At 41.1% G+C, this 285,413-nt stretch overlaps 16 protein-coding genes across 26 annotated transcripts; 7 read left to right on the top strand and 9 right to left on the bottom strand.

The window, feature by feature from the left end:
• The first annotated feature begins 21,653 nt into the window (after positions 1-21,653).
• Positions 21,654-44,546, top strand: efemp1 (EGF-like fibulin extracellular matrix protein 1). Its single transcript, XM_033612410.2, has 11 exons — positions 21,654-21,927; positions 22,535-22,638; positions 22,804-22,849; positions 23,026-23,304; positions 37,246-37,368; positions 37,519-37,638; positions 38,974-39,093; positions 40,024-40,143; positions 41,017-41,143; positions 41,232-41,424; positions 42,573-44,546. The coding sequence occupies exons 2-11, from the start codon at positions 22,558-22,560 to the stop codon at positions 42,732-42,734; spliced, it is 1,371 nt and encodes a 456-aa protein (XP_033468301.1). The 5' UTR covers positions 21,654-21,927; positions 22,535-22,557; the 3' UTR covers positions 42,735-44,546.
• An 11,181-nt stretch (positions 44,547-55,727) lies between these two features.
• Positions 55,728-97,484, top strand: LOC117248036 (serine/threonine-protein kinase MARK1-like). Of its 2 annotated transcripts, none has more exons than XM_033612755.2 (18): positions 55,728-56,140; positions 58,760-58,960; positions 65,845-65,898; positions 81,158-81,206; positions 82,510-82,575; positions 82,883-82,953; positions 85,367-85,423; positions 85,569-85,805; positions 88,360-88,479; positions 89,155-89,254; positions 89,582-89,694; positions 90,837-90,990; positions 91,780-91,961; positions 92,139-92,230; positions 92,356-92,496; positions 92,698-92,949; positions 95,625-95,669; positions 95,781-97,484. In XM_033612755.2, the coding sequence occupies exons 1-18, from the start codon at positions 56,090-56,092 to the stop codon at positions 96,124-96,126; spliced, it is 2,331 nt and encodes a 776-aa protein (XP_033468646.1). In that variant the 5' UTR covers positions 55,728-56,089; the 3' UTR covers positions 96,127-97,484. The 2 variants fall into 2 exon arrangements, with proteins under 2 accessions (XP_033468646.1, XP_033468645.1); XM_033612754.2 differs by having other exon boundaries at positions 55,958-56,140; positions 90,837-91,038.
• On the bottom strand, positions 97,470-105,214 carry LOC117248037 (leucine-rich glioma-inactivated protein 1-like). Its single transcript, XM_033612756.2, has 8 exons — positions 104,457-105,214; positions 104,189-104,260; positions 103,588-103,659; positions 103,435-103,506; positions 101,718-101,789; positions 101,125-101,294; positions 100,850-101,014; positions 97,470-99,420 (listed from the first exon to the last, which is right to left on the bottom strand). Exons 1-8 carry the CDS (start codon positions 104,651-104,653, stop codon positions 98,603-98,605), a joined length of 1,638 nt encoding a protein of 545 aa, XP_033468647.1. The 5' UTR covers positions 104,654-105,214; the 3' UTR covers positions 97,470-98,602.
• Positions 105,215-108,000: 2,786 nt separating this feature from the next.
• Positions 108,001-116,132, bottom strand: LOC117247813 (cone cGMP-specific 3',5'-cyclic phosphodiesterase subunit alpha'-like). The gene is made up of 22 exons (XM_033612376.2): positions 115,456-116,132; positions 114,782-114,934; positions 114,261-114,350; positions 113,928-114,068; positions 113,595-113,669; positions 113,441-113,505; positions 113,255-113,321; positions 113,101-113,148; positions 112,860-113,009; positions 112,524-112,667; positions 112,370-112,435; positions 112,129-112,275; positions 111,138-111,245; positions 110,934-111,043; positions 110,740-110,827; positions 110,527-110,627; positions 109,964-110,071; positions 109,798-109,861; positions 109,643-109,717; positions 109,461-109,544; positions 109,212-109,362; positions 108,001-109,106 (listed from the first exon to the last, which is right to left on the bottom strand). The coding sequence occupies exons 1-22, from the start codon at positions 115,921-115,923 to the stop codon at positions 109,072-109,074; spliced, it is 2,538 nt and encodes an 845-aa protein (XP_033468267.2). The 5' UTR covers positions 115,924-116,132; the 3' UTR covers positions 108,001-109,071.
• Positions 116,133-117,511: 1,379 nt separating this feature from the next.
• On the bottom strand, positions 117,512-120,481 carry LOC117248643 (free fatty acid receptor 4-like). The gene is made up of 3 exons (XM_033613849.2): positions 119,915-120,481; positions 119,713-119,844; positions 117,512-118,084 (listed from the first exon to the last, which is right to left on the bottom strand). The coding sequence occupies exons 1-3, from the start codon at positions 120,479-120,481 to the stop codon at positions 117,698-117,700; spliced, it is 1,086 nt and encodes a 361-aa protein (XP_033469740.2). The 3' UTR covers positions 117,512-117,697.
• Positions 120,482-121,583: 1,102 nt separating this feature from the next.
• LOC117247814 (centrosomal protein of 55 kDa-like) lies at positions 121,584-125,416 on the bottom strand. Its single transcript, XM_033612377.2, has 7 exons — positions 125,175-125,416; positions 124,762-124,912; positions 124,365-124,491; positions 124,085-124,274; positions 123,895-123,969; positions 123,460-123,579; positions 121,584-123,091 (listed from the first exon to the last, which is right to left on the bottom strand). The coding sequence occupies exons 2-7, from the start codon at positions 124,835-124,837 to the stop codon at positions 122,900-122,902; spliced, it is 780 nt and encodes a 259-aa protein (XP_033468268.2). The 5' UTR covers positions 124,838-124,912; positions 125,175-125,416; the 3' UTR covers positions 121,584-122,899.
• A 3,843-nt stretch (positions 125,417-129,259) lies between these two features.
• Positions 129,260-152,098, top strand: myofl (myoferlin like). 2 transcript variants are annotated; one of them, XM_078176270.1, is made up of 54 exons: positions 129,260-129,480; positions 129,982-130,037; positions 130,187-130,278; positions 132,445-132,553; positions 132,764-132,860; positions 134,184-134,362; positions 134,963-135,091; positions 135,501-135,563; positions 135,653-135,703; positions 135,883-135,913; positions 136,008-136,123; positions 136,244-136,370; positions 136,464-136,567; positions 136,662-136,730; positions 136,821-136,864; positions 136,952-137,034; positions 137,137-137,169; positions 137,329-137,453; positions 137,569-137,682; positions 138,048-138,225; positions 139,014-139,138; positions 139,237-139,346; positions 139,938-140,130; positions 140,226-140,381; positions 140,466-140,597; positions 140,689-140,852; positions 141,293-141,407; positions 142,240-142,342; positions 142,451-142,590; positions 143,130-143,294; positions 143,547-143,634; positions 143,841-143,918; positions 144,840-145,021; positions 145,158-145,316; positions 145,400-145,501; positions 145,697-145,858; positions 145,967-146,132; positions 146,224-146,294; positions 146,391-146,405; positions 146,494-146,589; positions 147,015-147,143; positions 148,306-148,461; positions 148,588-148,679; positions 148,803-148,973; positions 149,105-149,253; positions 149,680-149,819; positions 149,973-150,061; positions 150,138-150,233; positions 150,531-150,672; positions 150,796-150,895; positions 151,024-151,217; positions 151,300-151,409; positions 151,521-151,668; positions 151,783-152,098. In XM_078176270.1, the coding sequence occupies exons 1-54, from the start codon at positions 129,393-129,395 to the stop codon at positions 151,819-151,821; spliced, it is 6,165 nt and encodes a 2,054-aa protein (XP_078032396.1). In that variant the 5' UTR covers positions 129,260-129,392; the 3' UTR covers positions 151,822-152,098. The 2 variants fall into 2 exon arrangements, with proteins under 2 accessions (XP_078032396.1, XP_033469329.2); XM_033613438.2 differs by having other exon boundaries at positions 129,261-129,480; positions 146,491-146,589.
• Positions 152,099-152,798: 700 nt separating this feature from the next.
• Positions 152,799-185,210, top strand: parga (poly (ADP-ribose) glycohydrolase a). Of its 6 annotated transcripts, none has more exons than XM_033613500.2 (18): positions 152,799-152,890; positions 153,673-153,735; positions 153,915-154,556; positions 155,298-155,400; positions 156,032-156,154; positions 156,248-156,328; positions 157,192-157,266; positions 161,409-161,501; positions 163,293-163,447; positions 167,735-167,814; positions 167,916-167,976; positions 169,653-169,728; positions 171,944-172,091; positions 179,763-179,841; positions 179,960-180,068; positions 181,768-181,873; positions 183,138-183,266; positions 183,963-185,210. In XM_033613500.2, the coding sequence occupies exons 2-18, from the start codon at positions 153,707-153,709 to the stop codon at positions 184,142-184,144; spliced, it is 2,271 nt and encodes a 756-aa protein (XP_033469391.1). In that variant the 5' UTR covers positions 152,799-152,890; positions 153,673-153,706; the 3' UTR covers positions 184,145-185,210. The 6 variants fall into 6 exon arrangements, with proteins under 6 accessions (XP_033469391.1, XP_033469388.1, XP_033469394.1 ...); XM_033613497.2 differs by having other exon boundaries at positions 152,810-152,958; XM_033613503.2 differs by having other exon boundaries at positions 152,810-152,958; positions 153,670-153,735.
• Positions 185,211-187,077: 1,867 nt separating this feature from the next.
• On the top strand, positions 187,078-208,062 carry ogdhl (oxoglutarate dehydrogenase L). 2 transcript variants are annotated; one of them, XM_078161011.1, is made up of 23 exons: positions 187,078-187,250; positions 187,989-188,212; positions 188,919-189,089; positions 189,884-189,986; positions 193,645-193,760; positions 193,847-194,001; positions 194,391-194,537; positions 194,641-194,731; positions 194,835-195,014; positions 195,099-195,227; positions 196,727-196,906; positions 196,986-197,138; positions 197,800-197,902; positions 198,011-198,139; positions 198,561-198,711; positions 202,841-202,968; positions 203,343-203,521; positions 203,657-203,728; positions 204,317-204,442; positions 205,264-205,336; positions 205,425-205,588; positions 205,683-205,837; positions 206,459-208,062. In XM_078161011.1, the coding sequence occupies exons 2-23, from the start codon at positions 187,991-187,993 to the stop codon at positions 206,580-206,582; spliced, it is 3,051 nt and encodes a 1,016-aa protein (XP_078017137.1). In that variant the 5' UTR covers positions 187,078-187,250; positions 187,989-187,990; the 3' UTR covers positions 206,583-208,062. The 2 variants fall into 2 exon arrangements, with proteins under 2 accessions (XP_078017137.1, XP_033469714.1); XM_033613823.2 differs by having other exon boundaries at positions 187,078-187,487.
• Positions 208,063-209,733: 1,671 nt separating this feature from the next.
• Positions 209,734-210,355, bottom strand: c17h10orf53 (chromosome 17 C10orf53 homolog). The gene is made up of 3 exons (XM_033613988.1): positions 210,215-210,355; positions 210,010-210,129; positions 209,734-209,904 (listed from the first exon to the last, which is right to left on the bottom strand). The coding sequence occupies exons 1-3, from the start codon at positions 210,306-210,308 to the stop codon at positions 209,840-209,842; spliced, it is 279 nt and encodes a 92-aa protein (XP_033469879.1). The 5' UTR covers positions 210,309-210,355; the 3' UTR covers positions 209,734-209,839.
• Positions 210,356-210,870: 515 nt separating this feature from the next.
• Positions 210,871-221,599, bottom strand: chata (choline O-acetyltransferase a). Its single transcript, XM_033614050.2, has 15 exons — positions 221,279-221,599; positions 219,473-219,558; positions 218,872-219,063; positions 218,442-218,560; positions 217,858-217,911; positions 217,585-217,765; positions 216,108-216,285; positions 215,850-216,019; positions 215,178-215,278; positions 214,940-215,068; positions 214,714-214,836; positions 214,476-214,617; positions 214,336-214,398; positions 214,099-214,236; positions 210,871-212,590 (listed from the first exon to the last, which is right to left on the bottom strand). The coding sequence occupies exons 2-15, from the start codon at positions 219,518-219,520 to the stop codon at positions 212,165-212,167; spliced, it is 2,064 nt and encodes a 687-aa protein (XP_033469941.1). The 5' UTR covers positions 219,521-219,558; positions 221,279-221,599; the 3' UTR covers positions 210,871-212,164.
• A 516-nt stretch (positions 221,600-222,115) lies between these two features.
• slc18a3a (solute carrier family 18 member 3a) lies at positions 222,116-224,817 on the bottom strand. The gene has a single exon (XM_033612612.2). The coding sequence runs from the start codon at positions 224,268-224,270 to the stop codon at positions 222,711-222,713; it is 1,560 nt and encodes a 519-aa protein (XP_033468503.1). The 5' UTR covers positions 224,271-224,817; the 3' UTR covers positions 222,116-222,710.
• A 14,713-nt stretch (positions 224,818-239,530) lies between these two features.
• Positions 239,531-245,492, bottom strand: rgra (retinal G protein coupled receptor a). The gene is made up of 7 exons (XM_033613795.2): positions 245,232-245,492; positions 244,764-244,920; positions 244,176-244,297; positions 243,421-243,574; positions 243,180-243,297; positions 241,021-241,134; positions 239,531-239,699 (listed from the first exon to the last, which is right to left on the bottom strand). The coding sequence occupies exons 1-7, from the start codon at positions 245,308-245,310 to the stop codon at positions 239,556-239,558; spliced, it is 888 nt and encodes a 295-aa protein (XP_033469686.1). The 5' UTR covers positions 245,311-245,492; the 3' UTR covers positions 239,531-239,555.
• A 2,743-nt stretch (positions 245,493-248,235) lies between these two features.
• lrit1a (leucine-rich repeat, immunoglobulin-like and transmembrane domains 1a) lies at positions 248,236-253,415 on the top strand. Its single transcript, XM_033612692.2, has 4 exons — positions 248,236-249,067; positions 249,527-249,987; positions 250,702-251,007; positions 251,299-253,415. Exons 1-4 carry the CDS (start codon positions 248,946-248,948, stop codon positions 252,363-252,365), a joined length of 1,956 nt encoding a protein of 651 aa, XP_033468583.1. The 5' UTR covers positions 248,236-248,945; the 3' UTR covers positions 252,366-253,415.
• Positions 253,416-254,559: 1,144 nt separating this feature from the next.
• On the top strand, positions 254,560-261,694 carry lrit2 (leucine-rich repeat, immunoglobulin-like and transmembrane domains 2). Of its 2 annotated transcripts, XM_033613897.2 has the most exons (4): positions 254,560-254,717; positions 254,952-255,742; positions 258,567-259,312; positions 259,575-261,694. In XM_033613897.2, the coding sequence occupies exons 1-4, from the start codon at positions 254,608-254,610 to the stop codon at positions 259,599-259,601; spliced, it is 1,674 nt and encodes a 557-aa protein (XP_033469788.2). In that variant the 5' UTR covers positions 254,560-254,607; the 3' UTR covers positions 259,602-261,694. The 2 variants fall into 2 exon arrangements, with proteins under 2 accessions (XP_033469788.2, XP_033469787.2); XM_033613896.2 differs by having other exon boundaries at positions 258,567-261,694.
• Positions 261,695-265,024: 3,330 nt separating this feature from the next.
• On the bottom strand, positions 265,025-282,936 carry cdhr1a (cadherin-related family member 1a). 2 transcript variants are annotated; one of them, XM_033612490.2, is made up of 17 exons: positions 282,648-282,934; positions 281,621-281,716; positions 281,002-281,147; positions 280,825-280,875; positions 280,641-280,730; positions 280,426-280,512; positions 279,623-279,739; positions 278,259-278,402; positions 277,395-277,473; positions 277,204-277,304; positions 276,889-277,092; positions 274,567-274,719; positions 274,290-274,454; positions 273,236-273,303; positions 269,105-269,333; positions 268,760-269,017; positions 265,025-266,587 (listed from the first exon to the last, which is right to left on the bottom strand). In XM_033612490.2, exons 1-17 carry the CDS (start codon positions 282,724-282,726, stop codon positions 266,024-266,026), a joined length of 2,631 nt encoding a protein of 876 aa, XP_033468381.1. In that variant the 5' UTR covers positions 282,727-282,934; the 3' UTR covers positions 265,025-266,023. The 2 variants fall into 2 exon arrangements, with proteins under 2 accessions (XP_033468381.1, XP_033468382.1); XM_033612491.2 differs by having other exon boundaries at positions 266,451-267,383; positions 282,648-282,936.
• Between the last annotated feature and the right edge of the window lie 2,477 nt (positions 282,937-285,413).

Below are 285,413 nucleotides of genomic sequence, written 5' to 3'. Positions count from 1 at the left end.
AGACTCCGGGTCGCTAGGGGGCGATGAAGCGCCATTTGCTATTTGCCAACTACCGTAAAGCTGCGCAGTGAAGAAGCCCGCTGTGTGATGACGGCAGTGTAATGTTTACACCGGTGGTATGATATGTCTTTTCTTACTACAAAATATACTGAGAATAAATAAATAAATGCATATAAGTTAAATATTCATGGCCAACAGGCTGTCGTTTGTGTCTCTAAGTGTTTAACATCGTACAGACAGCATCATACAAGTTTAACGGTCGGTAAAGAAACACCGGTAACGTTAACGTTAGCTGTAGCAGTGCAGCAGCCGTTGGCTCCACAGCCGAGTCAGCACATACAGAGACGACTACTTTGTAATCCATTACAATAAATTACTACTGTAGTCCAGGTACAAGGTACTATTTTTGAGTATCACAAGTTTATGTGTCTGTATACTTCTACTCCGCTAACATTACATGTCAGAGATAAGTTTAATATTGAAAGTTAGCGTTACTTTTGGGCCACTAACGTTACATTTCACTGCTATATTTACTAGTTAATTACTTCACAGCTGAGGAAAATTTTGCATGCAATATCACTATGTTAAATATAATATATTGTCATAAATTAAACTACCTACAAGTACATAAAGTAGCTATAATTAGCTCCACCTCCAGCAGCTACTACATTAAAAAACTGCACACAAATTGCATTAATATTGATCCAATAATATAACACTGACAGGGAAGGAGTGCTTTCACCTCTGATACCTGAAATACATTTTGTTGATAGTACTTTTGTGTTTTTGAATGCAAGTTTTATACCTGTGTCTGTGGTATTGCTGGTAATACTTATGCAATTAATTTTCCACCATTGCTCTTATGCAATAATCTGTCATTGCGCTTTAGTGTTAACAATTCTGACAATCTCCTTATGTAGTTGGCTTCAAAGTTATTTTTAAACATTTGTCCACAAACATTACATGCAGTATGGTCTGTATCCACTTGTTCCTGCAATTAATTGAAGCTAAAATGTGGTTTGAGATTGTTAACATGATATAGAGTGTATCAATATGTTTGCCTGTAACTCAGATGGACATTTATCTCTAAAAACTATACTTTCTACAAGCTTAAACAAAGCTCAGCCACATAACATGATTGTAATGGTAGGTTCTGCAGTGTTCAAGAGGTTTAAGAGAGGATAAGATTAGATATTTCAAGTCTAACTTAATGGAAAATGTATATGCACCTATGCACATTGAAAGAGTTATTAGCTGCTGTAATTGAGAGCTGAGATGATCCTTAATTGGTTAGTCGTTTGACAAAAAATGATTCTGCAACCCTTTTGATAACGAATTAATCTTATAAGCCATTTATCAAGCAAAAACGCCAAATATCATCTGGTTTCAGCTTTTCAGTTGTGATGATTTGCTGCTTTTCTTTGTCATTCATGACAGCAAGCTCAACATCTTTAAGATTTGGACTGTTCGCTTAACAAAACAAGAAACTCTAAGATGTCACCTTGGGGAATCTTTAATTATTCTAACTACTTTTTTGGAGACTTAAATGATTAATTGTGAAAATAATCGCTGGATGAATCAATAACAAAAATAATCATTAGTTTCAGACATACTGTGATTATTCCTCCTGTCCATACTGGCATAAAGGGATACTTTCCGAGCGCACAAAACAAACAGAACCCTGCACCCACCTTCAGTATGCTGTCTCCCACCCACGCTACACAATGTCTCAGGATTCTGGATAACAAATGCTTTCAAGTACAACAAAGCAATCTTTTATTTATTTTTACTTTGAAAACAGATCCAAAGAACATACTCTGTAATTTCTTCCTCTCCAGTAATCCCTGTTTACCCCCATGTCTTGTAGAGCCCATTGCCCATCCAGCAGCACCATCCTGCTTTGCCATCACTGCTGCCTGGCTGCAAGTCGTCTCATCAGCGTGACTCTGCAAACTTGAGCTCAAGACATTTCCTCAACATTTCACTGCAACAAACACACAACCCACAGCATATTACATGATGAAATTTACAAAGACACAATATCTGCAATTTAAAACTCTACAAAGAGTGGATGATAACAGATCCCTTTTTCTTGATCATACGATTATTAAGTATTCATAATCCCAAAAAATCCTGCAGAAACTTACTAAACCTGCTGTCACTCTTAAATTTTAATTTAAAATTAATTTTAAATTAATTAAATTTAAATTTAATTTAGTGACTAACACTAGAAAAGAAGTGGAACTTAGTTAATATTTTCTGACACTTCTCTGGAATAAATTGACAATTTTAATTGAGTGGTATTAAATCTTATACATTTATTGTTAACCTCTTTACAGAGGGATTTGTGCTACTGGAGAAAAACAAAATTCTGCATTTAAAAAATAAAACTATAAATTAAAAAAAGAAAATCACTCCCTAAAAATGTATTTGCCATCCTTGGATTTTGGCACATTTGTTTTCAGCAACATTAAATCAGTGGAAATAATGTTTTCAAGCTCAAGAAGAAAGTCCTTATATCAGTAAATAGTTAAAAACAAATAAACAAAATAACTGACTGCGTAATTGACTCTCCTCAGTTTAATGTTATAGCTCCCTTTAGCAGGAGTTGCCAAACTGCTCAGCTCTGTCAAGTTACATCGGGGAGTGAATAGACTTTTTAAGTCCTGACACAAATTTTTAAACAGATTGTGTCCTGGGCTCTCATTTTTCTTGTTAGAAAATTACAGACTGAAGCAGGTCTCGGATCTGCATTTTGCTGCATTTCTGTGACCTTCTATACCTTCCCAAGTCCTGAGAGCCTGCTGCAGAGAAGCATCCTCATAGCATGGTGCTGCTGCTGCCACCAGGCACTTCATGTCATGGTGGGGCTGGTGTGCTTCTGTTAATGTGCAGAGTTTACCTCACAACAAATATTGCATTCAGTATGATGAGCTTGAAGCCTCTTTAAAGTTGCAGTGGGCAGTGCCGTTGCTGCAGAGACTCAAAATGTCTTGCTCAAGGCAGATTTACAGCAGAGGTATTTGATGTCCCTATTTCTTTTCATCAGCAAATGCACAGGAAAAAAACAGCAAAAAAAAGAAGAACATTTACAGTAACACAAAACATGAATACATCACACATAAGTTGTCGCATAAGTTACGGAGTATTAACATATGACAGTCTGTTAGATCATTAGCTCATATCCCCATTTTATAGGATATTTAAGGCCTGGGGAATTTTGTTTTATCATTGCCCTGACTTAAACTTTTCAGCAGCCTTGTTATGTAATGGTTTCAAATATTCCTTGGACTTTGTAATGTAGTTTTTTTGCAAGGAAATGTACTAACCAGTTGTTGGACTTTAAGTAAAATCACTTAATTACACAAAGGTGACCTCTATTTAACTTAATTATGTGGCCTCTTAAAACATTTGGCTACACTGTTAGGGTATGTGAATTTTTTTTGTATTTTATTTTTTATATTAAAGTATTTCTTTGTGTTGATCAGTGTGGAATAAATATATTTTTTCACATAATTTTAAATGTGTGTTTTAGTGTCATACAACAATAAATGACAATATTACTGCACATGTTGTATTTTATTTTCTTTGCCTCTTAAATACAAGCAGAATTTTATTGCCATGAATTTTAGGCATGTGTTGGACTGACAAAAATCATAGAGGACAGGTTGAATGTGCCAATCATGCTTTCTTAATGATCAAATTAGGTCACACCTGCGCTTGGTGATGTTTATCATGTATGATTATTCTCTGTGTTGCCTGGAATAGTTAACTATAAACTGAAACGTTGCTGCAGTTCTCTTAATAAATAAACAATGGTTACTCTAATGCTTTTATTTCGTATATTTTATTTCTTAAATTCCATTAACATACACTAGTCTGTTTTCCACCAGCAGCTCCAGCTTCACGGCAGCTTAGCAACGCGGTTGCCGCGCAACACGGAAGTTTCTGGTCGTAGTGATTTTCAGTTCGGACATTCATATTTTAATCAACACATTGGGAACAGGTGTGCGTTTCTAGCTTGTATGGTTTATCCCGGTTTTAAAAGCGAGCTCCGCCACACAGAGGCGATAACCTGGACTATTATTAGCTGCTAAAAAACAACTTGTTGGTTTCAGGATGTTCGTCTGGGTTTGTATTTATGTTTTTGCGTCGGCCGGTCGGTGTGTAACCGGCGGACATGTGATGACCGGTCAGCCATATGAAGTCCCGGTAAACAGCAGCCAGGTTTTAACTGCAGCACGGTTTGCTGTGGGTGAATTCAACAGAGCCAACGCTGAGGACCACTTTGCTTACAAAATTGTGAATATAACCTCGGCCAAAATTCAGGTAAAACTCAATTCTGGAGTCAGTGTAAATTTAATACCGCAATGACTGTAATGAGTGCTGCTGTTTCCTGTACAGATGGTGGCTGGAATAAACTACATCCTGGAAATGCAGCTGGGACGTACAATGTGTAACAGAAGTGACACAGTTGACAGTGAACCATGTGTTTTCAACTCTGAACCCAAGGCAAGTTTAATATTTTAGGTGTTGTACAACCCTCTCAGAAAAACTGTGCTTCTACATTTTCTTCCCCAGTGTGTAAATTGATTAAAGTGTGCTTTAATTTGCTATTTATTTCAGGAACTTCTGTGCCACTTCATTGTTACAGAAATCCCTTGGAGAGATTTACGCACACTTACCCAAAAGAAGTGTTACCCACCTAAAAATTGACTGATATTCTTATTTGCTGCTGCCAAGTAAACAGTAAATTCTTATCACCAAACAGTGTTGTGTGTTTCAGAAATGGGGCTTATTAATATACTGTCCACACCCTGTATTTATGTTCATAACCCAATGGTTTCATTGGCTCCCAGATAATGCCACTTGTTCCAACACTGAGTTGAATAAGTTCAGTGACCTGCACTCACTCTGCATTGTATAGGGCGAAAAATGGCATAATTATTCCAGTGAGTGACCGGGGCAGCTTTACTGTGCCTCATCTCTCAGTGTGTGTCCTGGCAGCTGTAAGGCTCTGGTTGCGTGTCAAGCTTGGTCAGACACATGGCTGCTAAACGGAGACGAGGCTACACCTCTCCGCGCTACAACCACGGTCTCCAGAAGGGCTCTGCATGGAGGATTACAGGCATTTTCAGATTACTGCTCAGCAAGACTGAACTGTCTGCTGCTCTGACCCCCTTTTTTTTTTTTCACAGGGTGAAATAGACCGCTCACTGATAATGTGCAGATAAACACACACGGCACAGGAGGGAAATTGTGTCAAATACTGTATGAGGATGTGTGAGAGGGTGTAGTTTTTGTTTGGGGCAGCAGTGGCGTATACAGATATTTGATCTTGTACCATTTCAGGGGGTTTCCTCTCTCAACCACATTTTTTCTGTATCATTCTTACAAAAGAAGGAAATATTAAAAACAGGATTAGTCACTGATATAATGTGCCTTAGTTGCTTAAATCGCAGACATTGCTAAGTTGTGTGGGGGCAAAAGGGGCAACGTCTGTTTGGCTTTGATTACAGTAAACAGCCGCATGGATAAGCGGTTCACTCACACACACACCCTCTCACCCAGCCCATAATGTCTCTAATCATGGATGTCTTAATCAAACTGAGCAAAACATAAAGAATTGGCTGGCACAGTGGATTAGTTAGCAGGGGTTAGGAATGTGGGGGAAGGGGGACACTCCTTAACGTAGGATGACTAACATCGGAGCTCTGGTGCCAGGAGTATGCCCTGTCCATCTGCCATTCCACTCACCCACCCACCACTGACACACTAACAGGTGCGTGCACGCAGATACACGTGTGTTTTCCGTGCACGTGCTCACATACTCCACCCTGCACTCTGGCCCTACCCCTGTCCTCACTTAGCCTGGGCAGCAGATGGTGAGGGGCAAGGCTTGTAGCCCCCCTCCCAACTCCAAGCCACTAGCCCATCACCCCCTATTTTTTTCCCCCACGAACACCACCCCACCCCTCTTTGTGTTGTTGAAGAGCCTGAGTGTTGAAAGGCGAGCCCCAGCTTGTCTCCCCCCCACAAATCCTTGGCTGGCTGCCATTGGCGGGACTCAGTCAGGTGTCCTAATGCTTCAGTTAGGGGAGGAAACGCTGGTTAATCTGCCCATCGCGTGCCACCGGCCATGGCCTGGCCTCTTTGTGTCTGGCACCCCTCTGATCAGTCCCTCCACCCCTTCATCTGTCTTTCCCCCTTCTCTTCCAACCCAGTTTCTCCACCCCAAGACAGTATCATCCTTTCTTAAAGATCATCCCCTCTTCCTCTCGGGATATGTTTTAATATGTTCTTTATTAGACGAACCCAGTAGTTTTAAGAGTTGTTTTACATCGCTGTTGATGGATCGGACTGTTTTATGATCCTTTCAGTCATTAAACTCGTCTCCATTTTGTGCCGACTCATCACAGGCACCCAGTATACCTGCAAATGCACCTGAATATTACACCATTTTTCGTTCCCTTTCCTTCTCACCTTCAGTACTTAGTCAGGCCTTTCAGTGTATAGCATGTGTTGAAGTGTGTAACTCTCATCATGATCACTCCCCGCTTTGTCAGTCCAAAGTTATAGTGCATCATCGTGAAATAATATATTTTATCAAGGTTGCTTCTCACATACTTGAAGTTAATACTAAATTGCTTCTGCTTAAATGGAGGTATTGGCACATCAATATGCCGCAAGAATGGACTGAAATCTCCAGTTTTAAATCCTTCATCTCTTGTGTAGCTTTATCACTGTTTCTTATGTCAGTGTTGTGTGTTTTGCTCTTGATCTTTCATGCATCATCACATCGACTTTCACCTATCTCATTATACAGAAGCAGCATCACCCCGTACTCCCGGAAGGTGCACGGCTCTGATTAGGATGAACGATACTTGGATGCTACTTGGAGGAGGCTGATAGGGAGGCTGCGGTTGCATAACCAGTGAGGGGTCATTACCATTTGACCCCTACTGACCTCCTTTTTGATTGACCCTGGGTTTGGTCACCGCTTCAGAGCACAGGCAGGAGTATAAGGTCAGAGTTCAAAGTATCCTCAGCTGTGCTGTCATGGAAACAGCAGTGTTTGCTCTCCTGATGGTCAGTTTTAATCTACAGACAGTGGTTCATTCAAAACCATAGTTTCATTTGCTGTTATAGTGTCTCACCTTTGACACGTTTAGTGTCCTTTAAAGCTCCGAAATTACACCTGTTTCTTTTTTTTATGTAGCTACAGTTAAACATAAGAAATTTATCTTTGTGGGCTGTTATTAGATTTGGAAACACTGAATACAGATGTGTGTAATGGTTCTTGTTGTTGTACTGATGCTTTCTTGGTTGTTGTGAGGATAACGTGGCTGCACCTTTGCCCAGTTGAGGTAGCGTTGTGAGCTGCTCGTAACATTCTACGGATTAGTTCCTTGTGCTTTACCTGCTATTTTGTATTTTACATGCTGTCTTGGTGTTTTCATCGTGTGTGCCATGTGCATCAAAGCATAGATCTTTCGTCTCCAGTGTTGTGACCAAAGCTTCGGGATCCGCCATTGTGGTCAATCGAAACACACCCGTGGTTTGTTTTTCCACTTCCTGTTTGTGACCGTTGTGAAGGGTTTCCTTGCAATCAGTGCTGCGGCAGGGGGGGAGAGAGAAAAATCAATACTTTCAATGTAACGTGTGGCCAATGGAATAAGGGAATGATTTATGTAGGGATGGCTACTCCCCGAATCAGATGGGATTTGTGTTTGGTGGCTGGATGAGTGGAGGGGAGGAGGGGTGGTGGCACAGAGCACCCAGAGCAAGAAGAACTATAAAAGGTTAAAAAAGTGTGCTTCACTGCTGTTGATCGTGGCACCACTCCTCTCCTTTTTCCCGCTGCCCCTCTCCTCTCTTTTCATCTCTCAAACACACCATGCTCTCTGACTGTCCCGCTTAATCTTAGTGCTGTAGTATTATGAGACTAAAGACCGACGGGACGCACTCACACTCACACACAGCACACATACACACACCATGAGTTTAGCAGGTTGTGGACCACCAGCCAGAAACAGCATATGCCCCTCTCCTCTCCAGATTAATGGGAGCATGTTAATATAACCGTACAGTCAGAGAGGAAGGGATAGGGGCAAGGGGTAGGGAGGGGTGGGAGATGCAAGGTAGAGGGAGAGAGTAAGAGCCTTGCAGACAGACTGAGATTCAGAGGGAAGCGCGAGGCAAGAGGAATGAGAGCAAGTCTGCAAGGAAAGGAGGTTGAGAGCAAGTCTTGGAAAGAGACAGAAAGATGGAAGTGTGGAGGCGGGAAAGAGCGAGAGAAGCGAGGACATAACAACCATAGAAAAATGTGTGTATGTGTGTGTGTGTTTGCTTTATTGCAGTGGCCCCACCTACCCCTCCATCCTGTTAAGGAGGCACAGTCCTAAGGAGGAGGGGTAGGATCCCCTCCCTCAGCCACAGACACACACACATACTCTCTCTCTGGCTCATACACACACTCTGCTCCGTGAGGGAGCAGTCGCTGAAGAGCTCTGGATAGACCATGCGAGGTTCTGCAGGTGTCCCACCCTTCTCTCATCACATGGATGCTTTAGAAGGTACTATTTCCATTTGTTTGTTTCTCGTCTCTGCCATGTATCCCAATTCCTCTTCAGTTTTCTTTGGTTTGCTGTTCCTTCTTTGCTCGAAGATTTCCTCTCTTCATTGTTCAGAGTAATGTGTGAGCCTCTGCTGCTTGTGTGTTTGTGTGAGATTGCATGTGCGTTTGTGTGAGACTGAATGGATGCGTGCATGGTTGTTTACAAGCTCTACTGTAGCCGCAGGTCTGACAACTTTAGTAGAGTGGATTCTACTAGCTACATGTGTTTCAGCTCGATCTTATTTTATTATCATGTAATGCCTCTTTTAAAACTAATTGTACGCGGGTCATGACTTCGGCTGCTTGTTGGATTATTTAATCTCTCGTTTTATTATTTTTATTGGCGCTCAACTCTTTAGGGTGGAGGGAGACAAAGCGCATTATGAATGCTCTGTGTACACCCTCTATATGCGTATTCATGATGTTTGGGTCGAGGCTTTCAGTCAAGTCAAGTCTAGTAGAAATACACGGCAGCATTTTTACAATAACAGCAAAGTATTGCAGTTTTTCGGGTGTGATAGTGACGATGGCAAGTGTGAAAGAGTTTGGAGATGAACAGAGTGAATTTTAGGAGTTTTTCTGGGCAGTTAACAGTTGTCACATTGCCCAGAATTTGATACAGTAACAGCAACACAATTAAAAAAAACTATAAGTCAGATGAGTTGAGCCCATGCTGCGTATTGTTTGTCATTTTTATCATAAAAATGTAGATTTGTGTGTCGCATAAAAACTTAAAAAGCCAAAGGCTGAACTAGATTATGTGCTTTGTTAGAGTGAAATAAGGGAGATGAACGAAAATGGCTAATAATCCTATGAGTGAGTGAGTGAGTGAGTGAGTGAGTGAGTAAGAGCACATGTCTTGCATGTAACGTGCTCTATTGGCAAACACCCAATACACCCCTCCTCTGCTCATACTGGAGATGAAGGTACAGGAGCAACACTCCTCTAATGATACAAATATTTATTGTAGACATTTTAGTTTCATATGCAACAAAATCTTAAGTTTTAAATTTGTTATAATTCTACATTTAACATCTCTTTCATTTTATGTGACATATTTACGGGGATGACTGAGCCAAGATGCTTGAATTATTGCGTGAATTATTTTAGTTTCATCCCTGTTAATATCCTAAATTAATAAGAAATTTGGCACACTTTGGTAGCTTTTGTGTTTGTTCAGGACACAGTTATGACTGTACGTTCTGTAACTGACCATATTTTTAACCGTGTTGACGTTTTCAGGGCAGCCCTGCTCTTATTGTCCGTCAGTTGTATACAAAAATTGTCCAGGTCAAATTGGTAACCATTTGTTCAAACAGGCCTGACAAATAACCTCCACATCCGTCCTGCAAATCTGTTTCTTCCCCAATATGTCCCCCTCATCCCTTTCTTCTGCTCATCCTTTTGGTTAAAGCAGTGCTCTCTCCCCCTCCTTTTTTTCTTACGTTTGTATTGACCTGTTAATAGTATTATCCACAGAGCGTGTGGCAGGGCCAGGGTCACATCCCTGTAGGGTTTGGATGGTCAGCCCTCTGGCCACAGTTTGGTCCGAGAGCGGCCAATAGGACCTAAGCTGTGGTCATCCTTCAATCTAGCTCCTTTCATAGCAGAGGTCACTCGAGTCAGAGGGTAATAGGTTTAACCCCTCGAGGGGTAAGAAGTCAGAGGTCACACACAAGGCTATAGGGAGAAGGTTTGCATCATCAATCAGTGGCACTCCTGGTTATATCTGTGCATATTGATGACACATGCTCGTTTCTGCCAATCTCATTTGCATGGCTTCCTAAACACAAAGGGCAGCCATTATGATCATATAATTGTGATCAGAAATAACACTGGTACTATGAAGAGGCTGGCCGACGTCAGTTTATACAATAATAGTTTCTTAACCTTTCTTTGTGTAATCTTAACACACTTTATTATGCAGACATTTTGATAAGATCCTGATTAATGTTTGTAAATGCCATCCAGTTTTATAAATGGTAACGCTGGTGTAAAAAAAGCAAAGCAGGAATTATGTTCCTTTTATCTTTTCAACTGCCTTAAATATTTGTTATGCTGAAATACTATGATTTGATAGATAACCTTTTTAAATATAACTAATTTGAACCACTAACGTACCAATTCATCCAGTATGAAGGCTGGATATCTGCGTTACATGTGTGCAGCTCTTGCATGCTACACCCTTAATACCATGCTGCATTGAATGTAAACAGCTGAAAACAAGGAGTTTATCAATATTTTGATCCATTTTTCCTGTAAAGGAAAAATAGTAATCATTGTGTATGATGGCTTTATGTGAATGATCACAGGTTTATTTGTAGGGGTGTGGCCTTTTTAGTGCACATAGTTGCCGTTATACATTGTCTGAGCCTCACAGGTGTCTGTTAATGCGTTTAATTATTCACCCTTTAAAGGGGGTGTTATTAAAATAATGTCCCACAATGATGGTGTGACATTTACTTAAATTCTACTGCAGATGAGCAAGTGTATCGCTCCCTGTAAATCTGAAATGGTGCTGTGCTGATGTTTCAGCATCTCCCAGAGGTCTCCTCTCCCTGGCTGATGTTAGCGATGTGTCAGCATTAAGCTAGGCCTGCCTGCTAGGCTGCTGGGGCCGTGGTGGCGACCAGCCCAGCCTGGCCAAAAGCCAGACCAGACATGTCTTGGCACCAGACAACAGAGACGTGACAGGATCAAGGATCGGGGGGAAAATATGCTCATACAGCATGCAGTATTGTTGATCTATATTTCCAGCAAAGTACAATGATACGTATATTATGCACATTCCTAAAGGATTTTAAAAATTAAAGATTTTCACCCCCCTGGTTTTTCCTTTTGATTCAACAGTGTACTGTGAAGGGAGAAAGAAACGATGGGAGGGAGCAGTGGATGAAAGAAGACATGCGACAAAGATCCCAGGTCGGACTCCAAACAAGAATATCGTACTTACATGGTACGTTCTCTCCACCAAATCAGCCACCATGGCGATCCTGATGTGTATCAGTTAAGGGAGGCTCCACGTGCACATTACGTAAATAGGTTGTGGTGCATATATGTTAGCCTGAGCACACTATAGGTTGTGTGCATGCCATTAAGTGTGTGAATAAGAGAGATGTACATGTTGCTCAGTCAGCTATTGCACAGACAGAGACCATCAATCACAAATGCATGGTGAGCCGCATTGCTCTTTTCCTGGTCCCTCAAGTCCTTTCTCTGGGCTGGAATTACACAGCACTTTACCTGCAACACTGCATTTTTCTGGACTTTGTCTCAACACTGCACTGTAACTCAAGCAACACATTTGTGCGGTGCCATGTCTTTTTAAGCTATGACGAGAGGTAAAATTTTATGGTGTAACTTGTAAATCTGCCCCATATCCTCTGTTTCTATCCACTTTTGATTCTCTAGTTGCAGTAAAATGTGCACACTGTGAAATTCTGTAATGTTCGTAGCTTCTACACTGTCTTAAAATAATGGCATGAGTGCATCGTATCTTATTGGAAGCCCTTCCCTTGCTGCAACTACTGTACGCCTTTATTAGCCTCACAGCAATGCTTCACCATGCTTGCTTGACATCTTGTTTCCCTGCATGTACCTGATGTCAATTCTTAAAGAGCCCTGCGTGTGCCTCACCCCCACATGAACTGCCCGTTTCTTTTGTCCTTATGTTTGACCAGTAAGCACATTCTTACTTCTTCTTCTATGCCTTGTATCTTCCCTTTTACAATTTAATTTATTTTATATTGTCTCTCAAACTCCCCCATTTGCTGTTTTGAATTATGTGGAGGACTTAAAATTTAACAACACATTTCATCAAACTCAGCAGGAACACCATCAAATTAACTATAGCTCTTTGCTATGGGTGGGTGCCAGGTGTATTTGATAGATGAGTGTTTAGAGACTTTAGGCTTTGGATAAGACATTAGGGGGAGTGTGCTGAGGGCTGTGTGCATTTTGCAATACTTGCAACGGTTTTTGAGAGGGCGTGTGATAATCAGCAGGTGGACTGGTTAATGTTGTGATAAGAGCAGGTGATCGATCATGTGGTCAAGGTCTTGTGTTTCAGACATAGTTTGATCAGCTGAAGGGTTCACTTCATGTTTAAAAAAACACACCCTGTACTTTAATGTAGCAAACATCCCTGCCTTTCTAAAGATATTCATATAAGGAAACAGAAACAATCTTTTATTTCTGTTTCACCACTTGAATCATATAGAGTTGTAAAAAAGAAATAGAGAAAACTTTATTAAAGGAATGAAATATGCTGTATTGTGGAGAGGGTAATATTGTCTATTACGACACCTACAGATGTTTTTTCCCCCCATATGAATATAGAAAGGAACCTGCCCTCTGATGGGGTCTCACTGAACTGATGAGGTGCCCTGGTTGTCAAGAAATGCTCTCTGTAAAGGTCACATATTACTGCTTGCTTGTTGTGATGTGGCCAATAAAACAGCCAATAACTGACCCGGTGAAACATGCACTAATTAGAGTGTTTTGTCAAGGGTTTTATCCTCACGATTGAAAACATGTCATTTAAAGCAATGCAAAACAATTCTACACATCCTCGTTCATGAAACACTGACGCTTCACATTTAAGTAACGACTTAACCAGGAACCTATAATTGAATAGTTATTAAAAAACAGACTTCGACAAGCAAACTTAAGATTAGATGTAAGTTAAATTCCTTCTGGTTATGTTGTGGTCTGCAAGTTTAAAAAGTATACATCCCCTGTAGCCCGAGGTGAGCCATGTGCTAACATCAGGCACCCATTCATAGGCACACAGTAGTTAATAGAGTAGGTTATCACACTAATAAAACTGTAGTGTTTTTCCTTCACTCTTCATTAGCATTTTTATGGTCCCTTCTTAAACATGACTCAACATTTTAAAAAGCAGCACCTTTTACGTACAATGCGATCTCCAAGTGTTTAAGTTTATTAGGAATCATAAAAACAGCCAAAATGTAATATTGCATCATCGCTTTTTTTGTTCTGTGTATTTTTAGGAGTCAAAAATAGTTATACCACGGAAACTGATAACATTTAAGTTCAGTCAGGAAACTATTTTGTAAATGTGGCGCATGATTAAGAGCATAAGGGTGGTATTCTTTTAGGGAGATGCTTTGAGTTACTGGCATTGCGTTGTTTCCTGTTAGGCTTTGTTTAAATGAGTTGGTACTTAATGTGATATTTGGTGATACTGTGTTTAGGTAAGGCGAGAAGTTGATAAGATGACGAGGCCTCATTCGGTGCGTCTGTTAAATCAAGGTGATGAACGGGGACCTTGAAATGACCAGAGGCCTATAACAGAATGTTCCCTGGGAAAAGGCCAGTCCTCCACTGGGCCTAAATCGACTCCCCACTCATTTACATGAGACATAAATTCACATTTAAATGGCAGAAAATTGCTCGGGTGGCTGATACACTGGGGCATATGAAATTATAATTGTAGTCAGCCGCGTGTATGTGTGTGTGTGGGTGGTACAAGATTGAGGAGATGTGTGGAGGAATTATGTGTCCAATAACTGAGATGGGATGTAAATATGGTCAGGACAGTCAGGAGTCTGATGTGCTATCGGCCCATTTCATCTGAGACTGCAGTGCAGGGGCTAAATGGCAGCCCGTCCCACACTGAACGGATGGCAAATCAAAACGTGTCTCCACAGGACTATAGAGAAGTGTTTCATATGAAATGAAGAGTCTAGTCGAAATAGAGTGTTTGGTTGCCAGTAGATTGTTTTTATCGGTAAGATTACTGGGTCTACAACTAGCAAGTATTTTATTATTGATAAATCTGCAAATTATTTTCTTGATTAATCATTTGGTGTGTAAAAGTTCAAATATTTCAAAAATATTGAAGAGTTTTTTAGAGTCCAAGATGATATCTTGTTTTGCCCAACCCACAGTCCAATTGTAGATTATTATGTTATTATGTATTGTAGATTAATCTGTCGGTTTTTTTCCTTGTTGTTGTTTTTTCCTAGTTGTTTGGTCTATAAAATGTCGATCGGTAAAGCCCCAACTGACTTCCTCAATTGTCATGTTTTGCCCCAAACCTAAAGATTTTTAGTTTACTGTCACAGAGGAGTAAATATCAAAAAAACAACAACAAATCGATCAAAAATCAGTTGATCGATTGTCAAATCAGTTGCCGAGTAATGTAATGGTTGAAAACTAATGGATTAATTGTTGTAGCTGAATGAATTTTCTGTCGACTAACTTATCGAACAATCGACCAGTCGTCGCAGCTCTAAAGATTACCAATCCCTGTGTACAAACGCACATTGCCACTGACAAAACCATTCAGGGAAATTTGATGCAAGACTAAATGCTGAAAGAACGATAACATGTTCACTTTAGTTTCATATAAAACACAGTTTACCTCTCAGTTTACCTATTTCACATGGCATAAATGGCTGTGCATTAGATCAAACGACCCTCAGCTCAGCTTGGACTGTTGCAGTTTGATGCCTTTAACTCTGCCAGAGACCTCGTTGTGCCCCCTCCTCATCCTACTATCCCCCTTTCCCTCCCTTTCTCAGTGCAGTTTTTTTTTCTTCTTTCACCTCTACAGTAGGGCTCCTCTAACGGAAAGGCTGGAACAAATACACATGTCACATCAGTTCAGGGAGATCCCAATTGTTTTTATCCAGTGTGCACCTCTCAGAGGTCTATGGGTTGCCTGTGCTTCTCAGCATGGCCTCGTATACACAACCACACATCATTCCACATGACTCATGCACACTATGCTGCATATGCACTCATACATTGTACACGTACATCTGCATTTCTCTGTAAGCACTCTCACACACTGTTTTCTATCTGAATCACACCACATGTCATTCAGTCCAAACTGGACTATCAACAAACAGTACAATATGGCTCACCAGGAGGCCCCTTACAGACCTGGTTCATAATTTGGGCTGCTCTGTCGATTGTATCGGCTCCCTTTGATAAATTTACCTCCAACTGATACAATGCGTCAGTCTTTTTGTTAGAGGAAGACAATTGCTTGTACAGCGAAGGTCCAGGGCCTTAATGAAGTGCTAAAGCTACTGGGCACAAAGGTCGTTTTTGCTCTTAATATTAGATGACAGCTAACGGAGCAGACAACACTGTGAAAGGACGGAGACTAAAGTTCATATGGTGATATCATTATTTTATTGTTCAGTGCTGTATGTGGAAGTCAGTAAAGCGTAAAACGAACTTGTTTAAAACTGAAGTTTGAAATAGCCATTGATGAGTCACAGTGAGAGACTAACTGAAGAAAACAATGAGTTGAATAGGTTGACAGGTCAGTACTGTGCAGCAGGATCTTGACCTTCCCAACGTAAGGCTGAAACCCTGTGCTATCTCCTTATCAAAAAAGCCATAAATGCTAATATTACATTATTTGCATATCAGTTTTTTTTCTTATTCTGGTAAGGACTTGTTCAGGGTCACCAGTATCATCTTACATCGACAATTTCGGCCTCCTCAGTCTTTTCTCATTCCCTTTTCACTGCTCTGGCTGCTCTGCTCTTTATTTTCAACACCCACAACAAGTGTAAGCAGGGCGAGAGATACACACCAGATCATGAGGGTTTTTTTAGGTCATCAAATGTACTAAATTAAAAAGTAAATTCACAACTTTTATGAAAGTCTTTAAAGAAAGCAGTTTTGCATGTTTCCTTTTGTAAACCAAATTACGTGGATTACAAGTACAGCTATTGTTTGCAAAGCATTCAACCTGGACAGCCCTAAAATGTTTGACTGAAAGGTGAGCCTCTACTGAAGGTGATATCAGATGAGTAGAATAATCTTATATTCTTCCTTAATAGCAGCGTTGCATGATTTTTATGCTAAACTGTTGGGGGACAGGTTGGGGGGGCCTCATGATGTTGGGACAGATGGCATTTAGCTCTAGCTGTGCTGAGCTCAGTGGGACCCGAAGCTTAAGAGGTTAGGCCTGTCAAAACCACTCTGTTCATTCACTGCCTAACAAAGTGTGGACTGTCAGCCTGTTCCGTTTAATAAACTTAAGATTTTTCTTTTGTCAACGCCTGAGCAACACTTTGCAACTCGATGACCTGAATATCCCAACATGCATCGAGGCTGAATGGGAAAGATAGCACCTCTGGCTAAAGGCTTTCCAAAATGTGTGGACATATGTCTGATTTGGTCGGTTAAACCGCAATAACTGATGGTGTTTTGTTAATTAAACACAAAAAGGTTGGGTCGAGGGACTTTTTCAGCTACATGTATTCATGGGGATATATTACATGTAGATGTTTTGTTAGAATCCAGCATTAAGTGACTGTCTAAAAAAAACCTCAAGGATACAAGGCCAGTTGGTATCATGTGTGTTTTATATTTCTGATACACCAGAAACAAATCTCAGCATAAATATGACCCATGATGCAATTTGCCCTTTATTAGTTTACAGTGAAGATGTACACAAGAAACACTGGATAAAAAAGGGGGATGACATGGCACAAAGGAATAACACTAGAATAAAACAAGGGTTTTTGTAGTTAAATGATACTAATTTAACCCCTAGGCCACCAAGACACCCTATATTCTGTATTTTTATGCTAAACTTTAAATAAAGTCAAAATAAAATGTGAATTTTTGAAAGCATCGTACTTCACCACAAGAGGGAGACATACTGTAACATGCAGAGTGATTCTTCATCATACTGTACATTGCTCTCACAGGACTACACTGCTAATCTGCACTCAAAATGCCTGAAGCACAACAAATACACAAGTTTGTCAGATTGTCTTTAACGGTCATGTGATCGTGCAGAATTATTAAGTTAATATGTTTAATTTCGCCATCTCGTCCTCCCCTCTCTCCCCCATCTCCCTATTTGTTTCAGTGTTTGTTGGGGTCAGTGGCTGAGGGCTGGTGAGTGGTGACCTGAGTGAGAGGCCTGGATGACATCTGACCTCTAACTGGGTGTACGGCTGACCCTGGAGGATACGGCTCAACAATGGGAGGCACGTGCCGTGGCCCTGTCGCCATGGTAACGCAAGACCTTTTGGAACCGTAAGGGGGGGTAGGGTCAAAGCTTGGTCTTTATCCATATCAGTGTTAACCGTCTGCTACCAATTTACTGTTATGGATATAACACGTAACACAGAGCAGTGTGTGTGTTTTTATGAGCGAGTGAATCTAAGGGCTGACTGGGTAATCTCTGCAGGCAACTGTGATGGTGCTTTATATTCTCACAATCACCTGGAGAGATTCTGCAGTTAGTCTAAAATGACTTATTAGAAACTCCGAAACATAAACTCTTAAACTGTGTCCTTATTTCATCTCCATGAACAACCAAAGAAAGAAAAGTATTTGCCACTGCCTGAGCAAGACACTTTATTTTTCATCTTAATGTAGGGTTAGGTGTTTTCTGCAGCTTGTTATGTGGAGACCAAATTGTTTACCAAAGGTTGGCTCAAAAACTGTCTGCCTACGTGAAACGGTGATCAAAGAGGATTTCACGCTCTAGCTTAAGGTAATGATCATTGCACAATAGCAGAGATGTTACCATGGCACTTCTGCTTAATCTTTTTATGCCTCACTATTACAAGTCAAAACAGTTAGTGGTTGTTTAAAAGAATAAAAAGAGGGAAGATTATTGAATTACAGTCCTGAATAAGGGCCAACAGGTGCAGTCCACCTGGAAGAAAACGTGTTTCACACTTTATACTTAGCCTCTTTGATGCTGTGCAAGCTGCACGCTCACCACAGATCACCACCACCACCCTGATCCTGCATTCATCCTGCCGCCCCCTTCACAACACAGCACTATACCAAAATATTAATCTTCAGATTTCATGTAGTGTAATATTTGACACATCTGCATTTTTTTTCTACATTGCTACTACCACTCGTCCTGTCCCTGGCCTGAGTCCTTTCCCCACTCATACCCCTCCTCCACCTCTGCTTTTCCTGTCTCATCCCCTTCTCCTTGTGTTCTGCTGTGTTTTGGTGAAATCTCAGCTGGCAACTGTGAGTCGTTCACTAGCTGCTCTCACAATGGCCTCTGGGATTATGCTAAACACAGCGCCTCGGCTGCTCTCCCCATCGACCGGCGTCAGCGACGCCCTTTGGAGCACACAGGAAAGAGATGGAGGGCTCTCAATGAAGATGTCACTGCAATTACACAAGCGCATTTCACAGACACCCTCTCTGTCTGCTCTTCCTCCTCTCGCATCCCCCTTCCCCACTTTTTAAAAATTTCTTTTCGACAGTCTTTTGAAGTGCAGCCTCATCTCTTGCAGCTCTTTCATAATGCATGCCCATTTTGAATTTGCATGAATTCACTTTCCAGATGCTTCTGCTGCCATCTTGACTTACACTGATGTGTACTGTACAGTATTGGCTATTGAATTATCGTAGCATGAAAAGAATAATAATGGCTTGTTTTTATGAGTTTGCGTTATTTTTGTACCACTCCTCACTATTAAAAGATATTGCAGAAGGATCAAAATGTGCTGTAAACTATTCAGCGTGTGTTGCCCCTGCAGTGATGTTGGGGTGAAGGAAGAGCTTTCTGATGTGGATGATACTGCATCAGGAACTGATTGGCTGATGCTCAATAGCCAACAGTACCTGATGCATTGCCTTCAGCATCGAAAGAAACATCACAGCGTACTGGCTCCTTTAATGCTCTGAAAAATGTACTTCAGCAGTGTATTAGCCTTTTGTATATGAGTATTTTTGCCATAAGAATTATTTAAACAGTAATAATGCTCAGATTCATAGCAATATACTGTACACAGTTGCGATGTGGTTACCCCAGAGTGCATGCGTGTGTGTGTGTATGTGTGTATGTTAGTCACCATTGTAGGCTGGGGGATTGGGTAATAATGATCACAGAGATGTTGGGAAACTTAAAGCAGTATTTATGATAAGCCGACGTCCAATCTATCACCCTTACATTTAAATGTATGTTTGTGTGAACTAGTTTATTATTTCCCATCTTGGAAAAGGACCAACTTTTCCGTATTCATACTGTTTAAATGCATTTAAATGCATTTTTGCACGTATGTTTAAATGTACTGTATCAGTTAGACAAGTGCTTCTGTAAGATAAATGTGAGAGGGATCATCTGCTTTGACTTCAGTAACATATCTGTAGAGACTTTCTCACACCTAGAGATGCACCCGGGGGGGACACACCCACCTCAGCCTTGCCTCTGTGATTTGCAAGCACGACTGTCTCATTTTGGTTCCAGTGAGGAATAGGACCAAAGGGAATGTTCTCTCTTCCTCTCTTTCATCATTCTTGGATAAAATCTTCTATTAATCTCTATAAACTGTTTCAAAACGGCTTTTGATTAATCAAGTGCTTTATCTCAATGTCTCTGCCTTTTTTGTGCATCTGTTGAATTGCTCGCCAAGTTAAATAAACATTTAGTGAAGAGTCAAGCCTTTGCAGAGTAATTTTTTTTTGTCATCCATGTTTGCACAAGTTATTTGTATATTCTGTAGTTTATGTATTTGCTGTATTCTGGTTCATGATCATGTGAGCAGACCTGAATACCCCAACAGTGCAGGACCAAACCTCTGCTCCTACATTTCCAGTTTTAATGTGCTTAACCTGGTGAAACTGTCGCTGATTATAAGTTAATTACTCACATTAAAGATTAAACACTAGATTTGTGTCTTGGAAGAGAAGAATACGATTTTTGCCAGGAAAACTTTAAGTTTGAATTTTGCATCTAAAGGGTATCGCAGCATGCAGAATCTATCTGCAACCCTCTTGTCATCCACACCCTGTGAGGAAAGGTCAGAAGGTCAGCACTGAAGGAGGTGGTGCCAAGTCCATTTCTATCCACTCATATCAGCAAGCTGTTGGCACACATACATTCGTACGCACACACAATCGCTTGCTGTCTCCTCACCCATGGGAAATCCAGGAAGCCATGCCAATTCCAGCAGATGTTCCTGAAGCGCAGGCATCTTGTAAACACCATGAAATGTATTAGAGGCTAATGTAGTGGTTGCTGACAGAGGTCTTCAACACATGATTTGATTTTAACACCTGCTGTGCACACATATTCTACATATACAGTATATATAGTATATACAGGCACTAAAGTTCACCACAGCATGACGGGGTCTGCATTTTACAACCCTGAAAGTTATGCAGGCGCATTCTTATACATAAAAGTGTAGGCCTATAAAATTAGATGGGTAATGGCTCCATATTTCCTCCTAGGAAACTTTTGAAATCATACAAAAATAAGGACAATATCAGTAGAAAATTAATATGGAGGTGTTGAAGTACAGGTGTAGATTTTGGGGGGGGACAGGGGACACATTCCCCCTAGTAGGCTAGATGCAAGACACGTTTCAGAATCGTTTCTAATGACACATTGTCAGGTCAAGTCAAGTCAGGATTTATTTCTAGAGCACGTTTAAAACGACGGCAGTCGACCAAAGTGCTGCACATTAGGGGTACAGAGTTAAAACAACATCAATAACAAAAATAAAATAGATGTAGAAAACAACGATAAAAAGACAGAGCAAACAGTGCAAACATTAAAATAGACATTAAAAAAAAACATTGCAAAAACATTGGAATGAAAAAAATTGAAATCAAAAAGAAAAGGCACCAATTTGTGCATTAAAAAATCACCAAATGCAGGAAATGAAGTGCTTGATGCTCAAAATTTTCCCTGTTTTCACATGTGTGTCCCCCCCAGTGATGAAACGCAACCCACGCCCTTGTAACGGGATACTGGTACAATAAAGACAAGCTGATTTTATCAGTGCTTAATGGAATAATCCATAATGTCTTATTGCAGCAATAAATGATAGGTTCAATGTTTATTGCATGCGAGCCAAAGCTAGCAGAGATACAGTGGTGACTACATAGGCTCTTTAGACTGATGGGAATATTGTTCTGTGCAGCAGCATAATGAGTAAGGCGTAATATTAGATTATTTCTGAGCCTAGTTTTTCATTGATAGTCGATGCTGATTAGCCTGCCCTGTTTTATGACTAGTCATCAGTCTATAGAGGGAGCCACTGTAGCCTGCTGATCGTTTACTGCTCCTCCGGTGAGAGAGAAACCCGGAGCTCAACCTGCCCGGTACACCGCCCCCAGCATGTCATACTATACGAGCCGCATGTTCATCACAAGTGCTGCTTGCACTCCGACATCCATCTAACATCTCTCCATCCACTGCACCGTTCGCTGAGTAACGTACCACCAGCCTGCTACGCGCGCACACGGATCTGCAACACAAACACATAAACCGGGGACGATTTCTACAGCACGCCAGGAGAGTTGGAGATCCGCAGGTATAATTGCAGGTACGTGTCCAAGACGCCACGGGATGACAAAGCCACTGCATGCAGTTCAGCTCTCTGATCTGATAACAAGAGCTGCTGAAGGATTGTGAATTTTATAACAAGTGAGACAAAATCTGCAGTAGCACTTGTTTCTGATGTAGCTCGCTTGTTTCAGGGAATTGTCCGGTAACAAGTGTCAGTATGCTGAAACAAGGCTGCGATGAACAAAGGCAGAATAACATTTCACCGGGCAGCTTGTTGAGTTGGACATGTTTTGTGCAAATACGGAATTTTAATCAACATGAGCTCTGCACGGCTGATTAACTCGTTCATTTTCCTGACACTGACTGACACAGGAGGGCATGTTTACGCACGATCTTTACGCGTATTACGCACTAATCCTTTTGGAGAAAAACAGCAGAAAAACACTTCACGTAGTTGAAGTCGCAGATTTTAGCTGGAGGGGTGCCAACATAAACATCACGCCAGCAGCGGGAGATGTTGGGACTCGTTAAGCAATGCCATCAATGATGTAATAACTGGTATTAAAACTTGTAGGCTTGTCAAGCGAAAAATGATCTTGCACGCTCTATCCATTTTGGTTCCTCTGCTCTGCATCTCGTTACAGTGCTGCTCCGACGTTTGGTCGACATGCTGGGGATCTGCGTGTGTCTTTGTGCGGTTTTCACACATGTCCTCTCTCAGGAGGCTGAGGAGCCCGTCCTCTACACAGTAAGTGAAAGATCTCTTGTGTTTAACACGACTTGGCATGTGAGATGTTGTGTGCTTTGATTTGCAGATGGAGAACTCAGGGTTCATGTTCTTATCATATGATGTTATATGATAGGATATTAAGATATGTATCATTTCAAGGTAATCATTATGTGTCCTTCACAGTGCACAGAAGGGTATGAGTATGACAGAGTCAGAGAGCAGTGCAGAGGTGAGAAATATCAGATTATCTTAAATGTTAAGTGGTGGTTATTACACATGTGCAGCTTTTCATCCTTAATGTTCTTTTAATTATGTATCTTTATCCATACATGTTGGTCAGTTTCCAGTACAGAAAATGTCACACTTAATGTCTTTCTTTCTGTCAAAATATTCTCCCTGTGTCAGACATCGATGAGTGTGCCTTGTTAGACGATGCCTGCAAAGGAGGGATGCAGTGTATCAACCACTTTGGTGGGTACCTCTGCCTCCCCAAGAGCGCAGTCATCTATATCAGCAAGGAGGGCGAGCAGGTGCCACTGCCGGACCCTGTCCCTGCTGTCCCTGTTGCCCCACCAAGTCAGCCTGTGGTCCCAAGGACTTCAGGCAACCAGGGGGGCACTCAGTCCGGCCGGACCATCCGCTGTACACCTGGATACACTGCAGATGAGCAGAACCTCTGCAGAGGTAAGCTCAGCTGTCCAGGCTCTCCTCCCTCCTCCCTGTTCAGCTATAAAACCATACAAAGTGCCATCAAAGTAACTTGAAAAACTAGCCTTTCATTTTTTTACGGCTTTGAACCAACACATGGCGACGGATCCTCTTATCTCAGCGAGTGGTGTTGACAAGCTCCTCAGGAGAGAAATTGGACTCTGTCAGCAGGAGAGGAGGAGGTGTAACCACAAAATATGGTCTAGAAGTGCAAAAGGGATGGCTGCCACACTCTCTCTATAAAAAGTTGGCTTTCATGAGACAGATTACACCCTAAAAATGTGGGTGCAGATTAAGATCCCACTGCACTGAATGCTTTATACTGCAGCATACCGGCAGAATACAATGTTGATAGTACAAGTGTTTTTATCTCCTGAATATCAGTAGTGTGCTTCTGTTGCACTTGGCCAGATGCACTGCTGCTTCATGGGAGAATGTGTCTCTAACTGTGCTACGTGGGTATTTGATAATTACTTGCTAACGACTTTGGAGCCTCAGTAAGCAGAGCTCCAAAGGTGAACTGTTCATCCATCTGTCTGACAGTCATCAGCAGCTAAACCATGCATATAGCTGCCAGATGTGTTGCAAGCTCCTCGGTTTTTCTCACTGTGATGTCATGTTTTCTAAACTCTTCAGTCGCTGGCAGCATGATGTTTTTGGCCCGAGTTCAACTTCTTCAAATGTAAGAAATTGTTCTTGTTTTGGGTGATGAGGTCCTCTGCTTCAGGGGTGAATCAAAGAGATTTTATAATAATGTGGCAAGCTCTGTGCTCACTCATAGCCTTTACACCTACAGTAGATATTCCCTGGGCTGTGACCAGCTTGAGATTTTGGTAGCTGTGCACGATTATGTGGGTGTGATCCTGCATTTGGGCGAGACTCTTTGATCTTAACAAATGGGGAGTGGTTTAAATATTCATTCTTTGTCTCCCTAACACACACCAGTACCCTTTGTTGCTGTGTGCCAGATGTTCACAGCTGCACCTGAGAGAAGGAATCTCTGATATCACTTACAGCCTCTTATAGCTTTGACATTTGTCCTGGTCTGTGAGAGATGAGGAGGGTGATTGTGGAGATGTAGAGTGAGTTGTATAAATGTAATGTAAGGCAAAGTGCATTACTGTAAATTACATGTGTGCAGTGGTCAGGAGTTCCTCTTGGCAATAGGCAGAGGCCTGTGGTGAGTGGCTGTGTGGTGAGGCCTGCGGCCACAGAGCTCCAGTGAAAGTAACAAATTTGATTTTACACCTGGGGCAAAGATATGTGTGAGGTGCTTTATGTGTTTCTCTGAATTGGAACCCAATTAGGTTTTATTAGAGTGTAAAACATGGCAGCATATCAGCTAAAGTAACCACATAAGCGAGCTGGCATGGGTATAATACTTATTCATTCACTGGCGTGTCGTTTCAGTGCATGGGCTAAACAAAGATAGGCTGTTACTGTCAGTGTTATTGCTTTGAAATGACTGGAGTTTTAACTGGAAGGCGTCTCGTGCCGTCTCGAGGGCGTATATTTCTGCTGGTGGAGTGATATAATCTTTGTTTACATCAGTCTCTGGTTTCTCTGTCATTACCTTTAACTCGCTACAATGAGCCAATTGTTCTTGGACACAGAATTGTCTTTTTTTTTTATTTTTTTGTTCCACAGTGGCTGTTTCGCACAGCTACGTATCTTGCTAGCGAAGGAATTCCCATTAACTTTCAATGGGGGGAAACCTCAATGTATCAAATAGCGCTTGCATCAGGCTCCTTCCCTGCTAAGTCACCACTCTGTGGAGGAAACGTAGAGTGCCGAGTCAGGTAGGGCAAAGGGGAAGATGAAAGGCTGACACTGACTAAATAACCACAGAAGTGCTGGAGCTCTGACCAAGCCAGGTTGTACCAACGTCATGGGTTGTGCTGCTGCCGCTGCTGAGTTGTTTTGGTGACTTACTGCTGAGTGTGTGGCGAATAGTAGAGAGATCAGCTAAATGCCCTGGAAAGAAAAGGAGCCAATTTTCCAAAGCACAACTTAAATTGTAAGAAAAAACAGTTCCTAAAACAAAATAGCTTTTATTCTATCACTATTCTTTATGCTGATTAAAAGCGAAACAGCCACAAATTATATAATTCACTCCATCCTGATATATTTTTCCTTTTGAATGGAGCCTTTAAGGTCCCATATTGTAAAAACTCAGATGCCCATGTATTTATTTACTATAAAGCAGGTATATGCTTTACATACACTGTGAATGTATGAAAATGCTTACTCAACAGAGAAATGCACACAGTCTGCATTCAGATATTGTACCATTGAACGAGCTGTTGTGATGTCACAATGTTTTTTTTATAATACTTTCAAGTAGAAAACCCCTGCGGTAAAACAGCTCTGAACAAATGCTGCCTCAAGTTAGTTTTTGGCAACATATAAAAAGGCCCACCTAAAAAAAATTACAATGAGTTTAAGTGTACGCCATATTTAGAATATTTTCACCGCTTTACCTTGCCGTCAGACAGCGATTTCTGACTGCCACCAGACTCCATTGACAAAAACAGCCACTTTACTAAGCAGGATAAAGGACTTGCTGGTATACCGCTGGCTAGATTAGTTTGAGGTGTAAGGTAATGCGGAGAAAATATTTTATATTAGCATACACTTCACCTGATATAGATTTTTGTAGGTGGCTAAAATATGTTTTGCTGCGTCCCCCTTCCACAGCAGTACATTACTTAGCTTTCGTGCTGGTAGACTTAGTTGATCAAAGACTCTAGCAAAGCAACACAGTTCATAAAATAAGCACAACAGCAACGTCAGATAGGTCGGATCATCATGTTTGACTATATATCTTTAAATGTTACAGACAACAGAATTAAACAAGTTTGCTAATGGTACATATTTCCAAAATTCCAATCAACTTTTAGTTCTCTGCTCAGAAGTGTTAGCGCAATGCTACGGTGATTTAGCTCATAAAGACAGAAAGTGGTGCTACAGTGCCGTTACAGTCATTTCCTTGGCTGCAATGACGTTGCAGAGATGCCAAGAGTGCAGTTGTGGAAGGCACACAAACACTGACCAATCACAACGGACTGGTGTTTTTTGGGATGGGGCCGTAAAGAGACAGGCGCTAGAACAGAGCGTTTCAGACAGAGGGTGAGTACAGGTATATTCAGGCAAACAGTATGACAAAAATCAATTGTTTTTTGACAGTTAAAGCATGTAAACATGTTCTTGTAGAAACCCAAAATACAAGTACGAACTCAAAAATGAGCACAGTATGGGACCTTTAATGTCCATTCCAATTTTTGTAAATGGGCAATAAAAGTCCTTGGCCCTGTGTGTGAACCCAAGCCTAACTGTGTGTTGTTGCAGTGACACATAGGGGAAGTTGGCGCCGTACTCCAAATCCCGGCCACACAGACACACTATGAACCTTCACTGTATGTGTGACAGCTTAATGATGCCCCACATTTCCATGACCTCCCCCCACCCTCCAAACATACACATACTTAGTGTGTTTACCGCTGGGAGATGCCTACAAGTGGCTTGTTGTAGTCTTATGTGTGCATATTAACTCTTATTTTCAGCAGAGGTGAGATCACTTCCTCCTAGAAATGAGCGTTGTCCATCAAAAGCGGTGGAATCAATCGTTAAATCTGGTGAAAAGTGGAAAGCAGCGATTTTATGATCCTCATTTACAGTTGAACATTGAGAGTACTCATACTAACTGAGCTGTACTTTCAGTGGCTTCAGGCATATGTGTTTGCCAAAGAGAATGTTATACATCGTACTTTACACTTTCTGATGTTCTCCCGAGTTTACACACTCATTTTTCATGTCTAAATTAGATACTAATGCGCTGCAGTGTGGGACATGAAAGCACATGCCACTCCTGTTTACCTGTCTGGTTTCCTGAGGTCATGCAGGCCACATTACCACCTACATGCCTGACTGATTTCAGCTACGTCTGGACGCTCTTCACCTGCAGTGGCTGGAAGTCTTTCCTAACTATGTTCTATTAAGACCGTTAATCCCTGTGTGACAGAGAATTTGTGTACTTTTCCGAACAAGGCAGAGTGCATGCAATAACATTTTTCCACACAGATGCAATGCACTTGGGAGGAATATCTCTGGAATGTCAGCGGTGGTTGTTTTTTCCGTTTGCTCCCATCTTTTGTGATGGTAGGAATTACTCACCACCTTTGACAGATAAGCATCGGATCGATCTGCGAGCAGGAATGTAGAGAACAGAACAAGCAGGGAGAGAGGGAGCGCAATATGGCGCTGCTGCACCGTTTGACCTTTACAGTTTATACTTTACAGCTCCCCTTGTTGTCGTCTCATCCTGACATTTGCGCTTGAAGAAACAAGCCCCAGTCTTTGCTCATCCACAGACAATGTGAAAAGATGTGAGGATACACAGAGAGCGATTACAGTTTTTCAGGAAATTCCTTCAGATGTTATCCTGTTAATGTTTGTTTCTCCCAGAGATAAGCAACACAGGTTTAGAAAATGTTGTCTTGAACACTGAGATGAATGTGATACAGGATATCTGGTTGTTGAATTAGAACATTCTGCTACCATTTTGCTTAGGAAGTGGGATCAAACACAAGCGGACCTACTTTGTTTAGGGTTACTCAAACAAAAAGACACCTGAGGCACACCTTTGTGCCTGTTGAACCCCCCTATTACCAGCTAAGCTCTCGTCTTCCACCTGTCCAAAGACTGATGATTTGCACTGTCCTGCATCAGGGCGTCTTCACTATGCGGTTGTCCCAGTGCCCTATGATTTTACTGTCCAACTCACTGAACCTGTGATGTTGCAGATTCAGCCCCTAACAACTGCTTGAAGATGCTTTCAACCAAATACCTGTTTATGTAAAAAAAAAAATTAGAAAAGATAACATGGGCCATAGATCAGCACCATTACCAGACGTTTAAACAAGTTATTCATGTCAGCATCTGCCCCAAACGTCCAATTATCATCATGTTTTAAAGTCAATACTAGTGAGTCAACATTGCTGAGATTTCTGGCTTTCAAAACTCACTTTCCATTTGCAAACAGTGCCAGAAAACCTTTTGATGTTGCAACTCCTCAGCTGCTGATAAAGAGGTTTCCAATTCTTTAATGCTCCTTTAATTACTGGATGTATTTTGACATCGGTGTCTCTATGGCAATAAACAGTTTTTAATCTCTTGATCTTCGAAACCAAGAAGTCAACAGCTATGATCAAAACAACATTGGTGCAGCGATATCATCCTGAAACAAAATCAGTACATTACATGGGGAATCTGTAAATAAATGTCATTGAATAACTTCTGCCCTCCTGTGTTTAAGGGAGCTGTATACAACATTTAGAACAATAATATAACAGCAAAGAACTATTAACTATAGTGGCGATATAGTGGAGTAATGGGGTCCTGAGCAGAGAATGAAGTTACACTACCTCTGTGTGCATTGTAATCCAAGCTTCTCTGTTTGTTGTTTAAGACATGTCAGCCGTGCATTCATGTTTATCAGGCTGTTCTCAAGCACTACTCGTATGTAAACCTATAAAAAGTAGGCTAATGCACCACAATTTGTATTATTATTTGTATTATTAGTCATGAGCAAGCAATTTGTGTATAACACAGGTTATTGGGAAGGCTGCAATCATGTGAAGTTGGAAGTAGTCTATTATTAAAACCAAAATCTGCATAAGGAGGTAGGTTAGGGTGGTGGATGGGTCAAACAACACAGGACTTTCGCCCAGGAGACCAGTGTTCGGGGCCATGTGAAACGACGTGACCTTTGAGATACTTTAAGGTAGGGCTGTGCGGTATACCAGTTCATACTGAAAACCGGTATTTATTTTCGTTATGATATGAATTTTTCATATACTGCAATACCGGTGAATAGCCCAAACAACGTCTGGAATGTGCGTGGTGGGAAAGTGTTTCAGCGGGGACCCATTTCACCGCTGCACACCACAGGTGTGCTAGAGCCGCCGAGAGTGAGAGCATAGAGAAAAGTTTAGAGGTGAGAATGGCTGCCGGAGAGAGTCCTGAAAGCAAAGCAACTGTCCATGATGACCCAGAAGAACTCATACCAAAAAGAGCCTGTGTTGCGTTCAGGTGTTGTCACGTAAATAACAAATTCCAGCACTTGAATAGGCCATAGCACAACACAGTAGCATGTCAAGTGGGCTGAACCCGAGCAAAATACTGTCAAATACCGTGAAACCGATATGATTTTTAAAAAAAACATGATATGAAAATTTTGTCATACCGCCCAGCCCTACTTTAAGGTACATTGTCACCTTTTCATTTCCCAAACCTAGCCTGTGTGGTCTAAACCCATCCTACATAACTTAACATTATCTACCTAACTTAACATTACATTTGTAACGTTATTTTATCATACTAACAGTAGCATGAGAAAACATCGATGTTAGCGCATGTAAGTCCCTGTGTGTGCATCCCACTGGCTAGCAAGTGCCTGCCAATCTGCACTGCTCTCATACGGCAAATACTGCTGACAACATCATCAAAGGCAATGTCGCCGAAGTGTAACACCCACCCTCCAGTTCCCCCAAACATTCACACCATTAGCTCTGTCAGCATTGTTGCCATTGTTAGCACTGTTTGCACTGTTAGTACCATTAACTACTAGCTGCTGGCGCAACCACCTCCATGTTGAGAGCCGTGCGCAGGCAGTTCTGGCTCAGACTCAGATATGCTCTAAATGTCACATACAGCTTCTTTAAAAGGTATAACATGATTACAGTATTTCATCTGCCTTATAACGCTGCCAGAAAAGACAAGCGTATCTTACAGACTGTGTATACAATCTAACCATCCTGCAGGCAGCCCCTCTGTTGGCCTGTGTGGTGTTGCTGTGCAGTGTGCTGTTATTGCTTGTGGTTTTGCTGCTGGCTCCTCTCTGCCATCACATCAACGATGGCAGAAAGGAGCAAAGGGGGGAAGCAGCTTTGCCGTGCCTCCTCGGCGTAAGTGCTTAATGTTGTTGTTATTATTCTCCCTGAGGTCGGTGCCTGTCCAAACGGCCAGCTGCTTCCTCCTCTGATGTGCTTACATGTGTTGCTCTTTCCGTTTACCTCATGATGGAAAGGGACACAGGGCTGCTATAAATCACTATTTCGCTCAGCTGGGTGACACTCACATGCGTTCGCAGGGTGCGTGTTTTTCACACTGTTTCTCTTTTGATTCGTTTTATCACACTTTTATTTTGGCCATATTTTCAGGGTCCATTCCTTCCACGTCACAGATTTGCTTTAGAGGTCTTAATGGCTACAGCATGACTACTGGCACGTCAGGTGGGCAGAGTGATTGATCTCCTTGACATTGAATAGCAGGAGAGTTGCTCAGCATTCTTTTTTTCAGGGTAACAGGAAGGATTATTATCAGACGGGAATGTAGCTGGCACACTGGACGGATTTTCAAGAATGTCAAGACTCTGCCCGACCTTTAGAAGAGTGTGGAACAAACTCACAAATCAGTTAGTAAGTGTCAGCATGACTAAAACTCCTGTTCCTCCTGAACAATGAGAGCGATGAGAGGGGGAATCTTGGGAGTGGTGCGAATAGCAAGAGCATGGAAATATTTCATGCCCTAATACGGATGGGAATACACGGAATATACGGTTAGAGTGTCTCGAATTCTTTGATTTCTTATCTGCTTTGTGTTTGGACTTGCTTTGAAAGGGAAACACCACCACTCCCATTTGTCCTGAGGTCGTGTTCAAGCCAGTGATAGCTGCATTTCACACTGCATTGCAGAGGGAATTATACACAAATGAAACAACGTGTAGTGCAGGTTGCCAGTAGGGCTGATATTAAGGTGTTTGAGGTTAAGCAAAACCAAACGCTCAGGGGCTGGTGTATGACATGCTAATAAATTTGACATTGTGAAATTTTATGGGCTATTAACATCGCACATCTTGCCCCCTGCCTTCCCAGAGATTGAATTATCCAATAATCAGAGGGAAACAGAGACACTGTCCAACAGCAGGACGGCTCCAACTGTTCTTTGGAACAGCTCCTGCTTTCCATTGCAGTGGTTCAGTGAAAACAAGACTAAATGCTCTCAAGTGATAATTACAACAAGCCCTATCATGTCAGTTTAAATCTGGAGCAAATAACACATTGTTCTGAATTCTGGCCAAACAATTTTTAGTCCCCATTTTGGACACATGCTATTTTTTTTTCTCACACATATGCATGCACCAAAACACAGGCAAACATACTAAAACTCCTCTTTCACCCCATTTTGTAAAACATTGTAAAAGGCCATTTAATGTTGGAGCACCTCAAACAGGACCTCTGATGCACACACACCCACTCGTCCATTACACACACATTCACATTCTTTGAGCTGCCGCCATCCCCGTTACTCCCCCAACTCCCACAAGGCATTTAGAATTAATCTCCCTGAAAAGCAAGGAGTTTTTTAACTCTGACATCACATATGCACACACGGCCGTAAATCTAACTTCAAATCTTAAAAAGCCCTTTTTTGTTTAAAAAAAAAAAGCCTCCACCCTTTCTCCTCATTCTTTCCTTCCACATCTTCCACTCTCCTGCTGTACAGCCTTATCTTTCCCTGTGATGTTACAGCAGGCTTGCTCTTAGAGGAAACTTGTAAGCTGTGTTGAGTAAATTCTGAAAAAAGAAAAAAAAAATCTGACCTCAGAGAACACAGTCACTTCTCCCCACACGCAACACATCATCACATTTGATGGTAAAATCTGTTTTCCTGTGTAAACTATATGGACTGTACTGCATGTGGTAAGCTGTGGAGGCTTTATTGGACCTAAGAGCCAGCCAGTGTGGGATGCCCTCCCACCCCACCTACACACACACACACACACACACACACTCCTGTACACACGTCACACAAACTTCTGTGGAACTTTGTATTGGCAGCGTCTTAAAGGTTTAGCGACAAAGTAGCAGTTACCACAAGATATTCCCGTGAATGAACCTTTGGACTGCGTTCAGCACATATGCTTTTATTTAGAGCTCCTCAAGCTTTCTTAAAGGGAATAAGGATGACTCTGACTTTTCCGTACACAGAACTTCTTAGGAAGCATTGCTGCATTGTTCACATTTAGATAATTTACAGTAAATCATGTGCAGTTTATTCAAACCAACAGTTGTTTTTTTTTACCTTATGTAAGAGGAGGAACATGATTCAGCTGCAGATATCTGCTCTGCACCAGTGACACCTCGTTTGATGATTCACGCAGTCTTTCAGGTAGCTGCACAGTGGCATAATTGTTATCGGACTCCAGATCATTCACGTCAAAATCATTCCAAGTGTGCTTGATGTAATTTTGTAGGTAGGCTAACAATGGCTCAAAACTAGAGTAAATGCTGCTATCAGCAGCTGATTCTTGAAGCCACATGTGGATCAGCTCTGGCTCTGATTTTGTTCTGAATTCATTCTGAACAAAGTCACACGTGCCAACTGCAATTGGTCAAACTCTGCTGCCTATCTGATCTGGCACTAACCTTGTCCAAGAACATAATTGCTTACACCAATAGATTGCTCACTGTAACCAGTCACAGCAGTCCGGAAATAATAACAAAGTACACATGGAACAAAGACAACTAAACCTATTACAAAACCAGAAATGTTTCAACAACTATTTAAATTCTGCATGAACTCTCTTGACCTAAAGAGGCTGAATCTTTTGAACTGTTATAACCTTGGTGAACCTCAGACTTTCTATCACCATGCAGGTCAGATTTCATCCAGTACTTTAGTTTATGATCAGTTTACCTGCAAAAAATGACATTCCCCCATTTGTGTTCAGTTTTAATTTGGTGCTAAATAATGTTAGCATAAAGCTAGTATTTACTGCTGCATTCAAGTGCTCCTCTGATGGTCCCATTTCCTGAGTTGGGATGTCGATTTTCTGACTTCGCTGTGTTCATGAGCTTTAAGTCATCGTCCTACAGAAAGCTACCTTTGTAGCTTTACGTTACAAAGTGATTTTGTCCCAGACTTGTTGCTGCACCAGTTCCTCCCCTATAACGACTGAAATATTGTTTTACCTGACTAATGCTTAAATAAAAAATAAATAAAATACTAATAATAAATAACTCTTCTACCTAATCTATGTCACTCCACATGAACAGCAACTAACTGTTACTAACTAACTTAATAACATATTCTGAGTTAGTTCTGAGCAAAATATTTACATGCAACATGGGACTTAACAAAAAGTTTATTACCATCAAATTAACAACTTTCGTCCCCCATGTTTCGGCATGTATGACATTAACTTAGCAACTTGTGTGCCAAATTTTCGCTGACTTACGGAATTGTTGTTCCGACTTGAGGCTTCGTTCATGTGAATTTTTCCGATTATCCGGAAACTACATGAATGCAAGGTGAGTACGGCCTCACAGAGCCGCCAGCGTGGCTATAGACTCTTAAATCTTGTTTATGTATCACTGCAGTGATGTCTAAAGAGCTGGCAAAGTTGCCCAATCGTGCTTTCTGTCACTAAAACATTTGCCTGGCATCACAGTTTTGTTGTCTGCTTCTTGGCACCATGACAGCATCAACACACAGGACTTTATTTTATCAGGAGTTAAGAGTCTCAGACTTGTGTTGTCTGAATCTATTGCCAGAGGGCAGGGCATTTCCAGTCTCAGTGATTCACCAAATACCTCCAGTAAGTAGGCGTGGTTGTGATTCACAGAGACTTGATCCCAGCTTTGACTATTTGTTGACATTCACTCAAATTTTTCATTGCTACTCTACAGGATTTCACTTACAGTTTTCTTTCTGGCAAGCACATCACCCTGGTGTTCTTAAAGGGTTAGCTAGTGGCTTAGCTTACTAGCTTGTGTAACTGCTTGTCTAATACAGTACCTACTGGGGCTTCTGTATTGTTTTTCTTTGCCTCTAGGTGTTGTTTTTAGAGTTGTTTCGCCTCACTGTGCAAAGAATGAAAATGTCAGTGACCTGCCAGATCATATTAACCTTAATATACCATATTATTAACTGAAGAAATGATGTTAGATTGTGTTCATATTGTCACCCAGATAGATGCAACCTGATAAACAAACTCAAATGTCTACAAATCATGCCAAAACAAACACAAATCTGTGGCTATACACACTACCTTGGGAAATCTATCATCCACATCTAGCCACGTCATGAAGCCTTTGGGCTCTTACAGCGGGGTCAGTATCCCATAGTGCGATACTGCTGGAATCCAAGCCTTCAGTTTCTCATTGACACTCGGTGCTCGTTGCAGATACACTTTCCCAGATGCCTTTCAAGCCACATCAGAGCATTGGATTTTCCAGAACAACACTGCTTTTATCTTTGTCCTTTACTAAGCGGGTCAGTGAGCAACAAGCCTTGTCTGCGCATTCCTCGCTGAATGCAGTTCGCACCTGTTGTCTCTCAGGTGCACCTTCTAGATAAGCCCCGCTTTTGTCCCTAATGTACTGAGTTCATCTTATCACTGTGCCCCCATAGAGTTGGGCACATTTTAGCCCTCTTCCCTTTCCTTCCTTTAAGGGTCGAAGACAACTTACCTACTGTCCACCTTTTTGTTTCATGGGATCTTTTGTAGCAAATGAAGCCAATTTCTCACCGGCACCAGTCCCACTGGATGGTGGTGGCTGTGGGACTGGTATGTACTGGCGGGCATTTGAGGCACTGGGGTAAGGGTGAGATCCTTTCCATTTGAAACCTCACCGCATGAAATGTGTCCAGGGGAATATCATTTTGAGATGTCTGTGCACCAGCGTGTGTCTCTTCTGCTTATTTTAATGGCTTGATTTGTCAGTTTTAGATGTTTGATCTCGTGCATTCTCCATGAAAAGGGCTCTATGAGCATGCAACTATTTGTCTCAGGTGCACCGATTGCATCTAAACCCTGCAGGATGGACAATCATGTCTGCCAAGGCAGCACAGACTTCAACTTTAGGTTTTCCAGTCGCCTTCCAGTGAGGTTCTTCTGATTATTGTTAGGCTAAGCATGTGTCGGATCATAATGCAGAAATAGTACCCCCCCTCCTTTCCTGTGTGTGTGTGTGGTATTGAGGATAACTGTCTGTCATGCTGTTAAACTGATGCCCACTGGCTGTCTGCATATGATGGGATGTGTCAGACCACCCAGGAGGACTGCTGGTGGGCCCACAGGGATGAGAGTATACAGCATGGGCGTATTTGTAATGTGTGTGTGTGTGTGTGTGTGTGGGAGAGATGGAAGATGGAAGTTCAGAAAAAAAGGGGAGAAGGGAGTAATGGAGAGAAAATCCTTTTTAAGAGGCTCTGACTCCAAACAAACCAAAATTGAGAATGTGTTTGCAGGATCAAGATAAAAGAAGAATCTTTCCACTGTAGTCTTGTGTGTTTTAGTCAAAGCTGGAAAATTCACATTTCTGGTGAAAGTCTAAACTTCCAGTGTTTAAGAATTAGGGGGATTTAGTGACATCTAGTGGTGAGGATTGCAGATTGCAACCAGCTGAAACTTTTCCTGGTTAGAATTCTGTCAGCATTCATTGTTCAGGGTTTTTTTGCCATAGGACTAATTATCCACAAAGGTCTCTTCCTCTTCAAAACAAACAAACCTAATGATTTAAAGGTTCAGTGCGGGGATTTAGAGGAATATATTTGCAGAGATGGAATAAAATATAATGGGTGTGTTTTCATTAGTGTACAATTATCTGAAAATAAGAATCGTTGTGATTTTGTTACCTTAGAATGAGCCGTTTATATCATCATAGGGAGTGGATCCTCATCCACAGAGGCTGCCATGTTTCTACAGTAGCCCAGAACAGACAAACCAAACACTGGCTCTGGAGAGATCCATTTAGTTTTTTGCATTGGCCACTGTAGTTAGAAGCCCTTTCTACAAGGTTGGCATCAGAAGACAGATTTTTTTTTTTACATGAAACTCCTTTACTCTGTGTTTTTAATGGTTTAAATGACTGAGCCTGTCTCTTTTGGAGGGGAGGACACTTCTGCAGAGAATGCAGTTCCCAGTAAAAACCTCCTGTCTGGATCTTAAGTTATCAGAGAAAAATGAGCACACATAGGAGCTGGGTGAGATGTCCATCTGCAGTGTGCCAAACAGTAAAAGAAACACTAATTTGTAATATGAAAATGCTTTATTCAGTATTTTTTTTACTGCTTTTTATCACCTGGTCCATTTGTTTTGAAGAGGAACAGACCTCTGGATAATTTCAATCCTGGTAAAAACTTCCTGAATAATGAACACTGAAGGAATATCAATCAGGAGAAATTTCAGCTGGTTGCAATCTGCAATTCTCACCACTAGATGCCACTAAATCATGTTTGTCATTAAACCAGTCAGTTGACACAGTACATACATTTTACACTAATTTGGGAAATGTGGCATCTTTCTGGCAGGATCTTTGTGTTTTTAAACTTCTTTTACTAACATCAAACTACTGCTTATTATGTTATATAACTTATTAATGATGGGACGAGGGATAGAAAGTTGATCTCTGTGCTTATGGGTTGATGGATGTCTGTTGCAAGAGGGAGGTGTTATGGTAGAAAGCACATAACTTATTAGTTGAGCTCTCTGTCTCTTTCACACACACACGCACACACACACACACCCCTCCCCCTTCAAAGAGCTGTCCTGTTAGCAGAAGATATGATCTGTGTTTTCCCCTTCACCCGGAGCTGCTGAATAAAACCCGTCTTTATTTAATCGCCTACTCTCTGTGTGAACATGTGTGTTTATGCCCGTGTGTGTGATGTGATGGTGTCAGTGATCACAGATTTTTACTGTCTGTGGCAAACAGTTCACACATCGCAGATCACAGAGTTCATATAGTCCAGACATGTTGCTTTGCTTTGTCTGCCGTGTGTTCCTGCGTACAGTAGGCATTAAGCTAGCGTAGCTTCCCCTCAGTGTCTGTGTTTGTGTGTTTATTGCAGACATAGATGAGTGTGCGACAGGTAGACACACTTGTGGCCCTGAGCAGACATGCTACAACACCAGAGGCTCCTACACCTGCCAGTGTCCTCCAGGCTACCAGAAGAACGGAGACCACTGTATAGGTGAGTTGTTCATGCAAAACACACCCTACCCTCTTTAAACCGTCAAGCTTTTGAAAAAGTTGCTTTATCATCTTTTATCAACTGATTTTGTGTTGTGCAATGTATTTCCATGACTCTACTGTGTGTTTGTGTGTTTGTGTTTCCCTGCAGACCGAGACGAGTGCGCCATGACCCACTACTGCATGCATAGATGTGTGAACACACAGGGCTCATACTACTGTGAGTGCAACGCAGGTCACAAGTTGGCCAGCAACAATCACAGCTGTGTTGGTAAGTCACTGAAAAGCCACGTGTACTCTAAAAGCTTTGTGTTAGTATGTACAACATCAAATTATAAAAGCATTTCGGAGGCAGCTCATCAGCATGGATGGATTACTGAACAGGCCTATTGGACACAGGCTCAGGGGCCCAAAGCGTCACAGGGCCCCCTGGCCTTCACTTGCAAAATCTTGAGACTTAAAATGACAAGGAGACAAAAAAACAACCACAAGGAGACACAAAATGACTACAAAGCGACACAAAATTTCGTCAAAGAGACCCAAACGACTACTAAAAGACACAAAACAAACACAAGCGGACACTAAATGACCAGAGAGGGACACAAAACTACAAAAAGAGGCATTACGACCACAAAGAGACACAAAACCACCACAGTTTGTGTGTCTTGCTCCTGTGTAGGAGAGGTGGTGAGGCCCTCTGTAAATCTGTGCCCACAGACCCATTGTCTCATAAACCACCCATGTTCTTCAGACAGTTTGTGTTGGTGTTGCCAGGCTGACTCTAAATAGATTTGGGAACCTGTTGTTACTTGTATACAAGAGTTTATTATAATAATCATAATTACTGCTTTAATGTAAATACAGGTAGAACAAAACCACACACCAGGGCAAAATCAATTTAAATGTATGATAAAAATAGTAAAGTGCAGTTAATAAAAATGCACGAATACATCTATTAAATCAAGGTATAATTAGCTAGATGTAAAGAGGTGCGGTGTAATACACAGCAGAGCATGTCAGCTCAGGTTCGGCTCACCAAAGTCTGGTGTTAATCCACTGTGTTTACTCTCATTCTTCAGTTTTCTCACGATGCAGATATTTTAAGGTCAGGAACAGTTTTAACAAAACAAATGGTGCGTGAGCTGTTTTTTTTTTTTCATGCCTGGAAGCTCAGAGCTATCATGAGACTGACCGTGCAACCTGAACCCACACAGCAAACCTCCTGCAGAAGTCAAAGGAAGTTATTGTAAATGTTGTGTTGTGATAGAGAGCTGTTTATCTCTGAAAGACATTTGGAAATCCATCAGAATCCATGACCGGCTCCCAGCTATGCTGCTTATTTGTGTCTTTAGTTACTGCTCTTTCTTTGAGCATAACTCCAGGTTTATTACAGCTTGGGTCTTACTCACATAGTGTTCCACATTATTCCTATTCATGATGATAACATCACTCACTATACTAATTGCTAAGATCTGAGCTCTCATGTGAGTACAGAGCCATTAATACCAGACTGATGGTCAAAGCTACAATAATAAGTTCCAGGCTGTAATAAAGCAGAATTATCTGCAATATTTCCATATATGTAAAACAACTGCTTTTGTTCCAGATGTGAATGAATGTGATGTAGAGAATCCCTGTCAGCATCACTGCTACAACCTGATTGGCTCCTTCCTCTGCCAGTGTGAACAAGGCTACGAGCTGGCACAAGACACAGTCTCCTGCCAAGGTGGACACACACACACACACACACACACACACACACACACACAGGAACACACACACATATACATACACAGATATACACTGATCAGCCACACTGACAGGTAGAGTGAATAACATTGATGCAACCTTGGCTCCTGGCATTCATTTGGATGCCACTTGACACAGTCCACCCAATCAAACACTATTGCAGACCAAGTATCCCCCTCTCATGGCAACAGCACTCCCCGATGGCGGTGGCCCTCCCAGCAGGACAAAGTGCAAAGCCACACCACAAAAAAAAACTGCCCAGGAATTGCCCGAAGAACATGACAAAGACCTCAAGGTTTTAATCTGTCTTCCGAATTCTCCAGATCCCAGTCTGTCGAAGTATCCATTGTACGTGCTGACACTAGAAAGCCAAGTCTGATCCATTCGGGGCTCCTTGATTCGGACTTGGCTCTTATCTGTTAAGGCATGGACACAGGACCTCTGTGTGGTTTCTGGCAACAGGGTGTTCACAGCAGATCCTTTGAGTCGTGGGGGTTACGAGGTGGGGTACCAGCACATCCCATGGATTCTCTATCAGGATCTGGGGACTTTGGAGGCCAGGTCGACGCCATGAGCTCTTCATCACGTTCCTGGGGCCATTCCTAAACAGTTTTTGTGGTGTGGTGTGGTGTGGTGTGGTGTGGCATGGCACGTTATCCTGCTGGGGAGGCCATTGCCATGACTGGCTATACTTGGTCTGCAATGGTGTTTAGTGGGTCGTGTGTGTAAAGTGGCATCCACATGAATGCCAGGAGCTAAGGTTTCCTAACAGAACATTGCACTGTAGTAAAATGATTCACTTTACCTTGTGGCTGATAATGTTCGTAAACACCCATCACATGCTCAGTTGTCAATATGCACTGCCTCATGCTCATTATCTATGTTTGTGTGCATATTTCCTGTACAGACATTGACGAATGCAGCTTCTCCAGCTACATGTGTCAGTTCCAATGTATTAACAGCCCTGGAAGTTACTCCTGCGAGTGTCCAGAGGGATATCAGCTCCAAGGAAACAGGTTGTGTCAAGGTACTGCAGTGCTCCTTTTTTACACTATGTTTTCCTTCTATCAATCTTTTTTTTTCCAATCCCTTTTTAGTTTATTTATTTATCTTATCCTCCTCTCTGTTTTCACACACAACAAATTTCCTCTTCTCTACCTCCCTTCCTCCTCTTCCCAAACACTTTGAAGATAACTCTTAAGAGGAACTTGATCATTTCTGCTATCATCCACTATTCTACCTCTCAAGCAGGAATGAAAGCCACTCTCACGCGGTACTGTCATGGAAAGAATGCAGAGGTTAGGCAACACAAACACAGCAACTTTGTGTTGCCCCGCAAAGCCACCTCTGTGAATTTATATGCATGATGTTGGTTTCTTGAAGTGGATTTATTTGAAGCTCCGGCGCTCGCTCAAAGGGTGAGCTGTTATTTTTTCCTCTCCCCCTCGGTCAGGTGCAGGCTTTATAGAGGGAGCCATGAATCCGGCTGGTTGTGTCAGAGGGACCTTACGGTGATGAATCCAGGTTGCTGTGCCAGAAATAGCCTTGTGGTTTGAGGCATGTTTGATGGGGTTATTTTCATGGTACTGCAGGGGGAAGAGTTGCAGCAAGGCCTGTGTGGGGTTGCATCTGGGGCTTCCCTCCAGTACAGATCTGCAGGCTTCCCTCTTGTGTTTCCTTTCACCTCCACAGCTGCTGGAAATGCAGCTGCAGCTCTAAAACACTGTTCCCAAATTGTACACATCCTGAACTTTGTGTTTTCACAGCTCTGTTTCATGAAGCGTGTAGAGTTTGTGTGTGTTTTGGAAGTGGGGGATACTAGCACTGTCATCCAGCTATTTTTGACTACTCAATACTTCTCTCGCTTTCTCTCTTTTCTTGTCGCTCTGCCAATCACAAGACATAAATGAGTGTGAGACAGGGACCCATAACTGCCAAGACGATGAAATGTGCTGGAACTATTACGGAGGCTTCCGCTGCTATCCCAGAAACCCCTGTGAGGCGCCTTACGCCAAAACCTCTGAGAAGTCAGTAAACATCACCCAGTTCTTTTGTGTCACTCTCACCAGTATGGCCAGTTTCTAAGAGATTGTTTTAATTGTTGTGTGTTTGCAGTCGCTGTATCTGCCGGTCTCAGGCTGAGTGCCAGGGTCTCCCGCCATCAATTGTATACAAATACATGAGCATCCAGGCGGACCGGACTGTGCCAGCAGACATCTTCCAGATTCAGGCCACCAACATGTACGCCAACACACACAACACCTTCAGGATCAAAGCTGGGAATGAGGGAGGAGAGTTTTTCCTGCGGGTAAGTAGATGGAAATTTGTTTTGTTTTTTTGTCTGTTTAAAAAGAGACTGAGATTTACCATGACTTTGTTTGGCGGCACCATTGTATATGAAGACAGACAATGTGTCTCCACTTCCCCCCACTGTACAAAAATGAAGCCAAAATATCCTGGATACAGCAGCAAGCAGTGCCACTGATCACTAGCCCTCAATTGGCACACACAGCCACCAATTATGACATCAAGTCTTCTTTTTATAGCATCGAATAACAAACTATAACCAAACTTATCAGAAAATTGAACACTTGATTATACAGCAGTGTGATAAAAACTACCTAAAATGACAAAAACGATCTTTGGGAAAAGTGTATTTGGCATGTACTTTGATCTTTTAGTTTGGCCCGTGTCCCATCTGCTAACATGGAGAGGGTGGAGATTATGACCTAAAGAGATGTTTTGGCTTCACTTTTTGGGATTTGTCCAAGCCCTCAGGCACAGAGCCGGGCCTTGAAGCCAATTTCACATAGTGGCCAAATGTGGAATTACAACGTTAGGGTCTGTTATGTGATGCCATAGGGCCAAAAAAGACTTTTCCCCTTAGACTTACATTGTGAAAGATGTCTGCAAATAGGTCCACAAACTTTTTCTAGCATCACAACTCCCATGAAATGACTCATTTCATTCAGTCTGATAACATTTCAAAAGTCCAGAAGACCCATGTGATTAAATCATTTTATCCTTATTGACGTTAGCGGAGGGCTAAACCAGAAGTTAGCTGCTCAGCCGGTGGAAGCCAAGTGTGCCTGCTCTATGGGCCCCACAATGCGAATGATTGGGGTAATTTTATACTGCAGAAGTTAAACTTTTCTGTCTTCAGGGGACAACATCCAATGCTGTATCCACCTCTCTTTATACATCCATAGAGCTGTCATGATGTTCATTTGTATTACACAGTCTATGGGCTGCCCATAGGCACTGCTTTGAGCTAAATGCTAACACTAGCATGCTAACATGCTGATGTCAGGCAGGTATAATGTTTACCATGTTTAGAGTGTTTGCATGCTAAGGTGCTAAAAAGCAGTAAACACAAAGTACAGCTGGGGGTGATGGGACATTAGTATCCTGCCAGCTGTATTCACATGCTTACACACTGATCATATTTCCCTGCAGCGTTCCAGCAACGTGAGTGCCATGCTGGTGCTAACCAAGCCTCTGTCAGGCCCCAGGGAGTACGTCGTGGACCTGGAGATGGTCACTCATCATCTGACCATGAACTACCGTTCCAGCTCACTGCTGCGGCTCACCATCATAGTCGGGCCCTATGCCTTCTGAGCACCGCAATCCCCGGCAGCCCCTCATACGTCTGGTTCAGCAAACATTAGCAGTGTAACACAGCAGATGCCTGTATCAGCATTAACATACTGTACATTTTCATGCAATACAACATATAACATAGGCTGTCCCAGACTCACTCAGCAGCACAACGGTTTCAATAGGCTTGCTCATGACAGACCAGCCCATGCTGTAATGTGACCACTGGGCATCTTTTTCTCTCGAGGTGCTGGGAAGCAGTTTGATGGTGGGTTTAAGTGTCCTTAAGGAGTCATGTACTGTGTTTCAACAACAGACTTTAACAATGTATATTTTTTATCTTTAAAGCTGAGACCTGTTTTACTTTTAGTGTCTGAGGTGGACATCAGAAAAATAACAGAGATGCTTGATGCAGCATTTCCACTTTAAATTCTTCCATACTAAAAACAATTGGAAACAGAGCAGTGGCACTCAGGAAAAGAGGCCTAGTGGACACACATCCTGTGATGAATTTTTGATGCAGCTGTACCTACATTTATCACTTTGTTTCAGACCAAACCTGCTTACACTAACCTGTGTGTGCATCAGTGTAAGAAAGAGAGAGAAATCCTGTTTTCTATATATATATATATATATAAATATTTATATATATATATATATATATATGTGTGTACATGACAAATAATCCAATATGAGCAGCTTTTGTTACAAAAATAATTGACAGACCTTGTAAATCAGAGCTTCTGTTGATAAATGCTGTAGGGGTTAGTGCTGCTGCGCCACGCTGTTCGTGCAAGTTTCTGTATAGTTTTACTCATGAGTAATAATTTCCAGAGAAGTCCAGAACAGTTCAGAAGTGTAAAGGGAGGGAATTTGCCTGTTAGTTGAGAGAGTACTAAACTCTGCATGACAACAGGCTTGATGCTCGTAGACTTTACTCCCAGGAGTTAAGTCATGTACATACCAAGGTAACAAATGTTAGTGTGTGTGGATGTTTGTGTGAGTGAGTGTGTGAGTGTGCCTGGCTTTGTTTATGCATGCAAGCAAGTGAAAGTGTGAAACACATGAGGGAGAGAAAGGGAAAGAGTGAGAAGGAGCTTGTTCTCTGCCCCCAGGTTCAGTGGATGTGGTTGAGCTGTTTATGCGTTTCTGTGATGCCATCCTCGCAGCCCTCGGTCACAGAGGCAATAACAGAGATTTTTTTTTTTTTAAACTCGAACACGCACAGGAAATGACGGCTTTCATAACACACCTCGGCCAGTCGACGGCTTGCTGGTGCCACGGCAATTCTCAGAGGGAACAGCTGGGCTTTCTAATGTCGGTCCCAGTCAAGAAGTCACACTGGCACCAGGCTGGCTTGCGTGATAAACGTAATTACAGTGCGTTGCCCTGTAGCTGGTTCATGTGTGACACAGGGGATTATTAAAGTGTTAATACAATGCCACCACACTTTTTTGGCAGAATGAGAAATCTTTCACTACCTGCTTCGCCTTTCGTGACTCCGCGTGTCTGCTCTGGCCTATTGCTGAAACACTGTACACTGTAGACACACAGCACTGAAAACCACATTGGAAATGTTGTCGCCACTCTGCAAGGGTAGAAAGTTATCCATCTTTTATGTGGTTTCAGCAGCAATCATGCCGTAGTGCCTTAGAGGTATAAACACACACAAAAATGTAACACTAATCTTATCATTCATGCTGTCAGGACTTCCTTCATTGAAATGCCTTAATGTTTTTCTCTTCTATTTAAAATATATTTTGTCATATGTATCTTATATTGATTGTACTCTGAAGAGCTATATTGTTGAATAAAATATGATGGATAAATGGGGCTAGGTTGTTCTGGTTTTTCTTTCAAACATCTTGTGTGAAAGAGGGAAAATGCGAAAAAGATGGTGCTCTGCAACGAAGTGAACAAGCTCTGACTTCATATACAGTATAATGGAAAATGCAGCGGTTGTGTGAAATGCTCCGCTGCTCTTCCAATGCTTTTGGGGAAAATGTAAGGATGATTTCATCTGAATATAACAATGATAAATGCAGTGAACATGATGCCCCAGCCATCATATCTATCTTATTTAAAGAGATCCAGAGGGGATATAGTAGTAATATAGTATGTTGAGTCAATGTGTGCTGAGGGACAAATGTGAAGCCTGCACACACATACACACAACATATTTAGATGTGAAATTGGTTGGGAGGGGTTTTATGGTAAGTTGTTACTCAATCATTCTGCTGTCTAGAGCTTTAGTCAGAGCAGCGTTGGGACATGTAAGATGATACACGATGTGTCATTGTTCCCCTAACCCCATCTTCAGCTCGACGCTCATTGGAGCTCTGTGTTTTTGCTGTCCATGCATGATTCAACCCCCGGGAGAAAACATTGCTCACCCACTTTTTCTGTGACTCAACCATGCACTGAACTCCTTAAGAGGAGCAACATTTTCAGGTTCTTGTTCTTGATTAATATTCCACTCAGAGTAGCGGTGGAGATAATTAACTTAATCTCCCTGCATATAGTTAGACATTTCATTAATCACTGTGAGATTTATTAAATAGATCAAAGCCAAAGTCACTGGATGAAGATCACAGAGAAGAAAAAAAAAGTCATGAAAGTTCAGTAAGTTGAATGTTTGTTACCCTCTGTCCTCTCTTCACTACAGTATCCCAGTGATGCAATAACTGCCCTCTGTTTCTTACTGTGTGTGTTTTTTTATTCTGAACTTGTTTGGGATCAGATCTTAGAGAACTGTTCAGCTGTTCATATTAAACAGTCATGTATTTACACAGTCAAATTTTCCAGGAAGCAAGGAATGTAGCATAACATCATCAGTGAAGATGATGAGTTGGTGGAGTTTAGCTAATTCTCAAAGTCAGTACGTCCTCAGGGCTTTAACAGGATACAATTTTTTCTCAAGTTCTTAGTTCTGGTTAAGGTGGAAATACAGTACACCTGCCTTACAACTGCATACAGTATGCAAATAGTGTATTATCAACAGGGCCAGATCAACCTATTAGAACAGGGATATGTGACCTGCAGCTCTGGACCTGCATGCATCGCTTTAGCCCCTCTCCAGTGGCTCCCTGTGACTTTGACATGAAGAAAAATCAATGAAAATGATAAAGTGATTCTTAAATTCTCCAACTGTAAAAAATGTGTAGTCTATACTCCCAATTTTGTTTTTAAAAAAGAGAGATTCATACGCCTGGCGCCTTCTGAATTTTGTGGAGCCTCAGTGGGAGCTTGTTTTGAGTCCCCCTAGCTAGGAAAGTAATTGATTCCAAATCCAAAAAGGAAAAGTCTTGGAGGAAAATAGAGAATTAAATCATGTGCAAACTAATTCACTTGCTTTCACCGCCAACACTACAAAGTTAAACTACCAAATAATCATAAATAGTCACTGCAGGGGTAGCCAACTGGTGGCAAAACATTTCAATGAATGATCAGTGCTTATTTAGACGTAATTTAGACTTAATAGGCTGTTACCTCCAACATGAGGCTCAAATATGTTTAGTGGCCCCAGACATACTTTTTTATGCCAGAAAATGGCTCTTTTGACAGTGAAGGTTGCTGACCCTGCATTAGAAGGTCCCACTGTAAAAATGAGGTGTGCCCTCCCCACCCTCCATCATACTGAGCCCTTATTTCTCAGTAATTGTTGCAGTAAATTGATTAATTAATTGATTTGTACAATAAAGGCCTCAATAATGGGTATTATACAGCTGTTACCTTAAAGAGAAACTTCAGTACTTTTCAACCTGGACGCGATTAATGGGGACAACAGTTTTTGAAACTGGCCAAGCATTGAGCATTGATTTCCAATCAGAGCATATATTGTTGATAATCTGAAATCAAACAGACTTTTTAATAATAAACTATGGATTAATATCTGGAGGATCAACTTCACTTCATCTTCTAACAGTTCTTGATAAGTGATCAGCAGCTGTGGATAGAGAACAATCGGTTGATTGCATATGGACTTTCAAAAAGCTTTTGACACAGTTCCTCAAAAAAGACTACTGTCAAAATTAAAGAAATATTGTATAGACAATAGAGTTATAGACTGGATACGGGATTTCTTATGTAAGAGGAAACAGTAGGTGGCAGTAAGTGGTGGAAGGCTGGAAAGTGGTGACCTCTGGAGGTCCACAGAGATCTGTACTGGGCCCTGTACTCTTTGTTGTCTATAGAAATGATTTACCAAGAGTGACACAATCTGACGCATATCTTTTTGTGGATGACACAAAAATATATAGAATATTTACAAAAGACACTGACACAACCCATGTTCAAGAAGATTCCTGTAGCTGAGTTACTGAAATTAAACCCAACCCTGCAACAACTCAACTCATGAGACTTCAGAACGAGACTTCTCTTCGAGCGAGACTTGGTTGGACACAATAACAAACTGGATCAAGGGAAAGGTAAAGAAAAATGGTTTAATTTTTTGTCAGACACTCATAGTAACAATCTGATCCTGTCAGTGGCAAAAGCAAAGGATGTGCTGTTGACCTGAAGATTATATTGCAGTCTATATCGCAGCTTTCAGCTTTCTCACTCAGTCCTGGAACAGTTTTAAATACTGATGTCTCCATTAGTCACTTAGACACAAAAACATGAGCAAATAGAGTTCAGGTTGAAAAATAGTGCAGTTTCCCTTTAAGGTAACCCGTCATTTCAGTTTATACTGTGATTTTGTGGTTTCTGTGGTGCATACAGTAAAAACAAACAAATTTGCAATTGATTCAGTCACCACAAAATAATTGCTGGTGAACTTGGAGTCTTCAAGGTCCCTGAGGGTACCAGAGCAGCTGGCTGCTTTGCCTTGTTGATAACTCAGCCTTGATTACACACATTTGCAGTATGCAGGAGAGAATGAAATCCCTTATGTTTTCCTGTGTCTTTTGTGATGTCCTCCCAAAAAAGTAAAAACACAAAATTATTTCAAAAAGCCACACTGGGCGGTTCAGTGGGTTCATACCAAGGCACAGTGCTGCTTTGTTAAATGCTAACATCAGAATGCTAACATGCAGTGACAAACATGTACAAATGTTTAGGATTTTTGCCATATGAAGCTCAAGCGAAAAGTTTAGTCAGGAGGACAAAACTTTACATGCTCAGGCTGTTAGTTTTCACATTTATTACTTGCATGTATGCTCACTCACTATTTTTAGGTGTCATTGTCTGTCGCTGTCAATTGAGTCATCAGCTGATTCACAATCAACCAACAGCACAGCGACACACCTTCTCTGTCAGCCTATCATCTTACTGCCCCTCATTTTAAATATGGTTCTTTCTCTGCCGTAGTTCTTTCTTGCTGCATTCGTGTGTGATCTCCTCCTCCCCATCACAACTTAGTCTTTGCAGATTCATCAGCCTCACCTGCCACAGCAGTCAGCAGCCTCAGAGTCATCAGCCACCACCACCACCACCACCACCAGTGTCTGGACTCCATGGTGGGATTTATCCTGCTGCCTCACAGATGTCCCTCTGTCACAAAGTATCTCTCTCTGGTGTACAAGCACCAAAGACTTCTGTTAAATCTTAATCAGTACAAAGCATCTGTTAATCTGTACACTCATATTTGGTATTAAATATTATCTTCATCCTTCTGTCTCTCCTGATTGAAATAAGTTTATCATGTTAGCATGCTGACAAATTGAAGACATTTCACTTAAAACTCCAAATGTTAACCTCATTGTGGTGCTAAAGGAAAGATCGGATCAACCAGTTTATTAGAATATATTGTCAGGGATCAATTAATGTTTGCTCAAAATTTAAAAGCAATCTGAAGTTGAGACATTTCTCAGGATAACCTATATTTCATTTTCAGAATAAGTGACAACATTCACCTCATGGTCACGCCACAGGAAATATCAGGGATCACCAAAGTTAGTGTGATTCACCCTCAGAGGAGTGTGATAGCTGTACAAAATGTCATCTTAATCCATGCAATATGACAGACTGACTGACATTATCATTCCTGCAGCCATGCAACTAATGTGGCAACAAACATACAGAAAAAAATGAAACAAAAACCCACACATGGGATGCTGAAACAGTCTTGAAGGTTCAGCAGAACTACATTAATTCAAACATTCACTGGCTTCAGACTTCTCGAGGTTTAACCTCAGGGCCTACATCACAAAAATGTTGCTGAAACTCAAGTGATTAATCACTTCTCACTGGGAAATCACTCACAATCACTTCATAGCGTGCCTTTGCTTTATGTTCTCCTGTCTTGAGCTCTTTCAGAGTGGGTGTCAGGGAGAGGGGTAAGAGGTGTTTTAATGGTGAGAGGGAGAGAGTGTATGAAGAGGTGAGAAATGAGTAGTTTATTGGATGGCATTTGAGATCGGAAAGACATGATGGGATGAGGTCACTTGTTAACACTGGCAAAAAGTGCCACACGAGGGTGGCATAACCACACAAGGGCATTCACAGGGAGACACACTTACACACACATGCACGCCACTCAAGAAATCACTCTCAAGGTAACAAGCATATACACACGTCCAACAAATTAGCAAAACCAGCCGTCCATGCGTGCGTGTTTGTGTATGTAAATTGTGAACTCTGCTGGTATGGTATGCTGCCCGGTGCCACTGCATGTGGCAGTTGAACACATGCCAGGTCGTAAACACTCCCCGCCTGGTGCCCAACCACAGATGTCATTTCAATCAGACTTCAGTCAGGCTGAAAAAATAAATCCTGGAGGTCCATACCTGTGTGATTACATTCTCTAATTATAGTTTGTAGCAGTAACTCTGAGATGACTAAACGAGACGGGCCCCCGGGGTGTTGTGAATGTAATTATATACTGACAATTAATAGGCCCGTTCCTCAGAGAAGAGTTTGTTACATGATGACGTACCCGACCGTTTTAAGCTCGCTGGGGAAGCCTTTGAATTATGACATAATTACAAGGGAAAACATGATATACAAGGATGATAATTATCCCCAAGTACAGTAACAGTAACAGTAAGTGCCATTGCCTTTTATGATTCAAGTTCATATAGAGGAAAAAGTTTATATTTCTCCTCTGGGGGCCCTCTGCACAGTGTAGTGTTTATCATTAGCAGCTTGGTCATAAGAGGAAGCACCCTGGGCCTGGAGTGCATCATGATAGGCTACAGCTAGTTCTGTGGAAGTGTTGCTTCATTCAGAGGAGGCTTAATTTCTGTTGCTGCACCAAATATGCGCACACCCTAGCATTGTCAAAACATAACTTTCACCTTCTGATGACAAAGTCAGCTAATATGCTATGTCACCTTAGAAACACTGATATGATATCTATGAAATGTGAAAATGAAACATATTCGTGGTTTGAAGAAATGTACAATGCGAACGTTTTCTTCTGGTGACTAAGCTGATCTATAAATCATCACAAATGATTTAGTAATCATTAATAAAACCCTTAGTTACAACCATTTGTAAGGTATGGCTACAAAGTGTTGCTGATTCTGTGGTGATGTAGGGCAAGTCTGCCAGCTAGGTGGAGTCAAGGTGTCAAGGTGAAGCAGGAGATAGTTCAAGGGAGATAATCCTAAAAGAAAGGTCACTGCCAGAGGGGGGCTTCCTCACACACATGCTACCCTCTCCTTTATACCTAGCTGCATTAAAGGATAGGTTGAGTCTGTGTTAAAGGGACATATCACCCCAGAATCAAAAATATGTATTTTTCCTCTCACCTGTGGTGCTATTTATCAGTCTAGATTGTTTTGGTGTAAGTTGCCGAGTGTTGGAAATATCAGCCATAGAGAGTCTTCCTTCTCTACAACTTAATGGAGCTAGATGACACTGAGCTTGTGGTGCTCAAATAAAAAAGTAATGTCTCTTTCCAGAAACCATGACCTGGTTACTCAAGATAATCCACAGACCTTGGTGTGAGCAGTTTCATGAACTACACCTGCCAACCATGTTTTCTTGATTGCTTCTGCGCAGTGACACGGTTGGCAGGTGTAGTTTGGTAGAAAGGAAACACTTCCTACATGAAACTGCTCACAACAAGCTCACAGCAAGTTTCTAAAGTGACACACTATACCAGCTGACTTTGTTTTCAGAAGGTGGAAGGGATGGCGGATGGCATGTCACCTAGGCATGGTGCAGTGGTTAGCATAGTTGCCTCACAGCAAGAGGGTTCAAATCCAAGGTGGGGGGAAACCCTTCTGTGCAGAGTTTGTGTGTTCTCCCCATGTCAGCGTGGGTTTTCTCTGGGTACTCCAGCTTCCTCACACAGTCCAAAGACATGCAGGTTAGGTTAACTAGTGACTTTACATTAGCCGTGGGTGGGAATGTGTCTGTCTCTATGTGTCAGCCCTGTGATAGTCTGGTGACCTGTCCAGGATGTACCCCAGCTCTTGCCTGATGTCAGCTGGGACAGGTTCCAGCCCCTGGAAACCCCCAATAAGCAATTAGGGAAAAAAATGAATGAATGAATCAGCAACTCACACCAAAATAATCTAGGCTGATAAATAGCACTACAGGTAAGAGGAAATTTGAGGTGAACTGTCCCTTTAAAACAACAGTCAGGTGCCCATATGGATACTGGGATGATTTTGCTTACTGTAATCATTCCTCTGCCATTTAAAGATCCATTCCTCATGGGCTTTCAATGTACAGATAAGTGATTTGGGACAAAATTCACAGTCTTTCGTCTGTGTAAAAATGTATTCAAAGGTTTATCTGAAGCTACTAAAATGAGGCTTCAGAATACTGAGTGGCTATATTCCAAAATTAAAGTATTTTCAGTATGAACTATCACTGCCTCTCTCCCAAACAGTGTCAGAAAATAATCCAACCAAACATGAATAAAAGACAGTTTTGCAGTTAAATCTAAAGATTCTCACTTACACTCGTTGCTCCCAGTCAACTTCCATCTCTCCCGCCCTGTCAGCTCACATCTGCCCTGGATTTTCAAGCCTTTTCATAGTTTCCACTTCCCTGCCATCCCTCCCAATACAACTTGGGAGAAATTGAGACAGTACATGATGTGTGTGTGTGTGTGTGTGTGTGTGTGTGTGCGTGCATTGTATGTAGCGTGTGTGAGCACATGCATATGTGACAGCGATGAAGACAGGCAGGTGGAGGGGAGGCCAAGGGTGGGCGCGGGCTGTTGACGTGCCAGTCAGTAATACTTTTCCTCAGGTTGAGGTGTGCTCACCGGGAGGGTGTGTTGCTGCTGGGAAGCTCTGTAATGAACAGGAGGCTGGCTCTCTGCCTGATCAAATTCCACCACAGCCTCATATCTATCTTGCCTTCCAAAAATGTTCAGCATACCAGTGGGTTTTATTGACTTGTCAGAGCAGACAGCGGAGTGCAAGCTCTGCCTTGTAAGGTGTTCAGTTGACACGTTTCTAAAGCAGGAATTTCTACTGATGACTCTTTATTTGTAATACCTTTATGTGTTTTAGCTCACACTGATGTGTGCTGATTAGAGCTACAACATGTGCTAGGACAGTAGTGATATATAGCTGTAACAGTAGTAAATCAGAACAGACTTCAGACTTCGACTGTATTTACCCAAACTGGACTTAATCATGTTGGCACATGTTCCTTTAAAATGAACTAGACCGTGAATCTAATGTGAGCTAGCCCAGTTTGTGTCTCTCATGTGTTACCAATACATTTCATTCACAGAGCAAATTTTTCAGAAAAAAGAAACACCCAGAATGGACTTTAACAACACTCAAGGCTGAGCTGAAGGTATTTCCAGAATCCTTAAAGGCTCTTCAAACCATCTGGATGAAAAATATTCTGTCTGCTGCACAATAAAAAATATTTTTAAACCTGTTTCCCAAGGTTCCCAAAATTCCTGGCCCTGTTGCACATATTTTGACATGTTGTCCATTCTAACAGTTGAGTCTAACAGTGCTAAAGAAGTGCTATGCAAAATCGACAAAGCACTAAGAAGAGAAGTGCGTAGGATTGAGGGGGGTATACTGGTAAAAATGGAATACAGTATAATAATCATGTTTTCTTTGTCTCACAGCCATGTTTCTACAGTAGCTAAGAACGGACAAACCAAACACTGGCGCTAGATAGGGCTATTCAAGTTTATGCAGTGGTCTCTGAAGTTAGCAGCAGCCCCTCCGCAACGAGCAGCATCTGGGATACAGTAATTTTCAAATGTGAAACTGCTTTATTCAGTGTTTTTACCAGTTTAAATCACTTGGTCTGTTTGTTTTGCAGAGGAAGAGACCTCTGTTGATAATTTGGCTCCTGGTAAAAACCTTTTGAACATCTGGGTCTTATGTTATTAGAGGAAGAAGGCAAGCACACATTAGTAGGTGCTGGGCTAGCGGCCAATTAGCATCGGAGAAACACTGATTTGTAATATGAAATTACTTTATTCAGTGTTTCTACAGCTTTTAATCACCTGGTCCTTTTGTTTTGGAAAGGACGAAACCTCGGCGGATTATTTGGCTCCCAGTAAAAACCTCCTGAACTATAAACCCTGAAGGAATGCCAACTGGGAGTTGATGCTTAGCACATGGAAAAAGTTTTAGCTGGTTGCGGTCTGCAGTGCTCACCACTAGATGCCACTAAATCTGACACACTGTTCCTTTAACATGAACCAAAAAACATTAAAAAAAACCCTGATTATTGGTATATTTGTCTAAATTTATGTTTTATATTTTCATACAAAATAATGCTTTACTTATGTGCACAGAAAGAGCAAGGACATTATGTAATTTCCACTACCTGGATTAGAAATACTGCAACAAACCTTTTATTTTATCCTGCAGTGGAGGAAATATTTTCATTCAGATGGTTTAAAGAATCTCTGAGGATTTTTACATTACTTTCAGAACATCAGTGAGAGTTAAACAACCTTCTCAAACATCACCAGGTAGCCGATTTACTTCTCAGACGCTTAGGTCTGTGTTTAAATGTAATGGTGAGAGGCACAAACTGTGGCTGAATGTAAGAATGCAAAACTGTACAAAACATCCTCCTTCCTGAAGAGGCTGTTCGCGGTATTTCCCACACTTCTGCAGGATGTGTGCGAACATTGTTACTGACTGGAAAGCGTGGCTTGACTTTCACTGGTGAAACTGAGTCAGGCAAAAAGAGCTGTGGTAAAGTGCCAATGCTGACAGATGCTACTCCACTATCTGTCTCATAATGAGTTTAGTTTCTCTCCCCCCTCTCTCTCCGTCTTTCTACTCTTTCCTCTCACCCCCTGTCCTGCAAATACAGTTAACTGCATGACCATCCGCGATGAATGGTGGTTAACAGCTGCCTACTTTTTTGATGGTTGCCTGTGAGAGCATGTAATTGCATTTGGCCCTGGGTGTACATGCACTCATTAAACCAGTGTCAGTGCCCATTACATTCCACAGCAGTGCAACTCAGGTACAGAATGCAAATCCCAGGCACGAACACACTGCTCTGTGAATGCTTTAAGACAGAGCGCTGAAGGCCTCTGCTTACAACACCAAAAGAAAAAAAAAAGTTGCATTTTATTTTAGGATAATTTCACCTTCCCAAGTGATAGACACAAACAAAATTTTATTTCATTTTAGTGCGTAAAAACTGAGTACATGTTATCAAATCTAAAATAGATACGAGCAAAACACAGCCAACAATCTCACTATTAGTAGTAAGAGGATGTGTCTTGCTGGAATTATTTAGCTGGTCCCAGTTGTTAGGGCTCAGAAAGGATAAGATCTGCTATGTTGGGACCTGATCCACGCAGGGATCAGATGCAGAATTCCAAAAATGCCCATCTACATGCCAAGATCCAGTGTTGGACCCCTTTTGTTTGGTTGAACCCATCTTATCTCTTTGCATATTGTTCTGGTATCTCCCCCTAAAAACATTATGAAGACAAAACATTTTTCAATGAACCTGAGCACTCCAACCTGACGTGAAGGATAATGGTGGTCCCAGTGAGCTGATGTCGTTTGTAGTCGCTGAAAAATAAACCACAGATACCTCAAAACCACAAAAACAGACCTAATGTTCTCAGTGGCTTTCAGCTCCTATATCCATCACTTATTGTGATATGTTATATCATGCTGTGTCCATTGTTATGGTTGGGGCCTCTCTGCTGCGTGAGACAAACCATCAGTCATGTAACGCCCAGGAAGGTGCAACTGTCTGCCTGAAACTCCACCATAATACCAAAGGGACAAAGAAGATGTGACATCTCATACAAGAGACTCAGTAATGGACATTAACTCCTGTTACACAGCTTGTTCCTCATCACAATATGACGTGTCAGTGCAATCATGACTTATGAGACAGAGGATAAAAGCTGAAGGTAATTCATGACAAAAAAAAGATGAGTAATGGCATTATTTGTTTGGGCCCCACATGTCAGACGCTGCAGATGTGCAACATATACTGCAGGTGCAGCCTGACACCTACTGGACAAACTGCGCATGCACACCTGCATGCATGCACACGTCATAACATCATCACCACACCCTGAAAAACCCAGGTAATGATTTCACGGATGGGAAGCAGACAAAATCTGCTTCTTAGTAGCAGACTCATGTTTTGTTCCCTGCTCACTCAGAAAAAAATCATCGATCACGACTGGGGGAACAATGAGGGGTGTAATGCTGTGACTGTCCAACAGATGGCAAAGTCTGTCCAGTTTGCAGTGTGACACAGGCCTCACCCTTGAACTAGGCCTCTCTGTGGACTGTTTACCACATTGTCATATTCAAACCACAGGAAATCTTAATCACTAAGCTGTTAAACCATATTTACACAACAAAATATCATTGATTTATATCACTCCAGCCATAATTGAGACATGCATTCAGTCACACTACAAAATCAACTTTAAGGGTATAATTACTGTGCTGCATGATGAAATATTTCTCCAGGTTTGGCAGGCTGTGGTTAATGTGGTCCAAATCTGACAGACACTGTGCCAACTGTGTGCTTTAACAGTTTTCTGGTGACTTGAATAATGAGCTATAAAGAGGAGACAAAGGGAGAGTGTGTGTAGCCTAGAGGCAGGGAGAGAAAGAGAGAGAGAGAGAGAAAGAGAGAGAGAGAGAGATCCCTCCATCCTTCCTGGTGGGAGGTTTGAGATGCGCTGCGCAGACCCGTCCGCCGCTACCGACGCATCTTCCTGGCCTGCCCCCCTCTCACTCCCTCTCCCTCTCTCTCAGTCTCTCTTTCCTGCTTTTCTGTCTGCCACTAGCCTACCTGAGGGGAAGTGCACAAAGCCAATAAGAAAATCTGGCGTGTCGGCTGGGCCCTGCGCGCGCTATGCTGCGGTAAAAAGGGCCGCCGTTTGCGGTGTTTACAGGGGATGTAGAGAGAGGGACGGAGGCACCGACGGACCGCGCCGTGTCTGCTCTGCTCTGCCCAGCCCGCTGCATCGCTGAGCGGCCTGCGAAGCACACAAGATGTCGACCAGAACGCCATTGCCCACGGTGAACGAGCGTGACACCGAGAATGTAAGTGCTTGTTATCCATGGACGCCGGTGTTACGCCGGACGTGGGAACGGCATAAAAATGACCTAGCTATGTGGCTATTTTGCGCACTGCTCGGTGCAGGTTTATGGCAGCGCTTTTTGGGGCTAGTGTTGCAGAGCGACTCGACCAATGAGCACCCCGGCTTTTTTTCTCCTCTTCCCCTCCGACGGGAATAAAAAGCCTAGAATAACCTAGAATAAAGGTGCAGTTTGGTTGTGTCTGCCCCAGTTTCTGTGCACAATACGGCTAGCCTCGACAACGCACTGCGTCAGTGTGCTGGCTTTAATGATACATGCGAAGCTTGAATGTTAATGTTGAGAATGAAACCGTTGCCTGTGTGGCCTGTGAGGAAGATGGTGTTGCTCCACTCGTGCTACTGGGGGTATTTTCTAGTCCACAACGTCAATATTTAGGGAGGGTGGGGGAGGATGTTGCCCTACTTTTCAATGGCAACGCTTGGTAGCATCGCAATGTGACATCCATCACCTATTGGGCCCTGTTGTAACTGCACGCTCAGTGGTGAAGAGGAGGAGGAGGTGGTGGAGGAGGAGGGAGCGTGTTATTATTCTCCATTATGCTGCCACGACACTGATACAGACATGTATTTATATATTTATAACGGGCTAAAGAAATGGCTGCAGATTTCTCATTCACTGTGTGGGGGAATGTTTGTGAACGACTGCTCCTGCTGCTCGCGCGCACACATACTCACGCGCCCACAAAGCACAGCATAATAATACAAATCTTTTGAGATCAGTCCAAATTAGGACTGCTGTATGTATGCCGACAGGCTCTGACATATCTAGGTTCGTCAGATTTTTTTTTTCCTGGAAACAAGACGAGGCACAGTCTCATATTATATTGTGTTACAAGCAGTGGAAACAGCTGGAAGCAGTCTTTTAAAGGTTATTCTCAGGATTAAAAGAAAGAGATTTATTTTGGCTCTCCATTTCTGGATTATTCATCTTCAAGTGATAAAATTTAAATTGGAAAATACATCTCCAAAGTTATGTAACTTAACCTGTAATGATATCAGCTCTCTGATTGTTCTCTCTGAAATGCATCAGCGCTAATGTAACTGTCTAACAGTCTAGTGCTGTTTTAGGTCTCACAGACACAAAGCACTGCCTCAGCAGCACTGGCAGTAGCCAGCCAGCCTAGCCTGCCTCTGTTCGACTCCATCATGCAGCCCCAGGGCCCACTAGCAGCTGAACTGCATTGCATAACAGCTTATTACTCAGAGAGACGAGTGGCTTTAAGTGCAGCAAAATAGAAGAAGCTCTCTCCTCGCTTTCTTATTTTTATGTGTGTGTGTGTCTGTGCAGGTGTGTGTTATTTTTTATGTCTGGCCTCCCCAAAGGACATAACGTCAGTGGCTGGGAGTTAATGGATGGGCGAGTGAGACAAACTTTGTGTATTTAATCATCTGCCTGTCCAGATGCCTCTTGGTTAATTTACAGAATTTGGAGTCAGGCCAAGTGTGTGTTTGTGTGTACGCACATGTGTGTCTGAAGGATGAACTGGATTTATGACAGGTCTGTGTTAAAGTTTATTAAAACAACTAAAGTCACCTTACTGTGGATATTTACCAGCTGTGGATATAATAGAGACAGTGCACAGATTGCTCTGTCATGGTGTAAAGAGAGTTTTGGTGCATTAAAAACAAGGATGCTGACTTTGACTGGCATCTAATCAAAGTTTCCCCTTTCCTTCCACACACAAACAAACCCATACTGTGACACTGTTTGAATCCTGCAGTGTAGCTCTCCCTCTGTCAGCCTGTGTGCTAGCTGAGGTGATGCGCACCCTGCAGGGTGTAGCGTTTCCCTGGTGAAACGGGAGCAGGGGAGCCTGGGTAACCAGACCAAGGCTTTATTCTCTGGCTGGGTGTGGTGCTCAGGAGCAGAGGATCATGGGATCTCTGACCTGGACTGACATCAGCAGCTGTCGTGGAGAAGAGGAAACAGACCATCAGAGACTGCGCGTAGCCTGTGCCAGCGCTGTACTTATAGCAAGCTGTTCCTAATTCACCTTCACATGCCATATCACAGGGACACTTGTTGTTATTGGGTTTGGCCATGGAGCCAGTAATATTGTTTCAGTTCGTGACTCTGTGCTGCACATGTTGTAGGTATTTCTCAAAGGCACAAAGTCAAAGGAGCCCACTGTCTATTGTTATTGAGTCTTGTCTCGTGGCTGATAAGGTCTTTTTGAGGTTAAGGTGTCAGAAAGAGAAAAGGGAACCCGATTCTCTCCCACACAGTTCTCCTTGGGCTTGCATGTAAATGTAGTTACAGTATATGCGCTCACTCATGCACATGTAGAACATTAGATCCCCATCTTGAATCTGGATCTAGGTTAATGGGTTCATCTCTGTTTGCACAGTGAATATCCCACCTTTGGCACACACACAAAGCTCCACTGCAGCACTCTGCTGCATTGTTTGTATGCGTGCTGCCAGTGTGGCAACAGAGAGGGTCCTTTTGGAGTTACTGAGCTTGTCAATGAGCCAGAGAGGTTCAGGGACTTGTTGTATTGGTGTCTGTATAAATTTCACTCAGGGAATGTTGCTGACCTCGACATGTGTGGCTTTCCTGCAGCACTCTTCAGTGGATGGCTTTGTTGAACCCCCAGTCCCCCCGACAAAGTCTGCCAGTCGCCACAGCTTGCCACGATGCCGCAACTCTTTCACCTCCACCGAAGAGCACCCCCATATTGGCAATTACCGCCTCCTCAAGACCATTGGGAAGGGGAATTTCGCCAAGGTGAAGCTGGCACGACATGTCCTGACTGGACGAGAGGTGAGACAATGCTTTTGTTTCATATTTAAAAAAACATTTAGGTGTTACTGTTTTGTCCATGTACAATACAATCTTCATCTCAGCCTCAGTCTTGTGTTGCTACATGTGAACAGTTAGAGCTGCAGCTTATTACTACATTCATTATAATTTGAGTTGCAGTTTTACGCATCCACCTGGGTAAGCAAAGTGTAACAGAAAGATGGTGTCATATTTATTTGCTTCATCACCTCTCTCATAAAAAGATTTTTCTTCAGTGGGTGTTTTGCATATGAGATGCTGATTCTGTTCTGACTCTGAGGAGTATGAATGATCTCCCATCATCAAAATACTGTACTTTCCCCATCAGGTCAGGCCAATCTGTCTCTTTCTGCCTTTCTCAAACACTCCCACAAACACAGTCATACACTGCTGACCTGTCAGAGTGATAGACAGCTTGCTTTGGTGTGTCAGTAATTAAAGCTCCTGTTTCCCTAAGGAGAAAACAATGACCTGCGATCTGTTCACTGTCTCTCACTCAGCAGGACTCGCAGCGCTCACTGACAGCCCTGATCCACCTCAGATATCCTCTCATCTCTGTTTCTTATCCACCTGCATCCTTAACTCCTCTAAGTTTCACATTGGTCATATCAGAGTATGGAGGGTGTCCATATTCTCTGAGGTCAAACCAGTAACAGTTTGATCCATTCTGTGTCCTTCCACGCTAATGTTAAACAGCCATATTGGATATGCTGCCCACTGTTTGCTGAGAAGGTCAGGCGCTGCTGTGTGTGCCTGAGTGCCCTTGCTGGCTCATCAGAATGCAAAGACATGGATCAGAGTGAGTAAGAGAACAGGTGGAAAGAACATAACCCACTAAAAAACTGACTCTATCTGAGCTCGAGTCCGGCAAGCTTCTTACTGACTACTAACATTTTTCTTGCACCTAAAACAAAAGAAAGTTTTACCTTTGTAGAAAAGCATCAATGGGAGCTCTGTGGAAGCAGAGCAGCAGTCACTTCTAGGTGACAGAGTGTCCTATCTGCTGAAGAGGGCGACTACACACACACACATACACACACACACGCTCAGCTGCACTGATGGAAACATTTGCCTCTACCATATGCCCTCATCTCCTGCCCACTAGGGAAGCGATGGTGCATTATCATTATCAATTTAATTTGTCAAATTTAAGTGAATTTGTATTGTAATGATATGATCTCACCACATTGTTGTTTTACTGGATTTGGTTGCTTAACTTGATTATTGCAAAAAAAGAGCTCTTGTTTAAAGAATTTATCTGATGTCATGCATATCAGTGGGACATATTCAACTGCTTTGACAATCAGTTGGATTATTTTATACTTGACTTTGCGTATCTTTTTTTATATTGTAATATAGAGCAGTATTAGAAAAAGTATTGAGTAATCTTTCGATTTATGTAAGAATAATCTTAAGATTAATCAATCTATCTGTGAGTATCCAGAAAAGCACTATATAAATCCAATGTATTATTGTTATTATTATTAATCTTAAGATATTTATGGATTTATTAAAGAACTCACTGCTGGAAAGATGGTCTTGTCCCAGAACTGGTCTGTCTGTGCCGTAGAAGATGCAAATACTTTTAAAATTGGTGCTACATGGCCAGAGAAAACAGAGGAGAAGGGCTGTAGCATTCACTTTTGCTCAATAAGTAGAAAACTTACAACCATCAGGTTGCACTGCGAAGCCCCAGACCAATAAACACTCCCACTTGTGGGTGACATGATGCAAGTTGCCTGTCCGAAAACAATATGGCTGCCAGCTGATCCAAGTTTGAGAGAGAGGGATAATCCTCTTCTGTACTCTTTGTGTCTGTGGTGGCGGCGAGCACACAAACATAAGGAAGTACAATCTGTAGTTGGAGCAGCAGCCATAGAGTCAGAGAAAATGCATCATCTGGCAGATTTTCACTGTCAAACAAGCAGGGAGGTCCGGGTGCTGGTAAGATGGAGGGAAGTTCACCGCAGTTCTTTTACATATACTGCCCACGCTGTTATGATACAAATCTGGCTGACAACTGGCAAAGTATCTCTCTAATCATTGGTCTATAAAATGTAAGAAAATAGTTAAAATGCCCATCCAAATTTACTGAAACTCAAGTCGATGTCATTGAATTGCTTGTTTTCTTTGACCAACACTCCAAAATATGAAGATTTTCAGTTTATTATCAGAAACAATGCAGAAAAACAGCAAATTCTCACAAGTGAAAAGCTATAACGGGGGAATATTTAATATTTTTTCTGACAAATTCTGATGAAGCAACTATTTTTTAACTATTTTTCTCAGTCAAGTTATTGATAAATCAACTGTTTCAGCTGGAATATTGACACATAAAGGGAGTTTGCCTCTGCTTTTCAGTAGCTCTTCATGGCCTCACACAGTGCAGAGAAAAAATGCGCTGAAAGAACCAAATATAGACATACTGTACAGCTAAAGAAAGACAACAGAGCTAAACAAAGACAAGCAAACATGAACATACAGCTGTTATGTGGCAAGTAGGTATGGAAACTGGTGGATATATCTCCTCAAGTCAGTTTTATTTTCACTGCCTCTGAAGTTGCTTTAGAGGATGCAAAAATCTGTGCGACACCCTCTATCTTTAGGCCCTCAACATGAATAAGAAAAAACTCGACTGCAAGTAGATTTTGTACATACGGAGGAGACAGAAATAGACACGTAAAGTATCAATTGTATATGCAGGTTGAGTTGTTACTGCATACTGGGCTCTGCATAAACTATATGGTAGTGTAAAGAATGCTGGAGTAAATTTTTTATGGGTTAATTATAACTTAGGCTTTATAAAGAGGCACTTTATGTGTATGACAAAAAATATGTACATTTTTGTACATGTTATTTATATCCTTACAATCTAGCAACAGTAATACTTTTCTGTGCAAGAGATATGAGATTATGCTCTGTTACAGTAGTTCCCTTTAGCGCACAGAGATCGTGACCTTGTGGTTGTGTAAAAAGAGCTCAGGGGGAAATAAAAGTGTAGAGGAACATGTGAAGCTCTCCAGCACACAAGTGATGCTGTGACTAAGTTTCCCCTCCCGTGTCCTCTAGCTGAATATTCACGTGTACGTGTTTGAAATGCGCGCGCTATCACAAGACCCGCATGCAGCGAAGAGCATATGGGCCGTGTGTTACGAACGCGCTGAATAATTAACAGTGATGCACGTTGCCCTTCTGTCACTGTGCAACTGAATTATTCACCCTCAAATCCATTAGACAGCGAACACACACACCCACGTGCACACAGACGCTGGCATATGATGTGATGCTGTCTTCATCAAATCTCTCAATCGGAGAACAAGAAGGGAAATATTGGTTCAGTGTAGAAGAAATGCAATGAATATCTCTGACTAACGCAGAGCTGGAACAATGGAGTGACACACTAGGACAGCTCCGACACCTGCAGGCATACATCGCCTCCACCTGAGTTTTGTCCATGACAGGAGGAAGCAGAAAGGAGGGAAGCGAAGTCTGTCTGTGCACCTGCCCACCTAAGACAGGCTGCAAATAGACACCACCTGCGTACTGCGTGTCTACACACTTTGCAGTCTTTCACTCCGCTCTCTCTTCTCCCTGCTAGACTCTTTTCCTCTCACAGCCACCACATTGCTGTCATTATGGAGTCTAGTTTACAAGTTTGGTTGAAATTAAATGCCACTTGTATTGTAAGTCTTAGGGAAACCCAGCTCGGGCTGAATAACCTGCATTCTCTCCACCGTGACTCAGCATTTGCTTACTGGTTCTCCCCTTAACAGGCTGCTTGGGATTACAGCCAGAGTCTGCATCCACTGAAGCATGCTTATTAAGCTCTCATAAGGCTGGAGTCACAGTAATGCTGTTATCATAAATTGTAATTAATGCTTTTATGGTATCATTGATCTCCAAAGGCAATTTCTCCCCATCCTCTCTTCCAAAGAAAGGTCAGGGTTACAGTCTCTCTGTCTGAATCTTATTGAGCAGTTGAACATACAGAAGGACAGAAGACAATATGAGTAACGTTTACTCAAGTCTGGAATGTGTTCTTGATAGTTTCACAATGCAGACGAGAGAATGAGAGAAAATGCAGCAATCTGTGGTGCAGTGGCTCCTGATTCAGCTAAAAAACAACAACTAATACATCCTTGAAAAAATAGTTCACCAGGTATTTGTCAAGTTTACAGCTTTGAATCAAGTGTTAGCCTGATTTATTTGCTGTTATTATAAAACATGCTGTCCTTTCTATACTAACAGCAAATATCTATATCAGTAGTTTCTTGTGTTGTGTGTTAGTTGCCAACATGATGATTATAATATAATATAATAATAATAATAATTACATAATTAACCATGTCAGTCATTGTATGAATGAAAAACCTTTCAATACCTTGCTCAAGTGAAAGATCACAGCCTTTTGGTGGTTAGTTAGTTGCTTAGTATTTTATATACACATTGGCGATGGAATATTTGAGCAGGTTAAAGGTACCTTGGGGAGTTTCAGCACTATGGAGCTGTTTTTCCTCTCAGTGACTCCCACAACAACACACACATATACATGACATGATACACAGCCTTCCTGATGATTTCACACTATTCCACAGGTCAAAGGGTGGCGGTAAAATGTCAAGATATGCTGCTACGCGCAAGCAAATGCAGGCAAGACGGAGACTGCTATCTCGTATCATAGATGTAAATATGCTTGATTTAAAGTGCTTTAAAAAATCAGCTATACAGTTTGTTTTATGAGGTTGGAAATTCATTAAACACATTTGTTAGAGCTTAAAGATGCAGTCGGGGATTCTAATCATATACACATTTTGTCAGATTCAGCTAATATCACCTCACAGGCCGCTAGCTGTCAGTTCTGTGTGCGCCGAAAATAAATCTGATGTTCGTACACAGCCCTGGCTCTGTAAATGGGGAACAAACAAAGCCGCTCAGGCTGAGCCACACAGCACTACACCAGCTACTCCTTCTCTTCCCGTCTGAGGTCATGAGGAGCGGAGCCACACCACGATTGTAATGAAACTTAAATTGCATCGCAGATATTACTGGAGCTTCTAAAGGAGCACTTAAGGGAGGGGTCTGTTTGTTCGGGTGTTGAGTTCATATATGAACAGTCTTTCAGAATTGCTGACTTGGCCTGTATGGACAAACACAATGAGACATGAATAACCCATCTATGATCAGGTTTATGGGCTATATGTTTGAGCATGTAAACACCATATTACGTTTATGAGAAACCTGAATATGCTAGCTGGAGTACTCTGACAGAAACTAGGGGAATATGAATAACCTGATTTCTCTTTACTCATGTAAACATCATATTCTGAATATGATCATAACTGCGATAAACCTCATGAACAGGTCATTCATGTCCATGTAACCGCACTGTGTGTTTTGATGAATAACACGTAATGTAAACATAAGGGTTTGTTTACAAGAAAACTCAACAGGCTACATTTTAAAATAAGAAATGAACATGCTATAACTCACTTGTTATGCAAATATTAAATTCTCAGCCATTCTTGTACCTGGTTAGCATCATCATCTTTTTGATTGGGAGCATGTTAGCATTCTGAGATTAGCATTTAGCTCAAAGCACTGCAGTGGTTAAGTACAGAGTGACTTGCATGGCTTAGTTGCTCATGCATTTTAGCTGTGAGTTATATCAAGGAACAACAGTGTCTCATTACATCAACACCACACTCAAAGATCAAGAACATTTAGTAACATGCTGGTGTTTTGGGGTATATATCACTTGCAATACTTAAAACATGGTGAGAATCATTATGTAAACAATTTCATTGGAGCTGTGTTACTGTAAAACAGCTTGGATTGTTTACTTCCTGTCAGCTGCTGCCATTATACCAAACATTACAACAGAGAATAAACACCCAACACATTTAAAAATGTGTAACACTGTGAAATGGTCTGTAAGGACACAGTTGAAGAGCCTAAACTCCCCTTGAGGCCCATACAGGCCTTGCAGCTCCTAAATGTTTTGAACCAACTTTGTGGGCCTTCCTCAGAGCCCGGCGCTCTCTTTAGCAGGGCTGAAAAAGTCTTGTGGTAATTGCCTTGTGGTTCGACCACAGACTGGTGACATTCATATTTATTCAGCCAATCTTAAGGCTGTGTAATAAAACTATAATTATTATGGAACTATTTTGTGCAACAACAAAAGGCCATGTGTTTTATTTCAGTGTAATTACATTATATTGTAAAACTGCTCCGTCCATCACTTATCAGCATAATGTATGGGTTTACTGGTGGTGAGTCTGCAGTGTGGCTCAGCTAGTTGCACTGTGAAAGCTGCTGAGCTCCCAGAAAGTGAGGGGAGCAGGTCTGTTTCAGTGTGCACTTTGGGGTGATTATTGAGATGGATGGTTCAGACTGCTGCCTAGCAAGATCTGCCGAGCCAACAGTAGATCACCGACCTGCAGAGTCGTATATGCCAACTCCAGCCTGGCTGCCACACAGGGACAGTTGGACAGACTGTCTGCGGATACATTTACATATACTGAAAGGCTCCTGTGTGCAGTGGGTCTTATTTTATATTCACCATCATCAACAAATGCATCTGTTTTTTTATCCCTGCCAATCCAAGCTTCATCTCTGCACAAATTACTAAACAGAAGAGCTTTAAGGTGTGTTCAGATTAAACCGATTTCAGCGGTGACATGTTTTGACAAAGCCTCCTCACAGCGGAATAGTGAAATAATGAGGATACTAGTTCACTGCAACACAAGCTTTCATTGTACAACCAAAACACAAATACAAAACTAGAATTAGTTTTGACATCTTGTTTATCTTTTATCTCTACATCCCCCCCCTTTCTTCCTCTGTCTTCCTGTCTTTTCTCTCTCTAGGTGGCGGTGAAGATTATAGACAAAACTCAGCTGAATCCCACCAGTCTACAGAAGGTGAGTGTGTGTTTTTATGGCCACATGGTAACATTAATGTCTTGGTTACAGCGCTCATGGCTTTTCCATTAGTCATTTCTGAGTTGTAACCGCTCTGCTTTTTTGCTCTTTGAACTCAGGATGTGCTGTTTTACATAATGTAATCAGATGTAGTCAGGATAGACCACAAGGCTTGTTTAATCCACCCCCCTCCCTCTTTTGACTTTCTGCTGGTATGTGGTTAGGAGCAGCTAAAAATACCCCTGCCTGCCTGTTTGTTTGTCACTTACCTCTGTCTAGCAGTCATAACCAATTACAAGGAAGGGTTTGGGACCGTTTCCTGATTACTAAGTCCAAATCCAGCTCTTTCTGCTGATTAAACACACTCTCACACACACATTCATACAACCCTCATGGTAGATTACACCCTGTGGAAGAAACACAGGCTCTGCTACAGTAAGCATCACCTACTGTGAGTCTCACAATAATGCAGGTGTCCAGGATTTCTTTTCGGTGGTCATCATGGCGTTATTGTAACAAAAGGTCATCGTGCCTTTGAGGTGGTGGACTCTTCCTATAGATACAGTTGGTGTCTAGTTATAGCAAGAGGGCATGTTGAGGGCAGAGTCAGCAAGGGGGAAACAGTCCTTTCCCCCAGACTGTAAATGTAAATGCTTACATAAGAGACACTATTACATTTACTTTAAATATGATTAATTAAACTTACCATAATATTCATATCCCACAGCCATTAACGCTATGATGTGATACTTTTAGTGAATTCCAAGCACGATTTGAGAAAGTATAGCAGCGCTAACGTAATGTGGCCTATGTTTTGACAGTGTGCAAGAGGTTTTGGAATTTTTGGAAAAGGGCCCCCTAATGGTCACCCATATTGGCAACTTATGGATACTCTCTGGATACTGTTAGTTAGGATGGTCAGCTAGCCACCTGTAACTGTCATATATATGTTAGGTGTATCTGTCAACACCATGAAATGTGTGTACCCTTCTGGTCACCAGAAACAAATAAAAAAAGAAAGAGGAGGAGGAAAAACAACATAGGGAGTGTTGGGGACTCTGATGAGCTTCTTTGGGTCTAGGATCGCCACTGACGATGTGTTGTAACATTATCACACAACCTCAAGAACTACAGGTCCTTGGAGGCTCACAACTTTTCTACCAGTGGCAAAACAATCAAACACTATTTGGATACAGCGTTAAATTCTTTTTGTTCAACCAGAAACAGCCTGGAAATGACCATCGCCAATTCCACCAGACTCCCTTTAAATAAACAGTAATTCTAGTGCGTACAGAGCCAGCATAATTTCTCATCTAACTGGGAGAATTAGGAGTTTATTTAACCAAACCAGAGTTGGGGAATGTTAAAACAGTGGAAAGTTGAACCAAGATGGTTTATGTAAGTTTTCTTTTGTTTCTCTCTACTTTGAATGGAGTGTGTTTTACGATGATAAAATTACTGTTTATTTAATGGGAGTCTGGTGGGTTTGGGAATAATGAATTTGGGGCTGTTTCTGGTTAAACAAAAATGATCTTACTCTCTAATAAAAAGGTCTATCTCTGTAGGGATCCTTTCTATAATCTTGTTAGACACTTATAATAACAATCTGAGGCTGCCAGTGGCAGAAACACACTTAGTGGATGTAAATTGGCGGTGCGAACATGCTGTAAGTGTTTGCATTGTAGCCTGGCCCTGCTGGCAGCAGCACTGTTGCTTAATACAGGACCAGTATAAAAAAAAATGTTGTTACCATTAGTAGTTAGACAAAAAACATAAGAGAGTTCAGGTTGGAAAATACCCTCTAACTATTTTACGTGCAGCAAGCCACACAGCAATTCCTCATTATGCCAGCAAAGGCTTTGTTTTCCCTCTCAGCCCTAAAATAATGTGACATTTCTGGACGTTCCCATAAAAATTAACTGTATTAATATTTTTGTATGTTTTAAAGGTCTGTTGTTACTTATCTTTTGTTTGTTATCTGCACTTTTTATGGGCTTATTTGTAACAGTTTCATTCCAGTAAAGCTATTTTTGTGACCTTGCCCTGTGAATGGTGTTGTATTAAATAAACTCTACTTACTTACTTATTTACGTACTTGTGTTTCTCACCATAGCTACTCTTTTAATTTTGGTGTTTTGCAAAGGAATGCACAAATTGCTAAGCAACCACTGCGGTGACTCATTAGACTGTAATAAAGGACCATTATAACCACCACACCTACATAAATGGCAGCTGATGCCTTGATGGACCTCTTGTGCTCTATTGCTCTGCAAGCCACTGGGGTGAGAAAATATTGCTGCAGCGAGCAGTCTTAATGACAAAATAATAACAACAATTAGCTTCCCAAAATGTCTGCCATCCCACACTGGTATGAGTGGAGTGAACTTAATGAGTGTTATTGGAGGAAATGAAGTCTGTGCTTCTCAAACAGAGTGTAATTGTGAGAAGGCTAATGTGAGACAAATGACATATTTAGTTCTTGCCTTCAATCCTACTTGTAGCTCTGTAAAACAAAACTATCGGGGCATTTCTGGCCTGATTCTGCACCCGACATTGTTTTCTACGAGCAAATCTGTAACTGTCTTGGATCTTAATGGGATCCGGCTGCAATTCTTTAGCCAATCAGTGCAAAGACGCCGAGAGAATTTCAAGCTCGGAGTTCTGTACTCATCTAATCTGACTGAGATAAATTTCATTGTGTGAGCTCTTTTGTTAAACAGCCTATTGTGTGGTTTCTAATCTGCACATGCACAGTGGAGTAATGAACATTTAGAGGCATTGTGTGTGTGTGTGTGTGTGTGTGTGTGTGTGTGTGGCATTAAGATTCTGCACATGAAATGACTTCACCGACTTGGGTCTCGTCTAGGTCATGAGTGGTTACACACAGTTGGGTCGGGTTGTCCGCTGCCTGGTGATGGGCAGGGCAGATGTATCATGTGAGATTGTAGACCAATCAAGATCTCTCTGATCAATTATTCAGTAAGCCTTTCAGATGTCAGCTGCAGTAGACCTGAGAGTGTCAATATGGAGAAGTCTTATGGCTTTTCATGGGGGATGAGCTATTATTGATGTAACAGCATGGATGCACAGTGATGTTTTTATCTGTGTGTACACATGAATTCATGTGTCAAATTCAGTGTGTGTTTGTGTGTCTGTACCTGAGTGCATACACATGTTTATGTCCATATGGTGCTTCTATGTATAGTTTAATGTCCTCGGCTCTGTGCTATATATTGCCATAGAGTAGAGTCCCATCTGCAGTGCAGAAGCTGGTCTTATAATGCAGCAGTCGTCTCCTGGATTGAATCGATTGTCTCATTGACTCAGAGCATCCTGTGCTATCCTTTTGAAAGCTCTACTATGGATGCATTAAAGGGAACATCCGCGTTAATGCAGTTTTGCTTGGTTACTTTTGTGATATTGGATTGGATGAATAATACCTGGGAAAAGTGAAGTCAGTTACTGGTTTCTCATCCCTTGCGTTTGCTGCTGGCTGGCTAGATATTTGCAGTTAATGGCAGTGAGTTTCAGATTGGAATGCTAGAATTAAAAACTAAAAAAGGAGGACAAGAATTTAAAACCACTGCCCAAATTATAGGAGCTGTATATGACATTCAGAGCAGTAATATATATCAGCAAACAACTATTTGCTATGTAAAAATATAGTGAAGTAATGACATCCTGCGCAGAGAATGAAGTCACGCTTGTGTCAAAATGTGAGCTTCTCTGTTTTTTGTTGTGGTAGACGGTCCGGCCACATACGCATGTTAGTGCATGTGAGTCCATGTGTGTATCCCACTGGCTTGCTAATCACCACAGCTCTAAACTTCTGATAACTCTGTCCCAACTTACACCATTGTTGCAGAAGTGTAACGCCCACCTGTTAGCTCTGTCGACACTGTTGATAGTGTTGCTCCCGTGTTAGCATTGTTAGCTGCTAGCCATCTCTGCCACATCCATTGTTGAGGGCCATGTGCAGCAATATATTCTCATAGAACAGTTTGAATGATATCCTACGAAAATGCAGGTACAACAGTTTGTATGATATCCTACGATTAGCGCTCCCAGGAATAGCATCCTTAAGATAGGGTGATGTAATTAATGTAAAGTTACGGAGGTTAGGTTTAGGCAATTAAAATTACTGTGGTTACTTGTAGGCAAAGAAATATGGTGAGGACGTACTTTAAGATGACTCAAGAGTCTCACAGTTACAAACACACATCGGGAAAGTCCTGAGGGAAAGTCAGAGTTTTTGTGACCCATCCACCACGCCAGCCTGCCTCTTTCTAAGGCCGCTCGGGACTCCTCCCTTGCTTACTTACTTCAGTGCATCGGCCTCATGATCACAGTCTTTCAAAATATGTGGGATATGTACAAATTTTGGTGCATTGCTTTTTGTAGGAAAATGTACAAACAGTTTATGACAACAGCCTAGTGTGCAGACAACATGAATCAGACTCTGAATGTCATATAGAGCTCCTTAACAAACGGATTTAGGAATCTACAGAAGCATTGTGGATAATTTTACCCTCCAATAAACGTCAAAACATTAAAATCGTTAAAAAAAATCTTTAAATATAATAAATATCCTCCTTTTTAATTGGAACATCCTACTTGGCACTGTTTTCAAATTTATTGTCCAGTGATGTTAACATCTCTCACTGACGTCAGAGCTTTTGCTTTGGCTTCTTGTTTTGTTCATGTTGAGAAGTCTAGACTGAATTTCACTACGTTCCCTGAGGGTGTCATGGGCTGCTCTGCTTGTTCTGTTCCCATTGTGACCTCACCCTGGGAAAGTGGTGAGAAGATTTAATAATGAACAGATGTAAAATACATCCATCACAAATTCTGTCTCAGGAGGGATATTTCCCTCTTTCACATCCATGACACAGTAGTCACAGTAGCAAAGTTATTATAGTTATTCAATTGTTTTATTTTTACTTTGTTTTTAATTTTTCTTTTCAATACAGTTTAGTTTCTAGTTTTATATATTTTATTATAATTAGTTTTGTAAGTACCTAAAATTATTTTAGTTAGTTTTTATTTTCTATTTTTTTCAGTTCACTAAAATGTTTTTTTTTTCACATCTAGTTTATAATTTTAGTTAACTATAATAACATTGCATAGTAGTTCTACAACACAGTTTCTTGGACAATAAATTGATCATACCACAGTCTTTATTTTCGTGGTTAAAACGCCATTCTGTGTAGCTGAGCAGGCTATTTCTCGAGATGGATATAAACAGCAGACGATCATAATTATTGGTTCCGTGACTCAGGCTTTTTACATGCATGAGGAGCAGAGGTTGAAGGATCCTCTGGTGCATCTGAAAACCTGGTGTCTGAGCTGACCTTGTGTCCTTCTCTTGCTCTGCATTTCATACTGAGTTTAAACCTGGGGAAGAATTGAACCATGCATACAGTTCAGTGTCAGCTACACTTCTGTTTTTTATTTGCGATCCTGTTTGTTTGTCGGTGTGGGTGAGCAAGGTTTCAGAGGTCTGATCTGGCCACATCACTCCTCCACTCACTGTTAGCGGCGACTCTTTCATGTCAGCCCGTCAAAATGCCACTGATCTCTCTCTTTTTATGGTCTCAGAGGAGCCAGGCTGTGGGCACACCATCTGGCACTGTAGGCACAGCCAGCGCTCTGGCAGATCCTATACACACAGACACAGACACACACAAGCCTGCATGACACATGCAGACATACGCAGGAGATCCTTTGGTTTATGCAGAAAGCTCGTGCTGGCGGAACCTCTGTTTTTCTGTGTTTCAGTCACATTTTGCGACATTTCAAACACATGCATGCATTCCTCCACCTGTGTGCAGCCATTAATTCACTCATACAGACATGCAAACATCCTCTAACTTATCTCAGAGTAGGATTTAGAGCTGGGTCCACCTTTCAGAGACTAAGAGATAAAGTCCTTCTTAAAATCTCTGTTTTTATTCTCTTGATCTTATCTTTGTCAGTCTGGTGTTTCTCTTCGATTATTTGGTTTGAAAAGAAGCTAACAGAGCCCAGAGTGAGTCATGAGGCCAGAATGAAGCTCTGGTTTGTTCCTTTATGGCCCAGTGGCGCTCTCTGCCTTGGTGTGACTTTGTGGTGGTTTCAGTGTAACAGGAAATGAGGTCAGATGAGCTTCCAAAGCACCTCCTTGGATCCGCCACAGGAAATGCATCACATGTCATCTGTGGCCGGGGATGTTGACGTTGTCAGGGTTTTGAGGCATTTTAGCCCTAAAATAGGCCTCACCGTTAATCCCCTCTCTTACTGAGCAAACACTGCTCTCATCCCACCATGCCATCACTCTCTGTCTCTTTCTAATCTGTAAATAAGAGTTTTCATCGCTTCAACAATGACAACATCTATGAAATATTAAAGGTTATATAATCGACCAGTCCAACATGATAGATGTGCTGTTCCAGACAAAATTAAAGCCTGTGCTGTTAAAATGCAATACACATTTGGAAAAGGTAGAGCCGTTTGGTTTGTGACGCAAAACAAGCCACAGAGAGTGAAGAGAGTAAATGAGGCAACACAAACACTGGCAGCTTCTCTGAAAATTAAAATCTCTGTTTTTCGACGTGGCTCAGAGCCACAGCGCTCACCCTCTGTCTCACTATCTCATACCTGAGTGTGACGGTGTGATGTTTTCTGGGTTTTAAGGCGGTCAGAACAACATACTCTGACTCTGTTTGTGTATTTTTTCTCTGCCAGTTGCAAAGAGCCCACTGTGGGGTCAAGCTCTCTTAATGGCTGTTGTTTATGTCTGTCTTTCGCCTGCCACTCTGCATTAGCCAATGAAATGCTGTGGAGCCCATGGGCTACAGGAGCTTTGGTCTTGTTCAGATGAGTGGAATGTGATTGGACAGACAGCACTGTTGTCCGAGGTGAATCATGACACAAATCAAATGTTGAGGCTGCTAAGATATACATAAATTTACATGTTCATTGATGTATGTTTTGTTTTCAGCGCAGTCATGGCTTTGATTGAGAGAATCAAAATGGACTTCTTGGTAAAAGTAAAGTTTTGGATAATGACAATGAGTTGGGACATCTTTGCAGGAGCAGAGGGAGATAGAGACAGCGGGGTTATTTTCAGCAGGAGTTGAGGGCAGGACAGGACAGTTTGTCCGAATGTCAGTGACACTTTTGATCCCTATGTGTGTTTGTCTATCTGTCCCTGACTGTCTCCCTTTGACAAACAGCAAGCAGTGGTTATTTACTGATACGCGGTTTCGAAGTACTGTCTGTGCATAAGAAAACATGCACGTACACACACTCATTAGAGGGATGAGGGCTTGCAGGCTTCTCGTCCTATCAATAATCTCCATGTTGAATGAGCAGCTGTGCTGCTGTGACTGAAATAGTCCAGCCAGTTCCTGTAAGTGTTCCCAGTCTGATATCTGCTGTTCTGCTCCTTCTGCATGGGGACGCTGCTGTAATTAAGGCTAGTTTGGGAGTCTGGGTGCCCCTGGGTGGCTGGAAGTAGGTCACTGGCACAGACTACTGAGATTCAGGCGCATTAGAAACGGTGTGTTTTCATGTTTGTGATACACATTTTGCTTTTGCTGCTATTCTTGTAATCATTTTCATCAATCACTGCTTCGATTCATCATCTGAATCGACCATTTTGATTCATTTTGGTTTGAAAGTAAATCATTTCGCCTAAAAGGAAGTTGGCTCAAATATTCAGTTTTCGCTCACCTTAAAGAACCACCTTAAAAATTGCTTTATGCCACACTGTGGCTCCCCTGTGTGCCTGTAGATATTATTGATATTAATACCAGGCTGGATCAAATATCCCAAACTCATTATCTTCTGTCAGCCTCCATGGTGGCTACATCCCTATTGAGCTTTTATTGACGGGGCTGTTTGTTGTTGTCGTTTTCCACCGCTCTTCTCAGATTTGTTCTAATTTTTGTTTCCAAGTGGCTGCACGCGTGCTTCCCATGTGAAGGGCTTTAGGGCAGTGACGCAAACAGGAGAGAGAGAGAGAGACAGAGAGACAGAGGGGAAGAGGCAGAGAGAGGAAGAGATGAGAGATGGAGATACAACAGTGACTCTTCAGTCCATCGCTCATTCAGAATAATAAAGAAGTCCTGTCTTGACGGATTCGTCATATGTGAAAGCACGTGAGGGTATGGATGCATATCTGAGGCTGTGACTTTTGTGTTGATTCTCGTGTACTACGGGACATTTTCTGGTTATTGTGTCACTGTGTTTCCACTCTAATTGATGTTGTTACCATGGGGGAACCTCTCAGGCCAACGTAGCAGCTGATGAATATGGAACAGGGTTTGCCACACAGGAGAAGCTCGCTATTCTGAGCCGCTCAGGAATTGAAGACTTATGTTGACAAAAACACGGTGCCATAACAGATTCTATCTATGAAATCTGCATGCAGGCACATTCCCTTGAAATGTCAAATATAAAAAACAGATTATTTTATTAATCCTAAATGGGAATTGCAGCAGACAAAGAGGGCTGTACTGAATAGTAAAAAGATTCCTTTACAATGACATTATAATTCTAGATTGACATCCAAATGCTGCAGAGCCTTTTTTTCTTCATGTTTCTACATTGCATTTAAACCTGATATCTGTACAATTGCAGATGAAGATTAAGCTATACTAATTTTATGAGTAGTAGTAGTAGTAGTAGTTTGAGGGGTGGCTGATTGTTTCCAACTTGTGATCCAAACTTTGCCAGATACTCCAGAGTATTGTAAAGTTCAAAAGTCAAAATTTATTGAAAAAAAAAACATATTATGTAATAATTTCCAAAATTCTCAACATTTTTTTTTGCTAATAAAAAATTCTCCTTCAATATATATTTGTTGCCATTTAGGCTTTGAAAAAAACATTTTCACTGCAATCGAAAGACTGTTTGCTCTCCCTCTTGCCACACACAAAGGGAGGCACGCACCTGAATTTTAATAGGGTGGTATAGAGTGCCCAAGAGTGAGTCTTAAAACCTCAAAATGAGGTTGCATTTTACCACTCACGCTTCCCTCGTCTCAGAGTCAGTGAGTTTTCTGAATGTGTTTTTAGTTAGATGTCTGAAATAAGGCCTTTGTTTAACACAAGCTTAAGAGACTTTCATGTTTTGTTCTATGGCATAAAATACATCAGTAAATGCCTTTGAACTTTGAGGCTTCTGTATGTCTTAAAAAGGTGGTTGCCAACAGGTGGCTAAATGAGACTACAGAACATCATCACACTGAGCTACGCTGAACATGACTTTATAGTCTTGTTATTGTGACATTAGGCCATGCTACAGTCTGTTTGGTAGGCTAATGTTAGCTTTTAATTTTGCCGATTGCATTTAGGCTTCAATAATCATGAAAGTAGTGTTCATTTGTAAAGATTATCTTGCTGAACAAAACATCTAAGTATCATAAACATTTGTTTACCACAGAGATTATTGTCTAGCCTGGAAATCCAGACCCAAATCTAGAAAGATTTGGGGACTGGCCGTGAGTAATGAAAATGGCCCAACTCAAGGGGCAGCACCAAGCATGCATTTGTAAATATCACTGCATGCAATTGGATAACACTATGACTAATCAGAACAATACACAGGGTGACGTATCCAGAGCTTAGCTACCAGCGGAGCTAACTGGTAGATTAGACTCTTGCTGTATCCGGTTGGCAAAACAGCAAAAACGTCCTTCTTGCAAAGGAAAGATTTGAGCGCCGTCTTCTGTTCCTCTTTTAGAGAAAAAGCCAAGTCTAGCTTGTTCATTGTAGCGGCCAAAGCCGTTTCAAACAACTGGTGTTCATCCATAGCCATCTTGCAATGTTTACTGACTGATTCCAGACTTCGTCGTTGCAGCGCTGTCGTCATCTGTTTAGCTCGCCTCTGGCCCGCTTATATCAGATAAACCGATGTGATTGGTGCAGCTCGGCTCCAACGGCATGGGTAATGAGCATCGTTATTGATTGCCAGAGTGACTCACTGAGCAAATTCAAATTGTGCTCTAGCGAGGAACTCTGGATTTCCAGGGTTATTATTGTCAGCAATAACCTAAAATCCAGTGGAAAAATCCCATGGACTTTTTGACGAGGGAACCTCTCTTTTTTAGGTTGATGATGTCATAAATATAGCGACAGACTAGGGGTGTGCGATATGGACAAAAAATAATATCTCGATATTTTGGGGGATTTTGAAGATAACGATAATTAGACGATATTCTTTTAAATATGTGTTTTTAACAGCCTGAGTTATAGCTCATTAATTGTTTCTCATGGATGATATTGATGGAAAAATGTTCTTAACATTTCTTGCTGCTTTTTTACCTGCTCTCTCTGTTTGACTCTGGTGACGGCCTTTTGTAGCGTCAATTCCGGGTCCATTTGTAACTGTTCAGATAGGCGTTTGTCCCGCAGACTCACCACAAGCCTGTCCCTCACCATCTCATCATGTAGAGCCCCGTAACCGCAGTGCACCGCCAGGCAGTGCAGCGCCGTAATCAAACTGTCGGCCGTCTCGCCTGTTTCTTGAAGCCGCTGATTAAACTTTACTCTCTCAAAGATCACATTCCTGCGATTCTCTTCTGCTTGGGTCTCCAATCCAGAAGCAGTGCAGAATCTGTCGAAGCGTTTAATCCATTTAGGCCAGTCTTCAGCCTTGAAGGTGAACTTTTCCGGTGGGGAGACTTGAAACTGTGCCATGTTGCCGCTTCGTTCAGCTAACTGTGGCTAGGCTAGGTAGCTCCGTAGACGGTCTTCCGGTACTGCGAACTTTAACCTGACAGGCTGGGACCTATCACTATAGTTGACCCATGTCTTCTGAAGCTGCTGGAGCATCCGTGAGCGGTGTTGCTATGTTGTCTCGCTAATGTTTGTTTAGCAGCAGGCTGACCTGCCGGGAAGGTGCCAGTGAGAGATCATGTGACCACCTAGGCGTACTGCGGCGTGCTGCTGCACGCAAGTTACGTAACTCTTGTTCAGTGAATGTGTGGGTTTTCAACCTTTCAACGTGTGTTTTCAGTTGTTTTTGTGAAGTCATTTGCATACTCGATAACGTAAATTTGCACATTGTTAAAACAACAATGACGATATTATCGTTAACGATATATATCGCCCACCCCTACAACAGACATTAAAAGCTTCATTTGGAAACTTCAATAGAAGCTTTAAATGTTATACATGTACATTCAGTACGGCCCTACAGACAACTCACCACACATTAGAGTCATGACACTGTCAAAGGAGTAGAAATAATTACTGTGATAGCCTACTGTACTCTCAATCTATAAATATACAATGATAGTGCCTCATAATATACTATTCATGGTTAGTGTGTGTACAGCGTATTATATATACTATTAAAATTAACCGCATGGTCTTATTGAGAGGAAGTTGTGCACAACTGACGTCTGTTTCCTCAAACTCTTACAGTATTTGGTTTGTACATAGAGGAACCTCTTCAAACATTTGGTTATATGCATTTATAATATAGTCTCATTTAAAGGATAAGGCTGGCAAATGTTTATATTTTTTACAAATCCCATGAAAAGACCCAAACTGTTGTTTAGTATTCAGGTATTTGGTTGGATGACATCAAAAAATGATAGTGAAAATCCTCTTTTGAAGAAGTTGAAATTAATGATCGGCTTGTATTTTTGAAGTTAGGCTTGTTTTAACTTGTTAGCCAGGAAAAGAAAAACAGGCTACCTATTAACTGCTTTGGACTACTGTGATGATGTGTACATGCATGCTGCCTCTTGTCCACTCCACCTTTTAGATTCTGTACACCACAAAACCTGCTCTGGTTCCCATACTCATCATCGTACACTTTATGATTGGTAGTCTGGTTGTCACTAAGTCTACGGACAAAATTTTATGTGTACTTCATGTCTCCTGATGCAGACCTCCAGCAGTCTTCAGTTTCATTACACCAGGTGGCTTTCTTACCAGGTTTCAAGGGTTTGGACTGAGCTGTGATAAAAAGCATTCTCCTACTTTGTTCCCTGGACTTTGAATAATCCGCAGAGCATACTATCTACCATCTTAATAATCTAGTCCCCTTGGAAAAAATCAAAGCCATGTTAAAAGTCCATGTAACTAAGAAATGTAGCTGCTTTATTTGAGCAGGTGTTAGACTCTTTTTGTTTATTTGATAACTGTATTTCCTGTCTATCGTGTTTCATTTCTCTTGAAACTGTAACTGCTTTGCTGTTTTGGCCGGGTCTCCCTTAGAAAAGAGATTTCCATCTCAAGAGACTCCCTGGTTTAATAAAGGTTAAAGGGACAGTTTGCCCCAAAATCAAAAGACATATTTTTCAGACAGACAGACAAACAAACAAACACAAGACTTTATAAAAACTCAACAGCAATGTCTTTCTCCAGAAATTTTGAAGCAGTTACTCAAGATAATCCACAGACTTTGTTGTAAGCAGTTTCATGTAAGAACTCATTTCTTTCTAAGGGACTACACCCGCTAGCCGTATCACCACGCAGAAGGAATCGTACATCTACTCATGGACAAGAGACCCATGCTTGTGACAGTATGAGTGCTGGGATAGCTGTAACATTAGCTAGCTCATTAGCTAGCTCAGTGTTGCTAGGTGAGCTAGCAGTAGATGCACACTTCCTTCTTTGTGGTGATGCAGTTGAGGGGTGTAGTTCAGTAGAAAGAAAATAGTTCCTACATGAAACTGCTCACAACACAGTCTGTGGATTATCTTGAGTAACCGCTTCATGAATTCTAGAAAGAGACATTGCTGTTTTTCAAATGAATGGTTTTGGCACTTTGAGAAAGCAGACATTTCTACGGCTGATATCTCCAACACTCAGCAACTTATACCAAAACACTCTAGACTGATAAATAGCACTACAGGTACAGGAGGAAGACCATGTTTTTTTTTTTATTTTGGAGTGAACTGTCCTTTGAATTAAAAAATAAATGAATAAAAACTAACAATGTGTGAATCCATCTCTCAGTAAATATTGATTGTTAGTTCTGTCAGTGGCACTTCGATTTAATGTCTCTCAGACATGTAAATCAAAATTGAAAAAGCGCCCAAACAAGCTGGGCACTGTAGATTGTAGCAAACATTGTTCAAACAAGAGTAAATAGAGCATTTGTTGTTCAGCTGCAGATTAGTACACATTTGGTGCTCTGGAGAGTGAGTACTTACAGCAGTTGGACAGTGTATGTGGGAGTCAGAAATTCAAAATAAACTACAGTGCCCATGTTCATTGTATGAAGGCAGATATCAGCCAGTGCAACAGCGTGGCTCACTGTTTCTAATTGTGTTAGGACTACAACGGAGCTCTATGGCACTGAAGAATAAGCTAAATCAGGCTTTGGCCACTCAGACAATACTTGTTAGTAGGAAAAAAAATCTTTGTTTTCGTGCTCTTGTCTTTTTCTGGGATGTTTTGACAATAAGAAAAATATAGAAGCCCTCTTTTTTAGGCCCTCTGCAGCAGCTGGCTGTACACTGTGTGTGTGTGTGTGCGGGGTCTAATGAGATGAGAGGTGTCAGAAGGAAAGAAAAAGAGAGGCAGAAGAGCAAGTAGAGACAGAGAAAAGAATTAGAGTGAGAGTGAGAGGGAGTACCTGCATGTTGTTGAACCAGACTGTAGCTGAGAGGTCCCACAGAGTCGGGCCTGCTCACACTGGTATAATGGCTGTGTTTGATGACCTAGAAACATAGACTATCCCAGCACTTATGTAAGACCTAAAAGGCCATTAGAAAAGCTGCACGCACACACAGGCATATACACATGCATACACACCACCACAGCGTCCATTCTCATTTTTTTTAATTTGACATGTTCGATAACGACATGTAAAGTCAGTGTTCTCGTTTTGACACAGGCAGGAGATCAAAGCAGCATCGCTCAGGAGCTTTTTGCTTAATAATCAAAGTGGTCAGCAAACAGCAAAATCTGTGTTGGGTCTCAGGTAGCAGTCGATGCTGAATCCCAGTCGAGCGAGTGTTGAAATTTAACACTCAGACACAGTCTCAGCATGACTGGGAATCAGCAGAATGTAAATGATTCAACAGCACCTCTAAGTGGCTGCATGAGCTCGTCTGACATAAACAGCGGCACAGAGAGTGAGGAGACACAGTTTTAAATGATTATAACTCTGAGTTGTCTCCTTTCTGACTCCGCACTCAGCTGTTATACATGCTGCTTTGAGAAAATAGAGTGGAGGATGTGATTTTCCTTTTAGGGGTTTGTCAGAAGACTGGGTAGAAACTTTTCCCATCTGCAGGACAGAGTCTTATCATAATAAATCTTGTAAGGGAGCTCAAATTCTGCTTTGTTCTCTGGAACAGCAGGACTAAAGCATCAATATGATTTTGCTGCTTTTCTGAAAAAATAATCAGATTGTGATTATTTTTACTGATATTGCAACTGCGATATGATTTACGATCTTAGCAAGAATGATAAGTCTTACATCATTATTCTCATTCCCACTGAAAAATATACTAAAATGATCATGGTGTGTCTTTTGCGGGGATCTGTATGAGGGGTAGGAATCACCAGAGGATCCATGATACGACGTTATCACAATACCATACTATTACTATTTAAAATATGTTGCAATATGCTGAGTATTGCAGTAAAATGCACTGCGATATATTGAGATGTATTATCTTTTTTCAACTGTAAATTTTGTCCCCGAAGGGAAACTTTTTTAACATCTTTTTATCTAGTAAGATAAAGTTTTCAGTCTGTTCATCTCACCTCAGCCATTTTTTTTGCCGCGGTAAAATGTATCTAGTGGACTGAAAATGCAATTGATGAAGTTTAATTTGTATTTGTAATATTAATAATTTAGATAATAAAAAAAATCCATACATGGCACTATGTGATGATATGACATTGCCACACAAAAATATCATAATACTATGCTGTGTCGACTCTGCAGTGGATGACTGTGTGTTTAGATGGCCAGCCGGCTGGACTGCAGTTTGTCAGCGTAGTTATAATTCTGGTCCTAATCTGTGTAGGGCAGGGTTTAGTGCAACGTTGTCGCTGCATCAGTCATATTGCTTCACACAGCAGAGAAGTCCCATGATCCTCAGCTCCTCTCATGTTGTCACACTTAGGTGCTTTGGAGTTTATTGTGGCTCAGTTCCCTTCACTCAGCTCCCTAAGCAGTGCTTAATAATATTCTCTAACAGTGCTTTCCCCAGCAGAGACAGAGCAAGCACTCAGGGTCACTGCATGTAATGTCAATTGATGTGTTTTTGGATGCATTAAATGTCCCTTCTGTGTCTTAACAGCTCTTCAGGGAAGTCCGAATAATGAAGATACTGAATCATCCGAATATAGGTAAGTTCAAACAGGAGCCTGCAGCAGCTTGATGACAGCTTAACGATGATATTCCCACTTAAATTGGATTAGTATTACCAATTAAACCAACACCCAGAAGCAAGCTTAACCAGTATAAGCTACATCGAAGAAATACCATTCTTTTGAAATGTATTTGTATTTCTGCTACTCCATTATTAAGTTAATTAATGTATTTATATATTTTGGAATGGGATGCTGTGATTCCCATTTGTATTTTCAAAATAAGCATTCCAAATTTTCCAATACTGTGGTACTTAAATGAGCAGTGTGTAAGAATTAGGGGGATTAAATAGCATCTAGTGGTGACGATTGCAGCTTGCAACCAGCTAAAATTCCTCATGGTTAGAATTTCTTCAGTGTTCCTTGCTCAGGACGTTTTTAGCGGGAGCCAGTTTATCCACAGAGGTCTCCACCTCTCCAACATAAACAGACTGTGTGATTAAAACAAATAAAAACACTGAATAAAGCAGTTTTACGTAAAAATAATCGGTGGTTTTCCAACATTGCTCATCACGGAGGGCCTGCTAACTATCACCGTAAAGGCCTTTGCACACCGAGTCTGTTTTTTACAGATGTATTTTTTTAATCCACTGAAAAAAAATGTTACGCACAGAAACCTTGCACGCAGATTCGGAAGCGTTTTATTGTTGAGAAAATTCGCAATACGTGACAAAATTACCTATCTGACTGTGACCACTCCCTCCCTGTCTTTCATTTGGCACCGCTGCTGCATGAAGGGGAGAAGCAATCCTCCGTCTCTGTCTTCCACATTCTGTGTGCAGTCCACATCCTCCTCCTCGTCATCATCATCCACCTGAATATTACTATCTGACCTGTTGAAAGTTGCTATCAGAGTTATGAAATGATTCTGTGCACCCCATTTCTCCGGCTTGTTGCAGCTGTGTCCCGCCGCCACATTTTCTTCACTGATTCTTGGTCAAACGTCTCAAAAGGATGTGAAAAACTGTTTCAAAAATTTTAATGGTCAACAAAAGTTTGTCTGTTCTTGGCTACTATAGGAACAGGGTGGACGAGGATAAGGACCTGCTCTATATGTATGGCTCATTCTAAGCTAAAGAAAAAATGTTTCCTATTTTCAGGTGATAATACATTTAAGAAAACATGCTTTTTATATTTCTGCCAACATATGCCCTCTAAATTCTGCACACTGAACCTTTAAAGGCTGAAGACAGACTTAACGAGACCGGTAAATTCATTTAACACCTATAACTTCCATTTGTAAGACGAGTCTTTTCTAAAAAGCTGATTTTTTTTCCTGCAGTGAAATTGTTTGAGGTGATTGAGACCGAGAAGACACTTTATTTGGTGATGGAGTACGCCAGTGGGGGTGAGTGGAGCATTAATGCACTAAACATGTGACATTTGATTTATTTTTGAGTGTATTCCTGCTTGATTTTTCCACAAATCAGTTCTACAGTAACAACAAACCATATACCATACAATATTAGTTGATAGCTGCCTCTAATGTAATATTCATTCATAAATCTGTTAACATTTCAAGTGCAAACATGCCATTTGAATGCTTTTATCTTAATTAACTCACAGCGTGAGTGACTACATGATCATGGTACTCTAGATGTGATATAAAGGTGATATAGAATGAGATTAATGTATTTTTCCTCTCTCTACTCCAGGAGAAGTATTTGACTATCTAGTGGCTCATGGCAGAATGAAGGAGAAGGAGGCCAGGGCCAAGTTCAGACAGGTGAGTCATCAGTATCGCACCTCTGTCGTCATTCCATTTACTGTTTTCAGAGGGAAGACTGCATGCACCAAGATCAAGCTTCGTCACCGACTGCAGAGAAAAGATTGAGCGCAGATAGCTTGGCCTGAGAGAGCAGAGGGGGTTGAGAACAACTTCCTTACAGATGCTGCTCTGACACCTAGTGGTGCTACAAATGCAATAAGGCATCTGTGTACCTGCTGCAGCTCATGAATTCAGCAGCCTCTGTCATGCTTACTTTCACCCTGGAAATGAGCAGAATTAGACCAGTTCTTTGACGTCCACGCTGTTCACATTTAAAATCCCTCATTGATGGTCTTAGATGACTCAGAGGAACTGTGTGTGACACAGTGTGGGCAGCTTGTTTGTCTGCGTGTGCGCCACAGTACAGAGAGATCAACATTCAGGAAGGTGCGTGTGTGTGTGGCTGAGAGCAGGCAGGTGGGCGGCAGCTGTCAAAGAACAGTGTGTTTGCTATTTGATTGATGCTATTCGGGCATATGTTGGTGAATTTCAACTGTCAACTGTCATAGCAACTGTTTACTGTGTGTCACAGGATTGCAGTGACTTTGGTATGAGACATTTGGGCCTGAAAAATGAACTTGAATGAAAAATGCATCATCATAAACCTCAGATGAAGATTACAATAATACAGTGATGCACAAATATTTTTTGTTGTGGATGCAGAAAATGTCCCGCCCCCTGTTCTCCTACAAAGCAATTACATTTTTACAATAATGAGGATGTTAGCACAGGTTAGCCAAAGTAAATTATATTTCCTTGAAAGCATGAAAGCACTCCTGTTTGTTTATTGGCCCACAGTTTGAGATAAACTATATAGGGTGAAACCTTGCACAGCACTAGAGCGCGTCAGGAATGAGCACTAAAACCTAGAAATGAGTTAGCATTTTAGCACTCCCGGTTCCTTCGTCTGAAAGCCAATGGGTTTTTGGTTAGATGCCTGAAATAAAGTCTGTGGTTCATACAAGCTTAAGAGATTTTCACGCGTTTTTGTACGACATAAACATGTCAGTAAAATCCCCACTCGTGAATTTTGAAGCTTTCGTGGGTCTTAAAAAAGCGGTTGCTAACAAGTGGCTAAATGAGACTACAGACTGTCATCATGCTGAACACAGCTTTACAGCCTTGTTGTAGTAGCAATGTTAAGTCATGTGACTGTAGTGTAGTTTGTTTATAGCCTAACATTAGCTTTTTGCATGTAGTGATTGCATTGAAGCCTCAAAAATTATAAAAGTGGTGTTTATTTGTGAAAATTAACTTGTGCAACAAAAATGTGTATGTGTCATAAATGTTTGTTTGTCACAGAGGTTATTTTCTTTCTTTTTTTTAGAGATATTTTTTGGGGCTCTTTGCCTTTATTGGATAGGACATGTGCAATGAGAGGGGGGATGACATGCAGGAAAGGGGTGCCCATAGATTGGAATCAAACCTGCGGCCGCTGCAACAAGGACGTAGACTTTTGTACATGAGGCGCCTGCTCTACCATGTGAGCTAGATGGCGCCCCAACAAAGTTTATTTTTTGCAGTAATCCAAATACCAATGGAAATATCCCATATTCTTTTTGACGAGGGTACCAGGGTAATGCTAACTTTGCATTAGCCTCCAGAAAAACCTCATCCCTGGGGCACTCTGTTTCAGTAATACTTTTATAAAAGTCAAATATTCTCTGGTTTCAGCTTCTCAAATGAGAGAGTTTGCTGCTTTAATTTGTCCTATATAACTGTGAATTGAATTTGGATTTTGGACTTTTTGTCAGACAAAACAAGTGAATTGAATCAGAATCAGAATCTGGTTTATTGCCAGGTTGGTTTTCACATACAGATAAATTGCTGGTGCATAGACGAAGACATCATGTGGACTCTAAATGGCCACTTTTCCACCGTTTTCAATAAAGAAAATAATCTCCAGATAATGAAAATAATTGTTAGTTTCAGCATTATTGTGCTCTTTGTGACAGTATTTTTGTATGTCTTTTATACATTTTTCATACATTCTTAAACCTGTCACTTTAATTATTTTATTAATTTAAATAGATACCCATTTTGTCTATTTGTTTTATGTTTTTCTTTGATATTAATTTGTTTTTGTTTTTTGTTTGTTAATGGATGGGTCATTTTATTTTGTTTGTGTTTATATATTTTATATTATTTTTTCTTTTTGGTTGTTCTTTTTGTTTTATTTTATTTATTTTTGTGTACTACTGCTTGCTTGCTTGCTTGCTAGTTTGCTTGCTGTGCTCTTCAGAACTGCTTAATGGGTTGCCTGTATAGGATATGAAGTATTTTTGTTTGTATTTGTAAATGATAATAGAAAAATCTTTCTTAATATTTGATATACATGTGGTGTCTTACGACGTGTGTGTTTGTATTTCAGATTGTGTCTGCCGTTCAGTATTGTCACCAGAGGAGGATAGTACACAGGGATCTAAAGGTGAGGATCTAAACTCTCAACCTCTCTGATATCTGATTTCTTCTGTAGTATCCATATCTGGCATGTATATCTTGGGAAAACCCTCCTTAATCCATCATGTTCTGTCAGTGCTGATGGTGATTTGCTCCATCTCTCCCCACCTCAGGCGGAGAACCTGTTGTTAGACGCAGATATGAACATCAAGATCGCTGACTTTGGCTTCAGTAACGAGTTCACTGTGGGCAGCAAGCTGGACACTTTCTGTGGCTCCCCGCCGTATGCTGCCCCTGAACTGTTCCAGGGAAAGAAGTACGACGGACCAGAGGTGGATGTCTGGAGCCTCGGGGTCATCCTCTACACACTGGTCAGCGGATCACTGCCCTTCGATGGACAGAATCTAAAGGTATGCAGTTGCTCTGGTTCTAGGACGTATCGCTGGCTATGTTTATGTGAACTGAAGAGTATACTGCTTTACAAAGGTCATACAAAGTTTTAGCTTTAATTGTTGCCATGATCAAAGCAGTTAGCACATCATTGCTTTTCACCTTTTGCGAGCACAAATCGATTAAGAGCTCACTATGCTTTAAATGAAGTGGTTGTTGAATCATCTAAAGGTGTGGTTACATTTCACCTCCGTCCTGCAAATATTCACTCCGTTTCTCATTCACTCCCATTGAGGCCAGTGTGACAGACAAATTCAAGCATGCATTTCCTGTTTTAATGTGATTTCAATCCAGGTCAGAGTTCACTGTTACAACTTTGACAATGTGGATGTGCTCGGTCTGACAATAGATGCACTGTGTTTGGAAATGGAGAGGTTATTTCTATAGGAACTTTCGGCACCATGTCACACATACTAAACTGCTACCACATTAGCACACAACAAACTGCAGCATTGGTCTTAGAGTGTATTTTTTAAACAAAAGACTTGTGTCATTGTACCATAACACTGTCTTAAACCATCCCGACAGACAACCTGACACTCACGACCACTTTACAGAGCAAGGTGTGCAAACGTGTGAAAGTAGGCTGGGTTTGAATTTCTCTTCTGAGCTCTCTTTTTTTTCATTCTTCACACAATAACTGTGTGTGTACAACAACGTGCAACACCACAAAAGGCTTTTGGGTTGTTCAGAAAGAAGATTTATGCCTAAAGACATAATCTGATAACACCTAGTACTGCTTAGCTCATGTGAAACATGTTGACACCTTAAATATGTCCTCCAAAATAAGAATATGACAGGACGCAGCTGCCTCTGTAGCAAGCGAGGAAGAATCAGAAGTCACAGTAGTAAAAGTAATGATAAATTCTCTGAGACATTTTTTATTAATCAAAATATATGAATTATTCTGTTTGAGTATTCTTCGCATAGCCACCAAAGGCCACAGTAAATATAAAGTGCAAAATGAAGTGCTACAGCCTGGTATCTTCCATCTATCTATGCCTCTCATAAGTCTATGAACGCAGATTATTCCAGCAGAGTTGGGATGTTTACTTGTGTCACCTCAAAACAGGGTTACACGAATAACCAAACTATGAGTGGAATTTCCTCAATCGTTTGGAGTAATAGGGATTCATCCACCCTGCTTTAATAATGCAGCAGTTTTGGAATATTTTTTGAAGCTGCAGCTGCAGTTAATCCAGCAGGCCGAGAAAAGAGGAAATGTTCGACACATTTTTAATGCATTTTCATGGCCGAGCTCAGTGATCTGTAACCTTTTTAAAGCTGCACTAATTAATATTTTTATATTAACAATTGATTACTGTGGTTTATGTGAAAGCGGTTGGTCGTGGTGGTGAACCCACAGAGAGCATTTTAAGTGTCTTTCAGAACATCGCTTTAGTTTTATGCCCCACAGCCTTTTGTTTTCAGCCACAGCAGGCTGCTGTTTTTATTTCTGATAAAATAAACCCACTGTACGCTGTAAGCATTAAGCGTCAGACAGAGAAGGCAGTGTCTAGCTAGTGAAGAGTGAATGTAATGAATCATTTAGCAGCTCCCTCAGGAGTTAATAGAGACAAACTCAGATAAAAACAAGAATGAGAACTGGACCTACGTTTATCAGGGGGAAAAAAACGTGTCGAAATGAATGCTAATATTGCACCATGTCTGCTAGATGAGTAAATAGGTAACTGCCAACACAACAACAGCTTTAAGGTCTGGTGTGTAAGAGCTAGGGGAATTTAGTGGCATCTAGTGGTGAGAATTGCAGGTTGCAACCAGCTGAAACTTCTCCCAGTTTGGATTCCTTCAGTTTTAATTGTTCAGGAGGTTTTTACCTGGAGCCTAATTATCCACAGAGGTCTCTTCCTCTCAAAACAGAGGGGCTTGGTTGATTTAAACTGGTAAAAACACTGTTACAAATCAGTGTTTCTCCTTCGCTGTTTGGCACACTGGAGATGAGTCAATAGCCCAGCACATGCTAATCTGTGCTCACCTTTTTTCTCTGATATCTTAAGATCCACATGTTCAGGAGGTTTTTACCAGGAGCCTAATTATCCACAGAAGTCTCTTCCTCGACTAAACAAATGGATGTGGTAATTTAAACTGTTTGAAACACAGAACAACGCAGTGATTAGTGTTTTTCTGACGCTTTCATCGCGGAGGGGCTGCTAACTACTGTGGCCGATGCAAAAACGTGAACGGCCCTATCTAGAGCCAGTGTTTGGTTTGTCCATTCTGGGCTACAGGCCATCTCTGTAGACGAGAACCTGCTTACTATGTAGATATAAATGGCTCATTCTAAGGTAATGAAAATGCTGCGAATCTTATTTTCAGCTGATTATACACTAAAGAAAAGATACTTATTATATTATATTCCATTTCTGCCAATATATCCCTATAAATCATACACACTGGACCTTTAAATCAAATAATGCTGCTTTTTATTTGCCAGTTTTTGTTGCTGATTTCTCATTTTATGTCCGTCTCTCTGTCTGTTGATTTGGAGTGTAGGAGCTGAGGGAGAGGGTCCTGCGGGGAAAGTACCGTATTCCCTTCTACATGTCCACAGACTGTGAAAACCTGCTGAAGAAACTACTCGTGCTCAACCCCGTCAAACGAGGCAGTTTGGAGGTATTAACTGCCATTTGCATTGTTGCGTCTCCACAGTTATTGGCTCTCCATTCAAAAGTGTTTTGCACAGCAGCTGAACAGACAGTCCTAATGATTTGGAGCACGATTGTTGTGCGTCATCTGAAAGCATATAATTGCTGCTGCTGTTAATTATCAAGCAACAGAACACTTCACTTTACAGACTGTCAGATGGGAATTTGGAAACATTATTCATCTGAGATCAAAGAGTGGTCTTACATAATTCTTTGATTAGAGCATTTAGAAATAATAAAGGTAAATTAAAGAGTTTGTTGAAGCACTGTAAGAAATAAAACTATATTAATTCAACAGAGTCCTTACTCGCTGTTCTTTCCCTTCGTCCATGAATCAGGGATGGTGTCGGCTTGTTTCTCCTTTGCAAATATACAGTTGTCAGTTCAACTGACCCCCAGTCTGTCCAGAGTCAATACCAGCCCTGCTCTCAGAACCAGGCAGAAGTTCAATAGTAAAGATTTCTCCACCAATAATAACAATTGATCACACTGTTGTTCAGCCCCAGCTGATTTCATAACTGCCCTCCTCCTAACTGTCATATTAAATATATAACAGATGTGAGTCACAATTAATTATCTGAAACTGCAGTTAACTAATTGTACTGAACATACATGAGCTCACATTGTCTTGTTTCTTTGTTAGCAAATCATGAAAGACCATTGGATGAATGTGGGTCACGAGGAGGAGGAGCTAAAACCTTACATCGAGCCGGAGGCAGACTTCAATGATTCATCCAGGATAGGTGTGTCTCAGTGTCTGTGTGTATGTGTGTGTGTATGGGTATGACTTAAGTTACCTTCGGGGACACATACTAGACTCAAGACCAATTCATCAGGGATGGCTTGTCCAATTGGGGACGAAGGCCGTGTCCCCATTTCTGAAAATGCTGATTTTTGGGTCAGTGGTTGGGGTTATGGTTAGGTTGAGTCTCCATGAAATGCATGTAAGTCTATATAGTTTCCCCGAGAGTGACCTCACTAAACATGTCTGAGTGTGTGTGTGTCTTGATGTCACTATTTATGTCATGTCTAGTACGCTGACTCTGTGATTCACATCTGTCCACCATCAGAGCTCATGGTGACGATGGGCTTCCCTAAAGATGAGATCACAGAGTCTCTACAGAGCCAGAAGTACGATGATGTCATGGCCACCTACCTGCTGCTGGGCAGAAAAGCTCCGGAGGTCAGTTTGTTTTTTGACATGCATCATCTTGACATCATCGCCAGTACTTAATGCATTAAATGACTACTTTGCCCTCCAAATGACCATTTGTATGTCAGTTACTCACCATGTGTTGTGTTGAATACGGGAAGAAAGCTTTGTTTTTCTTGCATGCCTTGGATGAATGAAGAAAATTTTTGGTGAAAGAAAGTAAAAGGGGTTTGTGTTTAACAAGAGCAAAATGATACAAACTCCCATGCAATTTTTGCAGCATAATCCAAGGCTCATTTATCCAGTTGTACGCTCAGTACTTCCCAAACAGACGGCCCTTTCCAACAGGGAACTGATCTTGTGAAGCATAACCATGCTCTCTTTAAAGCCAGGCTCCATTGACAGAAACCGTAATTTTACCTCACTGAACACGGGAGCTGCTGGTCTACCTCTGCCTCAATCAGTTAGTTTGTGTGTGACTTTGGTTTTGTTAAAGGGTTAGTTCAGATGTCATGGGTATGGTAAGAACCCAATAGTAGCACCACAAACACAAGGACAGTTTGTAATAGGCTCTAATGAAACCACTTGAAACACACAGAACAAACAGGCAGATGAAACTGCAAGCAAGATTAAATCCTAGGCCTGAGGCTTCCTGGACAGGAGCTCAAGCACGGAGCGGGAAAGTCTCTGATGTCCGCTGGACGCACACAAACAGCAAACAGTTCGGTAATGAGCAGCAGTACTGTGAAGAGCTGACTATAGGTGGGTCGAAACTGGCGAGGAGTCGAGGAGCCGGTGGTGATGATGAGCAGATGCTGCGGCGCATACATAAAGGCAGAATGTGCAGCCACGCGATGTGGTAATCCACAGCACAGGAAATCACAGGCAGCAGAGCAGGTAAACTCACAATGTGCCCACTGTGACATCAGATTCACCAAAGTCACACGGTAACACAAACAAACTACTGATCCAGGCAGTGGTAGACTAGCAGTGAGGTAAAATGGTTGTTTTTGATTCTTCGTTCACCCCGGACATATGTGAAAAAAACAGTTTTCTTCACAAATTCAAAGCAACACGGGTTGAGTCATTGATATACAAATGGTCATTTGAGGGGGGTGGATTATCCCTTTAAGTCATGTGACCATATCCCCTCTACTCTCTCTGTGTTCCAGTTTGAGGGGAGCGAACCTCTGACCAACAGCATCCTGGGCCAGCGACAGCGACCGACCAGTGACATCAACAATAGCTCCAGCATCTCTCCTGCCCATCCCAAGGTCACACGCAGCATCTCGGCCAATCAGAAGCAGCGCCGCTACAGTGATCATGGTGGGGATGATGATGGTGGTGGTGGTGGTGGTGTCGTAGAGAAGCCAAGTAAAGTAACCTCATCCTTCCCAGCTCTGAGAGTGCTGCTGGCTGCGTGCTGTGTAGGGGGAAGTTGCTCTTAGTCACTGAGGATTGGCCAGTGATCACATACCGGTATCCGCCCTGCTGATGTGCCTCTAAACAAGGCACTACAGCACTAAGAAACTCTACAGGTGCTTTTAAATAGCTGAATAAGGCTAATAGAGCTTTAGAAAAGCTAAGTTTTCATCTTTGGAACAATAGATAAAGAACATTTTTGTGATGTTAGAAAGAGGAACACATCAAACCTACATTAATATATATATTTGCTTAAAATTTATTTACATAATCAGTCTATTTAAATGTACAAATCAGTGACTCAACCTCAACACTGCACTCGTTGTGTAGCAGCTTCCTCCTATGTCGTGTGGGGCCATCGTGTCTGGCGCCATCTGCTGGCTGGCTGCCTTTCTGCAGCTCCCTGTGGAACAGCACCTCGAAGCATGAGGAGGGAACAGCTTTGCTTTGTACCTGCTCACCTTGGCTTCTATAAATGTATGACTTATTAAACAATGTGTTGGTGAGTGTTGTATTTGATTGGATGATGTCTAAATCTTGGCTTTGAGTGGCTTTGCTTGACGCTGTCGTAACGAAGGCCCTGTCCTTGTTTGTTCCTTGTCGTCTGATGATCCCTGATATTGGAGCTGTAGAAAAAGTGATATGTTTGGGGGAAATTTTAAAAGTATCTTCCCATGTGTGCGTCTCTTATAGTTGGTCCATCTGTGCCCCCGGCGGTGTCGTACACGAAGCGCGGCCAGGCCCTGAGTGTGGAAAGTGACCACAGGGAGGAGTGGGACGGAGCGCGCCGGCTGGAGCTCAGCACCTCGAAAGGAGATGTACCTGCTTCACCACTGGGAGTGCAGGAGAGGAAGAAAACTACAAGTGTTGTGGGGGTGAGGAAACAATTGCTCAAAAATGTCCACCATGTAAAGAAAAAAAAAGATATTTAAGGGAAAGTAAACAGTTCAAAGGTTTTTTGCCTCATTATTTTTTCACTTCTTAGGTAACCGGGTGTCACCAATACTCAGTCTTACAAGCTTTAACATGTTGTCTCTCTTTCCAACAAACAGACCAATGGATCAATGACTCGCAGGAACACGTATGTGTGTGAACGATCCTCTACTGACCGCTATTCAGCTATTCCCAATGGCAAAGACAGCAGGTAAACAAACAGACACACAGCCTTTTTTCAGTCTCGTCCAGGCCATGTTTCTGTCTAATTCTGTAACACGTGATATTGTACAAATGACCATGTTTTGGTGAAATAAATTAATTCTTGGCCCCTAGTTTAACCGAGGTGTCAGGGAGCACCCCATCGACTGCAATGAGCTCCACACGACCTCGCCACACCAAGTCCATGTCATCATCAGGGCATCCTTCAAAGAGCACACTGCCCCCCATTGACGACAACACAGAGCTGAAAGCCAGGTGAGCAGCCTGATCATCGCCTGGCCATCTATAATAACTGTGGCCATCATGACTGTGTATTTTTTCTGTGAAAGTGTATTTGTGGCAAAGATAGTGACACTGATAGTGTGAGTTAAATTGCAGCACATGTACAGCAGGCATGTTGATCCACAGAGTCTTTTGACACATGTAGTGATTTCTCCTGTCATGTTTACACTGCAGCTCCTCTCCACGGGGTCCCTCCACCTCTCCGTCTGCACACAGTATTAGCACCCCAGAGAAGAACCGTTTCCCTCGTGGTACCACCAGTCGCAGCACTTTCCATGGAGCTCAGCTCAGAGACCGACGCAGTGCCACCTACAACGGCCCCCCGGCTTCGCCCACATTGTCCCACGACACAGGGGCTCTCGCTCAGCAACGCAGGGGCACATCCACTGGGATCATCAGCAAGATCACCTCCAAGTTTGTCCGTAGGTCAGTGAAGACAAACGACTGCACAAATGAGATAAACTACCTAGTACTTAACACTTCTTGCACCTAAGGTATTCTTTGGCAGGGAACTTAACTTTCACAAAACCCTCAGGAATAAAACCCAAAGTGTGCAACTTAACACTGCCTGGGTGAATAAAACACTGTGCCTCAGTTTCAAAGGAATTGTTCTGTAATCAGACAAACTCATGGATGTCATTTTATGTATTTGCATGCTATCTGAAGGTATGACTGATCTTTGCTTAATTTCTAGTCACACAAAATGACAGTTTGCCCAATTAGCTCTGATCAAATTAGTAAAAAAAACACTTTATGCTTCTTCAAAGATGGATGACTAGTCCAACTAAACACTAAAAGGGTAATTAACATTTTTACTGTTTGTCATCTGCTTTCATTTTTACACGCACCCACATTATGAATCTTACTATGCGTAATATCTTATTCTTAATAGGGCTGCAACCAACATTTTTTTCCATTGTTTATTAGCCTGATCTGTCTATTATTTTCTGAATTAATCAAATAGTTGTTTGGACTATGAAGTGCCAGAAATGGTGTAAAATTTCGATCGGTGTTTCCAAAAGCCCAAGATGACGTTCTCAAATGTCTTGTTTTGTCCACAACCCAAAGATATTGGGTTTACTGTCATAGAGGAGTAAATAAAATAGGAAATATTCACATTTAAGAAGCTGGAATCAGATAATTTTTACTTTTTTTTCCTAAATAAAAATATGACTATGATTAATCTATTATTGAATTAGTTTGGAGTCAATAGTTGACAGTTAATCTATTAATTAATTAACTGTTGCATCTGTAATTCTGAATATCACACAGTCATGCTTCTAGCAGCTCTGTGACACTGCACTTTTTTTTATCATTTTAATAATACACAAACACAGACATAAGAAATACAGGGCAGAAAAATAAGGCAAGGAAAACAAATAGATAAGCATTAAGTAGTAGTAGTAATAATAATGAGCAATGTGATGTGTTTACACTGCAACATTTTGAGCTAAATGCTCACGTCAGTATGCTTACATGCTGATGTGTAGCAGGTAAAATAATAATACCAATGTCACTCCTGGTGTAGTTTAACATGTTAGCATTGCTGGCATTTCTTGCTAATTAGCACAAAAGACAGTGCAAGTACAAATGAGCCTAGTAGGAATAGTTTTGCAGGTATTTAATCAAGAAATGCAACGGTATGAGATTTTCATGATGTGATAACTGTCTCAAAAAATATCACAGCATCACAGTATACAGTATTCCATAGTTATTATTATTATTAGTTATAATGACTAAATGGCATGAAAACAAACATTTTTCAGCAAAAGCTTTTTTACAATTAAAACTTGAAACCATGTTTTAAATGAAAGTATGTGTAAGAGGAAAGGAGATGCACACATGATTCTCCCACCACCTGCATTTTTTTCAGTATCGTAGATAAGCAAATGTACAGGGTATGGTAACAACCAGTTTTCAAACCACTGTACACTGTAGAGCCAGTAGGCCCAGTACGGGACAAATTAAATGGCTAAAAATGACTTATGCTAAGCTATTAAGTAGTATTACATGAGTAGTATGAAATTCTCAATAGTATCGTGTGGCTGTCAGTCCCTTACATGCTCAGAGTTAAGTTAAGTGAAGATATTCTATTCACCTTCAGAGTGCATGCAGAGACATAAAAAATCATCCATGTATTTGTACGTCTCTGGTTAAGCTTAAAAAATAGTAAAATTCCCCAAAAACAAACTATTTGAAGAGATTTAAGGAGTTGTGAAAGCAAGAAAGCATCACACGCTCTCCCTGCCTCTTTAGCATAGATGCACTCTCTGATCTACTCCCAGTCCTTAGTGCTCATTATACATCCACGCTGTTACCCTTTGTTGTCAACATGACAAGCAAAGGAAAGGACCACATCATGCAGATAGCTCCTTGTGTCACCTTCACGCTGGCCCATCTGCTAGAGGCTCACAGCTTTCTCTCCTTCTCTCCCCGCATAGAGCTCTGTCTTTCAGGTCGACCCGGAGGTAGGAGAACACAACGCTCGCTGCACCTGTCCCCCCGTCCAAAAAAATAAAAGACTGTCCCCACTATGACCTTGGCCCATGTTTCCTTAACCCCTTACGTATTTGCCCACTACACTAGATCCTTGCCTACTGACACCCTTGTTATGCCGTGTACTACCTTCCCTTGTGTCCACCGCCTCGAGAACAAACCTCACGGCTCACCAGCTTTCCCTGTACTAAGCTCTGCCACGATATCTGCTTCTCAAGCCGCTGGCTTTCCTCTCCTTACTCTCCCCCCATCTTCACACTGAGCTTAAGAGAAAAGATCAGGTATAATATGGAGGCCGAATGAAAGATTTAGAGCCCCTTTTCCACTCCTTGCAGATCAGTGGGGATTAAGAAAAGGTAGCGTACAGTAGATGGGATGATGCATTTGGTTATTGTGGAGGAGCTACATTATTATGTGATTCGAGAAGTCACAGTCACCTCATTGTGTGCTGAACCCTGATACCCAGGAGTGTGGATTCTTCCCTGGCATGATGCCTGACACCCCTCTCTGTGTCCAGTGATGATGGGGCTGGTGTTTGTAACGGGTGGGGTGCTCATGTTGACATCAGCTTGTGGGAGTAACAGTGTATTCTTGGTTTATTTCAGGGTGCCTAGTGAGGGAGAGGCAAGTGCCAGGACAGAAACACCAAGGTGAGAATTTGATTGAGATGTAGATTTCATAAAAAGACTGTCACCGACCTCCTTCAACGCCTCTTTCCATCGCTCTTTCTCTCTTCTTTCTGTCTCCTGTTGTTGTTGTAGAAGTGCGTCAGGTGATGCTAAGGACGAAGGCGGTCGGGACTCCAAACCTCGCTCACTTCGCTTCACTTGGAGCATGAAGACCACCTCCTCCAAGGAACCCCCCGAGATGATGAGGGAGATCCGAAAGGTTCTTGACGCCAACAGCTGCGATTATGAGCAGCGCGAACGCTTCCTGCTTTTCTGTGTCCATGGCGACGCTCGCCAGGACAACCTGGTCCAATGGGAGATAGAAGTGTGCAAGCTGCCCCGCCTTTCACTCAACGGCGTGCGCTTCAAGAGGATATCGGGCACGTCCATCGCCTTTAAGAATATCGCCTGCAAAATTGCCAATGAGCTCAAACTGTGACGGCAGATGGAGTCCCAGTCGGTTTTTTGGTGAGCTCTGGTTATGGTCTCATCTCATCACTGGATTAGTGTTGACTTACAGGACAAAAATTCAGCACTGAAGGTCCTCACCTCGCAGAATCAGGGTGGACTCGGCTGGTAATGTGCAATACTGGCCACGAATGTACTGTACAGGGTAGTGGATCAGAGAGATACTGCAAGGTTTAACCTCTGTGACAGAGAGATAGCAAAAACAGCTAAACCCTTCACCCCTTTCTTTTTTTCCTCTTCCGTCCAGTCCTCTGTCTCTCTCATCAGCCTGCTGCTCCTTGTCATAGCACACATTCATGTAACACATGCAGTATGCAACTGAAGATGACCATCCCGCAATAATGTTTTCAATCTCTTTTTCTAAACGCCTACTACAAGATCTACTCCTCGCTGAATAACCATTAAAATTACTGAAAGCTAAAATAGCCGCTTTTCCACCTGTGTTAAGTCAGTATATAGATCAGGCTGGAGCCCATACTAAAACTATGTAAAAAGAGAATTGTACTGTATGCATAACATCTGCAGGTACTGTATTGTATATTGATTTTGCGTTCTGTACAGAATTTTATTGTCAATACTGTCTTTTTTCATGGGATTTCAGTTCTTTCCTAATATAATTGATGTCTCTTAAAGCATTATCCTTTCAGTCTGTGAGTTTTTCTTTTTTTAATTCTTTTTTTTAAGAGCCACCATATGAAAATAGTGTTTTTAATTTTATTTAAAGAGCACTAAATTATTTTGTGGAGTATTAAGGGATGTGTTCCCTTGCCTTTTATGTTATATTTTATTTGCCTATGGAAAAAAACACTAAGTTGCACCACATAGACTTGAGTAGTGACTTCAGTTAAAACTGAAAATGTGTTCACTTTATTTTCTCTCAGCAGTAGGTAGGTGATTCGGAGATCCTGCTGCAATTGCACAAGTTTTCCAGGGTGATGTGTATGAACATGGGAGTATGCACCTGTATTTCTTTCATGTTAGTTTGGTAGTCCTCAATTACAAAAAAATGCAGGGGTTAAATCGGCCTACTTTAGAAAGCGGAGGACGGGACGTCTTTATCCAAAGGACTGAAGATGCATGAAAAGTCAAACAATCACCCCAAAAGAAGCAGTTTGTCTCATGGAGCCTTTCTAAAGAGTCTGATTTAGTCCTGCCACCAGTGTGATTGTGCAGGTACTTGTGTATCTCCTTGCTTGTGTTTTTCTTTTCTTTTTTTTTTTAATTCAGCGGATTTTATTGTATTTATTCCATTACATTGTAATGTGCTGCTTTGTAGAATTGAGGCGTGCACTTTGTCGGAGAAAATAAAAAGGATTTTATTTGTTTGTATTTATTTTTTATTTTATTTCTCAGATCTGAAACCAGAGTTACACAACTAACTTCAAGATGACAGTTTCCCTCAAGCGATGAAGTAGATGTGTTAGTGCGTGTTGTCTTGCTTTTAGGACCGGGTGTCGGCGTTTCACACTGAAGCAATGTCATGCTACACAGTGCCAGCAGGGAGCTCAGATGACAGTTAATAATGTAAACCTTTATTGACTCTAAGTAGCATGGCATTAGTCAATAACTTAATCCTAATCATGACACAATCAATGTATTTTGCATACGTATTAGTCAAAGGTAAAGCATTATGAACAATATCCTCAGTTTTTTCATTTCAGTTCCTTTAAGTGTGTGAAAATAGCTCCTGTGTGTGCCCAAAATGTTTTCCATACTTCTTATGAAAAACTGTAATTTCAATACTTTAAACATTATACAAACCATTAAAGATAAAAATGTGAGTTGCGAGGATTTACAGGTAGATTCTCACACAACATTTCTGTTGATATTTTCCCAAATTATAAACATAAATCATTCTCCTTAACAAATATGTATCGAACTGGTGTGGTCCCTTCTTAAACTTACAAAAGCTTCATTTACAAATCTTTTTTAGCGTACAAGTGGAAAGACAGAAAAATGTAAACATTTCGATTTGGCAGATTTGTTCAGTTAAACATGTTAATAGGATAAAAAGTACCGTTACTTTCTGTAGATAAATATATGAGATTACAAATGTATAAACATTGCTGAGTCACATGAAAAGCTGAAAACACAAAAAAATAACCTACTGGCGAGATTTAATGGATTAATGAGCATGGATGTTGCATTCGTCAGGATGGGACGGCCTGTGTGAGGCCCTGGTCATGCATTAATGTCTTGACAACATGTTGGGTTTAATCCTAACTTAAGGTGCATGCATTGAACTCAACATGCATCTCAGTCAAATGCAATTTGGTTGAGATACATGTATTTATCATAACATGTATCATGCACTGATTTCAGTGGAAGATTTTTTAAAAAAAGAGTAATGCCTGCCTTGCTTAAGTTAGGATCACCCTACTGTTGTTGAAGTGTTGTCTCAATCTGTTGCAGACACCACTCAGAGAACCAGTCATGAAAACAATCACTCAATTGCTCAGATCGATGACCAGGTGCTCATAAATCTGAGTTTTCCCTTTGAAACTGGAGGCCAGCAGGAACTGCCGGTTGTCTATGGAGACTGGAGAGAAGGCCCTCGGCGCCTGGATGTTCACCTCCTGGAAATGGACAAACTCGCCCTTCTTTGCATCCCAGCGGTACACCTGGGTGAAAGAGTAATCGCTGCCCAGGATTGCGTACTGCCAGGTGCCCACAGAGAAGGGCTGGAACACCATGGAGCCACGGGAGGGCATGGTCTGCAGCTCTCTAAAGAGGGCCCCATCCCAGCGCATCACTTTGGAGTCGCCGATGAAGCGTGTTAGACAGATATAGAGGTCGGATTTGACCTGAAAATGCTTCACGGCGTAGACGTCCTCCATCTCTGGGATGTCGGTGCGCCTGTCAAACAGCTTGGTGCTTTTGTTCCACTGGTAGATGACCGGCCTCTGGGAGCTGCTGGACAGGATCAGGTGAGGTTTGGAGGAGATCTCCATGTACTCCACATCAGTGTCCCGGTACCACGGGTGGAGTGACTGGTGGGAGTAGAAGCCATTGCCGTTCCACTTGTAGATGGTGGTGGAGCCAGCCTTGGAGCTGTCTGCTATGACGAAGAAGGACTCTCCATCGATGCGAAACGTCTCAACATCGTTTGGTTTGCGGATTTTGAGGATGTCAATGCCTTGGAGTTTGATGAATTTGTTGGCAGAGGTGTCACGTTTATAGATGTGGGAGCCACCAAACAGCTGAGCCACAATGACAAAGAGCTGGTTGTCAATGACCAGAGGTTTGCAAATCACTGTGGAAGTGCCTGGTGAAGAGAGAGAAATGAGAAAAACAAGTTTGACTTCTTGGATACATGTCTCCATCTAGTGGCACCTCTTTCATTCTCACCCCTTAAACACATCACTCATTCACACAGCATATTTGAAATTACTTTTACCAGAGGTGGGAACAAGTCATTATTTTGCAAGTCACAAGTTAGTCTCAAGTCTTTGCACTCAAGCCCTGAGTCAAGACAGATGTCCCAAGTCCTCAACTTTGAGTTTCAAGTCCTAAACAAGTCACCAAATAATGTCATCTTAACAACATAACAATAATAGTATTATTAAATGCTTTTTAAAGTTTATATATTCATTTGCTGAAACAAGTTTGTTAAAAAGCTACTTAGCTGTGAAGCTAACATTAGCTAAGCATTAGCTCTCTATGTTAATATTAGCCTTGACTTACTGTTCTTTGTGTAACGTCAAATGTCAAACAAGTTGGAAGCTGTTGCGCCTTTGTCTGTATAATCTGACCCACACATTTTGCACACTGCAATTCTTTATTCGTTGACCACAGCTTTGGTCTATTTTTTTCCAACTCGCGCTCAGTAGTGTAACATATTGTTATTTCTTCATGGTTTTCTCCTGCAACTGGACGAGATGCTGTCAGATTGGTTCAAAGTGGATCATCTAATGTGTCGAATTATGTGTCGACTTGGTGAGAGTGAATGGATCACTAAGTGTGCCTACTGGGCACAGGCTCTGGGGCCCAAAGTGTCAGGGGGATCCTTGGCCTTCCCCTGCAAAATATCACTCAAATTAACATATACCATTTAGGTAGAATCTCAAAAAGACCACAAAGACATGCAAAGGAACTGCAAAGAAACATAAAATAACTACAAAAACTAGCAAAACAACCACACGGAGACACAAAATGACTACAAAGCCACACAAAATGACCAAAAAAGACACTCAAACTACTCCAAAAATACATAAAACAACCACAAAGATACACAACATGATGACAAATCCACACAAAACAACCAAAAACGGCCACAAAGTTTACCTTTGAGACCCAAACTACTACAAAAAGACATAAAACACCCCACAAGGAGACACAAAATGACTACAAAGAGACACAAAACAAACAAAGTCCGTGTCTTGCTCCTGTGTAGGAGAGGCGGTGGGGCCCTTTGAATATTTGTGCCCAGATGCCCACTGTCTTCTAATCCATGATTCAAGGCACATGTTTTAAATAACATACTTGTCAGTCTTGGGGTTTGGGGGTATCATGCATTTTTCAAGTCAAAAGGCGCAAGTTCAAGTGAAGTCACAAGTCACTGGTGTTAAAAGTCCAGCTCGAGTTCCAAGTCTTCCTTGATTCGTCAAGTTGAGTACAGTCATCAAATCCGCGACTCAAGTCTGACTCAATTCCAAGTCATGTGACTCGAATCATGACCTCTGACTTAAACTTACTGTCAATGTCGTCATAATTTCTGAAGACCATCTCCACGTGATCCCACTCTAGAAAGCTGCATTTCCCGATGAAGGGCTGGGCAAACACCACATACTGGTCATTCCCAAAAGAAAATGCCTCCACAGATATGGATTCAAACTTCAGGGACTGATAGGAAGCAAACTCTGTGAGAGAAACAACAAAAACATGCTTTAATAACACTGAAAAAGTCAGAAGAAGCTGTGGTGACTGTAAGAAAAGTGAAGTTAAGTTGAAAGTATCTTCTGTACTCCACCTGTGGTGATGCAGTCGAAGGATTGCGGCACCAGATCATTGATCTTCTTGTCCAGCTGTGAGGCCGGGCCTTTACAGTAAATCTGATCCACTGTAGCATTGGTGCTGTATATCCACTCCACCAACCACTTCAGCTTACAGTCACAGGTGAACTGATTCCCTCGCAAGTCTCTGCAGGGGAGAAAACCATCAATCTGACTTCAAACAGGAATGCTCTAAGCTTTTCGAATGAAGTTTTATTTTCAAGCGCTGCAGTCACCGAGTGTAACTGCTGGCTTTGCTCTCTGGCCCTCACAGCTTCACTCCCTGCTCTCATTAATATCAAGAGGGACCATAAAGGAGAACTGAACATCTTCAGCGGGTGATAGATTGCAAACTATCTCTCTTCCTCGCTGCTGCATGTAATTTTAATGGCGTCAAAAGCACCGCCCACACATTTTTCAAGCCTTGGCTGAAGCGGAAAAATGATACAGAGTTCTATATATAGAAGATCTCATTGTTCTCGATAGCATACATTATACTTGTAGTTATGTAACATTATGTAATTTATCTTTGTTTCCAGATGATGCAGGTTGAAATTCATACTGTACTCACACTTTCGTCAAGGCCTCAAGACCCTTAAACAAATCTTTGGGCAGAGTTTCCAGATTATTGTAGGCCAGACTCCTGAAAAAGAAGAAAACCGATCAGTGTTATTGTTCTTGTTTGATCGTCTATTCAATGGACCTCCTGCCATCCTTCCATCTTCATACTATAAATGCAAATTTTCTGAATCTGTATGTTCATTTGCAAGAAGAACTTTCAATAGCTTGTAAAAGAAAATTATGTGGTTATGCAGCGTTTTCTTGCAGAATGATATGAGGATATCTGTTAAAGAGCTTGGGCACATATTGCCACCCTGGAGACAGAAGGCAGGAACATTGCTTATTGTGAGTTTGAGGAAACATTAAGCTATTTTTAGAGCTGCCTCCTCAGCCATTTTATGGCTCTCTCTGCTACAAAAAAGAGGAAAAATATTACATTTCTCTGTTGAGGAAGTTATTGCACTTCCTTCTTTTTTTTCTTAAGAACTTTGTCTTAAATACTGACATCAGCTTGTGTTTGTGCTCAACAGAAATCCTGGTTGGCTAACTTAACTTTTAATGGGTAATTTTCTGTATGTTTTGCTGACGTTTAGGAACTGAAGAGATTTTACTGCCTTTACTAAATCTAAAACAAAATGTATATATAATGGGCCTCATGGGTCTAAGCTTTAGTGGATTTTTTTTTCCTTAACCTATAAAGTAAATGTTAAATGCAAAGTAATGGCTGTAGAACAATTAGTGTTTAGATTGGTTCCCTATGAGACTGGCCTTGGCAATTCTGTCTGCCACTGGGTACAATTGCCCGGGAAAATGAAGGCTCAAATTACGGCACAAACAAAGTACGTCCACCAATGCACAACCAAAACAGAAGGAGGATAGCGCTTTTGTTTTCCCCAGTTACAAAAGAGTGTCAAAGTAAGGGCCCTAAAACAACAAGTTGACAGTCGGCTGTCGGTCAATGTCGGGCTGTCGGTGAGCATCTTTCACCCTACTCTTTGTGTTGTGTCTTGCACCATTGGCCTTCATCTGTCCTTGTTGGCAGAAGGAAAATGGAAGTGAGGAAAGCAAACAAATGGCTCAAGTCTAGAGGGCATGAGATCGAAACAAATTTGATATATCGAACCACTGAACTCTTTAGCAGAGATGCTTCGTAACTGTATTATTGTTCGCTAGCGCACAGTAAATATCCTGTGTTCTTTTCACATTGAGTTGTATTGTTAAGTAGTGTCTTGAATGTGGCCATCCGACTTCCAGTTTCCAGTTTGGCCATGGCTGTATTCTTCGCGGTGTGTTCAGGTGCAACTTTTTGGAGAAGAGCAGGCAATGTGGGGCGACACAACAATTGGCCTATGTTGCAACAATAGAGGAAAAAGTTTCCAATTTTAGTTAGGCAGTGAAAGTGACAGGAATGGATTCATAATCATGTCAACACCTGCACAGCGTCACAGAAATGTGTGTGTGGCAATACATATTGCGTAATAAACGCTGTCAGCATTTCACTGGAGCAGTTCTTGCCTGCACCTGCAGGAAGATTACAACACTTTCTACTGATGCAAACAGAAACAGAAAGCTTCCTTAGATTCCCTCTTACAAAGACACCATCGGTGATATGATTATATATTCAAATCAGACAGAAATTGCATCATTATCCAACTGTATGCACCATTTTCTGAAGAAGAATAGCTCTATTTTTTGCACAGAAAGTAAGAAACACATTATATACTTACAGATGCACTAAGGTTTTCAGTCCGCGGAAAGCATGTGGTGAAATCGACTTGATCTGGTTGTTTTCGATGAACCTGCAAAAGGTGAATAAATGCATGAAAAGAGGAACAATCTTTTGGAAACAGTCTCCAGTATAAATTGTATCATCTACTCACAGATACTCCATATGAGGAAGACCAAGGAAAGCGTCTTCGTTAATAGCTTCCAGGTTGTTGGCTGTGAAGAGGCTGTGCAGAGAGATCCATAATATTTCACTATTCCTGCTCACAAATTGGATAACAACAAGCCGCAGATAGAAAACCCTATCTTCGTAACAGCAACCCAAATACATCAAAGACAAGGATCAATGCTCTATTAGGATTCCTGCAGCCTTACATGTCTATTTTGAAGGACATGGTGACTCAGTCAATACCCCACCCCATGAGACAAGAGCAGAGGGGGATTCCCTCCTTGAAAGGAGGGATTCCCCATTAATAAATCTCCTGGTTTACAATGTGCACTTACACATGTAAAGGCAGGACTTAGGATGAATGCCCTGCAAAGAGACAGTTCTACTATGATATGAAAGGGCATGTAAGGAAAATATTTTAGTTAGAAAGGTATGATGACTGTTAAGGCCCCCATTCTAATCAACATCCACTCTATTGTAATGTGTAGTGGGGAGATGTCTTCAAACATGGCGTTGGTCACCTCACTGGGGGACTGACAGCATGCAACAAAGACTGAAGAACAAAAAGCTCCAGAGAGATTTCTCACAGGAGGTGCAGGGCAGGCGTGTGGATGAAGCTCTCTTTCGGGATTTCAGTGAATTCAGACTTGACGAATGATCTGTGGAGGGGGAGAGGAGGACACACGACAGGCAGACACACTGGTTAGCTTTGAAAGCAAATACTCTTGCAATTTGCTCCTTGGATACAGTGCAGCAGCAGAAACCAGCACACAGAGACGAGTGTGTTGTGTAAATCTGTGTGACTGGAAACACTGGTTAGGAAATCTTCATGAAATAATGTTAAATAAGACTTACAGTGATATGACATCGGGGGGAAAGCTGCGAGGGATCAGTCCTGCGCTTTCGCACAACGCGTTATCTTTGGTACATGTACATGATGCTGGACAGCGAGGCTGCCTGGCTCTCTTGCTGTCCACTACAAGTAAAACAGACGCCACTACAAGTACGCAAAGCCAGCACGATCTCTTGGGCATCTTGCGTGTATTCTCCATGCTTGCGAACCTCTGCCGGCACGACCTGCGCGTCGAAGAGCCCTACACATGAACCAGGGTCTCCTCTGTGGTTGCTTTTCCACTGCTGCTGCTGCTGCTGGAGGCCAAGCGACGCGCTGTCCGCTCCTGTTTATCTCCGCCAAGTGCCGTGCGCCGCCGCCACCGCCTCTCGCTCTGGAGGTGATTAAACCGGGCGCCCCGTTCGTCCACAGCGCTGTAATTACACTACCCCCCCCCCCCGACGAATAAAAAAATCAATATCCCCTGTGACAATAACAAAATCTAATCAGATTGGAGCTGTGGTGGCTCAAGCTGAAGAAAATACCAGCTGGCGCGGTGACAAACGCGGTGTGAGGGCAGGTGGGGATCCCAGCGGGAGCAGACGGAGCATCTCCATCCAAAACCACGCCTATGATTTCAGCCAACGCCACACTCTCCGTGGCGACCTCCCGGAGGATTCCGCCCAGTACACAGCGGAATGGTGTAATTTTTCGTGAATCAGCGGGAGAAAATGAAGCCCTGACATGAGCCAGCGGATTGCTGCTTGTGGCGCAGACGCACACGGGCTGTCTATGCGGGAAGCGGGTGGGAAACCCAAAGAAAATTAATTGTCATCATGCAATATATTGTAGTGTTGGCTCAGTGTGCTCCACTTGATTGCAAACACACATAGCCTGTATTATCTTTGCTCCAAATGTCATCATTTTTGCACATTTTTAGGTTTATTTCCTGGTTTGCACGCGGTTTCCATAGCGACTAGTGGATGCAAAATGCGGCTGCCCTGTGATGGAGGGGTGTGGGGAAGCCCTCCTGTCATCCTGACATCTGCTCTGCTTCAGTCAAATGGACCCCATCCCCCTCATACCCCCTCATCCCATCTCATCCTTCTCACAGACAAAGAACAGGTTTTGCTCACATCCTGTTTGTCTGCATTAAATTATGTTTATTTCCTTACACACATGGTAAAAACCTTTTCTGTTTTATTACTATTAGACATTGCCTTCACTGTTATTACCCTGTTCTCTGATGCTGTGCCAGACGTGGAACTGGAGCCCTATAAGGTCTTCTTATTCACCATCTAATTTCACAGATCCCTCCAGAGTTGTAAGATTAATATGTTTACTTACTGTGCCTGGCAGGGCTGCATGCATCAGGCCCTTCCGGGAATGAACATGTGCAGGGAGTTTGAAAGGGTCTCTGAATAAATGCATGGTGCTCTGGACTTTATTTGATTACACCATTTGATATCCAGTGTCTGTTTAAGATGATAATACAATTTAGCAAAGGGGGGCTGGGTCGTGCTGTGGGAGCTGTTTTATGGGACGCTGCTTTCCTGTTTTAGAGGGGAGGGTGGAAGAATAAAGCTATTACCAGTGAGAAGGAGGCTGCTTACTTCTGAGAGGAGAGGGGAAATGTGTACATGGATGGAGGAGCTGAAAGAGACAGAAAGTGACAAATGTCTTTTCTCATAAGCAGCTTTTGGACTAAGGGGAGAACAGTGGATATTATTGTTGTGCTGCAAGATGATGGGTAGTGTCTTTGCTTCATAAATGCCGTCATTCATCGCCAGAATAGAACACACACTGTTCAGTAACTATTTGAGCACAGCGATGTCTGCAGCTATTGATACGCCTGTGCCTGGTGTTTCTGGCTGTTAATTGACTTTTGGGATCTATATTATTGGTTTTCTGCAACCAAAATATGACTATATGCATGTACATGACCTCAGTAATATGTCTCTACAGCTAAAAAAAAAAGAGACTATAGCATTAAAAATAAATGTCTTTCCAAAGCAAACAATCACCTTTTCCTCGTTGCAGGTGTTAAAAAAACAGGCTGACTGTTTTCCCTGATGGCCTGACCTCCCCACTAGAGGGAAATGTAGAGCCTGTCAGAGATGGATTGATTCATGAGCTCACAGCTCTTAGGTATTAGGTAGGTAACTCAAGGTATTTCTGAATAGTTTGATCCTGCATCTCCCTTCTTTCTTCTCTACTTTACTCTTTATGATTTGTAATCTTAAATGAATTAATTGATAAGGTTTTTTAAACACTGTAAATTAGAATTACTATTCTACATAACAATCATTATCTGACAATCATATTCTTATCTACAAAATAGAAGATGCCACCATCCTGTTCCAGTCTACCTCCATCAGTGAAAGTAGAACATTAATAAGTGAACATATGTCTTGCTGTTTGACCTCTGGACCCACATGCTGTCTTAAGGTGTCCTGTCAGTCCACAAAGCTGGCTTACCTGCCATGACGTGACTGACGGGCTTTTGTAACTGAGATGCCCCCTGCGTCCTGTATGAACTATGAAGTTTGCACGCCACCTGTCAGTCTCACACCGAGGGGATGATTCCCTAACATGGCAGTGACACAGGAAAACATGATTAGATAGTAATTATGTGACACAGAGTAATTTACTGTCACTGCAAAAAAATATTATTATATTATTAAAATGTTCTTTTTTCTTTGTAGCACAATAGCTGAGAGTGGGTGAAAGTGTCTCCATTTAAATCTTTAATAACTAAATAAGTGGACATTAGGTTATGGTGAGGACACTGAAAATACTCAAACTTAAAGAGTTAAAAATGATTGTAATCTTGCACTCATTTTAACATTTTGCTACTCTGAATAAATTTTTGCAGTTATCCTCAGAAGCAGCAGGGAGGCAGTGATATCCTTTCCTGTGTGGGATTTTCCAGGGATATTCTCACATGACGCACCACAACACCTGCTAGCCATCCTTACTGAGTTCAAACAATATGCCAAAAGGTCAAAGGTCAGTGTGCATGACTGTGTATGCATGCTTTAAACAACCATTAAATCATGTTCACCCTTGTAAACTGTAGCCTACAAGGGAGGATGTGATATAGCCTCATGCTCAAGTACTCTTAGCATACTGTAAACTTAGTGTATTGGCTAGTCAAAGTGCATGAATATTCCTTTTGCTCATAAGGCCGTATATTTACATTTGCTGAATGAATATCAGCAGTCTGACAACACCTCCAAATCAGTAACACGGGTCTCCTGTAAGCTTGTTAAGCAGTCGATTAAAAGGTGATGTTTGGTCAGTGCTGCTCTCCTAAACCCCTCCTTAACTGGATCTCTGTAGTGGACATAGTGTACACAGAGACGTGCTGGTCGCTCATCTAATCATTGAGGCTGTAAGTCACCATCAGGAAACTCTTTCTACTCAATAATCCACGTGCTGCAGCTGATACACACTGACATAACATCCATGATGCAGCTCAAATGATGCATAAAATGATTATTTGTCTTCTGCTAAATCTGTGTGTTGGATTGGGCTAAAATGTACTTTCAATGCGCAAGACATTCATGATTTGAAAATAAATTTTATTGAAATTTTTCTTGTCTTATACATGACGCTATTGCACATATAACTGTGTATTCAATGCTATACATTCATGATAGTCACATTTCTTTGCAGAGGCTGTATTTGCTAAGCACTTGCCTCAGAAAATACAATCTGACATCATTCTGCTATGTGCTACCCGTGTCACAAGCTCTGTTTTGAGAAATCTCAATATTTCAGCTTTAAGAAATCACAACATATCACGACTGATGTGTTGTTTCACACTCAAACAATGTCATTTCTCCTATACATGATGGGTTTCACTCGGTGTGCTGCACAGTGTTTCCACATGACACCTTCCTGTCCTGTAAATGCCACATGCAGAAGCTGACTTATGAGCACGGCGGCAGTATTTTTACTTTATGTAAGCAGGGGACTTAAAAAGGAAAGCCTCGGGGCTCGAGGTGGCTTATAACCAAATCCAATTCACTTAAATCTTCTTACATCTCTCACCCATTTGCCAGAGACATATGCTTGAAATTTTTACAAGCACTACTTGTAATTTAAAGAGGCAACTAGTTATTTTGTTTAGTAAATTATTCCTCTACAAAATAAGAGCATTTTATTGTAGTTTTATATTCCAAAAAATAACAGTTCAAACTGCGTCATATTTGCAGCCTAATATTTCTGTTCATATCATTTACAAAGCAAAAGAACGTGAGCTAAGTGTCCTTATACAGTAAATAGTTATAATGATTCAAAGTTAAATTCTTTGAGTATATACAAGAATAATGAATGTTTTCATAGTATTACATACAAACAGTATGGGCTCAAACTGGTGCCAATTACCCCTTTGAAACCTGCAGCAACATCATTTTTCTTACTGCTTTCAGACTCCTTTCACAAGTATTTAAAACAGCTCCTTGTATCAGAGGATAGAAGAACTAAACATTACACAGTATATAAAAATAATATTTCAGGGATTTTTGCACATTAAAATTCTCTCATCTGTGAACACATGCTCATGCACATACACACACTGTACAAATACACATGCAGACAAACATTCATAAATGCCCCGACAGTCTTGCAGGTCTAGCAGATCGTGCATGTCTTCGACTTCCCGGTTTCTTCAGACGTAAAAAGAACAAAAGAGACTGGCAGTTAGAGGACACTGGGCAATGAAAACACAGACTGAGCAGGAGAGATGTGGTGACAGTGGTTTCAGTGCTCACCTTGTTCGCCTCCGCCTTCCAGCTTTTTCTTCTCATCTTCGATGGCCTTCAGCTTGGCCTCACGGACGTCTGCGAGAGCTTTCCATTCACCCCTGTTGTTATTCAGTCCGTCGAACATGGGGGTGATCTCTTTGTGGAAGCGAGCGAACTCCTGCAAACACGCAGAAAAGGGGTTTGCACGAGAAAAATCATTGTAAGTAAATACAGATCATGTTAGTATTCAGAATGTTTTTATTTGTATTTGGGTACCTTGTACACAAAGGCGCAGACAAAGTCGATGAAACCACACTGCATCTTAGGCAGCTCATCTGCGTGATTTCTGTCCATCATGGGCTAAAGAAGAAGCAGGAGATGATTATTGTTAGGACTTCATTACAACATATACAGTGAAGGCAACATCCCCCCCCAAAAAAAGTGTTCAAGGCTCTTACAATAGGCTGCTGCTCGAGGACCGTCCTTTCAAGGTCTCCCTGCTCCCAAAATTCTGCTGCCACCATTAGAGCAACCTAGGACAGTAAGAACCAGTAAAATAATGAGAACAATGATGTTTTGTAATCATGTTACAAGTCTGAAGAAGGGAACACACCTTGCTCTGAACCTCCCATGGTTTTGTAATGGCCGACAGATCACAAGCTGTCATCATCATTGCCCTGCAGAACACACAAACACCATCAAAGACCATTTTAGAATGACAGCCAGAGCATCAACATGGTCACATAACAGAAGTGGACCTTTATAAACTCTATATTTACATGATAATTTCCTTCCTGGTTGGATTGTTGGAGATGTAGTCAACCCTCTCTTTCTCCTCTGGTATCCCCTCCACATGTTCAACAATTTTTTGGAACATTGTTCTCTTCCTGAAAGTCAAGAAAAGCTGTTACATCTTTTTAAAAGTCCTTGAAAATCATCAACAAGTGTAACTTTATCAGGATGTTTACAGGTATTAGACACATTTTTCTTATATAAGCATATATGGCTTTATGCAGAGGTAAATTTTATGTAGGAATATGGTTATTGGAGCGAGTTAGGTTAGTCTTCATTTCTGGTAGGTGCAAATATAAAGTAGGTAGGTTCAGATCAATGTGGACTTTCACACAGAAGAGCCTGACTTATTAAAAAAAATACATAAAAGATGGATATATGAAATGAGATAAAATGTTTGTAGCAATTAAGACCTCTCAAATCAAAATTTGAGAGTATTTACTGACTTTTACCGCCTAATATTTATTAAAATTGAATTAAATGACTTTAAGACATTTCATGGACCTGCGGTAACTCTGTTAGATGGAACAAACTTCCTGGCATTCCTTACTTGAAATAGAGGGCGAGATCAGTGGCAATGATGCAGACTTCAAACAGATGCTGCACCGTCTCAAACTGACGCTTCTGAAGGTTTTGGAAGATGTTCAGATTCTGCGAATAAGCAAAAGAAGAAGTTAAATCTAGCTGTAATGGCACAGAATGACAAACATTTGCAAACCACAACTACTGTTAAATACTTAAATGTTAACACACAAGGACCCACCTCATTCTCCATCAGCGTCTTACTGTACTCAAGATGATGCCGCTCCATAACTGAGGAGCTGTGCAGTTTAGCCAGTGGGGATAAACTCCTACAAAAGTCCACCAGAACCAGATCATGTGAGTCAAAAGTTCAGATAGCTTTATCATGTTTTCACGATCCATTTGTCACCTGAAAATGACCCGCAAAAATCTTACTTTGTCTGGTAGAGATTGTTGGTTCCTCTGTGGTCAATATCATGGCAGAATCCGGCAGCTACCATGGCAAAGGCCTCGAGATCGGAGTAATACTTCTTCAGTTTACCTGTCTGTTGAGGGGCAACAAAGACAATCCTGTGTTCTAACAAACAGCAGAGCAAGTAATAAAAAAATAAATATATTACTGAGAGAAATCACACTCACTAGCAGCAGAGTGAACATGGTTTGTCCAACGTTGAAGCCGTGCCTCCAGTTGTGGTAGGTGATGTCACGGTATCCCCTGCGAACGGTGTACATCCATCGTGTCAGGATCTGCAAAAACAAAACAGAGCTTCAGTGAATCTTTGTAATTTGCATCATCGGTTTAAATAGTAGATCCAGTTAAAGCCTTTGACTCCGATCATTAAAATGTCTGTCAAAGTTCCTTCCTAGGCATTAATTTAACCCTTAAAATTCCCATTTCCATTCATCAGGATTACATTTTTAGAACTTTTATTTCCTTAAAAAAATTTGTTCATGCCCTGAAATGGCTTAGATGTAACACTACACTTTCTATGAATATGTAAACATAACGGTTTAACAGAATAATGTCTAACATATTTAAGATATCGAAAGATACCAGACAGAGGGATCTGTTGTCTCCACTCATTTTTGTTCAATGTATTTAATCACTGGCGGATCGTATTAAGTTAGAACAGAAAATAAAGGGCATATATACAGCAGTAGAAAATCATAAATTGTCACTCTTTGCAGATGATATATTAATATATCTAAACAAAATACCAATACAAGCTATACCTGGCTTCTCCTCTGATACCCCTCATTTTGCTGTTGCGTTATGATAATGAAATGAAAGGCCCCACCCCAAAAGTTAACAGGATTGGTTCTGTAGGTTGTTATATGAAAACCTGGCCTTCTGATTGCGTGTCATTGGTACACCACATTGTGTATAAAGAACACCATAAGAACATGTTAAATAAAGGTTAAAAAATTTCACTGGAGGAGTCTTTCAGGTTATAGAGCAGCTCAAATAAGCCAAAGTCAACCTTGTGAAACATACAAACAAAAATAATGACTGCGACTAAAATGTAATCTCTCTGTAGAGTGTTCCAGAGGTAGTGTGCTGCCCTGACAGACAGGCAGGGGGGAGTATGTGGCGAATACAGGCAGGTTTCCTGACTGCTGTATACTGTACCTCGGCTGGGACTTTGAACTTCTCTACCACCCCCAACTCAAAGAAGCAACGGATGCCACACTGGATAAGTTCGAACTCTGACAAGGGGAAGTCACTGAAGCGGAACTCCAACAGCTCCACATTCTTGGCATCAGGGATGCTGGCTCTCTGCACATTGGAAACAGTGCAGTCAATATGCCATAACAAACTTTATTTTGGAATTTATGAGGAGCATTGCATACTACGTATCAGAGCTGCTTACCAACAGTTTGTACATCTCCTTCTGGTCACAGTCCTCTGGTGCAGAGCCAAACTTGTCTTGAGTTTTCTGTGGGGAAAATGTAGTTAAAAGGGAACTTGATAATCTGTTTTCAGTCTGGTTGACGTAATATCAGTCAAATGGGACTGCAGCTTACCAGAATGGTCTGCACATCACTTGGTGTGGCCATTGTCTGGTACATGAGCATCTCCTGAGCTACATCTTTCCTCCATTCTGTCCTGTTCAGTTTGTCGTATGTGTCACTGTTCAGAGTGGACCACCCAAGGAACTGGGTCAGAGCCTAGAGACATGGACAAATAAAAAACAATTTAATTCTGTCACTCAGACTGATGCCTAAGTCTTCATTGAAGTTCTCTTACAGTAACTTAAATTTTAAAAAATATGTATTAAGGTAAATTAAAGTATGCCAGGAGTTTATTATATATCAGCATTATAAAATGGGAAGCTTAAATAGTAAAATAGTTTTCCATACTTCTGTAATTTGTTCATCGTTCTCATCAAATGGTTTGCCATCATGTCTGTTGAAGAAAGTGGCAACACCAACAATTTCCTCCTTCTTGTTGACGATGGGGAGGGAGAGGACGTTCTTAATCCTCCATCCACTCTCATCCACTGCTTCTTTCTGTCAAACAAATCAAATAGATTATTTTAGTGAATGGTGTAAAGAACGGTGAATTTAATTAAATGACAGTTGTCAGTAATGAGCGCCTCACCTGAAATGCGAAGTAGTCATCTCCTGGAGCATTCATCATGTTGCAGATCTAGAGGAAGTAAAGAAAAGTCATCACGTGTGTTTGGAGACGAATGACACTAATCATTTAACCACTGCAGGGTTTGCATTAAATAAGGAACAAAAGTTAAACTTACAAATCCATTCTCAGCCACATATGACGGGAGTCCGCTGACCAGAGCCCAGTGGTCGGCAGGAGGGCCGCTGTTGAGTTCAGAGAGGATGAGTGACTGCACATCTTCGTACTAGACTACCAGTTAACCTCTACAGAAATGCAAATAAAGCAGTATAACAGTGTTGCCACAGTGCATCTTGATACTTACGGGATAACTTTAATCTCCTCTTTGCCTTCCAGCAAGTAGTCAATAATCTTGTAGAAGTTGATTTCCTGAACGTTTTAAAAATAAAGGTGTTTTTGTATATTTAAAAAAAAATCTTTATTTACTGGATAGTATAATGTTATGATGTTGGACTTACTCTGCCATCAGGTGTTTTGGGGCCTTTGTACGGCTCCTGTTCTCCAAGTTTGATTGGCCACTCATCGAAGAATTCCTGGTGAGGAAAAGGCCAAGATCATGTTTTTTATGGGGGTGTTTTTTGAAGATTATTTTTAGGTGTTTTTGGCATTACTGACAGGACAGACATGGGTAGACAAGAAAGGCGGGACAGAGAGGGGGAAGACATGCAGCAAAGGGCCACAGGCTGGAATCAAACTGAGGACTAAGCCTACATGGGGCATACACTCTACCAGGTGAGCTGGAGGTCGCCCCCAACTTTGTGAAGCTTTCTTAAAGGCTTTCCTCCACACACCTTTTCTTTGGTCATGTCCAGGAGTCCCACAGAGTATCTCTCACACTTGATGTATGTCCTCACTGTATACAAGGCTTTGTGAAACTGCCTCTCAATATCCGTCAACTCTTCAAAAACTTTGCTTGCTGACCACAGCAGCACCTGTGGCAAAGAAAAAGTATCACTGCTTATAATTTGCACAGGAGCCTTTTTATTCTTGTGTCATGTGATTTTCAGTGCAGCTGGAAAAAGAATATCTCTGGAAAAAAATGAAACAAGCAGTCAAATTTTCCATGTTTTCTTGGAAAAAACAAAACAGAACAGACAAGTGGACTTATTACTGTTCATTTTTACCTGGCTTCTCCTGGACTCTACATCCCACATGCAAGAAGTGTAGGCTTGGAGAGCAACCACAGAGGCAAAGTTTGTATATTTGTTGAAGAGCTGCAATGAAAAAACAAAGATTTTTTTATTGCTTTATGAATCACATTCATGTGCTCTCTTTCAGTTTTCTTCAGTGACAACAGATTACAGTCACTTTCTCCAACAGATCTCCTTAGGCTGACCTCTACAGTCACAACGAGGCCATGAAACAAGCAAGAAAAAAAATGTCTGACCTTACCCCTTCCTAAATGGATTATAAGTTGAGCTGTCATAACAGTGACCCAGAGTCACAAGTCAAGCCTTTAAATATCCAGGTCAAAGACAGGAAGCTGGTGGGCTAAATTTGGCCAATTACTGGGACCCTCCTATTGGATTCATCTGCCTACAACAAGTAGTAAAACCCCTCACCCTCATAGGATACTTTCAGTTTCTCAGCCCCACTAAGAGCACTGAGTATAAATACTCTGCTATTAAAAAGACCATCCACTCACCTCCTGATCGCTCTTTGAAAATTCATTAGCCCCTTGTTTGTTGAGTGCCATGACAACACCGATGGGTTCCTTTCCAGACAGAAGGGGAGCAGTCATCATGCATTTAGTGGTGTATTTGGTCTGTTTATCCACAAAGTCGCTGAAATGTGAGTCCTGGAGATGACGGGAGAACAGTTAAAGGTTGTGTGCTAGTTCACTGACCACAGGGTGAATGAAAGAGAATGCATCCATTAGATTAACACTCTATTCATGCATGCTATTATATTTCTACCAAGTTATGAATCAGCATGAGAAATGTGAGAAAAACTGACTGTTGTTTGTTCTCTATGCAGTTTAATAGATAATTTTAGTTAAAATTAGCTTCACAGTTCCAAAGCTGTTGAAAACAGTGTGATAATATTTGTTAAAAGTCTTGAATACATCGTCAATCATTTGTTTGCACTCCTTGGGCTGAGCAGCACTGGGTGTCTCCAGAGATAACAGAGTCTTTGGGGTGTAATGAGACAGAATTATAAGACTAATCTACTGTACACTTCCCAGATATCTCATCCATAATGCAGCCTGGTTTTGCCTGTTTGTTTCCCAAAGCACAATTGGTCTTTTACTATACTCTTTGCTTTATTTGTCGTATTAATTTCGTTCAGAGATCAGTTATCACTTTGTCATCAGCTCACCTTCTTAACATCAGGAACGTTCTGAGGCTTCTTGGAGTGCGCTGTCCAGCCAACAATCCCCATGTCGGTGGGAAAAACAATCTCTACACTGGGATTCACTAAATTCTTCTCAAATGGAGAATTGTGTGACACATCAAAGAGGACCGTGGTCAGCTCAGGTGTCCCATTACGAGCCCTGTAGCTAAAGTAGCTGCAGCGATCAGCCTGGACCAGCAGAGCGATCCTCTGCAGAACTTTATGCAGGGTTTTCTCCATCACTGTGTTGGACTGCATCTCCTTTATGAGCTCGAAAATGAACTCAGCCTCCTGGATGGTGGTGACATCCTTGTAAGAGGATGGGTCCTTGACCTGGACCTGGTTGTTGAAGGCAGCAGTGATGACATCTGCCTTTACTTTCTTTTCGTAGTACTCCTTCGCAACCTGTGGGTTGTTATCAAGAAACTTCTCTACAGTGTCTTTGTCTGCCATGGTGTCCAAGTTTGGATGAACGATCCCTTGTGTAGCTGCACAAAGATGCTCCTCTCAGACAGGTACAGCAGAGATGTTAAGGTGACCTCCAGAAGATGTGGCGGTGCAGACCCTAGTGAGACATTTCCAAAACCCCTCTGTGGACACAGATCCGAAGCTGCAGCTCTCTCCTTCTTCCAGGTAGCAGAAGGTAGTGGCTTACTGGGTAAGGGGATCCCAGGGGCACTAATAACTGTGACGCAAGAGTCATAAAGCCCCTGAGCTTTCTTAACTTGTAAATCCTGCCACTGATCATTTTAGAGGAACAAATCCCATCAAAGGGAATGTTAGCTGAGATATGGCACATGCTGTGTTGAAGAGGGCAGGGAGCAAGAAGTCAAGACTGTAATTATTCCCGAGGGTATCCTAAATCTGAGATCACTGGCTCATCTCCTTGGTTGATATTGTGCATACTGCTTTGGCAAAAATGTGGCAAAAAATAGGGCTGATTCATTTTAAGAAGTAGCCAATATTGTTGTGGAAAGACATGCTGTCTGATTTTAGGAGGATATGGGTAATACCATAACAGTAATAACAAACAAAGAGGGTCAAAGGAGCCACTGATCACTTGATAAAAGCTGTTAAATTGTTTTATGGTGTCTGTGAAGCTTTGTGTGAGAGAGAGTGATTTGAGGACCACAATCGATTCAGAGCCCACCAGAGGAAAACATAAAAAAACTATTTAGCATCTGTTGTGTTTGCTTCTACATGATGCTACCACAATGAGAAATCTAGAAAGCAGTCAGAGAGGTAAATTATTAATATTGTGACACCTGGCAAGCTGATGTAACTTTACTACAGCTGGTCAATTTAGAACAAGTACCAACAGCCAATTAAAATATCAGAATTAATCTACAAGCACTCCTCCAGAAAAAACAAAAACAAAAAAAGAGTGTTACATTCTTTCCTGGATCACTTCTGGTAGACGGCAGCTACATTTAACCATTGACAGGATTAAGTGGGATTGTTAACTGCTGCTTTGCACTTAATTACTCTTGTTGGCAGGCAAAGTGACATTCGTTAGTGTGATCTGTTTACAAGAAACGTACCTTCACACCAGATAACAAAAAGGCATAACGTATCTAAAATATTGTCTTCTAAATAAGGTGCTCCAAGATTTTTTTCCACAATACTTAAAATTTGATTTAGATTAGTCAGTTGATTGGTTTATTTAGTTCCTGACAGTTTCTGAACACTTATGATATTTTAAAAATATGATATGTAGGTTATGTACTGTTTGTAAACACTATTGCCAACAAAAGTCAGTCAACTTCCTTTTTTTTGGCACTTTGTCTGCAATTTCCGTAGCTTCTTCTTGGATTCGTACTGCCTATGGTCTGGCATCTGGTCACTACCTTTTTATAAAGTCCTGATCAAACCTGCACACTGTGCCTGGAAACGTCCCAGTCACAGCAAAAGAAAAAATAAAATAAAGGCGGTGGTTAGATGATACATGTTTAAAGACACGTAAGACAGCTTTTTGTGGACTAAAAAGAGATTACTGAAATTCGCGAAATGGCAAATATTAAGATTAAAATTAACCCTCTTTACTGCGCTTTTTCAGAGGTTTCACGCTTAAAGTAAGTATTAAAGAATATCTGGAATTCGAGAGTAAAGTACCAGTTCAGGAATGCAGCGGGCAAGCAATTATTATACCTTACATGAAAGGTATGGACAACGTGCTGTATGCTTAATGTAAGCCTGAAACCTCTATTTGACAAAACAATCATTATCATCATGGCTGTATCCCTTGCGTCCGACCAATTCCACGCGGCTTTCTCCTCTGTGGTGCTACAACAGTGCCACTGCAGAGCCTACGCCAGCCGTTCTTTAACTGGCAGACCGAGTAGAGGATGGGATTCAGGGCTGAGTTGGCCAGTGTGAACGTTATCACCCAGAAGAACATGGTAGAGGAGACATCTAGGTGAACAAGGAAGTTCCTGGCCAGGATGAGGAAGGTGATGATGAAAATGGGGCTCCACATGATTAAGAAAGAAAGCACAAGGACCAGAAGGGTACGGAAGAGCTTCATATCCTGGCGGGACACACGGTACTCAAGAGGGTCTCCAGCTGGGGGCTGGCTGTCTCGGGGTCGCAGCCCGAGCCTACTTCTTTTAGCAATCTGTAATATAGATAATAAATATTACACATTACTGCCAATCTGTATTGTCTGACCTTATATAATGTGGACAAAAGAGATAGAAAGAAACCATCAGTGATTGATCTACATATAGATTTACACATATGGAGCATGATGTTTGTCTCCAATGCGTCTCAAACATCCAAAAAGTCCCCCAGAGCTAAAATCAGTCTGTGGCTCCTCAGAGACATTTTCTATCGTCTGTATCACTTCAGTGTCCACATTGGTAGAACTGGCTGTCCCATTTAATATTGACATTTGATAGTGCATAGCTCTGAACCCACACACACACACACAAAGGCACCATTTTCGGCTCCAGTAATTAATAAAGCACACGCATCTCAGTTATCACAGCAACAGAGAAATGAATGATATTCACAGATGGCACAGAGTCAGTATATCTGCAAATGAATGGGCATGAGTTGGCAATAACTGTGCTTATTAAAGGAACAATCATTATCAAAAGGGTAGAGCAAAGGTACAAAATGTGCACAAAAACAAAGTGTGGCCATTGAGATAAGCGAGGTGGTGAATATGTGGGGAAATTACTTTGTGATTTTAGAAATGCTCATTTATATTCAAGACCCATTTTCAAAGATTTATGTCTGCAGTTGGCAACAAAGTGCTTCGGGCTGAGTGCCACAGACACAGTGGGAAAGTCAATAATAGACTAACTTAATGTGGGATGTCTTAGAGGGTAACTTCGGTATTTCTCAACATGGACCATACTTAACCATGTTTTTTGGTCTAGGTGACTAATGGGAATAAGAATTTTTGAAACTTGGTCCAGTGTTGAGTGAGAGCACCTCAGCCAGCAGCTGTAAAATAGGATGCGATGTAACCACTTGGGGCACTGACAGGCTCAGATTATGTTTCTTAGTGTCTGAAAACATTATGGAGAGGATCCTTACAAAGATAGACCTTTTCTGTTAAGAGTAAAATTCTTTTTGTTTAGCCAGAAACAGCCCCGAAATCACTACTGCCGAACCTGCCAGACTCCATTTAAATTAACAGTCATTTTAGCGTGTATAGAGCCAGTATATTTTCACATCTAACTGGGTGAAGTAAAGGCTTATTTAACCAAACCAGAGTTGGTGATTGTTTTAACAGTGGAAAGACGAACCAAGGCGGCTTTTGGTGAGTTTAATTTTGTTTCTGTTGACTTAATGAAGAGTGTTTTATGGTAATCAAATAATTACTATTTATTTAAATAAAGTTTGGTGGGTTTGGTGATCACAATTTTGGAGCCGTTTTTGGTTGAACAAATGGTCTGTCTCCGCCTTTCAGTGGCAAAAACAAGCACTTTTAGTGGACGTAAATTGACAGTACACAGTTGCCCATTAACGTTACCTTGAGGACTGTTTTGCCGCTGCCAGGTGCAGCACTCTCAGTCAATACTGAACCAGTTTCAAAAATTGTTGTCTCCATTAGTTACTTAGACACAAACACATGGTAAATTGGGTGTAGGTTGAAAAACACAAAAGTTACCCTTTAAGTGAGAAAAATACAGAAAAACTCCACCTTATCTTTAAAAGCATGGTTGAGACTGTCTAATCCTAAAAAAACTTTGCCTTGACATATCTGTCAGTCAAAAACCACAATAAACCCACCTGTAATATTTTGCTGTAACTGACTACAATTATGAATCCTGGGAGGAAGAAGCACAGTGCAGTGAAGGCTACATTCCACGCAATCTCTCCAGTTTTGTCAGGCCACTTGAGAGTACAGATGTGTATGCATTCCTATGGAAAAGAAAACCGCATTAATGGCAGGGACACTGGGCTTTCCTTTCATGCACTGATCCACCCATACCTGCTCAGGGAACTTCTCATCCATCACAGTGAAGAACAGAGTCAGAGGTATGGAGGTGAGTGCAGAAAAGGCCCAGATGAAGAAGAGGGTGGCAGTCACCATCCTGCAGTTTAGAGTGGGCACAGACTGCATCCGAAGGATGGCCTGGACCCTCTCCACACTGATGGAGGCCAGGGTAGAGATGGTGACACAGCCACTCATACAGATGACATAGAGCAGAGTGTGACAGGCCGTATACCCCAGCGTCCAGGACACAGTCCACCGCACTGCCACAATCAGCGGGATCATGCTGACAAACAGCAGGTCGGCCACAAACAAGTTGAGGGTCAGCACGGTCTTGTTGGCCACTAGTCTGCGTTCCCAGGTTACCAGGGCTGCAGCTGCCGCATTTGCTGCCACGGAGACGAGGAAGACAGCAGTAATAGCCAGGGTCTCGACAATAGTGGTGGCAACATGATCTGAGTGGTGCATCTCAGAGAAGAAGGAGAAATAAGAGATGTTTTCTCCATGGGGAAAATGAGTGTGAGAGTTATTACCCACATAGGCTGAAAGAGATCCGAAATGCATACTGATTTCACTCCTGGAGGCTGCCAGAGAAATGAATGGGGAAAAGGAGCTGATAAAGTGATACCAGAGAAGGGGAGGAGGAGGAGGTATGGAGGGTGGTGACTGGCCTCTATACTGTTTGCTCTACCTGACGGGAAGTCAAATATTACAAGATGTTCATTGTGCTCTTTTCTTCCACTGTGTAAACATCATTTTATTGTGCGTTATTTCAATGTCACATTTAGTTCGGGCAACTCTTCTTTATAACCAATTCATTTGCACTTTTCCCACATTATCAAACACAGCTAGATTTGCTCACTACCTGGACAACCTCTTAAGGAATTGCTTTACATTTAAAAACAACACACTACAGTTTGTTCACTGGGATTGACACAACTGCCCTGCATGTTAATCCAATTCCTAATCTTCAATCAATGGGCCTGTTGAACAGTATTAGTTTAAATTTCAAATTAGCTTTTGAGATCTAATTAGTTAGACACCACTTTTATTTACACTGTGAAATTAGATTACCAGTCTTACTACCAGAGTAGAGATACAGCAACTGGTCAAAGACTCTCCTGAAAATAGGCTTTTGCATCTCATGCAAACCCCGCAGTGATAGGTTGATAAAATGTTTAGAAAGAGCAGAAATTTCTGAAACGAATATTTGTTAAACAAACTAGCGACACACCCTCCTGTCTCTTAAAGTATTTTCATCATGTCTGGTGTTGATAATCTTCAAGGCCGCAAGGGAAACACCCTCTTGGGTAGTACGTCTGCCTCCCAGACGGGCTAAGCTGATATTCTCACTTTCCATTTAGACGTTTCATATGAAATGTTCCTGAAAGGCGCTGCAAGTTGTCTAAACCATATTAGCATCTTTCTCTTGAGCTGTCAGCCTACAGTAGGTTAACCTTTGGTGTCACGTTCCCTTTTAAAGCCCACAGACACTGCGCAGACCTTTGACTCCCCATATTGTTGGCTAGCAATACTAATCCACGTCTTTACATAGCACAGGAAAAGGATTAGCCAACACAAGCTGTTTTGAGCTATTCATCTGGTTCGAACTGTGTGAGACATGGATGAGGTCAAGGACCTACAGCAACATGATTGAACCAAGTATCAAATGTAAGTATTCATTTATTTTTAAAAGTACTTACAAAGAAGAGGAGTCTACAGTGGGGGGCCTTCAACATTTTTCAGGCCAAGGTCCCTTAGCTGAAGGAGAGATGAAGCGCCCTACTTCATGTATAACATTGAGTTGCATAATAAACTGGGTCTACAATAACATGTAGCGCATGTAGGGCAGTCTAAAGAGCCAAATATAAACATACCTTTATACAGTGCATACAATACAAAGTATTAAAATATTATTACTAACAGATTCATATTTTATACATCATGAATTTATTGGACAAGGATTCATGGGCAACAGATAGCCTATCACTGATGTATAAAGGTTTTTTTTTATAACAAATAGAAAATTTCACTTAACAAATATGGGTATGAATATGGGTATTTTCCTGACATATTTTGATTTCAGAAAACAAATAAACAGAAAAATATATCAAACAATAATTGTATGGCCCCCCTGCAGTAACACAGAGGGTCCCATAGGGGTCGCCAAACCCTTGTTGGCTTACTGACATTCTCACCCTAATCCTTAGCCAATCCCATTGCTCCTGCCTAAACCTAACCAATCCAACTAACGAAGGCAACAAGTAGTAGCCAATCACATGGAGCGTAGGGCGGATCATTCCTTCACTATTCCAGGATTCACAAAATGGTATAGTCTACAGCCATACTAGCAGCTCTGTGGGAACAGCAGCACTTTGAGCTAAATGCAAACATCAGTATGTTCACATGTTGATAACATGCTGTTTAGCAGGAAATAATTACCACCGTCTAAGCCTGTTAGCTTGTTAACATTTGCTAATCAGCAGTAAGCACTAAGTGCAGCTGAGGCTGATGGGAATGTCATTGGTTTTGCGGGTATAATGTCATAAACCAAATTACTGGGCACAATAAAATTTTGAGCTGGAAATTATGTGAAACGAAAAGTCAAGGAACCACCAAATTCAGTAGAATTTAATTTTCAAGGCAATCAATCCAATAATTATCAAGATATTTGACCCAAAATCAAAAATGTGAACTTCATGGTTGTGGTAGAGGCAAAGTAAGATTCATCCTGTGGGGACCATGAATGTCTGTAACAAATGCTGTGTCAATACATCTCATATATGTTGAGATATTTCACTGGATGAGTCATTAGCAGTATCCTTTAGGGACTTTGTATATCTACAGAACCACTAACATAGCTAAAAAATTGAGTGAGGAAGAACTTTAAAGCCAACCAAAGCTTTGTGGGTTAATTTAAAATAATCATAAGCACCTCTGCAACTCACAACTGTAGTTTATTCAGATAACTTGTACCCCTGGTTAGTCCAGACAGACTTCAAGGTGGGTCATCAGTTCTCTATGGTGACTGGCAGGATACTGGGACCAGCAGCCGGGACACTCCAGGAAGCTTTCATTCAGCGAGCTGCTGTGAGTGGAGGATGTAAGGCTATCTCTGGAGCGCAGGGAGGGTGGGTATGCCTCTTCACACGAGGTGCAATCCTGCCGGTCTCTCTAAAATAAATGGAGTTATTGATTACTTATGACAGCTAAGACTGGGTGATTAAATCAGCTTTTCAAGGCGTGCTATTATTTGACCAACACTTAAAGCTGGACTACTTAAAATGTTTAATATCAATAGATTAAATTACTATGAGTAATGTCAAGAGTCATTTGTAGTGACATAGCCACAGAAAATTATCATCTAACTCTGCATATTCTCTGAGTGCTACAGAGCATTTTAGTTTGTTTTGGATGATTGTTTTGGTGTCACCCCTGTTCCAGCCCAAAAGAATATACATTAGTGTGGCTTTAAGGCTCTTCACTGATAAAGTTGTGATATATTAATTACTAGTCAAGCCCTTTGCACTATTCATGCCAACCTTCGACTGCTTCGTCACATGGTCTTTAGGTTTTAGCGTCTTCAGAATCCTGACCATTTGCTTCTGTAAATACAAACAGTCCTGTTTCTCATCCTCAAGGTCTTGCGAAGAAATCTTGATCTAAAAATGAAAAAGTTTGCATTACAATGAAGAATATAACATAGCTGTGGGAATTATAACTTACAGATACGAAGAATGATGTCCTTTGCTTATGTGAGAACAGATACTTTCCCTTCAGAGGGAAAGCAAAGAGGTAAGACAGTATGACAAGCCCACTCCTTTGGATGAGTGAGGCCTAGAGTCACAAAGGACAAACTGATGAACACGGGTGTGAGAGTGGATGGATTAACATCCCCTGATTACTAGAAAATACTTAGAATGTATTTAAATAAATGGGACAGGGGACCAAAACTGAGATGGATGATACTTTCATACCTGTCGCTCTAGGTCTGCAATCCTTTCCTGGTCAGCACGGTGACGATCCAACAGAAACTTTTCAAAGGGAGTGGACTGAGAAGAGAGATTTTTATTTATGTATTTGGTTGCTTCCTCCCCTCAAATGATGAAAGTATAATTTTTATTTTTCCAAAGTACTTACTGAATGAACAGTTCAATGAAAACATACCTGCAGCTCAGAGCTAGCTGACTTGCGCTCCTCCTCATCCAGTCTGTACTGAAGGTCTTCAGTCACAGCAGTCAGCCAGTGCTCTTCATCCTCAGAGTAATGATGATCTTCCTGTGTACTTTCTCTGTTCATATTTTCAGTCTGCAGCTGTTGCTTGAGCTCATCCACCTCACTCTCCCTTTCCTTGCACCTACACATCAAACAGTCCGTCATGTTGACTACCAATTCTCATCTTCTCCAACTTTCAGCAGTATTATTAATTTTTAAGCAGCTTTCATACCAACTTTGGGTCATTATCAAGTTATGCTGGGCCATGTCGAGCTCCTTCCTGAGCACATCCAGCTGGTCTTTGGCCCTCTGTAACAGACTTTCATAATACTTCTGCATCTGCCTCATCTGCTCCTTCTCTGTATTGAGAGAAGCAAAAGTTGTTAATAAAAAGTTAAGAAAGAGAGAAAATTACTAAAAGGCACAATCCAAGATGTCAGATACGGCCTTATGCATGCATCATGTATTAATAAAATACATGATTTTGACGATGTACCGCAGGCTGCAGTTTTTGTAATAGTGGGCTACTCCAGAGCAATCTTGATATCTTAAAAACCTTGTTGTGACAGTCTGTTGCCCCTTGCTGCCCCAGTGGTGAGTGCCCACTGCCCACTGTCCCTCTGGCTCACCATCTGAATGGTCCTCATTGTGCTGCTGTGAGCGGGCCTGATTTGCTTCGTTCAGCTGCTTCTCCAGCCATAACATTCTGGCCAGAATTGCCCTCACATAGGCCTCTCTCTGCTGGTCATATTCCAGCCACTGCTTGTTCTTCTCCAAGGCCTCGGGGGGATTCAATAAAAGAATGAGAAGCACATAACAGAGAGAGACAGAAAGAGAGTTGTGCCAGGGAAATGGCTCCAAAGCAAAAACACTCAGTAAAACATGTATACTGTACACAGACACACATTCTCACTGAGAACAAATGCACAAAAAGTCAAGAGTCAAAAGTAACCAAAAAATTCAGAAACATGGATTAGCTATAACTGAAAAATACAAACACATGAGACTTTTTCCAGATGTGTGGCAACAAAACAGCACTTACATCACGGAGGCAGTTTTGGAGATCAATTGTGGTGTTGGGTGAGGCCCATTCATCTGTAGTGGAGTCCTATTTGATAACAGGAAAATACAGTACAGCCTTACATATATGTGAATGATCTTACCCAACTCTCCCAACTGCTTAAATAAGACACTGCATTCTGTCACAACAAGGCCCAAAACATTAGCACAGTGGAACTTAGAGCATCAAATTCTCAAGTGTTATGACCTCTACAATATCCAGAATGTCACTGTTGGTATGCTCTGTATGAGGAAATGTGTTTTTATGGAGAACAGTACTCCTCCTCTCTACATGTGAGACTGACACCTAAAAACAACTGCTGCCATCTAGTGGGGTGAAACTGACAAGGGGGGCTTCTCTCAGCAGCTACACAACCATGGGCCCTTCTGACAGAAGACATTTTGACATGTCACAGGAAGGAAAAGCCCTCTAAGTAGTAAAGTAAAGGATGGCTGAATTCCATTTCTTTGTATTGGTTTCAGGGTCCTGGTATTGTGCATAGTGGCTCACTATCACACTGTCACTTGGATTAAACAGACCTATTGCTGATGTTACTAGTGACACCTGTGCTTTTCTCCTATGTGACAAGTCAAATCTATGCTGTGAAAATGGTCTATTATGTGCTAACATTCTGCACCTAAGGCTGGGCAGAACATCAGTATTTAATGTTAAACATCTAACACTGGTGTTTCATCGGAGGTGCTAAATATCATGAAATGCAACAAGTATAAAAAATAACATCTGTGTAGATTAGCTCTTATCACTGGCTGTAGGATAGTGCTTAGGCACTGGAAAACAAAAAATGCCATCCCTTTTAATGAATGGTGTGGAGAAATGACTAAAATGGTAAACTATGAACAACTAATTTTAAACTGAACAACAAACTGGAGGTATTCTTTAAAATATGGGGCCCTTACTTAAACATGATATTGAATGATTAACTGATTGACAATAAGGTAATACTCTTTCCCTTTTTCTTTTGGTGCCTTATTTCTTTCCTGGGACGGCCTGGTTCTTTGAGATTATGTCTGACCATGTGGATTTGTGCAACTTGTGAATGAGATGTGATGTGAATAGCGAAGCTTTATAAGGAAAATGTGATATGCATTCGGATTTGTAATGACGTTGTATGCAGATTTTTGATGATGATACTGCTTACTCTATGACTTCTTTCCTTTTTTTAATTTATTTATTTATTTATTTTTTTATTTACTTACTTATTCATGTCATTTTTATTATTATTGTTTTTTTTAATTTATTTTTACTGGTAGGGTCTGTTTCAGTTTTGTCTTTTTTGTCGTTTTGAGCTTTTTCACTTGTATGGTACATCTTGTATCCTGAGTGATATTATTGTTTGTACTAAAAAAAAAAAAACCCAATAAAAAGACAATTACAAAAAAAAAAAAAAAAAAAATTTGGTGCAATGTCCATAACTAATAAAAATGGACTACGGGACTACACCACTGTTATGTTAAGTTTTTGTTTTTCTTGTGTAGCTTCAAGGGACTACAACAATAAATGAACCTTTAACACACACTGTGTTATGTATCAGTATCAAAAGGAAAGTCTCCTGCTTATAAAGGCATACAGTTTGTTTTACTTTCCCTCAGCACTACGCTCACTTAAATTAAAATTAAGCCATGCTATACCTTTTTCTGTGCAACTTTGTTCTCTAAATACTGACACCTAGTTGAGAGGCGCACATACTCGTTCTTCATTTCTTCAGTCTCTCTGGAGTAACTGGACATGGTGCTCTCTCTCCTCATACTCACTGCGTCCATCTCATTTACTTCTTTCTCACTTAGCTGCTCTGACAGCACATCAATCTTATTGTTGTTGGCCATGAGCTGCTGACACTTTTCCAGTAAAGCTGTTCCAACAGTGAGGAATCTCTGCAAAAGACAATGAGACATAAGCTCTTTCTTTAATGCTCAGCTACTGTAAATCAACATCCTGCATAAAAAACACACCTCTCACTGGCAACATCATTTAACAGGACAGTGTGGGTAACCTTGTCTAGTTGACTTATGCTTGGTAAATACCACAGACACAGAGTACTGAGTAGTGACTGAGTTTACCTCAAGTAGCTTATTATCTTCTGAGTGTTGACGAGAAAACTGAACCAGGATCTTCAGTAAGGCATTCTGCTTCCTCAGACAGCGGACGAGCTCTGAATTGGACTTTCTCCTGAGGAAACCTTTACATTTAAAGGAGGCCATCTCAATCACCTGCTAGCAAATATTGTAAGGGACTGACACTAAAATAATAAATTTAAAAGATGTTTGTCATTTCAAAAATAAACACTCTGAATGGGTTCAAGTTTATTTCCTCTCTGTTGTTGACATCAGCAAAAACAGCGATGGGAAAATAAACTGGATCCAAAATAGTTTTCAGAGCAATTCAGAATAAATACATTCATAAAAAAGACATTTAACAATTAGATTTACAATCTAATGCAGGTTAAAGCAAAAAAAAAAAATGTAATAAATCTTAGCTCTCGACCTTGTCATTAAGGTGCTGATTCAAAACTATGGTTTATAATTTTTTAATATCTGAAGATGAAGATCATGTGATATTCTGAATCTAATCAAAACCTACAACTACTAAGTTGATCTAGAGGTGTTTTGGCAACAGCATATGATTGATATGTAGCTAGCTAGGTTAGCCTACATATTTCATTCAGCAGCTAACCTTATTTTCACAATTGGGGGCAATCGGTTTTATTAGCCATAACATCAGGGGCAATCGGTTTTGTTAGCCAGTACCATCGACAAAGAGAAGCTAACACCACATAACGTTATGGTTTGGCTAGCTATGTAACTATCCTGTTAGCTGGAATAAAAACAGTTACGCTAAGCTAGCGTAAAATGATAGTTACTGCTAGCATAAAATGCTAATAAAATATTAGCATAAAGTTACTACTGCTATTGTAGTGAAATATGTTCTTCCACGTTAGAAAAAAAATAATCCAATTATTTAAGTATTGTACACATATTTAGTTTGCATTAAAGTTACCTTGCAAGGGAGAAAAGACAACGAACGTTAACGTTAACGCAGGGTTGCGTTCAAAACGTCGCAAAACGTTTATTAATTCGAAAACATCAGTGCGTTCAATACTGTTGTATGAAGAAGGCGGACAAACATACGATTTAAGTTCAATAAATAATGATCTAGTAGACATTTATTTATATACACGCAGCTGCTGATTGGGTAATACATTTAACACGCCCACCAAACCAGAGAAAATGTACCTCAAAGCCCGTTTCAAGGTCACACGTCGTTCAATCCGGAAACCGTAACAAAACGTTGCACCCCGTTTTGAGCTTGAACGTGCCCCTGCTTCAATACCGCCGCCAGAAGTCCACCATCCAGAACATTAGCTTAAAACTTTTTTTTTTTTTTTTTTTTTTTACTTTTAATCAATTATACTTTAGTGAAAGTGCATAACATCACCAGCAAAATGAACTTATACTTTTAAAGTAAAAAAACAACAACTAATAATGTAAAATAGCCTTTTATTCAGGAGGTGCGGCAACAGGTTTCTTCATTTCAATCTTGTGCATAGCTAACGTTAGTTTAGCTAGCTTAAAACTTCCTTGCAGCCAGAGCAGTTCTGTGGTAAGAAATTGGAAATAATATTAATATTGTCTCTGAAACGGCGTTATTTTGTTATTTAATTACATGTGTGTTTTGGTTGTGTTTATATCTTATCAAAGTATGGAGCTATATTGCTTAATTGAAAACAAAACTGTAAGAAGCTAACTTAACATGTTTTACAATTACTTAATCATCTCTGAATGCATAGGACGGATGCATTAATTACAGCGCCACTGGGGGGCACTGTAGCACAAGACAAGAAGACCGGACCGTCTCCGTTGGTTCCCCTGGATGGTGAACGCATTAACTCATTCTCTGCACATGCCAATATTGAGTTTTAATTATGAAGCATTTTGAACAGGTATGGGGAACAACAGGATGTACGTCCCAGCTCACTTATGTTTTTCTCGCCCATTAATCCTCCTCACCCAGGCTGGCTGGCCCTGTGTGTGTAATGCCTCTGACTCACGAGTGAGGCTGCCCTCCCCGGTATCCACTCCTCTCTTGTGCACATCTGTGCGTTTCAGTTCCCTCTGTGAGAACTCCCTCTCTCTCAGCGGAATATGACTCGTTTCTTTGATTAAATTTGGACTTTATAAAAAAATGCTGCGGGTCATTGTTGAATCCGCCAGTGGGATCCCCAAAAAGAAACTTGGAAACCCAGATCCAATTGCTGGGGTTGTCTTCAGAGGTGAGACTATTGCTTTGACTTATTTTTCTGGGGAACTGTGAATGCTCCGTTAACTTACCTCAGCAACACTGGTTATGCACACAGTGTTTCACTTTCTGTTAAACTATTATCTTTCCACCCTATTATCTTTCCACCCTAAAGGTTGTGGACATCACTTTTGCAGTTAAATTCGGTCGCAGTATAAAGTATGCATCTATTCCTAGAGTTTGATTTAAGTATTTTGGTGGTGATTCATTATCAAAACGAGGAGTAGCCTACATCCTTATAAGGTCAGAATAGCCCTCTGTCCAAAGACAACAGTAACATTTTTTTGCCCATGAGGCTTGATCTTTATATTTACAAAAATAGATGACTTGGTGCATCCTGTGTTCCTCTGTTTCCAGCAGATTGTAAAAAAGATTCAATCATTTATTTTTTGGAAGATGCATTTGTGTCCACTATGTTGTCTTGGACATAATGAGTTTTTGCAAATAAATAAGGTATTGTCCATTGTGTTTTCAGGTGAAAAGAAGAAAACCAAAGCAATTGACAATGAACTGAATCCTGTATGGAATGAAGTAAGTGCAGAATTAGAGTTAACTGTAATGTGTGAGAGTTACAGTGTTGACTGAGACATGATGAGTCACCTGAGAGCTGCTGTTACCTCAGTTAAAACTACATGTTGTTGTTTTAACTGATTATAAAGGTCTCTTCCCTGTGATTACAGGTGCTCGAATTTGATCTGAAAGGCTCTCCCTTGGATGCATCTTCATTCATCAATGTGGTCGTCAAAGACTATGAGACAATCGGCAAAGACAAGTATGTATATGACAAGCATCCAAGAGAGGAATTGTGACATTTGCATATTTCATATTGTGTGCTAAAGTGGAGTGAACTAATACATGACCCTCAGCCTACCCCATGAGTAATTACTGATCATTCAAACACACTCCTGCCTCTGCGTAGGAGGGCATATGAGTGTAAACAGCCTCCCCAAATGAGCGTGGGCGGTCCTAACAGAACCCCCCTCCTTCCAAATACCTATGTTATGCTTTGTAGTGCAGGGCATGACCCAAAGGAAGTCCTCACCATACCTCAGAGGGTTACCTTTACAGAAGACAGATGTGGTATTGCAATCTGTGAAAGTGCAGCTGCAGTGAACTGGTACTACAAGTACACTATTCTAACAGTGTGGTTGAAAGTAGTTATTATAATCTTTCCATAAGGGGCAGAGCAACATGTTTTAACTTAGCTGAGCTATATAACCACAGGACTCACTGCGACCATGTTAAGACTTGCATGTCTGGTAAACAATAACTCTCCAGCTCTCACGGGAATGTTGCCTTAAAAGGAAAAGTCACTTTTTTAACCGGCAGTCTCAGACTGCCATATATGTTTTTTTAATACTCTGCATAGTTTTTGATTGTTTATCTGTTTGTATAGTGTCCATCTTTTTGTCTCTGTGCAGTGCAGGCAAGAGGGTAGACCAAGTAAAAACATTCCCACTGAGTCACTCTGGTGACTGATTGTGTTTAATATATTCTGGGGCAGGCACAAGGGGTGGGGGGAGGGTGGAAGGGTGTCTGCATCAGCCACGCAGTCACTTGGATATTTTTCCATGATCACTGCCGTCACCGCGTGAGGGGGGTGAACAACAGAGCTTGCGCTGGCTTGTCACTGGCACATCTGTGATGACTAGTTGTAACTCAGCCTGTAATGCTCTGCAGAATTAACTTTAGATGTAGTGTGAAGCTGATTGTGAAGAGAAAATGTGTCTGATTGAACATGGAGGTCTATTGTTTTAAAAAGAAATGTGACTCACTGACAGGTATCTAATCTGTGATACTTAACAAGATAAACCATCTTGCTGACTGCTCAGTTTGGCAGATTGTTTCACTCCTGAATTAGCTTTGTTTAAAAGTGCTATGCAAGTAGTGGAAAATATATCAGCATGCCAGGAAAACCATTTTCTGGCTTTTTCACTGTGGTTAGAAAGTCTGTTTCGTTTTTTTCAATGAAGCAGTTCCACATACTTGAGACTAGATTTTAAGGGTGAGGGTTTAAGTTTTGTTTTCTGGTTTCCTAGAAGTATGTATACAAACATTAATTTGTATAAACCAGTCCTTACATGTGGCCTCTGCAGAAGAGACAATAAACTGCTGCACCAGAGTACCTCTCCTATCCTCCACAGCTGACCCTGCTTTCCAAGGACAACCCTTTTTTTCTTTTCTTAAATCTCTGTGAAATAATAAATAACGGGACAACTGTTGAGAACAAGAGAGGAAAAACAGAGCCAGAGTATGATTATGAATATGAGTTTGCTTGCTTTCATGTTGCTTACACAAGACTGCCTTTCCACCGGCCTTCTTTCCCCTATTTGTCCAGCCTTTAACTGGGCACAGCGCGCCCAGCACATGCCTGTGGTTGATGTTAATTGTTACCATCTTGTGTACTTGTACATCATCTCAGGGGCTTGCCTGAGTAACCAGCTGGTCCTTGTCACACAGCAAAGTATCCCATTTGTACTCTTGGGAGATCACAAATGGCTCACTTCTCAAAACTATCCAGACAAAGTGGATATTTGTCACGTTTGTTTAGGATGATTTAAAAAAAATGTCCAATGTGTTGCAAGCCATTGTGATTATTAATCACTGTTGCTACATGACTTTTGTTTTAGAAAAAGTAGGTGTTGTTGCTCGGTTTGTCATAATATGTGAAGAAGTGAAATAGGGAAGTAGAAACCGCCAACTATCCAGAGCAACAAGCAATTCCAGTCACAAACACTGCGTCCAATCCCCTCATGTAACTGCGTGAGTCCATGACAGATTGGGGAACTAAAGCATCCTTCCTATTGTTTCTTTAGCTTTACGTCCTTGTGGTCTTTTTTAAACAAAGACAATATTCTCCCCCCAGCAGCAGTGACTTATTTTCTGACTTATATATGATTATCTGACCAAAGAAAAAATGTATGTGATTGCTTTACAGGTTCATTGGCTCTGCAAAAATCTCTCTGAGAGACTTGGCCAGTGGTCACACAAAGTCCCTCCCATCCAAGAATGTGCCCTTGCTCAATGAGAAACAACAGCCTGTCGGGGTGAGAACATAAATTTAGTCGACAATATGATCCTGATCCCGTACACCATGCATCACCTAAAGCAGCTTCAACTCTGCCAGATGATGCCTGATATCTGTTTGGGTTCACAGGAAGTAGTGGCATTAGTTGAATCCCATGACATGTCATTTGCTATGAGACATGCACAGATGATCTGAAAAGGCTAATTGAGAAACATTTACTTTTTTTCAGGCAGCCATTAATTTGCTCATTGGGTATGAACCACCTGCAAGCAGTACTCCAGACCTAAATGATCAACCTGATGGAGACACAGCTCATGTGGACGGTGGTAAGTAAACAGTTAAACTAAGAAATGAAAAGAGCTGGTTGTGTTTCATTTTTTATTGCCTCCCAAGAGAACAAAACAAAACTTCACTCCCCTTTTCAATGATTCATGTATGTGGGTATCGCCACTAGGGATGGGATGATATGCGATTTTATCACGGTAGAAAACATAGTTGGTGGTGAATTTCCGTTATGTGGATAATCTTGAATAGTGTGTCCTGCAGCCGCCAGAGAGACTGCTGGGTAACCAACAATAAAGGAACTGCAAAAACAGGCCGCATACGCACCAACCTCAAAAAAAGTAAAAGATCAAGCATGGTCTTATTTCATATTGAAAGATATGATGGCATTTCAAACAGTTGGCTTTTTAAGACTGTTTTCACTTAAAACGACATTCACTAAAAAGTGGTGTGTCTCCTGTGATGATAAAAGTATTTGTTTCTTTACAAAAGTGAAGTGATTCCAGTGTGTTTTAGTGCTGTTTTAAGAGTTTTAAGTATATTTTGGTGATTATTGGGATAGTATCGTTAAATTGCAATTATTTTGGCCAAGCTGATCGTAACATGATATTGTCATATTGTTACATGCTTAATCCCCACACACAAAAATAAGCAATAATAAACACACATACAAAAAGTAAAAAGATAAAGATAAAAATAGTAGGACCAAAGGACAGAAGTAGGACCTGCGGTCCATCTTTCTTTTTAAAATCTTCATCTCAGCCATCTACGTGATGGGATGAGGTTAAATCACATATTATTCTTGTAACTCTTTATGAATCTTGCTTTGTTTTTTGATGTATGTAATTTTGTGTAAATATATTATGCTTTTGGTGGTTTATTTTGATTGATTATTGTGATTTTATTCTAAAATGTTCCTGCAGCTGGCTTGCACCTGATCCTTATGACTGGCTGTGCAGTTTGAAAATGAACACAACCTCTCAGCAACTGTATTATGGTTTTCTGTGAGTTCAAAGGAGGCCCAGGATTTAAACGTTCATTGGTGGTTTTCCTTAAATTACACATTACTTTTTTATATCCAACAGGAGATAACAACTCCTTAAACTACTTTAATGCAGGAAGAGGATTACTGTCTCTCGTTGTTTTAATACTACTCCTCAGGCTTGTACGTTATGAGGTATCTCCTAATATAAACAAAAAAGTGTCCACCAGGTTGTTAGGAGGTTAGTAGACACTTCAGACGCTTCCAGCTCCAGTGAGAGGGTGTTTGTTGTCTGTTTTTGTTGTATACAAATAAAGCTGAGAGAACACTACAAGTGAAGTTGGACTATTGATGATTGTGTGATTTTTGGGGTTTTGCTTTACAGGAGGCAGTGATGAAGGTGATGAGGGTGATGAGGGGGACACAGACGTCGAGGGAGGAGGTCAGAGTGGAAGCCCAGGAGCTCCCACTTCACCAAGCCAGCCTGGGAAACGCAGACACAAGTCAGTCCGTCTCAGGAGCAAGAGGCATAGAGCCTTGGCCAATAAGCCTCAGGACTTCCAGGTATTGTCCGTTTGATTACTCTGCTCCCGGATAATAACAAATACTTAGGATGTGATTTTTATAATTTGTCACATGAATGACAGCAGGCTTTGCCAGTGTAAATAGAAATTGAAGAGAGGGCAGCCAGTAGAAAGTGAATTATAATATTTACTCCTCATTTTGCAACAGTGTGAACCTTATTATGGTATTGCATCAGGGCAGGCAGTTTCACACACATGATTTTCTTTGTGAACATATTTTTTGTTCCTGTTTAAATATCCTGAAATATTTATTATTATTATCTGTACTGAATAAATTTATATTCATCAACTCATATGAATCAATGTTACCTTTTCAAGAAGGACACAGATGGGGGCGTCGGCGGCTTAGTGGTAGAGCAGGCGCCCCATGTACGAGGCTGTTGCTGCAGCGGCCCAGGTTCAACTCCAGCCTGTGGCCCTTTGCTGCACATCCTTCCCTCTCTCTCTCCCCCCTTCACGCTTAAGCTGTCCTATCAATTAAAGGCTAAAATGCCCAAAAAATATCTTTAAAAAAAAGAAGGACACAGATGATTTGGCTCACTGTTTGTTCAACTGCCTCACTCTTGCTTGCAATCTTCAGATTCGCATTCGGGTCATTGAGGGCCGCCAGCTGCCTGGCAATAACATCAAGCCAGTGGTTAAGGTGAATGTATGCGGACAGACTCACAGGACCAGGATTAGAAGAGGAAATAACCCGTTCTTCGACGAGGTAATGAGTCCATCACCACAAAAAAACAACAAAAAAAAATACACATACTGTAGAGATACTTTCACTTTGCCTTTTTTTCTTGCCTGTCTGTTTTTAACATGCTCTTGTCTTCTCTCTTTGCCACTTAATCTCCACCAGCTTTGATACCCCCCCTGGGTTATTTCTCTCTGCACTGGCAGCAGTGATATGACAGTGGACCTTAAAGGCAGTGTCTTCAGCTTTCTTGCGTATCTCACTTCTCTCATATGCATTTTCTTCTGTCTCAGTTGTTGCCAAAGCATCTCAGCTTAGTAAACTGTAAGTCCTATAATGTTGTCACTGATAATAAAACGTGTCTGACTTCAAAATGTGTTGTGCAAACAGTGATAAGGGAAATACTCATTCATCCGTGGCTTGTTCTGCCCCTTAGATGTTTTTCTACAATGTTAACATGCTGCCCTCAGAACTGTTCGATGAGAGCATTAGTCTACGGGTGCGTAGATAACTCTAATTTTCTTTTGCAAAAATAAAAAGGCTGTCCATCATGTGAGAATTTCTCTAACACTGTGCTTTTCTTGACAGGTTTATGACTCGTTCTCTCTCAGAGCTGACAGTCTGATGGGAGAGTTCAAGGTATGCCCAGTAAACTACTTTTAACCCCTTATTTCTGCTTTATTTATTTCAGAAATTTGACCTGTATTGATTTACTTGCTAGTAGGGAGTTCAGTGCAGCAGAATTGTGCCGTTTATCTCCAGCAGGTTGACAGATTTCAAATTGTCCATAATTAAAATATTTTTTCTTGCTTACACAGCTGGATATTGGCTACATCTATGACGAACCAGGTCAGTATTTCCATGTAAAAGTTACACTTTACTAGATTTGTGTAAATTATGTTGTCTGTGTTTGAACATGTTTTTATTATTGTACCATGTCCAGCTCATGCCATACTGAGGAAATGGCTCCTCCTGAGTGATCCTGATGACTCAAGCTCAGGGGCCAGAGGCTACCTGAAAGTCAGCATAATTGTTGTGGGCACTGGAGACGAGCCACCGGTGTGTGTACCGTCTTTCTTCCCATCAAGTTTCCCTCTACTACACACAGAGGACAGATCAGTTTTGAAAAGATCATGACAAACTCTCCTCTCCTCTCTCCTCCCCTCCCCTCCCCTCTAGATTGAGAGGAGCGATATAAGTGAAGAGCAGGACGACATAGAAAGCAATCTTTTGGTGCCAGCGGGTGTCACGATGCGATCGGCCACGCTCAGCCTCAAAATCTACCGTGCAGAGGATATGCCACAGAGTAAGTGGCACATCAACTCCTCTAACCATTGTGGTGTAATGCAGTCAAATCCCCTTGAAAAACTTCTATTCACAAGTTGTCTTTACATTTCAGTGGACGATGCCTTTATTCAGACGGTAAAACAGGTCTTTGGAGGAGAGGGAGACAGGAAAAATTTGGTGGATCCATATGTGGAAGTCAGCTTTGCTGGCAAGAAGGTATTTCATGTTTAACTAAAAAGAAAATAAAGTTTTTTAATTTTCTTACTGCGTGAATATTATTTATATGCAGCGGTGTTTTCTTTGTTTTTAGCTGTGCACCAAAATCATTGAGAAAAACGCAAATCCAGAGTGGAATCAAATCATCAATCTCCAAGTCAAGGTAAGAAAGATGCATATTAAGATGTGTCTTATGAGCTTGATTCAGATTTCCAAAGCACAAATCAACACTTGCCTCTGTCTCCCTCTGCAGTTCCCGTCCATGTGTGAACGTGTGAAGTTGACTGTGTATGACTGGTAAGCGCCAAAATTCATTCATACACAGCTGCACAAATGACAGTCATATCACAACAAATATTTGACGTGCCAATTAACTCTTGGCAGGGATCGTTTAACCAAGGATGATGCCATAGGATCAACGTTTTTGAATCTGAGCAAAATATCTTCCTCTGGTGGAGAGATTGAAGGTAATAATGTTATCTATATTTTTCTAATTAATGTTGTCACTCAGTGTTTTTGATAGTAATATGTAGCACTTAATGTCTATGTTTTTTCCCTACTGGAAACAGATGCACGAGCTGATACCAACACAGTGTCTGACTGTACGTATGCACTTGTCATCTACCTTCTTTAACATGTTGCTTTATAGCTGAGTGTTTAGCCTTCTGCGTCAGTGTGTGTGTCTGTTCTCATGCACTGTATTGCTTTAAGCCTCGAACCTGTCCAGATGTGTTTATAATCAAAGTGTCTATATGTTACAGTAAGCACTGCAGCATCAGAGATTGGTTTTCTCCCAGCATTTGGGCCATGCTATGTCAACCTGTACGGTAGCCCGAGAGAATTTACTGGCCTGCCTGACCCATACGATGACCTCAACTTGGGGAAGGTAAGACTACGCTGTTAGCTCAGCACAGAGGGCTACCTACTGTAGGTATAGACAGGTGATGTTTTACCTGCATGACAATGTGTACATGAGAATTCTGCTTTTTGATCTGTTGCAGGGTGAAGGGGTCGCCTACAGGGGGAGGATCCTTGTTGAGCTGTCCACTGAGCTGGATGGGAAGGTTGATAAGAATGTGGACGACATCTCCAGTGATGACATCCTGGTGGCACAGGTATACGCTGCCGTCTGTAACTCTGTCATACTGTAATTACTGCTGTCTCCTTATTTATCTGATTTATATCATAATGCTTTCGATAAAGAGTTTAAAGTTTTTAATGTGTAAGTTGTCATATATTGCTTAATTGCTTTATTCTTGAAAATGTCAATAACAACAATCTGCGTAGATTGATAAATATCACTACAGGTAAGAGGGAAAAATTGTATTTCTGATTTTAGGTTGAACTGTCCCTTTAAAGAGTTTCCCGACAGAAAATTTCAGTTGCTCAAAAGAGGTTTCTGGTCCATACCGGATAGAAATAATCCCGCCCTAACCTCTAACACTGCCACATCCTTTTTGATTACTCTGATTGAGTACAGAAGTACCAGCGGAGGAGGAAGTTCTCTCTGTGCGCTGTGTTCCACAGTGCGTGCATGCTTCAAGAGCCGGGTGAGCCAATCCAGTTCGAGGTCAGCATTGGTAACTATGGCAACAAGATGGACTCCACCTGCACGCCCCTGTCATCCACCACCCAGTACAGCTTTGCTGTGTTTGATGGTATGAAAAAAATAATTCAAAAGAACAACTAAGATTTATTTCATTTTATAATCTGTTTTTTAGTTGAGGAGCATGAGGGAGCTCTGAATGCATTACATAGTATTTCTACCTTAATAAATGTATTTTTTATTTAAAATTAGTAGACTTGCACCGATTTATCGGCAGTGCTCGGAATCGGGCTGGTTTTCACGTGATCGGCCATGACCTGCGACCCGCCGGGCAGTCTAAAATATGCCTATTGAAAACGCTGGTCAAATTCCCCTGATTGACATCGTGTAACATCAGCAGCGCGCATACACACGCACATGTCACACGGACAATTAACAACTCTCTTCTTCTCTCTTTTGGTGTGTGCGTGAATGATTAAGGTGAGAAGCCACCCATGTTTCACTTTCTCACATTGCCCAAGCTGTGAGTTGCACATGTGCGTGTGTGTGCGCTGCTGATGTTACATGATGTCAATCAAGGGAATTTGACCGGTGTTTAAAATTGGCATATTTTAGACTGACCGGCTGGTCTCAGGTCATGGCCGATCACGTGAAAACCAGCCCGATTCAGATCACTGCCGATAAATTTAAAATAGTTTAAAATAAATAATTATGAGTTGTACTCTGATGTAACAGTGGACACTGGACAGGTCTTTAACTGTTTACTATGCTATTAGTCTGTGTTTAAGGGTTCATGAGGCCACAGAGAATGAAAACTACACGGACATCAAATGTTAGTGAGCTGTCCACTCCACAACTTGTATTTAAAATGACTGCGTATATTTATTTTGTATCCCATAGGTAATCACTATTATTACCTGCCCTGGGCTGACACTAAGCCTGTAGTGATTCTCACTTCATACTGGGAAGACGTCAGCCACCGTCTAGACTCTGTCAATGTTCTCCTCTTCATCGCTGACAGACTGGTGAGAAAAAGTCACAGTGTCACATGATGTGCATGTCTACACAGGCAGATACTGCTCAGTAATCTCCTTTTATCTGTCTGTTGATTGTTTTTTTGCAGGAGTCCCACCTCACCTCTTTAAAAACAGCCATACTAGCCAAGGTGCCCGAGACACGTCTGGCAGAGATTTGGCTCAAACTCATCAACCACATGATTGAGGACCTGGAGAGGTAAGACAGGACCAGACGGACATTGGACCTGTGTGTTGAATGACGTAATGCCACAATACAACTTATCATTATGAAAACTGTAGTGTGGTTATTGCTGTTGGGTCAAATACATTTGTAAGTGGTTGAGTTATGTTCATAGACTCTTTAAAATAATGGACGTAGTTTCCATGACGTTACCCACTGGTTTGTGGACTCCCATTTTAAAGCCAAGAGTTCTGCATTTTGGTCATTGCTATCTTGGCTTTTTGGAGCCAGAAGTGACCATATTTGGACAAGAGGGAGTTGTGGAGGACTGAGGTGTGGATCAGACTTAGACTGTAGCAGTGCCTTGCAGACAGGCTGTCACTTAAGCGGCCTCACTTTTAAATATGCATAACTTTAAGTCTGTGCATTTGTCATGAATGTTGAAATAAGCTAAGACCAAAACTGTTTTGATTGACTTGCATCTGGAGCCAGGCTAAAGCAGTCATTCAAGGAAATGCAGTTTTTGGCAAATCCACGTTGGCTTCATTTTTAGCCTTGGAGGCTGCCGCTTGGTTATGTTATTTATTTATTCATTTTTTGTTACTCATACCAACAACATTTTGACAGTTTCCAGCTTCCAGTGCTGGAGAACCAGTCCAATGTGACTGCACTGGATCTGCAGTTGAAAAACCTGCGTGATGCTGCCGTGGAGGGTATCAAAGAGATGGCCAATCGAGTGAGAGAGGAAGCCACAGACGTCAAGGCCACTGTTGGTGACATTGAGGACTGGTTGGACAGAATCAAGCAGCTGGCAGAGGAGGTCAGGAAAAGAATAAAATACAAAAATGCTTTGTAGCTCAAAAAGAAATCAGTGAAAATGAATGATGTTACTAAAATGTTGTGTGTCTCCATCAGCCTCAGAACAGCATGCCAGATGTGATCATCTGGATGTTAAGAGGAGAGAAGCGAGTGGCGTATGCTCGAGTACCAGCAAACCAGATCCTGTACTCCAACTTTAGCGAACAGGCGCGTGGCAAACACTGTGGACGGACCCAGACCATTTTCATGCAGGTACAAAGCTAACATACAGTAACACATTTATTTATTTGTAATTAGATATTTCACGTTTAAATTCTAATAATTTGTGTTTGTCAGTACCCCATGGATAAAAACAAAGGTGTGAAGGTCCCTGTTCAGCTGCGTGTCAACATGTGGCTCGGTCTCTCTGCCCATGAGAAGAAGTTCAACAGCTTCTCAGAGGGAAACTTCAGCGTGTATGCTGAAATGGTACGTTAGCTTAAAAAAAAAAAAAAAAAAAAAAGCTTTTATTGACACACAATCAGGTTTCAGTTGTGTTAACTCTCTTATCTCCTCGCAGTATGAGAACCAGGCCCATGTTATAGGGAAGTGGGGAACAACTGGCCTGGTTGGTCGCCATAAGTTCTCAGATGTGACTGGAAAGGTTAAACTCAAACGAGAACGCTTTCTGCCCCCACGTGGATGGGAGTGGGAGGAAGACTGGTTTGTTGACCCCGAGCGATCGTAAGTTTAAGAAACTCACTTTATCACACGCAAGCATGTACACTCTAGCTTTCCTTCGTGATTCCTAGCTTGTACAATCTCAAGTACAAACATCCTGTTATCACTCCAGAATCCTGCACATATTTCAGCTCTATGCATTGGCAGTAATCATCAATCATTGCTTGTACCAGTCACATCTTGAACACAATCACAGGAAACGAAAAGGAATTTTGGCATCAGCCACTTTTCTGATTTAAGGAGTTCTCCCTCCCTCCTTTAATGCCTCCTTCTGCTCAAGCGCTTACAGTACATTCTCCCACCAAGGTTCATGTCAACAATTTTAGCTCTCTGAAGCCCGTCTTCCTGAGCTGTTCCGCTCCGTTTATCACAGTCTGACATAGCTGCTGTCTGAGTCACAAAGCTTCTCATCAACCTCTGTGATGTGGTGGTGTTTTCTACAGCCTGTTAACAGAAGCAGATGCGGGCCATACAGAGTTCACTGATGAAGTTTTTCAGAATGAAACACGTTTCCCTGGTGGGGAGTGGAAGCCCGCTTCAGAGCCCTACACAGACGTGGTACGACCTGCAGTACTGCTCTCACACACAAATTTAATTTTTGTGAAAAATATTGGTGAAGATAACAGGACAAAAACTTGTCTGCTTCTTAGATTCCAATGTTATCAGTGTTTCTTGTGCTTTTATGTACTCAGGATAGGTGGGTTGCTTTGTGGTTGGATTTATGTAAATAAACATGATGGAGTTTTGTGGATGTGACCTGCTGAGTCTAGTTATGATATGTAGTTTTTATTAGGGCTGCCGCTAATAATTATGACAGTATTTTGTGCACTTCTGAAGTTCTGGTTTGTCCCTGTTATTTAAAGCTTTTTAGCATCTTTCAGCCTGTTGTTTTGCTTTTATGGCATGCAGCTTTACTATTGTGATTCACTTTGATTCCACACACAGCAGGCAGCAGCTGTCTCAAGATAAAAATTGCTGATAAATCCACTCTATGCTGCTCCCTGCCCTGTAACAAACATCAAACAGATGAAGTTAGCAACTAGCTTGTGAATGCAGTGAAGCATTTAGCAGCTAAACAGCTTTTATATTTCCCTCAGGAGTTGATGGAGAGCAAAGCTGAGCTAGAAGGAGAGTTAATATTGGACTTCATCAGGCCCCAAACAGCCAAAAAAAGTATTTAATGCAAGTTTTAGGATTATAATCACTAAAATGCATTTGAAAAGTAAGATGCTCTTTGCATCTGGGAAGGTGTGATCAACCAGTATTTGCATTTATTTACAAGTAGATTTGCCTGAATTACTTTAACAATTAAATGGCAATCCATAATTTTGTGTTTAATAACAATACTTAATTAATTTTGTGACCACTAATTTGGGTTTGTGTTGTGAAGAACGGAGAAAAGGTTCCAAGCCCAGCAGATTTTGAATGTCCACCGGGATGGAGCTGGGAGGACAACTGGACCTTTGACAGCAACAAGGCTGTAGATGAGAGAGGTAACATGAACACTAACACAAAACTTCTCTTCGTTTTGTTTTTTAGTTTGAAATTGTGCAACTTTAACCTGGTCTGTGCGCATGTCTGTGTGTCCTTTGGTACTATAGGTTGGGAATACGGAGTCACCATTCCCCCCGATGATAAGCCCAAATCCTGGGTTGCAGCAGAGAAAATGTATCACGTCCATCGTAGGAAGAGACTCATAAGGCCTCGGAGGAAGATAGCTGATAAAATGGCTGTTACTGAGGTGAGAAAGAGATGTGGACTCAAGGCACATGACTTGAGTCACAAATTTGATGATTTCAGACTTGACTTGCCAAAATAAAAAAAAAAGACTTGCAACTCGACTTGGGCTTTAATACCAATGACTTGTGACTTCAATTGAGCCTTTTGACTTATAAATACTTGACACCATCCACTGAGCCCAAAGATTTATTAGTATTAGTAAGAAATAATAAGTAAAAGTGTGCCACAAATCAATTCGTTTTCCTTCATTTCCTGAATCAATTGACATAACGCTATCCATTTCCAGCAAGTTGACCACCAGATCCTCTTTGTTTGAACCAATCTGTCAGCATCTTATCAAGTTGCAGGAGAGAACCATGACGAACTAACAATACATTCCTGAGCGGACTCGGGAAATGAGTGCAAAGACTTAAGACTTGCTTGTGACCTGCAAGACAATGACTTGGTCCCACCTCTGGAGGAAGAAGAAAAAATAAAAGATTAGATTTAAGAGATTTTTATGAGTTTTTCATTGTTTTCCTGTCCTTGTGTCCTTCACAGAAACGAGATCTAGGGGAAGGCTGGGAGTACTCCTCCCTGATTGGCTGGAAGTTCCACAGGAAGGAGCGCTCCTCTGACACATTCCGCCGCCGCCGCTGGAGAAGAAAGATGGTCCCATCAGACTGCATTGGGTCCTCTGCCATCTTTAGGCTGGAAGGGGCATTAGTGAGTCCCCCCTGAAAACATTGCTGAATACATGTTGTGCTCTTACATTTCCCCCCATCAAGGCAGTTGTCATGGCAACAGCCGCTACTTTATGCCATCTGAGTCATATCCTCTCATTATTCTCCTGCATGTGGCTGTTCCTGTCAGATGTTGGCAAATCACTCAGGAAGTTTATTTTAGTTGTGCACTCTTTTCTTCAAATCTTCTTAAATTCTGTTCTTCTAAGCACCTCACCCTGCGTTTTGTTAACAGGGGGTTGATGTTGACGAGAAGGCCAGTAAAACGGATGCATCCAAAGTATTCGGCGCCAACACACCCACTGTTTCCTGCCACTTTAGCCGTGAGTAGTTGGGTCAGATAAAGTGATTGCTGGTCACTCACTCTGGTTGCTGATTGTTTCTTCAAAGCCCCTGATGCAAGATAGCATTGAATCAAAAACCCAGTAAAGTCTGGATAAATCAGCAGTGTGCCAGATGTCCTGTGAGATTATGTTGTGTTTGGAGGTGATACGGTTGAACATGCTGATAATGTTATATCTCCCTTCAGGGTCGTACCTGTACCATCTGAGAGTGTACGTGTATCAGGGGAGGAATCTCTGTGCAATGGACAAAGACAGCTTCTCGGGTAAAAATAAGGCAGACAACATGTGACACAGAAAAACAAAAGTACAAGCCTGATCAAGACGAATAGATGAAATCTAATCAGGAGGTACAATTCTACCAAATAAAAATCACAGCAGAGATTTTCACAAGTCCAAAATGGCAAATCTGAACCCCAATGGACTCTCAAGATTCCTTCCGAGATCCGATTGGATGCAATGATTTTTAAAAGTATATTTACCTGACCAGTTTTTGCCGAGATATAGCAGACCTGATGCAGTGCATGTTCAAGAGGCATGAGACCTGAGAACTGGAAGAGGTCTTGAGTCTATTTTATGGACCCAGCAAATTGAGATTAAATTAAATTGCTACTAAAAATACCGTCCTACTGCTAAAAATGTTTTTCAAGTCTGTTTATTTATGTTTCAGATGTCTTTTTTAGTTTAATTTAATTCTATTTTATTTTTTTTTTATTTTTTTCTATTGTAATGTGGGCTGCCATAACACCTGCTGGTGACCTGTTAATGCAAGTTCCAAACTGCTGAGATAGAGCATACAAATATACTGTAAATGTTTAAACCTTGTCAATATGGACATGCAGCACATGGTTAGATTCTCCACAATCCAATCATTCAGTTAATTTTACGGAAACCATGAGCACAAAAGCCTAATTTATTCAAATTTACGGACATTATAAACAAGAGAGTTTGGAAAAAAAGTGGTGACTCCTTACATTTGTAGTGTTCAAAAAGTCCGAATGTGTATCCATTCCTCGGGACCCAGCCAAGAACCAACTGACCATAACGAAACGTGGATCCGAATCCGTATGGGTCGCGGGTTGGCTTTTAGGTCCTGGGGTCAGGGTGGACCTGTGAAGACCTCTACATCACAAATTCACACATTCTGTCTCACATTCCCATCAAAATGATTCTCTGGTCCTCCTTAGATCCCTACGCCCATGTGTCATTCCTGCATGTGAGTAAGACCACAGAAGTCATAAGGTCCACTTTGAACCCCACATGGGATCAGACTCTCATCTTTGAGGACATCGAAATCTACGGAGACCCTCAAAGTATCGCCCGCAACCCTCCTGATGTGGTGGTGGAGCTGTGCGACAGTGATCAAGTAGTACGTTGTATATTTAATCTGCCAGATCAAACCACGCAGGCATACAGACTTTTATCTTAGAAATATGACTTGGATGCATGGTGGATGTAATCAGGCTTTGCTAAGTCTTACTCTGCCTCTGCACTTTATTTACAAGGGTAAAGATGAGCCCATGGGTCGCTGTACATGCCCTCCAGTGGTGAAACTGAACCCCAGTGTGGCCGTCAGCCCCAAGCTGCTGTGGTTCCCAGTCACAAAAAAAGGTCGCAGTGCTGGGGAGGTACTGATGGCTGCAGAGCTCCTACTGAAGAACAAGGTAACGATGACACCAAAGAAAGTAAACGTACTGTAATGTAATAAAACTGTACTTATGAGGGAATGCTGTGCTTTGCCTTCCAGGCGGATGACGGAAATATGCCCCTTGTGCCTCCTCGCCGGGGTGAGAAGCTCTACATGGTTCCCCAGGGAATCAGACCTGTGGTGCAGCTCACTGCGATTGAGGTTAACGATCCTTTGCCCTATAAAGTATCTTGACACACATTACATGATCAGACAAGATCAGCCCAACCCTAAGATTTCTGTTGTAGTTGCATTTAATTCCCTCCCCCCTTCACCTATCTCCTACCTCCATGCTGGCCCCTTAATCTGCCCATACTAATTTTTCAAAGTGTGTTAATGTGTTTATTTGATTCCTAGGTCTTGACTTGGGGCTTGAGGAACATGAAGACCTACCAGCTGGCCACAGTTTCCTCTCCCAGCTTGATAGTGGAGTGTGGTGGTGAGATCGTTCAAACCGCTGTAATCAAAAACTTCAAAAAGAACCCCAACTTCCCTGGATCGGTGCTGCTGCTCAAAGTGGTACAAACCCTCAAACTTTCTGAGAATAAATATTCTGAGACACCTGTAAATGTTTCGTGTCTAGATTGTCCACATGTTCTTACATGGCTGATTCTACTCCCACTGTAGCTGCTTCCCAAAGAGGAGATGTACACCCCTGCCATTGTGCTGAAGGTCATCGACCACCGGCCATTTGGTAGGAAACCAGTAGTGGGTCAGTGCACCATTGACTGCCTGGAGGAGTTCCGCTGTGATCCGTATCGCATTAACAGTGAAGTCTGCATGTCAGCTAGAGGTATACACAATTGCATAGCCCCCGGCAGGTACATGCACACTTAGCTGCATACAGTAGAGGCTAATTGTATCCTGTTTCATTGACTTTGCAGTGGCAATGATAGCTACTGCCCAGGGCGATGTTGTCATAGACATTGAGGAGAGTCCCATCATGAAAGCTGAGGTAAATACTAATGCACCCATAAAAGGTTAGAGACAGTATTTTCACATCTACTTCCTTTCATTGATAAGTTTTCTTTCTTTGCTTCTCATTTTGCAGCTTCAAGCAGAAATGGTGAGATTGTCTCTTTTCACAAATTGTTTCCTGATAGACAGTATTTCTAAAAACACTTAGTTCATCATTATTTTCCGTTGTGTAGGAGGATGAGGCAGTAGACTGGTGGAGTAAGTTCTACGCTTCTGTTGGAGAGCAGCAAAAGTGTGGGCCTTACCTGAAAAAGGGATACGACACATTGCAGGTAAGAACATGCCAGGGCACAATAAATGATTTAATCTTTCCCTTGATTCCTTGTTTGTGTTTTACAAGCTGCAGCAAGCCAGCTGTAACAGACAGGGTTGTGACCAAAATGTCCTCATTCTTATTTTTCCTGGTAAGAGTTTGCAGTATTATATATCCAAAACAAAAAGTTTTTCTCTCAGATGCTGACAAGAGCACTCAAACATTGGGGAGATTCTGTTGATAATTTTTTGAACCAAAAATAAAAACGTGGGAGCTCTGTGAAAGCTTGCAACTAAGGTGTGAAATAAACCAATAGTTAGGTTGAAAGCTCACAATAATAAAAAGTTTGACTTAGTTTTGTGCAGCAGATAATGCAGTGGATTACATTAGATGTAACATATGCTCTGCCCTCTGTGTTGTCTTATTTTATTTTGTGGTTTTAAGGTATTTAACAGTGACCTAGAGGAGGTTCCTCAGTTCCAGGGACTCACTGATTTCTGCACAACGTTCAAACTTAAGCGAGGAAAGAATGAAGATGAGGAAGATGATCCCACGGTGGTTGGAGAGTTCAAGGTAAAGAATTTGAGGGAGTGGCCTTGCCACTCAGCATCTCATTTTACCTGCACTAATGTATCAGGGGTAATCACTGCTTTTACTGTTGCACAGTGACTTTCCATAGCCTTTATCCGCCCTCTGGTGGAGAATTTTGGAATTTCAGTCAAAGTCAATGGATTAATTTGGCAGCTACAAACTAGTACTGCAGATGTGGGTTCAAGGAGGGAACATAGCAGCAACACTGTATATGGATGATATTACATATAAAGCCTGCAGACTGGTATGCCTGTGAGGCTGTGAGTTTGCCACAGTGTTTGGCGCTTGTGGAGTTGAAATGCACAACTTTCATCCTGTCCTGAATGTATATTTCATTTTAACTATACCTTGCACTGCCATTTAATTTGGATTGTAGAGATAATCCTTTGACCTCCATATTCTCAGGAATAGGAATACAGCAATCATTTTATCATTATATTATGTTTTTAGATTTTAGTGTTCACAAACATTTGCTTTATGATTGAAGTTTTGAGTTGTGTTACTTAAGTTAGAGGCACTTTCCCACACTGAGTGAATAGTAAAGCCACATTTAAATGTGGATATGTAGGCAAGATCAATGAACTGACTCACATTCTTCTCTCGTTTTTTGGACAGCTTTTCAACATTATTTAAATTTAATTTAATTTTCAGGTAGAATTACAAACCACAAAGATTTAATTTAATTTATCCTCTGCGGTTCTTCAATCTTTTGTTATCTGGGCAGGAAAATGGTCTAGAATAGTAGCTCTCAACCTTTTCAATGTCAGGGACCCCTAGATTGATAAACATTATAGGTAACAGACCCCCATTTTTGTTTCAGGTTTTGTTCTTAGATATGATTAAGGCACGAATCCTATAGTTGTCAGCTAAAGTTGTGGAGGTAACTGTGGAGGAAGTGAAACCTATGATCAGAATAGTCACTCTTATGACTCTTACTCACAGTGGGCTCACTTCTATATTGAATTAAATAGCGGAAATAAACTATTCTCCATTTTCGTGGCAACACCTAGAAACTCCTTCAGGGACCCGGGGGGTTTCCTGTACCCCTGGTTGAGAACCACTGGTCTGAAGTTTCTGTGTGAATGTACTTAGCTTGCAAAAGAGATGTGCTGCTAATGATGGCGTCCTCTCTCGCGATATTCAGGGCTCGTTCAAGATTTACCCACTGCCCGATGATCCAGGGGTGCCACCTCCACCCCGCCAGTTTAGAGAGCTCCCTGAGAGCGGACCACAGGAGTGTCTGGTCAGAATTTATGTGGTGCGCTGTCTCGACCTGCAGCCTAAGGATACAAATGGCCTTGTGAGTATTATATGTAGCTGGAACTGAACAACAACCCCTGATTTAGTGATGAAGGATTGAGATACGACCAGGCTCACTTATAAAGTAACAAAGATGATTGAAGCTACTTTTTTTCCTTTGTTTCAGTGTGACCCATACATTAAGATTGCACTGGGAAAGAAAACACTAGATGACAGAGATAACTACAAACCAAACACCCTGAATCCAGAGTTTGGGAGGTGAGGCAGTGATGTATTCAGCTTGTTTATTTTTCATTCATTCAGATGATTTGGGACAGTTTTAACTTTATGTAGGAACATATAGAAGCAACACATGCATTAAATGTCCTCTATTTTGTCCAGGATGTTTGAGCTGTCCTGCTTCCTGCCTCAAGACAAGGACCTGAAGATTGCTGTGTATGACTATGACCTACTGAGCAGAGATGAAAAAGTGGGTGAGACAGTCATCGATTTGGAGAATAGACTCCTGTCTCATTTCAGGCCCTGCTGTGGCCTGCCACAGACTTACTGTGTGTAAGTATGTACTCTTACAGTACAATATCTACAGCACAGTTGATACATCCTAGAGGGTAGACTAAGGAATTTTTCTATGATATGTTTTAGTTTCTCAAATCCAAAACTGAAAAGCTACATTTTTCTTACAGCTCAGGGATCAATCAGTGGAGAGACCAGCTGAAGCCTTCTCAGATCCTCCAGAACGTGGCCAGAGTGAGAGGCGTCCCTCCTCCACGCATAGAGGGAGATGGCAGCTCACTGTCTTTCTCAGGAAAACAATACAACCTGCAAGATTTTGGTACTGTAATTTTCAAATGCCTTGCAGAATGAGTGGGATTTGTGGGTTGCAGATTGTAAATACATCATTCAAAGTTGGCCTCACCTCCCTGGCTCAGTGGCTCCTTTTAAATGTGTGCACATATATATAAAAGAAAATACCAGCAGAGGGAACTGCCTCTGCAGACACAGACATTGCTACACTCTTCTTGTGGGTCATAAATGTTAATTGAGAGGGATTATTTTTGTATGAGTCCACATATCTTTTTTGTTTTCGGAAAATCCTTCTCATTCTGCCTTTAACACGTATTAATAAGCGTGCTACAGTTGTATTTTTTATTTTTTTTTGCTTAGTTTGACCGTTTGTATATCTTTGATATTAATATTCACCTTCTACACTATATTATCTTTCATCCTTGACTTTTACAATCTGCTGTGCCCTTTGCAGAGGCAAACACTGTGATCCACCCACACTTGGGCCCAGCCAGAGAGAGGCTGGCTCTGCATGTCCTCAGAAACCAGGGCTTGACACCAGAGCATGTGGAGACCAGAACCCTGTGCAGCTCCCACCAACCCAACCTGTCTCAGGTTAAAACCACAGCAGTAACACTACATTTATTAATTTGGTAGCATTACAGGTAGAAGTAAAGCTTCAAAGTATGAACATAATGCTTTGTGGAATTCACATTTTAATGTTGTTGTATAATAGCTGTGTTTAAAGAGTCTTTTCCACACATGCAGGGAAAAATTCAAATGTGGGTCGACATTTTCCCCAAGAGCCTTGGTTTGCCAGGTCCTCCATGTGATATCACCCCACGCAAAGCCAAGAAGTAAGACACTTGGCAAAAATAACATTACATTGTATTGTATGTAAGCATCAAATCTAACGCTGTATATTTAAAACAGGTACATTTTGCGAGCCATTGTTTGGAACACAACCAATGTCATTCTGGACGAAACAAGCATCACTGGTGAAAACATGAGTGACATCTACGTTAAAGGGTACATCACTTGACCTTAACCATTCATTTGTTCTCAGGGCTGGGCAATATGTTGACATTATATCAATATTGTGATATGAGAGTAGATATTGTCTTAGATTTTGGATATCGTAATATCATAAGTGTTGTCTTTCCCTGGATTTAAAGGCTACATTATTTAGTCAAATATATTGTGATATTTGATTTTCTCTATACCGCCCAGCCCTGTTTGTACCTATATAGGCTTTACTTTAATATGCATTTTTTAATCCATTTGACTGATTCACAAATCCTAATTCAACATTACCATGCTTCCTAGATGGATGCCAGGCATGGAGGACAACAAGCAGAAGACTGATGTCCACTACAGATCCCTGGATGGTGATGGAAATTTCAACTGGAGGTTCGTCTTTGACTTTGACTACCTCCCGGCAGAACAGCTGTGTGTCGTCTCAAGGAAGGTGAGTGAGATCATGGAGTGGGAACAAAGAATCAAGTAACTGTTGTCCATAATCATTTATAATTTTTGTTGTGCTGGTATGATGGCGAGTAATGATCTGAATAAAGTTTATGTCTTTTTACAGGAACATTTCTGGAATCTGGCCAAAACTGAATTCAGGATTCCTCCTAAACTGATTGTCCAGATATGGGACAATGACAAATTCTCCCTGGATGACTACTTAGGTGAAACATTATTGTTATTAACCCCATTTATGCCATGACCACACAAAGGCCCTTAAAAGATAGAGATATTTAAGAGAGAACTGCTGCAATAAAAGACAACTTATTTTCTATCTATGTCACTGTTACAGGTTCAGTTGAGCTGGACCTACTCAATCTGATCTCTCCTGCGAAGAGCCCAGAAAAGTGCAGCCTAAAGATGCTGCCCGGGATGGCGGGCTCACCCACCTCCAAAAAACCACCGCCCAACTCACTCTTCTCCCAGAAGTCTGTGCGAGGCTGGTGGCCATGTGCACTTGAGAAGGATGGGAAACATGTGCTTGGTGTATGTTGATGTTCATAACACAGTCACTAGTTCACGTTTTCTTTTCCTGGTTACTGTTTAAAACTGGTTCAAAACTCCACAGGGAAAAGTAGAGATGACACTGGAAATACTGGAGGAGAAGGAGGTGGATGAGAGACCGGCTGGGAAAGGCAGAGATGAGCCAAACATGAATCCCAAACTGGACCCACCCAAGTAATAAATCTGAGACCTTAAAGCAATTTTAAAAATGCATGAAATATGATTACGTTGTTCTATGAACTGCTCAACATGAATGATGTAAATGTTTCTTTCTGCATTTAACAGCCGCCCTGACACATCATTCTTCTGGTTTACAAACCCATGCAAGACCATGAAGTTCATCGTTTGGCGCAGATTCAAATGGATTTTCATTATATCGATTCTTCTTCTGCTGGTTATCTTGTTCTTCGGGATCCTGTTTTACTCCCTACCTGTAAGATTACTTATATTTCTGAAACTGCCATACTTAATTTTAATCCACCACACATTGTTTTTCCACAGTATTTTGTAATCTGAATTAGTTTTAATGTTTGTTTCACATCTACAGAACTACATCTCAATGAAGATTGTGAAGCCCTACTCCTAAGAAGCACTGCAGAGAGATTGTCTGCCTTCCTGATGCAGAATCTACAGTCCCATTGACTGTTACCATCCCTCAAAAATATGCAATAACTTCCTCTGCTGATGCTATAGCAGACTGATAATCAGCATTTACCTGGCACACAATACTATCATTTTTTGCACTTCCAGTATTGCTTACAGTACATTTCTTGTGTTGCAAATAATCTCTCTTATGTTCAAATTTTAGACAAAAAAATCAAGAATGTCATGAATATATTTTAATAAACTTTGTCATAAACAAACTGTTTATATTTTGTTTTATTGTGCACACATTTGAAATTGGTGCAAGTGTTGGGAAACTATCGACCTGTATATATTAAAATCAGAAATAAATTTTTATTATCAGCATCAAGTGTTAGCAATATCAAAACAAAGTAGTTCATCTGTTCATCTATCATTTATATCATAACAGTGCAATTTAGTAACATGGCTGCAATAAAGGGAAGACAATATGGTAATTTAATCAATTAAAAAAATAAAGGCTAAAAAATATATAATACATTTTTGCTCTATATTTACCTTACAGGCAAATGTAGAGAAAATAACCGCAGATTAAAAAAGTCAGCGAGATAAGGAATACAGTAACATAAAATAAATAAAATAGCAAAAAAAAAAATCAGCAAAACAAGTTTACAGTGAAAAAAACAAAAAAACAAAGTACAACATTAAATAAATTATAATAAATGTACATTATAAACATTTAAAATTATTTTATTTTTTTTTACCACTGATTTATAAAATACATTTTATAAAGACAGACACTTTACATTTTATTGCTACTTGGTGATTTTTCTCGTCTTCTCAGTATTTCTATCAATTTCAATACCTCCTTAACAGTTGCACGTCAGTAAACTCCTTTTTGGCTCAGTTGCTAGGATACCGACTCATGATCCCGCCTCTTTTCTCAAGAAGAATGTCCGGATTGGTCCATATACCCCTGCCGTCAACGTGAAGCAGCTGCCTGCAACAACGAAGTGAAAGTAAACCGGACGATAACATTTGGAGTGATATGTGGTCTGAGAAGATACAATAGTGTATGAAAATAAATAAATAATTATGTAATGCTTTAACTCAGAAGTCTAACACAAACAGGGGCATGCTTGTAAGTTGTATCTCTTTGTTTTAACGGACACAGCACGGCTAGCTCGAGCAGGCTGAAGTACGTGAGCGCTATCTACAAGAATCGGAGCTAGCGAATAATAGCTAACGTTTAGATTTGTAGCCAATGAAAGCTAAGTTAGCTCAGGATGACTTGTTTTTTTTTTTTATGTCCTGGATGATGTGTCCGCATTAAGGTTGTAAGCTGTTAAACATGTCTGTCGGAAAAAATACTGTAACGTTACCACTAATAGTTGAGCAACTATGTATTGTTTTCGCAATGTTAAAAGTATAACGGTTAGGTTTGTGAGGGTTAGTTAGCTAGCTAATTGTAGCTTTGTTGCTTCGTGATGTGCAGGCTGCCGAGCGCTTGTTTGTTTTAAATTACTGTCAAAATATGAAACTACTACCTAAGGTAAGAGGCTGAAACGAAAGCTGAGACCACGACTCACTCAAGTCGAGCTGCCCAGCCTCATGTTTTGAGAAAGTGGACCAAACAAAGTCTAAAAACACATTTAAGTTGTACTGGCTGTCCGTACCAAGATCTGAGGGTATCTCCTATCTAATACCAGACATAAACAAAGCTTTGCATTTGGCTTTAAAGTAAAGTCCAGTGTCACCAGAAAAGGGGCAGTGTGTAACTATGCCATAACTTTGTTGCCATGTATAAAATGAAATGCCACAGCTTTTCAACGTGAATGTTTTCCTTCTTAAGCAGTTATTGTTGAGTCATCTTGTCTGACCTGTCAAAGATGGATGAAGTGATGGATTCTCAAAAGAGGTAAAGCAGTCTAGATAGGCTCAGGATTTTTTGTGGTCAAGCGTTTACTTCTTAACTAATGGCTAATCCCTCTTTGAGAAAAGTGAAGTTGCAGTATTTTGATCATAAAAGTACACTTTGTAATTTCAGCATACATACAAGGCCTTCTCTTGCTCAGTTGTCTTTCTGTCCCGCTACAGTTTGACTGCTGAAGTCGAGCGAGAGGGTGTGGACGATGATGCTCCTAAAACAACCTTATCAGATAGAAAAGATCACCTATTTTGTGGACACCAAAAGCATGACACTACAAAAGACTGTGCACTAACAGAGAACACTCAAGATGACGTGGGATCTCAGACTTTGATGGACTGTGGGTCTGCAGGTGGGATGGATGAATCTGTCCTTGAAAGCAGCAGATTTAACACAGCTCAAACACACTGTCCTAATGGGCAGAAGGCCAAGAGGCCCAGTTCACCTGGTCCTCACTCTGTCAAAACAACCTGTGTTGCTGCACACTCTCCAAATCCAAAACTCACCCTCTGTCTTAGTATTAGTCCCAGGAAGGGTGTAAGTACACCCAGTGATGTGGAGATGTTGAGTCCGGACAGTCCCGTCAGTAAGACCATGCTCGTCAACAGCTCTGCAGACAAGGAGCATGATGGCAGGGGTTATGCAGAGGACTCTAGCTTTGCAAAGGAATCTCAGCAGTTTGTCAAAGACTCTGAATCTGGATGCTCGGCCAAAGAAAAAGTCCATCTGGGTGCCGTGGGAACTAAGGTTGCTGACATAGCTGGGAACAGTGGCTCATCTGGTATGAGCCAGTCAGGTGCACTTTTTGAAAGGTACTTGTGAAAATTTTCTGTGTTTTACTTTTTGTGTTTTGTGATCAGTGAATCATCTTTACCGTGGTTTCCTCGCTCCAGTATGCACTCTAATGTCATTCAGTAATAGTGTGGCATACCAGGGCTCGGCAGTAATAGAGGCCAAGTTGCCATTGGCAACCATGTTGAGAGAGTGGAAGCTAATTCTTGGCCTGTGGTTGCCATCCGTGGAAACCACTTTTTAACTTATAAAAATAAGGACAGCACATTTTATTTGTTGCATTAGTGATGTTTAAACATTGCTGTCACAGTAAGAAATGAAATCTGAAAATGTTGCACGAGACAGCACTGCATGTGTATTGCTACATTTACTCGCATATGCATAGGCATGTGTCTTAGAAATAATGGCAAAGCAAAATATGAAAGGGAGAGACATGCTACCCTTGACTAATTGATAACTGTTTCAAATTCTGTAAAGTATCAGATAAAACATAAACAACAGTTTCATGTTTGGTTACTATAGGAAAGCTTTTAAACATTTTTTTCTGTCACCTTTTTTATGATAAAGCAGATGTAAAACTGCAGGTATCTTCATTACTCAAAATATAAAGTGAGAAAAAATGGCAAACATACTTTCAGTTTCGGCAACCAAAAGCTGGTGCCTGGTTGCAGCCTGGCAACCACTTGAAGAAGTTAGTGTTGAACCCTGCATACTGACCTGTTCTGTTCTGTGCTCTGTGTTTCATTGCATGACATGTACAGAGGATGGCTGGGGACACCCATAGATGAGCTGAACAGAATGCCCCAGTGTGCCCCCCCTCTGTCTCACCTGAAAGCAGTGCCTAACCACACTGTCACAGTCAGGGTGAGTAAAAAGCCACTTGTGGGGTGTGTGTTCTTTGCATGTGGTATGTTGTGAAGAACACTGCAGTCATGAATAATAATGTGATTGCAGATGCAACTGGGCATTGGTGCGTGGTGGGTCTGCACTTGGTGTTTTAAAAAGAGAAAATAAGATCGGGAAAAGTGGGAGTAAGAGTGAAACCATCCTCCATGATCCCCTCAGGGCCTCTTGTCAGTAGAGCTCCTATCAGACTGTGTCCTCCACTACAAGTCCCACAGGAACACTGTCAGTGCTGCTATGTTGCCACTACTGGCTCTAACCACTGCTACCCAAGTTAGATTCTCCACATCACCTCCTGAATCACAAGAATGGTGGATTTTTAATTACTGTTTTAAGAAAATCACATCTCAGCTTTAAATAAGGATAGCTTATCTTCAGTTGTTTAGTCAACAGAGGGAAATGTGACTTTTGGTAAAACAAGTTTTAAGCTTCTATTTCCATTATCTGTGTATACAGTTTTAAGGCATTAGTCATATATAATTTTATTTGGTATATCTACTTTACCATTTTCTAAGTTTAACAAATATTTAAAGGGAAACTGTTGCATCTTTTCAATAATTTTGTTTTCCCTGCCTTTTTGTTTCTGTTACAGACAGATCTCCTCAGAGAGGGAGAGGTCCCTGTTTCATACCCTAGCAAGTTCAAAGACGCGTGGGATGATGTGTCCGTGAAGATGCCCTGCTCTGAGAGGAATCTGTTTCCCATGGAGACTGAGGTATACCAGTGCATGCTTTTAAAACACGCCCATATTCTAGTTATTGTAGGAACTATTTACTAAAAGCAGTTTGTCATTTGTTGTGCCATGTAGGATGGAGGTGGCGTCCAAAGTCGTTGGGAGCTGATCCAGACTGCCTTGCAGGGAGGGTTCAAAAGTTCTCTGGATGTGAGGGTAAGACAAATACACTGTGCAGAATGAGGCCAAACATAATCTGTGTCCTATTAAGATGGATGAATGGGCTTATACATGTGAAGATATTTGCATCTGTAATTAAGAAGTCCCCACTGAAACACCAAAAACAGCTAACTGTCTTCTTCTCTCACCTGTTTACTGTTTTAAACAACAAAATTGTGTATTATATCCATCATCTGGTGAGGAGTGGGAGAGTCACAGTTTGGTCTCAGCAGGTCAGAGCTCTGTTCCGTCACCTCCTACTCTCCATGATCTCTCAGATTGTGTTTCAGTAGAGCTGAACACACCGTAAAGTGACAGCAGAGGGACAAATGGGAGACACAAAGTTGAGTTTTTAGCATTATTCCAACATAGTAATGAACATGTAGGAGCAGTCATCATTTTGGCAGCAAAGTGTTGTTTTTTTTTGACCATCCAACGCCTGGAGTTTTTCACCCTGCAAGCATTTGTGAAAACATTGTTTTCGAGTGCGACAAAGGCAGCCTAGTGTGGATGGAAACTAAAAACAGTTAGGACAAGATGCAGTCTCAAATTTAGCTTTTAAATTTGGGCATTTTGATAAAACTGAAACTTTAGCTATACTGGATACTGGAGAATTTCTGCTGTATTGTTCTAAGCGACTGTCACAGAAGTTTATACAAAAACTTATTCCATAAACAACCACAGGGTGGCAGAGTTTGCAACAAACACATCTTGTATTGGCAAGTATTAAAAGAATATTTGAAATCTGTGATCCTAAACATTTCTGTGCATTAAACCTGCTGCTAATCTGCTGTCATACAATTTTATGTATTTAAAGAATAGTGTTGTGTGAATAAATAACTCCTTATTCTCCTCTTCAGGATGCTATATTGAGATACAACACAGCCCATGCAAAGAAATGGGACTTCACTGCCCTGAATCTTCTTTGTACAGAGGTAAGCTGTCCAAGACATGACTGCTACATGATGTTTCTAGGCTGATCTTGTACAAAAGATAAAAAAGGGAAGGTTAAAGGAGCTTCCCTGAAGCCTGCTGATGATACTGTTGTGCTAAAACGTGTCTTTGGCATCTGCCTTTGCTGAACATGAAATATATGAAATTTAAAAGCAGCTCTTTTGGCTTATTTGAAGAAGCAGAACATGGAAGTTTTTTTCATATTTCTTTATTTGTTCAATATCAGGCTTTCATATTTGTAATTTAAGAAAATCGACATAAACACCTCATCAGCCTGTTGTGTTTATCACAGTTCTGACAGTCAGCCCCACTGAACTTTGGTGGCAGTGTTTGTTTAACTCACCATGATTAATTATGTCTTTAAAATTTACCTTAATGAAGAATGAAGCTAAAGCTGACACTTAACTAGAGTTGTTATCGCAAAGGGAGCTTTCTCTCCTCTGTTTGGCTGCAAGCCCATCAGTGTGCGTCGTCCCTTCCCAGTACCTGGGAGTCTCACAGGAGCAAATACGCTTCATACAGTTAGGACAGATGAGCATGGAGCATGGCGGCAGCAGCTGTTGCGGGTGAACCAGGGGAATGTCTTCCTTTTTTTTCCGTCTCTCTCCTTCCTTTTAACACTTCTTTTTCTCTGCTCAGGCAGTGAAGGACTGTAATGACATACCTGTTGTTAGAGAAACTTCTTCCCAAGTGCATTAATTGTTATTCATTAAATGTAATTAACTGTTCTGAAATTACTTACTTGAACTATTTTAGAAATTTAGCATTTCCCAGTAAAGCATCAATCCTTTTGTAGAAATTCCTTCCTGAAATCTTGTAGAGACCGTATTAGTAGTAGTGCCTGTCTACTGGCTGTGTTTAATTCAGAATAGTCTACATATACCTCATTATCCACCCAAAGAAAAGACGGAGTTGAATAAATAGCAAACCAATTCCAGCTAGAAGCCTAATTTGGATACCTACATTTAGTAAAGCATATTGACAAACTCTGTCTGGCTTGGCTCGTGTCTTGGTGAGAGCCATTTCATACTTGTTATGTTCCAGTCAGATTGATATCCGAGCTTGATGTTCGTCCCTTCCGATCACTGATTACTCAGCAAAATTCAGACCATTCCAAAATGGTCTTTTTTCCCCCTCCTCTCTGAAATAATTTCTCAGAGTAAAGCGGAGAGCTCTGTAGATCAATGGCCACCTGAAGCTTTTTATAGCTTAATCCAATTTAATTAAAAGGTCCCATTAAATGTGCAAGGATGCTCAGTAAAGCCAGCAAGAAATTTGCCCTTCTGGCCATCTATTGCGTCAGTGGCTCCACTCACTGTCCTGTGCGCAGTATTTCCCCCCCGGTTTCCATTCTGCTGAGGCATTTAGTGAGGGAGGGTGATGCTTGCAAGAAAAGGACAAGTCAAGGTAGAATTTAAAATTAGGATATGTGCATAGGGATCCTGTGGGTCCTTATATTGTCTTAAACGGCATTGAATTCAGTAATTCAAAAATAAGTCCTCAATTGGTATTAAAATGTCTTAAATCAGCTATGACATGAGAATCAGGATTTTATGAATATTTTTTTTTTTCTGTTGTTGCATTGTAAAATCTCAAAATAACTCAAATAACATCTACAATTGATTGATTGCTTCTCACATTAACAAAACGCAGATCAAGAAACCTGAACCACAACACTCATATTTTCCAGCTGGGATGCTCAGAGTAGGGGAACAACTGTTTGCTTGATGTCACTGTACCCTGAACGTCATGGGGAAGTGCAAACTCAACAATAATTGCCAGTTCAACCAGGATGTTGCTGCATGGCTGAACCAGTACAAGGCAATGTATACAAGGCTTGGTGTATTTAATGCAAAATGTTTTTTAAACTCGCACTGTGGGAATTGAAGCAGTGGAATCCCACATACAGAGTGAGAAACATTTGGGCAAAATTGTCCCTATCCCTAAGTAATTGATGTCAGTTCATGATTTTAACTTCAGTTATGATTTTGTAAAGTTGGTCTTAAATTTAACTCTCAGTGGCAATAAAAAAATCTGAAAAAGCCTTAAATCTAACTTGTCTTAAGCTGTAGGAACCCCGGTGTAGGAAGTGGCAAAAGTGATACAGGAATTTAAATAGTTGCATGCGTACAGATACAAGTACCGACTGCTTGCTGTGACACGAGTTACATTTCTATCAGTTAATGGATGCAGGATGAGGGAGCATTCAGAGCAACACACCAGCACATTGAGCAGGAATGATTAACAGCTGCCATTCTACAGCAGACATGCATAAGTGATTTCTCTTTCACGCAGACGCTAATGTAGTGAAGAATCACATACACTAAACTGTTCAGCCATTGTTTGGGCAAACCAGTTGATGAGTAATTGACAGAATGATTTTTACTGCATGCCATTTTTTTAATGTTAGCATCTTTTTCTGTAGTTGGTAGCGAGTTTAAATCCTTACTGTTGTACTCCTCAGCCAGGACCACCTAATTAAATCTGGAGCAACGTTTGTGCAGCACTGGGGTAATTGTCACAAGGTATATTGCCCCTGGGCCGGTGATTGACACTCCGCTCAACATGTAATAGCCATAGGGGAGAAAAAAAAGAGTTATCCAAATTAGGGCTTGTCTGTAAATTGTCTTAGTGTTTCTCCCCTGCCAAATGAAACTGTCACTGTGTCACTTTCTGATGAATGTCTGAGGGCTTAGCAGGAAAGCAGTCCAGGAGTAAGTGCAGCTGATGTTTCTATAGTATATGGACATTCAGCAGTAGGACAACCTCTCACTTTTTGTGCTTTGTCACTTGTTTTGTTTCTGTGTCTGATACATTGAAAAAATATTCTTAGACCTCTAAATAACTATCTGAGATTGAGACTTGCGTAGGTTGAGCTGCCAGGAAATGAAAATAACTTGTAAAGTGCGGAATGGATGGAAGATCAGAGTGTCATCAATCGTTAACCTATGCAGCAGTTAATCTGGACTGTCCGACTGGAACTCAGTCTGTCATATGTATTGATGTGAAAGGTATAGTTTGTGTGTGCAGCCCAGCCTGTGTGTGACTGCGGTGGCTGGCTGCTGTGGCTGTGGAAAGTCTGGGGGATCATCTTTCTGCCCTCATCCAGCTGCATCACCAACTACCATCTATTAGTCCCACAGGAGCGCTTTATGATGTCTGCCAGCTCATTACTTCTGACAGCGTTTAGTCAGACCTGCTCTGCAGCCATATAAATGCCCCCCAACCAAATCACCCACCAAAGACTTCCTGTTGGAAATCAAGCCACCCTGCCACTCTCTCCACAATTGGTCATTTGCATTTGCTCCAGAAGGTCCATTTAATCAGCGAAAGCTCCCCCTGCTTACCTTGATAGAGTAAGGCAAGTGATTTATGACAGTGACATTCGAAGCCAATACACTCATAAGTGATTGCGTTGTAAATCTGGGTCTATGATGGAATAACAGGGTGTTTATTTTAGAGGGAATTGCAGATGGATGCTGAGGTAAGCTGTAGGCTGAAGTATGGTTGCCTCGGCCGTGGCAGGCCTGCTCCCAGATTGATGGGAGTTTGTTCTGAACCTGGTTCTGTGTAGCGAGTAGCTCTGCAGCATTTCTATTCTGTCTTTCACCGCTCAAATGATGGGTTTATTGATATCTGAGGAGTGGGGGGTTCAACCTTAAACAACAATAAACCTTCATTACCTTCACTGATATGAGTTTTCTTGTTGGACATGAGAGAACTGAGCATCTTTCCTTAGATATTGGTTACTGGTATAGGGTTATGACCTCATACTCACTGTCAGACAGTTATTAGACCATTTAAACTGTCCATCAACTTGTTGGCTGCTCCTCAATTTTTTAGGGCCATTTTATTCTGAGTGAGATGCAAACTGAATTTGCTCTACTCCCTTGAAAACAGAATTGTCAAAAAACTAAACAAAATAAAGAATGGTTTGATTGTGACCTCACATTTTGGTTGAAAAAAATCAGCAGTGTTAACAAAACAATACATCTCTTCAGATCTAATCAGTCACTCTGACTGCTGGCTCTGAGTAACTGCCTGCCTAACTAGGCAGTCAGCTCCACAGAGATATCCCATTTAACAGAACTCCTGCCTGCGTGTCTTGTTTTCTTTTCTCCAGTATCTCGAGCATTCAGAGTTACAGCTCCTGTTTGAGGCCCTGCTACCAGCTATGGTTGACCTAGCACTCAGTGCTCCTAGCCTCTGCACGATGGTAAGTGCGGTATACTATTTTTATGAATATGCACGTAGTTTATGTTTAGGGGATTTGCAGGAGGAAATGGAAAGGTGAGCTGTAGTGACAAAGGTTTGATAACAGGTTAGGGCTAAAGCTAGGGAAACACTGCCAGAATTTGAAAATACAGCCTCCTCCTGTACCTTTCCCCTCTCTGTCCTAACCCTATCCCACCAGACAATACAACAACCTGTACAAGTACTCATCATTTATTTTGATCATCACGATTGTGATTTTGATCCTGATGCCATTTTGTAGTGGCAGTTGGCAGTAAAGCTTATGATATTGCACCGCCACGCTTCAATGGTGATGGCAAAAATAGCACTCACTTTATTAAAGTGAATTGGTGATGAATTACCCACATGCATGATACATCAATAATAGTCAAATTTTCACATGATCTGTGATGATGAAGATACAGAAATATTGAAACACATGGCAAACATGGCATGTTCTAATATTTTACAAATCATGCTTTCAGGGGAGCTCATGTCTTATTAAGAGGAGCCAAGCGCCCCCTGGACCCGCTGCAGCTCGCACCCTGCCTTTGGCTACAGCTAGCAGTTGGTTAAACACAGCCAAGAGGAGGTGCAGACGTCTAGTGTTCTCTCTGACCACTTGAATTACATTATGCTAAAAGGTTATTGTGGGATTTTTGTCCAATGATGCCAGAAAAAACTGCCTACCCCAACTTTAAGGGATATAGGAGGAAGGATCTAAGTGCGTAGAGTCAGCAGAGAGAAGAGGCAAAGGGTTGGATGGTGGATGTTATACAGGATCAGTTCATGAGTTACAACTACTCAATAATGAATGCCTCTTTTTGGTCCGTATCAAGAACTGCTTCATTAGAAAAGAGGGCTGTGAGAGGAGAGGTCCGTCTCATCTCCAGTCATCCATCTGATGTGCTATGCTTGAGCACTTGAGGAAATTACACTTATGAAAGTTAAAATTCAGCTTATTGCGTAGGACTTCTACACTAGCCGTTCCTCTTCTGAGCAGTATATTTTGAGAAACAGAGCCCTCTTTTTTTTTCCCACATTAAATGGAGCTGATCCATGTCACAGATCTTTTAAATGTCAATCCCATTCGTCTTCATTTTCGTTCGCTGTCATCAATTATAGCAATGCAGAAATTCCAACATTGATATTTTTGTAATTCAGTTATCTTTTTCAGAGTCCTCCGTTAAATTAAATTAATTAATTCAGCTTCCACTATGGGCAGGATAGGAAAACCCCTCTGGTTGTTACAGGAGACAGAAACCTGTGGCAGAACGTCAGGGTTTAACCAAAGGAGGGAATTTCTGGCACGGATTACACCTCAGAATCATTTGTTGCGGTTGGATAATGAAGCTTTCTGACTCTTCGCTTTGTTTTGCAGTATTAAGCGTCAAGGCTAATGTTTATGTGTGTGTTATTAGAGCAGGTATTGATCTGCTAACTGGGCAGCCTTGGGAGGCTCTTTAGCCCTAATCAGTGAAGATAGATGGGCCCCATGTGTCTGACGGAACGAACCTGGGGGAGAGCAAGAAAACCAGGACTTTAATTACTACCACCCATTTACCTAATGGAACTCTCCTTGTCTCCTCTCCTTGCTAGATTGCTAAACTAATTATGCACCCCCATTAGCCATCAGACCCACAGTACTGCACCCACGTAACCTTGTGTGTTTCTTGTGCATCTCTCTTTGTCATCTACATTTCCCATTCTGATCTCCAGTCCCTCGGGTTCGGTCTCTTTGTCACTTTTTTTTTCTCCCTCTCTCTCTTTCCAGCCAATTCCCTTATTGAAGTCAAGGATGAACCACTCCCTGACTCTGTCTCAGGAGCAAATAGCCTGTCTTCTGGCCAACGCCTTCTTCTGCACATTCCCCCGACGCAACTCCCGCAAGTCGGAGTACTGCAATTATCCTGAGATCAACTTCTACAGGTAAAGGCACAACATGACTTGCGGAAAACTGAAGAGACACAAAACAATGATCAGCAGCTCACCAGGGTAATTAAGTGAGCTGCAGTCCTTAGTATTTGATTCCCAAAATGAGATTTGCCCCTTGAGCCTTTCGTATTCCCTTTGTAAGCCAGTAGGAGACTCACTAGACCTTAGACTCAGATACTGATCCTGAGTTTGCCTCATTGGTTTTTATGCTTCATGAAGAAGCTTTCTTTGCTGTCAGATAGGAGCAAGGATTGGAGTCATTGGCATCATTATACTTTTTCTGCTCCTAAATGATTGTAGAACAACATGCATTGCCCAGATTTTAATGGCAGAGTTAGGGACTTTTTTAGTGTTTTCAGTAGTGTTCTTTCCAAAAATTATGCATCTGATACATTCAAAGATACGTTTTATTTTCATGATTTAGGACAAGATTTTTTGTACAATCTGGTAGAATTTTGATTGAGTAGCTCTGTCTTTAGTGATCCTACCACTCAGAGGTTAGTAAACTGATTTCCATAAGGGGGCACTACTGCCTTGAAAACCCCTAATAGATGAATTCTATTACTCAGCTTCAACTAATGTAGTCAGCGTCCAGTAAGTTTACAAACAGTAACACTGAAGTTTCTTTTACAGCTTGCATGCAGTGGGTCAAAATAATAAGGTGACCTGATTGGATCTGGCTGTTATTTGAGTTATAGCTTGAGATATCTCAATTGTTCTTTCTGTTTTTTTAATCAAAGAGCATTTTTATGTTTATGTTTTTGGTCGTGGTAAGATTACATTGCGTGCTGTATCAGCCCCTGTCACCTTATAGACCTGGGGCTTGGACTGTGGGCAGAGAGTCTCTTACAGCTCCATGTTTCTGTTGTGTCCTTTTGTGTGGGAGGGACATTCAGGGTAGGAGTGGTAAATTGGTGCTCTCTGTTTCTACCTACTCAGAGCCAGTCATCTGTTAAGAAAGTCTTGGATGGCTAATTGAAACAAATTGTTTTGATGGACTCTTTTTCAAAGGGCACACCTGTGTATCTGTCTCTGGCTTCTCATAATCTTGAGGAGTCACGGTATTTTGGATGAAGGGAGGTGATGCACGAATGCAGTTTAGGCTATAACACAATCTCTGGTCTGCTGGTGTGCAGACGGCAGCAGTCTTGTTCTGTTATTTCTGCTCATTGATACGAGCAGCTTATAATGGACAGAAAGTTGAGAGTATGGGTGAGGCGGGGTTGGTAACAGAGTTACAATGGGATTTTGTTTCCAGTTTGTTACAATATTTATGGACTTTAGGTTCCTCAGTACACACTGGACATTGTCCAGATATCACTGTCTCCTCATTAGTATTATGAGTAATCACTTCTGGTGTTGTTGCCTGACATACTGGAGATGTACCTTATTATCTGCACCAGGTGTAAGCCTGGAGGGGATCAAGCGTGTGGTCGTGCGTATGCGTCTGTGTGTGCCTATCTGTGTCTGTAGCTTATCTTGCAAACTGATGGGCCAATTAACCTCATATTTTGTGTGCACAGTTATGACTGTATGCTCAAGGACGTCTTGTGGTTTTAGTAATTCATAATTGTCGAAAGAAGTGTTTTATACCGTCATTGACTAGTGGCTTTCCCCTTCTCCAAATCGACCCATAGAGGTTTTCTGGAAATTATCTCAGCTAAAAGCAAGCCTCACTTAGTCTGTTGCAGGCCACATATTGTTCTTTGTCATGGCTCAAAAACTGACGTCCATGGACAAGTTTTGCCTCATTTTGAACCGGAGCATAAACATAAATTCCATACGTGATATGTCATGATCCACTGAAGTTAAGCACAATACAAGATGAGTTCATCCCAATTTTCTGTTATCTTGCTGCCATCGTGCAAGGAGGGACAATTCCACGTGCTGCAGCTGTCCGCTGTCCAGTGGCAACCTGATTTTGTTGCGTCCACCGCACAGCATTATATCACACAGAGCATTTTAGAAGTGGAGGGTTTTGCCCGCTTGATTTTGTAGACCTGCAGATTTTTTTATTTGGTCATTTTTCCTTGATATTTGTGCTTCTACCATAAGTTAGTTAGCAGGCTTAGTAGCCAAGGCAAATGTTTATTTTGTTTGTTTGTTTCTTGTTGGTATTTCCTACATTGTTGAGCTTTAGCCTACATACAAATTTAATGCCATTAAAAGTAAAGTTACGAACAACATGGATCAAATATTTATGGCTGTGTTTTAGTTACTAAAATTACATAAATCCTCATAATTAGAGTGTAGGCTATCTTTCACATACAGTCCCTGTTAGCAGGAGAAATTGATCTGCAACATGCAGCAGCTTTGTCAAAAATAGACGAGGTGTGTATATTATTAGCTTCTAAAACACACTGCGGTACGTGTGCTGGAATTACAAGAATTGTCCAGAGTGGCCACAATCAGCCTAGGCAGCCGCCTGGCAGAGATCTGCGCTCTACTGAATGCACTTTTATAGTCATGATAGTGCCGCCATTCTTTGCAGAACATGAGGAGTAGGTTTAGTACCATATAATTTTGATATTCCCTGCAATCTGCACAGCTACCAGAGTCTAATTAGCCATCTGCTCTCCCTCGGGGGCCGAGCAATATTGTTTTATTTGATGGTCAGATTGATTATGTGTGATTTGGTCCACATTCTCCCTGTCAACTTTCTCATTTTATCTGAACTTTAATCGTACTATTACAATCAGTCATCTGTGTCACCCATGCAGATGACTGATTGTGAGAGTACGATTGAGGTTCGGATGATGATATCTGCCTTCACATCAAACGTTAGTGGCAGGCTAAGTGAAGAGGCCTCTGTAATAATGTAAGCATTGATTCCAGTTGCAGGGCTGGCTCTTTCAGACCCACGCCAGCACTTGGTCGCAGGCCTGCCTTCACTATCAGCATTTCTTGCCGGCAGTGTAATACAGGATAGAGTGAGAGAGGAAAAAAGTCTTGGCGTTTCTGAGAAGATGAGACAAGACAAGACAACCAGTGCAGTCTAAAATGGGCCCTCGATCGTTACTGGCCCTCCCTCTCCCCCTGTAATTGAGGGAGTGTCCGTCACTTTGCTTATCGGCTACAGTAGCGCTCCGTCTTGGACAAGCAGAGCAGCAAGCAATCTGCTGATTGCTGTTTTGGCAGAACTGTCAAGGTTTGTCCTCCGTTAAGTGATGGATAGATTCGAGGCAGAGGAAAAAAGGCATACTTGTCTCTTTAGCTTATGTTTTTCTCTGTGTGAGAAGAAAATGACATAGGAAGCCTGTTTAACAGTTAACAATGAAAGCTCATTATTGAGAAGTGTGTCCTCTGTTTTTCCTCTTTTTCTGAACTGAGTGACCACAAAATGACCTGCCTCATTTGTAAGAAAATAGTCTTATTGGTAATAGTAAAACTGTCAGAAATCTGGTCTCCTGGTGCGCTTTATATAATAGATAAGGTTACAGTGGATATGAACCAAGTAATTAATGTGACTATCCTTGAAAATGAAAATTGCTGCAATATATTTTGTGACTAAGTCCTTGTCTTTAGCAAAGTATGATTTGTGGCTATACTGAAAAATATCACTGTCATCCACCTGTGTTTCACTTGCACTGTCTCGCAGGCAGGTTGTCCTCCAGGGTACATTATGCCTAACTGTATAAGGAATGAAATAGGAAAAATGCATTTGATATTCAGAAATTACCTTATTAATGATTTTTTTCTCTCACTGAAAGCCTTTTACTGTATTACCCTTTTCATTTCATTTCTCCCCTCTGTTTTTGTTTCTTCTTTACTGGTCTGAGCAGAAAGCGGCGGGAGGGAAAGATGAATGGTGAACTGTGATTAGTCATCAGCTTAGGTCTCTTTTAATGGAACGAGAGCACCAGTATGGGGTGATTATAAGCTGTCCACCCAATTCTCTTTCTCCCTTTCTTTCCTTCCCTCCTCCCTCCACCCACCCTAGTTTTTACGGTGACTCTGAAGAACTGAAACACGGCCTCAGGCAGTGCATTGTATGAAGGATGGAGGTAGATGGGAGAGACATCATGCCAGTTTAAAAGCTTGACCTCACTCATGACATGCTGTGGCATGGTTGTGCAGTGAGCCATAGATAATGACTCTGAGTGAAACATCCATGTCTATCATCTACTAAAAGAAATTACATTTTAGTTATTATGAAAGACGTACATTTTAGGTAGAAATAGATTTTTTTTTGTTATAGACTTTCACATGTACCATAAAACAAAGTCAGTACCTTACAGTAATCTCCTGTGAACTCAAATTCCTGTTTGCTTTCCTTTGCAGGTTATTTGAAGGTTCGTCACCAAGAAAAATTGAGAAACTGAAAACTCTGCTGTGTTACTTCAGGAGAGTTACACAAACCAGTAAGCATTAAATATATCCCACATGATGCTGTAGCAGTTGTTGCTCTCCATGTTTTTCCATGTTTGATCATTTTTGTTTTTGTTGTTTCATTTTTTTAAAGGGCCCAAGGGTCTTGTAACATTCACAAGACAAATACTGAACAATCCTCCAAACTGGGAAAGGTATGACTCTCTCTTCTATGACTTTATTCATTTTATAATTAAATGATCTGCATTTTTGATACAATCCATATTAAAGGAGATTTGTTTAACAAATTTGTGAAATATTAATTAAAGCTATGTTTTGGATCAATAAATATTCTTTTCATAAACAGTGATACTTCAAATTTGGTTGAATTGTATCAGAAATGATTTAAATGTCCCCACAACTTCATCCAACAAATCCAAATTGTGTTGATGTTGTCTGACTGAGGTAAGGACCATTCAGAGGACATCAACACATCAGAGTTCCTTTGCAGCTCATAGTCATCATCCAGTTCTACATGAAACATAATGATGACAGCATTGGTTGCAAGACTGAATGTTGCAATATACAGATTAAAGGTGCAGTCAGCGATTTTTATCCAGTACACTTCTTGTGTGCGCTGAAAAAAAAATCTGCTTTTCACATATAGCCCTTGCTCTGTAAATGGGAACCAAACAAAGAAGCTCGGACTGAGCCACACAACAACAATCCAACCAACCAGCTACTAAATGTTTGTGCTCATGTATGGGATAGGGCAAAGGCCATGGATGTATAAAGAGAAAGGTAGTTGGAGCGAGAGGGGCGATAAGGCCCTGATCACACAGGAAGCATTTTAGCAGCTGGAGGCGCCTTTTTGTGGTTGTTTTTAATGAGAATTAAGCTTTTTTCACTGCGATACACTTCACATTTCTGTGCTCAAGGCATCGGGTGTTTTTGCCGGAGCACTCTGAACTCCTTGAGTTGAAAAAGCTTCAGTTCAGAGTGCCCCATGTTGTCTCTTTTTCGTCATCTTTTTTCATCATCTTTTTTCCCATTGTCCAATTGGATGATACGGCCTAATGATAGACAGCAGGTTGTCAAATTGCCCCTGGGTCATCCTAAAATATGTCTGGAAATGACCATCATTGAGGCAAAGCTTCTGGACCAACTGGCGGTACTCCCTGTGATCCACCCTCTTTTTTAGGGTCTCATGTATCCACACAGATCTCCATCTCCCTGTGCCCAACAAACTATTTGCTGACAGCCTCTCACCCTCAACCAGAGCTACAACAAGTACCCTCTGCCTCAACATTTTAGATCTATATTGGTAGATTTGTATTGGTGTTGAGTTCAAATATTAGAATCCTCTCTCTAGAGTTGCTGAGTCCACCTTTAATTCTTGTAGAAAGACCTTAGGTTGAGGTGGCAGTCTATATTCCATCAGGATTACAGCCAAAAGCTTAAGTTAGAATCAGAAACACTCCTCATTCAACCTCACAAAGCCTCAGTAAAGCTGCCAGAAAGAATGTGAGCCAGTTCCAAAATTTAGATGTGTAGAAGCTAGCTGCATAGCTAAAGAAGTTGACGCTGTTGCTCCCAAGAATGTTCCTACAAAAAGTTTCTGGAGATTTACACAGTATTAAAATATTTCATTCAGACAACTCCAAATCATTGGGTCAATTTACTGGAAATTCTGCTTCCCTCAAAATACTAATTCAATTCACATCCAAACAACATATTTCTTTCAAACCTCTAGATTTTTTAGTACATGCACACTTTGTTAAAGCATGTTGCATCTTCACTACTTGAACAATAGAATTAGTATACTGTGTTAATACAGTTAATTACTCTAAGGTGAAAGAATAACTGGAAGTTTCGCTATCCTTTTTTAAAGTTCCCAGACTCAGCTGAAGCGCCTACATATCACGTGTGAGGGGACGATTGAGGATGAAGGATACGGGATGCTGCAGGTAGGACTTTGTTTATCGCTTTGCAGTTAATGCCAAGTAGAACCAGTTATTCAACCTGGTGTAAGTGAAGGTGTATCTTCCTGACAGTGCCCCCCAATCATTGTAGAATGATTCCTTTTTGTAACCACAAACTCAGTGTCACATTTGTTGGCCCAGAGTGTCAAATTTGATGTAGCAGTGTAGCAGGCCTGTTTTGCACTTGTTGTTGTAAACAAACTCAACAAACATGACTCTTACCATCACCTCAGTTCTGTTTAGCTTTCATGCCAAAGAGACTCTACTGCTTTTCTGAATACTTGTCTGCCACCTGCAGAAAATCAATATTGGGTGTAGGATTTTCGTGCATATCTGGGAAGGTTATTGTCTCTATTTCTGCATTGATTCATACCATCTCCCCACTCCGCCTGTGTTGCGAGATGGCTGGTGCATTTTTTACTCTGGCTGACAGCTGATGTATACACTTGAGTAGCTCAGGGAGGCAAGGGTGGAGGAGAAGACCCAGGGGTGGGGGTTGAGGGAGAAGGAGGCGCATGGAGGAAAAGATGACGAGGGTGAGCCATCTCACTGGGGCGACCCAGTGGGCCAGGAGTCCTGCGGGCGGATTGATGGCTACCTCAGCAGGCTGGGCACTGGCTGTGTGTTGAGTTTTGATAGGGCAGAGTGGGCTGTCATCCTGTCAGGAGGTGAGATTGAAGGGTGAGGGGGGCGAGGTTAGGGGTGAACCAGTGAAGGAGGTGAGGAGTTGAGCGACTGGTTCGACAACATGCACATACAAACACACTCACTGTCACGCAGATTGACGAAGCTGTGGGCCAGTGAGCAGAACCCTCACCCCTGACAGGCTGTTTGAATAGTAGCATTGTGATTGAATGGGCTGTCCTCTTATCCATGCCACAAAAACAAGGAGTGGGTTTACACGGCATGAAGCTCGAGTATCAGAATATTTCCTACTTTGAAATAGGAGTCCCAGAAATAACCACAAGCTGCTGTAATTTTTCAGTGATCTCCTCGATTATCTTGGCTTTTAATGTCAATTCATCTATTAATGTTGCACAAACTGAACTATAGGACATTGATTAACAAGGCTGCAGCCATGCGAGCAGCTCAGTGAGGCTAGAGGTTATTAGCATGTGCGCTATGATAATGGTAACATGCTGGTATCAGCATCATCAAGGTTTATCATGTCAGCCATCTTAGTTTAGCGAGTCACAGGGTTCCAACACATTTTAACGCCTCTTTGCGTAAATGTCCACTTGAACTCGCGGATGAACTGATTAGAATTTGATAAAGTGTCACTGTGACCTCAGAAAACATGTTTTTGGTCATAATTCAAGAATTGACATGCTAAGTATGACAAAAATTTTACATGAAGGATAGGATGAAATAATGAAGTGATGACATTTGATAGTCAAAGGACAACTTTTCACACAAAGCCACAAATGTCAACTTTGTGGCAGCTCTAGAAGAAAAGTGACAGCATCACCAAAATCATTGCGATATAGTGTCAATATGGTGCTAATATATCCAGGGAATGTTTCGTTCTGTCAAAGCGTAAGTGAAAACTTTGCTATAAATAGCTGAAATGCACAGGCCAAATTTTAGCATTGTTATCTGGTTAAGCCCTAGTAATTGTAAAATCATATTTCAGCCTTTGGTCTTCATTAGGGATCTGTTTCCGCCTGTTTTGTTTACCTTGCCACCTTTCTGTTGTCAGACTAAAATGACAAATATTAAGGATGAGTGAAGCACCAGCAAGGAAAGTACATAGCACTAAATAGTGAGCCTTCCTCACAGGGAATGCCAATAGATGTATCCCATTTTTAAATATAGAGATGGTCTACAGCCGTTCATGCAGATCATGCATTACTGCTCACCATTAATTGCAGTTTTTATCTCTTTAGATTTCATGTTCTTTGTTTTGCTACAATTTCCTGATTTGATTATTTACAAGCAGGAAGCAGTGCAGTGATCCTTAGTAATTCATCTGTGTTAAATGACCACAGTGGGTGACAGATAATCAGGAGACACTAATACAGTCATTTGTTTAAATAATGGAGGTGACAGTAGCTAAACCTCGCAGTTCTTCCTTACTGCATTGAACCGGCAGGACAGAATATTAACATTATTAAATCAAGATTTGTTTTAAATATAACTGAGGGGTTGTACCATTTTTGTTCACTCTCCTGTTTGTTTTCTTATTATGTTATTTCACTAGGTGGACTTTGCAAACAGGTTTGTAGGTGGAGGAGTAACAGGACATGGACTGGTCCAGGAAGAGATCCGGTTCCTCATAAACCCTGAACTCATTGTCTCTCGCCTCTTTACGGAATCTTTGGAATACAATGAGTGCCTCATCATCACAGGTATGTAATCACACACACAGAGATCATTTATGGCATTAATTACTAGGCCTGTTGAACACTTTTTTCTGTCTCTGCTTCATCTCTTGGTTGAAAATGTGATAAAACAGGTATGTAATGTCCACAAAAATAGAGTTGTGGCTTTAGATTAACAAAGCAGTCAAATGTCAGAATAAAAAATAACCACAGAACAATATTAACATACCAAGGTAAGTCAAGAATTTAAAATCATTCAAAATATTCAATCAACTAATGGAAGTAAAAGACCTCTCACAAGTCTTTTGAGGTTTCCTAAATAGCAGTTATCAGAAGACCAGACAGACAGCAGGTAACATAAGCAATAACACAAGCATTGGATAAGTTTGCTGGACAGAAGGGTGCGCTCCAATTACTATGGTATCACAATGCTCAGCCTCCTCAGGAAAGCTTAAGTGATGTGTAGACTGGAGAGATAGTCGTATTCTCGGCCATAAGTCCAGCAGCATTCTCATTCTCAGAGTTCTCCCTAATCACCGATTCTGTTGGTGATTTCATGGGCAGAATGTCGGCTTGCAGCTGACAAGTGGAAAGTATCTAGTTTGGTGACCTCAGGATTGCCTCTCTGCTATTTTTGCAGATGATGAGGTTCGTGTGGCTCTGCTGGGCCGTGACCTCTTGTACACACCAAGGCTATTTGCAACTACATGTTAAACAAATGGGTTGAGAGTCAGCACCTCCTCACAGTCTGGGGCTGTGATACCTGAAAAGTTGCCCCCATTAGGTTGAGAATAGGGTTCTGCCCCAAATCAAGCATTGTGAGTGTTAAGATGGAGCCTGAGTTAGAGAGTCAGCAGCGATTCAGGCTTTGTACCAGACTGTAAAAGAGCCTAAAGGCTAGTTCATCACTGTTCTAACGCTCACTACGCCTTACGTTAATGAGCTCTGGACAGTGAATAAGCAGAAGAATGCATGTACCTGTGGCTGCGATGATTTTTCTTTGTTGAGTGTCTGGTCAGGAAACCCCAGAGCGTTCTGGAAGGATCACATATCCCACTGGGCCTAAGAGCGCTTAAGGATTCCCCAGGATGTGCTGTAGGATGTGGTTACAGTGACAGACATCTGCAGTACCTTGTTTATGCAACTACCACTTTTTTTGGGACTTGGATAAGCATCAGAAAATGGATGGATAGATAACTATTTACAGTTCTTGCCCATAACACACTTGTATGGAAAACTCACACAGATTCATGCAGTAATTCCCTCATACAGAAACCAGATATTAGGACAAGTTATTTTTAGGTTTCCACCCAGTTAAAACTTTCTGTGACATGGTGCTTATTAGCCCTCAGTGAGCAGACAGACATTGTGCCATTGCTGCCATGGTGTATTTCTTCGCTGCTGTTATCTGCCAGTTAGCATGTTGTGGATCAGTAGTTTAGTGTGTTTCAATGTGTTTTAGTCATATAGGACCAGAGAGCGGGTATTTTAATGATTACATTTTCTTATCAGTTAATAAACTCGTGACAATGCTGGTGTTACCGACTACACTGGACATTTTACAGGAAAATATATTTGTCAATGATGCTTAATATCTGTAGAGCACTGTATTAGATTACTGGTAATGCAAACCAAATGTTTCCTACTGCTTCATCAAAAATTTGTTTACAAGACAAATCAGTGCTCATTTTCAGCATTTTTTGACAGCGGATCAGTTTAAAATATTGCAGGGAGTAATGGAACAGTTATGGGTAGTCACAGTGCACACCTTCAACTTCTTAGCGATTTAGCAAACTCCTTTTCCCTTATTAACTTTATCAGGTACCCTATTAGCATCGGGTATAATCACAATTTTGCCAAATAGGTGCTTTTGCTTTGACACCAATTCCTTTGACATTGTCTTGTCAAGCAACTCTCCTGCTACTCTGACCTGTGACTCTACTGCTGTGCAAAGCAAATACGTTCAGTGTATAATTACAAGCAGGAAGTACAAAATAATACAATCTATACAGAACCAATAAGGCCTGATATATGGCGCTACCAATCTATAAAAACTAAAAGTGTATTTGATGTATTTTCATTTGGCTTTCCTTTTTCTATAGAAGCCACACATCTCACATGTCTTTTAGTGTTACACATAACATTCACTAAACTACTGTTGTTTTCATCTGTGAGTTATTTTCTCCTGGTCGTTGAGCCCTGTGTGTTTATTGGGCTCCATTCATTTTTTTCCCCCTCGTCCTTCCGTCCAGTCCGAAGGTAAATCCATTGCATTGATTCACTTGCGACTGCCCAGATATCCTTCATTTCTCGCTGGCAGAATTGCTCTATTTTTCAACCTCCAACTCACTCTGCTTGGGTCAACCTCTCTAAGTGTTCTGCCCTCTCACTCCCCTCCCTCCTCCTCCTCCTCCTCTGACCATCCTACCTTTTTTTTCTGCCTCGCAGCTGCATCTCGCCCACCACTGGTCAAAGTAAGGGCAAGCACAGATTAAGATGATGAGGCATAAACTTAATGCTGGTAGCCCATGTGCGATTATTGCCAAAATATGTAAAATAACAATATAAATGTAGGGGTGGACACAATATGAACACTTGTGTGATTTAATTCAATCAAATTCATGCATGTTGATTCAAATTTGGCTTCATTATTCTTTGTTTGTAGTGTCATCGTAGAGCACAGAAGTTTTATCTCATTGCCCCCTCACAACATTTTAGAATAGTCTCATGACATATTTATTTTATTGCCACTTTATCTAGCTGTGCAAAACAAACATTTAATATCCACTTGTCCTGTTTTGGTGCCTGTATTTCACTTGGGTATTAAAGTGAACCTTCAGATTTGCCTTTGACGACACAAGAGGCATCATTATCCAGTTTAATAAAGCCATCTGCTTAACATGAGGGCGTGTTCTGTAATTTAGCTGCACCCACAGGAACTCAAATCTAAATGATGATGTTCCCAAATGTCTGCTCTTGATTGTGTTAGTTCTTTGGACTTGGACAAGAGAGACACATGGACAAACAAAACATGAAGAGACTACAAGTTTGAATAGTCTGATGGGCACCTTCAGAGCTCTCTACCTACTATTGCACATTGCTTGTTGCATATAGACTGCTTGTAACAGCAGAGAAGACGAAGAGCCAATGTAGTGTTATTGCTCCTTGACTCACACTGGTTTATGCCACCAAACACGAGGGATACGTTTTTTTTGTCCCCGATCCAAATAGTTCAACATTAAGCACACACTTCGATTACATTAAAGTTATTAAAATCAATCAAATGTTTATGCTTGACAGTTAAATAGCTCTGCATTGCATTAAGAAAAACCAAATTACTGCCTTGCAGTTGTATGCCTCCACGCACCAGTCAAGTTTTGCTTACAGTTCACATTCATGTAGGGGAGACCGGGGTAAGATGAGCCACTTTTCATATTCAGGATCACTACATCAAGGCTATTATAGTTTTGTTGCTAACTAATATATGTGCATATATTTCAGGATGTTGTGCATCCTTACAAACAAACAGAATGAGTGTAAACATAACTGTTTTGATAATATAGCATGTCCAAAAAAAGTGGTCTCGTGGCACAACTTACCCCGTGTCTGGGGTAAGTTGAGCATAGGAGTGGGGTAAGTTGAGCCATCTCCCTCCTTCCCTCCCCCTGCCCTCCCTCCTACCCCCCTTCCCCCCATCTCACCTTCTCTCCTCCCCCTCTCTCCCTCCCTCCCTCCAGTTATACATGTCTCTACTGAATTAAATAAGACGCTTCTTCAAATCCATGTCTATTTTTATTTATAATACACAATTCAACAGGTACAAATCTTTTTTTAAGTTATTATTGCATATAACAACTTCAAAACATTTTAACATAGGCCTGAGAATGCCTTAAAGGGCGCTTAGGAAGAGAATCTTAACAGCTGTGTTTTTGGAAAGAAAACAGTGAACTAAATCCGTAGACGTGAATCCTAGTTTGGTGTCCTTGCTGACAGGAGGGCCTCCTTCATCCTCTCTGAACTCCTCCCTCCATCTTACTCTCGTTCCCCTCCCTCCTTCCATCCATATCTCACCTGTCCCTTTACTCAATATCCCACCTGTCCAGGTTGCAGGGGAAAACAAACTGCTGGGACTCTGAGGTTTGGGGAGTTTTGCGATTACATCGCTTCTTGGGAAGAATCCCTCATCTTTCTCCTTGAAAGTAAAGCTTGGTTTACCATATCCAGCTTTGCCTCTTCTCAGAAACTTACGGCTCACCTTACCCCTGTTCAAATTGCTCAACTTACCCCATAGCTACCATACTGACTTTATTAGCCCCCACAGCTAAAATGGTGCACTTTCATGCTAGCTGTACTACCTCATTTTGTAGTTAATAGATACCACAATTGATGTATAAAACAAATTAAAAATTATCTATTTTGGTCTAAATACAGTCCCCATGAAACTTATGATAGACTAAATTCACTTTCATGAGTGAAAAATGCTTTTTTGGACATAAATCTCTAACCACTTAACCCATGTGGGTCTTACCTTCACAGACTCCATAAAATGATGCCTTCCTCCTAAATATTTGGTCACATGCTCAATTTCATTTACGGTCTCCTAGCGACAAGGGGTGGCTCAACTTACCCTTTGGCTCAACTTACCCCAGTCTCCCCTATGTGAAAACACAGATGCTTCACACACACACATACACACACACACACACACACCCTTGAGTCCAAGTGGACTTTTTTGCCACATTTGAAGAAGTACCCTCAAGGCGTTCTTGAGATATCACGTTCACGAGAATGGGACGGACAACCCAAAAATATAATGATATGTTGCCGTAAATGAAACCTTCGCTAGTAAAAAAACCCCCAAAAAAAACAACTATGTACAGCTGAAGTCAAACAAAGGATTGGATTAGGCTATATATAGCTCAGTGTAGACGAATTCGGCGAGCGATTTATATATGCCGCCATCTTGCGGCGGCGCCATTGCTGCGGTGACATGTGTCAGCAGAGATATTGGATGAAGGGAGATACCCAACTGTAGGCTTATCCCATGTTAAGAAAACAGTTACTCTTCCTGTCTCCTAAGTGGGCGTGGTTAGGTCTCCCTCCAATCAGAGCATGTTCTCCCTCAATCATATTGAATATGATGTGATGATCACGTAGCCTGTCCATAATGATTAAATGTCACGCTGCTCGCTTGCTAACGTCAGCACACGTAACGTATGCTAACATTATATTACACAGTGTTTAATGATACAGTCTGTTATCTCCCTATTACTCTAATCTTTCCTGCTCATTGCTCAAACAAATGATTAATTTATATAATAATATCGGTACTCATTTAAGATACCTTCATCAGTTACCACAGCAATGGCGGCGCCGCAAGATGGCGGCATACACAAGTGGCTCGCCGAATTCGTCTATAGCAGATCCTGATCAGTTAAAAATGCCCTGATTGGCCCCGCTACCAGTCTTTGAGATTGGATTGGGGCATCCCTACCACACAGACACAGCCAGCTCTGTTCAGTCGATGTTAAAATTGACTTATGTCTCGTTCAGTACCTGTAAGGAAAATGCTCAACCTCAGCAAACACTGAAATGAAGAGACTCAGAGAACCACGGAGAAAAGTTACAGCCAACGGGATTTCTTTAATTGCAGAATACACTCAGCAACACACATAATGGACACGACAGAAAACAGCCCTGCTTATCCAACTTTCAAATGCCTTTATACTATTTGGGTGAATGGGCGTCTGTTCGTTTGTGTGCGTGTGTGTGTGTGTGCAGACAGGTCTGTGCTTATGACCTAATTGCCCCGATAGGTTTGATTTTTTGGGAATCATTGTACCAAACTTACTCTGTAACCTAAGTGTTTTCTGCTCCGCTTGAGTTCCAAGAATTGGAACTGCGCAAGAACCTCAGATCACCAAAACAGCTCCTTAAACAGAATCTCCCTGGTATTCAAAAGTTCACTAACTCAGAAACAACTTCTCATAACGATTCTTTCCTATTGCGAAATCTGACATCTGGTCCACTGTTTCTAAGACCTCTTACAGCTGACATTATATTCACCTTTTATATGACGTAATACATTATCTGCCTTATATACCCTCCTCTCAGCAGGCCAAGCATTGCCTCAGATATGACGCCATGTTGTCTCCTTTGAAACTCCCCTCCCTTCCAAGTCACCTTCAGTAGTTAGTCACCGTCCCCCTCCTTGCCTCCCATCATTCTGTCTTCCTCCCCCTTTCCCTCCTCCTCCTCTCCACTTAACTTTATTACATTTGGACAGAAAGGAATTTATTGCCCAACTAAGGTCATCGCTCCACTAATGGAATGGGCCAGTTACGCCATAGATTCATTTAAACCTCTCAGAATATTCCATGCACGCATTCAGTGTTTCCTCTTAAAGTCTGGTCTCTGTCTCTAGGCTCTTTATGTCCATCTCTCTTCTTCTGTCTTTGTTATTCTCTTCTGTCAAGTAAATCATATTTCTTTGTCTTCAGAGGTGTGTTAACATGGGTCTTCCTGTGCATTGGCAGTTCACATGTCACATCAGATTTGTCCATAGGCGTTTTCAGATCGGAAGGAAGAGGGCCACGATGTAATCTAGTGATGGAAGCCTGTATGCCAACCCAGGAGGCTATCATGGTTGGTTGCCAGGATAAATAGGATCAAGGTGAAGGAGGAGGAGGACGGCTCTGCTGATGGAGGGAGTGATATGGGCCTGTTGTTTGACGTTAGGAGTTGCTAGCGTTGAAGAAAGTACTTCATTTGATTGGCTCGGCTTTCGGTGGTGCAAGATGCTTAAAATAAATGTTCTTTTTCTTACTCAGCCAAAACTTAACTCTTCATAGAAACATAATTCTCATTTTCCCAGAGTTGTGCCGTCATTGTTGGATTATGTCCTGGCTTCAGTACAGGCCATTAGCTTTAGTCATATTTTGTCACAAAAAAGTCATCATTCACACTTCAACTTCAAGTATTGGCAGATGGTACATGCTTGAAATAAAATGAAGTCAATTATGAGAAAGCAAAAGCAACGTTTAATTACCGCTCTTCAAGAGATACTTTTAAAGAATGACATTTAGCATTGCTTTTAAATAACTTTTCATCTTTTCTTCTAGGAGCATACGTATCTCTGCTGGTACATGCAGTAGAGCCCCCAAGGCTATGTTAATCACATGTTTAACACCTGCTTTTCATTGAAGTGCAGCGAAACTTCCTCGTACCTAATGCATAATGTATGGAGCCTTTAATAGGCATCATTTTCAGAATTGGGCGCAGCTGTATTTGTAATGAATGATGAAATCTTTCCAGTCTTAACCCCAAGTACATACCAGTACACACTCTAAAAAGGCTAACTTCTTGATATGGAGTGTCTTAACCCGACAGCTAATGAATGATTCGGTGGAGTTGAATGTTTTGCAAGCATTTTGCAAATGTGGCTCAGGTTGGCTTCTTCTGTTCTAACCATTTCTTCCTACTATGGCTGAAAGCTTTTCATTTCAAAGCCCAAATCAGATTACTTATTAAATCAATGGCCTTTATTTATGACAATCCAATACAAGCTGATACTGTGTACTCACATGGGGAGCACAAAAAGCACTAAATGTGATTTAAGAAAGAAGGCGCTGAAACAGATTTAGGCCCACTGTGTGCTCCGACTGCTGAATACTGAGTAATGCCTTTTCTTTTCTGCAGGCACTGAACAGTACAGTAAATATTCTGGCTACGCTGAGAGTTACAAATGGAAGGACAGTCACAAGGATGAGACCCCCAGGTATCTTTTTATCACATAGAACTATTTAGTCAGTCAGAAGAAGTTGGAGGAAAGATAGGAGGATGTTTCTACGTCATTGTTAATCCCAACTCTCTCATTGCTCGCCTTTTGTTTTCAGGGATGACTGGCAGAGACGATGTACAGAGATTGTGGCAATTGATGCACTCAAATTCAGGCACTTCCTAGAGCAGTTTCTCCCTGAGAAGATGACCAGAGAACTCAACAAGGTGAGAGATGTTGTAGTCTGTGTTTGCACAGTGATTGAGAAAATATGGCCTACATATACATTCCTTTAAAAGCTATGACAAACAATGTCAAGCCTCAGTAACTTCCTAAAGATGCCATTGTCAGTAAGTGACAGAAAAGCTTGACTTCAGGATGTTTTCGACGAAAAGCCCATGTTTATGAACTTTGACATATTTGCCAGGTGCACCTGCAAAGATGTTAATTAAAGGCATGGTGATCTATAACACCACTAACTTTAGGTCAGAACTGACAGCTCATCTGACCGATACCAATACTACACAACACCTACTACACTAAAGGCCCCAACACATCAAGCCGTCAGTTAGCTATCAGTCAGTGTTGGGTTGTCGGTGAGCATTTGTCACCCTAGTTTTGCGGTGTGTCCAACACTGTTATCACTAGTCGGCCCTTGTTGGCTTTTTTTTTGGCCATTTCAACATGTTGAATTGGCATCGGAGATGGTGGAGCCTATCGATGAGTGAAATCACTCTGACTGGCAGTTCAGCTCAGTGTGCAAGAAGAGAAACTGAAGTCAGAAAAACATACACGCAACTAACGTCAAGAATTTGTGAGATCAAAACAAACTTGTTATATTAGGTAGGATTATTTTTTTTAACCCTTAAGCTCTTTAGCAAAAAACGTTCGCAATTGTTTGTGTCATTGTTTGTTAGTGCAGTGGTGTCCAACTGGTCCAGCCACGGGGTCCAGATTTCTCCTTAGTTATTAGTTCAAGCTCCACACAGTTTAACACATCGAGCGTCATACTTGCGTTAAGCCCCGTCGTCGAGCTAGTTTGCTGTCTCTGTCAAGTAGCTTTTGGACTACGACCCACCACTGCGCTAGTGCATAGTAAATATTCTCTTTCAATATCAGGTTGTGTTGTTAATGTGCTAACTTTCTAACTAGTGTCTTAAATCCATCCTGTCGATCTTCCAGTTCCCCTTTGTGAATAACATATACAGTATAGACTAACGCCGCCTGCTGGTATGGGGATTCATTTCCTCTCACGCAGGTGCAGAACGTTAGTGCTACTTGGCCGCTGGCTGTAGTGTGTTCAAGTATAACTTTTTGATCAAGACACAGGCGACCTAAGTTGGCACAGCAGTCGGCCTTCATCACCACCCATTCTCTGATGTTGGTTTGGTGTGTCTGGGCTGTAAGAAGCATTACATAAGCATTATACTGCGCATTATATATTATTCTGGTGCACACTGTGTACATACACACTGGATGTGCTGACTCAACTTGATTAACCACACTATGACGCTTTAAATTGTAATGTTGTCTTTAACTGCTCTTGTGTAGTTCATATTTTTACTTCTTTTCTTATTCCAGAGGTATATAACTATTTTGTTGAGTCTTATTTTGTAATTTTATTTTTTGCTTTTTTTTCTTAATCTGTACTTATTTCTATCTTTGTGCTGTTGTAACACCTGAATTCCCCCTCTGGGGATCAATAAAGGTTTATTATAGTAGTGGGATTGTCATTTATTGCAGATTTTTCTGTTGAGGAATCAGGCAAAACATTATGCATCTGTGTGTACTTTTCAATCTTCTTATGGTTCAAGCTGATGCTTACACTGAAACATTATAACCTGTGCTTTTTGGATGTTTAACCCATATGAAACCCACCTAACTAAAAACAACACTGCCCTCCTCCTCCCTTTGCTTTTATCCCAGGCATACTGTGGATTCTTCCGAAACAACGCCAACAGCAAGCACCTCTCTGCAGTCGCTACAGGCAACTGGGGTTGTGGAGCTTTTGGTGGAGACACGCGGCTCAAAGGTATCATTGGCTGAATTAAAACATGCATCCAAACAGGGGGAAGGAAAAGACTGTGTGTATAACAACAAATGTGAAAAAGAAGTTTTGTTTTTTCATACATAAGATAAATAGTACTACTTATATAGGTCAGTAGATACATAATGTTGCTTACAGTAAAATATTAACTGTAAGGTGTGAGGTAAATATAAGCTCAGACTGGATCAGCCATTGAAGCTCCTGCTGAAGGACATTCAGCTTTCTGCATATGGACTGTATGGCACCGTCACAGGCACCCGCCCCTCTTTAACTCCTCTGGTCAATTAGTAGCTCTCCCAGGGTGTCACTCATCAGTTCCTTCCTTCCCTTTATTGATCAGCTGACACACATTTATGTTTTCCATTAAAAGGGCAATTGATTACCGGGAAGGGACACCATAAATCCAGGCTGATGCAGGTCTCTGCAGGCTTACACAACATCACTCTTCACAAGCAGGGGCCTCCTTACTGTCCTTTTCCAGTACACCACATTGCAAAATTTTGACCAGTTGTGTTTCTGGTCAATGTCTTAAACATTTAACTGTTATTTTATTCATACTCATTATTACTCACTCATACTCATCAACATCTTCACACACATCCTGCATTATGAACGTAAATGTGATTGGAGCAACATGGGTTTCGTTTGTCTACAGTTTAATTTACAACCGAAGCTGTTAATTTCCTCTGCAACATGCTATGAATAGATCCACTGGACTTTCTCTGAGGCTGATATTAGCTTCCGGGGACCCCCGCCCATTACCCCTGAAATTAGCATAGCTGGTATTTTTAGAAGGCAATAACTGTATTTTACATTATAGTCCTGGAGCTGACTTGAGACGTGGTAGTTACATAAGACCAAGCTGTTATGTCGTTGTAAAGATTACAGACCTTTTGCAAATGATGTTTGTTTTGTGTGTTTTAATCTGGAATCAATATCCATTCTGTTAAATATTTAAAGGTCTTGAGACCTAATTTGCGAGGGCTAAAAGATTGAGTGCTGTTGATGAGGCTGCACTACTAGTGGTGGATTATTTACCCTTCTGATACAAATCGGTCCTGTCACTTGCGTTCTTTTCTGCCAGAAGCTGTACCTTATCCAGCTGATTGACCAATTACTTCAGCTTATTTTCAGTGGTCAATTACACATTTATGATTTTGTTCTGAAACTGAAGGATACTAATGGTGCTAATACGGTGTATTATTGTTGCCTTGATTTCCCTTTAGCATTCTCTTTCTCACTTTTTCAGCACTGATTCAGTTGATGGCTGCCGCAGAGGCTGGGAGAGACATGGCGTACTTCACATTCGGAGATGCTCAGCTCATGAGAGATGTTCATGAAATACATTTGTTCCTCACCGAGAGACAAGTCACCGTTGGTAAGACTTGCATACAAAACCAAACGTTTTTAGTATTTTTGTCGCGGGAGTTAGACACTCTTGTCAGCCCTGCCTCTTATGTGCTCTTACACTAAATTGCATAATGAACAGGAATGGTGATATCAGCCACTGTTAGGATTATGGGACTCGCAAGGCTCGTATGGCACATGGAGGTTGTCCTTGTTGGCGTCATTACGGGGACAGTACACATAAATAACAGAATGCAATCCATCTCTATGTTAAGTTATTCCACCATCTCCGTCCCGCAGCCCATCCATTCAGCCTCAGCTGCAGAGTGGATTACTGCCTGAACTGACCCCAGCTTCTCCCCTCCCCCTCTTTTCATTTTTCTTCCGCTGACATTTATTGAAGCCTTTCAGAGAAATTCCCCTCCAGCCATCCATTTCCTAAAGTGGAGCTACGGAGAAAAAGCTCACGGCTTGTGTGCGTGTGTACGTGCGCTTGATTTATAAATGAGCCCAAACACGCTTTCATTTTTCTTCATGTTTTTCCCCGTTACAGATTCTGTCTCTCTTGCTTGCACTTTGACTCTCCGTTTGTCCTTTGTGTCTGTTTCACTCAAATCCTGTTTTATCTCTCTACGTATTTCTTCTTTCTGTTGTCCCCTATACCGTCCCCTCCCTCTGTCCTCTCGCTGTCTTCCCCTCTCTTCTCCTCCCCCCTTGTCCCTCCCAGGGAGGCTGTACAACCTTTTGAACCAGTACTCCAGTCTGGTGTGCAAGAACTGCCGCACGACTCGACCTGACGTCAGTCTCTACAGTTTCATCTATGAGAAAGTCTCTTCCCCGACGTCTGCCGATGCCCAGGACTCTGCCAAGGATTCTGGGATGTCCCCTGTAACATCGGATTCTCATTAACACAGACCGAGCTGCAACTTAACCTCCCTCCACGTGTCTCAGCGTAAAAGAGACTTCAGGTTCACAAACCTCAACGTGCTCTCAGCCTTGTGCTTTCAATCACTTTTCTCTCACACACACTCCCTTTAAGTTTGTGATCCCAACACACAAACTACCAAAACACAGTTTTGCCTTTCTCGTTGATGGTATTATAGGAGCCTCGTAGTATGTCACCAGATGTGGTGAAATGTTTCAGAGACTTATAGCAATAGTAAATCCTGGTTGCTGTTAGGCCTTTCTTTAGTCTAAATGTGATGTGGATTTTTTTTTTTTGTTTTCACTCTAATTACAAATATGGCCAAATATTCATCATATGCATGGTTGTGGACAGTTTCCATTATTAATACCCCAGGACTTGATAATCCTCCCTAGTTATTTTGTCCTATATTGTGTTTGCTACTTTTTCTGGATGAGTTGTCTTCTGTATCAGCCATCCCCGGGCTGTGGTGAGGTTCCTGAATGCAGAGAGATGATGAGATGCCATACTGTAGTCTATGCATGGGTAACATTTATTTATCAAATATTCTACAAATATATGCTGCTCTTTTGTATCCTCTAGGATGTTGATGCTCAACACACATATTGCCCTTATTTTAATATGAGTCAAAACTATCAATAAAATGTCACCGGTATGAGAATCCTCTCAGATGAAACAGATTCAAGCAACTCATGGTCATTTTCATCTTCAGACCTTTTTATTCTATTCTAAATAACCATTTTCAAATATATTCAGTGTTAAACACAGTATTGCTACTGTATATACAAATGAAGGGGGAGCATATAAAGAAATAATTGCACGCAAAATATTATTTTTGTTAATGTTTTTACTCAACATTTACTTTGAGGATATTGTTATGTTTTTTATTATTTACTGTATTTTCTGATTGACAGCGTGGGTTCTATTTAATGATGGGTTCATAAATAGATTCAAGACTGTAAATGTATTGCCTAGTACTGTTCTTTGGGTTTTTAGGTTGTGCTCTTTATTATTATAATTTCTTAATTAAAGTATATCCTGTTAAAATGTTATTTCTCTGCTCAAATCAATGTGATTTATGATGATCAAAGGATCACTACAATGCAAGCAAAATCATTTAGGGACAGGATGTTTATTGGTTTCATCGCCTCATTTTAACGTTAACCAAAAATTATGTCAGTAAGCCATTCTGCTGTGCTTTCAGTATGTCCTTTCTTTACATCAGGGTAATGAAATTATGCATAGATCATCTAGATATAATTATTTCATGCTCATCAGAGAGAATTAATTTCCCCATTATATGCATGTTTGTAACCCGTGGCTCCACAGATTTGTCACGTCATTTCATGAAATCATACATTATTTAATCATTTGAAATGTGATTGATTTTTGTGATAGCACGTGTACCAAGGGCTTTCAGACAAATTTAATTCCACCTCCAAACATGCTTTATTAGATGAATTAGGGATCCTAAATAACCCCGTGACGTGGACTTCCATAAATGGTGTGTGTAGGCTTGGCTGGGATAAGTGGATTACACATTATCTGCTGCTTCTCCCGCTCTTTGTACTGAGCCCGGCGTTGCCCAAACAAGCTGTGGACTCGAAACAAAGTCAATTTGGTTTGGCAGACCCGGCTGCTGATGGCTGCCATGAGCCTGGGTCACCTGGACATGAACTTTATTTAGGTTACTGCTGCCTCCTGGATTAAATCAAAGATTTATCTGGACTCTGAACATTGACTGAATGTGCCAGCCAAATCCTATAAATGAATAACCACCAGTCAACAACTGATGACGTATTTTGACTGTTTTTCACTTTATGTCACCAGAAATAGGAAGTCGGAGAGATTGTCACTTGTTTAATTCCCCATAAACAAGAAATGTTTCAAAGGCAGTACAGCTGGTCCAGTTTTGTTCTGTCTAGTGATGTAATTATTCTAAAACAGGATGTAATTTAACACAGAGCCCCGTAATGTTACCCAGCGGCACAGGTCTTTGCATTGAAGAATACTATTAATAAAACGCCAGAAAACAACTGGTCTTCACTCCATCTTTGTCAGGCAGCAAAGTCACTGCAACAAAATGGCATTTCAGTTCATAATTGCCTGACCCTTCGTTCTCCAGGTCAGCTGGGAGAGCAGCAGCAAACACAAATGCAAATAATGAAAGAGGAGGAACTCTGTCAGGGAACACTGTGTTGTCTCTGAGTTAAAGTACACTGAATATATTCTTCACGTGGGTGTAAACGTTTGGTTATATACAGTACGCTATGGATCATGTGAATAAATATATTAACCAAATTAGACATGCTGATGAAAGAGGACGCTGACAAAGATTTTAAAAACCACATAATGATGCTCTGATCTTTAGACCTGCACTGCTCTGTCTGGTAGATCCTCCTGCAACTCGTGCCCACTCCATTTTCCCCTTCTCAGTGGCGTGTTTGTGGTGATTGATAATACTGCTCCGTCTGTGCCAGTAAGTATGAATGATGAAAATCTAGATGAGGAGGAGAGGGAGGTTGTGCAGGGGGGGAAGGGAGGGAGGGGAGGGCCAATTATCTTATTGTTTAACCCACTCAAGGTAGAAGCCCATCAATCTGAAACCACTTGCTCAAATGACTCATGTTCAGCCTTTATAAAAGTTTAATTGGCTTATATAATTAACACTGAGGGGAAAGACATATGTGTGATGTGACTTAGAAGGAAACAAATGACCTGTGTGGATGATAAGTGTGTGTGGGGACTCATAGATTTAAGTATTACGATTATAAAATTGATTTCTGTTAGTTACAAACAGCACTAACAGAGTAATTTATTGATTTTTTTTTTGTATCACTTTGGTAAAGAACTACAAAACGAAGTGTGATGATTGTTTTCCTTTCTCTTTCTCCCTGAGCTGGTGTGTGTACCCCTTACCTAGGCAGTACTGGCACCTTTGGGTGCAGCATGCTGCTGGCTGGGCACAGGAAGCACCACCTGACACACGAGGGGCGTGTCAAACCGTGCCTGCTCTTTGGATCTGGCACCTTCGCCGGCACCTGTCCTACTTACACCCTCCGGCGATGACAATAGTCAAGTCAGACTAAGGTAACTGAAATGTATAGAAATAAATCAGGTGACATTTGAAGCCACTGTCCTATTTCCCGTGATTCCGCGCGTTTCCAGTGGCAGAGACGAGGGGAGATTATGAGGATTTAATGTTGACGTTGAGGGATTAGTGGTCCACAGGAAACGGCAACAGACCCAGAATGTCACAGGCAGTGTTTTGGTAGTGATGTCGGCGCTGTAGTGTGAAGGAGCCTGTAAAGCATCCTGCAGGAAAAGGTGAGGAAGTTGTAGCAGCGGCAGTTTCTGCAGTAGGACCTCATACTTGGGCTATTTGCGGTGACGCGCTTTTTGCAGCTGCAGAGACTTTGTGCAGAATAAACAAACGCACAGGCCATTATGTGGCCGCACTTAGCCTTGCAGGTTTTTTTCTTTACAGTAAATATGTGCTGCTGTGATCAGTCGGGATCCTATCGAAAATATACGCTTGTAAAAGTCATTTCATCCATGAGGAGTCTGTGCGCAATTATGCTCCCCGTTAAGCACGATACGCGCTCTGTGCACAACCTATAATCAGTTTAAGCAGCAGAAATATTGTTTGATGTGTGGCATTTAGAAATTTCTCATCCAGAGATGGTTTATTATAATAAATTATCAAACCCCAGTAATAAAAACCTTTTCTTGCATTTTTCTAAAGGAATGTTAGTCCAGACATGTGATGTCTGAGATGTGATTGTTGACTCTCTCTAACCTCACCTTTCTCTTTCACTTTGTCTCCAGCTATGAGTCAGTTTCGGGTGTTAGCGGGTGTGCTGAGGGGTGGGTGTGTTGGGGGGAGTCAGTGGCTGCGTGCATGTGGAGGGGCCCCGGCCAGGCGCCTGGTTGATCCCAGGAGAGGCTGCTCCTCAGGGGCTGCGCCTGATGTCTCAGCAGTGGCCAGTAGCTCCAGCTATGTGGAGGAGATGTACTTTGCCTGGTTGGAGGATCATAAAAACGTCCACGAGGTAACTGTGCAACAACATGTGTCAATTTTCCCACATTAGTTAATAACAGAAGAAACTGAACACTGAATAGAAGTTTTTATTGCCCATGAATAGAAATTTGCAGAGGGAGCAATGTGAAGCACACCTGGAAATGAAGTACAACTAACTGCTGTTGCCAGTGTTGTTCATGAAAAAGGGCACCAAATAAATGTGCACTAGTGCAGGTACCCAACTGTTCCAGCCACAGGGTCCAGATTTGGTCTTAGTCATTAGTTCAAGGTCCACACAGTTTAATACATTTGGTGTCACTGTGTTTATCCATGTTGTCCAGCTAGTTTGCTGTCTCTGTCAAGTAGCCATCCATTAGTCACTCACTCTACAGCAATGCATGGCACTTCAGAATAAAAACTCAGTCCTGGAAATTTGCTGTACTTAAAAATAAAGGGTGTTTTTTATAAACTTGACATGTTTGTGAGTCACTTGTGGTCCATTCAGAGTGGACCCATGACCCACCAGTTGGGAACCACTGCACTAGTGTGTGCTGGAAGCTCAATTGCAAAGTGCACATCCCAATATACTGTAGCTGCAGTGACCTGGATTCCTGTCCAACCTTTCACCGTCCTGTCATCCCCTAACCTAGCAGCCAGTAAGCAGCAGGGATTCTTTTGGTCCATGTTTACGAGGGACCTTCTTGCGTCTGCTGGATCTGTCTTTCTCTGTGTTCTAGTCTTGGGACGCATTCTTCCGTAACATCCAGGCCTCCAGTCCGTCTGGCGAGGCGGGCGAGCAACGCCCCTCCGCTCTGCTCCAGGGCCGAGTGCTGTCCCACTCACCAGACATGGCACAGAAAGTGGTGGAGGACCACCTGGCCGTGCACACTCTCATTAGAGCCTACCAGGTACTCCACACTCACCCGGCCCAGCTGCACACAGCTATTAGCTTGTATAATGTAGATTTATGTTATTTACAGATTAAAAGATTGATCACATATCTTGTGGGCATCCGTTCAAATCTTAAAGCAGAATTAAGATGTCATCTACCTCGAGCCACAGCCAGCTGACTATTTGTATCTCCGATGTGCGCATGTGAAAAATGCATCAAACAAGATCCTCTTGACTTGCCAAAACAGATGCAACTGGCAGGGAAAGCTGTTTATACTGTGTGTCCTTGTATTAAAAGGAATATACAATTTGTTTGTCACTGCACGAGGTTATGCAAATTGCAAGATTAACTCTAACCTACTTACCCCTGCTGCCTTTTGAAAACTGGAAATATCAAAGAGACTACTTAAACAAAACAGGTGGTAACATTTCCCCTCGCCCTCAAATTAATTCGAGGAACTATCTGAGGGATTTATTAAATTCTTTCTTTTGGCAAAGGCGTCACTTTTATTCCCAGCTGGTTGCAATCCTGATGGGAATGTGTGCATGCGTGTGTGTGTGTGTGTGTGTGTGTGTGTGTGTGTGTACACATAGAAATAAAAGTACCCCCATGGGGCTCTTTTCTTAGAAAGGTTGACCTATAACTGAGTGTTAGCTTATTCCCCAGCTGTTCACGCTCAGTATCATGATGGCAGCCCCTTGCTGAATCTTAATCTCTCCAACCTGTCACTTTCTCTTTTTTACCTGATTCTCCTCATCTCTTCTTTTCTCCCACCTCCTCTACGTCTTTTCTGTTTGTCTCTATGAGTAGATTCGCGGCCACCATGTTGCCCAGTTGGACCCGTTGGGAATCCTGGAGGCTGACCTGGACTCTTTCGTTCCCTCCGACCTGATCACCACCATCGATAAGTTAGGTGAGCCTCACAAGGCAAATCAGAACACCTACCAGAAATCTTAAGTGTGAATAAAGGATGATTTTTGTCATGTCTTGAGCCAAATGTCTTCATAGACTGCTTTCACATTACAAGCAAATGCCGATGTTTTTGCTCTCATGTGACATAGATCTGATTTTTTTTCAGCGTACTGTTTACGCAGAAATCCATTATTTTATCAATCAGATCTGGGCCACTTTCATATGTGGTCCTAAATCTTACACATATATGATCACTGGCCCTGTGACCGCTGTGAGAATGGTCATATTGGAATCATGTGTTTTTCCCATACATCCATGGTTTTATCACGTCATACTTCACTGCACAGACTCAAATCATTTACCATACAGCATTGGAGCTGTCCATTGAGACTACAGAGGGCAGCCATATCTGTACCAATGCTGCATTAGGCTGCCCCAGTCACCAGCCCATAGAGCCCGACTGCCACTTACTTTTTAACAGGGACAGTTTGCCTATGCCATGACAGCATTGTCGTGAGGCGCTGACAGAGATATCAAAATATAGCCTGAACATTTTAACATTTAACATTTTAGTTTGGAAGAACAGTATTTCCTTGAAACCTTCCACATTGTGGCCCCACCACTCGTTACTCCCAGCCACCCCCATGCCTCTCTCTCAAGACATAACTACCAGCATAGCCGCTAGTAGAGCTAGTGGACCGAAAGCTCATTTTTATGACAGCCTTTTATCCCGAAAACAAAAGTCCATTGCTCAACACTCTCTAAAACAGAAGCACATGTCTATTTATTATGAAGAATGATGTCATTGGGCCTTCCCACTATGGCAGCCATTTAGAGATGAAGCTTGCATCGATACATCTTTCTGTTGTTGTTGTTCCAATGTGCACAAGTGTGACATTATTGGTTGCATGTGACATGTTTTAGGGCAGATTCATGTCACTTTAAACATGAATGTGAACAGTCTAGGCAGAAAGATTGATGTGTGGAAATAATCAGAACTGAGCATTAAGGCCTGTAATGTGAACGTAGCCATAGGTTTTCATGTACTGGGGTCGTTTCATAACTGAAGGCTCCATGAGACCCATGTTAAACAGGCTGCACAATTTCAATAATACATGTCAAAAGAGATTGTACTGTCATTAGACTTTGCAAAGAAGAGGTATAGAACTCCTTATTTTATCCCCCTTTCCTAACTAAAAGCACATGGAGTTAACCCACAGGCAGTATATATGCTGATTAGTTTCCTACTATAGAAATCTTTCCTCCTAATTACCTCAGGATAATAGTCGTGCTTAAGGGTTTCAGTCATAAGCATATTCGGTGCATTGGCACACTTCAAAAGCTTCATTTGCCTCATAATAAAAAAATCTGATTTGTATTTTTCATGCACTTCATTTCAATAACATGTCTGTATCCCTCTGAGGGTTGGCACAGTACATACATGTGTATCTATATGCACATTATACACACCCAGGGTTGCATAACTCATCAGACCCAAGAGTGTAAGTGGTATTTCAGTATAAAAGCTCCATCACGTCCTCTGCCAAGTCTGTATACGGGTTGGTCAGCCTAATGCTGTCATTAATCTCAGGCCAAGCTCTTGTCATTCTCCATTTCATTTAGCGGACTGAGGATTGGTGGATGCGGGACGGCCACAGAAAGCGATCGAAGTCTACAGTAATAGCTAGTAAAGAGGGAGGAGAGAGAGAGAAAGAGAGAGACATTGTTTCTGTTGGCTGCTGTTATCAGTAATCAGTGTGTCAGGACATAGCGTCGCATTATGTATTGTCACCAGGACCAAAGCTTCCTAATGAAAGCTAATGACAGCCTCCGTGGCCCCTTATTTGGTCAGCTGATAGCACAAGAGTCTATTCTTGGCCCCCTTTGTCTTTGCTGTGTTCCTAATATGATTTGCACCTGTCTCCTCTTATGTTGCCTGCGATCTTGAGCTTGACCAGCCCTCTCAGGTGGGCTTTGTCAGCACTGAAACTTATGTGGGGGCCGCTGATACTGATGCTGTGTCTCCACATGTCTTGCTACTGTACTGTCTACAAATGCATCCTGGATAATTGTTTTTATTTCATAACCAAGCTTTATTTTTCCCAGTTTTTGCCATCAGAAACAAACTTACTTTGATTCAACTTTCATTTAATTTTTACTTAACTTTAATTCACTGCAGTGTTATGCCCTATAAGTTTGCACTCTTGTCCTATTCATTATAAACGTCTAGCCCAAAAAGCGATTAGGGCATGCTTTCAGTAAGATTGCCATCTCAGTTGTGGCTGCAGGTGCTAATTATTTTCATGATCAATTAATCTGTTGGTTAGTATTTTTTTAAACCAATGCATTAATCATTTAGTCCAGAAAATGTCAGAAAGTTGTGAAAAATGGCCAAGTTCCCGCTGCCTGAGGGGACACCTTCGGAGTGCTTGTTTTGCCTGAGTTAAAGTCCAAAACCTCAAAAGATATTCAATTTCTAATGCTGTTTGGCATTATACTTGACGAACAACTAGTTTGGTAACTAATTTTCATTTAACCAGTAATCATAATATGACATTTTTATAGTTTTAGTATGGCATGCCCCAGGGATGTTTTTCTGTAGGCCGATGCGTCAGTTTGCATTGAACTGGTTCTCTCGTCAAAAAGCCTATGGGATTTCTCCACTGTGTTTTGTATTGTTGCAGAAAATAAGCTCTGTGGCAAACAAACATTTATGATATTTACAGGTTTTGTTCAACAAGATAATCTTCACAAATCTGCACCACTGTCATGATTACTGTAGCCTAAATGCAATCGCCAGAAGTAAAAAGCTAACGTTGGGCTATAAACGAACTACACTACGGTTGCATGACCTCATGTTACCACCAGCTAGAAGCTTCAAAGTACATGAGTTGGGTGTTTACTGAGGTATTTTATGTTGTAGAACAAAATGTGACAGTCTCTTAAGCTTGTGTTAACCACAGACCTTATTTGAGGGGTCTAATCAAAAACTCATTCCTGGCGGACTCTTAGTCACACTCTAAGCTCTGATGTCTGCTGCCTGCATGATGTCAGAAGAAATGGAAGAACTTAAGATCTTCACAGTCAGTTATATAGAAATTTCAGATCGCTGAAGGAGCTCTATATGATATTCAGAGTGTATCTGTGATTCAGAGGTTGTACAGGGCTCTCAATATGGAGGTGGCTAGCAGCTAATGGTGCTTGCAGCTAACTGTGCTAACAGCATGGACAGTGGTAACAACAGGGCTGACAGAGCAAACAGTGTTAACCTGGGGGGCAATCAGAGGGTGGGTGCTACACTTTCGCAACAATATCAGCAGTAACCGATTATAACCGCTGTATGAGTGCAGTGCAGAGTAGCATTGACTAGCTAGCCAGTGGGATACACACACAGGACTCATATGCTCTTACATGCACACACCGCTGGACCGACTGCCACAACATCAGAGGAGCTCGAATTAAAACACACACATGGAGCAAGTGTGACTTCATTCTCTGCTCAGGATGCCATTACTCTGCTATATCTTTACTTAGCAAGTAGTTGTTGCTGCTGTATAAATGTTCTGGATGTCACATTGAGATCCTTTAATCAAACTTGATGAAGGCAGGTCTGAATCTGAATCTTATTGTGCTGAAAAAGATTTCGTCTGGTTTTGTAGGTTTCTACGGTCTTGATGAGTCTGACTTGGGTAGGACCTTTCAACTGCCTCCCACCACCTTCATCGGAGGAGGAGACACCACTCTCCCTCTTAAAGAAATCATACACAGACTAGAGGTACCTTGTTTTCTTTTTTATACATGTTTCTAATGATGAGGGAAAGGCGTAACACTACCGTGCTGTGTTTTTTTAATCTTCTTCAGACAACCTACTGTGGACACATAGGAGTTGAGTACATGTTCATCAACAATGTGGACCAGTGTCAGTGGATTCGTCAGAAATTTGAGACTCCGGGAATCATGCAGTTCACTAATGCTGAGAAGAGGACTCTGCTAGCCCGCCTGATCAGATCCACACGGTCAGCAAGGAATAAACATCCACTGACTTTACACTTTGATGACAGCACTATACCTCACTTTTAGTTATAGCTCACATCAGAGACTCAAATAACATAAACAAAACTCTTGCACTTGCATATATTTGAAAAGATACACACCCTATTCTTCATGTGGGCTCATTTTAATCTTTGATAAATGATCTCTGAAGTCACCGGAGTTTCCTGGAGGTGATCCACCTATTGTTAATGTGCATATTCTTTTTATTGTTCGCTTGCTTGTTGTATGCTGTTGCAGTGTTATTCCTATTAACACACACACACACATTGATACTGAAATACATTTGCCAAATGCTTGAGCACAAGTCCAAAAATAACTTTCTGTAATGGAGCTTTATCTTTTTTATGTCAAGGTTTGAGGACTTCCTGGCCAGAAAGTGGTCATCAGAGAAACGTTTTGGTCTGGAGGGCTGTGAAGTGCTCATCCCTGCTCTCAAAACCATGATTGACAAGTCGAGCAGCGCCGGCATCGACAGCGTGATCATGGGGATGCCTCATCGGTACTCTGTTCCACAAATTTCTTTGCCTCTCAGCTTAATCTATGCATACAGATAATTCTTGTCCTTCCACATCTGATGTATACTTGGTAAACTCTGCTTCCAGGGGTCGACTGAATGTCTTGGCCAATGTGATCCGTAAGGACCTGGATCAGATCTTCTGTCAGTTTGACCCCAAGTTAGAGGCTGCTGATGAGGTGTGGGAACTGCGGATGCCTGACTGTGTGGAAAAGTATCAGAAGAAATCATTCTGGATATACGAGTAACGCTTTATTTCACAACCTTTCTCTCCACCTGTAGGGTTCAGGTGATGTCAAATACCACCTTGGGATGTACCACGAGAGGATTAACCGTGAGACAGAAAGGAACATCACACTGTCACTCATGGCAAACCCCTCCCACCTGGAGGCGGTGGATCCAGTGGTTCAGGGCAAGACCAAAGCTGAGCAGTTCTACAGAGGGGATACTCAGGGAAAGAAGGTAACACCTATTGAAAATGTAGATTTTCATTAGAGATACAATGTATTACTCTGTCCCGTTGAGTCTATAAGGTGATTTTTCCAGGTGATGTCCATCTTGATACACGGTGATGCTGCTTTTGCTGGACAAGGAGTTGTGTATGAGACTTTCCACCTGAGTGAGCTCCCCTCCTACACCACACATGGTACAATCCATGTGGTGGTCAACAACCAGGTATTGGAGAGACTGCAACATGTGACCTGACACTTTTACCATTTACTAGAATGCATATGTTTTCTAATATACTCACATGTTATGCCAGTAATATTGCTTATACTAATGACAGGGTGTCTGCAGGTCCAATTCAACTTTATAACAACAAGGCCTTAAAAGTCATTGAATAGTCTTAAACTTGAATTGTGAGGTCTAAACTGCTACAAACATTTTATCTATTTTCATTTATCCATTTTTTATTTCTTTTTGTGAAACTGAGTGGAGCCTTCTTATGTAAAAGTCAACAATTCTAATGTTACAGATCTCTAAAAAACTATAATACTGTATTTTACTTCATACTTGCACTTACCTGTTGGCAAAGTGTAGATTAATAAACATATTCCTACATAACACTTACCTCTGCACAAGACCACAAATATACTGCTTACCTGCTATGCTTAAATAAGTAAAACATGATGTGTCCAAAAATCTGTCCTACATTTGGTTAAAAGGTGTTAGATATTAATAATAATAACTGGGTCTAGACAATTATTTGCTATCGTCCGTCAGCTGAAGATGTGATCATGTGTTATTGTTTTACACAATTCTGTTATTTGAATTAATTATCCAAGAAAAGTATGAGTAAAAATGAACAAAATTAGCTGTTAAATGTTTTGCTTTACATACATAAAGATATTTATTTAGTTTGTATGTTACTTGTAAAAGTCGAACATGTTCTGTTGTACTGAACATCATTTGAATCACTTTGAATAAGGGATTCAGGATATTGTTTTTTTTTCTCCAATATCTGACGTGCCGATTTTTTTCCAACTCATTTTGTCCATTTGCAGATACCTATATATACCCACAGTGAGTGGTTGTCTGTCTCTATGTATCAGCCCTGCGATAGTCTGACGACTTGTCCAGGGTGTACCCTGCCTCTCACCCAATGTCAGCTGGGATAGGCTCCAGCCCCCCCACTAACCTCAGGAGGATAAGCAGTTATGGAAATGAATGAATTAATATATATATACACATATTTTTACAACTAATTGCAGAGAACATCAAGACTCCCCTGTCATGGAATAATATAATGATAGTATTATACCTACTCTTATCGTCATGGCCCACTGGCAGATTTGGACATTAAAAACAATGCTTTTAAAAATGTCACCAGGCAGAATGACTAAACTACTTCAACTTAGGTTACATGTAAAACGTGCCATCTTTATTTTTATGTAACATTTTCAAACAAAACAGTAAAATCCATCCTAGTTTAAAAGGCTTGGATGATGCTTTCCCTGAGACAATCCTGTCAATAGCCTCAACCAGGGCAAATTCAACCTATTTCCACCAATGAAAGTGGCATAACTAAAGCGTCATCATGTTCACCTCAGGCCAATTCTGATGTTTCATTTTAAAGCCTTAATCTGCTGGTAACAATGATGTGCCGGTATGATCATGCATTCCTACTCTACATGTGATTCTAGGCTCTAAATGATATCAAATTTGGCTCTCAGATTGGCTTCACCACAGACCCTCGAGTGGCCCGCTCCTCGCCCTACCCCACTGATGTGGCTCGGGTTGTCAATGCACCCATCTTCCATGTGAACGCCGACGACCCCGAGGCAGTCATGTACGTGTGCCGGGTGGCTGCAGAGTGGAGGTCCACCTTCAACAAGGATGTAGTCATCGACCTGGTTAGTCGGAGCCGAGTCTCAACAGCAAACACGATTATAAGTACACACTTGAACATGGCTTTTATGTGTGTATTTACAGGTTTGTTACAGGCGCTTTGGCCATAATGAGATGGACGAGCCCATGTTCACCCAGCCACTGATGTACAAACAGATCCGTCGGCAGGAGCATGTGCTGAAAAAGTACTCCGACAGGCTCATTGCGGAGGGAGTGGTGATGCTGCAGGAATTTGAGGTTTGTGATCTAAAGCTGTTTGCTCTTGTTAAATATACTGTATACTGGTAGCGGCTACTGTATGCTGTTTTATTTGGCATCACCATCCGCTGGACTATGTGCATTAAATCACACTTAGATATTACCCCAGCCTTTGAGTAAATATGTTGTGCCAGCACTGCTGTGTATTTGACTTTCAATTTACTGCCTCAATTCAATCACCCAGCCTCACAATCCCTCACATAGAGTATATATTGCTCAATGAAGCTGAAGTATACCTCAGATTCTGCCGCCATTCAGTGGAATTGCTCAGGTTCTTCATCCAAAACACAAACTTTGATCGTAACATCCATTCTCAACATTTTTTTATGCTGCTTGTCAGTCAGAGAAATAGTGCAGCTCCTCTCTGGTGTGCTCCTTCCTGGCTTTTGATGGACATTGTTTTCTGTTGTGTGGCCCGCTATTTGGACTCTTGCAAAAGCCCCATTTGTAATATAGCGAGGCGGAACCATTACTGCTGGTGGAGACTTCTCTCCTCCTCTAATATTTCTTTCTCTCTTTCTCGCTACACACAGTTTTGGTTAGTCAGCTGTAGTCCTTTAATTGAAGTAAACAAACTGTGCATCACTCAATATGTGACATTTTCATTGTCCCTGTAACATATTACCAAATGTGGCTGCAGGAAGAAGTTGCCAAATATGATAAGATATGTGAGGAGGAATACGCCAGCTCCAAGGATGAAAAGATTTTACACATTCGGCATTGGCTCGATTCCCCCTGGCCAGGTAAATTTTCCCCTCCAGTAATTCAAGTTCAGTTTTTTCTTATGATCGACTGCCTTTCTGAATATACTTTCTGTTCCTGTCGAAGTGACACTGTCTCTCTTTCTGTAGATTTCTTCACAGCAGAGGGAGAGCCCAAGAGCATGAGCTGTGTCCCCACAGGACTGGATGAGGAGGTTCTGCAGCACATTGGCCAGTCAGCCAGCTCAGTGCCTCTGGAAGATTTTAAAATCCACCCTGGTGAGTTGCAGAATAGAGCAGAGAGACAGGCTAATGGTCGTAATGCCGATGATAGTAGTCATATTGATATACTGTGCCAGGAATCTACACAAAGGAGAGCACACATTATAGGATAAATGCCACCGAATTATATGATAAAAATCTTTAAAACACATCAACCTCATTGCCACACTTCATTTTTTGTCTACATTGATGATATTAAGTCAGTTAAAGCAGTTCACCTGTAAACACAGCCTTTCCTAACAGCAGGTGTTTGGCCTGCACAGCCAATTTGGCTCATGCTATAGCAATTAAGGCTGCCACAGGGGTTTTTTAATGTAATTTACAGTGCAGTATGTCAGTCCATTGCGTTTTACACTCCTCTCCCCAGTGCTCTCCTTGGTTTCATTTGTGCTCCTCTGTGTATGTGTGTGTTCTCCAGGTGTGTCTCGTATCCTGCGTGGTCGCGCTGACCTGGTGAAGAATCGGCAGATGGACTGGGCTTTAGGAGAGTACATGGCCTTTGGTTCCCTTCTCAAAGATGGCATCCATGTACGACTCAGTGGACAGGATGTAGAGCGGGGCACCTTTAGGTGAGTCCATGTCAACACAGCTGAAAACTCAAGCTCTCCTCTGCAAGGATCTGTGTGAATCTTTGTTTAAACCTATATGCCCTCTTGCATTAACACTAGAAGGAGCTCTTATAGTGTAATATCTAGTAGAAGTATTAAGTATGTGTCAAATGTAGTTAGTGAATAAAGAGAGCCTTTTAACAATATTGATTTTTACAGTCTTCTTTTTTATAGCTCAGGAGTCCTTGTGGTGTCACAGTCTCTCCTCTCAGTGAATGAACTCAGTGACTGTTTTTTTATTATAGATTATCTTTCCTTGGGATGATGCATGGCTGGGTGCTAATTATGTATTGCTAATAAACTTTGAGACAGATCATATCAAGATGAAATTATCTTATTGTTTTTATCATTCAACAAATGTGTTGACACACATTAAATGCTGGAGCACAGTTCATTGTTTTGAACATCAGTATTTTTCATTTGATATGTCATTTTGCAGACATTTGCCATATTGTCGTATACAGTATATTAGTATTAGAAAATATCCAAAATACTATGATAATAATAGCTATACAATGACTTTTGCATTCATGACATTGCAGCGATTAACTACAGGGTTGTGTGGTTGTGAGGGAGTGTCACTAAAATGGCCCATTAGTGGGGGAACAGAGGGTGGAGACCAGCTATAGAAAGCCATTTTCCCCATCTCAGTGACTGAGTACCTGTCTTTGGTAACTTTGTTTATGTAGCTTAAAAGATCTGTAGAATTTCTGTTGATTATTATCACTGTATTATTTTTACCGCCAAAAAAGACACACGTGCCCGCACATGCAAACAAACCGAGTGCTTTCCTCTCCTTTGTAGGATAGTACATACAGCCTGTTAATACATTTTACACTCTATAACAATTACAGTATTACTTGTTCCCATGGACTGCGGGTGTCTTCCGATGTGTTTGCTAGTCTTTTTTTTTTTTTTTTTTTTTTTAACAAAAGAAAAAAACAGGCACAAAGACACATAAACAGCCCAAAGAGGTTTTATAAAATAAGATTGAGACAAAGGATAAAAAGAAAGGGGACATACATTAATTGCAAAAATCAAAATAGGGTTTGCCAGTTACATGATTACCCACTGCAGTGTGATGTCATGTTGCATTCTCCAGAAGCTGACCTGTTTCAACTTGCGCTGCAGAACAATGTGTTTTATTTTTATGGCAGCCCCTGCCGTCCCCACCCCCACAGCGTAGATGCACTACTCACTTTTAAATAAATGGAAGGACTGTTGTTTTAGCCACAACACCTGATTTGGTGTGAATGCAGCCCATCCGTCCATTTTCATCCATTTTCATCCGCTTATCCAGGGCCGGGTCGCAGGGGCAGCAGGCAAAGACCCCAGACATTTTCAAGCTCCTCCTAGGGGACCCCAAGGCGTTCCCAGGCCAGACGAGGTGAATGCAGCATTAAACTGATATTTCCTCAAATTAGCTGTTTTGAAATCATGTTGGTACGGGTGTTGAGTCTCTGCCTCACCAGAGATTAAGGGTAAAGAACAGTTATCTGAAGATAGTGAATTAAGTAATTGGGAGGGCGGGGTAGGGAGATTGGCGAGTCTGACAGACAGAAGACGTCAGCGCAGTCTCCTGGGAACAGTGAAGTCCACATGGTGTTGTCATGGTATGGAGGGACGAGTGACACATGAACAAAACCAGCTCCCCCTTTCACTGTGCCTGTCTCATCTGTCCCCTATCATTTCTCCACCAGCCCATCTTCACTGACACCAAACCCCCCCCCACCCCTCCCTCTCGGCTCACAGCGACATACATCACACTAACTAACCAGAGGCTACAGGGCTTTTTCTTTTGCTGCACATTTACCACTGACATCTACTTCTCCCCATCTGCTGTCCCCTTCAGCAGCGTAATTTGCCCGGCTGAAAAAAAATGACAGCAGTCAAACACTACATCCACCCTTCATCTCTATATCACCTGTTGTTTATTTAAATCCTCCTCCGTGTCAGTTAAGAGTCTGTGTTCTTTCTCATTGTACTTCAATGAGACGTCACCCCCTTTATCACCCCTTATTGCTTTTTCTCCCACCTACACTTTTTGTCATCCCCCACTACTGTTTCCCTTCACAGTTCTTAGGAGCTGAGCATATTGGCATGTTACAGTTGAGTGGGCCTGCTTGCGTTTCTGTGATGTACGTAACAGCATGCGCTAATGGATTCAGTCGTCGTGTTTGGGTGGGTTGCGTGCGCCGTGCACCCCTTTCCCTGACTAATGGGGCCCCCAGGCAGAGGAAAGTGTGTGTTTTTGTGTGTGTTTGAGAGAAAGCAAGAAGAGAGGTGGGCACGCAGTTTATGAGGCAATCCCGGAGAAAGACCTCATTCTCGTGAGGTTTTTGGGTCCTCTTTGGTCTGAGGAAATGAAAGATGAAATTATCTGTGTTACCTCAATTAATGCTGGATGCCCTTGATTTTGTTTGTTCATCAAAGGAAAGTGTATATAAGAATATGAAGCAAGCATCAAACAAAACAATTATGCCATACATTATGTGCTCTCATTAGTCTATAATTATGGGTGATAATATTCAAAGGACTCTAAGCATGATCATCTAGTCTTCTAGGTGGTAACATATCACATTCAAGATAATAATCAATAGATTTGGGTTATTTCCTGCCGTTCTTCCGCCTGACCGTTACATAACCTCTGGCGCTGTGTGTATGTGTTTCTGAGTGGATGTGTGTGTGTGTAGATGTCATTAAAGTGATGTTAAAGGGGTTTAAGTGATTGTCTTATCGTGCTGGTTTTGAAGGCTGATTCCTACACTGGGAGCGAGCGGACTGGCAGAGCTTGTTAACGCTTGGCTCTTTGCTCCCATCAACTCTTGTTGGGCCTCACACTGACTGGAGATGAGGAGAGAGGGGGAGTCCTCATCATGGAGTGCCTTTATGGGCCAGAAAACACACACTGCGCTGTGTGTGTTTACAGTGCTCCTGTGTCCTCTGGGTTAAAAACCTTTTAGAGAAATCCTGTTGTTTTTCCACCACCAACATTTAAGACCGCTTAGAGTCTTGGAAATGTTTTGTGGTAACACTATTCTGCTGTTACAAATACAACACTTCATCAACTGTAAATACTAGGGGTGAAATGATATGTTAAATCAATAATAAATAATAGATTCATTATTTAAGTAATTTATAAAGAAAAAATGATGAACAATAACTGGTTGCAGCTTCTCTTTTTCTGTTCTCTGTTGTTCATTCATTCATTCATTTTCCTTAACCGCTTATACTACTGGTTGTGGGAAGGCTGGAGCCTATTCCAGCTGACACTGGGCGAGAGGCGTGGACAGGTCGCCAGACTATCACAGGGCTGACACATAGAGACAGACAGCCATTCACACTCACATTCACACCTATGGCCAATTTAGAGTCACCAATTAACCTGCCTGTCTTTGGACTGTGGGAGGAAGCTGGAGCACATGGAGAAAACCCACCCTGACATGGGTGGGTGGGTTTCATATTGAATTTTTTCAAAACGTTTTTGACTTTTTTGGTCAAAAAAAAAAAAAAAAAAAAATCAAAAGATTCATTAGTAATGAAGTTGTGGCCCTGCTGAAAAGCTTTTTGTATACACGTGTCACAGCCTCGTAAAGGGGTTTGTGTGTGTGTTTTGTTTATTTATATCCCACTTCATCCATTAATTTCAGCTAACTGTGATATATATGCTCTCTCGGATGATGTCATTACGTTGATTTATTTTGGGTGCTCCACAATCCTTTTAAGAACCATAAACAAATGGATGACTTGGCATTTCAGTGGTGTTTTTTATCCATGCTGACAACATGGCTGTGGTCTGGGTCTGGGGTGTGTCTGTCAGTCAGGCCACTTTGGTCCAAGCTGAAATATTCTAACTGTTGGATGGACTGTCATGGCCCCCAAATCATAAATCCAAATGACTGTAGTGTTAATATTAGCATGCTAGCATGCTAAACTAAGATGATGAACATGGTTACAGCATGTCAGCAATTGTGAACATGTTAGCTCAAAGCACAGCTGTGTCTGAGTGCAGCCTCACAGAGCCGGTAACATGTCTGTCTTGGTTCTGTTTGCCCGTTTCAGTCATTTCTGTCCCTCTTATGTTTTTCAGTCACCGTCATCACGTCCTGCATGACCAAGAGGTGGACAAACGAACCTGTGTTCCCATGAACCACCTGTGGGACAACCAGGCTCCTTATACCGTCTGCAACAGCTCCTTGTCAGAGTACGGAGTGCTTGGTAAGAAGCTACTTGAGTCACACAGCATGCTGTAATTTAGTGATATTCAGCTTGCAGCCTATGATTGGGTGCCTGGCAGCCTGATGACCATTTTACAATTCACAATGACAGTAAATTGATTCACAATGGGAATTTTTTGTTGTACTATGAATGTAAATAAGATGCCAGAGTCCACATAAAAGCATGCCAGAGGAGGATACCCTAGACTCCCCGACAGAGGTCCAGGCTTAGCCCCTAATGTCCTTAAATTGTAGAAAGTGGCCCCTAGTCTCATGTCATTTTGCAAAAGTGGCCCTGGGCAAAGCAAGCTGAGTATCCCTGCTATAGTTCATAAGTCATTTTGTAGCTCTGTGTAATGATGGCTGTGTCTTCAGGTTTTGAGCTTGGCTTCGCCATGGCCAGCCCGAATGCCCTGATCCTCTGGGAGGCCCAGTTTGGAGACTTTCACAACACAGCCCAGTGTATCATTGACCAGTTCATCAGCCCAGGCCAGGCCAAGTGGGTCCGCAACAATGGTATTGTCCTGCTGCTGCCACACGGGATGGAGGGAATGGTGAGAGGGACATAAACCGGCCTACACTATGTCATTCTGTAGTATTTACAAAAAGATGAGATGGGATTAACGGGATTCTTCTTCTTCTACTGGTTTGTCGTTATGTGTCTTGATCCTCTTCTCTTTCGTCCTCAGGGTCCAGAACATTCATCAGCTCGACCTGAACGCTTTCTGCAAATGAGCAAAGATGATCCCGATCACTTCCCTGTATGTTCACATGGACAATTTACAGTATGCTTCAAATGGCGACCATGCAGTTTGAGGAGCATCATTAGCTAATGCAGATAGTCTCAACCACCACACGGTGCACTGCAGTTAACATTCGATCGCTTCCTGTTTTATTGGCTTTGCTGATGTCATGACCACTGTGCTTAAGCCAAGTGTTGGCTTAAGTGATGATTGCCAATTTCTCTAGAGCTTAAAAGTGTCTTCATTATAGCCTCGAAAGAGTTGGTGTTCAGCAGTAACTCAGGTCCCAAGGGTGAGGGAACATTCAAGGAGGGAACCACAGCGGGCTATATCAGCAGAAGTTCTCCAGATTCATCTTCAAATGGGATATTGATCAAACTATTAGTGGGAGCATACTGAGGGATTAACATTCTCTGTCCTGTGTGTGTGTGTGTGTGTGTGTGTGAGAGAGAGAGAGAGCACTGATGCACTCAGGCGCTACATCTGCTGAAAAAAACATTACTGCAACCAAAACTATAACTCTGTAGTTTTGTCTAAAGTTAAATTTCTGTTTCTGAATCAATAACCTTTATAATTCCTCTGTATTTCTTTTTTTTATTAACAAAGGAGTTAAGTGGAGATTTCGAAGTTCAGCAGCTGTACGACTGTAACTGGATCGTGGTCAACTGCTCCACGCCTGCTAACTACTGTCATGTGCTCAGACGGCAGATTCTGCTGCCATTCAGAAAACCGGTAAAGTGTAGCAGCGTCTTCACTGTATTTTATGCGTCTTACTTACCTCCAGTTAGTGCTTGTCTTCTCATCATTGATTTTGCATTTGAGATTTTGCATTTAAGTCCCCCATATAACCCTACTACAATAAAAAAAAGCCCAGTTTGTAATGTGACAACAATTTCTTATGTTTAAGAGAGTCTCAGAACTCTCTCTCTTTGTTTGTTCTGTATTCATTGTTAAGGAAATCAGTGCTGGAATAAAATCAAACTCACAAATATGAAAACATGAGAGGCACAAACTAGTTATGTCTTCATTTGTTCATTGCTTTACCATGACATGTACAAATGAGGCTCTGTATGTAATTAATTAGAACGTTGCAGAACAAGTTTAGGCATAAAGTTTCGGGCTGTAAAGCATTTCTCCTCTTTTTTTTATAATCCACGGCTCTTTTTTCAGTCTCTCCCAGTTTTCAGCCACAGTGAATGTCTTAACTGATCCCCTGTCGCACATAAATGCAATGCTTTGCGAAGCATGAGAGAACGACTTCCTGAGCAAATTAGCGAGGAGGCCAACAGGGGATAATATTGTTTGTTTTTTATGAAAACTTCTGGACTTGGTTGGCTGAGCACAAAGGCTTTTATTTATTTGATTGTTAAAGAAATGTTTTGTTTTCCCAACGCTGATGTTGCGTGCTATATGGTGGCAACAAATTAGCGTGAAAAGTGATAAAAAACTTTTTTCTCTGGAGTTTTTTGAAGGCGCACAATGAAGTCACGGATGATAGAATCAATCTGTTGTCAGTCATTGACAGAAACTCTTTCCTTTTTTTACCCCCACAGCTGATCATTTTCACACCAAAGTCTCTGCTGAGGCACCCTGATGCAAGGTCCAGTTTTGATGACCTCGCCAAAGGTGGAGTTTTACTTTATCTCTGTAAAATGCAATGCAAGGATCTGTGAGTGGACTAAGAGAGGTAACATATCATATTCAATGTTGGCAGGCACTACATTCAAGAGGCTGATTCCAGACGAGGGCCCTGCAAGTCAAAACACAGCGCAAGTGAAGAGGGTGATCTTCTGCACCGGCAAAGTCTACTACGAACTGGCTAAAGAGAGGAAACAGCAAAAACTGGACAAAGACATCGCCATCATCAGACTTGAACAGGTGTTTACTCTTTCTCTCCTATGTGGATTTTGGTATATGAGTGATGCAGTGCTATTATTTCTTCTTCCACTTATTCTTCGGCGTCCCCCCTCAGATCTCTCCATTCCCGTTTGACCTGGTCAGAGCAGAGGTAGAGAAATACGGCAACGCTCAGCTGGTCTGGTGTCAGGAGGAGCACAAGAACATGGGTTACTATGATTACATCCGTCCGCGTTTCCTCACAGTGGTGGCCAACAAGAGGCCTGTATGGTAAGGGTTTCTGTTCTCTTTGCACCTGATTTGTTTATAACAGAAATAACATGGGGCAATTAATTTAGAGCCAGGGTCTGGTTAGGTCTTTCAGGCCAAGGACTGCTTAGCTGAAAGAGAATGAGCAGGCACCCCTTACTACATATATTGTGTAAAATTGAGTTGCATATTAAACTGGGCCTTGTAGTGCCAGGTATAAACAAACCCTTTAATGCTGCATACAATTGTTAAAACAATTATTATGTGAATGTCCATACACATAAAATAATAATACAGCTAACTGGCCAGTATGTTTCAAAAGCACCTAGTTGTTAGCTAACTGGTTTTCAGATGCCACACGGTGATTTAGCTTTAGCTAGCTGCCATGATTGCACAAGGATTCATTGTTAACAGTTACTCTCTGTCATCAGTGTTGTGTACTGTAAATTAAATGTTTTTTTGCTTGTTTGTTTTATGAAAAGCTCAATATATCTTTGCTAATGTACGTATTTCAGACATATTATAATAAAAAAATAAACAAAAAAATAGAGGTCAGAGGACCCTCCTAGGGGTCGCAGATCCCCCCGTTGAAGGACATAGGATTTAGAAATTCAGGTTAAAAATAACCTGTGTCTCTTTCAGGTATGTAGGACGGGACCCTGCTGCTGCTCCTGCGACAGGGAACAAGTCGACCCACCTCAATGAGCTGAAGAGGTTCATGGACGCGGCTTTCAACCTGAGCGCCTTCCAGGAGAAGGACGTATAGTTGAGAACTGGAGCAAGACTGGAGGTGCAGTTTCATCTCCAGCCATCATGGTCTATTTTTTAAGTCTTTTTGTCAAACACTTTTAGCTTTGTGACAATCTGGAGCGTAGCCTTTTTAGTAAACATGATGTTAACCCTTAATATACTTATGTTAAAGATAGATGACTTATGCCAAGACCGCACTGCACAACGTTTATGTCTTGGTCACTGTAACAGATTATGTGATCATCGTTCAGTCCTGACAAAAGGCACACATTTGGACGCACTAGTTTTCCCAGGGTCTCAAAAGTGTCCTAAATGCAGCTCGTTCTCCTCTGTGACACATGACATGGGATACAAGGACAATTTGCTGTGCCCTGGCTGTGCACCATGTCAAGTGAAATCAAGTCTTTTTCATTTATACAGCCCAACTCCTCCTCTATCAAAATCGGGCCATTTTTGGGCTGATATCATGTAGTCTAATTCCGGCTTTACTGGACCTGCACTTTATTCACTCGACACTATTCAACACGTGGTCTTTATGAGGGCTTTAACACAATACGCATAGTGTATGTACACACCCCAAAACCTTGTCTAAAGAAAACCAGACACAAATTTTCAGCCTCTAAACGGTGCTACACCTCCAACACCTTTATTATATGAAAAAAGTGTTACACAAACATGAAATATAAGTCATATAATTATCACCTAGTTGTGTGGTGAAGTAGCAACAGCACACTTGTGACAATCACTGTTATTGGAGTGGCTTTAATACCCTAGAAACCTCCACTGCTGCCAAGCTGAATACTAGTTTATATTTTTAGTATAGATATATATTTGAATTGATTTTGTAGATGAATATCAGAAGCTATAAGATGCACACAAAACTCCAACTGGTGTGTTTAAACAATGAATGTGGAACACATATCACAGGTATGAAGACTGTTTTGCAATTTAACACATCAGTAGCTTTAGTGCCTGCATTTGCTCCGGCTACCTTAGCTGTTGTTAGTGAAGGAGTGTGTATTTATTTTCACACTTCACTTCACCAGGAGACATGAGCCAGCTGGCACCGAGACTTGAAGCCATGTTTTCTTCTTAGGACATAAGGCTCAGCTTCCTCTTCGGAGGCTGAGGGATGCGCACACACACATAAACACGGCAAAGCTTTGAGAGCAATATTGATGCTTGGTTGTCACATTAAAATCCCCAGGTATGTAACAGAAGTGATATTAGTTAACACTGTGCATAGAAATGTTCCATAAAATGATGTTTCCTGTCTAGCAGTTATACTGTAGCTCACCATTTCCATTTCCAGCTGAGAGATTTAACCCCAATCTATGCACAAACGTAACTTTACATATCTAATTATTTTTGTTAAAGGTTTATGTGTATTAGATTTTTAATGAAACCATTATATCCACATATTAGTGTGGCCATTGAGACATATGCACGCACTTACCCTGGGAATAATAAAACATGCAATAAAATATATTTAAGTGTAATAACGTGCTTTGGTCATGATTTTTGGTTGCAGATGTTGCATGACAGCATAAAAAAGTCTATAGTTTAAAGCACAAAATAACAGATTATTCTACTGATGAATGAAAGGTTGAATTCATGTGCAGTAAAATGCATCTTTTTCTCATTTTAACGCACTCAAAGGTTTTGATGATATGACCAGACCAATCTGCTGTTAGCAGACTTGAAATATATATATATATCGATGTGTGACTGACATTAGAGCCAGTTTGCAAGTTGTATGATTGTCTTCAAGCTGTGCCACTGATATCTTCTCAATATTCTGCTACTGTTTTTAGTTACTGTTATGTCATACTTTTCACATCTGGCTGTAGTAATTGTACACACAAGGGTAAAAATTTGCTTATGCAGCCCCTGTTGACCGCCCACACCACACCTATCCCCTTCTGTGCATCATGTATGCACCTTGTCCTCTCCCAGTTTCTCATTAAAGGTATACTCTGCAGGTTTGTCAGTAACTGTTTGTGAACACACATACCGGCAAAAGTGAAAGTAAAAGCTAACCCCAGATGGCAATGGTTGCATTTTTTTGGTGATGTGGTCCTCGAAAGCGTAAGGTAAGGTAAGGTAAAACTTTAATGTCCTCCGAGGGGCAATTTGAGATACAGACAGTGGTCATAAGTACAACAAAACAGACATTACAATACATAACACACAGAATCCAGAATCACACACTGTCAGTGGTAAATCATGGACGATCATGGCTACATTTTTACAAAGCTTTGACCTCACCTGAGCACTGTGGGGGTACACACCCATAAGCGTCCCTAACACAGAAAATAAGAAAATACAGGCAGAGTCTCTTCAGAGAAATACACAACAACACACTTCTAGCGGGTCATAAGTAATGATTAAAAAGGATTACTTCTGTATCAGTGTATGCTTTGTTTTTTAGGAAAGTCCTGTATAGTATACCTTTGATTAAAGTACCCACAGTGGACTGCACATGGCATATTTGTTGTTTGCCCAGAAACCCAGAAATCATCTTGTAAATGTGCTGGAGTTATACAACTGTGAGTCAATTATAAGAAGCAGAGAAATATTTGGAGATATACTTCATTAATCCGTGAGGGGAAACTCAATGTTTTTACTATGTTGTCAGGCCTGAAATACACAAACAGCCCCTATATATGCATTAAATAATAAGCCAGAGAGGGCTGCCCATGGAGTAGGTGGGGGGTTGGTTTCTTGCTCAAGGGCAATGTCCGGGAGGCAAACTGGCACTTTTCCACCTGCCATGCCACCCTCTGTTTTCCAACTCAAGTTCCTATAGACTAAGCTTCTGCTGCCCCAAAAGTGAATTTGTCCTAACTAAACATAATGTAGGGGTAAGCAAAAAGTAGACCTAAACATAACCCTGGAATATGCACCAGATGAGTGCAATATAAGCTTACACAATGAATGTGTTAAAACCTTATTTGACAAAGGCCCCTCTAAAAAAGACTGGCCCACAAGATAATGATGCAAGTCCCACTGCAGTGCACATTAATGATGTAAATTCCCTTACAGATCTGCAATACCAAATCACATACAGTTAATGTGCAACTTCTGGGGCCCAGGGGCAGCAGCCTTGCAATAATGTAGGCCTACTGTCAGCGCTGTTAAACCCATCACCAACAGCATGAAGCAACTCAGATAAAAAAGCAGAAATTTATTTATATATAAAAGTAACTGTTGTCTGGGTTATTGAATAAGAAAATAGCAAATATGCACATGGGTGTTTGTTTTCTGTCATCTTCAGTAAGCGTTGTCCACAGCAGTCACAGCCTCTTTACAGACAGGGTCCAGCTGTCCATCTCCACCTTCAGGGAAAAGAAACATGATCAGTGACTCTGGTTTACATCACAGTGACATCACATCAACGTCACACGTCGCCTTCGTTTTCCGTCACAGCTCACCAAACTCACCAAACTCTAGCTGCTGTATGTTACAGCTGAAGACGAGCTCCCCGTTGACCACGAGCTCCACCATGTTCCACTCGCGCGTTTCCTCCAAGACGTACTGGTGCCCGCGCGCCTCCAGAGCGGCTGCGGACATGTTGGACGGTGGACAAACAGTGTTTAACCTCACCTAAAATAGTCAAGAAAGCAGACAACATGTGGGTGTCCTTACCCTGGAGACCCTGCAGGCGGAAGGTCCTGTGTTTAACCACTCCACTGGATTCATAAGGTCCGTAGCAAAGTGTCACACGCGCGTTTTTCGGCATTGTTTGCTGTAGTCACCTGGGTAACCGTCACACACAGTGCACCCATTGCAAACATGGCCTCTCTGAAATGTGTCCAGCAATCCCATTTGTTCCACTTGTTAAAAAGAAGAGGCTGTATTACACTTATTCAGGCTATATCATCCAATAGTTAGACACACTACATTACATGTATGAGTATTACTTTATCACCCTTTGTCTTGCATATTTTGACTCATATTTAAACTGTTATAATGTTTTAAACAGCTATAGGCCCAGTGTGTGACCCTTGCCCAGGGAACCTACTGGTTGTTCTGGTTGTTACTGGTTTGTGAACATTAATTTTAGGCATTATCTGGCACAATAATTTCCTTCAGGATAAATAAAGTTCTGTTGAATTGAACTGAATTGAATTAGACTATAGTAAGTCAAATACTAGGCTATGAGATGTTTCCAAATCCTTATAAGATATTAAGCCTCAATATGAGAACCACACTATACCCTTTAAAAGATATTAATAACAGATTTCATAAGATGCTTTTTCCACTAAATGAAAAGTTTTCTGATAATTAGGACTCAGAGTCTCTTCAATTCAAGAAACTTTATTATACATTTGACCTTGTACCATATATCACAGATAGGAAACTATAATATAACTTACTATGTCATGATGATAATTATTCTTTACAAAAAATAAATAAATTCATATAATTCCAAGAGTTGTGTTTAACGCTGGCACATTTACAGTGGTATTGATTAATGTGCATTGTCTTTGTAAAAATAAATACAGAATTTTTTTTTATAAATCAAATTGACATATTCTGATTGCTTAATGCCACTGCTCCATAAATTCAGAGCAGGTAGAGACACACAGAGCTGCTTCATGTGCACTAAATGGATATGTGAATCACAAAACACATTTAGAAGAGATTTTTTTTAAAAACTTAAACATGGTATCTACTCTGTAAACAGCAAAATGAACTTAAGCCCTAATATGATTAGCTTTTTTTTCTGTTGATGTTCAGCAGTACTTAATAAATACAATATTTGGACAGTCATAAACACAGTGATCACCTCTGGTTAGTAAGTTTCCTGTACTTACTTTTATAGTTTACATTTACACTTTGTAACATTAAGTTATATCATACAAAAATAAATAACTTAATTGCTATATTCTGCTCACAAATGTACAAATACACAGTTTAATCACATTTAACATTGTTTGATAAACTAAACAGTATCCCTTTAAAATCCTGGTAAGTTTTTTTCCAGTACAATATGAACTAATTGTCTAGTGAACTTTATAAAAAAAAATTTAGTAGACATTTAAGTACCTGTATTGTTGGCACATCAGACACAACTTATGAAGACAACACTAATTGCATAGAAGATTGTAGTTATACAGTGTACCTTAATCTTCAGAAAATCATTACATAGCAGCATGCGATTTGCAAATAGATATATACAGAGACAATCAGCCATTTATCATAACTCACAGACTCCTAGATTGCTTTAACAAACAATGCATTTACTCTTTTCTTTGGCTGATTCATCTCAATTTGGTGCAAAACAACAATCAAAACTCAAATGTGGCTTGATTTTTTAGCTTCATATAGTTAAACATTTTGACAGACATTTAAATCACTGCAGTATATGTGATATTTTTTGTGGTACAACACCTGAAAACGTCCTCTGTAAGAACCAACCACTTCTAATATTCTCTAAGAATAAGTAAATTAGATTATCATCAGCACTTCATACATTTTACAGTACAGGATACAACAAAACAGCTTTACGTGACATTTTGGATCACAGTTACATTGTTGCAGCACAAAACACACATTTAAAATCACACTACCACTATTTTCACCATCAGTTTCTTATGATTGATGTCCGTTCTTCAAAGCCTCTCCCAGTGCTGCAGTCTGGGTCTGAGCCTCCACTTTAGTCTGGTCTGGTGTCTTCAGCACAACCTGTGGCAGTGTTTGCTGATTCTTGGTCAGGTCAGCTGGTCTCTGTGGTGTCTTTCTTTGCCAGTTTGTGTCTGTTTGCGTGTGCGTCTCCAGCGTCTGACCCTGTCTTTGCTGGGTCAGATTGGAGCTGGAGTTACATTTATTGCACAGATCCCTCATGTCCAGGAGTCCCTGCTCCAGACACTTGACAAATTTTGCCGAACACGTCTGCTCACTCTCACGGAAACTGGACACAGAGAAGATAATGTGGTCCGACTGAGGGTTGTAGCACGCTCCATATCCATTTGGAACCACGGGTCCGTAGCAGCAGAACATCTCAACAGTTGTAGGAACCTGAGGAAAAAGCCCACAGTTTAACTGGTGTGTTCAAGTACTGCTGTAGGTGGAAAGGTTGAGACAAGACTATTGAGAGTCTGACAGTTATATAAACAAAACCTTTATGACATTTTCTTAAAATCAAGTCTCCATCTCTCTAGTTGTGCCTGTCTTGTTGCTTGTAGTGCACATTAAAGTGATACTCCAGTGATTTAGTATTGACCTTCCATAAATTTGGGGGACTTAAAAAGACAGAAAAGAATTATCAAAACTAAGGTAGCTGAGACTAACCCTATCTTTGTCTCTAGTATGGGTCATGGTCCAAAAATGTTGGAATGTCAGCACTTTCCATGATGCAACTCAGCAGTGTCTTTCATTTAGAGATGCAACAATTAATCAGTTATTGAAAGAATCAATTGAAATTAAATGAATTCCAATTATTTTGTTAACTGATTTGTTGTTTAAGTAATTTTTTAAGCAGCAAATGTAAATCCGCAATAGCTGGGTACACATATGTGCATGCATCCACACATTTCCATATTCTCTCTCACTCACACACATACAAACACAACCTCACCAACACTTATCACTTGTCCATTGATTCCTCCAGCTAGTTGGTGAGTTATGAAAGGGGACATGGCAAAATGGTGTGTTTGCATGTCTGTCTCTGTGAGTGTGTCTTTAGTCATGTGAAGTGAATCTGTTTAGAAGTTATGTGCCTTTTTATTGCAGCCCCCCTTTGTGGCATGAAGAGTTTGTCAGCTGTCCTCTGGCTTGTGACCATCTTTCTGCAAAATCTCGTGCCAGTCTTTGAGTCCATTTGTTAGTTATTGGGATTTTTGTTATAGGCCATTCCCACTATATCACAGTTTTAGCCAACTAGCATGAAGACAAACACTCCTTTACACCCACTCTCACACACTTGACCGCCTTGCCACATTTCAGCCTCCTATGGCTGTGGCTGACAAAAGGTGGGGAAATTTTTGTATACCAACCACAGACTGATCGACCAACAAAGTGAGCTATAGAGCTGCTGGCTGCAGCTAAATATGCTAAAATTCTGATGGTTCCAGGTTCTCAAATGTGAGGATTGAAAGTTTGTCTTGTTATTAAAATTATCCAAGAATTTTTTGGTTCTGGACTGTTGGGCCAACAGACCAAGACACTGGTTGACATCACCCTGTGTTTCAGCATATTGTGATCAAACAATTAATCTAGAAAGTAATCTGCAGATTAATTAATAATGACAATAATCATTAGAGTTGCAGCAATATTCATTAGAAACATCTTGGCTCCTAAATGCAGACTTCTTTCAAACCCCACTCCTACAGTTTGAATATCAAACTTTCTGTTGCAAATTTTATGTCTCAAGTACAAGCCAAGAAAACCATGATGACACTTATGTTAAATTTTCAGACTTTAGAGAGCGCCCTGCGGAGCCACAGAAGAACACATTATAGTGCCTCTTTATTATGCTTTTGATTAAATATACCTTCAGTCTAATCTTTAAAATCAGATGACAGTACCTGACTTGTAGAGAGAATGAACTGATTACTGATGAGATAGGCTTCGTCTTTGAATATTTCTGGCTTCTCTATCTTCAGTTCTTGTGCAATTTCACGTAGTCCGAGTAAGTGATTGTCTATCGCCATCCCTGTAATAGCCTGGAGAGGAGAATGAATGCCTATGTTAGTGTATTTTTTTAACAAGTAAAGTCAACATTGTAACAGGAATCTGGTTAGAGAAGGTTAGAGAATAGTCACCAGAATAGTGTACTTTGTCTGCGCAGTTATTGCACCTCGTAACAGCTCCATCTTTTCTGCATCCTGGAGACATGAACAACAGAGAGTCAGTAACTATACTATTAAATCCCTTTATTTATTTATTCATTTAAACATCTTACACTTGTGCTTGAGCTCCCATCAGTCATTGCTTTGATAAACGTTAGGGCTTCTGGTGTGGCTGAGCGGATGTTGTCCACTCTGCCCTCCTTAAAACGACGTATAGAAGCACTCTCATAGGTCGCCACCTGTCTGCCATGACATCTACAGTAACACACAAAAAGAAAAGCTTTGTATCTTGGTGCTCTGGGTTAATGTGATGTATGAAAATCAGTCCTGTCATAATGATCTTTTTCTTACCGGTAGTAGGCTAACTGAAGAGCAACCTGGATGTAGGCATCTGGACTCATTTTCTGCTTCTTGATGAACTCTTTCCCGTAATTGTAAAATTTGTGGACATTCATGTCCAGATTTTTCACCTGCCTGAGCAAATAAGGATAAATAAGGATATAGGATTAAATCCTGCTGTGAGAGGAGAACATTTGTCCATGAATTTAATTGCACAGAAACCAGAGTAAACCCACACCTCTGTAGTTTGTCAGCAGAAGAAGCGAGGAGTTTGTGAATCTCTGGAGTACACTTCCAGCGGAGCCTGCGTGGTGCAGGCAGCTCGCTCACACTCGCAGCCCTGACCAGCTTTGATGGGCTGCCAATCCTGATGTCACATGGGAATATATAATTTGGCATGTTTTTTTAGGATAGTCTTATTTGGATTTTCTGAGCATATGCCAACCAGTATCACACACACATTTTCCATCTCTTACATGTATTTGAGTAGATACTCTGTGCACTGGACGAGGACGATTCCCTCAAATGGCGAGTGTTCACACACGACTCCGCAGCAGCCGTCAGCTCCTACGACAAACTGACACAGTCATGCTATTGTCAATGTGAATTTCTTGAGTTGAACCAAACTGCAATGCTAGATTATCTGACATTCAACTCATATTCAGTTGCATCGCTATACTTGTGCATTCTGCTCTTTACTGTAACCACATGTTCCTGCATATACATTTCATCCACATGTTACACCCTGCAGTGAAGAAATAATTTAGAAAGGAAGCCTCAAGTTCATTCAAGTGATCTGAATTCTTCATCAAAACATCTCCATCAAAGTTCATGCTAATGACATCAGGCTGACAGCTTGTAATCCAATGGGAACGTCCACTCTCTATCAGAATTTCTTTAAATGTAAATTCTTGATTTGGTATGGGATTGGCTAATTACATCCAGAGAGAGGAACATAAATTTAATACTTATGTTATTTTCCACACTAATTAAGGAGTTGTAGCATCCCTCAGTCATCTACATGCCTTTCATCCTCACGTGATTCTTTCTTTTCCCCAGTTCTCTAAGAAAATGCAGGGCACACAGTGTGCTGTAAGTTAAGGAGGCACACATTAAAGTAGCCATACTAGCTTGCTGTGCTCACTAACCTGCATTGGCTTGTCATACCAGCGGTTGCCTCCATTCTTGGCCACTCCTCCGCCATGCAGCATCAACATGGCACGTGTGGTGTCACTTTGCTCAACCCCAGTGGCGTCATCCAAACAGACTAGACAGAGACAACGCTCAATCATGTCCAGAGAGTCCCTGTTAGTAGACTCTAGAGCACAACACATACAAAAAAATTGTCAGTTTGGTGGAGCAAACAGTCTTGGAAACACTGACATCCACCTGACTTAGTCTCATACCTCTCATTAGCACACTGCGAGACTCGGCCCACTCTGTCCGTCCATCTGACGTGAGGAGACCAATAGGTGGGAGCCGCTCTTCTTCGTTGTCAGCCATCCTGGCGATCTTCTCCAGCTGAGTCAGCAGGTCTCTTTCATTCAGGCGGCGGAAGTTGATTACCACATCCAGCACGAAGAACTGGACAGAGGTTCAGTAATTGGTTGTAAATCTGTACTGCAGGCTGAAGCACATAGAAGTATTGTTTCCAGACAAGACATGGGGACATGGGGATGTCTGGCAGGATGTGCATAGTGAGGGGCAGCAGAGACTTTAAGATGAATTCTGATTAAGTCCAACAGAGCAAGAAACAAATGATCATAATGTCAGACATTTTAAAACAGCAACAGTTTGGCTAGATGTTCTTTTCTAACCACTTTATTTGGAGGTAAAACAAAGCAAGCACACCCAGAATATTTGTAATAATCCCTCATTTCACCAGAAACCAGTGTGTGTAGAGGAATACAGTATGCACAGGCTGAATCATGGTGTTTCAGTTTAGTCTAGAGTGGCAATACTGGTCCATTACTAGTAAGTGAGTATCTTCAACTGCTTTTTCCATAGCTGCTTATCCTGTTGGGGGTCGCAGGGGCTGGAGCCTATCCCAGCCAACACTGGGCAAGAGGTGGGGTACACCTTGGACAGGTTGCCAGACTATCGCAGGGCTGACACATAGAGACAACCATTCACACTCACATTCACACCTACGGGCAATTTAGAGTCACCAATTAACCTGCATGTCTTTGGACTGTGGGAGGAAGTCGGTGTACCTGCAGAAAAGCCACACTGACACGGGGAGAACATGCAAACTCTGCACAGAAGGGCTCCCCCACTTCAGGGTTTGAACCAGGAACCCTCTTGCTGTGAGGCAACAATACTAAACACTGTACCACCGTGCCGCCCTCTCTTTAACTGATTTACTTTTTTGAAGACTTGTTTGAGCTTATTTGACTCTTCTTCTTGTCTGTGTCTTGTGGCTGTTACCCATTGGGAATTAAGTTTTGTGCCCCCAGAGCCTGTTTACAGTACCATCAGATACAGTGAGTGATGATCCAAATGTTCTGCTGTGACAGGGACACGATGTATTATAAGTGTAACTGTGACTCTGTGAGCTGATCTGTTCTGAATTCAGCTCAGATGTTTAATCTGAAGGCTCATTCTTGACCTTGTGATGAAGAAGAACCAAAAGGATCAAGACTGCTTTGTCAGACTGCTCTTTCCAAAGTCAAGAATTAATGTTCATGCTTCACCTATATGCCAACACAGATGAGAGGTCCTGAACGTGCTAAGCTCAAATGTCAGCTGATTCATTACCATGTCAACTAAACAAACTCATCATCTGCTGATTGTGACCATATGATGTGGTTGAAAACATCAGAAAAAACTAGTAACTGGTCCTTTGTCTGAAGTCTGTGGCATGTTTTTCTCAGTGTGTCTGACCTGGTTTTTACAAGCCACAATGATGTGTTCAGGTTCTGGCATCACGCTGCTCTCCTGGGCCACCAGTGTGTCCCTCTCAGACCCCGGTAGGCGGTAGGAAGTGAAGAGGCGATAGTACTGCTCCATACACAGAGGAGTTCCAGCCAGCTGGCCCCGGGCGTAGTCTACAGGGAGAGCACGTCTACACACAGATATATATTACTCTGTCAGGCCTTGTATTCACACATGACCCACAGCTGAAGATGATCGTGCTCACATTGTACGTCAACTTACGAATCAAGAAGTGTCTTATACTCCAAAACTCCAGAAATCAAGTGTGCGGCAAACCTAGAAAAGAAAACCTTCACTTTGTAAAAGACTTCCCAATACACACACATGTTGTACTCAGTTACTTCCTCTCATTCTCTCTGTACTTGTGGCAATAATTTGCTACATTTAGCCTCGTTCTAGTGTTGCTGTATTACACCTATCAGTATAAATGCTGTATGTAAATCATCTGGTTAAGGAGATCAATACCACGTTAACCAAACCACAGCCTTCATTGCCTCTTAGCCTTGACACCAGAGACCTGGCGTGGCCACTCGGTCCTTGAGGTGTTGTGGGTAATGACCCTATCTGTTAATGTGTAGCAAGGAAGTGTTCAATTTCCTATAATCAATCAAAGCCAGTCTATGAGTAATTTATACAGTTCGCTATCATTTCTCAGGTCTTTATACTGTAACCATCAAAAAATGCCTTTATTACAATGCATGGTAATTACAGCTTGTTTATTTACAGTATCTGTTGTAAACATCTGTGTCCTGTCCTGTGAGATTTTACTCATGACTCCTCTGTCTCTGTTGTGCAGCGTCTTGTACCGTAAAGAGTCGATGGGAGCCCTGAAGTGCTGCTGTGGGAAGACCATCACAGGACTGGAGTTGACGGGCAGAGCCAGTCTGTTGTTCAGGTACATGTCATTCAGCCAGTACTCATACACCTACAGTCAGGCATGGAGAGATTTGCTTAAAGGCCTAAGTATCTGTTTACATCAGTAAGGTTTCTAAACAACTGTGTAAATTAAACCTATAACACAGAAAGCAGTTTATTTGCTCTTATAAATCATACATCAAATTTGTATTTAAAAATATAAATGACTGGTTTGCACTTTATGTGTTCTTAGCAGTGTTAATCATTCAAGTCTGAACTTTAAAATAAACAGGCACATAAGTTTCATTATTAAGTGTCACCAGTTGAAAACAATTTGTCAAGGGATTTGAAATTACTTGACTTTTGACTAATTTTATTTACCCAGTTTGCCTTGTTCTCCCTCCTCTCCGTGAGTTTGCTCTGTAGTAGCTCCCCCACTCCTCCAGGGGCTCCAAACTGCTTCACTGCATTTTGGGTCTTGTTGAACTGCTCCTCTGTGAGCAGGTGCTTCATGCACCTCAGGTACATGTCCAGTGTTTCTTTCAGGGCCGGGACTGGCAGCTTAGGAAGACCCTGAGCAGTGTTAGGGAAGAAAAACTCTTTATTTTACCTAAATTTGTAACAGCAGTTCATTTAAATTTCTGAATCTCCTCTGTCACATGCATTTCACCTTTTTATAAATAGAATTTATCATGAAAATACTTTAAATCAATAATTATTCACTTTGCAGTTGTACTACTACTTGTTGTATTACTTGTTATTCCCTTCACTTGACACAGAATAAGATATTTAATTAAAATTTCAAAGCATATTCTTATAAAATATCATTCATAGATTCCTAAAGTCACTTTTATGTCTCAGCTTTAATAATATTCTTAACTTCAATTTGATTTTTGATGTTCCAAACTAATCTATCATGCTTATTCTAGTGAAGCATACATTTATACAATATAAATATGTGTATATATACATATGTATTTACATCGCTGCCCCCTAAGTCCTTGGAGGGCTCTTGGTCCAGAACTGGCATGTTGGCAGTGCGCAGAAGAGCAGCCTTTGAGACAGACTCTGTGTCCACAAATAAAATTATATCAGTAACAAGTTCCGGCAATTTAGAATATCCATCAGTCACTATTACAGTCTGCAGTTCACTTTAAACGCTGCACTACTGTGAGAATTTAAGACAAATGTACAGCAGTACTCAATAAATAAAATGCATCACTTCAGTAAACTCTCTGGGTGTTCAGCTCAACTCAAGTGTACATGTGAGACCAGCTAATGAAGCTCTAGGGGAGAGTTGAAGTAACTCTTTTTTGGGAGCTGAACTTTGAACCCTGCTCAAGAGTTAAAACATAAATCCCAAGTCGAGTAAAATACAGCTCTGTCCTTGAGTTGATTTTATCATTAACTACTTTTGTAGCGTTAACAGACAACACTTAGAAGTAGGTTTTATTAACATGTGTGGAGTTAATATTTTACAATACTAAAAAGGTTTTAGGTGAAAATAATCACACACACAAAAAAACATTGATTATTCTAAATGTTTAAGTTGCAAAATCCTTCCACAGTGTGTTCAAAACTCCATGCGGCATGGATAAGTTCTTGTATAACAAAATAGAATTAATGCTTTTTATGTTACAGCAAACATTCATATTAAAACAAACTGATAAGGCAGCTATAGCAGTCACATTGTGTGCTCAAAATAAAAGTGACAAATAAATAAAACAAGTAAATAAAATGGATGTATAGACAAAACTGTGCACACATTGTCAATACAGTACATATAGTTATTTTAACACTGCATAAAACTTATCTGTGATGCAGGATCATGTCAACATGAAGGGCTTCTAACTTTAAACATGTAAAACATTAAAGCAAGAATCACTTCACAATGTTGACAACCTAAATAAAATGATTCTCTGATGCAACAAAAAAAGACGAATCACCCCTATTTGGGTATCAAAACATCTGACATGCCTTATCTCTCCCACCAGTATCTTCCTGGGGATGTTTTCACTCACATGGAAAGCATGGAAACAGGTTTCATACCAAACATTACTAAAACAATCATTGTGCAAAATGATAGTGGTTAATTTTCTGAACACTGGCATGTTTTCAACAGTGCCTGTGCAATCAAGGAGGCCAACACAATATTCAACTTCATAACACTTAAATCATTATGTAAGGTTGACAGTGGCTTGTGAATCAATGTGAAGATGCACATATGTCTTCTGTGTATTCTAGTGTTTAAACTACGCATTTTAATTCCAATAACAAACTACAGAAAACAGGTGTCTTTTTTTTTTGCAAGTGACAACCTCAAATTCTTGTGTGTTAAGCTTCAAAAATACATCATTATATTGAAGTTACTCTGACAATTAATCTCTCACAACCTGACATTTAGTTTGGAAAGTAAAATAGAGCTATTACCTGCCTTAAGAGTCTAAACAAAGTCTAAGGAGATACCTCTAGGCTCGGCAGCAGCAGAGATGTACCGATAGTCTGAAGGGATTAATTGACATCGCAGTCGAGTTGAATCACGCTCAACACCCAGTGAATGAACACCAAAATATTACTCCGCCAAAGATAATGCTTGAACCCAAGCTGCTGTCTACATGAGAAAATAAACTCCAAAAATCTAACTCCATCACTCTTTTTAATCTAACTCCAGATTATTCCACTCCAGAAATTTGCTGTGCACTTTACAAGATGTTCAAATACAGCACTCTTAAATAACATTTACCAAACTGAAATAAACCATCACTTAAAAATTAAATGTTTTACTCACCAGAAAGAAAAAAGACAATCCCACTCGTCCTGGGGATCAAGCAACGATTTTAGGTTCATTCATTCAGCCGTGAATCCATTTCTGGGGTAATTTCTCTTTAAATTTCACTATTTTTCTCCTGCCATCATTTTGAGCATATTTGAATCCTCAGCATGGCAAGAGCGCAACTCCCTCGCTGGCTCAGGAGGGATGCTGAGAGGGTACCTCACCCTCCTGGCTGCCAGGCTCCTCCCAGAAGTCCTGCTATTCGCCGAGAAGTTTATTTGGCACTTTACATCTTCAGCCCACCTTATTTAGACACCGGCTGAACGCCTCGGATGCTCACACGCTGTGCAGGGGAACAATTAGGATGTGTTTTGCATGGACTTCTTCCTTTGGCTGTCTGAATTTATAACACTTTCCGTCGGCGCATACATTGCTTCCACCTCACTGCATCTGACAGACTTAATTGGCGTTGTGTATATTTAATATTATATGCAAAGATTTGCGTTTTGGAGGAGCACAGATGCTTTGACAAACGGTTTGTTGACATAAAATTATTGTTAGAATTTGTACCCAAACTATTTTTTTAGAAGTTGCCGTTTAACTAATGAGCATCACAAAAGTATCTCTGGGTAGGCCTCAGTAAGTTTAATTTTCGATTTTTCAATTAATGCACACACAAAGGCAAAAATGCAGGAGTGTAACACTTTATAAATATAACCACAATTCTTATGTATTATCATGATAATTCTGTTAGTATGGACCCTTCACCTGTTGTGGACAATAAATGTGTCATTTACTGTAAAAAGTAATTTCATTAATTGCCTAAATAAATGATTCCCATGACCAGTCTCATTCACATAATATTCATTTAATTATGTACATGAATATACATGTATGTACAGTCGCAGATCACACAATGAGGCTATGCATTCCAGAAGTACATCATCCAAGATAAACAAAATAACCAGACAACAAGACGCACATTTCAGTCCATGTTCATCTCTCCAACAGCGTCGTGTGACACAGTATTGCATATTCAGTTTAGCAGCACAACTCTGGCAAAAAAAAAAAAAAATACTGAATACAGGTTACATTGAAAGACGCATACGTTACAATTGTTCTTTCCTTAAAATACATTTACATATAATCCCTGAATATGAGTCAGTTTCTGATACAGTGATAAATACTGTTAATGAGTAGACATTTATCTCAACAAATCATTCACGATACTCTCACTTTAAGATGAACAAACGCCAGCGAGCGCCTTTCTACTGCAAAAGCTTGAAGCTACTTGATTTGACAATACCCGGAGGAATTGTCACCAGGAGCAGTAAATAATTTATGTCGTTACACAATCCTAATCGTGTTATGCAACTGATTGAATCGGACGGGATGCACACAACTCTACATGGGCACTTTGATAGTTTTACACTCAGTTAAAGGTCTTTTACGCATACTCTCCTCCTGAGGATTCCTCCTCCGAGTACGATCGTTGCGCAAAGGTTTCAATGCCATTCTCGTCGATCGTTGTACACAAGCCCTTTCTTTTCTTCTCTCGTTGCTCCATCTTAATCGTATCATACAGCCCCGTTGGGCCATCCTCCAGGAGCATGTTTCTCTCGGAGAAAGAAGGCTTCATCTGTGCCACGTTCTTCAGCAGAAGGAGCGCCGGTGCGTAAAGCACATTGGCGAGGCCCATGCCGAGGTTGAGCTGAACAAAGCCCAGGTCGTGCACTATCTGTCCAGCCACCACGGGCCCCAGGGCATAGGCCACGCAGTAAGAGATGTCTGCGATGGCGTACACGCTGCCATACACCGACACATGTCGCACATCCACCAGGAAACCCAGTGTTGGCAGGAGCGCCGTGTCCACGAAGGCAATGCCAAAACAGATTCCGCACAGCGGGATCATGAGCTGTCCAAAGTTTTTACAGGCAGGCACGGTGCAGGAGCTCGCGCCTATGAACACCATACCTATAGCCCCGTAAAACCACTGGAGGTGAGGGTACTTGGCTGCTAATTTGACAGTGAGATATACGCCTAAAACATGAGGGAAGAAGGCAGGGAACCATGTCATGCCGATCTCCCACTGGCTGGCATGCATGGTTTCCTCCATCCAGTTGGCAATAGTGGGTTCAAGGAAGGCGAGAGGGATGTTACAAATTGTCAGAGCACCAGCCACTACAGCTATATAAGGGTCAATCATCAGTTTATAAATGGGGGTGCCCACTGGCATGTTTTCTCTCTCTCGGTTAGAGAAGGGCTTCAGCACAGTCAGGCACAATACACCGTCAGTGAGGCAAATCAAGGCCAGGATCAGGAAGGGCACCCGCTTCCCTGCAAACTGATAGAGGACCCCTCCAAAGGGGGGCGCCACAAGACTTCCAAAAGAGATGAACGCCAAGGCAATACCCAGCGCTTTGCTCCTCTCTGTGTCCTCTGTGTACCTGTCTGCGATCAGAGCGATCCCCGCAGTGTCCGCGAAAGCCGAGCCGAGGCCCTGCATGCTGCGCGCCAGGAACAGAGTCGCGTAGTTTTCAGCGAAGGCAAAAGTGAGGGTGGACAGAAACATGACATTGAGACCGATGAAAAGTGGAATATCATAGCCGACCCTGTCTATGAACGTGCCACTTAGCGGGTTCACCAGGAGCTGCAGGATGGCCTTGGAGGCAAAAAGAACACCAATCTGTAGGTCGAAGTTCCCCTTGCTTGTTTTGTGGACGGTGCTGTTAGTGAAGTTGGAGTGCCGGTCAACGACTTGAGCGTCATCCGCTGCTTTCTGTAGCTCTTCAAGGTAGTCGGGTATAATTGGCACAATTACCATGTAAAGCATGTTGTCTAACAAAAGTGCTATACAGACTATTACTAGAATAATCCGTTTCTGCCGATCTGGGTCTTGGATTACATTGCCCAGTTGTTTAGTTCTTTCGCCCATCTGGGACAGTTTGGAGGCGGCAGATTGTGCCATATTAGTGGCTTGTCCCTCTGTGGTCCCCTCCGGCTCCATGATTTTCTCCCTTTCCGGCTCAAGTCTTGTCTTTTGAGAAAGAAAATCGGCTTCCCCCAGTTGATTTGTTTAAAGAATTACGCACGCTTGGCACATCTGCTCTGTCTTTTATTTAGTTTTCTTTTTCCAGCACCGGGAGCTCCACTAATGAGCTAGATAACTTCCCTCTGCTTTACCTCTTCTCTGTCCCTTGCGCCGTCCGTCATCGCACGCGCTTTTCCACTCCCGTGACTTGGACTCGTTTTATCCCCGTCTTCCCTAGTTGCTTCATTGTCTCATATCCCGTCATTCAGGTGACGCGCTGGTCCCGGGCAGCACTCACAGGTTGGGGATTCACCCACAGCTCACAGTGTCGGCTTCACCAGCGCACTCGCTGTTTTAGGTCCGTCTGCTGCGTCCCTTCGGCTCCCAGACGCTCCCAGCTGTCTCCAATCACCTGTAACACTGTGAGCTAAGTCATCATTTCACATCAGCCGGACTAGTTTTGTCGGCCGTGGAAGGAATACACACTGCAGTTTGTTGACTCCCATAGGTGCCCCCCTCCCCACCTTCGCCGATGGCTGTGACGCACAGTCCTGCTGCTCTCCAGAAGATCTTTTATGCTAATTAAATACAAAATCCCGAGTGCGCACTGCTGTCCAGTCAGTTGCTTTAAGACAGAGGCGAGGGTGCTTACTCCAGTTAATGTTACACTTAAATAACCAAATAGCGTCTACGTACAATTTTAGACATTAAAAGTAGGGAAAGTATATAAGTCTTAAAATCTCTGGCAATTCGGCTCAGTAACATCAAGAAACATGTTGTTATCAATTTTAATCTCAAAGTTAACAGTGCAACATGGAGAAAAAAAATCCGTTTTCCGCGTTACTTGAGGAAACAAAACGGATTCAGTGTGTGTGTGTGTGTGTGTGTGTGTGTGTGTGTGTGTGTGTGATTTAGTGATTGTAAAAAATGAAAATAAAGATCTTACCACTTTGTGTCTAAACAGATCTTCATAATCAATATTCAAAGATCTGAGAAAAAAATGACTTTACGCACAACTGACAGCTGATTTTAACCCTTATCATCTACATTTAAATACATTATTGTCCTTCAGCGCCAACTTCCTCTTACTTTTCTTTTCAAATATGTTCTTTTGCACAAAATATACTCTGTTGAACATTTGTTTTCCTTTGCAAAAATATAGCTTTTAAAAGAACATCCCAAAAGTCGTTCATATCGCTTCGGTTAAATCTGGAGATACAGTTCTATCATATTTGAAAAAGACTTAAAGAGCGCTTTTTAAACAACATAAGACGAGTGAACTGCGGGTTTAAATACAGCTTGACACCGCCATCTTCCGGTGCAGAGAAGCTTCAGCAGCTGTCACCAACATTTACTATACTCCGTGAAAGCAATTTACTAATGAGGCTGAATAATTTGATTTCAAATGCACATCTTTGGAGATTTTTTTTCAGCTGTTTTTCCAGGCTCTTTTCAAGATATTGACACCTGTTAGATTACCGTTTTTAAATCAGGAATGTTGGTTTGGAAACTGCAAAGGACGCGTTTCTTGTCTATTTCAGTTGCTTCTATATGTTGTTAGAATGAATAATTTCACCACATGGTCGGCTTTTGCAGTGGACTACAGATTGATGATCACATCTGAAACATGACAAAGAGCAGTACTGACATCTAGTGGCAGAAGAATGAACTGGAGAAATTGAAGAAAGCGTTGAAACCTGAAAAGGTCCCTACTACTGTACCAGATTCCATCAAAATATTTTATTCTACATCTGAAAAAAGAACAAAATCCACTGATTCCTTTTCAAAAACATGATTTGATGGTAATTAATTTTATGAATGTAATCAAGGTTTAGAGAGGCAGACTATCTTTGAATGATATTATGCTTTTAATAATTCAATAACTAGAAATTTGTATGTTGACATCTGAGGTTTCAGCCATGTTGCTTTCATTAGCAGTCAAAATGACTTCCCAGTTGGTTTTATCCTTGGGTGTTATGTGTCCTTATTCAGCCAGTAGATGTCCTCATATCCCTGTACATTCTCACTGACAACAGTTAATGGGCTATCTCTGATTTCCGACTTTATCTATTTATACTTGTCACAGTAAAACAATGTCCACATTATACTGTCTGTGGTCTGAAGTTTGTGGAGAGGCTTCATTTACCAGTCTACATTGCAGTCACAGATGTAGTATAGAGGCATAACAGAGACTCATTTTTAGTGCAAGGTAAACATAAAGACATTTATACGCCACAGAAGCATACATGATGAAAGCAGAAAAAGGTGGCACGCCATAAAAGTGGTCAATGTCTGTGTAGCTTCATGTTTATTGAAATATGTTGCTGACGTTCATCAATCACAGGCCTTCCTGTCACTATGAGGAGTGTTTAAAAGCAAAGTCATTTATATGCAAGACAGCAGCTCTGAACCTTTTTCTTACTAGTGGACTCTTAAGGTGAAGTAGCCTCTACTTGTGACCCCTCAGGACAAGAACTGTGAGCAGTTCAATTGAAAGGTGTCTTTTCTCAGATTGTTTCTTTTTAAGGATTTTTAGGCACCTGAAGAGTTAAAATATTTTACGATACAAAAAACAGACAAAAGTGGGAATATGAGCTCATTTTTTCTGACATTGTTATATATATTTTTTTCTCTTTTGTCTTCCTTTAACCATCTGAGGATCCTTGGGATTTTTTAGAGACCTTTTTGGGGGTCCACTGTGCAACCCAATCAATAGAAAGAATAACCTAATTGAACAACAGACACACCACATACAGGTGCAAACTCTCAAATAGCCACAAGGGGCAGATAAGGAGAAGACAGAAACCCAGGCTTAATAAGTTTAACAATGGACCACCTGGTACAGAGATCAGGAATACAAGAATACAGCCACAAAGGTTAAAAGATTCAGTGTATTCACATTGTACATTGCTGCCACCCCAATCAGCCAAATGTGATCACCAAGATGCAGGAAACACACACAAAATAAATAGATAGATAAAAACCAACACAAAACCACTTTCCATGGTGTGACACCCTCCCTCCCTCCCATGCCCTGGATGGCTCTGTTTGCTGGTTCTCATCTGTTATATTGGGAGAGCTGAGAGGAGGGTCTGTGGCCAATTGAACCACACCTGTGCCTGGTGTGTGCTCCGGCATAAGTACCTCCGTTCTTTGTCGGTCTCTTGTTTTTTTCCTCTCTCTCTGTCCACACACACTGCCACACACCCACACATGCATTGCATTACTGATGACTGACAGTGCACATTGTTTGATTTGTATTTTTATTTTTTGTAAATAAATTATTGTTGCTGTCAGCCAGCCCGTCGTGTTTCCTGTTTTTAACACAGCTTTTGAGCCAGGCAGGTTGCGACAAAAACAAAAGTATTTTTAAAGAAACACATCCAAAGGACACTATAAAAGCAGACCAAAACAAATTGAATGGAAACTATTTATGCTCATACTGTTGGTGAAGATTCTCAGTCATCCAGGTTGTGGTAATCTTAAATGCTATATCGTAGGCAACTGGACTTGCTTGAGTTTCAATTACATTGCAGCCTTTAGATCCATCCTGCAGTCTGTTTTACAGCGCTCTCTCTCAGTACTGGACCATTTTCAAAAATTATTGTTCCCATTAGTCACTTAGACACAAAAACATGGAGAAAAAAAGGGTTTGGGTTAAAAAAATATCAAAGTTTTCCTTGAAAGTCCCAGCTCACACCCTCCATACAAGGTTCTGGTTATGTTGCCGTAACTCTTAAGGGATAAAAGAAAAAGAACACCACTGTGTTCAATAACACCACAGTATCATTCATCAAAACTCTCAAACATGACCTCTACATCAGGAGATCATGTTTACCTTGTATGTAATGCCTCGCCATTGTGTAATCCAGAGTCCCTTTTTTTGTGGCCGTTTGGTGCTCTAAAATTTTAGATCTTTTACTTTGTTTGTTCTATAATGAGCTTTCCGCATACATTTAGACAGAACACACACCGCTTGTCTTTTTTTGAACGTAGGAAACATAAGTTAGCATGCCAGACTGTCAGACAACAGCATCGAGGTAAGACTGAATATTACTGAAGTGGTTCATCAGTCCTGAGCTGAATGCAATCAATTTACTACATTCATTTCCAGCGTCTTTGAAACAAATCAGTGAAATCCAGCCATTCAATCCCTCCCCGCCCAGAGCTTAGTTTGACGTAGACAGGTTAAATCCAGGCAATAAATGTCAGGAATGTAACCCAAAACGCGCTCAAAATTGTTCTATTTTTAGAGGAAAATGTTACGTCACATTAGTGAGAGAACAGCTTTGATAATCACATTTATTTTCCTCAGTGAACATACTGTAACGGGAAAGCTTAGGCAGAGTCATGAAGGCCAGAACTCTGCTGCTGGCTTCTGGTTCACCCCAAGAGACTGTTGTGATCGCTCTCCCTCTCACACACACAGACACAGACACACACATGGCGACACAGTTACAGATCAACAAATACAAAGAGCCATAGTTAACTTTGTCTGTTTTTTTTGGCAGTGATCTCTTTTTACGGGGAAAATAATCTGTTTTTAGTTCAGTGTCCTCTTGACTGCTGTCAAGGGGCGGAGTCTGCACAGTCTACATAACTGGATTGGCTGTGTTAGGGGATTTTTTTTTTTTTTTTTTTGCTATTTCCCCAGCGATTCTGCTCTGATCTGGTTTGAAAGTAGCTCAGGAGATTCAAGATCACCATGTAATCTTTCGCAGTTGCCAAAGTATTAATTTCTACAGTCACACAAAATCCTGAACCCCTGCAGCCAAACACACACAAAAATAACCCTGGTGAGCCTGAATGATTACAATATGAAGTTACTTTATGGTAGACTGAAACCTGTAAATGGATTGAGCAAACGTTTTTTAAAATACCAACAAGTTGCCTGCTGCAGCAGAGACAGAAAGCAGGACAAAGATGTGTTTAAACACATCTGGCACTAAGTGTTTAAAGGAAAGCTCCTTAGTTATCGGACTGTTAGAGTTCACATGGTTTGCATTCCAGCTGTAGTCTACAGGTGTGGGAGACATACATATCCATTCTTTAAATAAATGCAGCAATAACACTGTTGCATAATGCCTACAGACAGATAACACTTACTTACAGATAAAAGTCCTACATCACTTAAAGTAAACAATCGATAGCAGAGCACAGTAAAAGTTCTCACTGTGAAGAAGAAGAGCAGAGTTTAGATTTACTGTGCCATGTGATGCTTTTAAATCAGTTGAAGAAACGAGAGTGAAAGAAGAAAATGGGCTGACCTTCAGAAAAGTTCACATCTTAGATTAAGATTTTTAGGTGTGGCAGTGTCAGTTTATCCATTTGGTCCAGACTGAAATATATTTACCATGAAATTCAGTACACACATTCATGTTCCCCTCAGGATAAAGATTTATACCTTGGCAATCACCTGACTTTTCATTCAGTGCCATCACCAGGTCTAATATTTTGGGTTGTTGCTAAATACATGCAAAACTAATAACCTTTCCATCAGTCTCAGTTGTACTTGATGTGTAGTGCTAATTAGCAAATGCTAAACTAAGATGGTGAACATGCCTTGTTAAACAGCATGTTAGCGCAGATGTTAGCATTTATCTTAAAGCACTGCTGTGCCTAAATACAGCCTCACAAAGCCGCTATGACTGTAGATTTTATTACTTGATGCAGTATGTTTTAAGCTTATCTCATTTGAATGCACAGTCAGCAGTGATGGATGAAGTCCTCAGATCTTTTGTCCAAGTAGCAAAACTACAGTGTAAAAATACTCCATTACATACACTGCATTTAAAATCATACTTGAGTAAAGTACAAAAGTATTTGAAATAAAGTGTACTTAAAGTACCAAAAGTAAAAGTACTGCTAAATATTCCATATTCTATTACTAAATATGATTATAATTATTGATGCACTCTGTGATTTTCTCTCAGTTTTCATATTGCATGACAGTATGGACTCAAGCATCACCTTCTACAATTAGACATCTAACATCTTTATACAATCAGACCCTGAAAATAATGGACAAAAAGTCTGTCAGGTCACTATCATCACTGTCACATATTAGAGCGATACAATCTGTAAATACCATATCATAAATCGACAATCAGCTTTTTCCATAAAGGGCTGACAACACTGGGAAGCATTACCAAGTGAAATCAAATTGATTACATATTTAAAATCCTTCACAACAAAGGTCAAATGCTAACTAAAAGCAAACCAGAGCTGTAGCCACTCTTAGCTGAATGCGCTCAAACCTTTAAGGGCTATCAGTCTAAATGTTGTGGTGTATTGTGGTATGTGTACTTTAGTATATGTACCATGGTATGTGTATAGTGGTAAGTCTACTGTAGTAAATGTATTGTGGGATATGTTGTAATGTTTGTATTGTGGTATATGTGCTGTGGTATGTGTACTGTAGTGTGTGGATTGTGGTCTATGTGTATTTTATTGTGCTTTCTATGTTTATAGTGTATTGTGGTTGTATGATTTTAGGTCTACATGTAAAAGCCCAACTAGAGACAATAAATATGACACTCATTTTTAATACTGCAGGGTAGTTTAATCTATACTAATATGTTATTATGTATTAGTTAATTTATAATAATATTAATCTGTAAAGTAATTAAAGCTATTCAGTACATGTAGTGTGAGTAGAAAGTAAAATATTTACCTCTGAAATTTGGTAAAGTAGAAGTATAAAGTAGGATAAAATGGAAATACTGAAAGTACCTCAAAATTCCACTTAATTACAGTGCTTGAGTATTTATTTAGACATTGCAGAGAAGCGAGTACGGACATAAGATACAGTGAATGGAGTGTAGTGAACATGTTGCAGCTGGAGTACAGAGGACGTTGTACACCAATATAAGAGCCGGGCCTTGAAACAGTCAGACATCAGATGCGTTTATATACAGTAAGTGTCCTGTATGGATACTCAACAATTCAACACAGATATAAATGGAAAGCAGTACAGCATTACATACACACTGCATTTAAAAAATAAGTTGATTGATATGATAATCCATGTAGCTGAATGGATTAAAAGCAACATCGTGTGAAATCCAGTCATTTAATCAAAGCATAGTGCAGCTGCTGCTTCCAATGCTACCTGGGGAGTTTGACAATCATAATCAACAAAATAGGAGAAATGCATGTGAACATACTGTCCTTGCATAAACAAAGATATGTCACTTTAGTGAATCGACAATGTTGTGGGAAAACTGCACCTCTTCATGCGTGTCCTCAGTAGATGATTAGTTAAATTATTTTATTTACATGTATTTTAGGGTAAAAAACATCCACTGTAAGTTAAGGTGTCAGTATGTGAAGTGGTCACATTATTGTCCACCCTGTACTGATCAAAGTGAGTGGTTTAATTAATTCAAACAGCGATTTCTAAAGGGCAGTGACGCACAACTCCACTTTAATCCAGATTACACTGAAACACTAATCCTGTAGAACACTGTTTCTTCAAAACAAATATGTTTTTCTCTAGTGTATAATGGCTGAGGTTGATTGCTGTCTTAAGATTGGATATGTATACGATGTTGTTGCATGTCTGTTTTTTCATGTAAATCACGTAGTGTACAAATGGTGTGATATCCCAAATTCAATGAACTGATTGGAGGAGCAGCTGTGGTCAGCATTACCATTGATTGTCCTGTGGCTGCTCAACAAGAGCATGTGTGTGTGTGTGTGTGTGTGTGTGTGTGTGTAGTCTTAGGGTCTGGGGTTATATAACCAGCTTCACATCTGACAGTCAAGATCACTAATGGAGAGGATGAATGTGTGTCTGATCCGAGGCAGCAAGCTGACACCTCAACTTGTTATTGCGCCTGGCTGGGCCTGAGGTCAGCCACTGAGGAGAATCACCATCTGATTCTACCAAAGATGGTGATTCAGAGGAGCTGGTGTTGATTTGGCAAAATGACGTTCTCCAGGTTGGAGATCAGACTCTATTTGTTCCACCCCTTATGAGCGGCAAAGGGATTCTGTGCACAAGAAGGATTAAGAATAAGGCCTGTTTGGGGAACTAGGGATGGCTGCAGCAGTTTTTCCTTTTTGTACATCTTTGCCTTTTTGAGTCACATCTTTTGAAATGTAGCTAAATGTATGTTTATGCCGTCTATCTGAGTAAAGGTCACAAGGTTTATAGAGATAATTATATAACACAGATAAAAAGAAAGTAATTGTTAACCAAGAGCTGCACTAATATGACAATCACATGAGCCTCAGCTGCACTTTGTATTTAGTGCTACTTTGCAAGTGTTAGCATTTAGCATGCTTAACGAAACATTACACCTGCTAAGCACCAACATGCTACCCTCATTGTTGTTAGCATAGCCTCAGCATCAGCCAATAGTATGGCTGTAGACCCTTGATCGTGTTTTAAAGACAGAGGAAAAAATAATTTACATATTAGTTTATTTTAATTACACGCTTTGGGTTTGTGTGCATGTTTAACACACAACATTCATGCAAAAAAATTGACTCTCCCTTAGCAGGACAGTGTATGACAAAGTGGGTGAGAACACAGCATTTGCCACCACTTACAACTTTTCAAATCTCAAGCATTCTTGTTTATTTAATCAAAATTCCATCTTCATTGGTAGCATCGCAAGCACTTATTATCCAGGCTTGCTGCTGTGACTATTAGGTTTTGTTATCACTGACATTTCCTAAAGGGTAAATTCGGTATTTTTCAGCCTAGGCCCTATTTTCCCATTTTTAAGCGCCTAATGACAAAACAAAATTAGGTATAAATTAGCCTATCAACATTTCTAATAGGTTGAAATGAGCATTCATTTATATGTTTTACCAATGTGGCTACACTGCAGTGGCCTATTAATGATAATTGGTTCTTAAACTTTGCTACTTAAACTTTTTTCCACCAAGATTTTCCGTGTTTTGGATTTGGAATCTATAACTAGCCTCACTGGGGAGACTCAAGATGAGCCTCTGCTAATGAGGTTTGGGAAGATTTAGAGGAAAAGGCCTTAGTCATTTGACACACATTTTAGTTGACAAATATTGAAACATTTTTTTTGGGTGTGTATAGGCTACACATTTTGCAACTGGCAAAGGCAAGAGTCACTTTAGCCCCCCCCCAAAAAATGATAAATGAAAATTAAAATGTCAACAAAACCCAAAACAAACTGTTGCTCATGTCCATATGATATCTGTTAAAGCCACAGGGAGCCACTAGAGAGGGGCTAAAGGGCCACGTGTGCCTCCGGAGCTGCAGGTGCCAACCCCTGAACTACCTCATAGTCTAACAATAATTAATACAGCATATACGAGCACAAATGAGCAGCATGTTATTTACTTCCAGGGTCAGCTGATTCTCCCAATCTTTGATTGATCATTCACTTATTTACTGCAAAACTGGTGCAGATAGCATCTGTACACATGATCTGTTGCTTGTTGTTGATTCATGCTGCCAGTGTTATCCAGTGTTACAACTGTCCTCATCAGCCCCGTATTATTATTATTTTCTCCCTCATTGCTCAGGGGAAGCCGATTCATATAACTTCTTCTTTCTTTCTGGAACAGTCCTCACTCACTTTGATTCTCTCTCCTGCGCTCGCAGTCAGGTTGCTGTGTAATCCTCTCAAAAAGCCCATATGAAAACTTCATCGGTTGACCAGACATAATCCTCTGTGAACTCTTAAGTACCTGAATATGTTTGATTGTAAGAGAGGGGAAGAAAAAAAAGCAAACTGTGGTCTGCAGCCAGACATTTGAATTCAAACTATATCATAATCCAGCAGTTATCTGACATAAATCTCTGGCAAGCGTGGTTTAAATAATTGATCTGTGTACATAGTCTATGATGAACAATCATTATGAGATACGAATAAACGCCATGAGGAAAGTGAAAGTATTTTTATTATAGCAAACAAATAACTTCCACTGATGCATCAGGTATTTTTATAATTATTTATTACATAATATTCCTTGAAACTCTAAAAAAAATCCTTTCGTGTTGGCAGTTGATCATGTTGGCCTGCAGCGGTTTAGGAAGTGAGGTCAAAGTAACTTCCCACCAGATGACGGCTCCATATGTCCGTCAGTGTCTGGGGACTTTGATGTTCTTGTCGTGGAGGGCCTGGTGGAAGTTTTATTTCAATTATAATGACAGTAATCTGCTCAGGACTGGTACATGCAGCACATTTAATCCTTTTTTCAAGAGAATTTTATTCAATCTGAAGAGTCTTATCTGTGGTGTTTCTTTTCCTGCAGATGACTGAATTAGCTGGAGTACATCAGAACGATACTGATTACGATGGAGCTGGGTTTGCCCACAGCACATGTGTCTTTACTGCATAATTATGCAACAATCCACTGACAGGCTGTCGTCAATTAATCTGCTTAGAAACGCCAACTGGGAGCTTCTACTGTATGTTGTAACCTTTGGGTGTTATCTATATCGTGCTCATTGAACGTCTACTTCCAGTAAATCCACCAGCATACATCCAGAAAAACTCTTTAAGTAAAATTAGCAATAGCACAATGTACATGTCACTGTAATGTTGTCACAGGTAAAGATGTGGTTAATTTTAAATGCTTTATTGGTAGCTTAATCTATGATGAGGAAATATATTTGTTTGTATTTTGTCTTAATAATCTGAATCTGCAAAGTAACTAGAAAATTAAGCTGCCAAACAAATGTAGTGGAGTAAAAAGTACAATATTTCCCTCTGTAACGTAGTGGAGAAGACATATAAAGTAGCCCCAAATGGACTTTCAGTCAAAAGAGACAGGAGAATGAAGTAAGATAATATTTAATATAGAATATGAGTGTACAGATTAACAGATGATTTATGATGATTAAGATTTAACAGAAGTCTTTTGCGCTTGTACACCAGAGAGAGATATTTTGTGATCGAGGGACATCTGAGCAGCAGCAGGATAAATCCCCCCATGGAGTCCAGACACTGGTGGTGGTGGTGGCTGATGGATGATGAGGCGGATGAGGCTGATGAATCTGTAAAGACTAGGTGGTGATGGGGAGGTGGAGGGTGCAGCAGCAAGAAAGAAGTATGGCAGAGAAAGAACCATATTTAAAATGAGGAGCAGTAAGATGATAGGCTGACAGAGAAGGTGTGTCGCTGTGCTGTTGGCTGATTGAGAATCAGCTGATGACTCATTTGACAGCCCAGACAATGACAGCTAGAGATGGAGAGTGAGCATGTGTAGTAGGAGTGAATGGCAGGGTGAGAAAGAAAACAGCCACGTAAGTGGGACGCTGATCATGTAATGAGGGAGCCAATGAAGCAAGTGACGTAGATTTGCTGAGGAGACAAGAAACTGTTGAAGACACATCATCTTTGTACATTTTCCCCACAAATTATATAGTGTCCTATACACCCACTGTTCCAAAAGAAAAAAGGGCCACTAGTAAAGGTGGAATTAGTCACCAGTTTTCCTTTAAACTAGCTTAGCCAGTACATGAAGTACGAGGGTTACTATTGATAGAGCTGGGGTGTCACTTAAAAAATATTTGCTGCAGGACAGGCAAATGTAGCATGGAGCCGCGTTACAAGTTTATCAGGATGAATTATTTAAGACATTTAGGACAAGGCCATCAATTGTAAAGATGATGTTCACCAAGAGATTCAGTGCATGTCACAGTTTCTTTGTGAAAATAGGACAGGACACAAATTTCACACAAAGTTTGATACAACGTAGTGTTTCACTCTAGTGGACTAAAGGCCCTTCAGTTTTTTTTTGGACAACAGCAATGACCTGACACCTCCCACACAGCTCCTGGATGATATGTCCAATCTCATATTGACCAAAAACTATTTTCCCTTTGAAAATGATTTCTTCCTACAGACTCAGGGCATTGCTATAAGTGTGACATTTGCGCCAGACTCCATTAATCTGTTCATGGGCTACATTCCACAACATTTTTTTTGATTTTCAGGGGCTCACAATCTGAGTTGACTGCTTTTGGTGAATATATCAATTCACTTTATGATACCATCAAACTCAGTATGGAATTTAACACTTCTGCTATTCATTTTTTAGATACTCAAATTACACTGACTGACATAACACTGTCCTCAGCCTCGATGGGCTTCTTCCAAATCTACTGTAGCTAGACACTTCCAGGAGGCCAAACATGCAGCCACTGCACTCCGTTTCTTTGGCATTGATGTAGTTAATCCTAGTTGCAAAAATACAGATCTGGAAACTAAACTCCTGCACTGTGAAAGATGATGGATCTTTCCTCTCAAAACCACCTTTTTTTATGCACAGATGTCTTAAATAAATAGACTGTTTTTGATTTGATCTCAGCCAGTGGACCTTCTTGTGGCTTTCTAGCCCAGTTTCAATGGTGTGCGGGTATCTCCTCTGCTGTTCTTTCTAGTTCCAAAATTAGACCATTGTACATTAGACCAGGCTGACTGCCGGCCATCTTGGATTTGACGTCCACATCTGAAAAATAAACCTAATGGTATGCACTAAATATCCTAGAAATGTAATGCTTTTATCTTTTAATGCACAATTACTATAATATGAGAACGTATCCACTGAACTACAGAACCAGCTTTTCATCCACACGTGTATTATACACTTCAGTATGATGTCCCTGCATTATTTCAAGTTTCTCTGTTTTTTATTATGTCTAAAATCCTGAGCATCTATGTCTATATATTCTACACATTTTCAATAATTGCTCCAGATTACTAACTTGAACATTCGTGTGAAAAATGTACAACAATAATGTGTCTTCACCAGTTTCACGTCTCTTCAGCAAATCTACATCACTTGCTTATGTGGCGTTCCTTTTGAATGTTTACTCTATTTAATAACTGCAAACACAGCATCTTTCTGCCTAACAATAATATTTAATATGACAACTTTAAAGACGTTACACCGCAGGTTCACACCTACACTGTCAACATACAATAGCCTCATTTTTACTGGAAGCAGTGGGAAAAATATCTCCAACAACAACCACACTTACATCACTGAACAGGGTTAAATCATCACTTTGTGTGATCTGCCATAATCTGCAATGTGCCATCAGTTTGTGATCAACCATGGGTATTCATCAACTATAAAAATTTGCACTGACTGTATTTGGCAGACAAGCTATTATATATAGAGGTGTGTAGGGTAATTTCATGCCTGTGCCATTGTTACGTGAATTAGAAATAATTTAAGCATATAAATTGTTTGCAGTAATGCCAGTCAGAGCAGTTAACGATACACAAATGTACACAGGGTGACGACACAGTGTCAATAGTAGCCTTGATGACTCATACTGTAGTGTTCTAATTAAATGTCTCTTTTCTGTTCCTGCACCATTTGTTATAAAAACATGAGACGGCTCCAGATTATTACCACAGATCTTGTCATAGCACCATTGTATTATTTGATTTTTATTGTGCTCTGGTGACCTCAGAAGTAACACCAGAAATAAATGGCTATCTCCAAATCACTTGTAAATGACATCTTAAATGTTTTTCACTCTGTTTAGTTACAGAATTAAATGCATTTCAACATTAGACTAGGTAAACTGGCAGCCATCTTGGATTTGATCTCACATGGTCCTCAGAGGTGAAATTTGACTTCCCTCAGCATCTGATAATAAACATTATGACGCTATGAAATGCTAGAATTTTTATGCTTTTCTACTAAAATGCACCATTGTTATAGTATGAGAGTTTATCTGCTGCTCCACTCACATGATAACCAGTATGTTATTGTGTATCATTTATAAGTCTTGTTGTTTTTAAGGTTTGTAAGAAAACAGAATCATATGTGGGGAAAAAACACAGTCTTTGTATTTTTTTATTATTATGATATGTGAAAGTTTAATGAATTTAAGGAGCTGTCTGTGACATTCAAAGCATATCTATGATTCAGAGTCTGGGGCGTGAAAGTCTGCATAAGGTTTTCAACACGATGGTGGCTGAGCTGGAAGCTAGCAGCTAACAGTGCTAGCTCTATAAGCAGTGCTAACAACAGCAACAATCCTGAGAGTGGACACTCTGCTTCTGCAACGATGCTGTCCTGATATCAGCGTTAACTGCAGTATGAGAGCAGTGCAGAGTGGTGACTGTTAGCCAGCCACTGGGACACACATACAGGGACTTCCATGCACGTGTGGCTGGGATGGCTACCACAATAAAGAACAGAGAAGCTGGATCTAGCAGTCTAGATCGGACCACACACACAGTTAGCATGACTTCATTGTCTGGTCAAGAGGCCATTACTATAGTAGTTTGCCGCTATATTGATGCTCTGAATGTCGCATACAGCTCCTTTAAAAAATGTCTAAGTCTGGAAGGGATTTCAATAACATTTAGAAGCAGCCATAGCTAATTACTCATTATTCATTGTTAAGTAAATTGAAATAAACTGCAATAAATTGATACTTTTCTCATTGTGGTGCTGTTTAAATGTCACACAGGCTTCTATCTTTACTTTATATGCAAATCTGCAGGCGAGAAGCACGCCCAGTTAATCTACAGCCACGACTAATCTCTAACTTGTCGTGGGGGCTGTATATTGAAGAATGGTCCTCTTGTTTAGAGGATTAGCGCAGTTCTACTCTGGATACAGAGGTCACTCACAACTGTAAAGAGCATGATGAGAGTTGCATGCAAACACATTCCCATTTCATTTGCAGGCGCGATATACAAGGGAGGCTGTCCCCAGGCCCACAGAGGTGAAACGTAAATCTGTGACGTGAATCCTCTGTTAGCTAATATCTACAGCATCTGTGATTTGACCTTTACATAACTTTCATTGAGAGACTGTTCGTATTTTACGTTGTAACAAAAATAATTTATCTACATCATGGATGATGTTTGGTCACATAAAGTTTTTCTTAAGATGAATTTAAAAAAAAATCTCATTAAAAAATGACATTAAATTTCATATTGACCTGAGAAAACCAGAGAAATCTCTTTGTTACACAAATAGCCAAGTCCAGTGTGTTTGTGTTGCATTTACTGCATAATATAATGAAACACTGCTGCACTTTGTAGTCCCTCCCAAGACGAATTGTTTGGACATGTTTAGTTTTGTTCACCTTTTATAATCTAAATTCAATCTTGTGTTGCTTGACAAATCCTTTGTGAAACACAGTTGCAGACACAAAGAACAACAAATCCGGGACAGATGTTAAAAAGGGACAATGGCTACCACCACATGCACGTACACCCACAGACAGAAACACTGAGGTACCTGTGAGAAACCACCAGGACAGTAAGTGTGTGTAATTATTGCATGCTTAGTTTATTTGGACTTGTTCTCAATTTGAGGCACATCAATCTTTTCCCCGGTGAGGAACTGCCAGATGCCTCCTCTGTAGTTCTCATTTCCCAAAGCGTACAGGAAGACATTGAAGGTGGGAGAGGTTTTAGCCAGGATAGGTGCCATCTGCAGAGACAGGTGCAAGCATGACAAGGTTGTTAGTGCTTTAAAGACCTCAAGGAGTGTTGCAGATTATCACGGAAATGCACTAAAATACAGCTATCAAGCAGAACTGCTTGTTAAGCTGGTTAATTAAAGGGGAACTACGCCTATTTTCAAAATTCATACCAGAGTGCCAAAATTAAAATTCATGGTCATTGAGTATAAAGTGTGGAGCTGCTCTGTAGACACTGAATAGGGAAATATGTTCTGAGAGCACCTAGAGGAATGTTCTGAGTATATGGATACATGTTCAGTTTCAGATCTGAGACAAACACTAATTATAATAATAAAACAAATATTCTGTGGTTCCACAAAATCTGTTTCCCATTCATTATCTATGGAGCAGCTCCAGACTTTATACCAGTTGATTTACTTCTCTGGTTTCTCGCTTTGGAAAAGAATAACACATGCCCATAAGTATTGATTGAACTTTCCTACAGCATGGAAATAACATATTGGAATTCCTACTTTAGGTGGTTTTCCTTTGAACCCTTTGAAACCTGGAGTGAAATCAATTTTTTGTGGTGCTTTCAGATGCCTGTCGCAAGCATTTAAACCTTTGAACCCTGAGCAAACTGGTGCAATTTCAAATACATGGAGAAAAAAGACAACAAGGAACTTGGTAAGAAATGTTCAACATATTTAAAATTAATATTTAAATAATTAATAAATAAATAATTGTTTTTCCTTTTTTTCTTTTTATTAATTATCTTGTTTTGAATTTTTTTTCTTTTCACTATTTTTTTGCAATTTTTTTGGGTATTTTCCTCTTTCATTGCTCATTACCTTCTTCCCATGTTTTTGAAAGAACGCAAGCCAATTTGCTCAGGTTTTAAAGGATTAAATGGCAAATGGACTTGCACTTAGCGCCTTTCTGGTCTTTCCACCACTCAAAGTGCTTTTCACACTACTAGTCACAATCACCCATTCACACACACACATTCACACACTGGTGGCCAATGCTGCCATACAATATAGCCAATGGGAAAAATTTGGGGTTCAGTATCTTGCTCAAGGATACTTTGACATGTGGACTGATGATTTTCAGATTGGTAAATCTGCTGCCCCCAAGATGTGTAGAATCTTCATTATCCCATCAAAATTCACATCAAAAATCCTCACATTCTACACATGGGGACTTTTACAATATTTTACTATACATGTATGTATGTCCAAAGTGCAACAGGGTGCAGATTATATGATCTGCATTTTAAAATATTCAGATTAATATATTTGAATTCTAGTGGAAGGTTTTTGTGTGCATGTAGGTGCTGACTGTCCTTACCATCCTGAGCTTTGGTGAGACCAGGTTGGCGTTCTCCACAGCGGCGTAGAAAGCCAGGACACCATAGGGGCCCCAACAGAGCAGCATAGTTTTAAGAGGAGTGTTGGGGTTGAACTACAGAGGGTAAAGCACAGAGAGAGGCAGAGCAGGAGGAATACACATACATGATTAATTACTGATCAACCATGAAAAGTGAAAGAAACAAAAACGCCTTTTGTCATGTGGTCCAGTCACACGCCTGGGATAATGTCTGGGAGTGTCCGTGTTAAGATCACTCATGCTCAGCTAGAAAACAGAAACAGCTAGTGAGTAAAAGGGCAGTTTGCCGTAATCCAGTGGTCAAAGTAGACATTTAACCACTTAAAATGCAGGTTCGCCTCTTAAGTAGCTTTGAGGTTAGAAAAATCCTTTTATCCCACACTGTCTGACCATATTATATATTCTGTTTTAGCTTGTTTCAACTCTGCATTGAAGCTATATGATGTTAAGACAAAGTAAAAAATTCAAACTCTCAACAAAGTTTGGCTGCACAGCAGGAGTTTGTGCTGAAAACACACTCATGTGCTTCACATATTGGGCAGTGTGTGACTATACATTACATTACATAATTGCTTTGCCCTGGTGGCAAGCTTTGGTGTCTCCATTTTGCAGCCTTTGTGTGTAATGAAAGTGTCTCTGGGTCAGCTCAGATGACTGTTAATAATGGGCTTACGCAACATAAAGTGAGGCAAACTGATTTAGCCCCTGAGGAACCCCATTATTGAACTCGCCATTCACAGATACATTGTTCTTTTCAGCACACACCAGCTACTGTCCGGATTCCGGACTGAAGCACTCGGTCTTCCCCCTCAAGCAATGACCTATATATGTCAAGGCCCACGTGCTCCACATTCACTGTCTGTTTGTCACTCTGAATGAGGACCACGTGAGGAAGTTGTGTTTACAATAGAAAGAGATTCAGTAGATGTCATCATGGGGAGAGTTCCTCTGATTTCTTTCAGTGGGCAGCGGCAGAGGAAGTATTCAGATTCTTTACTGAAGTGTGAGTGCTGATACTACACTGTAAAAACAGGTCCTGCTTTGATAATGTTACTTGAATAAATGTAAAAGTATTCAAAGTGAAAGCACCCAATGCAGAAAAAAATTCCCTTGTGTCTGTTATACTATTAAATATCATTATTTTCATGCATTTATTTAAAAGCAGGGTTCGCAGTAAGTTTAAGTATGGCTACTTGTTTAACTACTTTGTATAGGTCTGCAACTAATGATTATTTTCATTATGGACTGATCTGCTAATTATTTTCCCCATTAATTGACTGATTTTTTCATTCATAAAAATTCTGAAAAAAGTAAGAAATGCCCTCACAACAACAGAGAGACCAAAGCCTCTCCTCTACAATGTTTGTTTTGTCCAACAAATAGCACAAAATTCCAAATTATTTAAAATAAATTAAAATTATTAAAAGGAAAAGCAGCAAATCCTTTCATTTGTAAAGCCGGAACCATGAAATGTTTGTGCACGAAAAATGACTTAAATTAGCACAACAGTTACCAATTAATTTTCTGTTATCGTTTCAGCTGTACTTCTGTACACTGTTGAGCAGTTTGAGTTCTAAGAAACATCATATTTTATAAGCTCTATATATGTTTTGTATGCAAAAATCTTACTTTGTAAATTAACTAAAGCTGTTGGATAAATATAGTAAAGTGAAAAGTACAGTATTTCCCACTGAATGGTAGTGGAGTAGAAGTATTAAGTGGCACGAACAGAAAATACTATACAAAGTACAAGTAGATCAAATGTGTATTTAAGTCCAGCACCTAAGTAAATGCACTTAGTAATATTCCTGCCAATGAGTGACTTCAAAGCAGGATGAATCTTTGTATGGGTTGCATATTTGTAAGGATTTGTGCATTAGTTAACTGCCCTGTTACTCACCAGTCTGTGTCTTGGATTTCAGTCATCTCTAAATTCCTCTGCATCAAGTATGTGATTGAATTTGGGTTATGAGCAACTGACGCACAACAGAGTCAGTTTGTCTCTGTGCTGGTATGAAAAAAAAAATCAAATGACTGTGCCAACTTGAATTCAAATCTGTGTGTATCACTTTACACTTCTGACCCTATGTTGTTGGCTTTATTTTGTTTTTCAAACTTACCCTGGGGTTTCCAGTCTTCTTGAATTTCTGTGCAATGGACTGATAGGAGGACATGACAACAAACATCTGGATGGCCATGTTGAAGATAGACATGGGGATCAAGTAGGACACGTAGTTTCTGTGGAGAGAAAAATGCACAAAGGGCGGCAAAATCAATACTCACAGTGAGGGTGAGGAATGCAATCTACATTTATCTTGACTGTATTTTAAAGTGTGTTTGTGCATGTGTGTGTAACAATACCTGTCTCCCTTGCTGTAGTCCAGAGTGCAGCAGGTCCTGAGGGGCTCGTAGTCATACTCTCCCCAGCCGATGAGGGGCATGGCAGACCAGAAGGCAGTGAAGAGCCAGATAAATACAGACAGAGTGATGGCGCTGCTCCACTGCAGCTTTGTCCCTGATAAGAGCAAGTTTGAAACATTCATCATTACGATTTCACACACCTCCAACAAAGGTCACGTTACTGAAGAAACACTTTGTTTCGATGTGTTAACACCAAAGTAACTAACTGTCTAATAAGCACAGACAACAGTGTGAACTGCAAGTCAGGTGTGAGTCACCTTCTCTTCCCCTGCATCCTGTTATTAATGAGGGCTAATAATAGCACAGGGGCTGATTTTATTCCTCACTATAAAAAGAAAACATTTCCTACTCAGCACTGAAGCCTCCCAGGTCACGGTTTTAACACCATCTGCTCATCTGCTTATAGCACCTTCTTTGTTTGCTATCTTCACAGGGTATTTGTTTATTATTTTGCCTTGGCATCACTGGAGTCTGTGGCAAATTAAATACAACAGCCCACTCTTTGACCAGCTGGCCTCTTCAGAAGAGCAGGAGATCTTAAAATCAGATGGAAACCAAGAACAAAAACCTGCTCAGTGTATGCTTGGATGTCATGTGTGTGTTTGAAACATAGAGAGTAAGAAAAGGAGCCTTTGCTCTGTTGGTGAGGGAAAATAAAATGTTTTTTTTGTTGTAACTAAAAGGTTTCATCTTACTAGTGCAGTACTGGTGGTATCTGTCCCAGGCGATGGCGGCTATGAAGTGGATGCTGGCGAGAGCTGTCACGAAACCCTGGAAACCGTGAGTCTGGCATCCCTCAGAGCCATAAGGCCAGTACCTGGAGACAGAAGGTGGAGAATTAATGAAAGTTAAGCCCACTATAGCAGGAAAAAATGCTAAAATGCTTCTCAACCAAACAGATGGAAACACTGATTAATGCAAGCAATCAATCAATTCACCTATTTCAGGCCATGAGTTTATATTTAAAACTACATAACTAATAATAATAGTACATATAATCCCTTGACTCCTGAACACTGGGAGCAGCATCTCTCATCTCGTGATTACAGCTTGAAAATCCCCCCTGCACATAATAACTATTGGCTTTAGCAGAGCATTGACCGCCCCCACCTCCAACCTACAACCCTGATTATTCCTCCTTGTATTGATTATACAGCGCCATGTATATATGATTGATGATGATGATGGTAGCCAGGTATTATTCGCTCATTGTATTTCATGTGACTACATTTCGCCAGACCTCGCTATCCATTATGAAAGGAAGGACTGGTTACATCACTCACCTCAAGAAGCTGGAGAAAGCGGCGATGGTGGCGTTCATTGAGATGCCCATATCAGCCAACGCTAAGCTGAACACTAGGAAATTGCTGGGGGTCCTCAGCTCTCTCACTTTGAGGAAAGCAATGACTGTCACCGCATTTAGAAAGAAGCCCAGCAGACCTTTGGATGGAACAGAAATAAACAATCATGAAATTGAAAACGCGCGGCGATGAATGGAAATCAGTGCGCACGGCGATGCATATTGCGCCACATGCAGCACCGTGACATTTCATAAGCATGCACCATGCCTTTGTTTACATACTATATGTGAAGGTTAATTCATGAGTTTAAAGAGAAAGCAACAGACCCTGCCTCCCACATCATTATACTGCCAGTGACCGGGCTGCGTCAAGTCCTGTCATGCCCTCGTAGCCTCGTAGTGTTTTGGCTGAATTCCAACACAAAACAAAACAAAAAAAGAAACCACTCACCCTCCACCAGCAGACACGATCCCAGGGAGAACACATCAAAGTCGGAGAAGCCCTCCGGTAAAGGATAAGACGAGACCATACTGACGCCGAATTGACACAACAAAGTGCAGCTGTCACAGACTTTTCACTCCTCCCAGTCCGCTCGTTTACGATGTGCCTCAATGTGGCTGAAGGGAGCCCGCTTTTAAAGGGGCATTTCACGTGAAAAGCATGCACTTTATTATGTAAAGCTCTCCACTCTCTGTCGCCCCAATCCGTGCAGGAATGTCTTAATGAACATAACCACACAAACCGCAACCCTTAATGCGTATTTGCCCACCGCGACCAGTAAAGCCCTCAATTAGTTACACAACAAGCCTTTGTGTCTCCGCGTCCCGGTGAGGATGCAGCAGCCGCTGCTGATGTCAAAGGACGAGGCGACGCGATTGATGCAGCCCACAGCTCCGCCGTCGCTTTAAGGAGACACAACAGGTGTCTGCAGAGCTCCAGCCTCCTGCCAATCAGATCTACACTCGCAAAGCCCTCCAACCACATTTCTCCACTTACAACAACATAATAACCCCGTAATGATCAGACTTTCATGTTCTTGCCAGAAGCTAGTTTGATTTAATAAATCAAATCCAGAGACTCCAGCGTTAAAAATATACATAACATGCGGTGTCTTATTTGTATGCAACAGAAAGGTTTTAGGACTTGCAGATTTTCAATTTCATTTCAATTCATTAGAGTAACCCTGCCCATTCACTGATTGATGACACAAAGTGATTATTGTGAGACTACAGAGAATCCATGTGAGCACTGTTGATCTGTATCTTTATTAATCCTTTGTCCCATATGGCAGGACTGTGTTTTTACTAGTGGATGTGAAACATCAGCGTCAGCGTTTGTTTGTGAATGTTTTTTGTAAGGAATAAAACTTTTGCTAGACAGACTGACCTAAAAAGATTAACCCAATATGGCATCTGCCCTCAAGGACAATACAAAATTGCACTTTTGCACTGCAGATAAAACATGTGTCAACAAAGGCTTGATTCAGTTTGGAGTTCCCTGTGTGATAAGGGCTTGAATGTGGCACACAATAAAAGCCTGTGTTCCGATTTGGCTTTAGCTGATCAACAAGCATGTAAATGAAATCCAACCATCATCCCCAGGCTTCAGTGGATCCCTCATGTTTCAGTTGCAACATCATTTGCAGCTTTTCGTGCCACAGGGATAGAGGGGACACAAGCCCTGACATTGTGTGGCTCAAGTTTTCTCAGTCTCAGGATTATAAGATCAAAAGATCTTGGGAAATATAGGTTAAAATATGAGAAAAGATCTTTATCATATGGACGTACAAATGGTCAAGATCCAATATATATCTATATATATACATTTTTAACTTTAGGACACTTTACATCCTGCTAAAATCAAATTGCTCCCACTGAAAACTGATAAATCCCTGTGCCCTGGGTTGAACCCAAGATGAGTTTAAGCGTGGGGTTGTCACATTTTGCATGCTTATTCCTTCTTCTGTCAGTCCTAATTTGCCGTCTCGAAATTGGTCATACTGAAAACAGAGAGTCTTTCACAAAGTCATACTATTCCATAATAAGTAGGAACCATGTAAAGAAATGCTGACACAAGTTAAATATATACAACAGTATTTAAATGTTTGAAAGTGGCTGTGCACTGAAGCAAACCAAAGTTTATTTTGACAACTCCTGCTTTATTTTTAGCCCAGTAATGTTATTGTGTGATTAGTAAACACTTTTCTAATGTGACTCCAGTAAATCTGTCTTTATAAGAGTTTTTTTTTTGCACAGTAAGAATGACATAGCACCTCAGATAAAGTCCAGTCTTTTGGTTCACACAATGTAAAAGGGCAGCTTTATTTGCTTGGGTAAATGAGATTAACTACTTGCAGTGCGATATGGAATGTTTAAGTTTTTCAACATAAGTGAACGTGATTGCTCAACACGTTTGGAGCCTCAGCACAGACCTGCACGGTTGTAAAACCATTCATACTGAGTGACTTGACTCAAAGGGATTTTAATGAAAACAGTCGTATAGTGTAATAAATCTAAAATATAGACATACTAATGATGGGAGAAGGAAGGCTTTAATATATCAACATGTAGTACACAAGTCAGGAACTTTATTGTCTCTGTCAGTATGGTATTATCAGTATATAAGATTTATTAATCTCTATCAAACTCGTAGTTGTGTACTGAAACCTCTGACCTGGCTCTGTGGTCAAATGTGGGTCAGATGTAAAGTGGCTTCTTGCTGCCAAGTTGTTCACACACATCAAATGCCTGTGTTTCGCCATCGCCAGGGTCGGCACACTCTGTAGTGCCAGCCAAGTGTTACACTGACCTTACAACGTAATGAAATACGAGGAACCGGTGCCAAATTACTCATGTAGTATTTACCAACATTGCAAAACAAAAGCTTTACAATTTGAGGTATTTTCCTGTAGCGTGAAACTCTGAATGGGTTACTAAGTTGAAATAAAGGCCACCGTAAGTCTCTTTCATTCATAATGATTAACATGCATGCCTTACTATTGTAGACTTTTTCTTTACTCTGACAAATTGTGTTGGTTCAGGAAATACTACGTTGTTTTTTGCACATGAATAGTTTACCTGCATAATTCATGTGCAGGTACAGAAATAGGATGACAGGGGGTGCAAGTGCCAAAAGGGTTAAAAAAAAAAAAAAAAAAAAAAAATATTTCAAGGATATGTGTTTTTGGTGCTCATGGATTACTAAAAGGGCCTACTGGACACAGGCCCAGGGGTCCAAAGTGTTACAGTCCCCCCAGGCCTCTACCTGCAAGATGTCACTTACATTAATATGTACCAACAAGGAAGAGACTGAAAATGACCACAAAGTGCATGATGACAAAGACATACAAAACAACAACAAAAACAGAGGCAAACCCAAAACAAAGTCTGTGTGTCCTGGTTCTTTGTCAAAGAGGTGGTGGGGCCTTTTGCATATCTGTGCCCAGGGGCCCACTCTCTAAGAAGCCATGCATGTCTGTGACGAAAGACATTGTGGTGAAATGTTCCAGGCCCCAACAACACGGTAGTTTTATTTTCTCTTATTCTGCATGATAAAAAGTGTTTGAATATTGCTGTTTAGTTTCAGTCAAAGTCTCTGTAACTGCTTTCTAACTGTGGGCATATTAGTTGTCTTGTGATAAAAACATTAAAAGTTTCCAAATAAAAAAAAGGCAGATTAAGAAAATGTTATTTGAACATCTGCTGAGTGCAAAGGCCCCATGTTGGGAGCCACAGGCTATGATATAGGGGCCACCTTGTGGTAAAACATAGTGCTGTCCACTTACAGATTAACAGTCACGGCAGGGCTCAAATGAACAAGCTACATTTGAGGCAAAGAAAAAATCCAAACATCACAGTGGATTATGACCATTTCGGAAGTGTTTTTCTGTGATAATAAATAGGGACGTCTCTGCGCAGCCTATCGGATTCCGGGATGCAATACGCATCCAAATGAAAAGAACGCCAGTCCTTTCGCTAATCCTTGTCTATCCTTTTTATCTCGGGACTCATAGCAGTCGGATCACTATGGGACAGCGAAGCGGTGGGACAAAGCCATGCGGATGATATTCCTGTAAATGAAAGGAAAAAGCAAGTCTGTTTGACTTCAGTGGGCGCAAACTGGGCGCATGTAGGCAAAGCTGCGTATGCGTAAAAGTGGGCCAAAATGTTCCTCGTCCTGCTCCTGGGGCTCTACGTGGCCACAGGTGAGCTCCTCTCCCCAGTGAGCTCCTGCCCGTCGCAGTGCAGCTGTTTTTACCACAACCTGAGTGATGGATCAAAGGCCAGGTAAGGAGGATGTCCAAAGAAAATTATTTTATGTCAAAAAGTCACTATGATGTGCTCTGGGTTTTACGCACAGACGCATCTTTTTTAGACAGACAGGTCTCGTCCTCATATGAGGACAGCTGTTTGCATAGAGGTGAACACGTGTACAAAAGATAATTCAGGGAGTGCATGTCGGTCCAATTTTATTTAATGCAGGATTATCTCTCAAAGGCACTTTCAACCTCCCCATCTATGCGTTTTATGCGAGTTTGGATGGATTGGGAAATCTCTAATTCTTTCAGAATGATTCACCACAGAATGTTTGCTTCTTGTGAACTTACCACATATATCATCTAAAGCCCATAACCTTACTTAATTTTAATTTGTAATTTATTATTATTTTAGTTTTATGTTACATTGTAAAAATGACCTTAAATGTGTGATTTAGAGGTGAACACAAGTATGATGTCTCCCTTTCAGAAGCGTGATTTGCAACGATCCCGAGATATCCCTCGTGCCTGTCGGGTTTCCTGTTGACACGTCCAAGCTGCGGATTGAGAAGACTGCCATCCAGCAGATACCAAGCGAAGCCTTCAACTACCTCTCCAGTCTGGAATTCCTGTGGATGTCTTTCAACACGCTGTCCGCCTTGAGTCCGGACAGTTTCCGGGGACTGCTCAACCTGGAAGAGCTTCGTCTGGACGGGAATGCCCTCACCGCCTTTCCCTGGGAATGTCTCATGGATATGCCCAGTCTCAGACTTCTCGATTTGCACAACAACCAGCTCACCTCGCTGCCAGCGGAGGCCACCTCTTACATCAAGAACCTCACCTACCTGGATCTGTCCAGCAACAGTCTGCTGACGCTGCCGGAAGAGGTGCTGTCCACCTGGCTAGCGGCAAAACCTGTGCAAGGGCCAGAGAGCTCCAAAATGATACTTGGTAAGAAGATTTATGTCTGCCTTAATTATAATATACAAAATGCGCGCTAAACACTGTGCGTAAAGGAGAGTGTGAGCGACTTTCTAGCAGCAGCTGGACATAACAGTTGCTAGGCAACACATTCGATGTATGGTAGAGGATGGTAGTAGTTCATAAAAAAAAAAATCCCCATTAATATTTGAAGACTGTGTGCTTTGGAAAAAAAAAATTTAACATTTAAAGATGAAGGTAACACTTTACTTGAACGCAGCCTATTTAGCATTTATATAAACATTTAATAAATAGTTTACAATATATGATGATGTATTTGTCAACTACTTTCTGTGGACAAACACAAATGGATTCTTGTTGATATGTAAAATACAAAGTTCATTTTACATTTGCTCCTCATTCTCATATTCAGAACAGTGGACAACTGTTCCAGGGCCAGCTCTGAAGGCTGGTGCTTTGGTCAAGCACAGGAGGGTGGAAAGACAGCACAATCTGACCTTGAACACTAGACCACCACCACCATCATCATCATCATCATCATCATCATCACCACCGTCATTGCCATAGTCATGGTCATGATGTAGTTTATGAATTAAATGTTAATCCTCTTACAGGATTAACATCCTAACATCCACACCGGCCATCTGCAGGCTGGTCTATTACTTTGCACACAGCTGGACGCTCGTCTTCCTCCTGTAGCCTCACTTGTGCCCTCACCCTCAGGTCTCCACGACAACCCCTGGGTGTGTGACTGTCGGCTCTACGACCTGGTCCAGTTCCAGAAGTCCCCGACTCTTTCGGTGGCATTCATTGACACAAGGCTCAGGTGTTCAGCTCCAGAGAGTGTATCAGGGGTCTTGTTCAGTGATGCAGAGCTGCGGCGTTGTCAGCTCCCACGTATCCACACAGCTGTGGCACGAGTCCGGAGTGCTGTTGGGAACAATGTGCTGCTCCGCTGTGGGACCATTGGAGTCCCCATCCCAGACCTGTCGTGGCGCAAGGCGGATGGGCGACTCCTTAATGGAACAGGTGAGTCAGCAGATCTTTGAATGTCAGGGTCTTTCTCTGTGTTGTGTCTGAGATCAGATGTTTTTGTCTGCACTGTGGAGATGGTAAGGTTTCAAGTCTGACTAACAGTTGTGGCTACAACAGTGAGTTATGCAACACTGCTGATGATCATTGCAACATTGTGTAACCACCTGCTTGGCATCTCTTTGTGCATCAATGAAAGTGAATGTTTCACATCATATTTCATTTTTAATTTCATTCCTTTTGTAACCATGGTGTAATGACCATTTCTCCCCTCTCTTGCTGCCACAGTCCAGCAGGAAACCTCAAAGGAAGGAATCACCTGGTCAGTCCTCAGTGTCCCAGCTGTGTCCTATCGGGATTCAGGGAAATACATCTGCAAGGCCACTAACTACGCAGGGAACGCTGAAGCTGTCATTTCTCTCGTTGTCTCTAACTCGCCAAAACAAGAGGGGAACCAAACCAGCAACGACAAGAAAGCCAAAGTCAAGAAACCCAACCAGATGGGCAAAGCTGCCTACCAGGAGAAACTGGTAGCCAGATATGTGGTCCCAACCTCCCCCCCTTCATCCCTGCCTGCCCTGGATCCAGGCCTTCCACCTGGTCTTGGTCCTGATCCTGGACTAGCCAGTTACAGCCTGGTTGACAGAGCCACCCCTGGGCCTGCCACCTCCTCCAACCCAGATGCACTGCTGGATCTGGAGAAGACTAATCTAAGCAACCTGGCGGCCAACACGTCGTCACTGCAGCAGGACCCGGACAGGGTGGTCCGCTCTGTAAAGGTGGTGGGGGATACAGACAATACAATTTCTTTGAACTGGAGAGCCCCTAAGGCCAAGAACACAACAGCATTTAGTGTGCTGTATGCTGTGTTTGGAGAGAGGGACATGAGGAAGATCAATGTTGGGGCGGGGCAGAACCGTGTCACCATCGAGGGGCTGGTGCCCAGGACCAAGTATATTGCCTGTGTGTGTGTGAGGGGGCTGATCCCCAAGAAAGAGCAGTGTGTCATATTTTCCACCGATGAAGCAGCCAGTGCCACTGGGACCCAGCGGCTGATTAACGTGATTGTGATCACAGTGGCCTGTATCATCGCAGTCCCACTCACTGTCATCGTGTGCTGTGGGGCTCTGAAGAGACGCATTCAGAAGTACTGGGGAAAGAAATCCAAGGACATCCAAGATTCATATGTGACCTTTGAGACACTGTCGCCTGGCACAAAGGCCAAAGGGCTCGAGGGCGAGTATTTGAACAGGCTGAACCCAGAAGAGTCCAACAGGCTGCTGTCAGCCCGCTCCAGCCTGGACTCTGAGGCCACAGCTAAGATAGAGGGACAGCCTAACGAGTACTTCTGCTGACGTCACGCTCCAGCTCCGGCTCCTGCTCCACGCCATCTTCCCCGCGCTCACCCGCATCCACGTCCCAGTCCGACCCCTAATACCCATTCACATCCTCATCACCACCCCCATCCCCACGTCCACCCACATCCATATCCCCATCACTACCCGTACTCTCACCCTCAGCAACATCCTGACGTCAGTCCCCCTCCCACGTGCTCCCGAACGCCCACACCATGGGATTCCCCTCCACCTGTCCCTCCTCGCTGGATCACGCCACCAACTCCACCGCCACAGAGATCCAACTTCTATCAAAGGACTTTTGCACGCTGCACTATAATGGAAATATCAGTTTAGAGGAATATTTGACATTAATTAACTTGTTTATTTTTCCAGATATTTGTGGAATATTTCATGTTTCTTACAGATAGAGTGAAGCTCACTGGACTGTCATACACGTGTCCATGCGCTGATTGTATGGCAACATTCAAACACACTCACACTCTCATGTCCAAAAGAATGTTTTTATCACAAAGCCTGTAAGAGAAAACATGTCAAAACCTGAAAGAGCACAACAATAACAATTGTAAATTATATTTCATCTCACTTGCACTGCCCAGCGAAGAAACCTCTGCAACGTGATCTGACTTAAAGGGAACTCAACGGTCGATACTCCATTGTTTATATCATATATGTATGTGTATGATTTGTATATACTTTAATGGATGATGTACACTTACATATACAGTTAAGTCTGTGCCTCTGTATATATCTGTCATATGTTCTCAGAGAAGATATACACATAGGCATGGTTCAACACTCTGGTGTATGGAGAAAAGCTGGAGCTGGAGAGAAGTACAGAAAGGACTGAACTATGACATAATGTAAATAGAGTGGAAATGATGCAAAATGAAATGTTAAACAATTTTTATTCCCAGCAATGAGACACATACTGAAATATCTTTATGTTCCTGTTTCGTGCCACCTAGAGGCATCATTACCCCGTTAAATGTAGATCTATTCATTCTAATGATATTATTTGAATATAGTTGAATAAACTTTTATACATATCCAGGTAGTGGTACTGTGTGTTCTTATATCTCCATTTCCCTCTCACCATGTTGATCAGTTAACAAAGGGGGTTTCAGAAATGATTTGAAAAGGGTGACATGGATTTCTTTATTTTATTAATGTGGCTGGTTTGATGGTTGATCAAACTTATTTACAGGAATGAGGTCTGAATCAGCCAACACTTGACTATTCGTGTCTGTCTCAGGTGGTCTAACACTGTGATAAGTCACTCCTCATAAAAGGTTTGCAAGTTGTAATGGATTTATACATGTTATATATTACAAACAACTAATAAGAGCAACCTTAAAAAAAACCTGTGGCGGGGACTTTCAGTTTGTAGCTCTTCAATTCATCAATAAAACCCTTTGATGGACCATTTATTTTCTGGGAAATCATGCAGAGAATCTAGACCAAAATGCTGGTCTAACAACATAATCACCTGTTTAGGTACAGACTTGGTGGCTGATTAGAAACTTCACATATTTATTAATGGCTTTCCAACTGCCCATTACTAAACAGAGTGGGTAAATACCAGTCAGAGGGACTTTTCACAAACTGGCAACCCCGAAACGTGTTCTTAACAATGGCATGTAAGTGATTGATAAAGCATTTGTAAATGAATAAATCATTTACTTATGTCTCGAACACCAATTCTACGTGATTAATAAGAACAACCTTTGGGTTGCCAGATTGTGAGAAATTCCTCTAAAGGGTTTCCATCAAGACGTGTCTCTCTTTAGCTCTTTATTTGTCAGTAAGAGTCTTTCACTGAGTGGATAGTGGAGCTCTAAAGTATTTATTAATGGCTTGCCAACTGTTAAACCTCCTTTGCTCCCAAATAGGAAGGTTAGACATGACTCAGAGGGCCTTTTTTATAAACTGGCAACTCAAAAAGTTGTTCTTGTGGTCTATAGGTAATTAGTAAATTATCAGTTAGTTACAATCAGTCAACCTTTATATAGGCTGACCTTTATAGAGGTTAACCAATCAGAGAGTGGTTCCAGCTCAAACAAATAGTGGGTCAGTCCTGCTGGTCCTGTGTTAATCATGCGTGTCTCTCCCAAGAATTAGATGCCACTTGTTCAGTGCGCGGTACGTCAGGGATTAAGCTTAATAGGCTTCACTTGTCTGCCGGACTCGACATGTCTTGAAGAACGAATGTAGACCTTAACTTCAGGGATTCCCGCGGACTATGGACATAATTTGTTACCTGCTGGTCATAGCTTTGCTCAACATCCAGACGTATGAAACTTCCTCTCAATGTTTACGTGGGTGCAGCTGTGTGGAGGACCGTCATGGGAGGTAAGACCTGCTTTCATGCAGTCCGAGCTTCACGTAGATAGAGGCATTATTAACTTATGCAACTGTGTCAGTAGGTGACTGCAGATAAACTAAAGACATATGGTTGTGTGGAGAGTGTGTATTGTCTCATAAAGGTTACCTTTAGGGAGTAGACTGAGCTCTATGGTCCCGTGTTTATAAAGAATCAGCTTATACAGTGACCAAATGTCAATGTAAACTCTTTCTTTATCATAGGTCACTCATTTGTATGGAGGAGAGCGCGTTTGGGGCCATACCAGACAACCTTCCAGGTGATATGACCAAAATACGCATAGAAAAATCTCACTTCACTGAAATACCCAGAGGCGCATTCTCAAAAACGCCTGCTTTGGAAAACTTGTGGTTGAACTTCAATGATATCACAGTGATAAACTCAAAGGGTCTGGAAGGTTTGGGGAACTTAACCGAGCTCCGTCTGCAAGGGAACAAGCTCCGTTCAGTACCATGGACAGCGTTCGAGGACACGCCGGCCCTAAAGATCCTGGACCTGAAGCACAACCACCTGGACGTCCTGCCGGAGCATGCGTTAAAATTTTTGCCAGGTCTGACTTACTTAGACTTATCCTTCAATCGGCTTACGGTCATATCGAAGGAGGTGTTCCAAAACTGGCCTCTGTACCAAAAACTACAGAGCACGGAGGAGCGGGAGGCGACCGCTTTCGAGCCGAACGTCGTGCTGGCGCTCCACGACAACGCGTGGCTCTGCGACTGCCGCCTGAAGGGCTTCGTGGAGTTCATCAGGTCACTGAGTCCCCCGATTATACTGATGAACTCCTACTTGACCTGCTCAGGGCCGGACTTTAAGGCGGGCAAGTTCTTCCATGAGATAGAGCTGCAGGCGTGCATGAAGCCCATCGTCACCACCCCGTCCTCCAAAGTCAGCCTGCCTCAGGGCGCAAACGTCACCCTGCGCTGCCTCGCCAAGGCCAGGCCAGACCCCGCGGTGTGGTGGACATATGGCCTGAAGATAATCAGAGGATTTCATGGTAAGTGTGATGTCCACGATGTGTCATCCGCACACCCAGAGTGATATCTTGTGGTAAATTAGATACTTAAACACAGTTTAATCGCAGACCTCATAACCCTTCCTTAAGACGAGGAGAACTAAATCTGGATATTGGCCCACTGATAATCACCACTCATTCTCTCGATCTGCACAACACCATCAGCGTTGATTAAGAGTGTTGGAGATTATAGTGTGCTGTAGCCTACCTAATGTCAGCCGTGTTGGGTAATTAAGTAAACATCTGCGTCATTAGACTTAACCTTCAGAGTGGAGTGCTTACTGCAGATCATGACTGAAAGTAACCAGTGCAGCATAAACAAACAGCAAACCGGCTGCTACTGCCACTGGTGTCCCTGTTACTATCACAACACTATCACACCATCATCACTCCTGCTGCTGACAGTCGTCTATCTAAGAAAAAGGTGTTGTTGAGTAAATGTGAGCCAAGTAAAAATACTTTTACATATACTTTATAATGATAACTGCCCAAGTAAAAGTAAAAGTAGTCTTCAAAATAATGACTAACACTAAAATCCATACTACACTATAAAGCATTTTAAAGGGTTTATAAGTTGTAGCTACTGCTTTCAAACTGGGTAATAAATTATTAATTAGAAGAAGAAGATATACTTTACTAATCCTAGAAGGGAAATTCAATTTTTTCCACACTGCTGTCATACACACAGGCCTGAAATACACACACATGCACAAACAGGACCTATACATGCATTAAAATGCAGAGATGTCTGAGCAAGGAGGCTGTTGGGGGTTTGGTGCCTCGCTCAGGGGCACCTCGGCAGTGCCCCAGAGGCTCCAGCTACAAGTCCACACTGTATATTTGGTCCGGACGGGGACTTGAGCACACGACCCTCCGGTTCCCAACCTAGGTCCCTAAGGACTAAGCTACTGCTGCCCCATTAATTCTCATATTCCAGTTATTAGCCATTGTTGAGAACAACTTTTAGGTTGCCACATAGTGAAAAAGCTTCCTTGAATACAAGTTATTTACAGGCATGTCGATAATTGATAGGGTAGTCAATAAGTAAAAGTTCTCTCACTATCTATATCCAACAGCAAAAGCTAGTCAGTCATCTGTTTTCATAAATGTCAGTAAGTCATTAATAAAAGATTTGTAAAGTAATCCATGAAGTCTGAAGTGCACATTTTGAAATATGAATAAGTTGTTAATAAATGTATTTTTTCTGGATACTCTACAGCTGTTTTCCACAAGGTCAGAGGTCAAATAATCCACAGGAGTCGCCCTCCTGACGAATTAAAGAGCTTCATGAATTATGGCAGCCCAGAATTTTTTTTATCTTATTAGTTTAACTGATCTTTATTTATTTATTTAACCAACCAGAAAAACCTCTTGAGATAAAAAAAAAAACTAATTTTCAAGAGTGTCCTTTATTTAGGTCTTTAAATTAAAAGAAATATATTTATTAACATTTAAGAAATCCATCATAGTTACAGCTGCTTACTGCTGTCTTGTTCCCAGGTCTTTTATTCCACGTGGACATGACTGATATTGTTTCACCCACACATCATCTCCTCTAAGATAATTAAATTTACATGATGACAACATTTCCAGCCTTCATTTATTAAGCATCATCACAAATGTTCCATGTAGATCAACATTAGATTAATTACATCTGTGAGGAGATGCATTTTATTGTTATGTGCATATTATGCATGGATCATGTAACTATCATCCCAAAAAGTAACATGTTGCAATGTCCTGATATTTTGAGATAATTCCCAAAGCTGTTTATAGAGCCTAAGATGTGTTCAAACACAAATGTAAAAAACAAATAAATCTAGTTTAAACCTGCAATTTTGAAAATTTAATTTGTTTGTCTTTCCTTTTTCTTATTTTATGTTAAATTGAATATTTTTCAGTTCTGGACTGTTGCGCAGACAAAACAAACACTTTGTTTATGTCACCTCAGTTTTACTTAAGTTATGATGGCTAATATTCACTGTTTTCTGATATACTGTTTTCAAACAATTATTTGAATGATTGAGAAAATAACTGGCAGATTAAATGATGATGGAAATTTATTTGCAGCCTACAATTTGTATCTATTTTAAAGCTGTTGTAGTCTTGCCACTCTTTTCTTGTACATCCCTGTTTGCATGTAGGAGTCATATCCTCCTGAGAGCCAAACTTTTGTTTGGTATGCATTTTTAATTTCTCCTAGCTATTTTGGATTAGTAGGATCTGATAAGTATAAAAAATGAAACGCTAAAGTCCCAATGTCTTCAAATGAGTACTTTGTAATAAACAGCATCTGAGCATGCTACTCTCGCTAAAATTGGTAAAGTTTGTACGGCGTGTCAAACTACAAACATTATTAATCACAAGGTTTGGAACTTTGTCTACTTTTTAGTTGGTTCGGCTGCAGACTGACTTGGCAGAGATGGCTGCCATCTTGTTTTTACATGGATTAGTATTGTGCTCGTACTACCACTAGATGGCACAAAGAAGTGTCCACAAACAAGGACAAAAGGCCTAATTTAAGCAGAATGAAGCATATGGTCCATAATATATAAAAGTAATGTCCCCATATGAAGACACAGGGTCTCAAGAGGATATTATTGTTCAGATTTTTTCCTTTAATGAACACAAGTGGCTTAATTCATTGGCTTCTTTGATTGGATTTCAAGCTGAAAAGTCACCTGAATTTGGTGAAATAATTTGTGTTCAACTTGATACGTGGAAAAATGTCGATAAAAATGTTTTTTTATTGTCTGTGCTTGCATGTCTCTTAAAATAACACTGGATATCCCTGTTTTCCTCCCAGAGTCTCAGGAGAGAGTGGATGAAGACAACTTCAGATCCGTCCTGCTGATCCCATCCCTCCACGCAGCCGACCGTGGTACCTACACCTGCACTGCTGTCAACTTCATTGGAAACTCCTCAGCCAGCGTCCTCGTGGACGTGCACTCTCCTGATGGCTCCCAGTCACCGCTCCTCCCTGGCAACCTGGCTTCACCTGCTTTTCACGATGAAAACATCTACATTGACATCCGCATCGTCAAACAGACAATACGTGGTATTATCATTGAGTGGCGTGCCGCCTTGGACCACCCATCCGAAACCTGGTTCACCATCCACTTTGGCCTCGCAGGTGCTGATAATAAAGAAAAGATCAACATTGGCCCAGGGATTCGCTCTTATTCTGTCACTGATCTGATGCCTGCAACCAAATATGAAATCTGTGTGACCCTTAAGAGCCAGGCGCCGCGTCCCGGCCAGTGCATTGTGTTTGTAACAGGAAGTGACGTCACTGAGATGGAACAGAGGGAGAAGCTGATTCATATAGTGGTGATAGTTTTAGCCATGGTGCTGGCTGTCCCTATAGGTATGTACGCCTGCACCACTGACACTAAGTTCGCCTGCCTGGAGGGTATCGTGGCGTCCTGGAAGAACCGACGGAGAGACAACAGCCCCACTGGGATGGAGCGGGAGAGGCAGGGCACCTTTGACAGCCTGCAGGCCCCCAGCGACGAGGGCCTGGTTATGAAAGATTCCAGTGAAGACAGGAAGGTGAGGAGGAGATCAGATGACAGACAGTATAAGGGCAAAGCTGACCACAGCAGACTCACAGCTGAACTATATTAAGTTACTATTTGTTGAAGCAACAAGAGAAAACATAGAACTGACCTTGTAATAGGCTGGTCGCTCTGTATCAGTATCCATATCAGAGTAGAAAAATAGATCTGACTTTGATACTCTCACAAGTACAATATTCAAAAAAATGACCGTGTTGTCTGCCTTGGTTTTAATCTCATCTCTTCCTCTGTTCTAGGCCGAGGAGTTTGTTGCAAAGATGTGAATGATGACTATCAAGAGTGTAATTCAAGGATTTGCATCACTGTTTTTTTTCTCCTGTCTGAAATGTCTCCTGTTTGTCTTGTTATGAAATGCTTAAATGTCAATTATCACACATTTTAAACTGCTGCTTTACACGAAGCCTCTGTGACTGATTCAAATGGAAGAGTGCTCACAGTTACTTCTGTTTTGTACATTTTGTAAAAATCTCTCAGCTTTAGATGCATACTTTATCTTCTGCTTTATCTTTGTGTAATTCTGTGTTAGCACTTGTAATAATATTGGGTTTTTTTGTTTATATGTGTATTTATATATATGTGTATATGTGAACAAGAAAATATCCTAAACCAGATGGTACTTGACCTTTCACTAAGCCCCACCCCTTTGTGATGGTCCGACAAGCTGTCAGAGTAAGCATTGAGCCCACACTGTAACTAACTGCACTCCCTGAAGAAATATTATCATATTTTTGTAAAAATGAAGCAGTGATTCCAGAGAGAAGCAGACAGAGGGGTCTACAGTCTGTGTTTGAAGGATATATCCAGGATGTCAAAGTGACTCAGCAGCAACAACAGGTTAAAAAGACAAAGATAGTTAGAAGCTAAAGCCAAACTATAGGCTACAGATCACAGTGTAAAAGTGAACCACACATCACTGCTGATCACCACAGAAGACAATGAATATAAAGGGAAACTTTGCTGATATTGAACCAGCTGTGTGGCATCGCAGTGTGCAGATGAATGGTGTTTGGCTTCCCCCTCATGCCGCTGCCAGCACTCGGACCGCGACCACTGGAAGGGCAGGGATCTCCACAGGAACTCGAACAACGTTCATCTGCGCACACTGCGATAACACACAGCTGGTTGAATATCAGCAAAGTTTCCCTGCTTCCCTTCACTGGTTCCTGTACAGCAGGGTCGGTCTTTGTTTCACTGTTATAATCATTACAAAGCAAAAGCAGCATGTGTATACATTCAGTAGGCTATATCTTCAGTAGCTAGCTAGCTAACCCTACACTTTTCAGGGTCTGCTTTTGTTTTTGGAACAGGAAAGAAACGTTTATCTTTTTCCAACCTCTCCACGTAACAAGTATCATTAATACACGACGTGCCCCAGGCACAACATTTAGCTCCAAATCCACAAAACCAGCCTGAAAATGAAGGAAATCTGAAACGACTGCATTAGAGTCAATGGAGCACAGCTGTGTTGTTGTCGGACCCTGGTCTGAGCCGGCCTGATGCTACGCTATGATAGGCCAGTCTGCATCCGGGGGCGGGACTTAGCAAAGGGTCAGTTATGTGAAATGATTAAGTGAGTGTGCACTCTGTCAGTAGATTTAGTTAAATGAAGTAAATCTAGTATACGGTGTATTACAGATTTGGGATGATAAGTGTAAATAATTGATTACTAAATGTAATAAATAATGTAGCTACTTTAATTACTTCACCAAAGTAATGTAACCTATTATATCGTTACTTTTTGATGCTAACAACAGTTTTAAACTGGGCAATGAAGCTAACAAATGTGCGGAAATAGGCTATGACAAAAGAAGGCAGTCCTGCATGGTGAAAAGATGCAAAACAACAGAATGAATGATATATTCTACATAAAAATTTATTTATTTTTCACCAAAAAGAATATATACTGATGTAATTTTTTTGTAATCACCAACATTTTGATTAGTAACTGTAATGTAATTACATATTTTTCTCAGTAAGAAAACACATCATACATCAGTGGATTTGGATACACAATATGAAATGTTCAGTTAGAGCTCTTAAATGAAATTGTGCATTCATCTGTGTGTGTGTTCGGGATCATACCAGGTGTTCTGTGACATTTGCCCTTGGTGTAGTATTTTCTAAAGCAGCATTATGACTCACAAAATGTCACACAAAGTGATAAAACCTCAATTTCTTGTCTCTTATATGTAGTTCACAGTAACCAAGTAACACACATACACATTGGATTTGAATTATACTGATATGTTAATTAAACTTTGTATTTTATGTAAATGAAAATGCTTTGGAAAGGGATCTCTTAATGGCAAGTGTGAACAGGAAGAATGATTACTGTAAGCAAAAACTGTTCCATGTAAGCACCTATTTAGTGATTTAAATGAACAGTGTGTAAGATTTACACACTGTTCATGGAGTGGCTGCAGTGGCCAATGTGAAAATACGAATGGCCCTACCTAAAGCCACTGTTTTGTTTGTCTCTTCCCATTTCTGCCCCCTAAATCCTACACTTACTTACAACAATTGTATACCTGACCGAGCCCTTAACTACCTACCTGTTTGATCAGGTCACAGGGCAAAGCTCACTCATATTGTGTCTGAATTAATTTTATCCATAACACAAGTTTACAAACAGAAACTTGCAAGGACTGAAAATTGTCAGTGCTTGGATGTTTCGCTTTTTGTGGACAAAAGACAACCACCGAAGTGCTGAATGAAGTTGTATCTGTACACAAACTGTAACTGTAAAGTTTCATTAACATATGTTTAATCCTCCCTGCGTCACTGTACATGCACGTCACAGTTCCTTATCTCCCACTTCTGCGAACACAACACACAGCAGCCACGCGTCACACATGATCTGTGGCGACCAACCCAGACAGATGGCATGCTGGATATGCCTCGGCCAATGGCATTGTTCTTTTGACATAATACCCAAACACTGGCATCCTCTCCAACATCCCCTCCTGCCGTCACTTTATGATCAGATCACACCAGCCCCCTCCTCCATCTCCATGTGCTGCAGTCTGCTGTGATGCAAGCGCTTCATCTCTGTTGGGGCCCCGCTTCTATTGACTTAAGATCAGGGTTTAAAATGACTGGCTGAGATTGGCAGCTCTCGTTTTCTGGAGCATAGACACATCTGCTTTCTTGCTTGTTCGGACGTGTTTATATGATTTGCGGGTGGGGGATTGATGCTGCTTTTTGTTGTAATCCTCATACGCTGACTATGACACAAGACTGTGGGAATTCTGGAGCGATTTCAGCACAGATCACACATGAATTAAATCTGTATCTTATTTTTGTCCTTATGTATTCTGATGTTGCTTTAAGCTGCGTATTATCTAGACACTTAGCTATATAAAAACTGCTGATCTAACGGGCAGAAACATTCAAAGATCAGGCGTTAATACTGTTGACATAATGTTTTCTTTTATATATTTTTTATTATCCAGAAATCAAATATTTCATTTACCTTTTAAAACCTCCGTTGCTTCAAGCACATACCAGGGTTTTTGAGCCCTGTGCGTAGCTTTCTTTCATTCTAAAGCATCAATGCTCTTTGCAACTTTTAACTCTGTAATCCTCTATCAAATAGCCCAGTAATCCTGGCTGCCTCTTACATGGCATAATGCATGATCATTTGGGCTGTTCTCATATTCCCTCATTTCATTTCAGAGCATTAACAGCTTGCAACACTGAAAACTTTTCACATGTGCAACAATTTTGACCCAAAACTTGCATTTACTTCCTCCAGAATCTATGGCACATTTGTTTGTATAATTTGCATTTAGGAGGCAATTTTTACTTTGTCCAAAAAAAATAAAAAAATAATCCCCAGAGTCCGCTCTGCATCATCATAACCATATGAAATGTGCCAGCAGAGGCTGCAGAAAGTTCAGTGCCAGTCACACACATCTTGTCAGTCCAAACTAAATCAGGGCAGATGGACTTTTGGTTTTTGGCCAACCATGCAATATTGTGCAAAGATGAACAAGTTGGTCCTTGGATTAGAGAGGGTAATCTGCACATTTCATGTTTTATGTAACTTTGAAATAGTGTGCATGTTTGGTCGTGATGTCTACACAAATACCCAGTGAGTGGTTCAGTGTAACTTCATAATTGGTAGTGCTCACATTGATATTGGAGCTAAGGAGAGCAAAAGGGCTTGTATCAGGATAATATATTACATATTTTCAGAACATCTGGTGAGGTCTTACTAAAAACAACAGCAAATGTAATACTGTTGTGTAAGGCCTTCCTCATACATCTCATTCTAACTTCCATCGTATGCACATTCCTGTTGTTTTCTGTGTGTTTTATTCAGTGTTTGGACACATTGCTTTGTTCATTTTGCTCTGTTTTTTTTACATTAGTGAGTACTTGGTTACAGTGATCCCAAATCTTAGTCTTTTACCCCAGGGCTGTGGTCAAGCAGCTTCTCCTCCGTCTCCAGAAGGGGGCAGGAGAGTATATTTGCCAGCCCATTAAGGAGGTGTTGGTCTTAAGCTGTAGTGGCAGCAAAGCTGTTTTCTCTCTGTGTCTTTCACAGAACCTTCAAGGCTACAGTCTAATGATCTGAGCGTGCTGGACTCAGTGTGTTGTAATCCTGGGCAGTTGTAGCTGGTTGTGACCAGATTGGCCACACTGTCCCACTGGCAGCCTGAATACATGCAGAATCAACGAAGTGATGTGAAATCTAAAATACATTTTAAAAAATATCACAGTTTATCTGCTTGTTGTCAATAATCCAACTGTGATTTCATCTAAAATTCAAATTCAGTTGCGAAAATTAACAAAGTACATTGGTCGAGTACTGTGTTTTAGTAGGCTACCATTTTTGAAGTATTTTCTTCTCTACATTTTACTGCTAAATATCACTTTAACAGCTGTAGTTACTAGTTACTTTCCAGATTAATATTTTATCACAAAGCATTTGATAATCTTACAAAAAATGATGCACTGTTACAGATTAAACTACAGAGGGGTCCAAACTTTTTTTAAATTGGGGCCAGATTTAAATAATATAAAATACCTGGGGGCCATCTGCTTCTTGCATCGTATGGGTTATTTAAAAACAACAACACATGCAAACTCGAGAAACACAACTTTTTTCTCTTTCAGTGAAACAGAATTTAACTTTCCACTACTCCTAAAAGCAGCAGCACTTCAGTGGGTAGAGCTAGAATCCCATGTACAAACACAATGTCCTTGCCGCAGTGGCCACAAGTTCAATTCCAGCCCACGGCCCTTTGCTGCATGTCATCCCCTCTCCCTTCCCTTACCATCGGCTCCTCTGCTTCTTTGATGTGGCCATGTCCGCTACTTAGCAAGAAATGTCTTTTGCTAGGTAACCTTTTCTTTGCTTGTTTACCATCGCTGCCTTGTTTACTACATTAGTACCACCTCTTGGTGCATGAGGAGGGGCTCTGTTGCTCTGACATGAATGAGTTATTGACAAGAAATGCAAAATTAATAACATCGACTTCATGCAGAGGCTCTGGCTCAGGGGCCCCCTGAGCCCTTTGGTAATACACCCTAGATTGGGGCCACTCTACATGCAGTAATGAGTACTTATATATTTGATGTTGCTGACACTCCTTTGGTTTTACCAAAATAAAGTATTTTCAAAGTGCAGTATTACTACTTTTACTTGAGCACAATGATCTTGATACTTCTTTCACCTCTGTTGAAATTACAAATGAAGTTATTTTATTGGTAGTAAAATCTTGACAGGTGTATTGACAGCTTCAGTTTTTTTTTTGACAAAAATACACCAATTGAAACAAACAAAACAACCAAATACACAACAGTAAACAAAAAGTGCAGTCCTTTCAATCAGGAAATAAACATATCGTGACTGCTGCAAAACAGGGGTCTAAACAGTGCTTTACACCTGCATGGAAGGATTAAAGGTCTTCCTAACGTGATAACTTTGGTTCCCTTCCCCCGGCTGATCTCTTTAGTCAGTTCAAGTGTCATGAAATCTCCTGTAAGGAGCTTGGTCGGATCCCAAATAAACAGTCTTGCTTGCTGGAGTTTGAATGACTTCATTCCCGACAAGGGATGTGAGGTGAGGAACTTTAAGCCACTAGGGTGTCAACAAATGGTTCAAAAGGTGGAATTTATCTGTTACACGATGACACAGAAACTGGAAATAAACATCATGAATTGGAGACATGATCTGAGTGATGGTACACCTGAAGGGATTTTTTTCCATCACATGAAAACTGAGATTTTTGATGCACAAGAAATTAAGCTGTTTCAGTGTGTTTAATCTTTCTTGAAATACACACACACACACACACACACACACACACACACACACAGGCACACATACACACACAAAGCACTATTAATGATTAAGTTTCACAGTTCATTCTTGACTTTGGAAACATCAGCTGACAAAACAATCTCACCTCAGGGTCCGTTTAGTGTCTGATCTGGAGCTTTTGATCAGATCACATGATCGTCATCGTCTTCAGATGGATGAAGATGCTCGTTCAGAGTTTAGTTTTATTTTTCTATTTGTCTATATGGCAACATGTATGAGAAGAAGAAGAAATGTAAATCTGAATGTCTACATTTCTCTTAAAACTGGGCAGACTGGATCTGCTGATGAAGGTGGTGAAAGCTCTGGCACAGCTACTAAATGGACCTTGAGGTGAGATTGTTTTGTCGAGCACTACTAATGTTTCAGCATCCTCTTCTGCTCCAATTTCATCTTGAGCTCTGACACCAGTGCTAGTTTCTTAGTGTCCTGTCTGTTCATCACTGGCTTCTTTCTGGGTTTGGGTGCCACTGTTGCAGAGACGGTGGGTACGGCCCACTGCCTCTCCCCTGGGATGTAAGGAGGAGGTGGAGGGGGAAGAGATGGGGCACTCGGCGGCGGCGGAGGCCAGTGTCTCACAACATTGTTGACATTGTTGTTATAGTTGACATTCTCCACGATGACCTCCGGCTCTGGCTCTGGCTCTGGCTCTTCCTCCTCTACTCGGAATTTCTCTCCAGGAGTTTCTGGTGTCTTAAAGGGGTTTTTCAAGTTCCAGGGCTGCGGCTTCCGCCTCCTCCTTACTCGGCGGTTAGGGAGGATCCGGTTGGACTTTTTGTTGCGCATGAATGTTGCAGTGGAGATGATGACCGTGACTATGACCATGAGACTAATGACACCAGCAAGCATGCCTAGGATTTGCAAAGGCTTGTTTCTATTCTGCATCAAAAATGATCCCAAAGGCCCCCCACTGAGTTGGGTCTGTAAAAGAGCACAGGGAGAATTCACATCCATGGGACTCAAGTCATAATCGCTCACACAAAGATTAATGTCTAAATATTGTCCCGTGTATGTACTGTGGTACTGCATATGTTCAACGTTTGGCCAAAAATATCATGTGAGGTACAAAATACAAAACTGTAATATCCAGGGATAAATTACTGCGAACGTACTGCATTGATATTGCTTCTTTGATGTCTTGCAAAGTAAACAAGATAAAAACAACGAGTATACTTAAATTCATTGTTCCATTGATTTGTAATTTGTCAAGACAAGATCAGAGAGGTTGACTGGGAAACCCACTGCTGAGACCATCCAGCATCTGAGTATGAATACTGTGTATGGATTTGTGTGAAAAAGAAAAAAGCAGAACTAATTTGTTTACTCTAGTGATGTATGTGGTGTCCTAATGTTAGTACTAAATCAAAAACATGGGAAAATTGTGCTCCTGTACTCTTTTACAGACACAGCCTTGTTCTACAACAAAATCCTTAGAAAATGAACTGCTAGAAATTCTTGGTACTGCGGAGTAAAAACAACAGTACTTCTGTGCTGGTGATCTCAAGGCAAGCTTCATTTATGGCACAGGCCTCCTTATAATCTTTCTGATCTTGCCCTGAGATTGAACACGGGACTTTTTCACAGAGTTCCAGTATATGACAGTCGAAATGAAGATTGTCACTGAAATGGCGAAGGTGACAACGGTCAAACAAATCCCAAACACAGCCCCCGGACGTTTCCTTAGGCCCAGGAAGTATGAGACAAATCTGGATTTGATCTGAAAACAAATTGCAATTGTGTAAGATACTTATTTTTATGACTACAGTTTTTTAATTGCTACTGAAGCAAACAACTGGTGAACCTGATAGTCTGGGCTGTGATCAGAAAAGCTGCACCTCCACATACAAATCGATTAGAAGTTTCAACACTGGATCATTCCCTTGCATTACAAATCGATGATAGACAGCCCAGTTGCTAGAATGAATGCTGGCACTGTATGTTTCTTCAAACTACTGATATGTTACATTTGTACATTTTTATGTAGCAGATATGTTGAAAATGTATGTTTAGTTATGTTTCAACAACAGTGTTGATAGGTTTAGGCACAAAAACCACTTGGTTATGGTTAGGAAAATATCATGTTTTGGCTGAAAATACCCGGTTTTAGTGGCACAATCACCATGGGAACAGTGATGCCTCTGTAAAAAAACAACCAATTTTGTTGTATTTTGGTCTTGAACAGTGGTCTGCAGCTTGGAGGCATCTCACCTAGCTATCACACCATCCGCCATCCCCTCTACTTCCCAATGACAAACCCGGACTCACTCCGAAGTCATCGAAATCTGATGCTTGGGCAGTGACTTGTGGCGTCAGACACTGATGAAAAAACCCATCCTTTAATGTATGCATGATACGAGCCAGTTGCTGTTATAGTACAAAGGTGCTCAGCGGGGTCTGGGTGAAACGTGGCTTGACAAGAACAATAATTAAGGCAGTGAAAGTCCATTTAGATCAGGCGGGAGGGATGGTGGATGGATCCAACAAACACCAACCTACCCCCCAGTAAGTGGTGTTTGTATCCCGTAGGATTATAAAGCCAAACCCTGCTGTTTTTTCCTAAATCCAACCATGTGTTTTTGTTGCCTAAGCCCAACCACCTGCTGTGTTGTACCAATGTAGTGCGAGACTGTATGTAAACTGTAAATTTCCTGTAAAAATGGAAGTGTATTTTGAAAGAAGACGCATGTAACAGGAAGAACTTGACACGGCATCCCGGAACATCAACAACCAACACACCCAGGGTACCTTTCATGTCATATCTGGATGTGGAAAGTCCATGATCATGCATTGATATTTGACGAGGTCAGAGTGAGAATGTGTTGCAAATCACTTTAGAAATGACATAATACATATGAAACATACAAATGGAATGAATCTGTGGTTTGCAGAAACGTACAAAGCCGTTATTTTCTTCTGACGATCGGGCTGTCATAGAAAAAGGAAACTGGAATATGAAGTGAATCAGCAACTTTGCACACTCTTATTTTTTCATGTATGAAAGTGTATAGCTTTTGAAAAATCAGCGTAATTCATCATAGATAGATATTATCCCTCATATAGGTTTGACTGACATCTAACTTTCTTGCAACTTACAGCCTCAGTGATGTCGATCTTGACGACCGCAGTGGTGCTGAAGGACGGCTGGCCTCGGTCGCGGGCCTGCACTACCAGCGACCAGGTGCAGTCTCTCTTCTTGGTGATGTTCTGAATGATGGCCATTGATTTGATGTAGGACTTGAGCATGATCTCCCCCGTGTCAGCGTTAATGTCAAAGATGTTGTTGTCTGGCTCGGCTTTCATGATGGCATACTCAATGACATTGTTGGGCACTTCCGCATCGTCATCTACAGCCTGTGTAGATTTAGACAATCATCATAGTATTAACTTCATTCTTGAGCTTTACTTCATCCAACATGATAAATCACAAAAGGCAAATACCTCTATTTTCACTGGTGCTCCAATCACCATAGTTGTCTCAAGGAAGTTATCATTGAATTCAGGTGGGTGGTCGTTCAGGTCCAACACAGTCACAAAGACCTCAGCGAGGCTGTATTTTCCTTCTGCGTCCTCTGCCTTCACATAGAAGTTATACTTGGACCTCACCTCTGCGTCCAGGCTCGCCCACGGCTGGGTGTAGATGATCCCAGATGCAGGCTGGATCAGGAACCTGTAAATATGAGGGGACTTTTTTAAATTTAATTCAGATTTACCATATGCATGCAACTGACAGCCATGATTTTCCTTGAACAGTCTAGAACATTTAACATTGATTTAATACTGATTATGATTGTGTGTACACTTTCATTATCTTCTTTCTGAGAATGTATAAACCTTTCTCTTGGATGGCATCATTTTGTGAAAGCTCATGACTGGTTCTTTTAAAATCAGATATATGTACAGTACAGGCCAAAAGTTTGGACACACCTTCTCATTCAATGCATTTTCTTTATTTTCATGACTATTTACATTGTAGATTCTCACTGAAGGCATCAAAACTATGAATGAACACATGTGGAATTATGTACTTAACAAAAAAAGGTGAAATAACTGAAAACATGTTTTATATTCTAGTTTCTTCAAAATAGCCACCCTTTGCTGTGATTACTGCTTTGCACACTCTTGGCATTCTCTCCATGAGCTTCAAGAGGTAGTTACCTGAAATGGTTTTCCAACAGTCTTGAAGGAGTTCCCAGAGGTGTTTAGCACTTGTTGGCCCCTTTGCCTTCACTCTGCGGTCCAGCTCACCCCAAACCATCTCGATTGGGTTCAGGTCCGGTGACTGTGGAGGCCAGGTCATCTGCCGCAGCACTCCATCACTCTCCTTCTTGGTCAAATAGCCCTTACACAGCCTGGAGGTGTGTTTGGGGTCATTGTCCTGTTGAAAAATAAATGATCGTCCAACTAAACACAAACCGGATGGGATGGCATGTCGCTGCAGGATGCTGTGGTAGCCATGCTGGTTCAGTGTGCCTTCAATTTTGAATAAATCCCCAACAGTGTCACCAGCAAAACACCCCCACACCATCACACCTCCTCCTCCATGCTTCACAGTGGGAACCAGGCATGTGGAATCCATCTGTTCACCTTTTCTGCGTCTCACAAAGACACGGCGGTTGGAACCAAGGATCTCAAATTTGGACTCATCAGACCAAAGCACAGATTTCCACTGGTCTAATGTCCATTCCTTGTGTTTCTTGGCCCAAACAAATCTCTTCTGCTTGTTGCCTCTCCTTAGCAGTGGTTTCCTAGCAGCTATTTGACCATGAAGGCCTGATTGGCGCAGTCTCCTCTTAACAGTTGTTCTAGAGATGGGTCTGCTGCTAGAACTCTGTGTGGCATTCACCTGGTCTCTGATCTGAGCTGCTGTTAACTTGCGATTTCTGAGGCTGGTGACTCGGATGAACTTATCCTCAGAAGCAGAGGTGACTCTTGGTCTTCCTTTCCTGGGTCGGTCCTCATGTGTGCCAGTTTCGTTGTAGCGCTTGATGGTTTTTGCGACTCCACTTGGGGACACATTTAAAGTTTTTGCAATTTTCCGGACTGACTGACCTTCATTTCTTAAAGGAATGATGGCCACTCGTTTTTCTTTAGTTAGCTGATTGGTTCTTGCCATAATATGAATTTTAACAGTTGTCCAATAGGGCTGTCGGCTGTGTATTAACCTGACTTCTGCACAACACAACTGATGGTCCCAACCCCATTGATAAAGCAAGAAATTCCACTAATTAACCCTGATAAGGCACACCTGTGAAGTGGAAACCATTTCAGGTGACTACCTCTTGAAGCTCATGGAGAGAATGCCAAGAGTGTGCAAAGCAGTAATCAGAGCAAAGGGTGGCTATTTTGAAGAAACTAGAATATAAAACATGTTTTCAGTTATTTCACCTTTTTTTGTTAAGTACATAACTCCACATGTGTTCATTCATAGTTTTGATGCCTTCAGTGAGAATCTACAATGTAAATAGTCATGAAAATAAAGAAAACGCATTGAATGAGAAGGTGTGTCCAAACTTTTGGCCTGTACTGTATATGCTCAGCCAAGTTGCCAGAGGAGAATGTTGGCATACGGTACATTTGCACATCTCGTATGTATCAAAGTGACCTAGTACAGATTACATGTAAACAAACTGAGGTTGATATACAGAGGAGGAGGGGCTAGTGGATGGCGTGACACCTAGGAAACAGCTGCCAGGCAGTAGACCGGAGCACCACTGTTTAGTTCTTACAAAAGTGGATGCTTTTTGACAACAGTTTTGGACTTTTCGAGCTGGGATTGTGGCAATTAAAGCAGTTATTGAAAGCCAAACTATGATCTTTTTCTAACCATTATTAAGTAGCCTAGTTTATGTTCCTAAACCTTCATGAAACTGTGGCAACATGACTGGGTATTTTTTAAAGGACATGTCAGGACATTTCCAATCAAGATTGTAGTGAGAAAAGTGGGTATTTTAAGCCAAATCATGATCTTTCCTTAAGCCTAACCAAATATTTTTGTTATACTCGGCGTTGTCACAACATCGAATTGAAAACTGAGACTTAAAGAAATGTAGATTTTCAACATATCCACTAAATACAAAATATACAAATGTAGAGAAATGTACAATGCCAACATTTATTTTGGTAATTGTGTTGATATGTTGCACTTGAAACTTTAAAGCAATAGGTCACTTTGATACCACTGCCAGTGAACTTAAGTCATGAAAGACTGAACTGTAAACATCCAGAGCAAGAGTGGAATTAGACTGTTTCACTGACTGACTTGTTTAGTTACCCTGCAGTGACTTTGCAGTCAGAAGCAAAGAACAGTCTATTTTCTCCTCCAATCCTATTACAGGATTAACAAAGACAGAGGGCAAGCAGACAAAGATCACGACTGCACGGTCCTGTGTGTGCTGAAGTATCCAACAAGATATTGTAGAAAAGTCTGACATCTAAAAAGCCTAATTTTAAAGATGCAGTACTGTGACATGTAGTCATTTATTGCTTCATAACAAATTTCAAAGAGATGTTTTGGAATAATCTGAAAGGAAACATGCACAAAGATAAAAGTATTCCAAATCTCTCTCTTCTGCTTATTTTGGAAATCCTTTTCCTGGATGCCAAGTGACATCACATATCTCCTCTAATTCGTTGCTACAGAGCTCAAAATCTGTACGGAGAAGTCTAAAAATACTCTACTACTACCTACATTTCAGTGTATACAACAACTGTTTTTTTAGCCCTGAGAGATTAAACATGCCCCTACTATCACACACCTGTCTGCTTAAAAAAAAACAACCTTAACTTTACCGAAAATGCAAGTGACCTTTAGGGCTGACTCTATAGTGATGTGAAAGGAAAGGTAAGCTGTGGGAATACTGTGTGTTATTAAGCGAGAACAGTGACCACTGAGCTTTTTTCTCAGAGGTAAGACTTCTAACTGGAAATCTAATAAAAATCGAGTTGAGAGAAAATGCCAGCAAATCCTCTGAGGGACTACAGCGCTTAGGTGCAATAAACAGGACCAAGTCTAAAATGAAAAACAAGTCGGCTGTCATATTTCTGTGCAGCTTTCAGGCAGATGTGTTTTTGCTGGATTTTTTTTTTTTACTTTTGAGACGAGCTGACGTCAGCTTGTGACACATTTCTTTATGTAATATGTCCCCTTTAAGATAAGTGCCTCAGTGTGTGGTCTGTTTATCTACTGCTGCCAAATACTCAGGATATCAGCTGCTCATAAGGTTGTAGAAGTGTTTGTGATTTCTTTTTTTTTCACACAGTCACAAGTTCATATTGACAAAATCACTACACAATGACTAATGAATAGACTCGGTGGCAGAAAAACATAGTCTGGTGCTTTGGAAACATTGTTTGGTTGTTTTATACAGTAATAGATTTATTTTTTCTTAAGCAGAATAAAAGAAATCTCACCAGTGGGGTTTAAATATGTCTTATTTTGACAGTGAGATAATGCTGTTTAAGCTTTAATAAGCATGTCAGTCATTATTGATGAAATAATAGTGTTACGAGGATGAGAGGAATTTGAAAAAAGCCCACATCTTTAACTTTAAGTTACACACTTATACTCACAAGTCAGCCCCTGATCCGTAGATGGAGTACTTCACATCACCCCAAGGTCCTGAGTCTGGGTCTGTTGCCTGTGCATAAACAGAAAAGACAGGGAACAGAGAAAAAATATGAGTTTGGTTGTGGCACTTACATGAATCAGGTCAGTTCAACATAACTTTCACAGCAGTTGAGTTAATCTGCAATTCCTCTTTAGGAGTTTTATATGCAGCTCAGTGAGCTAAGGCATATCCCACTTATGTTCAACGTCATACCGCCGATAAACCCCATAATATTGATGTTAGATTTGTTTGTTCCTCTTTACCAAAGCAGAAGAGAGAGCTGTCTGCTGCCATGGGCTCAGTAAACTGAATGAATCCGTGCAGGATTGGAAGGTGATGTTGCAGGGGTCAGCTATAAAAAGACTGTTGTGTTTTTTTCTGTTTGCTTGATGTCATAGGAACATCATCATGGGCATCGGCTAATCTGTCTGTCTGTCGCTGCAGGGATGCCTGTTCGCTGTCTCCGTGTGTCCAAGGTCACTTGTTGGCTGTTCTTTTATCTGATTGAAATTGCCTGGGATCAAGGAAATGAGCCTCTGTGGTGTTCACGCAAGAGCAGGATTTATCAGCGAGCCCCCCTGTTGCTTTGAGCCTCTGCAGGGCTGATAGGAACTGACAAGGGCGAAGGATGAGACAGTGAAAAAAAGTCTCTATCTATCTATCTATCTATCTATCTATCTATCTATCTATCTATCTAAAAGTGCTCATGTTATTTCTGCACATATTTTTGAGCTGCAGCTGCATGTGCTACTGAGCATTAGGAAAAAAAAAATCAGGGAATTTGGTGTTACACAACAAAATGAAAGTGATAGCCATCTGGCAGCTTACCTCGCCTAGCTTTTATCTACATGTTTTCACATATTATCCCAACCCCCACCGCTCAAAAAGTCTACATTTAGGGAATTAATGGCCCTGCTTGGGCATTTTCAAAAAAATCAGCATTCCTCTTTAGCTCACAGTGACGTACATTGGTGTTGGCATGTATTTTTAGACAGGGTGAAGACTCTCTCTCTCACCGTGACTGACACCACATTGGAGCCGCCGGGTGAGTTTTCTGGGATTCTGGCGATGTAGTAGTCTGAGGAGAATTTGGGAGCGTTGTCGTTGGTGTCCAGGAGGTGAATGACAATGTCAGCTGTGGCACTGAATCTCTCGGGTGTATCGATCTCAACTGCGAGCAGCTAATGAGGAGAAAGATTAGGAATAAATAAATGGCAAAAGGGCAATTATGCAACAGATGCAGGTGATATACCACTGCCAGTGAGCTGGTCTACTGTGGTGCAATGGGTTAACCTTGTATGTGAGAAAGTGGTGTTTCTCATAGTCCATGGCAGCAGAGTCCTCGACTAAGATTGTGACCTGGGCCTCATTGAGTACAGTCTGAGGGACGACTCTCAGCATCCTTCCAGGTCCAATCAGTCTCAGATTGAATTTAGCATTCGCACCCTGCAGGAGCACAACACACATCATCACATTAGTCAGAAATGTCATACATGAGTGAACCTATTTTTAGTAATCTGCATTTGTTACAAAGCTATCACATACAGTATAATCCATGCAGTATAGTCCATTCAATCAATATAAAAGCTTTGTATCTTTTCATTATTACAGTAATGTATGAGAATCAATAGGACATCAGTGGCAGCAGTAATATTTGTGGTGAAATGTAATATCGCTGGACAAACAGAGCTCGGCCTGATGTTGTAACAGTATTATCACATTTGGTGAACATCAGCCATTTGGACGAGGCTCATACAAGGAGCTGGAAACACAAAGAGACTTGCATAAGCTGACAAATGGCATAACTCGGGGGCACCTTTTAATTTGTGTTGGCTTAATTTCAAATTTGTGCAATTTTTAAAAGGATTGTCTGTGATAATGGCGGGCTTAGTTATTTAACAGAAATAAAGGCAGACACCAGCCTGAGCACAACACTGTGGTGCAGTGAATGTTGATTTAATCAGTTTCTTATTAGATAACAATGTAATTTGGTTGGAAAATGAGTGTTATTACATAATTGCTGTATCATAATCACTGTAGTGTTCCTCTCCCTGGTTAAGTGATGCAGCTTTCAGTGGCAATAATACTGTATTAGTGCTAAAAGATGATTCCTGCTCAGTAAAACATCACTGGAAAAAGCTATTGTTTGTGATTTGTTGAGTCATTTTCAGGCCCAGTCAACAGAATAAAATGTTGGCACTGTACGTCTCTGGAAGCTGAGGATATGTTGCATTTGTATGTTTCATATGAATCACACTATATCAGTATTTTTAACGTGACGTAGTTCTGACTGAATGTTAAAGAGCTGAGTTTCTCATCAGCAGTGGGGGGTACTGTGGTCGTAATGACAGTTAGGCAAGATAGCAGCTGACAAGCATCAGACCCCTGTTCGAGACCAGCGACATTTCCAACCTTGTTTGTGGACAAAACCAGATATCTTTAATGAGACGTTGGGACACTTCCAGCTGTGTTTATTGTGACAATACTGGGTGTTTTTGACGAGACACTGGGACATTTCCAGCCATGTTTGTGCCACCAAAACAGATATTTTAAGCCAAAAGCTGATCTTTTCCTAACCCTTAACCAAGTGTTTTTTGTGCCTAAACTTAACAACATGATAACCACAGTGTTTTTTTTTATGTCAGATTTGTTTTTAGGCTTCTGATAGCCCTAACCCAAAAACAATGGGTCAAAACTTTAAGAGACACAATTAGGGGTGTATAAATTTAAATTTTCTTGCAGTACATTTGCATGTCTCATACATATAAAAGTGACGTAGTACAGATTACATGTAAGATGAGTTTGACATATGGAGGAGGAGGAGCTGATGGATGGCATGACACCACCAGTGCTTTGATGCTTTTTAAAGACAGTTTTGGACTTTTCCAGCTGAGATTGTGGCGATAAAAGCGGGTATTGTGAGCCAAACTATGATTTTTTTTCTAACGATAACCAAGTATTTTCTATGCCTAAACCTTGGTGAAAATGTAGCAACAACACCGTATATTTTTTCAGGGCATGTCGGGACATTTCCAACCAAGATCGTGGCAACAAAAGCAGGTATTTTAAGCCAAATTGTGATCTTCCCCTAATAACTTGTTTAGTTATCCTGCAGTGACTTTGCAGTCAGAAGCAAAGACCAGTCTGGACTTTTCCAGCTGAGATTGTGGTGATAAAATCAGGTATTGGAAGCCGAACTATGATCTTTTCCTAACCATAACCAAGAGTTTTTTGTGCCTATACTTGTGCGAGACTGTAGCAACATAATTATATATTTCTTAAGGACATGTGCAGACATTTCCACTAAGATTGTGCCGACAAAAGTGGGTATTTTAAGCCAAACCATTATCTTTCTCTAACCATAACCAAATATTTTATGTGCCTAAACCTATACCACACGTTATCCACATCATTGTCAGAATGTTAAATTGAAAATTGAAACTTAAAAAAATGTAAATTTTCAACATATCCACTTATATAAAATGTACAAATACAACATATTCATGGTTTGCAGAAACAATACCTACATTTATTCTTGCCACTGGATTGCATTTTCATACTAATGAGTCAGTGTATGAGAAAATAAAATATGGATGACAGTAGTGTTCTCCCCACCTGATCAGAGTCATTGACAGTGATTTTCAGCCCACGGAGTATCTCTCCCTCAGGTGGATGCTCATACATGGTCAACTCAAACATGCTCTGTGGGCCGTTCTCCCCGTAGAAAGTAGGTGGATTATTGTTGAGGTCCACCACACGGATCACAACCGTGGTCACACTATAGTCCATGGGTCTGCCTTCAGGACTTACTTCTGATGCCTGGACACACAGGGGGTTAAAGATTATACAGGTCATATTTATTACTCGACCAGTGAGATGTTTAATCTACCAGTTTCACAGATCAGTTGTACTTTGTGAACCGCAACTTACCCTGACTTTAATGTTGAAGATTTCTCTCTTCAGAAACATGGGGAGACTCAGCAGGGTGATACAACCACTTGATCTATTGATGCTAAAAACACCATCGTCGCCTGGAGAGACAATTAACAGACAGACCTACTCTATGAGCACTTTTGCTTTATTTCAGAATCACTCCAGCTTTGTTTTAATGAAATGCTTACCATCGTCAAAAGAATAACGGATTGGATTTGGGCTTCCTACATCGCCATCTTTGGCTACAACAGTGAATATTTCAGATCCCTGGGGAAAAAAATCAGCAGAAAGGTTTGCAGTTAAATCAATGATGACACAAAGCTGATAGTTAGTGTTGGTAGTTTAAGATAACCAGGCTGTAAAGCCAGCTTACTTTAAAATATACTGCAAATTATTAACAATTCTTTAATAACTGACACTCTCTGACAACTCTAATATGTCACTCTTACCATGATGTAACTCTGTATTTGGTTGCATCACATTTTCAAAAGGAAGCAGGACATTTACGTAATTGAGTTACCCTGTGACTGGTGCACTGCTATTTAAAACATACCACAACAATCTATTCTGCACCTGATCTTCACTGAGTCTTCAGATGTACATTCAGATGTCATGATCCTAATTATTCCCTTTCAGATGAAAGTCAGAACGTGCAATCTCTCTCCTATGACTGCAGTGACATTTAGTGACTGAGGAGATAATGTGGCTTTCACCTGCTGTGAGAAAAGCTATGAAGAAGGCACCGTGGGTATTAGTGTAAAATGTCAGCAATTAAAGCTGTGTGACATGAGACGATGCTGCCTTGTGGTGTGGGTTCTTATTTATACCATGAATACAGATAAATTGCATTCACTATGTTAGTTTACTAAGCCTCGCTGTACTGTGATAATTCAACGTGATGTTCATTGAAGATGTAAATCTGTTGCAATACAAAAGAAACGTGGCAGAAAAGAACTTTACAAAATGTTTAAGACTTGTGCTCTGAATATTTGTTATACAGACTCTCATGTCAGTCAAAGCAGAACGTCAATAAACTGTGTTTTCATACTCACTGGCACAGAGACTTCATAAACGTAGCCAAAATACGGTGTCCCAATAAAAGATGGCGGAGTGTCCTGTGCATCGATCACATTGATCGTCAGGGTAGCAGAGGATGACATAAACTGCTCCTTGCCATTAAAGTTGCCACCACCATCCTGAAACGAAAGAAATGTGCAGTTTAAAGCTACATTTTAAGAAAGACATAATAAACATAAACATTTTTCTCTATAGTTATGCCTATGTTTTGAAATGTTTATCACTATTTATGTTAACATGACATATATCAGTTATGTTACGTCAGGGTTGACTTTTGGTTTCACACAGGAGTCAGAACACAGGCAGTCTCCTGGATGAAAGTCCTGTGCTTGCTTGACAAATCCCTGACCACCTACCTACATGGAATTTGTTGCCCATTAAACTGCATCACCTGACTTCCTCCTTTGCTCCCAACATAATTACTATGACCATGAGAGGTTGACATGTTTGTATGTATGCTCCAGATAAATGCCAGTTAATGAGCTGATAATGGCCTTCTGTACATACTGGTAGATGTAGCCAGCCTGTCCTCATTCCAAAATCGTCAAATACCGCTGCTATGTCAGTGACTTTGGCATCAGACACCTGACGCCAAAATCCATCTTTTGCAGCAGTATGATACACATCTGGGCAGTGTTAGCATGCAGCCAGGCGTAACCCTCGCATTGTTATGATTCGTTGCCAGTCAGCCGGACAGCACCTGTTGAGGCGCTATGATGCACTGCTGGATGGTGTCAAGTTGAAACACTGCTGGTAACAATGTAATATAAGAAGCAAGACAGTCTCTGTAGTGCGGGTGGAAGGGGTGGTAGGTTGGTCAAACAAATCCCCAGACTTTCACCCAAGAGCCTGGTGTTTGCTTCCTAAATGCCAGACGAAGTGCTTTTGTTGCTTAAATCCAATCATGTGCTTATGCATGTTGATGTCCTGGTGTTGGTAGCCCCTCTTGGAACATCACCAGCAGAAGCAGAAGGATACCTAACATGTAATATGTACTGTAGACATGAAAGGCCACTGACAAAGCAGCGATATGTTAGGACTTCGGATGAGAATGTGTTGATGTAACTGACCCCTTCTAATTTATATGCATGAGAAACATTTACATTGTTACATTCAGGGTTTCTTACCCACATGTATTTTGTGTTTCCTACCAAACATGTTGAATATATTTCCATCCTCATAAAACACCTGCATTGTTTAATCCATTAATGCTAGCCATGTTTTGCCGCAAAACACCACTAACATTCTTAACATTCAGAAACTCCACAGGGTTCTTTAAAAATGAAAATGAAAGTACACTGTTGCAGAAACATTAGATCAGTTTTGGTGCACCCATTACCTTTGCAATGACAGTGACAAAGTGTGTCTTTGTTTTCTCATAGTCCAACATTTCTCCAGACTTGATACGAAGGACACCACTGTGCCTGTCTACGGCAAACAAAGTAGACTGAGGATTCTGTGACAGAGAACAGGACAAAAGCAGGATTTTAAAAGCACACACTGAGACACATTTTAGGTCACACGAGTAAAAGCCTGTCTCTGAAACCTCTAAACCCCATTTACAACCACTCACGTGAGATATCATGAAAAGTGGTCAGATGGCAGCATTGAAACACTCAGTAGCCACTTGAATTAGGCCACATCATGTATAAAGTATATCTCTTTGTCCATCTGGATGTAAAGAGCCCATATGTTCAAGGACAGGGCAGGCAGGTGAAAGCTGCTGTGCCCAGATGTGCGGTGCCTCGCTCGTCACTGTCACTCCGGGCCAGCTGTTCTTTGTTCCTAATAGTCCAAAGTGCAAACTAACATTCCCTGCCACCCCCTGCCAAAGCAGCCCTCTAAGCCTCCAATACCTAACACAAATGTAATTGTGATTTAATCCCCTGCCCCATAACTACACCAACATACTTAGGCACATGCACACATACACACATGAGCATCAGAAAATCCAACTGATGTTAACCTCATTATAAGTACATTTATACATTAGTTCCATGACAAGCAGATTAACATTCGAACTGGCCAGTTTCAGCTAGTATGTCATATGAGGAGCACTTTTTCTTAAAGGTTTTATCTGTGCTTTTTTACTCAGCTTATTTATACTCAGATAGTGTGGTATGAGAGTGGACCGAGTGATACCTGGAGGTAGTATGTGACTGAACCCCCTGAGCCTGTGTCTCTGTCCACTGCCTCCACTCTGTAGATGCTGCTGCCAGACTCAGTCGTCTAAAACACAGAAAATAATTCAGGTCACAACATAAATGATGCAACACACATTTATCTTAATATTTTTATAGTAATGTACTGTCCTTTTCATTTTATCTGGAGAGAATGACACTTTTAGCTTAACTTACTTCCAGTACATCAATGATTGCTGGCATGTTTTGGAAGTCAGGTTTTTCATCATTTGCATCCATTACAAATATTGTGACTCTTTCCACAACCTAAAAAGAACAAAAATAAAAGCATGCTCAAGTTCATCTCAGCTTGATTCATTATAAGAATGGCACTAAATGGCTTAATCACAGATGTTGATACCTTGCTTTGCCCATCTGTGATGCTGACAAGAACGTCTATAGAGTCTTGTTTCTGTGAAGAAGAAAACAAGTCGATATGAAGTCATACACGATGAAAAAGATAACATCTTAGTTTTTTAGTTATAGGAATTACATATAAAGTCAATTTAATCATTTATTAAGCCTATGTTAAGTTTACCTCTCTGTCCAGCTTTTCCACCAGTGTGATGTTTCCAGATTTGGGGTCGACCCTGAAGTATTCTTTGGACCCTGGATCAAACGAAAGGCCGTAACTCACCTCCTGGCCCTCAGGGTCTGTGCCATTGAGAGAGTAGATCTGTGTACCTGAAAGAAGACATCATAATTTAGTCAAATTAGCCTTAACAGTTGACTTTATGGACAAAGAAGTTAATTCCTTCTCCATTTCTAACTTTAAGAATAAAATATTGATCAAAACTGGCAAAATTAATCAGCAATCCAGGAACGTAGTTAAACAATTGTTTGAGCAAAACTGTGGTGGAGCAAACTGAGACACAGCAGCCAGCAGTATAATAAGTACCCTGACTGACAGAAGTTGTAGAGGGACAGCTGCACCACATTCACAGCCAGCAAACTGTCCCTCACATCAACAGGTGGCACCGGCAGATGAGCATGTTAGCGTGTAACACCACACAACATCTGTTCATCTATCAAAGACTGTTTAACATCTTGGACTCTGAGGTACTGGCAACAAAAAGATGCCATTTTGTTGATCAGTTGTTCCACCTGACTATTAGCTGTTCATGCTAAGCGTCAAGTATGTCAGAGGTTGATCTCACCGACAGCCGTGTCCTCCGAGAGGCTGAACAGTGCCAGGTTTCCGTTGTAGCTATAGGGTCCATTGTCGTAGAAATAGGGGGCGAAGTCTGCTTGTGCTGAGGACAGTGACATAAAATCACCATTAAAAGCTTGAGAAGTTTAAAGTAATTCACCTCAAAGTGAGACCAGGAATGAAAAATAATATAATGCTCCTTTTACAAAGTTGAATTCACAACTTAAAACACATAATCAATTTAGTTCACTCAGGAGTTTTGCTGCAACAGTACTTGGTCTGATATAAACAGTAGCATGGTGGCTAATGTTTGCTAATGCTAGTAAACTTAAGCGTAATATTACTTAATTGTTCTTTGTCATCTGTGATCACCATGGTCAATTATCATCAATGCTGCGTTGAAATGGAGTCGTGTTTACCATGAGAAGAGTCCATATGAACAGAGCCCCTGGTTGTGGTACACACAACATCGAAAGTGAGCATTTTCGGAGAGCTCTGAGTTCACAACTTCATGTAAAAGACTCACAAGGTCGCAAACACAAGCTCACTAGTCCAATTTGAACGCAGTAAATATTACATGGTCTTGCTTTTAATACTGGAGTGACATAAACCAAGGCGATTGTAGGCCTACTGAGCTCTCGCCCCCCTGCTTTCTCAACCCCTTTGAGTGGGATTACAGGTGAGTTACGTCAACCTCCTAATATACCTTTTCTATACATAGACTTAAGATCTCTGGTGGTAGAAATAATGCTGTTTTTATTTGAAATAGCAGAATCATCTAAATATTGAAACTAAATTCATATACCAAACAAATCAATCAGTATGATAGTCATACAGAGTGTAAACACATATGCACATACAAGAGCATCTAACCAGGTTAGAAAAGAAAATGACTGAACTGAAAACAGAATATAACTCAATTATAAATGGAGTAAAAAACAACTCAGAGGCTGTCAAATATATCTGAACAGTTTTCCCAGTCTGATCACAGCAACACGCCAACCGTAAGCAGAGAATAAAGAAGTGTAACTTACCAAAGCAGGCGTGCACAAACACAAAAAGCAGTGGCAAATGTAATATCTTTACATTCTTCATCCTACAGAGTGAAGTCATGAAACCGCACCATGAAGATGGCTCCGTCGAGAGTCCTGTACATGAGATGCAGCGCTCAAGGTGTCTGAGTGCGACTGGAGGAGGCTAAAGGCAGATGCTCACATGCTAATCCAATGACACATCTTAAGAGTCACTCCTGGGCCCCCTCTCTCCAGCTGGGCTTCTTCACCCACCACTCTGCAGGAGATGGCTCAGCCTGCAGGGCAAACAACACAAGGATACAGCACAAGTTTGCAGATGATGGACAGGTATATATTTATTTTATTTTATTTTTTTGCTTTTTTGTTTGCTTTTGATGTAGATCAGCAGCTTTCATTTACCACAAATAATAAATAAACATGTCATTTTCTGCAAGTTTTTGGGGAGAAAATAGAATAATATCATGAAAGAGATTCTTGTATTTGAAGATAAGAAAGCTAAACCATCAGAATATTATGATTTTACAAATGTCAAATTATACTTGTTATTTAGTGTTTCAGTGCTAATCTACAGGCTGATACAGATGTTGTATTTGCAATAACTACTGCTATCAAATTAATAACCTTGCCATCAGGATGTAAACTTTGATAAATTTCTGTTTGAATAATCACAATGTTAGCTATTGTAATATTTTGCTTGCGTTAACATTGGGACTATGATATTGTATTTACAACCACACAGTCTATACTGAATTGTAGCTGATGGTAAAAGTGTTTAAGTCCTTTATGATGACAATTCTGACACTTCTGCAATCTGCCCTTGAATTCTAATAATTTTACATAAAGTGCCATGACTGGCTCAGTCATGGTCAAAGTAAAGGGATTATTGTGATACAGAATCTATATTGTTATAATGGTCAGTGTTTTCCCCATACTGTGTACAGTACCATCTGCTTTGCACACCACAGCCATCTGCTGCATTACGAGACAAAGAAAAAAAAAACCCTCCATGATTTAGTCAATAATAGAATAATCAGAAAATTAAGATGATGTAGATGACAGCAGTGAATGATCTGATGAGATTATACTCTGTGTTTGATTCCTGTCCTGTCTGGTGGAAACCAGGAAGTGAATGTGTGCCAGTTTGGGACTTACACTGATAAATTAGAAACAGATGATAATGACAAACAAGACAGGATAATGTTTTTACCATATCATTTTGTTTTACATGTAAATTATTATTATTTTTTTTTTTGGTTTGCATCTTTCTGTGTTCATTCATTTCTTTATTTATTGCCATGTTTACACCGTGTGTTGATTCTCTAATTAAAAATCCCTCTGATTAGCTATCTGTCTTTCTGGGACTTTTTGAGTGGTATTTTGGGCACTGAAGCTGGCTAATAATCCTCTTGTTTGATAATCTAAAACCACCCAGAGGTAAAGTCTGGTAAACAAATGTTGTATAATAACCACTGGTCCTCCATTTGATTTGGATCATCTTTCTACAAACACTGTATGTCTTCAATTTAATGAGTAAGCTTTTGCACTAAAAAGTGGGTGAATGCAACTCAAATGACTCATTTCTTGTCTTATTAATTCTTAAAAGTGTAAATTAAATCCAAATTTGTTTTTTACTACCTACTGTGTTTTAAATTGTCATCGATCTGCAACTGAAAAAACAAAACAAAAAAGGCATTCATAATTAAAAATAAATAAATGAAATCATTACAGTTGTAATATTTTGCAGTTCCCATTTAAAAAATAATAACTCAACAGAACAACTGCACACACCATTAAAACATGTTGCGTGCAGGAGGATTTACACACATGCATAAACCTTTTACAGTCCATTCTCATATACTGAAATTAAATCTACTTTATAATCTGAGTGGTGATGGTAGAATGTACAGCGTGTAGCATGACCTCAGCGAGTGCTTGGTGCACCAACTGTGCATTTAGAAAAACTGTTAGTTGGCACCGAGTCACTGAGAGGACAAGACACACATATACAGATTTAAAAACCATAAATATTCATTTTTGTGAACATTATGGTTTAAGATCGGTGACCTTTGGCAGCAGACAACTGCCCTGCATGTACAGTGAGAGCTTATAGATTGGAAACATAATGTGACCAGACAGAAAGTATTCAAAGACACATCAATTATATTTGTATGCCATTTGAAGCAGAAGATCCATAACTTTCATACAAAGATCGCATAATATACTCATTACCAAAGATCACCTGTCAGGTTACTTTTGTATGGTGGTGGTCAAGGCCATGGCTTCAGGTTTAATTCTCATGGTCCTGGCAGATGGCAGGCCTAAAGATTAACCCACTGTGCTCTAATCTCTCCTCATCTTGTAATGCACAGAGCCTGTCTGTGGTCACACAGACTCCATAAGTCATAAATGTAAAGCACAATTAGCACACACAATGCAGCTGCAAGCAGGGTCGACTGGTTGCTTTGTTACATACAGTGGGATATTATGCGAGTTTTTTTTTTTTTTTTTTAAACAAAGTTTTTTTTTAATCATCTAAAGCAGGAACCAGGCAGGAGAGCCACACACTGTATTTAAAGCTCCCAGTAGTTTTAGCTGTGCAGTGTTTCAGTCTAACAGAGATCTTCATCAGACATTTTAAATCACTATCACAAAGCAGAATAAGCAATTTTAAGATACGTTCATCTCTCACATTGCACAATTTACTGGAAGCTTTCAATACAATGTGCGGATCTCCTGTCTGGCTATTGCTTTAGTCTGATTTTTTGA

The sequence above is a fragment of the Epinephelus lanceolatus genome, chromosome 17 (genome assembly GCF_041903045.1).
Source record: "Epinephelus lanceolatus isolate andai-2023 chromosome 17, ASM4190304v1, whole genome shotgun sequence".
Lineage (NCBI taxonomy): Eukaryota > Metazoa > Chordata > Actinopteri > Perciformes > Serranidae > Epinephelus > Epinephelus lanceolatus.
Note: the sequence above shows the minus strand (reverse complement) of the source record. Positions and strands in the feature narration are given on the sequence as shown.

Bases quoted from the DNA above. Each gene is read 5' to 3' on its own strand.
- efemp1 (XM_033612410.2), top strand. From the start codon at position 22,558: ATGCTGGGGATCTGCGTGTGTCTTTGTGCGGTTTTCACACATGTCCTC. The intron at 37,369-37,518 runs GTGAGTTGTTCA...GTTTCCCTGCAG, and splicing joins GAACGGAGACCACTGTATAG to ACCGAGACGAGTGCGCCATG. The intron at 37,639-38,973 runs GTAAGTCACTGA...CTTTTGTTCCAG, and splicing joins CAACAATCACAGCTGTGTTG to ATGTGAATGAATGTGATGTA.
- LOC117248036 (XM_033612754.2), top strand. From the start codon at position 56,090: ATGTCGACCAGAACGCCATTGCCCACGGTGAACGAGCGTGACACCGAG. The intron at 81,207-82,509 runs GTAAGTTCAAAC...TTTTTCCTGCAG, and splicing joins ACTGAATCATCCGAATATAG to TGAAATTGTTTGAGGTGATT. The intron at 95,670-95,780 runs GTGAGAATTTGA...TTGTTGTTGTAG, and splicing joins GCCAGGACAGAAACACCAAG to AAGTGCGTCAGGTGATGCTA.
- LOC117248037 (XM_033612756.2), bottom strand. From the start codon at position 104,653: ATGGAGAATACACGCAAGATGCCCAAGAGATCGTGCTGGCTTTGCGTA. The intron at 104,261-104,456 runs GTAAGTCTTATT...CCCCCTCCACAG, and splicing joins CCCCCCGATGTCATATCACT to ATCATTCGTCAAGTCTGAAT. The intron at 101,790-103,434 runs GTAAGTATATAA...CTTCTTTTTCAG, and splicing joins CTGAAAACCTTAGTGCATCT to GAGTCTGGCCTACAATAATC.
- LOC117247813 (XM_033612376.2), bottom strand. From the start codon at position 115,923: ATGGCAGACAAAGACACTGTAGAGAAGTTTCTTGATAACAACCCACAG. The intron at 113,322-113,440 runs GTAAGTATCAAG...TGAACTCAACAG, and splicing joins GAGGAGATTAAAGTTATCCC to CGGCCCTCCTGCCGACCACT. The intron at 110,828-110,933 runs GTAAGATTTTTG...GGACTTTTGTAG, and splicing joins AACAATCTCTACCAGACAAA to GAGTTTATCCCCACTGGCTA.
- LOC117248643 (XM_033613849.2), bottom strand. From the start codon at position 120,481: ATGCATTTCGGATCTCTTTCAGCCTATGTGGGTAATAACTCTCACACT. The intron at 119,845-119,914 runs GTATGGGTGGAT...TCTTTTCCATAG, and splicing joins ATGAGAAGTTCCCTGAGCAG to GAATGCATACACATCTGTAC. The intron at 118,085-119,712 runs GTGGGTTTATTG...TCTATATTACAG, and splicing joins GTTACAGCAAAATATTACAG to ATTGCTAAAAGAAGTAGGCT.
- LOC117247814 (XM_033612377.2), bottom strand. From the start codon at position 124,837: ATGTTATGGCTGGAGAAGCAGCTGAACGAAGCAAATCAGGCCCGCTCA. The intron at 123,580-123,894 runs GTATGAAAGTAT...TTTCATTTTTAG, and splicing joins TTGCAGACCTAGAGCGACAG to ATCAAGATTTCTTCGCAAGA. The intron at 123,092-123,459 runs GTTGGCATGAAT...CATTTATTTTAG, and splicing joins ATGTGACGAAGCAGTCGAAG to AGAGACCGGCAGGATTGCAC.
- myofl (XM_033613438.2), top strand. From the start codon at position 129,393: ATGCTGCGGGTCATTGTTGAATCCGCCAGTGGGATCCCCAAAAAGAAA. The intron at 135,704-135,882 runs GTATGCCCAGTA...TTGCTTACACAG, and splicing joins GTCTGATGGGAGAGTTCAAG to CTGGATATTGGCTACATCTA. The intron at 145,859-145,966 runs GTACAAACCCTC...CTCCCACTGTAG, and splicing joins CGGTGCTGCTGCTCAAAGTG to CTGCTTCCCAAAGAGGAGAT.
- parga (XM_033613500.2), top strand. From the start codon at position 153,707: ATGGATGAAGTGATGGATTCTCAAAAGAG. The intron at 163,448-167,734 runs GTAAAGGCACAA...TTTCCTTTGCAG, and splicing joins CCTGAGATCAACTTCTACAG to GTTATTTGAAGGTTCGTCAC. The intron at 167,977-169,652 runs GTATGACTCTCT...CCTTTTTTAAAG, and splicing joins AATCCTCCAAACTGGGAAAG to TTCCCAGACTCAGCTGAAGC.
- ogdhl (XM_078161011.1), top strand. From the start codon at position 187,991: ATGAGTCAGTTTCGGGTGTTAGCGGGTGTGCTGAGGGGTGGGTGTGTT. The intron at 196,907-196,985 runs GTTAGTCGGAGC...GTGTATTTACAG, and splicing joins AGGATGTAGTCATCGACCTG to GTTTGTTACAGGCGCTTTGG. The intron at 205,838-206,458 runs GTAAGGGTTTCT...TGTCTCTTTCAG, and splicing joins GCCAACAAGAGGCCTGTATG to GTATGTAGGACGGGACCCTG.
- c17h10orf53 (XM_033613988.1), bottom strand. From the start codon at position 210,308: ATGCCGAAAAACGCGCGTGTGACACTTTGCTACGGACCTTATGAATCC. The intron at 210,130-210,214 runs GTAAGGACACCC...ACATGTCCGCAG, and splicing joins CCGCCTGCAGGGTCTCCAGG to CCGCTCTGGAGGCGCGCGGG. The intron at 209,905-210,009 runs GTGAGTTTGGTG...TTTTCCCTGAAG, and splicing joins CATACAGCAGCTAGAGTTTG to GTGGAGATGGACAGCTGGAC.
- chata (XM_033614050.2), bottom strand. From the start codon at position 219,520: ATGCCAGTTCTGGACCAAGAGCCCTCCAAGGACTTAGGGGGCAGCGAT. The intron at 216,020-216,107 runs GTATGAGACTAA...GTTGTGCTCTAG, and splicing joins TCGCAGTGTGCTAATGAGAG to AGTCTACTAACAGGGACTCT. The intron at 212,591-214,098 runs GTACTGTCATCT...CTTTTTCCTCAG, and splicing joins TCATTCTCTCTACAAGTCAG to GTTCCTACAACTGTTGAGAT.
- slc18a3a (XM_033612612.2), bottom strand. From the start codon at position 224,270: ATGGAGCCGGAGGGGACCACAGAGGGACAAGCCACTAATATGGCACAA.
- rgra (XM_033613795.2), bottom strand. From the start codon at position 245,310: ATGGTCTCGTCTTATCCTTTACCGGAGGGCTTCTCCGACTTTGATGTG. The intron at 243,298-243,420 runs GTATTGTTACAC...TTCTCTCCACAG, and splicing joins GACTACAGCAAGGGAGACAG to AAACTACGTGTCCTACTTGA. The intron at 241,135-243,179 runs GTAAGTTTGAAA...TACCCTCTGTAG, and splicing joins AGAAGACTGGAAACCCCAGG to TTCAACCCCAACACTCCTCT.
- lrit1a (XM_033612692.2), top strand. From the start codon at position 248,946: ATGTTCCTCGTCCTGCTCCTGGGGCTCTACGTGGCCACAGGTGAGCTC. The intron at 249,068-249,526 runs GTAAGGAGGATG...TCTCCCTTTCAG, and splicing joins AGTGATGGATCAAAGGCCAG to AAGCGTGATTTGCAACGATC. The intron at 249,988-250,701 runs GTAAGAAGATTT...CCTCACCCTCAG, and splicing joins GAGCTCCAAAATGATACTTG to GTCTCCACGACAACCCCTGG.
- lrit2 (XM_033613896.2), top strand. From the start codon at position 254,608: ATGGACATAATTTGTTACCTGCTGGTCATAGCTTTGCTCAACATCCAG. The intron at 254,718-254,951 runs GTAAGACCTGCT...TCTTTATCATAG, and splicing joins GTGGAGGACCGTCATGGGAG to GTCACTCATTTGTATGGAGG. The intron at 255,743-258,566 runs GTAAGTGTGATG...TTTTCCTCCCAG, and splicing joins GATAATCAGAGGATTTCATG to AGTCTCAGGAGAGAGTGGAT.
- cdhr1a (XM_033612490.2), bottom strand. From the start codon at position 282,726: ATGACTTCACTCTGTAGGATGAAGAATGTAAAGATATTACATTTGCCA. The intron at 280,513-280,640 runs GTAAGTTAAGCT...TCTGTGTTTTAG, and splicing joins CAATCATTGATGTACTGGAA to ACGACTGAGTCTGGCAGCAG. The intron at 279,740-280,425 runs GTATCACTCGGT...TCTCTGTCACAG, and splicing joins CAGTCACATACTACCTCCAG to AATCCTCAGTCTACTTTGTT.